This window comes from Somniosus microcephalus, chromosome 3 (genome assembly GCF_052327205.1).
Source record: "Somniosus microcephalus isolate GS21.2 chromosome 3, FLI_Smic_1.0, whole genome shotgun sequence".
Taxonomy (NCBI): Eukaryota; Metazoa; Chordata; class Chondrichthyes; order Squaliformes; family Somniosidae; genus Somniosus; species Somniosus microcephalus.
In genome coordinates this window covers 215,275,480-215,528,526 of record NC_140989.1, presented here as the reverse complement: position 1 = coordinate 215,528,526, position 253,047 = coordinate 215,275,480, and the positions used below count along the sequence as shown (strand labels likewise).

The 253,047-nt window shown below is 54.8% G+C and overlaps 1 protein-coding gene across 2 annotated transcripts; it reads left to right on the top strand.

Moving 5' to 3' along the window:
* The first annotated feature begins 9,858 nt into the window (after nt 1-9,858).
* kiaa1614 (KIAA1614 ortholog) lies at nt 9,859-213,511 on the top strand. Of its 2 annotated transcripts, XM_085982165.1 has the most exons (10): nt 9,859-10,495; nt 31,602-32,714; nt 37,964-38,036; nt 65,407-65,547; nt 74,686-76,682; nt 89,309-89,540; nt 193,955-194,168; nt 198,088-198,212; nt 209,199-209,380; nt 212,368-213,511. In XM_085982165.1, the coding sequence occupies exons 2-10, from the start codon at nt 31,655-31,657 to the stop codon at nt 212,571-212,573; spliced, it is 4,230 nt and encodes a 1,409-aa protein (XP_085838291.1). In that variant the 5' UTR covers nt 9,859-10,495; nt 31,602-31,654; the 3' UTR covers nt 212,574-213,511. The 2 variants fall into 2 exon arrangements, with proteins under 2 accessions (XP_085838291.1, XP_085838292.1); XM_085982166.1 differs by lacking the exon at nt 9,859-10,495 and having other exon boundaries at nt 31,573-32,714.
* Nucleotides 213,512-253,047: the final 39,536 nt, after the last annotated feature.

Here is a 253,047-nt window from a genome sequence, read left to right as displayed (position 1 = left end):
ACCTTAACACACACACATTCCCTCACCCTCACATTAACACACACACACCCTCACCCTCACATTAACACACACACACCCTCACCCTCACATTAACACACACACCACACCCTCACCCTCACATTAACACACACACACACCCTCACCCTCACATTAACACACACACACCCCTCACCCTCACATTAACACACACACCCCTCACCCTCACATTAACACACACACACCCTCACCCTCACATAACACACACACCCCACACCCACATAACACACACACACCCTCACCTCACAACACACACCCCACCTCACATAACACACACACACCCTCACCTCACATTAACACACACACCCTCACCCTCACATTAACACACACACACCCTCACCCTCACATTAACACACACACACCCTCACCCTCACTTAACACACACACACCCTCACCCTCACATTAACACACACACACCCTCACCCTCACATACACACACACACCCTCACCCTCACATAACACACACACCCTCACCCTCACATTAACACACACACCCTCACCCACATTAACACCTCACCCTCACATTAACACACACACACCCTCACCCTCACATTAACACACACACACCCTCACCCTCACATTAACACACACACACCCTCACCCTCACATTAACACACACACACCCTCACCCTCACATTAACACACACACACCCTCACCCTCACATTAACACACACCACCCTCACCTCACATTTAACACACACACACCCTCACCCTCACATTAACACACACACACCCTCACCCTCACATTAACACACACACACCCTCACCCTCACATTAACACACACACACCCTCACCCTCACATTAACACACACACACCCTCACCCTCACATTAACACACACACACCCTCACCCTCACATTAACACACACACACCCTCACCCTCACATTAACACACACACACCCTCACCCTCACATTAACACACACACACCCTCACCCTCACATTACACACCCCACCACACACACACACACCCTCACCCTCACATTACACACACACACCCTCACCCTCACATTAACACACACACACCCTCACCCTCACATTAACACACACACACCCTCACCCTCACATTAACACACACACACCCTCACCCTCACATTAACACACACACACCCTCACCCTCACATTAACACACACCCCTCACCCTCACATTAACACACACACACCCTCACCCTCACATTAACACACACACCCTCACCCTCACATTAACACACACACACCCTCACCCTCACATTAACACACACACCCTCACCCTCACATTAACACACACACCCCACCCTCACATTACACACACACACCCTCACCCTCACATTAACACACACACACCCTCACCCTCACATTAACACACACACACCCTCACCCTCACATTAACACACACACACCCTCACCTCACATTAACACACACACACCCTCACCCTCACATTAACACACACCCTCCCCTCACCCTCACTCACACACACACCCTCACCCTCACATTAACACACACACACCCTCACCTCTCATAACACACACACACCCTCACCTCACATTAACACACACACCCTCACCCTCACATTAACACACACACACCCTCACCCTCACATTAACACACACACCCTCACCCTCACATTAACACACACACCCTCACCCTCACATTAACACACACACACCCTCACCCTCACATTAACACACACACACCCTCACCCTCACATTAACACACACACATCCCTCACCCTCACATTAACACACACACACCCTCACCCTCACATTAACACACACACCTCACCTCACATTAACACACACCCACCCTCACCCTCACATTAACACACACACACACCCTCACCCTCACATTAACACACACACACCCTCACCCTCACATTAACACACACACCCTCACCCTCACATTAACACACACACCCTCACCCTCACATTAACACACACACACACCCTCACCTCACATAACACACACACACCCTCACCCTCACATTACACACACACACACCCTCACCCTCACATTAACACACACACACCCTCACCCTCACATTAACACACACACACCCTCACCTCACATTAACACACACACACCCTCACCCTCACATTAACACACACACACCCTCACCTCACATTAACACACACACCCTCACCCTCACATTAACACACACACACCCTCACCCTCACATTAACACACACACCCTCACCCTCACATTAACACACACACACCCTCACCTCACATTAACACACACATACCCTCACCCTCACATAACACACACACACCCTCACCCTCACATTAACACACACCCTCACCTCACATAACACACACACACCCTCACCCTCACATTAACACACACACACCCTCACCCTCACATTAACACACACAACCCTCACCCTCACATTAACACACACACACCCTCACCCTCACATTCACACACACACACACCCTCACCCTCACATTAACACACACACACCCTCACCCTCACATTAACACACACACACACCCTCACCCTCACATTAACACACACACACCCTCACCCTCACATTAACACACACACCCTCACCCTCACATTAACACACACACACCCTCACCTCACATAACACACACACACCCTCACCCTCACATTAACACACACACACCTCACCCTCACATTACACACACACCCTCACCCTCACATTAACACCACACACCCACCCTCACATAAACACACACACACCCTCACCCTCACATTACACACACACACCCACACCCTCACATAACACCACACACACCCTCACCCTCACATTAACACACACACCCTCACCTCACATTAACACACACACACCCTCACCCTCACATTAACACACACACACCCCACCACATAACACACACACCCTCACCCTCACATTAACACACACACACCCTCACCCTCACATAACACACCACCCTCACCCACATAACACACACCCTCACCACACAAACACACACACACACCCCACACCACACATAACACACACACCCTCACCCACACATTAACACACACAACCCTCACCCACACATTAACACACACACCCTCACCTCACATACACCCACACCCTCACCACACAAAACACACACACACCCTCACCCTCACATAACACACACACACCCTCACCCTCACATTACACACACACACCCTCACCCTCACATAACACACACCCCACCCACACACACACACTCACCCTAACACACACACACCCACCCTCACATTAACACACACACACCCCACCCTCACATTAACACACACACACCCTCACCTCCATAACACACACACCCCTCACCTCACATAACACACACACCCTCACCCTCACATTAACACACACACACCCTCACCCTCACATTAACACCACACACACCCTCACCTCACATTACACCACACACACCCTCACCCTCACATTAACACACACACACACCCTCACCCTCACATTAACACACACACACCCTCACCCTCACATTAACACACACACACCCTCACCCTCACATTAACACACACACACCCTCACCCTCACATTAACACACACACACCTCACCCTCACATTAACACACACACACCCTCACCCTCACATAACACACACACCCACCTCACATACCACACCCTCACCCACAACACACACCCTCACCCTCACATTACACACACACACCCTCACCCTCACATTAACACACACACACCCTCACCCTCACATTAACACACACACACACCCTCACCCTCACATTAACACACACACACCCTCACCCTCACATTAACACACACACACCCTCACCTCACATTAACACACACACATCCCTCACCTCACATTAACACACACACACCCTCACCCTCACATTAACACACACACCCTCACCCTCACATTAACACACACACACCCTCACCCTCACATTAACACACACACATCCCTCACCCTCACATTAACACACACACACCCTCACCTCACATAACACACACACCCTCACCCTCACATTAACACACACACAACACCCTCACCCTCACATTAACACACACACACCCTCACCCTCACATTAACACACACACACCCTCACCCTCACATTAACACACACACACCCTCACCTCACATTAACACACACACACCCTCACCCTCACATTAACACACACACACCCTCACCTCACATTAACACACACACCCTCACCTCACATTAACACACACACACCCTCACCTCACATAACACACACACCCTCACCCTCACATTAACACACACACACCCTCACCCTCACATTAACACACACACCCTCACCTCACATTAACACACACACACCCTCACCCTCACATTAACACACACACACCCTCACCTCACATTAACACACACACCCTCACCCTCACATTAACACACACACACCCTCACCCTCACATTAACACACACACCCTCACCTCACATTAACACACACACACCCTCACCCTCACATTAACACACACACACCCTCACCCTCACATTAACACACACACACCCTCACCCTCACATTAACACACACACCCTCACCTCACATTAACACACACACACCCTCACCCTCACATTAACACACACACACCCTCACCTCACATTAACACACACACACCCTCACCCTCACATTAACACACACACACCCTCACCCTCACATTAACACACACACACCCTCACCCTCACATTAACACACACACACCCTCACCCTCACATTAACACACACACACCCTCACCCTCACATTAACACACACACACCCTCACCCTCACATAACACACCCTCACCTCACATTAACACACACACACCCTCACCCTCACATTAACACACACACACCCTCACCCTCACATTAACACACACACACCCTCACCCTCACATTAACACACACACACCCTCACCCTCACATTAACACACACACACCCTCACCTCACATTAACACACACACACCCTCACCCTCACATTAACACACACACACCCTCACCCTCACATTAACACACACACCCTCACCCTCACATTAACACACACACACCCTCACCCTCACATTAACACACACACACACCCTCACCCTCACATTAACACACACACACCCTCACCTCACATTAACACACACACACCCTCACCCTCACATTAACACACACACACCCTCACCCTCACATTAACACACACACCCTCACCCTCACATTAACACACACACACCCTCACCTCACATTAACACACACACACCCTCACCTCTCATTAACACACACACACCCTCACCCTCACATTAACACACACACCCTCACCCTCACATTAACACACACACACCCTCACCCTCACATTAACACACACACACCCTCACCTCTCATTAACACACACACACCCTCACCTCACATTAACACACACACACCCTCACCCTCACATTAACACACACACCCTCACCCTCACATTAACACACACACACCCTCACCCTCACATTAACACACACACCCTCACCCTCACATTAACACACACACCCTCACCCTCACATTAACACACACACACCCTCACCCTCACATTAACACACACACACCCTCACCCTCACATTAACACACACACACCCTCACCCTCACATTAACACACACACACACCCTCACCCTCACATTAACACACACACACCCTCACCTCACATTAACACACACACCCTCACCCTCACATTAACACACACACACCCTCACCCTCACATTAACACACACACCCTCACCCTCACATTAACACACACACACCCTCACCCTCACATTAACACACACACCCTCACCCTCACATTAACACACACACCCTCACCCTCACATTAACACACACACACCCTCACCCTCACATTAACACACACACACCCTCACCCTCACATTAACACACACACACCCTCACCCTCACATTAACACACACACACACCCTCACCCTCACATTAACACACACACACCCTGACCCTCACATTAACACACACACACCCTCACCCTCACATTAACACACACACACCCTGACCCTCACATTAACACACACACACCCTCACCCTCACATTAACACACACACCCTCACCCTCACATTAACACACACACACACACCCTCACCCTCACACATGTACACCATCACATACTCTCACTCACACACACTTTCACACACACACCCTCACACACACATGCTCACATTCACACTCACACTCATACTCACAAACACACTATCGCACACACACTATCACTCACACAACCACACACTCACCTTCACACTCACACTCATACTCACAAACACACTATCGCACACACACTGTCACTCACACAACCACACACTCACCTTCAACCTCACACTCACCCTCACACACACACCATCACACACTCACAAATCACCCACAGCCTCACCCTCACACTCTCACAAACACACACTCACACACATTCTTACACACACCCTCACCCTCACACCCTCACACACACACACTCACACACACCCTCATCCTCACACACACACATCCTCTCACACACCCTCACACTCACACACACATACATCCGCACCCTCACACGCACACACACTCACCCTCAGTCACACATGCCCTCACACTCACACAAACCCTCACACTCACACACACCCTCACACTCACACACACACACATCCTCACACAAACGTACACCCTTACACACTAGACCCTGGGGTATCACACTCTGCCATTAGAGAGAAAGAACTTGCATTTCTACAGCGCCTTTCAATACCACCGGACGCCCCAAAGCACTTCACAGCCAATGAAGTACTTTTGAACTGTAGACACTGTTGTAATGTTTGAAACGCAGCAGCCAATTATGCACACAGCAAGGTCCCACAAACAGCAATGACCCAGATAATCTGTTTTTTAACATTGTTGGTTGAAGGATAAATATTGGCCAGGACACCGAGGTGAACGCTCCTGCCCTTCTTCGAAATAGTGCCATCGGATTTTTTACGTCCACCTGAGAGGGCAGACGGGGCCTCGGTTAAACGTCTCATCCGAAAGACGGCACATCAGACAGTGCAGCACTCCCTCAACACTGCACTGGAGTGCCAGTAGATCTGGTGCTCAAATCTAGGAATGGAGTACGTACTAACAGCAGCGCAGTGCCTTACGGCAGAAGGGCTGAGTTCTGCACTCTGCTGCTCGTGATGTAGTCAGGTGAAGTGCACAGTGCAGGCCAGGCACCTGAAGCCGGACCCTCGACAGGCATCCGAAGCAACCAGCTGTGGAGTAGGATAGGCAGAGGCCTGGTGAGGTTAAGTCACCTGCCTGCCTTCTCAATCATGGCAGACGCATACCTCACTCAGACCTGTACAGGAGGCAGAAAAAAGGTGAAATACAAAGGGTTCGTCCTAATACTTTTCCCCCTTTTTTTCTCAGGGTTGGAGGACCCACATTTGTTGCCACTTTCTGCTTCAACCTCACATGTGGTACTTTTGCAGCTTACCCACTCTTTTCCTCAATTTTCTCACGTTCTTTTGTTGTTGTGGGGCCATCACTGTGTCTTTTCACCCTGCAATATTTGCGCATCGATAGAATTAGATAGAAAATACAACACAGAGGCTTGGTGTTTACATAGAATTACATAGAATTTATAGCACAGATACAGGCCATTCGGCCCAACTCATCTATGCTGGTGTTTATGTTCCAAATGAGCCTCCTCCCACCTCTCTTCAGCTCACCCTATTAACATATCCTTCTATTCCTTTCTCCCTCATGTTTTTTTTTATTTAGCTTCCCTTTAAATGTATCTGTTATATTTGTCTCAACTACTCCCTGTGGTAGCGAGTTCCATATTCTAACCACTCTCTGGGTAAAGTTTCTCCTGAATTCCCTATTGGATTTATTAGTGACTATCTTATATTCATGGCCCCTAGATTTGGACTCCTAGCTTATCCTCTACAGGAGCTCCAGTCCTAGTCGCCAGTCCCATATCCCTTCATCCCCCTTTCCTTCAACCACCGAACTAACCTACTCTTAAGCATTGACACGGTCTCTGCTTTTATCACTACTCTTTTGCCCTTTTTGTGTCCTTGTGTCATTTCATTGATGATCTTTTATATCTTCTGACAGTTTCCATGGCACAGTTGGCAGGGTTTTAAAGTAGGGTCCACAACCGAAACGTCAACTTGTTCTCTCCACAGATGCTGTCTGTCCCACTGAGTGTTTTTTTTCCCATTACTTTGTTTTTTTCCCCAATTTTCCAGCTTCTGCGGTCTTTTGCTTTTCACTGGTTGGCGCCATAACCCACTCCCTCCCTCTCTCTGATTGGTGCATCGCTCCATTCTCTCCCTCTCACTTCCTCCTGTTTCTCTCGATTTTTATTCCCCCAAATTTACTAAAAATGCCTTTTTATCTTTCACTTAATTCAAGTCTTGGGCTGCAACTTTGCCAAATAAATAAACCGAGAACCTAATCCTATAGGCAGCATTATAGCTGGACACTGTGACTGGGCCAGGCTTGTGTCTATGCAGGGTTAGTTGTTCCATTGCTGGCTGTCAGATCCAGTACTACGTCTGTGCTTTGAGAAGCAATGTTAGGGCTATTGGTGAATGGTCTTGAATGTGTTGAGTGACTGGACTGTTTATCCTTATTCTCTAGAGCTTTTAAAGATATATAGTTCCTTCATGTTTAACTTCTGCCTTTGAATGGCTGTATTGTGTAATTTAATTGATATTTTGATTCATTTCTTAAAATGAAATTTGAATCCAGAGGAAGGCAGTCGCACTGCGTATCTGACAACAGGCAAAAAAGTCCCTTGAGAGAATTGTGTTAACAGGGCTCTTGGCTCAATATCATTGTATAAACAGAAAGAAAAGAACGACTTGCATTTATATAGCGCCTTTCACAACCTCAGGACGTCCCAAAGTGCTTTATAGCTAATGAAGTACTTTTGAAGTGTAGTCACTGCTGTAATGTAGGAAACACGGCAGCCAACTTGCGCACAGCAAGATTCCATAAGTAACAATGAGATAAATGACCAGATAACCTGTTTTTAGTGATGTTGGTTGAGGGATAAATATTGGCCGGGACAACGGGGAGAACTCCCCCTGCTTGTCGTTGAAATAGTTCCGTGGGATCCTTTATGCCCACCTAAGAGGTCAGATGGAGCCACGGTTTAACCTCTCATCCGAAAGACGGCCCCTCCGACAGTGCGGCACTCCCTCAGCACTGCACTGGAGCGTCAGCCTGGATTGTGTGCTCAAGTTCCCTGAGTGGGGCTTGAACATGCTACCCTGATGACTCAGAGGCAAGAGTGCTACCCACTGAGCCACAGCTGATACTATTGCACAAAAGAATGAATTAAATCAGTAATGTAGGATTCCTCACCGGTTGCTATTAAGTTAATCTACACTGATAAAAGCAGACTTGTGCGCCATGCAGAGCGGTGGAATGCTTGCCCGTGACATGAGAACACTTGAGGCCTAGGAGGGTCTGCCCCTGTGCTGGCCAAATATTAAGCAGGGTTCCTGCGCACACAGGTGCCTATACTGCCTGAGACCCACTGGTTAAGGCACATAAGCCCTGAGGTGTACTTGTTAAGTGTAGCTAACATTTAGAAGGCACATTACCGAGCTGTTCATTGATTTACACCAAGGGTTGCCAACTCTGTTTGGACGCATTCCTGGAGGTTTTATCACATGACCTCCAACCGCCCCATCCGGTCGAACAGCTTGTTTTCCCCCTCCTCCTCCTCTCCGATATTTTTATAAATAATAAACAGAAGCATTCAAAGAATTTTTTTTTTAAAACACATAACTATTTTAATAATGCCCCAGTGGTTTTTCTCCCGGAATTTTTTCCGCCCTCAGCAGTGTCCAGGAGATTAATCTTTAGTTCCCGGAGACTCCGAGCCAATCCCGAGAGTTGGTAACCCGATTTACAGGGGAAGGCAACAAGTAGGAAAGAAAGTGAGAGCATTCAAAAGCTGAACTGCAAAACCCCAGTGAGTTTGTTGGCTAAGGAAGGATTAATCTATAGGAGGTTATAGGTCTGAAAGTGTAATCGTGACTCGGTAGATCTGTCCCAGCAGCAAGCTCCGTCTTCAGGTATAGAATTACAACAACACCACTCCTTAAACTGAACCGCACAAGTTTCAGGAAATTAACTGGCAGCCGATCTCTTCAAGCTTACACTGGTCTGCCTCCAATCGCCTGCTCGTGTCAGTTTTGCCTGTCGTCATGGAGACCAGTTAGATTTACACACATTTTTGCCTTTTATAGTCAGTAGTTTTCTCCCTTTGGGTATTGGTTGGGTGCGCTGGTATGCAGTTTGAGCTAACACAGCCACTCACTCATGCAGTCGCACACACACTCTGCGTGCCTGCAGTGATTGGAAGAAAAGTTTTTTTTTTAAAAGCTCTCGGTAATGCTTAGTGATCCACTTAAAGATGGCCGTGTATGTGAACTGAAGATGGGGTGGCTGTTACTCAGGTGTGTGTGTGTGTGTGTGTGTGTTCAAGCAGACACACGAGGAGGAAGCTGCAAAATGAAATGTTTGGAGTGACGGTTATGAGGCTACATCTGCAGCTTGTGTGAGTTGATGTAACTAATGACTAACCAGCCGTTAATCAGATTTTTCTCACGATAAGGAAGTCTGCAGTACCTGACATCTCATCACATCAACACAAGGCTCAGGTAAAGAGCTTGTGTGTCTCCTTTTTTTTAACAAAGGTAGTTGTACTTAAACTAAATGTGACCGAATGAGGTGCTGTGTAGTCAAACATTGTACATTGTAGGAGTCTACGTACTCCTAACAAAATATACTGAACTCGGAGAGGTTCAACAGAAAAGGTTTAATTGTTGAGACCACATGTTGCACACAAAATGGCGTCAGAGCTTACACCAAGTCTGACTGCTTTTCATCAGTCCACAGCTTCGACTGCTCCTCCCCCGCTCTGGGCTTAACTATGTTGCAGATCGAGTTTCTTAAAGGTGTGATCCTTCTTAAAGGCATGACGCCTGATTTATAGTCTACGGACCGAAAAGCGGATTGTGTCCTTTTTGTGATCGGTACGCCACACAGCTCCCCCCAGAATCCGCTAGTAGGGAGTGTACGAACCGGCATGGCGGCTTGATGGCACGGCCGGAACGGCTCTTGGCGGTTGGTGTCGGGAGCGGGGCGGTCGGACGCGTCGGGCTCTTAGGTGGTCTGCCCTGCGGTGGGGGTTGGCCGACTTGAACGGGTTCGTCGGACTCTAGGTGCGCCAGCTTGAGCCGGTCGACCGACACCTTGTCAGTTCTGCCGCCCACTTGGAGGAGGAAGAACTTGTTCCCCGTCTGGAGTACCTTGTAGGGTCCATCGTATGGGGGCCGTAGAGGTCCTGAGTGGGCATCATGGCGCACAAAAACAAATTTGGCCATGTGCAGGCTAGGTGGTACGCGGGTTGCTGGTTCGCCGTGCCGGCCGGCGGGTACCGGAGCGAACTGTTGTGCTCGGTTGACGAAAGCGCGGTGTTGCTGGTCAGCCGACCAGGGGGTCGTGGCCGTGGGCAGGAACTCTCCGGGTACGCGCAGCGGCTGGCCGTACACGAGTTCTGCCGCCGAGGCTTGCAGGTCTTCCTTGACCACGGAGCGTACGCCAAGTAGCACCCACGGGAGGCGGTCGATCCAGGCCTCGTCCTCGAGGCTGGCGCGGAGGGACGCCTTCATGGACCTGTGGAATCGCTCGCACAGTCCGTTGGCTTGGGGGTGGTAAGCCGTGGTGCGGTGAACGGCCCCCCCGAGGTTTCGGGCGATGGCGGCCCACAGATCAGAGGTGAACTGCGGGCCTCTTCCGACGTCATGTCGGAGGGAACGCCGAACCGAGCGACCCAGGTCCCGATGAACGCCCTCGCGATGTCGGTGGTGGTGGTGGACGTCAGTGGAATGGCCTCGGGCCAGCGGGTGGTACGGTCCACGATTGTCAGCAGGTGCGTGTGACCTTGTGATGGCGGCAGGGGGCTGACGAGGTCGATGTGGACATGGTCAAACCTTCTTTCTGGCACAGTGAACTCCTCGAGTGGGGCTTTGACGTGCTGGTGGATTTTGGCACGCTGGCAAGCTATGCAGGATCTGGACCAGATGCGCACATCTTTGCGCAGGCCGCGCCAGACAAATCGGTTGGCCACCAGTCTAATGGACGCGCGGGTGCCGGGGTGTGAGAGGCCGTGGACGATGTCGAACACCCATTTTCGCCAGGACGCCGGGACTACGGGGCGGGGTTGCGCCAAGGAGGTGTCGCATTTGACAGTGACGGCGGACGGGCCGCAGGCGACGTTGGTCAGTCGCAGCCCTGGGAGGGTTGTGGGCGCGGAGAGCAGATCGGGGTCGGTGCGTTGCTCCGCTGCCAGTTGAGCATAGTCCACTGCCAGGTGGGCGCCGTGGACGGCGGGGCGGGATAGGCAGTCGGCCACCACGTTGTCTCGACCGGAGACGTGCTAGATGTCCGTGGTGAATTCGGACACCGCGGCGAGCTGGCGTTGTTGCCTGGCTGACCACGGGTCCGCAGATTTTGCCATCGCGAATGTCAGGGGTTTGTGGTCGACAAACGCGGTGAAGGGGCGGCCCTCCAGAAGAAATCTAAAATGGCGGACTGCCAGGTACAGTGCGAGGAGCTCGCGGTCAAAGGCGCTGTATTTGGCCTCCGGGGGGTGCAGTTGGCGGCTGAAAAAGGCCAGCAGTTGCCAGGCCCCGTCGACCCACTGTTCGTACACGGCGCCGACCGCGTGGTCGGAGGCGTCCGTGGTGAGGGCCACCCTGGCGTTGGGCTGTGGGTGAGCGAGCATGGTGGCGTCGGCGAGCGCCTTTTTGGTCGAGTCGAAAGCGGTCAACATGTCCGCCGACCACTCGATTGCCATTCTGTCTTTCTTACCCCGCAGGGCTTCGTATAGGGGCCGCATGAGGGAGGCTGCTCCGGGAATGAAGCAGTTGTAAAAGTTGGTCATCCCCAAGAACTCCTGGAGGCCTTTGATGGTGGTAGGCTGGGGGAACTGCTGGGCGGCTTGCACCTTGGCGGGCAGGGGAATGGCTCCGTCCTGCGTGATGTGGTGGCCGAGGAATTCGATCCTGCTGAGGCCGAATTGGCACTTGGCTGGGCTGATGATGAGCCCGTGCTCACTGAGCCACTGGAACAGGGTGCGGAGGTGCTCGATGTGTTACTGCTTGGAGGAACTAGCTACCAGGATGTCATCCAGGTAGACAAAGAGGAACTTCAGGTCCCGGAGGACCGAGTCCATGAGCCGCTGGAAGGCCTGGGCCGCGTTTTTGAGGCCGAAGGGCATTCGGAGGAACTCGAATAGCCCAAAAGGGGTGATTATGGCCGTCTTGGGGACGTCCGTGGGGTGGACTGGCACCTGATGGTAACTGCGCACCAGGTCGACTTTGGAGAAGACTGAGCGGCCGGCCAGTCTAGCCGAGAAGTCTTGAATGTGCGGTATGGGGTACCAATCCGGCGTGGTGGCGTTGTTTAGGCGCCGGTAGTCCCCGCAGGGGCGCCATCCCCCGTCGGGTTTGGTGACAATGTGGAGTGGGGAGGCCCAGGGGCTGTTGGAGCGGCGGATGATGCCGAGCTGTTCCATTGTGACGAACTCGGCCCGCGCGATCACCAGCTTGGCCGGGTCCAGCCTGCGGGCGTGGGCATACACCGGTGGGCCTGTGGTGGGGATGAAGTGTTCTACCCCGTGCTTAGCAACTTTTGCGGAGAAGGTCGGGTTGGTGAGGGCTGGGAACTCAGCCAGGAGTGCTGAGTAGTCGTCCGTTGAGCGGGCGCGGCACTGCCACGCCATTTCAGCGGGTTGGGGGGGGCCATGGCGCCCGGGATAGGTGACATGGTGTTCATGTCCACGAGGCGGCGCCGAGGCATGTCGACCAACAGGCCGTGGGTGCACAGGAAATCCGCACTGAGGAGCGGGGAGAGCACCTTGGCGGTGATAAACTCCCAGTGGTAGCGGCGGCCTGCGAGGTCGATGGTGACGGTGCGGGTGCCGTACGTCCGGATGTCGGTGCCGTTGGCGGCAGCCAGCGCAGGGCCGCGGCCGCCTCGCTGGATCTCGAGGGCGGACGCGGGGATGATGCTGCGCTGCGCGCCCGTGTCGCATAGGAAACGGCGTCCGGAGGCGCTGTCCGTAACGTACAGCAGCGCGCCTGCTTGCCCCACGGCCATCGTGTAGGCCGGTGTGGGGGTGGTTGGAAACGTGCAGGGATGGCTGCAGCGGCATGCCCGTGCGCCGAACCGGGTATGGAAGTAGCAGTAGCCCTGGGTCGGAGGGCTTGGGGGACGTGGGGGCCTGGGGGGCCTCGTGGCCGAGCTGTGTGGCCGCGCGATAGAGGGTGGAGTGCGCGCCGACGCTGCAGAGGCCAGGTCGGGGGTGACGGCGTGGTTGGAGCCGGCGGACAGGAGCTTATCGGCTTCGTCGGCCAGGTCCTCGAGGTCCGTGAGGCTGGACGCCACGATCGCCGGGCGGATGCTGGGGGGTAGTTGGCGGATAAAGAGCGTGCGGAAGAGGGAGCCGGGCGGTTTCTCGTCGGTCAGAGCAAGCATGTGTGAGAGCAAGTCTGACGGCGTGGAGTCACTGAGGCCCGGGAGGTCGAGGAGGTGGCAGTTGCGCACGAATTGGGAGGCTGTGAATTTTTTAAGGAGCGCGGCCTTGAGATGTGCGTACTTGCCTTCCTCCAAAGGGTTTTGTAGTGTTGTCCAGACTTTCGTGATTGTGGAGCTGCCCAGGGAGGCGAGGAGGTAGTCGTACATCGTTGCGTCGGCGGTGATGCCGCGGAGTCAGAATTGCGATTCGGCTTGAAGGAACCAGGCGGTGGCTAGGTTCTCCCAGAACTCCGGCAGCTTCACAGAAACTGCGTTTGTGTCAGCCATGGTTACGCTTAGGAGTCGTCCTGAGCGTCGGGGTCACCAATGTAGGAGTCTACGTACTCCTAACAAAATATACTGAACTCGGAGAGGTTCAACAGAAAAGGTTTAATTGTTGAGACCACATGTTGCACACAAAAATGGCGTCAGAGCTTACACCAAGTCTGACTGCTTTTCATCAGTCCACAGCTTCGACTGCTCCTCCCCCGCTCTGGGCTTAACTATGTTGCAGATCGAGTTTCTTAAAGGTGTGATCCTTCTTAAAGGCATGACGCCTGATTTATAGTCTACGGACCAAAAAGCGGATTGTGTCCTTTTTGTGATCGGTACGCCACAACATCTTTAATCATAGTTACAAAATAAGTGCAAGTGTGTCTAATAATCCTCATCAACATTTGTAAAGCGCCTCTAATGCAGAGAAATGTCTCGAGGAACTCCACAGAGGTTTGATGAGACATAAAATGAATGCCAAGCTGGAGGAGGAGCTATTAGGAGGGACCGACTAAAAGCTTGGCCACAGAGGTGGCTTGCAAGGAGGGTGTTAAAGGAGGAGAGAGAGGTGGAGGGGCTTAGGGAGGGAATTCCAGCGAGTGGGACCTAGGCGGCTGAAGGCACGGCAGCCAATGGTGGGGTGAAGGCTGGGAGCGGATGCGCAGGAGACCAGAGTCAGAAGAATGGTTGGGGGGGGGGAGGGGGGGGAGGGGGGAGTTGGGGGGTTAGAGGAGGTCACAGAGATAGTGAGGGGGCAAGGCTGTGGGGGAATTTAACATTTCAGAATTATAAAGGCAGAGTTTGGTGGGAACATCTTGCACCTCGTTGCGCTCGTTTTGTGACCCGACCCGATATTGGGTCAGGCATTCCTGGTGGAGGCCTGAAACAGGCGCTCGGCCCCTTATATATGTAAATGAGGGGCCCAATACCTGTTTTAGGCCTACTCACCAACATTCGATGTTACAGGAGTCGGGCCTGCTCTGCTTGGGATTCGTAAACGGTTGTCACACGACCGCCACCAAAAGGTAAGTAAATCGCTGCTGTGGGTCCAGAAGGAGTGGGAGTGATTCCCCAACTCCACAATATACTGATCGCCCATCCCTCCTCCCCCCACTGCCATCCACATCCCCCTCCTTTGGACAGGCGAGCAGCCAGAAATTAAATTCTGTAGATGGGGCCAGCTTCCTATGGAGGCGCTGCAGGCACTGCCAAATCATGCCATTAATATTAATGAGGCCTGAGGCCCAAATTTCAGGCCGGCCTCGGGCCTCCTGGTAAAAGTAGTCCATTATGCTGACGTCAAAGGAAACGTAAGTCAGGTGGGATCTACATTCACTTTCCACCCGGTGTTAAAAGTCAAAATTCACCTCACTTTTGAGACCTTTCAACACCGATAAGCTACGATATAAAGGCAAGCATTACTTTCCGAATGCACTGGGGGCTCAACATAAAGAACACAGATCAACATTTAAGTTGCATTTAAAGAACCGCCTGAATAGAAAGGGGTAGAAATTCGAGGGCGTCATCGAAACAGGAGTTCCGAGGCAGACCCGAAATTTGGGCCTAAGGCCTGACTGTCTCATTAGCATACACAGGAATGTTGAAAAACTCATGTAAAACAAATGAAAATCAGAGCAAGCCATCAGGGCCCGAAGAAGTCATCGAACTGATGTCACATTCCTCTGCCAAGTCTCCCTTTATGCTTGAAAATCATTTACGCACATTAGGCACAGCACCTGTAAAAAAATACATTGGGGAGGTTTAGCAAATTTTAATGTGAATTATTCTGATGCCATAAAGATGCTTTCAAAGATACAGAAAATGCATCGTAGTGAGGAGAAATTAAAAAATATATAAATCACCATAAAACACCAGAAATGTGACTTTGGGTCCTGTTGAACCTAAATTTTAGTTACAAATGTGCAGCCCGGTCAGAACTGGCATAAGTTCAGGAAATTCACGTGAGCTGCACATCTACACGGGGGAGGTGGGGCTCTGTGGCGGATGCAGAGATTGCACAGAATCAAGGAAAATGCCGGCGGAGTGGAAAAACATGGCATATGTCACTTAAATCAGAATTTCCTTGGTTGTTTGTGCAGGAGATCATTGTAATTACACCACCATTTCACTGTATTTTCTGGCCCAAGTTTATAGGAAATAATGCAGTCTAGTCGCTAAACCAATCAGCTATATTTTGCTTTCTTGCAGACTTGAGTCATCAGGCTTTCTGGCTCCAGATGTCAGGAAATGACTTATATCGGCATGAAACTAGTTGACTAAACACCAGCCGTGTATAATCAGGGCCAAAACGTCCACTTATCTGATGCGTATAAACGTCCACTTATCTGATTGCCTTCAGCAGAGGAGAAAGTGGGAACAATTACTTTTGTTTTTAGCCATTCTCGGGATGTGGGCGTCGCTGGCAAGGCCAGCATTTATTGCCCATCCCTAGTTGCCCTTAAGAAGGTGGTGGTGAGCCGCCTTCTTGAACCGCTGCAGTCCGTGTGGTGAAGGTACTCCCACAGTGCTGTTTGGTAGGGAGTTCCAGGATTTTGACCCAGTGACGATGAAGGATCGGCGATATACTTCTAAGTCAGGATGGTGTGTGACTTGGAGGGGATCTTGGAGGTGGTGGTGTTCCCAAGCGCCTGCTGCCCTTGTCCTTGTCCTTCTAGGTGGAAGAGGTCGTGGGTTTGGGAGGTGCTGCCGAAGAAGCCTTGGCAAGTTGCTGCAGTGCATCTTGTAGATGGTACACACTGCAGCCATGGTACGCAGTGGTGGAGGGGGTGAATGCTTAAGGTGGTCAATGGGATGCCAATCAAGTGGGCTGCTTTGTCCTGGATGTTGTCGAGCTTCTTGAGTGTTGTTGGAGCTGCACTCATCCAGGCAAGTGGAGAGTATTCCATCACACTCCTTACTTGTGCCTTGTAGATGGTGGAAAGGCTTTGGGGAGTCGGGAGGTGAGACACTCGCCACAGAATGCCTAGCCTGTGGCCTGCTCTTGTTGCCACAGTATTTATGTGGCTGGTCCAGTTACATTTCTGGTTAATGGTGACCCCCAGGATGTTGATAGTGGGGGATTCGGCGATGGTAATGCCATTGAATGTCAAGGGGAGGTAGTTAGACTCTTGCTTGTTGGAGATAGTCATTGCCTGACACTTCTGTGGCGCGAATGTTACCTGCCACTTATCAGCCCAAGCCCGAACGTCGTCCAGGTCTTGTTGCATGCGGGCATGGACTGCTTCATTATCTGCGGAGTTGCAAATGGCGCTGAACAATGTGCAGTCATCAACAAACATCCCCATTTCTGACCTTATGTTGGAGGGAAGGTCATTGATGAAGCAGCTGAAGATGGTTGGGCCTAGGACACTGCCCTGAGGAACTCCTGCAGTGATGTCCTGGGGCTGTGATGATTGACCTTCAACCACCACAACCATCTTCCTTTGTGCTAGGTATGACTCCAGCCAGTGGAGAGTTTGCCCCCTGATTCCCGTTGGCTTCAGTTTTACTAGGGCTCCTTGATGCCAGACTTGGTCAAATGCTGCCTTGATGTCAAGGGCAGTCACTCTCACCTCACCTCTGGAATTCAGCTCCTTTGTCCATGTTTGGACCAAGGCTGTACTGAGGTCGGGAACCGAGTGGACTTGGCGGAACCCAAACTGGGCATCAGTGAGCAGGTTATTAGTGAGTAAGTGCCGCTTGATAGCACTGTCGATGACACCTTCCATCACTTTGCTGATGATTGAGAGTAGACTGATGGGGCGGTAATTTGCTGGGTTGGATTTGTCCTGCTTTTTGTGGACAGGACATACCTGGGCAGGTTTCCACATTGTCGGACAAATGCCAGTGTTATAGCTGTACTGGAACAGCTTGGCTAGAGGCATGGCTAGTAATGGGAACAGTAGCGTAGTGGTAATGTCACTGGGCTAGTAATTCAGAAGCCTGCACTAATGATCCAGAGACGTGAATTCAAATCCCACCACGGCAGCTGAGGAATTTAAATTCAGTTAATCGGATTGTCGTAAAAACGCATCTGATTCACTAATGTCCTTTAGGGAAGGAAATCTGCCGACCTTACCTGGTCTGGCCTATATGTGACTCCAGACCCACAGCAATGTGGTTGACTCTTAATTGCCCTCTGAAATGGCCTAGCAAGCCACTCAGTTGTAATTAACTGCTACGAAACACAATAATAAGAATGAAACCGGACGGACCACCTGGCATCGACCTCGGCACCGACTACGGACACGACAACGGCACACCCAGCCCAGTCAACCCTGCAAAGTCCTCCTCACCAACATCTGGGGACTTGTGCCAAAATTGGGAGAGCTGTCCCACAGACTAATCAAACAACAGCCTGACAGAGTCATACTCACAGAATCATACCTTTCAGCCAATGTCCCAAACTCATCCATCACCATCCCTGGGTATGTCCTGTCCCACCGGCAGGACTGACCCACCAGGGGTGGCGGCACAGTGGTATACAGCCGGGAGGGAGTGGCCCTGGGAGTCCTCAACATTGACTCTGGACCCCATGAAGTTTCATGGCTTCAGGTCAAGCATGGGCAAGGAAACCTCCTGCTGATTAACACCTACTGCCCTCCCTCAGCTGATGAATCAGTACTCCTCCATGTTGAACATCGCTTGGAAGAAGCACTGAGAGTAGCAAGGGCACAGAATGTACTCTGGGTGGGGGACTTCAATGTCCATCACCAAGAGTGGCTCGGTAGCACCACCTGTTGGCCGAGTCCTGAAGGACATAACTGCCAGCCTGGGACTGAGAGAACCAACAAGAGGGAAAAACCTACTTGGCCTCGTCCTCACCAATCTACCTGTCGCAGATGCATCTGTCCATGACAGCATGGCAGCAGTGACCACCGCACAGTCATTGTGGAGACAAAGTCCCGTCTTCACACTGAGGACACCCTCCATCGTGTTGTGTGGCAGTACCACCGTGCTAAATGGGATAGATTCAGAACAGATCTAGCAGCTCAAAACTGGACACCGAGTAACCAATGCCATTGACGTCTTGCACCTGGGAACAGTGAGGATGAATGGTGTGAAAGGGAAGTGCCACTATTCTGTGACTGGGAATAAAATGTTGTGCTGTATCAGAGTGCACGGTTCAGTAGACATTAGTGAACCAGATGGGTTAATGCAACAATCTGACAGCTTCGGACACGCTTCAGCCACGGTCACTTTTACTGACACCAGATTTTTGTTAACTGAATTCAGATTTGCAAACTCCCATGGTGGGATTTAAACTCACGTTCTCTGGATTACTTGTCGAGTAACATAACTTTCACACTACTGTACCCGTAACTGACACTGTGGTGAGGTTCCACAGGAACCAGCAGCTCTTTGCCTGTGGCCTATTCATGTCCGTGCCTCAGCGGCAAGTGCTGGCAAATTGTCTGACAGCGCTCGTCCCGACCCAGCCTTCCCCCAGCTTCCACAACCCATCCGTAGCCACTCCACAGCAGGGACCAGGAGCAGGGTGACACCAAGGCCAACTCTGGCACCCAGACTAATGGCTCCCACCTCAAAGCAGCGGCTCACAGCGGGCCTGGGATTGAGCTCCTCAGCCTGTATGGATCATCACTGTCAGCAATCAGTGCAGACGTTGGGCCTTGCCTATCGACCTGATCCAAACTGGTCACCAAGTAACCAATGCCATTGACTTCTTGCACCTGGGAACAGTGAGGATGAATGGTGTGAAAGGGAAGTGCCACTAATCTGTGACTGGGAACAAAATGTGCCATATCAGAGTGCACGGTTCAGTCGAAAGAAAGAACTTGCATTTATTTAGCGCCTTTCACAACCTCGGGCATCCCAAAACGCTTCACAGCCAAGTGAAGTTCTTCTGAAGTGTAGTTACTGTTGTAATGTAGGAAACGCAGCAGCCAATTTGTGCACCGCAAGCTCCCAGAAACAGCAGTGACCAGATAATGTTTTAGTGACACTTCACCTAGACCCATCTTTTGTTTCTTAACTTGTCCCAGTACCATCTCCTTTTGCCTTGCACCATCATCCCTGTTGTCTCTTAATCGCTCCTGCCTTCCATTAACTCTGTTTCTCTCTCCACAGATGCTGTCTGACCTGCTGAGTATTTCCAGCATTTTCATTTCTTTATTTCAGATTTCTAGCATCCGCAGTATTTTGTATTATTGATGTTGGTTAAGAAATAAATATGGGCCAAGATACCGAGAAGCACTCCCCTGCTCTTCTTCGAATTAGTGCCCTGGGATCTTTTACATCCGCCTGAGAGAGCAGCCGGGGCCTCAGTTTAACGTCTCATCCAAAAGACGTCAAATCCAATAGTACTGTACTGGGCATGTCAGCCTGGATTCTGTGCTCAAGTCTCTGGAGTGGGACTTGAACCCACAACCTTCTGACTTAGAGGCAAGAGTGCTGCCCACTTTTTTTTTATAAATATACTTTATTGAACATTAAGAACATTTACAACATCTTGATCATTTCATTGTATGATACAAATCAATTCCGCCGCTCTGCACAGCCATTCCGCCGCCACATTTTAACATCAAAACCTGAAGTTTAATTTGTTTCCTGTAACATATATTAATCGATTGTACTTTAAAAATTGGTTGTGAAATACTATCCTTAAATTCCTTTCTGAATAAAGCATCCACAGAGCCTTATAATGATCTTTTAGCTTATATTTAAAATACCCTTTCAGATTGATTCTCCTCCCCTTAAAAAACCGAGCATTCCTTCTTTGCACAATCATGAATCTAGCCAAACTGAACATTAAATTAATTGCCACTCCGCTAGACTCGGGCAGACTCTCCTGCAATCCCCATCTCAAAATTGAGTCCCACGGGATTCCCATTCTCGCTCTTCGGTCCCCACCCAGCAAAAAAGCTTCACACAACTGTCGAACATAGTACTTAAAGTCATTTAACTGCGGACATAACACCAGTAAATGGGACAGAGTCTCATCCCGTGTCCCACACACTGGGCAAGTTGCCGCCTCTACTCGTCCAATCTTGCACAAGACCGTCATGGTAAAAATCCGGTTATGAGCCAATTTGAAATCCAGTTCAATCCACTCTGGACATTTAAAATTCGCCCACACTCCCTTCCAAATCCTGTTGAAGTCCAGCTGTGGGTATATACTCTGCCAAAACTCCTGACCAGCAGGTGTCTTGAATCTCCATTCTCTAAATACTTCATAGAAATCTCGAGTATTACAGTTGTCAAATTGGACCAACTCTCCCCCTTTCTCCAGTACAAAGCTTGGAAAAGCAGGACGCATTTTACTACCTTTGGAGATTTCCGCATTTATTTCTTCCATCCAATCCTGTGGCATTGCCCTCACAATCTTCTCATATATAATTCCTATTGCTTTTTCCTCTACATCCTGATCCTCCTCCCACACCATGTCTCTCACTGTCGCTTCCGGCAACCAACCTGGAATCACCTCGTATAATACATCTTTCACAGATATAATCCCAGCTTTTATAAAAGCTTGATTAAATAAAACCTCTCCTTTGATGTTGACCCACCTGTTCAAAAATAAGGGCTGTTCTAAAAATTCCTCAGCCCCCTTGGGCATAAACTGCACACTTTTTAAAAATTGGGCCCAAGTCTCTACAACCCCCTTATAAAACCTAGGGAGAAGTTTAATCGATTTCAAAAACATATTATTGTATTCCATATACAATATCCCCTGCCCTCCTATCCCACTTTGTTTTAAAAAATGCTCAAAACAACTCTTCCAAAAACTTGTATTTGACTTCTGAAGAAATTTCTTCACGCATTTGATTCTAAAGGATTTTTCTTCAAATCAATATCTGGGAAATTGAGTCCTCCCTAATTTCTCCGTCCAAGGATGGTATTGTAAGCCACCAAGGCTAGTTTCCCTTCCCATAAAAACCTCACACAAGCCTCTCGGATGGACTTTTCCGCCCACTCAGGAATATCCTCCACCGTCAATAAGTACCATAGCTTAGATAGCAGGAGGTCGCTCTTCCTTGCACTTTCAACCACCTTCTTTCCCATCTTCCCAAAATCTTTTTAATTTTCATAACCTTCGGTTCCCAATTTAATCGATCCACTTCATCCCTGTCTTTCTTGCACCCCATATGCACCCCCAGAACTTCCAAAACCTCCACCACCTTAAAGGGACATTCCCCCAACTATTCCCCCCTACCCCTCCCTGCAACCAGGCATTGGGACTTACTATAATTCACTCTGGCTCCTGAAGCTCTACAATATTCCTCCACTACATCCATAGCTTTCCTCACTGACTCCCCATTTCTCAATGTTAAGGTTGTGTCATCTGCATATTGGTGTATCACCGACACCAACCCAGCACTGGGGACCACAATCTCAACTACACCTTGTTTCTTTCACATCATGTAACCTAATGGTTCTGCTACCAATGTGTACAACAATGGGGACAGGGGTCAACCCTGTCTCACTGATCTCTGTATCGGAAAATACTTGGATAAAAAACCATTACATTTAACACGGCTAAATATGTTTGAATAAAAAATCCTTATCCACTGAATGAAATTTTCCTTGAAACCAAATGCTTCCAAAACCTTCAATAAAAACTCATGAGAGACCCTATCAAAGGCTTTCTCTTGATCTATCTTTAATACATAAGCCTCCCTCCCGCTCTCTTCCATGAGCTCTATCGCATCTCGGATTGAGACCACAGAGTCTGCGATGTCCCGGCCTATGACTCCATAGGACTGAGAGGGCCAAACTATCTGCGGTAACACCTCCTTCAAACGATTTGCCATAACCCTCGCCAAGATCTTATAATCTACATTTAATAATGTGATGGGCCTCTAATTCTTCAGATCCCGTCTATCCCCCTTATATTTTTATAAGCTAAGCTTATGATCCCACTCCTCATAGATGGGGCCAGGCTTCCCTCAATTTTAATTTCCTTAAAAACTTCTAAGAGCAATGGACTTAAAATCTTGCAAAATTATTTATAAAATTCTGCAGTTAGTCCATTGGACCCTGGGCTTTCCTCCCCCTTCATTCTACTTATTGCTACTTTTATTTCCGCTAATCCTACTTCTTTGTCACACATGCTTCTCTCATCCTCCTTTAAACCCTCTTCAATAAAAGCAGTAACCTTCTCCATCGCCAAATTGGAAATGTCTTCTTTAGTATATAACTCTTGATAAAAGCTGCTAGCCGCCTCTAAAATCTCCCCACTTTCATGAATGATCTTCTCCCCAACCTTCAACTCTTCAATTAATGATAATCTCTGTCGCAGCTTTTCTTGCTCTAGAAAATATCTAGTGCATCTTTCGCCCTCCAATGCATCTCTAGCCTTTGCACGGAGAATGGCCCCCTTGCATTTTTCAGCTTGCAATAATTCCCACTCTTCCTTTAGCACCCGGAACTTAGTCTCCGCTCCCTTATCCCCTCTGTCAACTGCTTTACAGACATCCGTAAACCTTTTATTTATATTCTCTTCTCGACGCTGGTTAGCTGCCGCCCTCTTTTTCCCATAACGTACCGAAAAAACTTTTACCTCATATTTGAAATGATCCCACCAAACTCTTCTTTCTTTCAAGAACAAAGGTTCCTTCCGAGCATCCTTTATTATATTTATAATCCCTTCTTTATAAGCAATTTCTTTCAGGTATTGATTGTTTAAAATCCACACCCCTGAACCAATCTTAACTCTGCTGTTCCTAATTCTAAGAACCAAAGCCAAGTGATCACTAAAAAATACTTTTTTATAATAAATCTCCATCACCTCAGAACTTAACCCTTCCCGCATTAACACAAAATCTATTCGGCTCTGTTTTAAAACATCACCCACCCAACCTGATCCGGAGAACTCCCTTTTTATGGGGTTCTGGTCCCTCCATAAGTCTCTCAAATTTAAATTTGCCATCATTTTTACAATCATCCCTCTGGAGTTATCATCCTTAAAGGTCACCTGGGCTGAAATGTCCATCCGAGATAAAAATACATTAAAATCCCCCACTATACAAGGATTTTCCACCTCTGCCGCTTCAGTGAATAACCCCCGAAAAAACTCGCGACGCTTGCAATGTTCGTTCAGTGCATAGATATTAAAGAGATCGCAATTAAATCCCTCCATTTTTACCCTTAGCCGTAAAAATCTCCCCTCAGTGTCCTTGTCCATCAAGGCAACGTTCTCTTTTATGGACGGACTCACCAAAACAGCCACCCCTCTACAGTTATTGTTTGCACAACTCGCAAACACCTCTCCCTTCCAAACCTTCTGAACTCTTTCTAGGATATCCTCATCCCAAAAGGTTTCTTGCAGACACAAGTCCATACCTTTAAAACCCTGCAACAACTGCTGCAATTTCTTCTCACCCCTCAGTCCGTTCACATTAATCGAGACCAATGTAATCATGGCTCCAAAGAAGGGAAGTATGCCTGATAATCTCCCCATCATTTAATCTCTGGCCCTTCCCTCCTCACATGCTCCTTCCCAACTTCTCGGGCAGCTGTTGCTTTGTCCTGCTGCCTCCGACTCTTTTTCCCCTCCTGTTTAAACTTTCCCTGCTGTTTCAGCCTCTTCCTTGCATTAAGTTTGGGCCCAGGAGCTGCCCTTCCTCCCTCCTTCTGCCCCTCAATAACCTTTCCCTTTTCACATGATGCCACCCCACCCCCGACTTCCATGTCTCTGTCCCCCTCTAATTCCTCACACTCAAGCTCTTCTGCAACCCCCTGTGCCTGCTCCCCGTCCGATACATAATCCTGCTCCCAGTCAGATACTTCATCTCCCACAGAGTCTTCCTGCTATCGCAGTTTCTCCCACTGTGCCGCTCCCTTTGACCACATCTCCACCTCTGACCCTTGCACCCTGTTCCCTCTCTCCATGGGACAATGGCGCACCTAAATTGTTCCCTTCTGATGTCTCTATCTCGCCGATCCCATCCTGCTGTCCCTTTAAGGCTCCCGCCTCTTGCTCCCTCTCCCCGTCCTGCCCCCTCCCGCTCACCATGATATCCGACTCCCCGCCTGTCCCCGGAGCACCCACATCCACCACACACCCCGCTCCCACCTCCTCTCCCCCTGCAGCCACCAGACTCCCCAGGGGGAGCCGAACCGCACTAAGGCTCGAGTCTGCACTCGATCCTCGCTGCCCGCTGCTGTCTTTGTTCCCCTCCACAGCACTCGGCGTGTTTTCCGCCATCTCCATCCCGTCCTCCGCTCCGCCATCCTCTGCCTCTTCCTGTGCTCCTTTCTCCTTCATTTTACCGGCTGTGTCCTCCGACTGCACCGCTCCTCCAGCCGTTCCACTCTCATCTCCTTCTCCTTCTCCCATCTCCTCATCACTCATATCGCTCCCTTCTGCCACACACTCACAGCAGGTGGGGCCTTTGTGACACACCCCACAGCTCTCCACCTTGCAGCTCCGAGCGATATGTCCCGACTCACCGCAATTGTAACAATACAAATCTGGACAGTTTCTTATGAGATGGTCATGTCCCAGACAACAGTAGTACACCTTTACTTGGTTATCGTGCAGCACACGAAAGTACTGCACTCCTTCCAGTGTCTCGAACTTCATACTGTACGGCAAAGACCTCACCCCCTCTGGGAACCGCACCTTTACATACCGGGTTCCGTCTGCTACCCGTGTTCCCGGATAGTACCTCCTCTTTATTTCAGAACAGATTTTAATGTCCCACGACTCCAACTTTTTGCTCAGCACTTCGTCCTCAATGTACACTGGCAAGTTCAAAAATGAAACCACCACCTCCTCTGAATATAGCAGAGTCACCTCCAAGAATTTCTCACCAACTCTCAGACTGAGTAGCAGCTTTTCCACCTCCTCACGGCCACTGACCGTCACCTCAAATCCCACATTCGGCTTTGGTCGGCAGGCAAAGCAGCTTCCCTCGCCACAGTCCTCATGATCCGCCTGGATTATATCCCAGGCTCAAATCTTCTTATCTTCACACTGCACCACCACCGTATTTTCTTTACCAAACCTCCTGAGGTTCCCCCTTCCTGTTAAGTATGTGTATTGTATTGAACAATTAACACAAAGACTTAAACGTATAACTCAAACAGGTCTTTACTGGTTGGAGGTAGGGACTATACATAGGTCTTTACTTCATGCCCACAGGCGGGAACTGAGGGGAATCAGTACCCACAGTACTATTTATACCCCTATGGCCAGGAGTGGTACTGCGTATCACTACGCCCAACAAGTAGTGCAGTCCTGTCCATAGGTTCAAAGTAGCACACATATTACATACACAACATTCCTCCCTTCCTAGCTTTACAGTCATCTCCCCATTTAACATAACGTAATAACATATATACATATATAACTTCAGGTTTACATAACAGAATAACATAGATACATAGATAACTTCATGTCAAAACAGATCACAGATTCAGTCTCTGCGGAAAACAGTTCACAGATTCAATCTCTGTGGTGTAGTCGGTTCACGTTGCTGGAGTGACTCATTCAATAGTCCTTCCATGGATTTAACAGTTTGAACTTCCGAACTGAATTGGCTCCGTTCGGAGGGACCACGTGTGTGATCTGGTAGAGGTGATAATGGTTCAGATGGGTCATCTTCTGTTTTTACTTTTCCTTTTCTGCTTCTTGGAGACTCTCTGGGCTCCATTGTCAGCTGCCACAGCTGCCAGCTGCATGCGCAGTTCCTCCTTCTCTTCCTCCTGTTTCCGTCGTAGAGCCAGCTTCTCCCGATGTTCCGTAGACTTTTGGTGCTCCTCCATGATTTCTGCACTTTGGGAGTCGAAGTTACAAGCTGGGCAGGACAGGACATCGTAATATTCGGTGTCGTCCTGAGCTAGACCAGTGAGAGGGTCGTCTATTTCCTCCATACCCAGCTGGACGTTAGCCAGCTCTTGTTCCAAATCCAGACATCTTTCCTGAAGAGACTTCTTCATGTGTACCTCTGCATCCAGCTTTTTCTGGGCTTTCAGCAAGTCGTTTACTAGTGACCTCATTTGTGATTTTAATACTTCAACTTCCTTTGGAGATTGATTGATCGGACTATGCAATCCCTCTACCGGAGCAGCTGTTTCAGCGGTCTGTTGTTCTACGTTGACGTGAGTCAGCGTACTTTTGGCATCCAATGGCTGCTCTGTTGCAGTCATCTCAGTCTGTGTTGCCACCTCAGCTCTTCCAATAACCTTTGAGAGCTCCGAACCCCTTTCGTTTGAATATTGAAGTTCATGTTCAAGTTTTTCCCATTTCAGAGTCCTGTCCTTCAGCATATGCAGGAGTTGGCTGACCGTTAACTCCTCTGACATCAGACGTTTTGTGTGCTCCTGCTCCATTTTCTCCATCAGCTGCTTCTGTTGTCTTTCCAGATTCTCCAACTCTATATCAAAGAACTCTTTCGTTGCATTCAACTCTTGCTCAAAACGGCGAAGCATTTGTTCTAATTGCTGTTGTAGTTTGAAATGGAGTTGAGTTCGAGCCCGGTGTCCCTCAGAAATGGGCACATCAGTAGACTTGCCAGACTCAGAATCCACAGTTAAACTATGTTGTTGTTGCTCAGTGGAATTCTGTGCTGAAACTTTGTCTTTTGCACCTGAGTTGGGCTTACCATCATCCGTTCCAGAGTCTGGGCCGACTATCTTCACCGAGTTCTCACTCGTTATTGTTTGTAGGAAATGCCAGTCCATATTCATTTTCCTAATCCACTCCCGTCCTAGTAGTGGAGGACCTCCTTCAGATATCACATATAAGTCCATTATTTGACTGTCTTCGCCCTTGTGGACCACTGCAACCTCTATTTTCCCGATGGGGTACACTCTTTGCCCCGTGTATGTTTTCAATCTAATCCCCGTATCCTGTAGGGGAATATGTTGGAATAACTTCCCGTAATCTTTCTTATTTATGACCGTCAATGCCGATCCAGTGTCCAATTCCAGTTTTACTTGGACTCCTTCTATCTGAAGAGTGACCCAAATTGTCTGGAGGTCTGCACCCTTACCAACGTTGAGTACTCTTAAGCTAGCCAGTTCATTACAGCTAGTGTCTGAATCGGACTCCTGTTCGGCCACCTTGTGTACCTTTGCGTATTTTCCTTGCGGTGACTTCTTGTTGCTGGTCTTCTTCGCTGACCTGCATACTCTAGCTATATGTCCAAGCCTACCACAAGCTCTACATTCTTGGTTTTTAAACCAACACTGGTTCTGATCATGCGTTGTCTTTCCACAACGATAACATTTGCCAGAACTCACACCCAATTTGTGTGCACTGAGCTCCGGTGACCGTAACTGCATTACTGCCGTGCCTCTCGCTGCGGCTTCGTGTGCTGCTGCCATAGTGACCGCCTTCTCAAGCGTCAGCTCATTCTCCTCGAGCAGTCGCTTTTGTGTATCCTGTTTAAATAAACCACACACAAATTTGTCTCGTAGTGCATCTGTCAATCCCGTTCCAAACTGGCAATATTTCGCTAATTTACGCAATTCCAGCAAATATTCAGCATTGCTTTCATGCTGTAGCTGCCTTCTGTCGTAAAATTTAAATCGTTCCGCTAGCATCAGCGGCGTGGGGTTTAGATGATCTTTCAGGACAGTAACAATCTCATCGAACGTCTTATCCGCCGGTTCATCTGGTGATAACAGGTGTTTCAATTGCCCGTATGTCTTCGCACCCATTAAATTTAATAATGTTAGTGCTTTATCAGCCTCACGAATTTTATTGGCCTTACAATAATTTTTAACTCGTTCAACATATATGGTCCAATCTTCGATGTCACTATCAAAGTTGCTAATATTCCCGTGTTTAGGCATTGTAGTACTTTATCAGATTTGCAATTTCTCAGATTTTTTTTTTACTGTTATCCAAGATGGCGGCTTCCCGCTCTTGCCGTCGTCCTCCGCCCACAAAATGGCGGTTTTCCCGCTTCTGCCTTCTTCCCCAGCGGTTTTCCCGCGAAAAATGGCGGCTTTCCCGCGCTTCTCGCTCTCCCCGCCCACTTCAATGGCGGTTTTCCCGCGCTTCTCGTCGCTGACTTTCAGCCCGACTGCGGCTCTTATCTCCTGTGCGATCGCTGGTGCGCCGCCCGCCCGAAACGGTTCTCAGCCCTTATCACCGGTGCGATCGCTGGCCCGCTAAGCGCCTCCCGCTTGAAGCGGCTCCCGGCCTCTGGCTCACCCGCTCGGCGGCTCTTGCTCGCTCCCTCCCGGGCTCTGGCTTACCCGCTCGCGCCCTCAGTGTCTGCCGACGCTGCGCCTTCCAGCCCGAGTGCGGCCCTTATCAGGGATTTCGATCGATTGCCCTTCTACCTCCGACTTCCCCCAGCCCTGTCTTTGCAGCCAACGCTGCTTGGCTTACCCACCACCGAGGTTGAAAAAGCTGCAGGATGTCTTCTGTCCTCCCGTTTTCAGTCGTTGATGGAGGCTTCAGGGTCCTAATGCCTGTCGCTTCCAGTCGCTGGAAGCTGTCAGGATTTCTGCTGCCCTTCAGTTTTCAGTGGGGTGTTGAGGATTGGAACCTCTCTTCAACGTCCTGTCTTTGGACGAAGCCGCTGTGGAATAACTGCCGCAGGGTTCGAACCGACTCGTCGCCAGTGTTAAGTATGTGTATTGTATTGAACAATTAACACAAAGACTTAAACGTATAACTCAAACAGGTCTTTACTGGTTGGAGGTAGGGACTATACATAGGTCTTTACTTCATGCCCACAGGCGGGAACTGAGGGGAATCAGTACCCACAGTACTATTTATACCCCTATGGCCAGGAGTGGTACTGCGTATCACTACGCCCAACAAGTAGTGCAGTCCTGTCCATAGGTTCAAAGTAGCACACATATTACATACACAACACTTCCCACCGCAGTTTCTTCCCTAATTAAGTTCCTCTCGGGAATATTGTCCTCTGAGGGGCCCGGCACTCCGGACGCCTCAGCAGCCATCTGGCTGTTTGTTGTGGGCCAAAAAGGCCCTAAAACCTGAAAACAACACCCCAAAACCCTCCACCAACTTTTTACAAAACTCCCTGCAACACCCAGCTGCAATTAGGCAACCAGTAACACCTGGCTCACTCCTAGCCCCTCCCACCTAGAGAGTGCTGCCCACTGAGCCACGGCTGACACACAATTATCACAGCAAAGGGAAGACTTCCTCTGCTCACTATGTATGGCAGAATCCTAAACATGCTTGTAAAGATGGGGCTTACAGATTCACTGCAGACAACACAGAGAAAATCATCCATCTGCATTGTTTTCACGTGATGTTACAATGAAATCAACACTAATCTTTCTCTCACCAGCAGTTTACATTGGAATTGCTCGTGGAAAAAAGACCACGGTCCATCTAGTTCGCCTTCTACCATCCGGATAGTCCCCTGATATATGATGATAATGGAGTTGTTGACTAAGCACAGCAATCAATCACTGTCAATGAGTCTACAAGAGACCCAGACATGAGGTGAGGGGGAACCCCCAGTGGTGGAGAGCTTTAGGAACTACAGGTCCAAAGTCACCTGTTCCTCCCCAGCACCTACCACATGTTATGTCTCAAATTACTCATATATACTGTATCCCAAAATATTATTTTCTGAAAAAAATCTATCTAATTTGCATTTTAATCAATCATTACGAACTGCTTCCACCAGTAAGTCTGTTCCACAAATTGACCACTTGTGCTCTGATGTTTCCGTGGATTCATTTTGAATTTACCCCCTTCAAGCGCAGGCCGTGCCCTCTGGTTCGACTGTTTTGGACATTTAATAAGTATATCAAGTTGGAGTTTATGAAATCCTGCAGTATTACCCATAAAACAAGAAGCACTTTTCTTTACCTGTGCCTGATATTCTGTCTGCTTTTTTTTCCAGATACATTTAAGTCATTGCAAGCCGTTCGTTAGAGGTCACCGTGAGACATCAACATGGCAGAAAGTGGTGTCTTGCGTGACGGGCGGCTTTCAAGGTCACATGACCATCATGGCAACGTTGGCGCCACTCCCCGCAAAGAGAAGAGTGTGGTCAATTCTACCGGCGAGCTGGAGCTGGATGTATACTCTGAGCTCTCCAAAAGGTACCCCGGAATCGGCCAGGGAACGCTAGATCCGAATGCCTCGACTCTCCAGACCAGGCTGCGAGTCCTGAAAGGCAACAGGTCGTCGGGCAGAGCTGCTGCCCAACAGTCGGAGAGCAGAGCCTGCCCTGAATGGAGCAAACCAAGAGACTGCATCCCTTCAGGAGATGGCCGGGGAGACAGGTGGCACGTGGGAGAGCCGGGCTCTGGTTTACAGATACATACCTACTTAACGGACAGGATCCTCAGCCGTGAGGAGGGTCAATTTGACGGGGGCAGGAGCACCTTAGGCAATTGCACCAAACAGGGTTTGTCAAGAAGGGTGGAGGAAACGGTCAGCTCGGAAAACCCTCCTTGGCCGAATGGGGAGAATCCTCCTGAAAAATGCAACGCAAAGGACTGGAGTCCTCCGAAAGGATTCTGGAAAGTTCTCGGAACGGAAGGCTCGGCGTCAGAGAATAGGGTAGACACTTTAGATGATGAGATTCTCCGGAAGGAAAGTTGGAATATTAATGGCTTGGAGCGTCCCAATGTGGATTACAGCAATGGCTCTAGGCCAAGGGGCCCATCAGAGGAGCTGTCGAGGGCCGAGAGCTTAGTTGGTGCTGCACTGAAGTGCAGAGAGGGGACTGTAGATAAAAGTAATCCACCCAAGCTTGGCCATCTGGGGGGACTCTGGAGGACAGACAGCTGGGAGAGCGTCAGCAGCAATGCCAGCTTGTTGTCTCTAACAGAAAGGGTGGAGCTCAACCGCTCCAACATCAAGCGGATGTTGACACCTGCTCTTCTCCAGCCCGAGCCTGGTGCCTCCGTTGAAAGTCTGCCCCAGAAGAATCCTAAACCACCTGGTTGCCGATTCCAACCCAACCTGCTGGATGACATCTTCCCTGGGAACAAATGTATCAAGCAAGGTAAACGCCTTCCTACACGGTGCTTGTGAGTTTCTGGAACATTCTCCTCCTCATTAAGTAGATTTTTTTTTGCACCGTACTTTCACTGTACTTCTTTCACGTGGCCATTTTATTACTTTTGTATGGGTCAGCGTTATGGGATTCCCTACATCAAGGAAGCCCCATCCCTGCAAGCTTCTGTCTTTTAGCCTGTTTTGGAATCGGCTACCGACCTTCACCTCCCCTCGGGACCTTAAGTAAACCAGAGAGTCCACGACAGTGCGGATTATGGAATTGAAAATCTGGCGGGTTCTATACCAGGCGCTCGATCTACAGCTCTGATTTTACGCTCAGTCGGCAGGTTGAAAATCTAGCCCGATGTGTGGTTCGTTTGAAGAGACGAGCTTGTTCAAATTTTGCTCTTGTGTTTCAGCCATTAGCGAGTCACTGAACCCATTTACTCTTCGCTCCAGAGGTGTCTCCTCGTTTAAAAGAAAGGACATGCATTTATATAGCGCCTTTCACAGCCTCACGATGTTCCAAAGCGCTCTACAGCCAATTAAGTACTTCAGCAGTGTAGTCACTGTTGTAATGTAGGAGACACGGCAGCCAACTTGTGCACAGCAAGCTCCCACAAACAGCAATGTGATAATGACCAGATAATCTTTCTTTAAGTGTTGGCTCAGGGATCAATGTTGGCCCAGGACACTTCTTTGAAAAGAACCATGGGAGCTTTCACGACAACTTGAGAGGGCAGAAGGGGCCTCGGTTTAACGACTTACCTAAAAGACGGCACCTCTGACAGTGCAGCACTCTCTCAGTATACCACTGGGGGTGTCAGCCTAGATTCTGTGCTCAAGTCTCTGGAGTGGGACTGCGAACCCACGACCTTCTGACTCGGAGGCGGTAGTGCTACCCATTGTGCCACAGCTGACACACTTTGAGTAATTTGTCTCCGCACTGCTTTCCCATCCACAGCCAAGGATCACTATGGCGACTTTCCTGTCAGCAGCTATAAGACGGTCAGGCTCCTTGTAGGTGGGAACGTGAAGCTGCATCTCCCTTGTCTTCTGGATGAGATGTTAAACCAAGGCTCTGCACAGTTTTCCCCTTCAACTATTTATCCAATTACCTTTTGAAAGTTACTAGTGAATCTGTTTCCACCGCCCGTTCAGGCTGTGCATTCCAGATCATAACTACTTGCTGCGTAATAAAATTCTCCTCATCTCCTCTCTGATTCTTATACCAATTAGCTTAAAACTGTGTCCTCTGGTTACCAAAGTTCCTGCCAGTGGAAACAGTTTCTTCTTATTTACTCTACCAAAACCCTTCGTGATTTTGAACACCTCTATTAAATCTCCCCTTAACCTTCTCTGCTCTAAGGAATGGCTTCTCTTCCCCCTCCAGCACCATTACCTCTGGTGTCCCCCAAGGATCTATCCTTGGCCCCCTCCTATTTCTCATCTACATGTTACCCCTTAACGACATCATCTGAAAACACAGCATCAGTTTCCACATGTACGCTGACGACACCCAGCTCTACCTCACAACCACTTCTCTCGACCCCTCCACTGTCTCTAAATTGTCAGACTGCTTGTCCGTCATCCAGTTTTGGATGAGCAGAAATTTTCTCCAATTAAATATTGGGAAGACCAAAGCCACTGTTTTCAGTCCCCGCCACAAACTCCGTTCCCTAGCCACTGACTCCATCCCTCTCCCTAACATCTGTCTGAGGCTGAACCACACTGTTGCAACTTTGGTGTCATATTTGACCCTGAAATGAGCTTCCGACCACATATCCACAGCATAACTAAGACCACCTATTTCCACCTCCGTAACATCGCCCGTCTCCGCCCTTGCCTCAGCTCATCCGCTGCTGAAACCCTCATCCATGCCTTTGTTACCTCTAGACTTGACTATTCCAATGCACTCCTGGCTGGCCTCCCACATTCTACCCTACATAAGCTTGACGTCATCCAAAACTCGGCTGCCCGTGTCCTAACTCGCACCAAGTCCCGTTCACCCATCACCCCTGTGCTCACTGACCTACATTGGCTCCCGGTTAAGCAACGCCTCAATTTCAAAATTCTCAACCTTGTTTTCAAATCCCTCCATGGCCTCGCCCCTCCCTATCTCTGTAATTTCCTCCAGCCCCCCCCGCCCCCCCCCCCCCGAGATATCTGCGTTCCTCTAATTCTGCCCTCTTGAGCACCCCTGATTATAATCGCTCAACCATTGGCGGCCGTGCCTTCTGTTGCCTAGGCCCTAAGCTCTGGAATTCCCCGCCTAAACCTCTCTGCCTCTCTACCTCTCTTTCCTCCTTTAAGACGCTCGTTAAAACCTACCTCTTTGACCAAGCTTCTGGTCATTATCTCATTGCTGTTTGTGGGAACTTGCTGTGCGCAAATTGGCTGCTGTACTTCTTACATTACAGCAGAGGCTACACTTCAAAAGTATTTCATTGGCTGTAAAGCGCTTTGGGAACATCCTGAGGTGGTGAAAGGCGCTGTATGGAAATCTTTCTGTTTATTATAGAAATGTGAGTCTTTCTTTTTCTTAGCCCATCACCTGCAAAACACTGCCCTTAGCAGGGTGTAAGGAGCAGTATTCTCCTTCATGCTCAAAACAAAGTCTGTACTTATTTACAACCTGTAGAATGCTGGAGGCAGGGTTATAATCTAGAGAAAAAGTACTAGGCAAACTAATGGGGCTAAAGGCCAACAAGTCCCCTGGATCTGATGGCCTGCATCCTAGGGTCTTAAAAGAAGTGGCTACAGAGATAGTGGATGCGTTGGTTGTAATCTATCAAAATTCCCTGGATTCTGGAGAGGTCCCAGCAGATTGGAAAACCACAAATGTAACGCCACTATTCAAGAAAGGAGGGAGATAGAAAGCAGGAAACTATAGGCCAGTTAGCCTAACATTTGTCATTGGGAAAATGCTGGAATCCATTATTAAGGAGGTAATAGCAGGACATTTAGAAAATCATAAGCAGAGTCAACATGGTTTTATGAAAGGGAAATCATGTTTGACAAATTTGCTAGAGTTCTTTGAGGATGTAACAAACAGGGTGGATAAAGGGGAACCAGTGGATGTGGTGTATTTGGATTTCCAGAAGGCATTTGATAAGGAGCCATATAAAAGGTTACTGCACAAGATAAGAGCGCACGGGGTTGGGGGTAATATATTGACATGGATAGGGGATTGGCTAACTAACAGAAAACAGAGTCGGGATAAATGGGTCATTTTCCGGTTGGCAAACTCTAACTAGTGGGGTGCCACAGGGATCAGTGCTGGGGCCTCAACTATTTACAATCTATATTAATGACTTGGATGAAGGGGCCGAATGTACTGTAGCTAAATTTGCTGATGATACAAAGATAGGTGGGTTAGCAAGTTGTGAGGAGGACACAGAGTCTGCAAAGGGATATAGATAGGTTAAGTGAGTGGGCAAAAATTTGGCAGATGGAGTACAATTAGGGGAAAATGTGAGGTTATCCACTTTGGAAGGAAGAATGAAAAAGCAAATTATTATTTAAATGGAGCGAGACTGCAAAGTGCTGCGGTACAAAGGGATCGGGAGGTCCTCGTACATGAAACACAAAAACTTAGCATGCAGGTACAGCAAGTAATTAGGAAGGCTAATGGAATGTTGGCCTTTATTGCAAGGGGTATGGAGTATAAATGTAGGGAAGTTTTGATGCAACTTTACAGGGCGCTGGTGAGACCGCACCTGGAGTACTGCAGGGAAAGATATACTTGCATTGGAGGCAGTGCAGAGAAGGTTCACTAGGTTGATTCCTGAGATGAAGGGGTTGATGTATGATGAAAGGTTGAGCAGGTTGGGCCTATACTCATTGGAGTTTAGAAGAATGAGAGGTGATCTTATTGAAACATATAAGATTCTGAGGGGGATTGACAGGGTGGATGCTGAGAGGATGTTTCCCCTAGTGGGGGTATCTAGAACTAGGCGGCATAATTTCAGAATAAAGGGTCGCCCATTTAAGACGGAGATGAGGAAGAATTTCTTCTCTCAGAGGGTCGTGAATCTTTGGAATTCTCTACCCCGGAGAGCTGTGGAGGCGGAGTCACTGAATATATTCAAGGCGGAGATTGACAGACATTTGAACTACAAGGGAGTCAAGGGGGTATGGGGAGAGAGCGGGAAAATGGTGTTGAGGCCAAGATTGGATCAACCATGATCTTATTGAATGGCGGAGCAGGCTCGAGGGGCCGACTGGCCGACTCCTGCTCCTGTTTCTAATGCTCTTGTGTATTATGTGAGCTCTTGCTTAATCTATTCAATCAGTCGGCTTCTTCCTTGTTTTGATTGGTAAAAATGCATCAACAATTGACCTAGTTGCATTTGTCAAGGCTGGTCTGTTCGTGCCTGGAAAACCTTAGTCTTAGAAGCTGTTTCCTTTCAGCTCAAGGAATACACGTGTTCCTAAAACAAAAGCAGAAAGCACTGGAAACACTCAGCGGGTGAGCGAGTATCGGTGTGGAGAAGAGAGGAACCAAGGCGTTGGGTGTGGACCCTTCCTTGGGACCCTTGTAGTCCAAATTTCCCTTTCAGCTTCAAAATGTAGATTGTGGTCCTGAAGGAAAACAAAAGTACGAAGTAAACAGCAACTTGTATAACTTATATAGCACCTTTAACATCGTAAAATGTCCCAAAGCGCTTCACCGCAGCTTAATCGGAGAAAATTTGACACCGAGCCAAAGGAAGAGTCATTAGGATAGGTGACCAAAAGCTTGGTCAAAGAGATAGATTTTAAGGAGCATCTTAAAAGAGGCGTGAGAGGTAGAGAGGCGGAGAAGTTTAGGGAAGAAACTCCAGAGCTTAAGGCCTAGGCAGATGAAGGCATGGGATGCCTCAAAATTTGGCCCGTCAGCAGTTGGACGAAGCCCTGTGTCTCCGCATTGCACGTTTCACACCCGAAAAGCGGGCACACCAATTTCTACCCCTCTGTATTTGAACTCCCAGGTCTCTCAGTTCATCCACACGCGTACACAGTTTCCATTGCGCGTACACTTCGATTCCTTGATTTCCCTCCCAAAATGTATTACTTCACACTTCTCCTCATTAACTTGCAGCTGCCGCCAACCTGCCCATTCCCCGAACTGTCTTTGTCCTCCTGAAGTCTTTTACCAGCCCTCTAAATCTACCTCCTACTTTTGTGTTGTCAGCAAATTTTGACATCCTGCCCCCTGTGCCCGAGTCCAATTCATCGATTTGAACGATTTGTTTTTCCGTGTCCTTTTCCCAGGCTGCGGGACGGCGCAGAATGACAGTGACTGGGATTCAGGGATTTCACTGCAGGAGTCTGATCATGGGATGAGGTAAGAAGCAAGTTGCTGTTGACCTGCTCATGAGTTTTACAGGGATTGGTGGCTAAGACACTTTCTGCAGTGCCAAAAGGTGAACCTTTTGCATTGGGGTCACGTTTAGGAACAGCAGTAGGCCATTCAGCCCCTCAAGCTTGTTCCTCGACTCTATTTACTCACTTTTTCTCCATATCCCTTGATACCCTTACCCAACACAAATCTAGTAATCTAAAGCTTGAAAGATTTAATTGTCCCCCAGCATCCACAGCATTTTGCGGGACAGGGTTCCAGATTTCCACTCCCCTTTGTGTGAAGAAGTGCTTCCTGACATCACCCTGACCAGCCTAGCTGTAATTTTAAGGTTACGCCCCCTTGTTCTGGACTCCCCCACCAGAGGAAATAGTTTCTATCTATCTACCCTACCAACTCCTTTAATCATCTTAAACACCTCAATTAGATCACCCCCTATCCTTCCATGTGATCTTTTCCTTACTTTAGCTGTTTTAAAACTGAAAATAGCAGTCGTTTTATAAAATACCAGATATTTCTGACCTTTGTGCTGACATTATGGCCTAGAAATTCGAACCTTTTGCGCGGCCGTTGAGGCTGGTTTTGAAGAAAAAATGGTGGCCATCTTGCTTCCACCCACTTCCAGTGCAAAACGTGTCAGCCGCCATATTAGAAACATAGGCCTAGAAATTGGGTATAGCCCCGCTTGGGGCGTTAGAATTGGCGCAGCGCAAAGTTTATAGCCAGACGCAACTTATCGCCACCTGGCGCGATATTGGGTTGCATCGCCCCTAAAGGTGATTGAGGCGCGAATTCAGACATTACACGAGACTCCTAAGGCGCTAAACTTCCGGCGCAACCCAATATCGGAGCGGACGGGCGCAGCGCAGGTGCTCTCAATTACCGATGACCACGAGACTTCCAGGCGCCGGCCAGCTCTTAAAGGGGTGGGTCAGTCAGCTTCAGCATCCACACTCTGCGCCTTGCAGGCCTCAGAATCGTCGCAGGCCCTTCTCTGGTGCTAAAATCATGGACCAGATGGAGAAGGTGAGACAGAGAGCAGAGCGCTTCACCAATGAGGCTCTGGAGCAATTGGTGGCCGCAGTGGAGCGCCGGCGAGATGTTGTCTACCCAGACAATGGCAGGAGGCCGAATCATAAGGACTACCGACGAGCTTGGAGGGATGTATGCCAGAGGGTCAACTCTACCAGCATGGTGACCAGGAGCCCTTTCCAATGCAGAAAGAAATTCAACGACCTCACTCGGGTCGTGAGGGTGGGTGTTGTTTCTGCAAACTTCTGCATCCCTTCATTTGCACCTGACTTTATGGCTACAGGGTGGCCTGTGCCCCATTGGCCATTTGCCAGCAAGCACCCATGGCCCTTTCTGGGCACACACATGCACATTTGACTCAAGGCATCATGTAAGGGCTCTTGCACCATGGGGGGCATGAGATGATCACTCAGGGCATCAGGTAACATAACTTCCCCTCCTTTCCCCTGCAGTCCAAGCTGGCGAGGATTGGCAAAGACCAGCTTCGCACCGGTGGAGGACCTCCACAAGTGGTCACTCTGACGGATCTCGAGGAGAGAGTCCACCAGATTCTTGGAGGACGTCTGAGTGGTCCTGTAACCACTGCAGCTGCCGACCCCATTGTCGACAGTGATGGTAAGGTTCTCACCTTTTACAACTGTCTCCTTCCACTTGTTCCCCCCGCCAGCATGCTTGCTCACTGTGGACCCATGTCATAGCCTTGCCGCAACCTGGCATCCCTTGCTGTAAGCTGTCCTTTTGCTAAAGCCACTCTTCCACCTACCTGCTTTCAGATGCTGCATCACCAGCTCGGGAGCCGAGCCCTCAAGCTGCCAGTGCCAGTGCCTCCAAAGGCTCAATGAGAAAAGTACTGTCCAACAGAAGGTCAGCAACTCTCTCCAGCAATGATCAGAATGGCCAGCCCAAATGGCTGCAGCTTTTATTCTAGTGCTGTCCCCTTTAAATAGCGCTCCCCGAGTCCGAGAAGGGCCTGGGAATGCTCCATCCAACTGTCACTAATAGCGCCAGGCGGAAAGGTTGCGGGCGCTACCGAATATCCGGTCTGGGGCGCCAAAAAGGCGTTGCACACTGAAATGACGTCATGATCTGCCTGCGCCCGCGGGCGCGTGCAAAGAGTTAGCGCCGGCGCTAAAAGGATACTCAATATGGGAGGTGGCGCTATATTCACTGTGCCCGCCCAAAAATTGGGTAACGCCCCAATTCTCGGGCTCTTTAGGCGCTAATCGCTGGCGCTACCAACCGAATTTCTAGGCCATAGAAACATAGAAGATAGGAGCAGGAGTAGGCCATTTGGCCCCTCGAGCCTGCTCCGCCATTCAATGAGATCATGGCTGATCATCCAAATTCAGTACCCTGTCCCTGCTTTCTCCCCATATCCCTTAATCACTTTAGCCTTAAGAAATATATCTAACTCCTTCTTGAATATATTTAATGAATTGGCCTCAACTGCCTTTTGTGGTAGAGAATTCCACAGGTTCACCACTCTCTGGGTGTAGAAATTCCTCCTCATCTCTGTCCTAAATGGCTTACCCCTTATCTTTAGACTGTGACCCCTGGTTCTGGACTCCCCGCCATTGGGAACATCCTTCCTACATCCAGTCTGTCTAGTCCTGTTAGAATTTTATAAGTTTCAATGAGATCCCCTCTCATTCTTCTAAACTCCAGCGAATATAAACCTAATCGACCCAATCTCTCCTCATACGTCATTCCTACCATCAGTCTGGTGAATCTTCGCTGCACTCCCTCCATGGCAAGAACATAAGAACATAAGAACATAAGAAATAGGAGCAGGAGTAGGCCAATCGGCCCCTCGAGCCTGCTCCGCCATTCAATAAGATCATGGCTGATCTGATCCTAACCGCCAATCCACTATCACAGAACCATCTCCTGAATCTAACAGAATTAGACACACGAAATAGGAGCAGGATCAGGCTACACGGCCCCTGGGCCCGCTCCGCTACCCACAGGGCCATGACCGATCCGAACCTAAACACATGTCCAAATTCCTGCCCGCTCCCCTTTACTTCTAGGAAACTGTCTATTTCTGTTTTAAATTTATGTAACGATGTAGCTTCTACAGCTTTTTGGGGCAGCATATTCCATGGACCTACCACCCTCGGAGTGAAGTAGTTCCTCCTCATCTCAGTTTTGAAAGAGCAGCCCCTTATTCTAAGACTATGCCCCCTAGTTCTAGTTTCACCCATCATCGGGAACATCTTCCCCGCATCCACCCGATCCAACCCCTTCACAATCTTATATGTTTCAATAAGATCGCCTCTCATTCTTCTGAACCAAAGATGTGTGGGTTAGGTTGATTGGCTATGATAAATTGACCCTTAGTGTTAGGGGGATTAAATACGTGGGGTTACGGGAATAGGGTGGGATATGTGTTGGTGTAGGGGTTACGGGGATCGGGTGGGATATGTGTGGGTGCAGGCTCGATGGGCCGAAATGGCCTCTATCTGCACTGTGGGGTTTCTGTGATTTCTGTGATTTCTGTGAACTTCAATGAGTAGAGTCCCAATCTACTCAACCTCTCCTCATATGTCCATCCCCTCATCCCCGGGATTAACCGAGTGAACCTTCTTTGTACTGACTCGAGAGCAAGTATGTCCTTTCTTAAGTATGGACAGCAAAACTGTACGCAGTATTCCAGGTGCGGTCTCACCAATACCTTGTACAACTGAAGCAATACCTCCCTATTTTTATATTCTATCCCCCTAGCAATGAAAGCCAACATTCCATTGGCCTTCTTAATCACTTGCTGCACCTGCATACTAACCTTTTGAGTTTCGTGCACCAGGACCCCCAGATTCCTTTTTACTTCAGTACTTTCCAGTTTCTTGCCATTAAGATAATAACTTGCTCTACGATTTTTCCTGCCAAAGTGCATAACCTCACACTTTCCAGTATTGTATTCCATCTGCCAAATCTCTGCCCACTTACTTAGCCTGTCTATGTCCCCTTGCGGGTTTTTTATGTCCTCCTCACTAACTACTTTCCCTCCCATCTTAGTATCATCTGCAAGCTTTGATATGTTACACTCGGTCCCCTCCTCCAAATCGTTAATATAGATTGTAAAGAGTTGGGGACCCAGCACTGACCCCTGCGGAACACCACTAGTTACTGATTGCCAGTCTGAGAATGAACCATTTATCCCAACTCTCTGCCTTCTGTTAGATAGCCAATCTTCTATCCATGCCAGAATATTACCCCCAATCCCATGATTATTTATCTTAAGCAATAATCTTTTGTGTGGCACCTTGTCAAATGCCTTTTGGAAGTCTAAATACACTACGTCCACTGGTTCCCCTTTATCCACCCTATATGTTACTTCCTCAAAGAACTCCAGCAAATTTGTCAAACATGACTTCCCCTTCATAAAACCATGCTGACTTTGTCCTATTAAATTGTGATTATCCAAATGTCCTGTTACTGTCTCCTTAATAATGGACTCCAAAATTTTACCTACCACAGATGTTAGGCTAACCGGTCTATAGTTTCCAGCCTTCTGTCTACTGCCCTTTTTAAATAAGGGTGTTACATTAGCAGTTTTCCAGTCTGCCGGGACCTTTGCCGAGTCCAGGGAGTTTTGGAAAATTATTACCAATGCATCCACAATCCCTACCACCACTTCCCTCAAGACCCTAGGATGTAAGCCATCAGGTCCAGGCGATTTATCCGCCTTGAGTCCCATTATTTTACCGAGTACTGTTGTGTATGTAATATGTGTGCTACTTTGAACCTATGGACAGGACTGCACTACTTGTAGGGCGTAGTGATACGCAGTACCACTCCTGGCCATAGGGGTATAAATAGTACTGTGGGTACTGATCTCCCCTCAGTTCCCGCCTGTGGGCATGAAGTAAAGACCTACGTATAGTCCCTACCTCCAACCAGTAAAGACCTGTTTTATTGTTACTGATTAAGTCTGAGTATTAATTACTTGAACAACTCACAGATTTAACACTGGCGACGAGTCTGATTCGGACCCTGCGGCAGTCACTCCACGGCAGCTTCGTCCACAGCCAGGACGTTGCAGAGAGGTTTCCACCCTCTCCACCCCACTGGAAGACATCCTGACCTCGGAGCCTCCATCGGCGACCGTCAGCTTCTTCTCCAGCTTGGTGGTGGGTAAGCCGTTGTCTGAGCCGGGCAGCGACGCGACAGACAGTCGACCGCGTTGGCCGCACGAACGGGGCTGGGGGAGCTGGAGGAATAGGGCGCGAGAGCCGCTTCGAGCGGGAGGCGTTTCAACAGAGTGATCGCATCTCTGATAAGAGCCGAGAGCCGCTTCGCGATCCAGCGATCGCATCCGCTGATAAGGGCCGCACTCGGGCGATCGCGGCGAAGATAAGGGCCGCACTCGGGGGCTGAAGGGAGACGGCGTTGGGGGACGGGTGAAGACCGCCAAGCGCGGGAAAACCGCCATTTTGTGGGTGGAGGACGACGGCAAGAGCGGGAAGCCGCCATCTTGGATAGCAGTAAAAAAAAAAAAATCTGAGAAATTGCAAATCTACAATGCCTAAACACGGGAATATTAGCACCTTTGATAGTGACCTCGAAGATTGGGCCATATATGTTGAAAGAGTAAAAAATTATTGTAAGGCCAATAAAATTCGTGACCAAGATAAAGCTCTAACATTATTAAATTTAATGGGTGCGAAGACATACGGGCAATTGAAACACCTGTTATCACCAGATGAACCGGCGGATAAGACGTTCGATGAGATTGTTACTGTCCTGAAAGATCATCTAAACCCCACGCCGCTGATGCTAGCGGAACGATTTAAATTTTACGACAGAAGGCAGCTACAGCATGAAAGCAATGCTGATTATTTGCTGGAATTGCGTAAATTAGCGAAATATTGCCAGTTTGGAACGGGACTGACAGAGGCACTTCGAGACAAATTTGTGTGTGGTTTATTTAAACAGGATACACTAAAGCGACTGCTCGAGGAGAATGAGCTGACGCTTGAGAAGGCGGTCACTATGGCAGCAGCACACGAAGCCGCAGCGAGAGGCACGGCAGTAATGCAGCTACGGTCACCGGAGCTCAGTGCACACAAATTGGGTGTGAGTTCTGGCAAATGTTATCGTTGTGGAAAGACAACGCATGATCAGAACCAGTGTTGGTTTAAAAACCAAGAATGTAGAACTTGTGGTAGGCTTGGACATATAGCTAGAGTATGCAGGTCAGGGAAGAAGACCAGCAACAAGAAGTCACCGCAAGGAAAATACGCAAAGGTACACAAGGTGACCGAACAGGAGTCCGATTCAGACGCTAGCAGTAATGAACTGGCTAGCTTAAGCTGTAATGAACTGGCTAGCTTAAGAGTACTCAACGCTGGTAAGGGTGCAGACCTCCAGACAATTTGGGTCACTCTTCAGATAGAAGGAGTCCAAGTAAAACTGGAATTGGACACTGGATCGGCATTGACGGTCATAAATAAGAAAGATTACGGAAAGTTATTCCAACATATTCCCCTACAGGATACGGGGATTATATTGAAAACATACACGGGGCAAAGAGTGTACCCCATCGGGAAAATAGAGGTTGCAGTGGTCCACAAGGGCGAAGACAGTCAAATAATGGACTTATATGTGATATCTGAAGGAGGTCCTCCACTACTAGGACGGGAGTGGATTAGGAAAATGAATATGGACTGGCATTTCCTACAAACAATAACGAGTGAGAACTCGGTGAAGATAGTCGGCCCAGACTCTGGAACGGATGATGGTAAGCCCAACTCAGGTGCAAAAGACAAAGTTTCAGCACAGAATTCCACTGAGCAACAACAACATAGTTTAACTGTGGATTCTGAGTCTGGCAAGTCTACTGATGTGCCCATTTCTGAGGGACACCGGGCTCGAACTCAACTCCATTTCAAACTACAACAGCAATTAGAACAAATGCTTCGCCGTTGTGAGCAAGAGTTGAATGCAACGAAAGAGTTCTTTGATATAGAGTTGGAGAATCTGGAAAGACAACAGAAGCAGCTGATGGAGAAAATGGAGCAGGAGCACACAAAACGTCTGATGTCAGAGGAGTTAACGGTCAGCCAACTCCTGCATATGCTGAAGGACAGGACTCTGAAATGGGAAAAACTTGAACACGAACTTCAATATTCAAACGAAAGGGGTTCGGAGCTCTCAAAGGTTATTGGAAGAGCTGAGGTGGCAACACAGACTGAGATGACTGCAACAGAGCAGCCCTTGGATGCCAAAAGTACGCTGACTCACGTCAACGTAGAACAACAGACCGCTGAAACAGCTGCTCCGGTAGAGGGATTGAATAGTCCGATCAATCAATCTCCAAAAGAAGTTGTAGTAAAATCTCAAATGAGGTCATTAGTAAACGACTTGCTGAAAGCCCAGAAAAAGCTGGATGAAGAGGTACGCATGAAGAAGTCTCTTCAGGAAAGCTGTCTGGACTTGGAACAAAAGCTGGCTAACGCCCAGCTGGGTATGGAGGAAATAGAAGACCCTCTCGCTGGCCTAGATCAGGACGACACCGAATATTACTATGTCCTGTCCTGCCCAACTTGTAACTTCGACTCCCACCATACAGAAATCATGGAGGAGCACCGAAAGTCTATGGAACATCGGGAGAAGGTGGCTCTACTACGGAAAAAGGAGGGAGAGAAGGAGGAACTGCGCATGCAGCTGGCAGCTGACAGTGGAGCCCAGAGAGTCTCCATGAAGCAGAAAAGGAAAAGTCGAAACAGAAGATGACCCATCTGAACCATTATTACCTCTACCAGATCACACACGTGGTCCCTCCGAACGGAGCCAATTCAGTTCGGAAGTTCAAACTGTTAAATCCATGGAAGGACTATTGAATGAGTCACTCCAGCAACGTGAACCGACTACACCACAGAGATTGAATCTGTGAACTGTTTTCCGCAGAGACTGAATCTGTGATCTGTTTTGACATGAAGTTATCTATGTATCTATGTTATTCTGTTATGTAAACCTGAAGTTATATATGTATATATGTTATTACGTTATGTTAAATGGGGAGATGACTGTAAAGCTAGGAAGGGAGGAATGTTGTGTATGTAATATGTGTGCTACTTTGAACCTATGGACAGGACTGCACTACTTGTAGGGCGTAGTGATACGCAGTACCACTCCTGGCCATAGGGGTATAAATAGTACTGTGGGTACTGATCTCCCCTCAGTTCCCGCCTGTGGGCATGAAGTAAAGACCTACGTATAGTCCCTACCTCCAACCAGTAAAGACCTGTTTTATTGTTACTGATTAAGTCTGAGTATTAATTACTTGAACAACTCACAGATTTAACAAGTACCACTTCCTTAGTGATTTTGATCGTGTTTAGCTCCTCCCCCCCTTTAGCCCCCTGTTTGTCCAGTGTTGGGATATTCTTAGTGTCTTCTACTGTAAAGACTGATATAAAATATTCATTCAGTGTTTTTGCCATCTCCATATTTCCCACCATTAATTTCCCGGTCTCATCCTCTAAGGGACCAACATTTACTTTAGCCACCCTTTTTCTTTTTATATAACTATAAAAACTCTTACTATCTGTTTTTATATTTTTTGCTAATTTACTTTCATAATCTATCTTCCCTTTCTTAATCAATCTTTTTGTTATTTTTTGCTGTCTTTTAAAGTTTTCCCAATCCTCTATCCTCCCACTCGATTTGGCTACCTTATATGCCCTTGTTTTTAGTTGAACACTATCCTTAATTTCTTTACTTAGCCACGGATGGCTGTCTTTTCTTTTACACCCTTTTCTTCTCAGTGGAATATATTTTTTTTGGAAGTTGTAAATAACTCCTTAAATGTACACCACTGATCATGTATCGTCTTACCCTTTAATCTATTTTCCCAATTCACTCTACTCAATTCCGCTCTCATACCTTCATAGTCTCCTTTATTCAAGCTTAGCATGCTTGTTTGAGATCCAACCTTCTCACCCTCTAATTGAATATGGAATTCAACCATGTTATGGTCACTCATTCCAAGGGGATCCTTTACTAGGACATTTTTAATTAATCCTGTCTCGTTACACAGGACCAGATCTAAGGTTGCTTGCCCCCTGGTCGGTTCCGTTACATACTGCTCAAGAAACCCATCCCTAATACACTCAATGAACTCATCCTCAAGGCAGCCCTGCCCAATTTGATTTGTCCAATTAATATGATAGTTAAAATCCCCCATAATCATAGATGTTCCCTTATTACAAGCCTCAACTATTTCCTGATTGATACTCCATCCAACAGAGTTACCACTGTTCGGAGGCCTATAGATTATGCCCACTAGTGTTTTTTTCCCCTTATTATTCCTTACCTCCACCCAAACTGTTTCATTATCCTGATCTTTTGACCCAATATCATTTCTCTGTATTACAGTGATTCCTTCCTTTATTAACATAGCCACCCCACCTCCCCTTCCTTCCTGCCTGTCCTTCCTGATCGTTAAATAACCTGGTATGTTTAATTCCCAGGCATTGTCACCCTGCAGCCATGTTTTTGTAATGGCCACAAGATCATACCCATATGTAGTTATTTGTGCCATTAACTCGTCTATTTTGTTACGAATGCTACGTGCATTCAGATAGAGAACTTTCAAAGATGTTTTGTGACACTTAGTTCCTGCTTTTGCCCTTTTTATTACTTTACCTTTTACTCCATACCTTCTGCCCCTTCCTGACATGTTCTGGTTTTTAATTTCCCCACTGCTACCTAAGTCTATGACCTTCTCTGTTGTCATTTTTATTATTTGCTCTGTAGGAACCTCCCCCCCACTAGTTAGTTTAAAGCCCTCTCTACAGCCCTAGGTATATGATCCGCCAGGACTCTAGTCCTAGCACTGGCCAAGTGAAGCCTGTCCCAACGGAACAGCTCCCTCCTGCCCCAGTACTGGTGCCAGTGCCCCAGGAAGCAAAACCCATTTCTCCCACACCAGTCTTTGAGCCACGCATTTAACTCTCTAATTTTATTTGTCCTAGCCAAATTCGCTCGTGGCTCAGGTAATAATCCAGAGATTATTACCCTTGTGGTTCTGCTTTTTAATTTGGCCCCTAGCTGCTCAAACTCCCTCAGCAGAACCTCCTTCCTTGTCCTATCTATGTCATTGGTACCAACATGGACCACGACAACTGGATCCTCCCCCTCCCACTCCAAGTTTCTCTCCAGTCCAGAGGAGATGTCCTTAACCCTGGCACCGGGCAGGCAACACAGCCTTCGGGACTCTCGCTCTCGGCTGCAAAGAACTCTATCTATCCCCCTAACGATACTATCCCCTACCACATCCTTCCTCAGATAAGGCGACCAAAACTGCACACAATACTCAAGGTGTGGTGTCACCAAGGCCCTGTAAAACTGCAGCAAGACATCCTTGCTCCTGTACTCGAATCCTCTCGCTATGAAGGCCAACATACCATTTGCCTTCTTAACCGCCTGCTGCACCTGCATGCTTACCTTCAGTGACTGGTGCACAAGGACACCCAGGTCTCATTGCACTTCCCCATTTCCCAATCTATTGTCATTCAGATAATAATCTGCCTTCCTGTTTTTGCTACCAAAGTGGATAACCTCGCATTTATCCACATTATACTGCATCTGCCATGCATCTGCCCAATCACCCAATCTGTCCAAATCATACTGGAGTTTCTCGGCATCCTCCTCACAGCACACACGCCCACCCAGCTTTGTGTCATCTGCAAACTTGGAGATGTTACATCTAGTTCCCTCGTCTAGATCATTAATATATATTGTGAATAGCAGGGGTCCTAGCACCAATCCCTGCGGTACCCCACTAGTCACTGCCTGCCACTTGGAAAAAGACCCGATTATTCCAACTCTTTGGTTCCTATCTGCCAACCAGTTCTCTATCCAAGTCAGTACCTTACCCCCAATCCAATGTGCTTTAAATTTACATGCTAATCTCTTATGCGGGACCTTATTGAAAGCCTGCTGAAAGTCCCAATACACCACATCCACTGGTTCTCCCTTATCTATTCTACCAGTTACATCCTCAAAAAATTCCAGTAGATTAGTCAAGCACGATTTACCTTTTGTAAATCCATGTTGACTTTGTCCGATACCGTCACTGTTTTCCAAGTGCTCTGCTATTACATCTTTTATAATGGACTCTAGCATTTTCCCCACTACCGATGTCAGGCTTACCAGTCTATAATTCCCCGTTTTCTCTCTACCACCTTTTTTGAACAGTGGGGTTACATTAGCTACCTTCCAATCCATGGGTACTGCTCCAGAGTCTATCGAGTTCTGGAAGATGACCAGCAATGCATCTACTATTTATAGGGCCACTTCCTTAAGTACCCTAGGATGTAACTTATCAGGCCCTGGGGATTTATCGGCCTTCAATCCCGTCAATTTCCCTAACACCATTTCCCTACAAATACTGATTTCATTCAGTTCCTCCCTCTCATTAGACCCTATGTTCCCCGACATCTCTGGGAGGTTATTTGTGTCCTCCTTTGTGAAGACAGAACCAAAGTATGTATTTAATTGGTCAGCCATTTCTTTGTTCCCCATTATAAATTCCCCTGATTCTAACTGCAAGGGACCTACGCTTGACTTCACCAATCTTTTTCTCTTGACATATCTATAGAAGCTTTTATAGTTAGTTTTTATGTTCCCTGAAAGCTTACTCTCATACTCTATTTTCCCCCTCTTAATTAATCCTTTTGTCCTCTTTTGCTGAATCCTAAACTGCTCCCAATCCTCAGGTTTGCTACTTTTTCTGGCGAATTTATATGTCCTCTCCTTGGATCTTAAGCTATCCCTAATTTGCCTCGTTAGCCGCGGTTGCGCCACCTTTTTTGTTTTATTTTTATGCCAGACAGGGATGAACAAATTCTGTAGTTCATCCATGTGATCTTTAAATGTTTGCCATTGCCTATCCACCGTCAACCATTTAAGTAACATTCCCCAATCCATCCAAGCCAGCTCGTGCCTCATACCATCTTAGTTTCCTATATTTAAATTCAGGACCCTAGTCTCTGAGTCAACTACTTCACTTTCCATCTTAATGAAGAATTATATTATATTATGATGGCTCCTCCCCAAGGGGCCTCGCACAACAAGATTGCTAATCAATCCTTTCTCATTACATAATACCCAGTCTAAGATGGCCTGATCTCTAGTTGGTTCCTTGACATATTGGTCCAGGAAACCATCCCGTATACACTCCAGGAATTCCTCCTCCACAGTATTGTTACTAATTTGGTTAGCCCAATCTATAGTAGATTAAAGTCACCCATGATAACTGCTGTGCCCTTATTGCACGCATCTCTAATTTCCCGTTTAATGCCATCCCCAACCTCAGCATTACTGTTTGGGGGTCTGTATACAACTCCCACTAACGTTTTCTGCCCCTTGGTATTTCTCTGCTCTACCCATACAGATTCCACATCATCAGAGCTAATATCCTTCCTTACTATTGTGTTAATCTCCTCTTTAACCAGCAATGCTACCCAATCTCCTTTTCCTTTTTGCCTGTCTTTCCTGAATATTGAATACCCCTGGATGTTGAATTCCCAGCCTTGGTCACCCTGGAGCCATGTCTCTGTAATCCCAATTATATCATATCCGTTTACATCTATTTGCGCAGCTAATTCATCCACGATATTACGAATGCTCCTCGCATTAAGACACCAAGCCTTCAGGCTTGTTTTTTTAACATTCTTAGACCTTTTAGATTATTATTTACTGTGGCCATGTTTGATTTAAACCCTTGATTTCTCTGACTGCCACTTTTGCTTTTCTCCTTTCTACCTTTTTCTTCTATCCTTGCTTCCCTTTCCTCTGTCTCCCTGCACAGGTTCCCGACCCCCTGTCATTTTAGTTTAAACCCTCCCCAACAGCACTAGCAAACACTCCCCCAGGACATCAGTCCCGGTGCTGCCCAGGTGCAAACTGTCCAGTTTGTACTGGTCCCACCTCCCCCAGAACCAGTTCCAATGTCCCAGGAATTTGAATCCCTCCCCCTTGCACCATTCCTCTAGCCACGTGTTCATCTGAAATATCCTTCTATTTCTACTCTGACTAGCACGTGGCACTGATAGCAATCCTGAGATTACCACCTTTGAGGTCCTATTTTTTAGTTTACCTCCTAACTTCCTATATTCAGCTTTTAGGACCTCATCCCGGTTTTTACTTATATTGTTGGTACCTTTATGCACCACGACAACTGGCTGTTCACCCGCCCCCTCCAGAATGCCCTGCAGCCACTCCAAGACATCCTTGACCCTTGCACCAGGGAGGCAACATACCATCCTGGAGTCTCGTTTGCGGCCGCAGAAACGTCTATCTATTCCCCTTACAATAGAATCCCCTATCACTATAGCTCTCCTGCTCTTTTTCCTCCCGTCCTGTGCAGCAGAACCACCCACGGTGCCAGGAAGATGGCTGCTGCTGCCTTCCCCCAATAAGCCATCTCCCTCAACAATATCCAAATTGATATATCTGTTTGAGAGGGGGATGGCCACAGGGGACCCCTGCACTACCTGCCTGTGCCTACTACTCTGTCTGGCGGTCACCCATTCCCTTCCTGCCTGTGCAGCCTTTTTCTGTAGTGTGACCAACTGATTAAACCTGATATCCCCGATGTCCTCAGCATCGCGAATGCTCCAGTATGTATCGATTCGCAGCTCCAGCGCCGCAATGCGGTCTGCAGCTGGATACACTTCCCACACACATGGTCGTCAGGGACACAGGAAGTGTCCCTGATTTCCCACATAGCGCAGGAGGAGCATGCCATGGGGCCGAGCTGCCCTGCCATGACTTACCCTTTAATTAATTTAAATTAATTTAAATCAAATCAGTACCACTAATTACACTACAATTAAATGATATACTCAAGGGCCCTTGGTTACTAGCACTCCCTGATACACAACAGGGACCTTAGAAACTATAACCACAAAAATTAAAACCGTCTAAATTTTATAAACTATTAATCTTAACTGTCAAACTATAGATTAGTATAAATACTCACCTGGCCGTACTGTCTGAATCAGCTGCTTCCTCTTGCCCGCATCACTTTTTGAATCGTGATGTGACTCCGGAACGCCACCGTCGGTCTGTGAGATTGGTAAGCCTCTCTCTCCACTCCTGACACTGGCCTCAATCAGTTCCCTCCCCTTGTGCCGACCTCACTTTTGACTTCTGACGTCACTCTTTGAAAATTCTGCCGGTGCTGAGTTGGTACTGCCGCCGCCGCCTCTCCGCTCCACCCAGGTCCGCATTGCCGCCGCTGCTGCTGCTGTGGGGCCTACCTGCACCTCGGGCTCTCTTTATATCGCCGCCGCCGCCTCACCACTCCACTCGGGTCCGCACTGCCGCCACTGCTGTTGCTGTGGGGCCTACCTGCACCTCGGGCTCTTTTTATATCGCCGCCACCACCTTGCCACTCCTCCCAGGTCCACACTGTCGCCGCTGCTGCTGTGGGGCTTACCTGCGCCTCGGGCTCTTTTTATATCGCCGCTGCCGCCTCGCCGCTCCACCCAGGTCTGCACTGCTGCCACTGCTGCTATTGGGCAGGTCGGCAGCGCTGCCGTTGCCTGCACTCAGCGCAAGTACTTCAATTAGCAGGAGCGTGACGTCAATCGGTGTGCAACGCCGAATTGGCACAGGATCATTGATTTTGGATGCCGCCGCTCCTCTTACCACCCTCTCCAAAGCACGCCCATGCGTGCAGCCCTTGACAGCGCGTAGAGCCGCGAGAACGCATCGGTGAGCTAGAAACCGTACAGTAAACAGCTGCTGGGATAACTGGTAACTGTGGAGAGCTCAGACTGCGTAATTGGAGCGAAAACTGCTTCCAATGAGATGCAGCAACTCTCCCCCCCCCCCCCCCCCCGGTCAGTCAAATATTACAGGAAGTTAATACTTTTAAAATAAACTATACTGCTCTCTCAGTTGGATGTAAAAGATCCCACGGCACTATTTCGAAGAAGAGCAGGGGAGTTCTCCCCGTTGTCCTGGCCAATATTTATCCCTCAACCAACATCACTGAGCCAGATTATCTGTTCATTATCTCATTGCTGTTTGTGGGAGCTTGCTGTGCGCAAATTGGCTGCCGCTTTTCCTACATTACGACAGTGTCTACACTTCAAAAAGTACTTCATTAGCTGTAAAACGCTTTGAGATGTCCGGTGGTCGTGAAAGGAGCTACTGTATATAAATGCAAGTCTTTCTTTCTTACAGTTATAATAATCTGAGGAAAGAATCAAAGCTGCATTTCCTTAAATTTCATGCATTGGGTTTTCTAGTTTAGGAGCTGATAAAATAATATGCAAAGTTTTGAAGGCTGTTTTCAAAAGGCCAATAATTAAGGAAGATTTAACATCATATTCTCATCAAGAGTTCTTCAAAAGTCTGTTGTTAATAAAAATTTAATTGAACTCTCTTCTGCATGATTTACATCAGTAAACTGGTGACCAAGAGGTTCATGATTCCCTTTTTTTAGAATGTATTTCAATCGATTTCTCATGCAACGGTTTAACGACATCTATGACACAATCCTTTTGTGGTGTTTCCAGTCACAGTCCTTCCAGCTCTGAGCCTGTGCTTTACGACCCACTCACCAGGAGGTGAATGCCCTTGGTGATCTGTGGGTTAGTGCACGGTCACTGCGAGCTGCAAGATGGTGCATCCCCATCCCCATCCCCCTTCAGCACCATGGTGGAGCACAAACCTCCACACAGCAAAGATCTGGGTGAAACATCTGTGGACCTATGGCAGGCAGTGAAGGTGGGAGGACCAGGCAGTCTGGCACCCATTTGTGGACCCCACACAAGACCCAGACAAATGTCCGAGAAAGTAGGAGGGGAGCCAAGGACAAACAACTGCCTCCTAATGTGCCACAACGGACAATGCTCCAGCCCTACAAGGGCCATCAGCGGACTCGATACCTCCTGTCCCAGCAAAACCCAGGGTCCGCCACCAAATTATCCCAAGCAGCATTGTTTTTCTTTATTCGTTTATGGGATGTGGGCATCGCTGGCAAGGCCAGCATTTATTGCCCATCCCTAATTGCCCTCAAGAAGGTGGTGGTAAGCCGCCTTCTTGAACCGCTGCAGTCCGTGTGGTGAAGGTACTTCCACAGTGCTGTTAGGGAGGGAGGTCCAGGACTTTTTTAATAGGTAGCTGGCCGAGAATGCCACACCGATCCTTCAGACGCGACCTTCGGCCTCCTGCTGATGTAACCGCCGGAAAGAGCACGTTGCACAGCAGATTCTGTGCTACGCTCATTTAAATCAGCGGAGCTGTCGCCGCTCTTTTTGCAGGCAGTCCGTGGTGGCACCGCCCGTTTTCGGGCTTAATAGAATATTTAGGCCTATTTTTTCAAATAACCTGAAAAAAGTCCAAAAAGGTTCCTAACCCATTGAGCTAGTATCTGAGTCTAAAGCACAGTTAGATGATGCCATGGCGTAACATAAGGGTTATACCTCCTGTCCACTAGGGGAGCCAGCATTTTTATATTTATGATAGTACGCAGTTAGCATTTGAAATATACACTTTCTTTCCCCAGCGGTTTTCCACTCTTCCAATGTGAAGATGTCGACTCGCACTGGGTACAGGTCCTCGATCACTGGTGCCCTCGGGGTCTCATCCCAAGTGGCCTGTATTCACGTGCGAGCCTGGATAATTGGTACTGGCGAGCTATTCAACCGTCAGGAGGCATCACGACCAAGCCCTATCCTGCCCTCACCCCATGTGCACAGACTTGCAGGGGTGACTGGACCGCGGGAGGACTCGCCTGCAGGGTACTGCACTTAAGTTGGGAAGTAAATTCCCTGTCGCCAGAGTAAAGACTTGCTTTTGTTTCTTTTTTGTTTCATATTTCCTTTTCCGGTTCTCCCTTGTACTTTCTGTATTTAGCTTGGTTATGTACTGAGCCCGACATTTTTCATAAACTTCTTTTTTCTATCTCATTTTAATCTCTGTATCTTTAGGGAATCAAGGGATATGGAGCTAGGGCGGGAAAGTGTAGTTGGGGTCAAAGATCAGCCATGACCACCGTTTCCATCCCTGGCGACTGTCAGAAGCTGAGCCAGACCGTTCGCAATCTTGGTGTTGTGTTTGACCCCCAGATGAGCTTCCGACCACACATCCGCTCCATCACCAAGACTGCCTACTTCCAGCTCTGTAACATCGCCCGACTCCGCCCCTGCCTCAGCTCATCTGCTGCTGACACCCTCATCCATGCCTTTGTTACCTCGAGACTTGACTATTCCAGTGCTCTCATGGCCGGCCTCCCGTCTTCCACCCTACATAAACTTGTGCTCATCCAAAACTCTGCTGCCTGTATCTTAACTCACTCCAAATCTCATTCACCCATCACCCCTGTGCTTGCTGACCTTCACTGGCTCCCAGTCCGACAACACCTCAATTTTAAAATCCTCATCCTTGTTTCCAATTCCCTCCATGGCCTCGCCCCTCCCTATCTCTGTAACCTCCTCCAGCCCTACAACCCTCCGAGATCTCTGTTCTCCTCCAATTCTGGCCTCTTGTGCAACCCCGATTTTAATTGGCGGCCATGCTTTCAGATGCCAAGACCCTAAGCTCTGGAATTCCCTCCCTAAAACTCTCCACTTCTCTACCTCACTCTCCTCCTTTAAGATGCTCCTTAAAACCTACTTCTTTGACCAAGCTTTTGATCATCTGTCCTGATATCTCTTTCTGTGGCTCGGTGTCAAAAATGTTGTTTGGTAACGCTCCTGTGAAGCACCTTAGGATGTTTTGCTATGTTAAAAGCACTATATAAAGCCAGGTTGTTGTTGTTGTTGTCGTCCTTTTCCATAACTATTCTAAACCTGATGATATTATGATCACTGTTCCCCAAATGCTCTCCCACTGAAACATGCTCCACTTGCCCCACTTCATTCCCCAGAACTAGATCCAGCACTGCTTCCTTCCTCGTTGGGCTGGAAACGTACTGATTAAGAAAGTTCTCCTATACACATTTCAGGAATTTCTCCCCCTCTCTGCCCTTTACACTGTTACTATCCCAGTCTAATCTAGAGAAGAGCAGAATTTGGGGAACTTCTACTGAGGTTTTTAACAGAAAGGATTGAATTCAGCCCATTAGGATCGGCTATTCAAGCTCGGCCCAGGGTACTTGTGGATAAGTTCTATAGACATAGGACCAGGTCAGATGTCAGGAGGTACATCACGTTACAAAGCCTCTGGAACATGTCACTCGGTGGTGAGTGTGAATTCACTGTAAACATTCGAGAGGGAGCTGGGCGAGTTCCTGAGTGTAGCTGACGTAATTATGTGTGGACGGTAGGTGGGTATTGGGGGATGTGTGTTCCAGTCACCATGGTCTCCTGCAACTTGTTTGGTCACCTTTCTTTCTCTGTGTTTTTGCCTCTCCCAGGTGTGCAGAAATGACACAGTAAGAGCATGGGACAAGCTCGATGGGCCCGGTGCCCTTTCCTTGTCCTACATTTTCATAGGTTCGTATCAGTGTCAATGAACTGAGTCTTAGCCACGACAGGGTGTCAGTGAACCGAGTCTTAGCCACGACAGGGTGTCAGTGAACCGAGTCTTAGCCATGACAGGGTGTCAGTGAACCGAGTCTTAGCCACGACAGGGTGTCAGTGAACCTAGTCTTAGCCACGACAGGGTGTCAGTGAACCTAGTCTTAGCCACGACAGGGTGTCAGTGAACCTAGCCTTAGCCACGACAGGGTGTCAGTGAACCTAGTCTTAGCCACGACAGGGTGTTAGTGAACCGAGTCTTAGCCACGACAGGGTGTCAGTGAACCTAGTCTTAGCCACGACAGGGTGTCAGTGAACCTAGTCTTAGCCATGACAGGGTGTCAGTGAACCTAGTCTTAGCCACGACAGGGTGTCAGTGAACCGAGTCTTAGCCACGACAGGGTGTCAGTGGGCCAAGTTTTAGCCAGGAGTCAGTGTCAGCGGGCGCTGAACTATGCTAATGTTCACTTTATCTGAATGCACGCAGCATTCGTAACAAAATTGACGAGTTGACGGTGCAAATAACTACACATGGGTATGATCTGGTAGCCATTACGGAAACATGGCTGCAAGATAATCATGACTGGGAACTAAACATACAAGGGTATTTGACAATTAGGAAGGACAGACAGGAAGGAAAGGGAGGTGGGGTTGCTATGTTAATCAAGGATGGAATCACTGCAATAGTCAGAAATGATAATGGGTCAAAGGATCAGGATAGTGAAACAGTTTGGGTGGAGATAAGGAATAATAAGGGGAAAAAGTCACTAGTGGGCGTAGTCTATAGGCCTCCTAACAGTTGCAACTCTGTTGGTTGGAGTATAAATCAGGAAATAATTGGGGCTTGTAATAAGGGAACAGCTATAATCATGGGGGATTTTAACTTTCATATTGACTGGACTAATCAAATTGGGCATGGCAGCATTGAGGAAGAGTTCATAGAGTATATTAGGGATGGGTTCCTTGAGCAGTGTGTAACTGAACCAACCAGGGGGCAGGCAATCTTAGATCTGGTCCTGTGTAATGAGACAGGATTAATAAAAAATGTCCTAGTAAAGGATCCCCTTGGAATGAGTGACCATAACATGGTTGAATTCCAAATTCAGTTTGAGGGTGAGAGAGTTGGATCTCAAACCAGTGTACTAAGCTTAAATAAAGGAGACTATGAAGGTATGAGAGTAGAATTGACTAAAGTGGACTGGGAAAACAGATTAAAGTATAAGATGGTACAAGAGCAGTGGTCTACATTCAAGGAGATATTTCACATCTTTCAAGATAAATATATTCCACTGAGGAAAAAGGGGAGTTAAAAAAAAGACAGCCATCCGTGGCTTAGTAAAGTAATAAAGGATAGTATTCGACTGAAAACAAGGGCATATAATGTAGCCAAATCTAGTGGGAGGATAGAAGATTGGGAAGCATTTAAAAGCCAGCAAACAATAACTAAAAGATTAATTAAGAAAGGGAAGATAGATTATGAAAGTAAACTAGCAAAAAATATAAAAACAGATAGCAAGAGTTTCTACAGCTATATAAAAAGAAAAAGGGTGGCTAAAGTGAACGTTGGTCCCTTAGAGGATGGGACCGGGAAACTAGTGGTGGAGAACATGGAGATGGCAAAGACGCTGAACAAATATTTTGTATCAGTCTTTACAGTAGAGGACACTAAAAATATCCCAACACTGGACAAACAGGGGGCAATGGGGGGGGAGGAGCTAAACACGATTAAAATCACTAAGGAGATGGTACTCAGTAAAATAATGGGACTTAAGGCGGATAAATCCCGGATTTAATACCCCTTGCAATAAAAGCCAAGATTCCATTGGCCTTCCTGATCACCTGCTGCACCTGCATACTAACTTTTTGTGTTTCATGCACCAGGACCCCCAGACCCCTTTGTACTGTAACAGTAACAGAGCATTTGGATAAACATAATTTAATAGGACAGAGTCAGCATGGTTTTACGAAGGGGAAGTCATGTTTGATAAATTTGCTCGAATTCTTTGAGGATGTAACATACAGGGTGGATAAAGGAGAACCAGTGGATGTGGTGTATTTGGACTTCCAAAAGGCATTTGACAAGGTTCCACACAAAAGATTACTGATCAAGATAAAAAATCACGGGATTGGGGGTAATATACTGGCATGGGTGAAAGATTGGCTATCTAACAGAAAACAAAGAGTTGGAATAAATGGTTCGTTCTCGGGCTGGCAATCAGTAACTAGTGGTGTTCCGCAGGGGTCAGTGCTGGGACACCAACTCTTCACAATCTATATTAACGATTTGGAGGAAGGGACCGAGTGCAACATATCCAAGTTTGCCGACGATACAAAGATGGGAGGGAAAGCAGTGAGTGAGGAGGACATAAAAAACCTGCAAAAGGACATAGACAGGCTAAGTGAGTGGGCAGAGATTTGGCAGATGCAATATAATGTTGGAAAGTGTGAGGTTATGCACTTTGGCAGAAAAAATCAAAGAGCAAGTTATTATCTAAATGGAGAGAAACTGCAAAGTGCTACAGTACAAAGGGGTCTGGGGGTCCTGGTGCATGAAACACAAAAAGTTAGTATGCAGGTGCAGCAGGTGATCAGGAAGGCCAATGGAATCTTGGCTTTTATTGCAAGGGGTATTAAATCCGTGTGTTAATGGAGACACGGAATGCAGGAGTTGGTTTAACAAGTCTTTACTGAATGGAGACAATCTGGAAACTGAAACTACAGAAGCCTGCCAGGGCCTTTTATACAGGGATGGTCACTGCCGGTACTGCAGTCTGAGACCAGTTATTCCCTTAAAGGGGCATACACAACAATTCCTCCCCTTTTAGATAACAGTACATAACATTCATTTAACAACTAAATAATAACTAATTACAATTACAATTACGGTTGCTAGATACATTAGTTGAAGTTAAGCAATTATAAGTTCAGTCTTTGAGGAGGCTTCCTGATTCTGTCTGGATAACGCCTCTTTGGGATATCAGGTTCTTCTGGCAAGGTTGAGTCGGGATCAATGTCGTTGTTTGGTTCGTCTGCTTCCAATATCACCGATTCTGCGGTAGATGCAATTGGTACTTCGGTTTCATCGCCAGGTGTATCAGATCGTGGTGTGGAGTTGAGGTTTTCCAGTGACTCTAGAATCTGGTCAGCATGGCATCTTACAATGCTTTCTCCAATGTCCACGGTGTACATTAGAGGTCCTTGCCGTGTACAGATCGTTCCTGGCTGCCATTTCTCTGTGCGGTAGTCCCGGGCCAAAACTGGTTGACCTATCTTAAAACTCCTGGCCGGCCTTTCATTCATATTCTGAAACTGCCTGTTCTCCACATCTCTTCTGACGTTTGGCTTAACCAAATCCAAGCGGCATCGTAGTCTTCGATTGAAGAACATCATGGCTGGAGTTTGGTTGGTAACCGCATGTGTCGCATTCCGGTAGGCAAACAAGAAGTTATCCACCTTGTGTTGTAGGGGTATATCTTCATTACACATTGCCTTGATAGCCTTCTTGAATGTTTGAACAAACCTCTCGGCCAATCCATTAGTGGCTGGATGATATGGGGCGGATGTGTAATGCTTAACACCATTGTTCTTTAAGAACCTCCGGAACTCTTCAGACACAAACTGTGGTCCATTATCAGAGCAAATCTGTTCAGGCAGCCCATTCCTGGCGAACATGGTTCGTAAGACTGTGATAGTTTTTTCTGTGGTGGTTGAGGACATTTTTATTACCTCTGGCTACTTTGAATGTGCATCCACCGCAATTAAAAGCATCGAGTCCATAAAGGGACCAGCAAAATCAATGTGCACCCTTTGCCATGGAGATGAGGGCCACTCCCATGGATGTAGAGGGGCTTGTGGTGGGGCGTTTTGGACCTTCTGGCATCCTGTACAGCTCTTGTTCATCTCTTCGATTTCTCTATCGATTCCTGGCCACCACACAAACGCTCTGGCTAAGTTTTTCATTTTTACCCCTCCCAGATGACCCTCATGAAGTTCATTGAGCACTCTATCCTTCAATTTGGGTGGAATTACTACTCTGGATCCACACATCAAGGTTCCTCTGCACACTGACAGCTGTTCTCTTCGCGGCGAGAATGCTGGCAGCAGTGGTTCGCCATGTGCTGGCCATCCCTTCACCGTTAAATCATAGACCCAGGAGAGTGTCGGGTCATTTCGTGTTTCCTTTTCTATGTTTGCATTCGTCACAGGGAGACATTCGACAATAGTCGAGTGGAATAACTCCACTGGATCCCCTGCCAGTTCTTCTTCCACCGTCGGCAACGGTAGGCGCGACAATCCATCAGCATTCCCATGCTGTTTAGTTCCTTTGTACTCAATGTCATATTGGTGTGCCCCTAGGAAAAGGGACCACCTCTGTAGCCGTTGTGCCATCATTATCGGTACGCCCTTCTGAGGGTTGAAAATGGAGACGAGAGGTTGATGATCAGTTAGTAGAGTAAATTTCTGACCGTGCAGGTAGTGATTGAACTTCTTCACCCCCCACACCAGGCTGAGGGCCTCTCTGTCAATCTGGGCGTAGTTACGCTCGGCTGAAGTTAACGAGCGTGACGCAAAAGCTATCGGCCTCTCAGAACCATCATGGAATTTATGCGACAGTACCACCCCAATGCCGTAGGGAGACGCATCACACGCCAGTCTTATCGGTAGTGATGGGTTGTAGTGAGCCAATACTTCTCTTGAAGTGATTAGGTCCTTACTCTTCTGAAAGGCCCGCTTACATTCATTGCTCCATTTCCATGCTACTCCCGTTCGTAGTAGGGCGTTCAGTGGATGCAGAATTGTGGACAAATTCGGCAAAAACTTATGGTAGTAATTCACCAATCCGAGGAATGACCTCAGTTGTGACACATTTTCAGGCGCTGGAGCCTGAACTACCACTTCAATTTTGTCAGGGGACTTATGCAACCCCTCTTCATCAATCACGTGGCCACAATATATCTGTTTCTTAAAAAACTCGCACTTGGGGCGATTGGCTCGTAGCCCATGTTCACGTAGTCTAGTGAGCACCTGCTCTAGGTTGGAAAGGTGTTCACTGTCATCTTCACCTGTCACTAGGATGTCGTCCAAGTAGCACTGAGTCCTCGGAATCCTTTGCAGGACTTGTTCCATCGCTCTTTGCCATATCGCTGGAGCTGATGCTACTCCGAATACCAGTCGATTATACTGGTAAAGACCTTTGTGAGTGTTTATCGTGAGATACTTCCTAGAGGATTCTTCAACCTCCATCTGCAAATATGCTTGCGCTAGGTCAATTTTTGTAAAACGCTTCCCTCCGGATAGTGAGGCGAAGATATCTTCTATCCTTGGAAGGGGATATTGTACTGTGTGAAGGACTGGGTTCACTGTCACCTTGAAGTCCCCACAGATGCGAACCTTCCTTGGCTCCTCAGACTTATTGTTTAACGTTTTCTTCATGACAGGAACGATGGGTGTCGCCCACTCGCTCCAGTCTACCTTAGATAACACGCCTGCATTCTCCAGATTCTCCAGCTCTGCCTCGACGGCTGGGCGAATTGCATATGGTACCGGTCTAGCTTTGAAAAACTTGGGAATTGTATTCGCCTCTATTTTTATCGAGGCGGTTACACCTTTAAGAGTGCCCAGTTCTTGTTGAAATACCTCTTTGGCGTCAGCTATGATTGTTGACAATCGTCCAGGAGTGACGTCGTCATCCTTTTTACCAGCCACCGTCAGTGCCTGAATGGAGTGCCAGTCTAAACTTATCTTTCTGATCCATTCACGTCCCAATAACGGTGGTCCACCATCTTGCAGAATGTAGGGATACAATTTCCGTATTTTCTTGCCGTTGTATTCGACAGGCACCCTTATTTTTCCTCTGGGGTATACTTTTTGCCCCGTATACATCCTCAAGACAATGGATGTCTCTCTCAAGGGTATGTGTGAGAATAGCCGCTCGTAGTCTCGTCGATTCATGACGGTTAGAGCTGATCCTGTATCCAATTCCATTTTGACTTGAGACCCTGCTATCGTGAGGGTGACCCAAATGGTTCGGTGATCCTCTTTTGCGATTACGTTGTGAAGTTTGAGACAGCTTAGTCTCTTGTTCCCGGATTCACTATCGCTCCTCTGGTCTTCGGAACTACTGTCCGTCATCTTGTGTACTTTCCTGTACGGTTCCTTAGTAGCCTTTTTGTTGTCGTTGGTCTTCTTCCCAGACCTGCAAACTCGTGCAATGTGTCCCATCTTTCCGCATTGCCTGCATATTTTGTCCTTGGACCAGCAGTCCTTCTGGTCATGGTTTGTTCTGCCGCAGCGATAACATTTTGCAAATCCCCGTGTCATTTCGTGGGTGCCGTATTCCTGTGGCTTTTGTTGTATTTCTGGAGCTCCCCTTGCTGCTGCTTCGTACGATACTGCCACGCTGAAAGCCTTATCTAGCGTCAGCTCTTTCTCTGAGAGTAACCTCTTCTGGGTTCCTTCAATCACGAGTCCACAGACAAATTTGTCCCGTAAGGTATCTGCCAGTCCTGCTCCGAACTGGCAGTGCTTTGATAGCTTGCGTAGTTCCGTAAGGTAATCAGCATTGCTCTCATTTTTATGCTGATTTCTCCTGTGGAATTTAAATCTTTCTGCTATCAGCAGCGGTGTAGGATTTAGGTGTTCCTGTAGGATAGCAACAATTTCGTTAAAACTCTTCGCCTTCGGTTTGGCTGGAGTAATCAGGTCCCGCAATAGGCCGTACGTTCTTGCACCCATTGAGTTTAGCAGTACCGATGCCTTTTTCCCCTCGGCTATTTCATTTGCTTCGCAATATACCTCGACTCTTTCCACATACGTGGTCCAGTCTTCTACTGCATTATCAGAGGCAGTGATATCACCAGTCTTTGGCATCTTGAAAATCAAAGATGGCGTCTCCCGCGCTTTTCCTTCGTCCCCGATGGATCAAAATGGCGCCTTCCGCGCTTTTCCTTCTTCCCCGCCGAGTTAAGATGGCGCCTCCCGCGCTTTCCCGCCGCCGCCACTGCTGTCAACGCCGCTCTCCGCGGTATTTTTATTTTTAACCGTTCCCGTCGTGGAGCGGACCCTCTGGGACACTTCCCTCCCTCTTCTTAGGTCCGAACGCTGCCCGGCTGTGAAGCACCGGCCGCGCCCTGTGTGCTCCACCCTCTCTCTCTCTCTGCTTCCTGACTCGCTGCCCGGCCCCGTTGCAGAGCCACCCGATCGAGCTCTAGCCCGCCGCAGCCCAGGAAGGATCAGTGCACTACCTGCCACCAGCCCGATTAGCTGGGAAACCACAGACTGGGGAACCAAGCCTGGCTCTTGACAGTCTCCCCTGCAAGTTTTTAATCCGATGATTTGGAGGGCGGTTGCCCACGGTCGACGCCCGTTTCTCGAGTTTCTTTGGATTATTTTTTTTTCTTTTCTGGCTTCGACCTTCAATATCGTCGTCTGAGGTGCTGCCGAGTTGCAGGTAAGTTAGTTTCTTACTTGTCGCCAGTATTAAATCCGTGTGTTAATGGAGACACGGAATGCAGGAGTTGGTTTAAGAAGTCTTTACTGAATAGAGACAATCTGGAAACTGAAACTACAGAAGCCTGCCAGGGCCTTTTATACAGGGATGGTCACTGCCGGTACTGCAGTCTGAGACCAGTTACTCCCTTAAAGGGACATACGCAACAAGGGGGATGGAGTATAAAAACAGGGAAGTCTTGCTGCAGTTATACAGGGTATTGGTGAGGCCACACCTGGAATACTGCGTGCAGTTTTGGTTTCCATATTTAAGAAAAGATATACTTGCTCTCGAGGCGGTTCAGAGAAGGTTCACTCGGTTGATTCCAGAGATGAGGGGGTTGACGTATGAGGAAAGGTTGAGTAGGTTGGGACTCTACTCATTGGAGTTCAGAAGAATGAGAGGCGATCTTATCGAAACATATAAGATTGTGAGGGGGCTTGATCGGGTGGATGCGGTGAGGATGTTTCCACTGATGGGTGAGACTAGAACTAGGGGGCATAATCTTAGAATAAGGGGCTGCCCTTTCAAAACTGAGATGAGGAGAAACTTCTTCACTCAGAGGGTAGTAAATCTATGGAATTTGCTACCCCAGAGAGCTGTGGAAGCTGCAACATTAAATAAATTTAAAATGGAGATAGACATTTTCCTAGCAGATAAGGGAATTAGGGGTTACGGGGAGAGGGCAGGGAAGTGGACATGAGTCTAGATTCAGATCAGCCATGATCCTATTGAATGGCGGAGCAGGCCCGAGGGGCCATATGGCCTACTCCTGCTCCTGCTTCTTATGTTCAGACTGTGGGGTGATTTTAGCCTCTCCGCCCGGTTTTACTCTCTGTTGTAGTCAGTTGGACGTGGGATGCAAATTGGGTGTCTGACCCAATCCCGCCAGCTTCCCCTGGGCGGAGGGGGTCAGGTGAAAAACGAACTCCTCGTGTGCCTCCACCCATCAATCCAGCTTATTCTGTCTTTCAGAGAAATCAGCAGAGGGCTGATGGAGCCTGAATTAGTGAGTGCCGGGGATGTTAAAGGGCCGGCCAATAGCAAGCAGCCAGTGTGATGAAAACCTCCAGCAGCCTGTGGCCCGGATCAGTGAAGTGTTCTGCTGCCCGTTGACTTGTTTTCTTTGACCGGCCTGCTTTCTTTATTTGAATAAATAACCATTATTCCCAACGAAATCATCCTTCAGTTTCTCCAAAGCCCGATCCTTTCTTTGGCTCTCTTGTGCCGGTAACACAAAGGTTTGTCGAGACAGTGTGTGTGTGTGTGTGTGTGTGTGTGTGTGCATGTGTGCTGCCTTGTAGCTTCGTTAACTCTGCTAATCACCGTGTGTTCCTAATCTACCCGACAGAGCCTTTGTGTCCTCCAGCCAGCTGCCACTGAGTCCCAGGCACGAGCAGGCGAAGCGACTGCTGGAGAGAGCTCGGATGAAGGCCCGAGCCAGCCCGCTCAAAGCCGACCACAGCATTCTGCCCGTAGAGAGGAGCCCTCTGTAAGTGCCACTCATAGCTTTCTTCAACTCAAAATCAAAAAAAACAAACCCTGCAACAGAAGAACAGACCTGAAGATTAACAGGGGACCCCAGTAAGATTACAACATCAGTGGGCCTAAAGCTAAATCTGAACAATCTCTAGTATATTCACTTAGGAACAGGAGTAGGCCATTCAGCCCCTCAAGCCTGTTCCGCTGATCTCTTTCTTAACTCTATTTACCCGCCGCCTTGGTTCCGTAACCCTTAATATCCTCACCTAACAAAAATCTATCAATCGCAGTTTCGAAATTTTCAGTTGACTCCCCCAGCCTCAACAGCTTTTTGAGGGAGAGAGTTCCAGATTTCCATTGCCCTTTGTGTGAAGAAGTGCTTCCTGACATCACCCCTGAAGGTTATGTCCCCTTGTTCTGGACTCCCCCAGCTGTGTGGAGGTTAAACACCGACACGGACTGGATGGGCCGAATGGCCTATTTCCATGTTGTAACTTTTGTGTATTTCAATGGTTGTTGGTGATGGAAGTGTTGGTGTCCCTATTTCAAGATAACTAGTGCAGCTGTATATTATAGTGTACAACTCCTGTACAAGTGAACAGCTGTATATTATAGTGTACAACTCCTGTGCTAGTGAGCAGTTGTATATTATAGTATACAACAACAACAACTTGTATTTATATAGCGCCTTTAACGTAGTAAAACATCCCAAGGGGCTTCACAGGAGTAGTATACGACAAAATATTTGACACGAGCCGCATAAGGAGAAATTAGGGCAGGTGACCAAAAGCTTGGTCAAAGAGGTTGGTTTTAAGGAATGTCTTAAAGGAGGAAAGAGAGGTAGAGAGGCGGAGAGGTTTAGGCAGGGAATTCCAGAGCTTAGGGCCTAGGCAACAGAAGGCACGGCCACCAATGGTGGAGCGATTATAATCAGGAATGCTTAAGAGGGCAGAATTAGAGGAGCGCAGATATATCGGGGGATTGTGGGGCTGAAGGAGATTGTACAGATAGGAAGGGGTGAGGCCATGGAGGGATTTTGAAAACAAGGGTGAGAATTTTGAAATCTTTGAAAATTGCTTAACCGGGAGCCAATGTAAGTCAGCGAGCACAGGGATGATGGGTGAACGGGACTTGGTGCAAGTTAGGACACGGGCAGCCGAGTTTTGGATGACCTCAAGTTTACTTAGGATAGAATGTGGGGGGCCAGCCAGGAGTGCATTGGAATAGTCAAGTCGAGAGGTGAGACCGCATCTGGAGTACTGCGTACAGTTTTTGTCTCCATATTTAAGGAAGGATATACTTGCATTGGAGGCAGTGCAGCGAAGGTTCACTAGGTTGATTCCTGGGATGAAGGGGTTGACATATGACAAAAGGTTGAGCAAGTTGGGCCTATACTCATTGGAGTTTAGAAGAATGAGAGGTGATCTTATTGAAACATATAAGATTCTGAGGGGGATTGACAGGGTGGATGCTGAGAGGATGTTTCCCCTGTTGGATCCGTGATTCTTAGAGTATGATGTTTTCCAATAACTACACGGAGGCTGTAACTTAACAATAAACAGGTATTTACTGGAGGAGGGTAGTCTCAAGACTGTCAGTACAGAGGCATGCTCAAGGCTTATATACAGGTGTGGTCACTGCCGGTACTACAGTATACAGGAGCTGTAAAAGTAGTTCTCTCTTAAAGGTACATACACTACAATTCCTCCCCTTTTAGATTAGCAGTACCCATAATATTCAAATAACAATGAACACTTTAACATGCACATTAAACAGAAATAGTCCATTTATAGATTCAGTCTTTGGGGCGGCTTCCTGATCCTTTCTGGATAGCGCCTTTCCTGAGGTTCTTGTTCTTGGTGCGGAGGCGATTCTGGCCCCTTTTCGTCGGTTAGTTCATCAGTTTCCACTGCTACTGTTTCTGAGGTAGATGCTACCGGTATGTCGGGTTCATCCCCAGGTACGCGAGACATGGGGTTGACTCGTTCCTGTGACGCTAAGATCTGTTCGACATGGTGTCTCACAATGTTCTCCCCGACATCCACTGTGTACATTAATGGCCCCTGCCGTGTGCATATCGTTCCGGGTTGCCATTTCTCTGTTCGGTAGTCACGGGCCAAGACTGGTTGTCCTACATTGAAGCTCCTTGTCGGCTTCTCATTGATGTGCTGGAATTGTTTATCCTCAACATTTCTTCGCACATTTGGTCTGAGCAAATCCAGACGAGATCTCAACCTTCGGTTAAAGAACATCATGGCCAGGGTCTGGTTGGTAACTGCATGTGTTGCATTTCTGTAGGCTAACAGGAAATTGTCCACCTTATGCTGTAGTGGAATTTCATCCTCGCACATGGCCTTTATCGCCTTTTTAAAGGTTTGTACGAACCTCTCAGCCAATCCATTTGTGGCTGGATGATACGGGGCGGATGTGTAATGCCTTACCCCATTCCTTCTCATAAATTTCCGAAACTCTTCGGACACAAACTGTGGTCCATTATCAGAGCAAATCTGCTCTGGCAAGCCGTTCCTGGCAAATATGGTCCGTAGGACTGCAATAGTTTTCTCTGTAGTGGTTGAGGACATTTTTATCACCTCAGGCCATTTTGAGTGAGCATCTACTGCTATTAAGAACATTGAGTCCATGAATGGACCAGCAAAATCAATATACACCCGTTGCCATGGAGAGGAGGGCCACTCCCATGGGTGTAGAGGGGCATGTGGTGGTGCATTTTGGGCCTTCTGGCATCCTGAGCAGTTCTTGGTTAGGTCCTCGATTTGTTGATCGATCCCCGGCCACCACACATAAGCCCTAGCAAGGCTTTTCATTTTCACCCCTCCCAGATGACCGTCGTGAAGCTCATTTAGCACTCTCTCCCTTAACTTGGGTGGAATTACCACTCGGGATCCACACATCACTGTCCCCTGGCATACTGACAGCTGTTCTCTTCTGGATGAGAATGCTGGCAACAGTGAGTCGCCATGTGTTGGCCATCCCCTCACCATCAAATCATATACCCGAGACAGTGTCGGATCATTGCGGGTCTCCTTCTCTATATCCGCGTTAGTTACTGGCAATCGTTCAATTATTGACGAATAAAATATCTCGATAGGGTCCACTGCTGGTGCTTCCTCCACAGTAGGCAGTGGCAGGCGTGATAGCCCATCAGCGTTTCCATGCTGTTTCGTGCCTTTATATTCTATTTCATATTGGTTTGCCCCTAGAAAAAGGGACCATCTTTGTAACCGTTGTGCAGTCATCACCGGAACGCCCTCCTTTGGATTAAAGATGGAGACAAGTGGTTGGTGGTCAGTCAGCAAGGTGAACTTCTGCCCATGCAGATAGTGGTTGAATTTTTTTACTCCCCATACTAGGCTGAGGGCCTCCCTGTCAATCTGGGCATAGTTGCGCTTGGCTGAGGTTAGTGACCGAGACGCAAAGGCTACTGGCCTCTCCAACCCGTCTGGGAATTTGTGCGATAGCACCACTCCAATACCATAGGGTGATGCATCACATGCCAAACGAATTGGTAGCGCTGGGTTGAAATGGGCCAACACCTCTTTTGAAGTGATCAATTCTTTGCACTTCTGGAAAGCTTGTTTACGTTCGTCATTCCACTTCCATGGTACCCCCGTTTGCAGTAGGGTGTTCAGTGGGTGCAATACTGCAGACAAATTTGGTAAGAACTTATGGTAGTAGTTCACCAGCCCGAGGAACGACCTCAGTTGTGACACATTTTCCGGTGCTGGAGCCTTGACTACTGCCTCAATCTTTTCAGGGGACTTATGTAACCCCTCTTCATCAATAACGTGGCCACAATACGAGATCTGCTTCTGGAAAAACTCGCACTTGTGGCGATTAGCTCGTAGCCCATATTCCTTTAATCTAGTGAGCACCTTCTTCAGGTTGGCCAGGTGATCACTGTCATTTTCGCCCGTGACCAGGATGTCGTCCAAATAACACTGGGTCCCTGGAATCTCTTGCAGGACTTGATCCATCGCCCTTTGCCAAATAGCCGGAGCCGATGCTACCCCGAACACCAGCCGGTTGTATTGGTAGAGACCTTTATGAGTGTTGATCGTGAGGTATTGTTTCGAGGCTTCTTCTACCTCCATTTGCAAGTACGCCTGGGCTAGATCAATTTTGGTGAAGCGTTTACCTCCAGATAGCGAGGCGAAAATATCCTCAATCCGTGGAAGCGGATATTGTACCGTGTGAAGGACTGGGTTCACTGTCACCTTAAAATCCCCACCGATGTGGACCTTCTTTGGTTCCCCAGGCGTATTACTCAACGACCTCTTCATTACAGGAACGATGGGTGTAGCCCACTCGCTCCAGTCTACTTTGGACAGCACTCCTGAACGTTCCAACCCTTCCAGCACTGCTTCGACGGCTGGTCGGATCGCATAAGGCACTGGTCTGGCCTTAAGAAACTTTGGGCTTGCATTTTCTTCTATTTTAATCATTGCTGTTATGCCTTTGTGTTCCGAGTCCCTCCTGGAACACTTCTTTTGCGTCAGTTAGCATTTTTGACAGTCGTCCAGGTGTGACGTCGTCATCCTTTTTGGCCTCAACCTTCAGTGCCTGTATGGAATGCGAATCTAATTGTATCTTCCGGATCCATTCACGTCCTAGTAGTGGTGGTCCTCCATCTGGCAATACATATAGGTCCATTTTAGGTATTTCCTGGCCTTTGTATATCACTTTCACCCTTATTTTTCCTTTGGGGTAGACTTTTTGCCCCGTGTATGTCTTCAAGACAATCTCTGTAGCTTTCAAGGGTATATGTGAAAATAGCCGCTTGTAGTCCCTTTGGTTTATGACTGTTAGGGCTGATCCTGTGTCCAATTCCATTTTCACTTGGACTCCGTCTATCTTGAGTGTGACCCAGATAGTCTGGTGATCCTCCATTTTGGTTACCTTATGTAGTTTCAGACAACCCAGCTCCTTGCTTCCGGAGTCTGTATCACTTTTCTGTTCATCTGAACTACTGTCCATCACCTTATGTACCTTTTTGTACTTCTCCTGTGGAGATTTCTTGCTGTTGGTTTTCTTCCCTGACCTGCAGACTCTTGCTATGTGTCCTGCTTTTCCACACTGTCTGCACACTTGGTCCTTGAACCAACAATCCTTCTGGTCGTGTGTTGTTCTGCCACAGCAATAACACTTCCCTGCTCCATATGACATTTCATTGGTGCCATATTCTTGCGGTCTCTGTTGTATCTCTGCAGCGCCCCTTGCGGCGGCTTCGTGTGATACTGCCATGCTGAAAGCCTTGTCCAGTGTAAGATCCTTTTCTGATAGAAGCCGTTTCTGGGTTCCTTCACTTTGAAGCCCACACACAAACTTGTCCCTTAACGTATCTGCTAGTCCCACTCCAAACAGGCAGTGTTTCGATAGCTTGCGCAGTTCCGTTAAATACTCAGCATTACTTTCATCTTTATGCTGGTTCCTTTTGTGGAACTTAAATCTTTCTGCTATCAGCAGCGGTGTGGGGTTTAAGTGGTCCTGTAGGATTTCTACTATGCTTTCGAAATTCTTATCCACGGGCTTCTCTGGGGTTATTAGGTTTCGCAGTAAGCCATAAGTTTTTGCACCCATGGAATTTAACAAAACCAGTGCTTTCCTAGCATCTGGCACTTCATTCGCCCTGCAGTACACCTCCATGCGTTCCACATATGTCGCCCAATCTTCGACTTCATTGTCGAACGCAGAGATACTGCCACTCTTCGGCATCCCTGGGTGTGATTTAACTGTCAAAAATGGTGTCTCCCACGCTTTCCTTTCTTCCCGTGCTCGCCCTTCTTCTCCGCTGCGGCTTCTAAAATTGGCGTCTCCCGTGCTCTCCCTTCTTCTCCACGGCTCAATGGCATCTCCCGCACTCTCCCTTCTTCTCCCCTCGTATGCTGTTCAGCCCTTGATCCCCTGGCTGTGCTCTGCGCGTTCTCCTGTGCGCCTTTCCTGTTTCCGCCGCTCGGTCCTGAACCCAGCTGCTGCTTTACCCTCTCTCTCTCTGTTTTGTTTTTCCTCGACGCCGCTCGGTTTTCAACCCCCGGCTGCGCCCTGTGCGCTTCACCCTCTCTCTTACCCCATCGACGCTGCTCGGCTTTTTCTCTGCCGTCGGTCAGCTCCAGCCGCCGCTGTCCGGGAAGGGTCTGCGCTGTACCTGTTGCCAGTCTGTTGCTGGATCGTCGTAGCTGGGGAACCAAGCCCGGCTCTCAACAGCCTCCCCTGCGATGTTCACTCTTTGCCGGACGACTGGGCGGTTGCTCGTGGTCGATGCCCGTGCTTCTGGCCTCGACTTTCTTCCACCGCCCTCCCGGAGCGAATCCTTGAAGGGAAATGCAGAGTTACAGGTAGATTCGAATCGACCTCATCGCCACTGTTGGATCCGTGATTCTTAGAGTATGATGTTTTCCAACAACTACACGGAGGCTGTAACTTAACAATCAACAGGTGTTTACTGGAGTAGGGTAGTCTCAAGACTGGCAGTACAGAGGCATGCTCAAGGCTTATATACAGGTGTGGTCACTGCCGGTACTACAGTATACAGGAGCTGTAAAAGTAGTTCTCTCTTAAAGGTACATACACTACATCCCCTAGTGGGTGTATCTAGAACTAGGGGGCATAGTTTCAGAATAAGGGGTCGCCCATTTAAGACGGAGATGAGGAGGAATTTCTTCTCTCAGAGGGTCGTGAATCTTTGGAATTCTCTACCTGAGAGAGCTGTGGAGGTGGAGTCACTGAGTATATCCAAGGCGGAGATTGACAGACATTTGAACTGCAACGGAGTCAAGGGGGTATGGGGAGAGAGCGGGAAAGTGGTGTTGAGGCCAAGATTGGATCAGCCATGATCTTATTGAATGGCGGAGCAGGCTCGAGGGGCCGATTGGCCTACTCCTGCTCCTGGTTCTTATGTTGTTATGTAACAAAGGCATGGATGAGTGTTTCAGCAGCGGATGAGCTGAGGCAGGGGCAGAGACGGGCGATGTTATGGAGGTGGAAATAGGTGTTCTTAGTTATGCTGCGGATCTGTTGTCATTAGCTCATTTCAAATTCAAATATGACATCAAGGTTGCAAACAGTGTGGTTCAGCCTCAGACAGATGTTAGGGAGAGGGATGGAGTCAGTGGCTAGGGAACGGAGTTTGTGGCGGGGACCAAAAACAATGGCTTCGGTCTTCCCAATATTTAATTGGAGAAAATTTCTGCTCATCCAGAACTGGATGTCGGACAAGCAGTCTGACAATTTAGAGACCATGGAGAGGTTAAGAGAAGTGATGCTGAGGTAGAGCTGGGTGTCATCAGCGTACATGTGGAAACTGACGCTGTGTTTTCAGATGATGTCGTCAAGGGGCAGCATGTAGATGAGAAATGGAAGGGGGCCAAGGATCGATCCTTGGGGGACACCAGAGGTAATGGTGCAGGAGCGGGAAGAGACTCCTGTATAAGTGAGCAGCTGTTCTCATTGTCAGTATTGCCCCCTGACACCATGAAAAGCTTAATCAAAATGGTGCCACTGGCAGAGATAGGAACCTGCTTTCAAACTAGTTCATCTGTAAATGGAGGAAAGAAGACTTTTTTTAATGCTTTAAAGGATATTTGGATTATCATGGCAGAAGCAGAGTTCCGTCCTATGGGTTTGTGTACTGATCTTCTTACTCTATTTCTGTCAGTCCAGGACTGAAGGTCGAGCGATGCAATCATTAAATTGGTCAGTGTGTGGCAACCATGAATCAATGAATGATTGAATTTGTTTTAACAAATTGACTGCTTTAGCTTCTCCCTGTATGGGGTAAAAATGAATTATACACCTGCTGTCGGATATGGTCTGTAATGCACTCCATCTTTATTTTTTAAATCCTCCACCTTTTCTTTTGAAGTGAAGCATTGAAGTGTAGTCACGGTTCTAATGTAGGAAAAAGCAGGAGCCATTTTGCACACAGCAAGATCCCACAAACAGCAATGTGATAATGACCAGATCATCTGTTTTTTTAGTGAAGTTGATTGAGGGATACATTTTGGCCAGGGTTCCCCTGCTCTTCTTTTAATTAGTGCCGTGGGATCTTTTACGTCCACTTGAGAGATTAGACGGGGCCTCAGTTTAACGTCTCATTTGAAAGACAGTGCTGCACTCCCTCGTTACTGCACCGGGAGTGTCAGCCTGGATTTTGTGCTCAAGCCTCTGGAGTGGGACTTGAATCCATAGACCTTCTGACTCAGAGGGTAAAGTGTTACCCACTGAGCCACGGCCTCTAACATAGACAATAATACCGGAACTATTGATTCATCCTTCCATTAGGGAAAGGCCGAGTCTCAGTTGATCCATGACTGTCCATGACTGCCACTTTGTGGTACAGCACATTGGCAAATGCCCACATTATGCCACCAATCTGCCTCGGTACTTCAGCGGGTTAGACTCTTGGGAAAAATTTGGTGGCGCTCCCGTTGGGGTGCTAACCTCGCCGGGGCGCTACTTTTAGCACCCCGAAAAAGTTACCGCCCCTGCACTGTAAATTCAGTGGTAGCGCCCCAAGCAGGAGGCGGGGTGCTACTGGAAGCACTCCCCCTCCTTCCTGGGGCAGTACAAGTAAATATCGCGGCGCTACATGCAACAGGCCTCCGTCCCCTGATTAAAGGGGAGGGGCCTAGTGCTGCGCACACCAGGGCCCTGCTGGACCATTGGGGAGCCGTGAAAATAGAGTTCAAGAGGAGTGCCTGGCTAAGCGATCGCGGCCGGCACCCTGAATCAAAACGGGGAAGGGGGCAGGTGCTGGCAGGCGGCCAAAAAAAAATGGGCCGCCCGACACCTGCCCTTTAAATTGTGCTGCCGCAGCTCCAAAAAGTGCTACCCTGACCCTGTCGGACATGTCGTCCGCCGATAGGTCAGGTGGGTGCGAACGGGGTGCTGTGCACGGTGATGATGTCATCGCTTGAGGTGCAGCGCCGTGGGGCGCTACTGGCTACCACCGCCGCTAACCTCCCACTGGATTTCGTGGGAGGCGCTGTGCCCGGGCGCTAGGGGCTTTGCGCCCTGTTAACCCCACCCCGAGGGCACTAACGGGAGGCGCAAAGCAACCCAATTTTTCCCCCTTTGGTTTTGTAAAGATGCAGCCGTGTAAAATAACTACTTGTTTCTCCTTGCTGTGCAGGGAGACCAGTGGAGATGGCACCCCTTCACCAAAGAAAGGCCCATTCTCCAGAGATGGACTTGCTTCAAACACCCACAACAACGGCAACCTCAGCGATTCCTCCAGCGGCGAGTCGCGTTGTGGACTGCGCAAGAAGCGGAGCCAATCCCCAAGCCGGGTGAGGTTTGAGGACGAGTCCAACCAGGAGGCTGAAGTCCGCTACCAGTTGCGCAGGAATTGCGGCCTCGAGTCCTCGGTTCGACGCGGCCCGAGGGGATTGATACCAAAGCCTGGTCTTCCAGCCTACGGGTTTCCTAGGAAGGAGTGTGTGCTGAAGGCTGTCTCAGGAGACACCGGCAAACCTTGCTGTAAAAATGCACAAGCGCTGGAGACCTGGAGCTGGAGAAGTGGAGCGAACCCACTTACCAATGGAGAGGTTGGAGAAAGGCCACATGATAAGGCCAGCGGCCCTCACGTCAATACAGCAACCTGCATTGATGGGAAGTGCAGCTGTTGTGGCTCTTACATCATTTTAGATTCCAAAGCCGGCGGCCTTGACCCTCCTTCTTATGAATTTCCAGATGTTAGCATTGTCCCCCAAGGCAGGGAACCCCACACGCCCAAATGGCATGAACTTCCCCTAGATACTGCGATGGGAGTCAAGACCAACCTGACTGTGGAGGCTCCAGATGTTGGCTCGTTGCCTCCCAGAGTCATACCGTGCTGGGTTCTCCCTTCACAGCACAGGATCAGAATTGAACCCATCAAGGAAACTTACATTGGGGAGGTCACTTCCATTGATGACGTATCTGTGATCGAAGGTGGAGATACCGATGCTTCTTTCCAAGACAATAGTGCGGAGATGAAAGATAGCAGAGGTGCTAAGGTCTCGGCGTACTGCTATGCCATAGTGGCAGGGAGCAACGGAAGGACTGAAGGTAGTATTGAACTGAATGCCAAAGGCACAGATCAGCCAAGGAGATGCAATGGGGAGAACAGTGTCATCACAGAAATAGTAAGCACTGCGGCTGACTGCAAATCGAAGTCTAGAAGGAAAACCATCGAGAGAGGAAGAGACTGCATCCAACCCATTCAGTGCCAAAGAGAGGAGTCTGTCGGCAGCAGTCAAAAGCCAAGGAGCTCTGCCGATTCCAAACCAGTGGCCAGTGCGCCACTATCAAAGCACAGTCACCTAGCAAGTCTAAACACGGAGCGGATTACGGAAGTTTCCCTCGTTTGTGAGCAGCAACAAACCTCGCTGTCTCCAGCCCCAATGCCAGATCCAAGTTCTAAGCAGAACAGGGAGAGCTCCACCTTAAAATGCTCATCTTTTCCTCAGCAAAAGGGCACAAGGTCTCTCGGACAAGGTCAGGTCAAGGCGATCCCTTGTTCTTCCCATTCCCAAAACAGAACCAAGATGTCCAATTCTCACCCAACAGACCCAACACTTCCCCCAAAGTTTATGGAAAAGACTTCCAGTCAACATCCTCTTCTCAAGAGGCCAATGATCAACAAAGGCAACTTGACAATCCAATCCAATTCTCAACAGAGCGCCATGCCACTAACCCTGAAGAACAATCCTTTAACACACCTTGGTACCTGCCCTTCTCCTCAGTATAGGCTCATTCATTTAGATCCACAGGAGAGCGATGGAAGACTGTCTGATTCCCAAGCTTTTCTAGAAGCTCCTTCTCTTCAACCTCAGCGCAGTCCTGGTGGCCCCAATCAACAGCTGCCAAATGGCCACGCTCATGCCTTGCACACTTCAGGCCCTTCTGCTCACTGTCCATTGAGTTCTGCCATTCAGCTGCCGAGGAATACAGTGACCAATTTGGCAAGTCAAACTTCAGAGCGCTCACAGGCTTCCAATCAATTCATCGATCCAAATGGTGGGCCGTTGCCCTCTGAGCACCATGAATCTGTTGAACCCACTGAGAACCGAAACTGTCTTACAAGTCCAAGTCCTGAGACTGTCTCCTCATCCAAACAAAGTACTAAAAAACAGAATGACAAAACAGGTAAGCAAGCAATTAATAGCCACTACCTTTCTTTCACCTGCTGAATGGTCAGTGCAATAACTGTATGGAGCTCATGGCCAAGAAATCTGATTGCATAGCACCCATTTTGTGGGGGCTGAGTGGCCTCCTGGGCCTCCAATATAGCAAGTAGAAAGCACACACTCATTACGAGCTAGAAGTGCGCCGCCCGCCATATTGGTGTAGGCAAAACAACAGGGGGGAAAAATTCAGTTGGTTGCGCCACCCGTTACATAGAAACATAGAAGATAGGAGCAGGAGTAGGCCATTCGGCCCTTCGAGCCTGCTCCGCCATTCAATGTGATCATGGCTGATCATCCAAATTCAGTACCCTGTCCCTGCCTTTTCCCCATATCCCTTGATCCCTTTAGCCTCAAGAAATATATCCAACTCTTTCTTGAATATATTTAATGAACTGGCCTCCAGTGGCAGAGAATTCCACAGGTTCACCACTCTCTGGGTGAAGAAATTCCTCCTCATTTCAGTCCTAAATGGCTTACCCCTTATCCTTAGACTATGACCCCTGGTTCTGGACTCCCCGGCCATCAGAAACATCCTTCCTGCATCTAGTCTGTCCAGACCTGACAGAATTTTATAGGTTTCGATGAGATCCCCTCTCAATCTTCTAAACTCCAGTGAGTATAAGCCCAATCGACACAATCTCTCCTCATACGTCATTCCTGCCGTCCCAGGTATCAGCCTGGTGAATCTTCGCTGCACTCCCTCCATGGCAAAAACGTCTTTCCTCAGGTAAGGTGACCAAAACTGCACACAATACTCAAGGTGCGGTCTCACCAAGGCCCTGTACAACTGTAGCAAGACATCCTTGTTCCTGTACTCGAACCCTCTTGCTACGAAGGCCAACATACCATTTGCCTTCTTAACCGCCTGCTGCACCTGCATGCTTACCTTCAGCAACTGGTGCACAAGGACACCCAGGTCTCTTTGCACTTCCCATTCTCCCAATCTATTGCCATTCAAATAAAAATCTGCCTTCCTGTTTTTGCCACCAAAGTGGATAACCTCACATTTATCCACATTATAGTGCATTTGCCATGTTTCTGCCCAATCACCCAACCTGTCCAAATCGTACTGGAGTTTCCCGACATCCTCCTCGCAGCTTACCCTCCCACCCAGCTTTGTGTCGTCTGCAAATTTGGAGATATTACATCCAATTCCCTTGTCCAGATCATTAATATATATTGTGAACAGCTGGGGTCCTAGGGCCGATCCTTGCGGTACCCCACTAGTCACTGCCTGCCACTCGGAAAACGACCCGTTTATTCCAACTCTTTGCTTTCTGTCCGCCAACCAGTTCTCTATCCAAGTCAATACCTTGCCCCCAATCCCATGTGCCTTAATTTTGCATGCTAATCTCTTATGTGGGACCTTATCGAAAGCCTTCTGAAAGTCCAAATACACCACATCCACTGGTTCTCCCTTATCTATTTTACCAGTTACATCCTCAAAAAATTCCAGTAGATTAGTCAAGCATGATTTACCTTTTGTAAATCCATGTTGACTTTGCCCGATCCTGTCACTGCTTTCCAAGTGCTCTGCTATTACATCTTTTATAATAGACTCTAGCATTTTCCCCACTACCGATGTCAGGCTTACCGGTCTATAATTCCCCGCTTTTTCTCTACCACCTTTTTTGAATAGTGGGGTAACATTAGCTACCCTCCAATCCATGGGTACCGTTCCAGAGTCTATCGAGTTCTGGAAGATGACCAGTAATGCATCCACTATCTCTAGGGCCACTTCCTTAAGTACCCTGGGATGTAGACCATCAGGCCCTGGGGATTTATCGGCCTTCAGTCCCATCAATTTTTCTAACACCATTTTCCTACAAATACTGATTTCTTTCAGTTCCTCTCTTTCATCAGACCCTATGGTCCCCGGCATCTCTGGGAGGTTATTTGTGTCCTCCTTTGTGAAGACAGAAACAAAGTATGCATTTAGTTGGTCTGCCATTTCCTTGTTTCCCATTATAAATTCCCCTGATTCTGACTGTAAGGGACCTATGCTTGACTTCACCAATCTTTTTCTCTTCACATATCTATAAAAGCTTTTACAGTCAGTTTTTATGTTCCCTGATAGCTTACTCTCATATTCTATTTTCCCTTTCTTAATTAATCCCTTTGTCCTCCTTTGTTGACTCCTAAACTGCTCCCAATCCTCAGGATTATTGCTTTTTCTAGCCAATTTATATGTCCTCTCCTTGGATCTTATGCTATCCCTAATTTCCCTTGTTAGCCACGGTTGAGTCACCTTTTTTGTTTTATTTTTATGCCAAACTGGGATGAACAAATTCTGTAGCTCATCCATTCGGTCTTTGAATGTTTGCCATTGCCTATCCACCGTCAACCCTTTGAGCGCCATTCCCCAATCAATCCTACCCAACTCGCTCCTCAGACCATCGTAGTTTCCTTTATTTAAATTCAGGACCCTTGTCTCTGAGTCAACTACTTCATTCTCCATCTTAATGAAGAATTCGATCATATTATGATCGCTCCGACCCAAGGGGCCTCGTACAACAAGATTGCTAATTAATCCTTTCTCATTACACAATACCCAGTCTAAGATGGCCTGATCTCTGGTTGGTTCCTCGACATATTGGTCCAGGAAACCATCCTGTAAACACTCCAGGAATTCCTCCTCCACAGTATTGTTACTAATTTGGTTGGCCCAATCTATATGTAGATTAAAGTCACCCATGATGACTGCTGTGCCCTTATTGCACGCTTCTTTAATTTCCCTTTTAATGCCATCCCCAACCTCCACCTTAGTGTTTGGAGGTGTTTATACCACTCCCACTAATGTTTTTTTCCCCTTAGTATTTCTCAATTCTACCCATACAGATTCCACATCATCAGAGCTAATATCCTTCATTACAATTGTATTAATCCCTTCTTTAACCAGTAATGCTACCCCACCTCCCTTTCCTTTTTGCCTATCTTTCCTGAATATCGAATACCCCTGGATGTTGAGTTCCCAGTCTTGGCCATCCTTGACCCACGTTTCCGTAATCCCAACCAAATCGTATTCGTTTACCTCTATTTGCGCAGCCAATTCATCCACCTTATTACAAATGCTCCTCGCATTAAGACACAAAGCCTTCAGGCTTGTTTTTTTAATGCTCTTAGACCTATTAGAATTATTATTTACTGTGGCCACGTTTGATTTAAACCGTTGATTTCTCTGACTGGCATTTTTGTTTTTCTCCTTCCTATCTTTTGCTTTTATCCCTGTTTTCCTTTCCTCTGTCTCCCTGCTCTAGTTCCCAACCCCCTGCCATTTTAGTTTAAACTCCCCCGAACAGTGCTTGCAAACCTCCCCGCAAGGATATTTGTCCTGCTCTGGTTCAGGTGCAACCCGTCCGACTTGTACAAGTCCCACCTTCCCCAGAAGCAGGCCCAGTGATCCAGGAAACTAAAGCCCGCCCTCCTGAACCAACTCTTTAGCCATGCATTCATCTGCTCTATCCTCCTATTCCTATACTCACTAGCACGTGGCACTGGGAGTAATCCAGAGATTACAACCTTTGAGGTCCTGCTCTTTAATCTGCTACCTAGCTCCCTAAATTCTTGTTGCAGGACCTCATCCCTCTTCCTACCTATGTCGTTGGTCCCAATGTGAACCACGACCTCTGCCTGTTCACCCTCCCCCTTCAGAATGCCCTGCAGCCGTTCAGTGACATCTTTGACCCTGGCACCAGGGAGGCAACAAACCATCCTGGAGTCACGTTTACGGCCACAGAAACGTCTATCTGTTCCCCTTACGATAGAATCCCCTACCACTATTGCTCTCCCACTCTTTTTCCTCCCGTCCTGAGCAGCAGAAGCACCCCCGGTGCCAGGAAGTTAGCTGCTGCTGCCTTCCTCTGGTGAGTCATCCCCCTCAACAGTATCCAAATTGGTATACCTGTTTGAAAGGGGGAATGGCCACAGGGGTCCCCTGCACTACCTGCCTGCTTCTACTGCTCCGCCTGGTGGTCACCCATTTCCCTTCTGCCTGTGCAGCCCTACCCTGCGGCGTGACCAACTCATCATACGTGTAATCCACGACCCTCTCAGCATTGTGAATGCTCCACAACCCATCCATCCGCAGCTCCAGCGCCTCAATACGGCCCATTAGTAGCTGCAGCTGGATGCATTTCTGGCACACGTGGTCATCAGGGACACTGGTAGCATCCCTGAATTCCCACATAGAGCAAGAGGAGCATAACACGGGGCTGGGCTCTCCTGGCATGACTTACCCCTTTAATTAATTTAAATTAATTCAATACCACCAGTTAAAGATAAACTCTAGGGCGCTTATTTACCAACTGTCCCCACTACACCACAGAGACCCAAGAAAATATAAACCGCAGAATTTAAGCTTGTAATAAAAGAAATACTCACCAACCAATCACTTACCTGCTTCCTGGTGACGTCACACCTGGATTACTTTTTACCTCTCCCCCCTGCTGTTGAATTGGTATGCCTCATTCGCTGAATGAACCGCCGCTCCCCAACTGCCGCCGGTTTTTGAAACTCCTCAGCTGCTCGCTCGCAGGTCCGTTCTAGTCGGGCCTCATTCGCTGAATCAGCCGCCGCTCCCCAACTGCCGCCGGTTTTTGAAACTCCTCAGCTGCTCGCTCGCAGGTCCGCTCTGGTCGGGCCTCGTTCACTTAAGAGGGCGCTAAGTGGGGCGCAAACCTACAAGCGCCCAGTCGCGGCGCGGCCCATGCCTCCCGCAAAATTCAGCGGGAGGTTAGTGGTGGCGCTAACCGTTAGCGCTGCGCCGCTGGCGATGACGTCACCGGTGTGCGCAGCGCCCCGCTCACGCCCCGGCGTTCTTCGGGAGCGCCCCCTGATTTACTGCCGGACGCTATGTCCGACCGGTTCAGGGGGGCCTACCTGCGGCCGGGGAGGCGCAAATTAAAGGCGAGGTGCGGAGCGGCCATTTTTGTTGCTGGCCGCCTGCCAGCGCTCCCGTCCCCGGCCTCCGTAACCCACCCCCACGGAGTGCTGGCTGCGCTCCAAGAGCCCGGCACTTCTCTTGGGTGCCTGGCTCTTTTGCCTGCACTCCCGATCCCCGGGGGCTCAGCTAGGCCCCAGATCACGCTGCACAAGGCCCCTTCCCTTTAAGAAGAGGAGGAAGGCCTGCAATACCGCAGCGTGACGTGGTGCTGCGGCACATAGCAGCACGATATTCACTCGCAGCGCCCCAAGAGGGAGGCGGGGCACCTCCAGTAGCGCCCCGCTTCACTTTGGGGCGCAACCAACCAATTTCTGGCGCGGGGGCGCCCCGGCGAAGTTAGCGCCCCAAACGGGGCTATACTGAATTTCACCCCCCCAGGTGTCCAGTACCAGTGCCTGAAACCGGTATTAGGTCCTTTGCATATGCAAATAAGGGGCCTAATGCCTGTTTGAGGCCCCCTCTGTGATATTTGTTTGCCCTGAGGCAGCCAGCGTCAGCACCAGCTACGATCAGGAAAATCAGGTCTACATGCAGCTTAGCTGGCGGGTTTTAAAGGGGCCACAGCAGGCTGCAAGCAGCAAGGTAAAAACTTTAAATATACTTACCTGAATGTAGAGCTGGGAGGAGCAGGAGTGTTCCCTTTTCCCCACTGCGACCTCGACCCGCCCAATCACCGCCACAACACTCTCTCCCAATCCCCTTCTCTGCTCTAAGGAGAACATCTCCAGCTTCTCCAGTCTCTCCACGTATCTGAAGTCCATCATCCCTGGTACCATTCTGGAAAATCTCCTCTGCACCTTCTCTAAGGCCTTGACATCCTTCCTAAAGTATGGTGCCCAGAAATGAACACACTACTCCGGGTATATGGCGTTAGGTCGCAGATCAGCCATGATCTTATTGAATGGTGGAACAGACTCGAGGGGCTGAATGGCCTCCTCCTGTTTCTATGTTCTTATGTTTCTGTTGCCATTCCCTTCGCCTCTCACAGACTCTGAGGTACAAATGGGGGCACAAACTTTTCCCCTCTCTCACAACATGATTTAAATAACACTTTCAAAAAGGGGCCAACACGTGGCAAAATTTAACTGGAACTTACCGCGAGACATTCAATATCACTTTCCCGTATTTTTTTCCGGCATTAAACAATTTTCCAAATTTTCTCATATTTTTGTTTCACCGGGGGCCTAAAAACATGTGCTGCGTCTCCACCTGTGTTGTTCCAAAGTACGGCCCCCGTTCAGTCCCCAGGAACGGAGTACACGCGTCTCCACAGAAAAAAGTTACTGACAGAATCCCGAGACAATGCTCGCCGGGTTCCAGGGCTCTGTATCTTAGCAAATGCTGTCCCAATTCGGATTGGCTCTGAGGTCACAGATGACTCTCTGTGAGGATTCCTGGGCCGGGCCTAGAAATTGCCCTTCACCTGCTTGCATCAGCCGTAAGACTTACGTGGCCAGTCGCTGGTCAACGCCCCGCTCCGAATGGCCCTGCTTCGAATTGTTGATTTCCAATTGGATTCAGCTCTGAGGTGGCAAGACTCGCAAACGACTCTGCCTGCATTCCGGGCCATTGTGTATTGGGCCCCTCCCCCACTCCAGCTCTGCGCAGAATTTCAATTGAAGTACGCGGCAGCACAGGGAGAGGGAACAGTGGTCAGGAGGTGAGCCATTCGCCACAGAATATCCAGCCTCTGATCTCCTCTTGTAGCCACAGTATTTATGTGGCTGGTCCCGTTATGTTTCTGGTCAATGGTGACCCCCCCAGGATATTGATGATAGCGGACTCGACAACGGCATGGAATGTCAATGGCTTAGTCTGTAAAAAAAAAGAGAGGATGTCTTTGAAATAAAAACCAACCACCGAGCTCATTCTGTATTCCGAAGGTTAACTGGGTTTGGGAATCCGAGCAGCACACACTTACTGAAGAGCAGAGACTGATGTGACAGGTGTAATCTTCATTAGCAACTTGTCTGAGGGAGTGTTGCTAATGTTACTCTAAATTACAAATTATGTGTTGCAATTAGCACTGATGTAGTCACAGCACAGATTCCTGGCAAGAGTCCCAGGTTCGACTAATCAGCTACAGATCATTTCACGTGGGAGGTCTTTCAAAGAAACTTTTGCCCACTTATTCACAGAGTGAATGTGCCCAACGATTCAGCTTGAAAAACAAAAATTCCCAGCAGATCCCTTGATCTCTCCCCCCACCCTCCATTTTACATAGGATTACATCGGATATACGGCACAGAAACAGGCCATTCGGACTAACCAGTCCATGCCGGCATATATGCTCCACACGAGCCTCCTCCAGTCTTTCCTCATCTAAATCTATCAGCATAACCCTCTATTCCCTTCTCAATTCAATTCAATTCAATTCAAATCGCTTTATTGGCATGATAAGGTACATCTTATGTTGCCAAAGCATCAAAATACATTTATGGTTGAACACATAAACGCAGTTCTATTCATACAGTGTATAAACTAGTATATCCCTGAGTGTATAAATATACATTCGCATTATTTATATATACTCTTTTCTTAGTTTACTGGTTGTCCCTCTGTTCATGGCAAGCTGTAACATAGTGTGCCGCCAGTGCTACACAGCTTCTCTCCTCCCCCAGTAGGTATGGGAGTTTTTGGTTGTCATTTAGATTTCTGAATTCAGGGCATATTTGTGAGAATTTTTGGTAGAAATTCTCCCTGATGCCCTGATATTTTCCACAGGCTGTGAGGAAGTGCATCTCTGTCTCCACTACTCCCTGACTGCAGTGAGAGCATATCCTGTCCTCTCTTGGCAGCCTGGTCTGCCTGTGTCTGCCTTTTTTGATCGCTAGGCTATGTTCGCTAAGTCTGTACCTTGTCAAGGTTTTTCTCAGTTTGTTATCCTTTACCATGGTCAGGTACTCAGCCAAGTTGTATTGTCTGTTTAGGGTCAAGTAGCAATTGAGTTTGCTTTGGGTTTTTGTTGTTTCTGCCCAATATGACAGGTATTTTTCCTTTTGTTTAGTGACAATTGTGTTGGGTCGAATTCTCTCTGCTACGATGTCACTGTCCTGGGGCTGGTTATTGTTAGTAGTATTAGTGGTTGCTTCACTGAGTCCCAGGACTAGTTGACTGAGGGAGTTATTCTTTATGGTCCTCTCTTGGCATTTCAAGGCTTCGTAATGATAGCAGTGGGGGTTGCTCATTTTTAGGTGTTTCCAAAATTTGGTGGCTCTTTTTTGGATAGTAATTATTAGTGGAAATTGGCCTAGTTCTGCCCTGCATGCATTGTTTACGGTTTTCCTTTGAGTCCGGAGGATACTTTTACAGAATTCTGCATGTAGGATCTCAATTGGGTGTCCCTCATATGCTTGTCCAGCCTCCCCTTTAATGCATCTATACTATTCCCTTCAACCACTTCTTGTGGTAGCGAGTTCCACATTCTCACTACTCTTTGGGTAAAGAATTTTCCTCTGAATTCCTTATTGGATTTCTTGGTGACTATCTTATATTGATGGCCTCTAGTTATGCTCTTCCCCACAAGTGGAAACATTCTCTCTGTATCCACTCTATCAACATTTTTCCTAATTTTAAAGACCTCTATTAGGTCATCCCTCAGCCTTCTTTTTTCAAGAGAAAAGAGACCCAGCCTGTTCATCCTTTCCTCATATGTGTACCCTCGCATTTCTGGTATCATCCTTGTAAATCTTCTCTGCACCCTCTGCAGTGCCTCTATATCCTTTTATAATATGGCAACCAGAACTGTACACAGTACTCTAAGTGTGGTCTAACCAAGGTTCGATACAGGTTTAGCATAACGTCCCTGCTTTTCAATTCTATACCTCTAGAAATAAACCCTAGTGCTTGGTTTGCTTGTTTTATGGCCTTGCTAATATGTGTCGCAGCTTTTAGTGATTTGTGTATTTGTACTCCGAGATCCCTTTTTTTCCTCTACCCCACCCAGACTTGCACCCTCCAAGTGATAAGTGACCTCCCTATTCTTCCTACCAAAATGTAATACCTCACAGTTATCTGTGTTGAACTTCATTTGCCAATTATATGCCCATTCTGCAAGTTTATTAATGTCCTCCCGTAACTTGTAGCAGTCCTTCTCAGTATTGACTACCCCCACCCCACCCCCCAATATGGTATCATCCGCAAATTTAGAAATTGTGTTTTTGATTCTTAAGTTTAAACCGTTAATGTAAATTGTGAACAGCAGTGGTCCCAGCACTGATTCTTGTGGAACACCATTATCCACCTTCTGCCACTGTGAATAGCTACCCTTTACCCCTACTCTCTGCTTTCTGTCCTAAAGCCAGCCAGCAATCTATTCTGTTACTTGTCCCCTGACTCCACATTCTCTGACCTTGTTCATCAGTCTATTATGGGGTACCTTATCGAAGACCTTTTGAAAATCTAGATAAATTACATCTATGACATTACCCTTGTCTACTCTCACTGTTACCTCTGCTAAAAATTCAGTGAGGTTGGTCAAGCAAGACTTTACTTTTTGAAATCCATGCTGACTATTCATTATTATATTTTTGGTTCCTAGATGTTCTTCTATTTTCTCCTTTAGTAGGGATTCCATTATCTTTCCTACCATCGACGTTAAGCTGACTGGTCTATAATTCCCTGGACATGTTCTATCCCCCTTCTTAAATAGCGGTATTATGTTAGCTATCTGCCAGTCCTCTGGCACTACACCTTTTTCTAACGAATGATTAAATATGTGTAGTAATGCCTCTACTACCTCTTCCCTAGATTCTTTTAAAATGCATGGATGCAATCCACCAGGGGTTTTATCCTCTTTGAGTTTGATTAATTTATTTAATATAGCCCCTTTTTTATTTTAAATGCACTTATCTCATTACTAATCTCATCATCCAATGTCATGTCCACCTGTTCTATCTCCCTGGTAAATAATGAAGCAAAATAATTATTTAATATTTCTGCCATCTCTCTATGGTTACTTGTGGTATTATTCTGACTATCCCTTAATGGCCCTATTCCCATCTCAACCTTCCTTTTTTTATTGATGTGCCTATAAAATATTTTACTATTTTGTTCTATGTTCCTTGATAATTTAATTTCATAGTTCTTCTTTGCCTCTCCAATTGTTTTTTTGACTTCTCTCCTAATCTTTTCGTATTCTCTCTTATCATGTACTCCCCTGCAGACTATGTACTTAATGTATGCCTCTTTCCTTACCCTCAATTGTTCCCTTATGGCTTTATTCATCCATGGTGTCTCATTATTGTTTAGTTTGTTCTTTCCTTTTAGCGGAATATATTTTTCCTGCACTCTGTTGAACACTGTTTTAAATGTTTCCCATTGCTGTTCTACATCGTTGTTTGCCAATATTGTTGCCCTTTTTTCCCCCAAGTTCTATTCTGAGCCCTTCAAAATCAGCTTTTCTCCAATCTATTAACCTGGTTTTCATCATACTTATGTCCTTCTCAATTATCATCTTAAAGTGTATTATATTATGGTCACTATTGCCTATATGTTCCCCTACCTTTACTTCTCTTATGGGGTCAAGGTAGAAGCGTTCACGTCGTGGCCCTGTTTCAACCAATTCTACCACCACCACGCACAGCATGCCTGAAGACGGAAGTAGTCGTCGATGTCAGAAACACGGGTCTTTTTCAAGACCGGCATTGACTGTTATATCTGCTAACGTTGACGGGTTCTCTATAGCTAAACAGTGTTGTTCCATTACAATCAACCTCATCTGAAGCCCGCATCGCCTTGTGGAAAGACCGGCTCGCCAGTCTTGAACAACCCCCAGCGATGGAAATTTTACTTGATGAAAGCCTTCCCCCAGGAGCTAATTGCAACTGGGCAACCTGGAAGTGCCTTAACAGACTTAGGACCGGTATAGGTTGCTCAAAGGTGTCACTAAGCAAATGGGGATATTCAACCAGCCCGACAACTTGTGAGTGTGGAACTGAGGCACAGACTATGCAACATCTCCTGCAATGCCCATCGTTAGAGGAACCCTGCACTGTTGCAGATCTTGCCGAATTCAACAACAAGGCGCAAAAATGTGTCCAGTTCTGGCTGGGCTATGTATAGACTGTCCATGGACACGACAAGAAGAAGACTTCTCTTATCTGCGCTGGTTCATTCCCCGTTACTAGATCCAATAGCGAATCCTCCCTTGTTGGGCTTTTTGCATATTGGGTTTTAGGAACTCCATTCCCTTATCCCCTTTACTTATCTCTTCTGTCCAATTAATATCAGGGTAGTTGAAATCCCCCATGATTATTATTCTATGTTTTTTACTCATTTCCCTAATTTGTCTGCATATTTCTTCCTCCACCTCCCTTTCACTATTAGGTGGTCTGTAGACTACTTCTATTAGTGTGATTGATCCTTTAATATCTTTTATCTCTATCCATATGAATTCGATTTTTGTCTTGCTGATGTCTGCGTCACTTTTTTCTACTGCCATTATGTTAACCCTAATAAGTACAGCTACTCCACCTCCCCTTTCCCCCTCTCTATCTTACCTAAATATGTTATACCCTGCAATGTTTAATTCCCAGCCCTGATTTTTCTGTAACCATGTCTCAGTAATCCCTACTATGTCTGATTCCTCGCAACATATGATTGCCTCCAGCTCCCGTTTTATTACAGACACTGTGTGCATTGCTGTACAGGCAGTTTAACTCATTTTAATAGGATTTCCTCTCACTTTATGTTTAACCATCTTTTTCGATTTCTGTTCTATAACTCTATTTATTCCCTTACCATGAATGTCCTCCCTTACTTTATTCTTTCCTGTGCTCTCTTTTCCTGTTTTATTTATATTTAGGCTGGTTAAGTTTCTTGTAGATCCCGCCCCCCTTCTTACGAGTTGGCTCCTGCTGAGGTACAGTTCATTTTGCCGCCAGCCGTCTTCTGGTACTTTGCCTCATTGCTCTTTTTAAAAGGATCCCTGAGTTAACAGAAATCCGCCATTTTAAATATTCACACTGATGTGGGTGGTAGAGGTTGCCAACCCTCCAGGATTGCCCTGGAGTCTCCAAGAATTAAAGATGAATCTCCAGGACACCGCTGCCAGCAAAAAACCCCGAGAGAAAAATCATAGGGTCTTTAAAATTTGTGTTGTTTTACACTTCTGTTCATTAGTCATAAAAATATTGGAGATGGGGAAAAGATGCTGTTTGACTGACAATGAAGATTCATCCAATCAGGTAATGAAGAGTATGTTCGCTTTCCGATTGGCCGTGGGAAGGCGGGGCACCATGAGGATGGACATGTTGGGTGAAAAATTGCGGGAGTGTGGGGGCGGGGCAGATTGGAGTCAGGAGGTCATAGAATCATACAGCACAGAAGGAGGCCATTCAGCCCATCGTGCCTGTGCCAGCTGTTTGGTAGAGCTGTCCAACTAATCCCACTCCTCGCAGCCCTGTCATGTTTCCCCTGTCACGTGATGAAACTTCCATACATCCAACCAGAGTTGGGGACCCGAGTGGGAGGTGGAAGTGAAGTGTGGCCAGGAGGTTCATTTCGTGCATCGAGCGTTACTCAAACACAGTTTTAAAAAGCTTCTGATCCGTTTGCTCGTGATGTATCTCCATTCTGTACATGTTAAAGCCATGGGATTCTGGTCACGCGTTGCCACGTTCTCTCTCTCTTTTTTTTAACAGAAAGACGGCCTGCGACGGTGAAGACACGGCCCCAGGACACCACTTCCAGTCGGGAGCAGCCGGCTCCTGTCACGGCCTCGGAACCAGAGGAGCACTGGGGCTCGGCCTGGCCTCCTCAGCCAGGACCCAGGGACGATGAGCTGCCGCTGCCAGGGAGCAGGGCAGGCCCCTGTGGAGAGAGGCCTACCCACCACCCGGCCGGCGGGCCTTCAGAGGGCCACCGGGTGTCAGCGTGAGTCTCAGCTCCCCTCACTCTCTGCAGCACCCCCGTGTGACCAAGTTGGCCACTCCTCCTACATGTGTAGGCCCCAGGCTTAATCCCTGGTGTAACCTGAGGCAGCTGAACCTGACCCAGAACCGGTTGATGTGCTAATATTGGTCCTGGGTTAGCTGGAAGGAGGGGGTGAAGGGAATAGGCATAAATCAGCTGCCGTTCATGATCACTGTCCAGTGGCCCCACCTGAAAAGTCACCTGGACTAGAGTGGACTCAGCTGGGATGCCCTTTCACGGTTGCCTAGATGGCTGACACTCATTGTCTGAGCTGACAGATGAAGGTGGACACTTGGCCGAGGTACTGGAGGGTGCCCATTGCCTATGGAAAACATATCTCAGTGAAAGTGAGCACATTCAGGATACTAGGGGAGCATGTGTCAGCCGTGGCTCAGTGGGCAGCGCTCTCGCCTCTGTGTCAGAAGGTCGTGGGTTCAAGTCCCACTCTAGCGACTTGAGCACACAATCCAGGCTGACACTCCCAGTGCAGTGCTGAGGGAGTGCTGCACTGTCGGAGGTGCTGTCTTTTGGGTGAGACGTTAAACCGAGGCCCTGTCTGCTCTCTCAGGTGGACGTTAAAGATCCCATGGCACTATTTCAAAGAACAGCAGGGGAGTTACCCCCGGTGTCCTGGACAATATTTATCCCACACCAACAGCACTAAAGAAGAGTATCTGGTCATATATCTCATTACTGTTTGTGGGACCTTGCTGTGCGCAAATTGGCTGCTACGTTTCCCTACATTACAACAGTGACTACACTTCAAATGTACTTCATTGGCTGCAAAGTGCTTTGGGACGTCCTGATGTCGTGAATGACGTTATGTAAATGCAAGTATTTATTTTTTCAAGTTAGGAGAAAAACACACAAAAACTGTTTTCCTATGAGGTACTTCAATTATGTGGAGAGACCAGAGAAGCTGGGATTGTTCTCCTTAGAGCAGAGAAGGTTAAGGGGAGATTTAATAGAGGTGTTCAAAATGATGAATGGTTTTGATAGAACAAGTAGGGAGAAACTGTTTCCACTGACAGGAGGGTCAATAACCAGAGGACACAAATTTAAGGTAATTGGCAAAAGAACCAGGGGCGATGAGGAGAATTTTTTTTACACAGCGAGTTGTTGTGATCTGGAATGCACGGCCTGAAAGGGCGGTGGAAACAGATTCAATAGTGACTTTCAAAAGGGAATTGGCTAAATACTTGAAAAGGAAAAATTTGCAGGGCTATAGGGAAAGAGCAGGGAAGAGGGACTAGTTGGATAGATTTTTCAAAAGCTTGGCACAGACTCCTTCTGTGCTGCAAGCATACTGTTTTGTCCTTGGACAAGACCTTGGTCAGGACTCAGTTGGAATACTGTGTCCAGTTTTGGTCTCCTCACATGGTGGGTGACATTGAGGCTTTGGAAAGGGTGCAGAGAAGGGCCACCAGATTCATTCCCAGTATGAAGCATCTTAGTGATCAAGATGATAACCTTCTGCAGAGAAAGACAAGGTTCTCCGAGCCAGCACGGTGGCATAGTGGTTAGCACTGTTGCCTCACAGCGCCAGGGACCCGGGTTCGAATCCGGCCTTGGGCCTGCACTGTGGGGTTTCTGTGATTCTGTGAAGATAGGCTAAAAGAGCTGGGACTCTTGATACTTTAGAGAGGCTCAGAGTTAGGGCTGATTTGATCGAGGTTTATAAGATGATGAAGGGTATAGATTGTGTTCCAGTTGACAGTTTGTTCCAATGAAATAGGTTAGGGAGGATTAGGGATCACAATTTGAAGTTGTGTAAGGCCAGATCTAGGCTCGATGTCAGGAGTTGGTTCTTTCCCCAGAGAATACTGAACCTCTGGAACAGGCTGCCTTCTCATGTGGTGCATGCTGATTTGCTGAATTCCTTCAAGCGAGAGTTGGACCTGTTTCTGGCTGGGGCGGAGATCACCTCGTACTAAAGGTCTTTCCTGTAATATAAATCAGGGTCAATGTGATCTCCTGGACTAGTTTTGATGGCCTAGGGTGGGGTTGGAGAGGAATTTAACAGATGTTTCCCCCCAAATTGGCCTGGGTTTTTATCCAGTTTTTCACCTCTCTCAAGAGATCACATGGTTTTGGGTGTATATATTGTGATTGTGTGGTGAAGGTACTCCCACAGTGCTGTTAGGGAGGGAGTTCAAGGGTTTTGACCCAGCGACGATGGAGGAACGGCAATATATTTCCAAGTCAGGATGATGTGTGACTTGGAGGGAAGCTCGGAGGTGGTGGTGTTCCCACAAGCCTGCTGCCCTCGTCTCTCTAGGTGGTAGAGGTCATGGGTTTGGGAGGTGCTGCCGAAGAAGCCTTGGCCAGTTGCTGCAGTGCATGTTGTAGATGGTACACACTGCAGCCACGGTACGCCAATAAGGTGGTGTTGGTCTGCCGATCAAGCGGACTGCTTTGTCCTGGATGGTGTTGAGCTTCTTGAGTGTTGGAGCTGCACTCACCCAGGCAAGTAGAGAATATTCCATCACACTCCTTACTTGTGCCTTGTAGATGGTGGAAAGGATTTATGGTGTCAGGAGGTGCGGCAATCACCACAGAATACCTAGCCTCTGGCCTGCTCTTGTTGCCACAGCATTTATGTGGCTGGCCCAGTTAAGTTTCTGGTCAATGATGACCCCCAGGATATTGATGGTGGGGGATTCGATGATGGTAATGCCATTGAATGTCAAGGGGCGGTGGTTAGACTTTCTCTTGTTGGAGATAGTTATTTCCTGGCACTTGTGTGGCGCGAATGTTACTCGCCACTTATCAGCCCAAGCCTGAATGTCGTCCAGGTCTTGCTGCATTCGGGCATGGACTTCTTCAGTATCTGAGGAGTTGCGAATGGAACTGAACATTGTGCAGTCATCAGCGAACATCCCCATTTCTGATATATAAAACCTCTTCTCCCCTTCACTCTCTCCATTAATTGATGGGTGCGGTAGTGTAGTGGTTATGTTGCTGGACTAATAATTCAGAGAAACAGGAGGACACATCCCACCACGGCAGTTTGAGAATTTGAATTCAGCTTTAAAAAAAACTTGAAATGAAAGGCTTATGTCGGCCCTCTTGCGTCAGTGTATTTACATTGCACTGATGTGTGAGCCTTGGCTCAGTGGGTAGCACTCTCCTGTGTGAGACCTGCACGATGGGAATATTCCTTGATTCCTCCAAATTCGCATCCCTCACCTTGAGCTAAAACCGTATGCTCCCTTCCACCAACAACATAGAAAGTGACCGACTCCATCACGGGAGAGTGAACCACTTGGAAATGCTGCTGCCTGAAGGTTGCTTGTATCAGATTCCTCTGTCTACTGTTATAGTGGAAGGGCTAAACCACTAATTGTCATCGAAATGGGTAAATGCCTCCATTACGCTAGCAGAGCGAAGTTTGATGTGAGCACATTCTGACGATAATATCACAGGAACTTCGAACTCAGGAACACTGGATGTCGCCACCCAGTGTTCAGATTTGTATTTTAATATTCATTCGCTGGGTTGAAGAGCCGAGCATTTATTGCCCATCTCTAGTTGCCCCAGAGAAGGTGGTGGGCCTTCTTCTAGAACTGCTGGTAGGAGTTTGATACAACTGAGTGTCTCGATAGGCCATGTTGCGGTGGGACTGGAGTCACATATAGGCCAGACCAGGTAAGGACGGCAGGTTTCCTTCCCTCAAGGACATTAGTGAACCAGTTGGGTTTTCACGACAATCCGACAGCTTCACGGTCACTTTACTAACACCAGCTTTTTATTTCCAGATTTTTTAAACAGAATTCAGCTTCTCAAATGGTCAGGGTGAGTTCCGAACTCATGTTCTCTGGATTATTAGTCCAGTAACATAATCGCTACCCTATTGTACAGTAAAAGGTAGATCTTGTTTTTATATCAGGCCGTTCAAGATCTCTGGATGTCCCAAACTGCTTCGCAACCAATTAATGACTTTTGAAGTGTAGTCACCGGTTGTTGTTGTAATATAGGAAAAGCAGCAGACAATTTGCGCACAGCAGGCTCCCACAAACAGCAATGAGATAATGACCTGACCTGGCTGAGGGATAAACAAACGCCCTGCTCTGCTTCAAAATAGTGCCTGGGGATTTTTACGCTCACCTGAGAGGACAGAGGGGTTTGAGGTTTAACGTCTCACGGAAAACTGAAAACCTCTGACAGTGCAGCACTCCCTCAGTACTGCACTGGAGTGTCACCCTGGATTACGTGCTCAAGTCTCTGGAGTGGGACTTGAACCCAAAACCTTCGGACTTGAAAGTGAGATGTGGCAAGCGTACACCTCTGGCAAGACCTTGACTCGCTTACCAGACATGTAGGTCCACCGTGGGTGCAATGCATGTGAATTTCTGCCCAATAAAGCTGAAAGGACGGTAACTCATGGGCTGTAATCCTGTGTAACCCACCCCACGACCCACAGTCCCCGTGTAACCCACTCCCCGACACACACTGCCCATGTAACCCACTCCCCGACCCACACTCCCCGTGTAACCCACTCCCCGACCCACACTGCCTATGTAACCCACTCCCCGATCCACACTCCCCGTGTAACCCACTCACCGACCCACACTCCCCGTGTAACCCACTCCCCGACCCACACTGCCCATGTAACCCACTCCCCGATCCACACTCCCCGTGTAACCCACTCCCCGACCCACACTCCCCGTGTAACCCACTTCCCGACCCACACTCCCGTGTAACCCACTCCCCGACCCACACTGCCCATGTAACCCACTCCCCGACCCACACTCCCCGTATAACCCACACCCCGACCCACACACCACGTGTAACCCAACCCCCGACCCACACTCCCCGTGTAACCCACTCCCCGAACCACACACCCCGTGTAACCCACTCCCCGAACCACACTCCCCGTGTAACCCAACCCCCGACCCACACTCGCCGTGTAACCCACTTCCCGACCCACACTGCCCATGTAACCCACTCCCCGACCCACACTCCCCGTGTAACCCACACCCCGACCCACACTCCACGTGTAACCCAACCCCCGAACCACACTCCCCGTGTAACCCACTCCCCGACCCACACTGCCCATGTAACCCACTCCCCGACCCACACTCCACGTGTAACACAACCCCCGATCCACACTCCCCGTGTAACCCACTCCCCGACCCACACTCCCCGTGTAACCCATCCCCGCCCCACACTCCACGTGTAACCCAACCCCCGATCCACACTCCCCGTGTAACCCACCCCACGAACCACATTCCCCGTGTAACCCACACCCCGACCCACACTGCCCATGTAACCCACTCCCCGATCCACACTCCCCGTGTAACCCACTCCCCGACCCACACTCCCCGTGTAACCCACTCCCCGACCCACACTGCCCATGTAACCCACTCCCCGACCCACACTCCACGTGTAACACAACCCCCGACCCACACTCCCCGTGTAACCCACTCCCCGAACCACACTCCCCGTGTAACCCACTCCCCGACCCACACTCCCCGTGTAACCCACACCCCGACCCACACTCCACGTGTAACCCAACCCCCGATCCACACTCCCCGTGTAACCCACTCCCCGACCCACACTGCCCATGTAACCCACTCCCCGACCCACACTCCACGTGTAACACAACCCCCGACCCACACTCCCCGTGTAACCCACTCCCCGAACCACACTCCCCGTGTAACCCACTCCCCGACCCACACTCCCCGTGTAACCCACACCCCGACCCACACTCCACGTGTAACCCAACCCCCGATCCACACTCCCCGTGTAACCCACTCCCCGACCCACACTGCCCGTGTAACCCACACCCCGACCCACACTGCCCATGTAACCCACTCCCCGACCCACACTCCCCGTGTAACCCACTCCCCGACCCACACTGCCCATGTAACCCACACCCCGACCCACACTGCCCATGTAACCCACTCCCCGACCCACACTCCACGTGTAACCCAACCCCCGACCCACACTCCCCGTGTAACCCACTCCCCGAACCACACTCCCCGTGTAACCCACTCCCCGACCCACACTCCACGTGTAACCCACTCCCTGACCCACACTCCACGTGTAACCCACCCCCCGACCCACACTCCCCGTGTAACCCACTCCCCGACCCACACTCCACGTGTAACCCAACCCCCGACCCACACTCCCCGTGTAACCCACTCCCCGAACCACACTCCCCGTGTAACCCACTCCCCGACCCACACTCCACGTGTAACCCACTCCCCGACCCACACTCCACGTGTAACCCACTCCCCGACCCACACTCCCCGTGTAACCCACTCCCCGACCCACACTCCACGTGTAACCCACCCCCCGACCCACACTCCCCGTGTAACCCACTCCCCGAACCACACTCCCCGTGTAACCCACTCCCCGACCCACACTCCACGTGTAACCCAACCCCCGAACCACACTCCCCGTGTAACCCACTCCCAGACCCACACACCCCGTGTAACCCACTCCCCGACCCACACTCCACGTGTAACCCACTCCCAGACCCACACTCCCCGTGTAACCCACTCCCCGACCCACACTCCCTGTGTAACCCACTCCCCGACCCACACTCACCGTGTAACCCACCCCACGAACCACACTCCCCGTTTTTACCCATCCCCGACACACACTCCCCGTGTAACCCACTCCCCTACCCACACTCCCCGTGAAACAGAACCCCCAATCCACACTCCCTGTGTAACCCACCTTACGACCCACAATCCCCGAGCAACCGAACCCCCGACCCACACTGCCCATGTAACTCACCCCAAACCCACACTCCCCGTGTAACCCTCCCCGTCCCATACTCCCCGTGTAACCCCCAGATGCACACTCCCTGTGTAACCCTCCCCATCCCATACTCCCCGTGTAACCTCCAGACTCACACGCCCTGTGTAACCCTCACCCGACCCACACTCCCCGTATAACCCAACCCCCGACCCACTCCCCGTGTAACCCAACCCCCGAACCACACACCCCATGTAACCCACTCCCCGAACCACACTCCCCGTGTAACCCACTCCCCGACCCACAATCCCCGAGTAACCCACTCCCCGACCCACACTCCCCGTGTAACACACTCCCCGACCCACACTCCCCGTGTAACCCACTCCCCGACCCACACTCCCCGTGTAACACACTCCCCGACCCACACTCCCCGTGTAACCCACTCCCCGACCCACACTCCCCGTGTAACCCACTCCCCGACCCACACTCCCCGTGTAACCCACCCCCCGACCCACACTCCCCGTGTAACCTCCCGACCCACACTCCCCGTTTAACCCACTCCCCGACCGACACACCCTGTGTAACCCAGCCCCCGACCCACACTCCCCATGTAACCCACTCCCCAATCCACACTCTCCCTGTAACTCAACCCCGACCCACACGCCCTGTGTAATCCAACCCTGACCCACACTCCCCGTGTAACTCACCCCCGACCCACACTCCCCGTGTAACCCTCCCCATCCCACACTCCCCGTGTAACCCACTCCCGAACCAAACTCCCCGTGTAACCCACCCCCCGACCCACATACCCCGTGTAGCCCTACCCATCCCACACTCCCCGTGTAACCCACTCCCGACCCACACTCCCCGTGTAACCCAACCCCCGACTCACACTCCCCGTGTAAACCAACCCACGACCCACACCCCCTGTGTAACCCACCCACGACCCACACGCCCCGTGTAACCCAACCCCCAACCCACACTCCCCGTGTAACCCACCCCCGACCCACACTCCCCGTGTAACACACCCCCGACCCACACTCCCCGTGTAACCCAGTGCCCGACCCAGACTCCCCGTGTAACCCAGCCCCCGACCCACACTCCCCGTGAAACCCAGCCCCCGACCCACACTCCCCGTCTAACCCAGCCCGCGACCCACATTCCCCGTGTAACCCAACCCCACGACACACACTCCCCGTGTAACCCACTCCCTGACTTACACTCCCCGTGTAACCCAACCCCCGTCCCACACTCCCCGTGTATCCCACAACTTGATCCAAACTTGCTGTGTAACCCCCGACCCACACTCCCCGTGTAACACACTCCCCGACCCACACACCCTGTGTAACCCATCCCCGACCCACACTCCCCGTGTAACCCACCCCGACCCACACTCCCCGTGTAACCCACCCCCGACCCATACTCTCCATGTAACCCAACCCGCGACCCACAATCCCCGTGTAATCCACACTCCCCGTGTAATCCATCCCCGTCCCACACTCCCCGTGTAACCCACCCCCGACCCACACTCCCCGTGTAACCCACCACCGACCCACACTCCCCGAGTAACCCACCCCCCGACCCACACTCACCGTGTAACCCACCCCCGACCCACACTCCCCGAGTAACACACTCCCCGACCCACACTCCCCGTGTAACCCCCCGACCCACACTCCCTGAGTAACTCACTCCCCGACCCACACACCCTGTGTAACCCATCCCCACCCCACACTCCCCGTGTAACCCAGCCCGACCCACACTCCCCGTGTAACCCAACCCCTGACTCACACTCCCCGTGTAAACCAACCCACGACCCACACCCCCTGTGTAACCCACCCACGACCCACACGCCCCGTGTAACCCAACCCCCAACCCACACTCCCCGTGTAACCCACCCCCGACCCACACTCCCCGTGTAACACACCCCCGACCCACACTCCCCGTGTAACCCACCCCCGACTTACACTCCCCGTGTAACCCACCCCCGACCTACACTCCCCGTGTAACCCACCCCCGAACCGCACTCCCCGTGTAACCCAGTGCCCGACCCACACTCCCCGTGTAACCCAGCCCCCGACCCACACTCCCCGTGAAACCCAGCCCCCGACCCACACTCCCCGTCTAACCCAGCCCGCGACCCACATTCCCCGTGTAACCCAGCCCCGACCCACACTCCCCGTGTAACCCACCCATGGACCCACACTCCCCGTGTAACCCACCCCCCGACCCACACTCCCCGTCTAACCCACTCCCCGACCCACACTCCCCGTGTAACCCACCCCCCGACCCACACTCCCCGTGTAACTCACCCCTGACCCACACTCCCCGTGTAACCCACCCATGGACCCACACTCCCCGTGTAACCCACCCCCCGACCCACACTCCCCGTGTAACCTCCCGACCCACACTCCCCGTGTAACCCTCCCCCGACCCACACTCCCCGGGTAACCCTCCCCCGACCCACACTCCCCGTGTAACCTACCGACCCACACTCTCCGTGTAAACCTCGCCGACCCACACTCCCCGTGTAACCCACCCCCCGACCCACACTCGCAGTGTAACCTCCTGACCCACACTCCCCGTGTAACCCTCCCCCGACCCACACTCCCCGTGTAACCCACCCCCGACGCACACTCCCCGTGTAACCCACACCCCAACCGACACTCCCCGTGTAACCCACCCCCCGACCCACACTCCCCGTGTAACCTCCCGACCCACACTCCCCCTGTAACCCACTCCCCGACCGACACACCCTGTGTAACCCAGCCCCCAGCCCACACTCCCCATGTACCCCACTCCACAATCCACACTCTCCCTGTAACTAAACCCCCGACCCACACGCCCTGTGTAATCCAACCCCGACCGACACTCCCCGTGTAACTCACCCCCGACCCACACTCCTCGTGTAACCCTCCCCATCCCACACTCCACGTGTAACCCACTCCCGAAACAAACTCCCCGTGTAAACCACCCCCCGACCCACATTCCCCGTGTAACCCTACCAATCCCACACTCCCCGTGTAACCCACTCCCGACCCACACTCCTCGTGTAACCCAACCCCCAACTCACACTCCCCGTGTAAACCAACCCACGACCCACACCCCCTGTGTAACCCACCCACGACCCACACTCCCCGTGTAACACAACCCCCGACCCACACTCCCCGTGTAACCCACCCGCGACCCACACTCCCCGTGTAACCCACCCCCGACACACACTCCCCGTGTAACCCACCCCCGACCTACACTCCCCGTGTAACCCACCCCCGAACCACACTCCCCGTGTAACCCAGTGCCCGACCCACACTCCCCGTGTAACCCTGCCCCCGACCCACACTCCCCGTGAAACCCAGCCCCCGACCCACACTCCCCGTCTAACCCAGCCCGCGACCCACATTCCCCGTGTAACCCACCCCCGACCCACACTCCCCATGTAAACCACTCCCCGACCCACACTCCCCGTGTAACCCAGCCCCCGACCCACACTCCCCGTGTAACCCACCCCCCGACCCACACTCCCCGTGTAACTCACCCCCGACCCACACTCCCCGTGTAACCCACCCATGGACCCACACTCCCCGTGTAACCCACCACCCGACCCACACTCCCCGTGTAACCTCCCGACCCACACTCCCCGTGTAACCCTCCCCCGACCCACACTCCCCGGGTAACCCTCCCCCGACCCACACTCCCCGGGTAATCCTCCCCCGACCCACACTTCCCGTGTAACCTACCGACCCACACTCCCCGTGTAAACCTCCCCCGACCCACACTCCCCGTGTAACCCACCCCCCGACCCACACTCGCCGTGTAACCTCCTGACCCACACTCCCCGTGTAACCCTCCCCCGACCCACACTCCCCGTGTAACCCACCCCCCGACCCACACTCCCCATGTAACCCACCCCCGACCCACACTCCCCGTGTAACCCACTCCCCGACCCACACTCCCCGTGTAATCCAACCCCCGATCCACACTCCCTGTGTAACCCAACCCGGCCCACACGCCCTGTGTAACCCACCCCCAGACCCACACTCCCCGAGTAACAGAATCCCCGACCCACACTCCCCGTGTAACTCACCCCAGACCAACACTCCCTGTGTAACCCTCCCCGTCCCATACTCCCCGTGTAACACCCCAGAGGCACACTCCCCGTGTATCTCTCCCCCCGACCCACACTCCCCATGTAACACACTCCCCGACCCACACTCCCCGAGCCACACTCGCCGTGTAACCCACTCCCCAACCCACACTCCCCGAGTAACCGAATCCCCGACCTACACACCCCGTGTAACCCACACTCCAACCCACACTCCCCGTGTAACCCACTCCCGGACCCACACTCTCCCTGTAACCCACCCCTCGACACAAATTCCCCATGTAAAACCCCGACCCACACTGCCCGTGTAACCCAACCCCCGATTCACACTTCCCGTGTAACCCACCCCCGACTCACACTCCCCGCTTAACCGACCCGCGATCCACACTTCCCGTGTAACCCACCCACCGACCCACACTCCCTGTGTAACCCATCCCCCGATCCACACTCCACGTGTAACCCCCCGACCCACACTCCCCGTGTAACCCACTCCCGGACCCACACTCCTCGTGTAACCCACCCCCTGACCCACACTCCCCGTGTAACCTCCCGACCCACACTCCCCGTGTAACCCGCCCCCAACCCACACTCGTTGTGCAACCCACGCTCGGACCCACACTCCCCGTGTAACCCATTCCCCGACCCACACACCCCATGTAACCCAACCCCACGACACACACTCCCCGTGTAACCCACTCCCTGACTTACACTCCCCGTGTAACCCAACCCCCGTCCCACACTCCCAGTGTATCCCACAACTTGATCCAAACTCGCTGTGTAACCCCCGACCCACACTCCCCGTGTAACACACTCCCCGACCCACACACCCTGTGTAACCCATCCCCGACCCACACTCCCCGTGTAACCCACCCCGACCCACACTCCCCGTGTAACCCACCCCCGACCCACACTCCCCATGTAACCCAACGCGCGACCCACAATCCCCGTGTAATCCACACTCCCCGTGTAATCCATCCCCGTCCCACACTCCCCGTGTAACCCACCCCCGACCCACACTCCCCGTGTAACCCACCACCGACCCACACACCCCGTGTAACCCACCCCCGACCCACACTCTCCGAGTAGCCCACCCCCCGACCCACACTCACCGTGTAACCCACCCCCGACCCACACTCCCCGAGTAGCACACTCCCCGACCCACACTCCCCGTGTAACCCGCCGACCCACACTCCCTGAGTAACTCACTCCCCGACCCACACACCCTGTGTAACCCATCCCCACCCCACACTCCCCGTGTAACCCAGCCCGACCCACACTCCCCGTGTAACCCACCCCTGACCCACACTCCCCGTGTAACCCAACCCCCAACCCACACTCCCCGTGTAACACACTCCCCGACCCACACTCCCCGTGTAAACCCCCGACCCGCACTCCCCGTGTAATCCAACCCTGATCCACACTCCCTGTGTAACCCACCCTCGACCCACACTCCCCGTGTAACCCAGCCCCAGACCCACACTCCCCGTGTAACTCACCCCAAACCCACACTCCCCATACTCCCACCACTTGAACCAAACTCCCCGTGTAACCCCCGACCCATACTCCCCATGTAATCCACTCCCCGACCCACACTCCCTGTGTAACCCACTACCAGACCCACACTCCCCAAGCCACACTCGCCGTGTAACCGACCCCCGATCCACACTCCCCGTGAAACCCAGCCCCCGACCCACACTCCCCGTCTAACCCAGCCCGCGACCCACATTCCCCGTGTAACCCACCCCCGACCCACACTCCCCATGTAAACCACTCCCCGACCCACACTCCCCGTGTAACCCACCCCCCAACCCACACTCCCCGTGTAACCTCCCGACCCACACTCCCCGTGTAACCCGCCCCCAACCCACACTCGTTGTGTAACCCACGCTCGGACCCACACTCCCCGTGTAACCCATTCCCCGACCCACACTCCCCATGTAACCCAACCCCACGACACACACTCCCCATGTAACCCACTCCCAGACTTACACTCCCCACGTAACCCAACCCCCATCCCACACTCCCCGTGTATCCCACCACTTGATCCAAACTCGCCGTGTAACCCCCCGGCCCACACTCCCCGTTTAACACACTCCCTGACCCACACTCCCCGTGTAACCCACCCCGACCCACACTCCCCGTGTAACCCACCCCCGACCAACACTCCCCGTGTAACACAACACCCGACCCACAATCCCCGTTTAACCCACTCCCCGACCGACACTCCCCGTGTAATCCACCCCCGTCCCACACTACCCGTGTAACCCACCCCCGACCCACACTCCCCGTGTAACCCACCACCGACCCACACTCCCCGGGTAACCCACCCCCGACCCACACTCACTGAGTAACCCACCCCCCGACCCACACTCACCGTGTAACCCACCCCCGACCCACACTCCCCGAGTAACACACTCCCCGACCCACACTCCCCGTGTAACCCCCCGACCCACACTCCCTGAGTAACACACTCCCCGACCCACACACCCTGTGTAACCCATCCCCGACCCACACTCCCCGTGTAACCCAGCCCGACCCACAGTCCCCGTGTAACCCACCCCCGACCCACACTCCCCGTGTATCCCACCACTTGATCCAAACTCGCTGTGTAACCCCCCGGCCCACACTCCCCGTTTAACACACTCCCTGACCCACACTCCCCGTGTAACCCACCCCGACCCACACTCCCCGTGTAACCCACCCCCGACCCACACTCCCCGTGTAACACAACACCCGACCCACAATCCCCGTTTAACCCACTCCCCGACCCACACTCCCCGTGTAATCCACCCCCGTCCCACACTACCCGTGTAACCCACCCCCGACCCACACTCCCCGTGTAACCCACCCCCGACCCACACTCCCCGTGTATCCCACCACTTGATCCAAACTCGCCGTGTAACCCCCCGGCCCACACTCCCCGTTTAACACACTCCCTGACCCACACTCCCCGTGTAACCCACCCCGACCCACAATCCCCGTGTAACCCACCCCCGACCCACACTCCCCGTGTAATCCACCCCCGACCCACACTCCCCGTGTAACCCACCACCGACCCACACTCCCCGGGTAACCCACCCCCGACCCACACTCCCCGTGTAATCCACCCCCGTCCCACACTACCCGTGTAACCCACCCCCGACCCACACTCCCCGTGTAATCCAACACCCGACCCACACTCCCTGTGTAACTCACCCCAAACCAACACTTCCCATGTCACTCTCCCCCCGACCCACACTCATCGTGTAACCTACCCCCCGACCCACACTCCACGTGTCATCCACCCCAGACCCACAATTCCCGTGTAACCCACCCCCGACACACAGTCCCCGTGTAACCCAGCCCCCGACTCACACCCCCCGTATAACCCACGGCCCGACCCACATTCCCCATCTAAATCACTCCCCGACCCACACTCCCTGTGTAACCCACCCCCGACCCACACTCCCCGTGTAACCCACCCCCCGACCCACACTCCCCATGTAACCCACCCCGTCCCACACTCCCCGTGTAACCCAACCCCGACCCACACTCCCCATGTAACCCCCGACCCACACTCCCCGTGTAACCCACTGCCCGACCCACACTCCCCGTGTAACCCACCCCCGACCCACACTCCCCGTGTAATCCACCCCCGACCCACACTCCCCGTGTAACCCAACCCTGACCCACACTCCCCCTGTAACCCAAACCCAGACCCACACTCCCCGTGTAACCCACCGCCCGACCCAAACTCCCCGTGTAACCCAACCCCTGACCCACACTCCCCGTGTAACCCAACCCCTGACCCACACTCCCAGTGTAACCCACCCCGACCCAAACTCCCCGTGTAACCCAACCCCGACCCACACTCCACGTGTAACCCACCCCGACCCACACTCCCCGTGTAAACCACCCCCCGACCCACACTCCCCGTGTAACTCACCCCCGACCCACATTCCCCGTGTAACCCACCCCCGACCCACACTCGCCGTGTAACCCACTCCTCGACCCACACTCCCCGTGTAAACCCCCGACCCATACTCCCCGTGTAACCCAACCCCGACCCACACTCCCCGTGTAACGCACTACCCGACCCACACTCCCCGAGTAAACCACACTACAACCCACACTCCCCGTGTAACCCACCCCCGATCCACACTTCCCTTGTAACCCACCCCCGACCCACACTCCCCGTGTAACCCATCTCCTGACCCACACTCCCTGTGTAACCCCCCGACCCACACTCCCCGTGTAACTCACTCCTGGACCGACACTCCCCGTGTAACCCACCCCCCGACTCACACTTCCCGTGTAACCCCCCGACCCACACTCCCGGTGTAACCCCCCGATCCACACTCCCCGTGTAACCCCCCGACCCACACTCCCCGTGTAACCCATTCCGGACCCACACTCCCCGTGTAACCCACCGCCCGACCCACACTCCCCTGTAACCTCCCGACCCACACGCCCCATGTAACCCAACCCCACGACACACAGTCCCCGTGTAACCCACTCCCTGACTTACACACCCCGTGTAACCCAACCCCCGTCCCACACTCCCCGTGTATCCCACCACTTGACCCAAACTCGCCGTGTAACGCCCCGACCCACACTCCCCGTGTAACACACTCCCCGGCCCACACGCCCCGTGTAACCCATCGCCGACCCACACTCCCCGTGTATCACACCCCCCGACCCACACTCCCCGTGTAACCCACCCCGACCCACACTCCCCGTGTAACCCACCCCGAACCATACTCCCTGTGTAACCCACTCCCCGACCCACACTCCCCGTTTAAACCGCCCCCCGACCCACACTCCCCGTGTAACCCACCCCCGACCCACACTGCCCGTGTAACCCACCCCGACCCACACTCCCCGTGTAACCCACCCCCCGACCCACCTCCCCATGTAACCCACCCCCGACCCACACTCCCCGTATAACCCACACCCCGACCCACACTCCCCGTGTAACCCAGCCCCGACCCACACTCCCTGAGTAACACACTCCCCGACCCACACTCCCCGTGTAACCCACCCCCGACCCACACTCCCCGAGTAACACACTCCCCGACCCACACTCCCCGTGTAACGCACCCCCGACCCACACTCCCCGAGTAACACACTCCCCGACCCACACTCCCCATCTAAACCACGCCCGATCCATACTCCCCGAGTAACCCAACCCCGAACCACACTCCCCGTGTAACCCAACCCAGACCCACATTCCCTGTGTAACCCACCCCCGACCCAAACTCCCCGCGTAACCCAACCCCTGACCCACACTCCCCGTGTAACCCACCCCGACCCACACTCCCCGTGTAAACCACCCCCCGACCCACACTCCCCGTGTAACTCACCCTCGACCCACACTCCCCGTGTAACCCAACCCCGACCCACACTCGCCATGTAACCCACTCCTCGACCGACACTCCCCGTGTAAACCCCCGACCCACACTCCCCGTGTAACCCAACCCCAACCCACACTCCCCGAGTAAACCACACTACAACCCACACTCCCCGTGTAACCCACCCCCGATCCACACTTCCCTTGTAACCCACCCCCGGCCCACACTCCCCGTGTAACCCATCCCCCGACTGACACTCCCCGTGTAACCCACCCCCCGACCCACACTTCCCGTGTAACCTCCCGACCCACACTCCCGGTGTAACCCCCCGACCCACACTCCCGGTGTAACCCCCCGACCCACACTCCCCGTGTAATCCAACCCCGATCCACACTCCCTGTGTAACCCACTACCCGACCCACTCCCCGAGCCACTCGCCGTGTAACCCACACCCCGACCCACTCCCCGTGTAACCCACTCCCCAACCCACACTCCCCGTGCAACCCACTCCCCGACCCGCACTCCCCGTGTAATCCAACACCCGACCCACACTCCCTGTGTAACTCACCCCAAACCAACACTTCCCATGTCACTCTCCCCCCGACCCACACTCATCGTGTAACCTACCCCCCGACCCACACTCCATGTGTCATCCACCCCAGACCCACAGTCCCCGTGTAACCCAGCCCCCGACTCACACCCCCCGTATAACCCACCCCCCGACCCACATTCCCCATCTAAACTACTCCCCGACCCACACTCCCTGTGTAACCCACCCCGACCCACACTCCCCGTGTAACCCACCCCCCGACCCATACTCCCCATGTAACCCTTCCCCGGTTAACCTCCAGACCCACACTCCCCGTGTAACCCTCCCCCGACACACACTCCCCGTGTAACCCACCCCTGACCTACACTCCCCGTGTAACCTCCCGACCCACACTCCCCGTGTAACCCTCCCCCGACCCACACGCCCCGTGTAACCCACCCCCCGACCCACACTCCCCGTGTAGCCCACTCCCCGATCCACACTCCCCGTGTAACCCACCCCCGACCAACACTCCCCGTGTAACCCACCCCCGACCCACACTCCCCGTGCAACCCACTCCACGACCCACTCTCCCCGTGTAACCCACCCCGACCCACACTCCCCGTGTAACCCACTCCCCGAACCGCACTCCCCGTGTAACACACCCCCCGACCCACACTCCCCGTGTAACCCAACCCCCGACCCACACTCCCCGTGTAACCCAACCCCCGACCCACACTTCCCATGTAACCTACCCCCCGTCCCACACTCCCTGTGTAACCCAACCCCGACCCACACTCCCCATGTAACCCACCCCCCAAACCATACTCCCCGTGTAACCTGTTAAGTATGTGTATTGTATTGAACAATTAACACAAAGACTTAAACGTATAACTCAAACAGGTCTTTACTGGTTGGAGGTAGGGACTATACGTAGGTCTTTACTTCATGCCCACAGGCGGGAACTGAGGGGAGATCAGTACCCACAGTACTATTTATACCCCTATGGCCAGGAGTGGTACTGCGTATCACTACGCCCTACAAGTAGTGCAGTCCTGTCCATAGGTTCAAAATAGCACACATATTACATACACAACATTCCTCCCTTCCTAGCTTTACAGTCATCTCCCCATTTAACATAACGTAATAACATATATAACTTCAGGTTTACATAACAGAATAACATAGATACATAGATAACTTCATGTCAAAACAGATCACAGATTCAGTCTCTGCGGAAAACAGTTCACAGATTCAATCTCTGTGGTGTAGTCGGTTCACGTTGCTGGAGTGACTCAATTCAATAGTCCTTCCATGGATTTAACAGTTTGAACTTCCGAACTGAATTGGCTCCGTTCGGAGGGACCACGTGTGTGATCTGGTAGAGGTAATAATGGTTCAGATGGGTCATCTTCTGTTTCGACTTTTCCTTTTCTGCTTCTTGGAGACTCTCTGGGCTCCACTGTCAGCTGCCAGCTGCATGCGCAGTTCCTCCTTCTCTTCCTCCTTTTTCCGTAGTAGAGCCACCTTCTCCCGATGTTCCGTAGACTTTCGGTGCTCCTCCATGATTTCTGTATGGTGGGAGTCGAAGTTACAAGTTGGGCAGGACAGGACATAGTAATATTCGGTGTCGTCCTGATCTAGGCCAGCGAGAGGGTCTTCTATTTCCTCCATACCCAGCTGGGCGTTAGCCAGCTTTTGTTCCAAGTCCAGACATCTTTCCTGAAGAGACTTCTTCATGCGTACCTCTTCATCCAGCTTTTTCTGGGCTTTCAGCAAGTCGTTTACTAATGACCTCATTTGAGATTTTACTACTTCAACTTCTTTTGGAGATTGATTGATCGGACTATTCAATCCCTCTACCGGAGCAGCTGTTTCAGCGGTCTGTTGTTCTACGTTGACGTGAGTCAGCGTACTTTTGGCATCCAAGGGCTGCTCTGTTGCAGTCATCTCAGTCTGTGTTGCCACCTCAGCTCTTCCAATAACCTTTGAGAGCTCCGAACCCCTTTCGTTTGAATATTGAAGTTCGTGTTCAAGTTTTTCCCATTTCAGAGTCCTGTCCTTCAGCATATGCAAGAGTTGGCTGACCGTTAACTCCTCTGACATCAGACGTTTTGTGTGCTCCTGCTCCATTTTCTCCATCAGCTGCTTCTGTTGTCTTTCCAGATTCTCCAACTCTATATCAAAGAACTCTTTCGTTGCATTCAACTCTTGCTCAAAACGGCGAAGCATTTGTTCTAATTGCTGTTGTAGTTTGAAATGGAGTTGAGTTCGAGCCCGGTGTCCCTCAGAAATGGGCACATCAGTAGACTTGCCAGACTCAGAATCCACAGTTAAACTATGTTGTTGTTGCTCAGTGGAATTCTGTGCTGAAACTTTGTCTTTTGCACCTGAGTTGGGCTTACCATCATCCGTTCCAGAGTCTGGGCCGACTACCTTCACCGAGTTCTCACTCGTTATTGTTTGTAGGAAATGCCAGTCCATATTCATTTTCCTAATCCACTCCCGTCCTAGTAGTGGAGAACCTCCTTCAGATATCACATATAAGTCCATTATTTGACTGTCTTCGCCCTTGTGGACCACTGCAACCTCTATTTTCCCGATGGGGTACACTCTTTGCCCCGTGTATGTTTTCAATATAATCCCCGTATCCTGTAGGGGAATATGTTGGAATAACTTTCCGTAATCTTTCTTATTTATGACCGTCAATGCCGATCCAGTGTCCAATTCCAGTTTTACTTGGACTCCTTCTATCTGAAGAGTGACCCAAATTGTCTGGAGGTCTGCACCCTTACCAGCGTTGAGTACTCTTAAGCTAGCCAGTTCATTACTGCTAGCGTCTGAATCGGACTCCTGTTCGGTCACCTTGTGTACCTTTGCGTATTTTCCTTGCGGTGACTTCTTGTTGCTGGTCTTCTTCCCTGACCTGCATACTCTAGCTATATGTCCAAGCCTACCACAAGTTCTACATTCTTGGTTTTTAAACCAACACTGGTTCTGATCATGCGTTGTCTTTCCACAACGATAACATTTGCCAGAACTCACACCCAATTTGTGTGCAATGAGCTCCGGTGACCGTAGCTGCATTACTGCCGTGCCTCTCGCTGCGGCTTCGTGTGCTGCTGCCATAGTGACCGCCTTCTCAAGTGTCAGCTCATTCTCCTCGAGCAGTCGCTTTTGTGTATCCTGTTTAAATAAACCACACACAAATTTGTCTCGTAGTGCATCTGTCAGTCCCGTTCCAAACTGGCAATATTTCGCTAATTTACGCAATTCCAGCAAATATTCAGCATTGCTTTCATGCTGTAGCTGCCTTCTGTCGTAAAATTTAAATCGTTCCGCTAGCATCAGCGGCGTGGGGTTTAGATGATCTTTCAGGACAGTAACAATCTCATCAAACGTCTTATCCGCTGGTTCATCTGGTGATAACAGGTGTTTCAATTGCCCGTATGTCTTCGCACCCATTAAATTTAATAATGTTAGAGCTTTATCTTGGTCACGAATTTTATTGGCCTTACAATAATTTTTTACTCTTTCAACATATATGGCCCAATCTTCGAGGTCACTATCAAAGGTACTAATATTCCCGTGTTTAGGCATTGTAGATTTGCAATTTCTCAGATTTTATTTTCTTTACTTGTTATCAAAGATGGCGGCTTCCCGCTCTTGCCGTCGTCCTCCGCCCACAAAATGGCGGTTTTCCCGCGCTTGGCGGTCTTCACCCGTCCCCCGACGCCGTCTCCCTTCAGCCCCCGAGTGCGGCCCTTATCTTCGCCGCGATCGATAGCCCGCGCTGTGCACCGCGGCTCTCGCACCTTGAGCTTCTGCAGCCGCCGCGCCTTTCAGTCCGAGTGCGGCCCTTATCTTTGGTCCCGATCGCTGGCCCGCGCTGCGCCTCGCACTTGAAGCGGCTCCCGGCCTCTGGCTCACCCGCTCGCGCGTTTCACCGCGGCTCTTGCTCGCTCCCTCCGGCTCTGGCTTACCCGCTCGCGCGTTTCACCGCGGCTCTTATCAGGGATTGCGATCGCCCTTATCTTCTCCAACTTCCCCAGCCCTGTCTTTGCAGCCCACGCTGCACAGCTTACCCCACCACCTAGGTTGAACAAGGAAACTGCAGAAAGACTTCTGTCAGTCGCTGGAAGCTGTCAGGATGGCTGCTGCACTCCAGTGCTCAGTCGCTGATGGAAGCTTCAGAGTCCTAAAGCCTGTCGCTTCTAGTGGGGTGGTGATGTTTGAAACCTCTCTTCAACTGCCGCAGGGTAAGAACCTGACTCGTCGCCAGTGTTAAGTATGTGTATTGTATTGAACAATTAACACAAAGACTTAAACGTATAACTCAAACAGGTCTTTACTGGTTGGAGGTAGGGACTATACATAGGTCTTTACTTCATGCCCACAGGCGGGAACTGAGGGGAGATCAGTACCCACAGTACTATTTATACCCCTATGGCCAGGAGTGGTACTGCCTATCACTACGCCCTACAAGTAGTGCAGTCCTGTCCATAGGTTCAAAGTAGCACACATATTACATACACAACATAACCCATTCCCGACCCACTCTCCCCGTGTAACCCACCCCCGACCAAAACTCCCCGTGTAACCCCCGACTCACACTCCCCGTGTAACCCACCACCCGATCCACACTCCCCATGTAACCCCCGACCCACACTCCCCGTGTAACCCACTTCCTGACCCACACTCCCCGTGTAACCCACGCCCGACCCACACTCCCCGTGTAACCCACCCCGACCCACACTCCCCATGTAACCCAACCCCCGACCCACACTCCCCGTGTAACCCACTCCCCGACCCACACTCCCCATGTAATCCACCTCCGTCCCACACACCCCGTTTAACCCACCCCCGACCCACACTCCCCGTGTAACCCACCACCGACCCACACTCCCCGTGTAACCCACCCCCGACCCACACTCCCCGTGTAACCCACCCCACGACCCACACTCCCCGTGTAACCCACCCCCGACCCACACTCCCCGTGTAACCCAGCCCCCGACCCACACTCCCCGTGTAACCCACTCCCCGACCCACACTCCCCGTGTAACCCACTCCCCGACCCACACTCCCCGTGTAACCAACCCCCGACCTACACTCCCCGTGTCGCCCACCCCTGACCCACACTCCCCGTGTAACCCACTCCCCGACCCACACTCCCCGTGTAACCCATCCCCGACACAAACTCCCCGTGTAACCTCCCGCCCGACCCACACCCCCCGTTTAACTCTCCCCCGACCCACACTCCCCGTGTAACCTCCCGACCCACACTCCCCATTAACCCTCCCCCGACCCACACCCCCCGTGTAACCCACCCCCCCGACCCACACTCCCCGTGTAACCCATTCCCGACCCACACTCCCCGTGTAACTCAGCCCCGACCCACACTCCCCGTGTAACCCATCCCCGACCCACACTCCCCGTGTAACCCACCCCCGATCCACACTCCCCGTGTAACTCAACCCCGATCCACACTCCCCGTGTAACCCATCCCCGACCCACACCCCCCGCATAACCCACCCCCCGACCCACACTCCCCGTGTAACCCACCCCCGACCCACACTCGCCGTGTAACCCACTGCCCGACCCACACTCCCCGTGTAACCCACCCCCGACCCACACTCCCCGTGTAACCCACCCCCCGACCCACACTCCCCATCTAAGCCACCCCCGACCCACACTCCCTGTCTAAGCCACCCCTGACCCATACTCCCCGTGTAACCCAACCCCGACCCACACTCCCCGTGTAACCCACCCCCGACCCACACTCCCCGTGTAACCCTGCCCCTGACCCACATTCCCCGTCTAACCCACTCCCCGACCCACACACCCCGTGTAACTCACCCCCGACCCACACACCCCGTGTAACCCACCCCCCGACCCACACTCCCCGTGTAACCTCCCAGCCCACACTCCCAATGTAACCCTCCCCCGACCCACACACCCCGTGTAAACCACCTCCGACCCACACTCCCCGTGTAACCCATCCCCGACCCACACTCCCCGTGTAACCCACCCCCGATCCACACTCCCCGTGTAACTCACCCCCGATCCACACTCCCCGTGTAACCCATCCCCGACACAAACTCCCCGTGTAACCTCCCGCCGGATCCACACCCCCCGTGTAACTCTCCCCCGACCCACACTCCCCGTGTAACCTCCCGACCCACACTCCCCATTAACCCTCCCCCGACCCCCCCGCCGTGTAACCCACCCCCGACCCACACTCGCCGTGTTACCCACTCCTCGACCCACACTCCCCGTGTAAACCCCCGACCCACACTCCCCGTGTAACCCAACCCCGACCCACACTCCCCATGTAACGCATTACCCGACCCACACTCCCCGAGTAAACCACACTACAACCCACACTCCCCGTGTAACCCACCCCCGATCCACACTTCCCTTGTAACCCACCCCCGACCCACACTCCCCGTGTAACCCATCCCCCGACCCACACTCCCCGTGTAACCCCCCGACCCACACTCCCCGTGTAACTCACTCCCGGACCGACACTCCCCGTTTAACCCACCCCCCGACCCACACTTCCCGTGTAACCCATTCCGGACCCACACTCCCCGTGTAACCCACCACCCGACCCACACTCCCCGTGTAACCTCCCGACCCACACTCCCCATGTAACCCAACCCCACGACACACAGTCCCCGTGTAACCCACTCCCTGACTTACACACCCCGTGTAACCCAACCCCCGTCCCACACTCCCAGTGTATCACACCACTTGACCCAAACTTGCCGTGTAACCCCCCCGGCCCACACTCCCCGTGTAACCCCCGACTCACACTCCCCTTGTAACCCACCCCCCGACCCACACTCCCCGTGTAACCTCCCAGCCCACACTCCCAATGTAACCCTCCCCCGACCCACACACCCCGTGTAAACCACCTCCGACCCACACTCCCCGTGTAACCCATCCCCGACCCACACTCCCCGTGTAACCCACCCCCGATCCACACTCCCCGTGTAACTCACCCCCGATCCACACTCCCCGTGTAACCCATCCCCGACACAAACTCCCCGTGTAACCTCCCGCCCGATCCACACCCCCCGTGTAACTCTCCCCCGACCCACACTCCCCGTGTAACCTCCCGACCCACACTCCCCATTAACCCTCCCCCGACCCCCCCGCCGTGTAACCCACCCCCGACCCACACTCGCCGTGTTACCCACTCCTCGACCCACACTCCCCGTGTAAACCCCCGACCCACACTCCCCGTGTAACCCAACCCCGACCCACACTCCCCATGTAACGCATTACCCGACCCACACTCCCCGAGTAAACCACACTACAACCCACACTCCCCGTGTAACCCACCCCCGATCCACACTTCCCTTGTAACCCACCCCCGACCCACACTCCCCTTGTAACCCATCCCCCGACCCACACTCCCCGTGTAACCCACGACCCACACTCCCCGTGTAACTCACTCCCGGACCGACACTCCCCGTTTAACCCACCCCCCGACCCACACTTCCCGTGTAACCCATTCCGGACCCACACTCCCCGTGTAACCCACCACCCGACCCACACTCCCCGTGTAACCTCCCGACCCACACTCCCCATGTAACCCAACCCCACGACACACAGTCCCCGTGTAACCCACTCCCTGACTTACACACCCCGTGTAACCCAACCCCCGTCCCACACTCCCAGTGTATCACACCACTTGACCCAAACTTGCCGTGTAACCCCCCCGGCCTACACTCCCCGTGTAACCCCCGACTCACACTCCCCTTGTAACCCACTGCCCGACCCACACACCCCGTGTAACCCACCCCCGACCCACACTCCCCGTGTAACCCACGCCCCGACACATACTCCCCGTCTAAACCACCCCCGACCCATACTCCCCGTGTAACCCAACCCCGACCCACACTCCCCGTGTAACCCAACCCCAGACCCACATTCCCTGTGTAACCCACCCCCCGACCTAAACTCCCCGTGTAACCCAACCCCTGACCCACACTCCCCGTGTAACCCACCCCGACCCACACTCCCCGTGTAAACCACCCCCCGACCCAAACTCCCCGTGTAACTCACCCCCGACCCACACTCCCCGTGTAACCCACCCCCGACCCACACTCGCCGTGTAACCCACTCCTCGGCCCACACTCCCCGTGTAAACACCCGACCCACACTCCCCGTGCAACCCAATCCCGACCCACACTCCCCGTGTAACGCACTACCCGACCCACACTCCCCTGTAACCCACCCCCGACGCACAATCCCCATGTAACCCACCCCCGACCCACGCTCCCCGTGTAACCCTCCCCCGAACCATACTCCCCGTGTATCCCTCCCCCGACCCACACTCCCCGTGTAACCCAACCCCCGACCCACACTCCCCGTGTAACCCACCCCCCGACCCATACTCCCCGTGTAATCCACTGCCCGACCCACACTCCCCGTGTAACCCACCCCCTGACCCACACTCCCCGTCTAACCCACCCCCGACCCACACTCCCCGTGTAACCCAACCCCAGACCCATACTCCCCATGTAACCCACCCCCCGACCCAAACGCCCCGTTTAACCCAACCCCCGACCCACACTCCCCGTGCAACCCACCCCCCGACCCACACTCCCCGGGTAACCCACCCCCGACCCTCACTCCCCGTGTAACCCAACCCCCGACCCACACTCCTCGTGTAACCCACCCCGACCCACACTCCCCGTGTAACCCACCCCCGACCCACACTCCCCGTGTAACACAGCCCCGGACCCACAGTCCCCGTGCAACCCAGCCCCCGACCCACACTCCCCGTGTAACCCAGACCCCGACCCACATTACCCGTCGAACCCACTCCCCGACCCACACTCCCCGTGTAACCCATCCCCGACCCACACACCCCGTTTAACCCACCTCCCGACCCACACTCCCCATGTAACTCATCCCTGACCCACACTCCCCGTGTAACCCACCCCCGGACACACACTCCCCGTGTAACATCCCGCCCGACCCACACTCCCCGTGTAACCTCCCGACCCACACTCCCCATGTAACCCTCCCCCGACCCACACACCTCGTGTAACCCACCCCCGACCCACACTCCCCGTGTAACCCACCCTCCGACCCACACTCCCCGTGTAACCCACTCCACGACCCACACTCCCCGTGTACCCCACCTCCGACCCGCACTCCCCGTGTAACCCACTCCCCGACCCACACTCCCCGTGTAACCCACCCCACGATCCACACTCCCCTGTAAACCACCCCCCGACCCACACTGCCCGTGTAACCCAACCCCCGACCCAGACTCCCCAGGTAACACAACCCCCGACCCACACTCCCCGTGTAACCCAACCCCCGACCCACACTCCCTGATGCGCTATCAATTACTCATAAAAGACTGAGAGTTAAGAGAGTAACTAAAGGCTTTTATTGACAAAAGAATGAGGGTCTGCCTCGAGTGGTCGACCGGTCCAGAAATACAAAGGGCTGGGGAGCAGTCACCTTTATACTAGGACTTGTGGGAGGAGTCAGCCGAGGCATGTCCAGGCATGTACACAGTGGAATACAAACAGTGGTTTACCACACTCCCCATGTAACCTACCCCCCGTCTCACACTCCCCGTGTAACCCAACCCCGACCCACACTCCCCATGTAACCCACCCCCCGACCCATACTCCCCATGTAACCCACTCCTCGACCCACTCTCCCCGTGTAACCCACCCCCGACCCACACTCCCCGTGTAACCCCCGACTCACACTCCCCGTGTAACCCCCGACTCACACTCCCCGTGTAACCCACCCCCCGACCCACACTCCCCGTGTAACCCCCGACCCACACTCCCCGTGTAACCCACACCCGACCCACACTCCCCGTGTCACCCACCCCCCGACCCACACTCCCCGTCTAACCCACCCCCGACCCATACTCCCCGTGTAACCCAACCCCCGACCCACACTCCCCATGTAACCCAACCCCAGACCCACACTCCCCATGTAACTCACCCACCGACCCAAACTCCGCGTGTAACCCAACCCCTGACCCACACTCCCCGTGTAACCCACCCCCGACCCACACTCCCCGTGTAACCCACCCCCCGACCCACACTCCCCGTGTAACCCACCCCCGACCCACACTCCCCGTGTAACCAACACCCGACCCACACTCCCCGTGTAACCCAGCCCCCGACCCACAATCCCCGTGTAACCCAGCCCCCGACCCACACTCCCCGTGTAACCCAGCCCCCGACCCACATTCCCCGTGTAACCTCCCGCCCGACCCACACTCCCCGTGTAACCTCCCGGCCCACACTCCCCATGTAACCCTCCCCCGACCCACACACCCCGTGTAACCCACCCCCCGACCCACACTCCCCGTGTAACCCATCCCCGACACACACTCCCCATGTAACCTCCCGCCCGACCCACACTCCCCGTGTAACCTCCCGGCCCACACTCCCCATGTAACCCTCCCCCGACCCACACACCCCGTGTAACCCACCCCCGACCCACACTCCCCGTGTAACCTCCCGACCCACACTCCCCGTGTAACCCACTCCACGACCCACACTCCCCGTGTACCCCACCTCCGACCCGCACTCCCCGTGTAACCCACTCCCCGACCCACACTCCCCGTGTAACCCACCCCACGATCCACACTCCCCTGTAAACCACCCCCCGACCCACACGCCCCGTGTAACCCAACCCCCGACCCAGACTCCCCAAGTAACACAACCCCCGACCCACACTCCCCGTGTAACCCAACCCCGACCCACACTCCCTGATGCGCGATCAATTACTCATAAAAGACTGAGAGTTAAGAGAGTAACTAAAGGCTTTTATTAACAAAAGAATGAAGGTCTGCCTCGAGTGGTCAACCGGTCCAGAAATACAAAGGGCTGGGAGCAGTCACCTTTATACTAGGACTTGTAGGAGGAGTCAGCCGAGGCATGTCCAGGCATGTACACAGTGGAATACAAACAGTGGTTTACCACACTCCCCATGTAACCTATCCCCCGTCTCACACTCCCCGTGTAACCCAACCCCGACCCACACTCCCCGTGTAACCCCCGACTCACACTCCCCGTGTAACCCACCCCCCGACACTCCCCGTGTAACCCACTGCCTGACCCACACTCCCCGTGTAACCCACCCCCGACCCACACTCCCCGTGTCACCCACCCCCCGACCCACACTCCCCGTCTAACCCACCCCCGACCCATACTCCCCGTGTAACCCAACCCTGACCCACACTCCCCATGTAACCCAACCCCAGACCCACACTCCCCATGTAACTCACCCACCGACCCAAACTCCGCGTGTAACCCAACCCCTGACCCACACTCCCCGTGTAACCCACCCCCGACCCACACTCCCCGTGTAACCCACACCCGAACCACACTCCCCGTGTAACCCAGCCCCCGACCCACAATCCCCGTGTAACCCAGCCCACGACCCACACTCCCCGTGTAACCCAGCCCCCGACCCACATTCCCCGTGTAACCTCCCGCCCGACCCACACTCCCCGTGTAACCTCCCGGCCCACACTCCCCATGTAACCCTCCCCCAACCCACACTCCCCATGTAACCCTCCCCCAACCCACACACCCCGTGTAACCCATCCCCGACCCACACTCCCCGTGTAACCCATCCCCGACACACACTCCCCATGTAACCTCCCGCCCGACCCACACTCCCCGTGTAACCTCCCGGCCCACACTCCCCATGTAACGCTCCCCCGACCCACACACCCCGTGTAACCCACCCCCCGACCCACACTCCCCGTGTAACCTCCCGACCCACAATCCCCGTGTAACCCACCCCCGACCCACACTCCCCGTGTAACCAACACCCGACCCACACTCCCCGTGTAACCCAGCCCCCGACCCACAATCCCCGTGTAACCCAGCCCCCGACCCACACTCCCCGTGTAACCCAGCCCCCGACCCACATTCCCCGTGTAACCTCCCGCCCGACCCACACTCCCTGTGTAACCTCCCGGCCCACACTCCCCATGTAACCCTCCCCCGACCCACAGACCCCGTGTAACCCACCCCCCGACCCACACTCCCCGTGTAACCCATCCCCGACACACACTCCCCATGTAACCTCCCGCCCGACCCACACTCCCCGTGTAACCTCCCGGCCCACACTCCCCATGTAACCCTCCCCCGACCCACACACCCCGTGTAACCCACCCCCGACCCACACTCCCCGTGTAACCCACCCCCGACCCACACTCCCCATGTAACCCACTCCCCGACCCACACTCCCCATGTAACCTCCCGCCCGACCCACACTCCCCGTGTAACCCACCCCCGACCCACACTCCCCGTGTAACCCACCCCCGACCCACACTCCCCATGTAACCCACTCCCCGACACACACTCCCCATGTAACCTCCCGCCCGACCCACACTCCCCGTGTAACCTCCCGGCCCACACTCCCCATGTAACCCTCCCCCGACCCACACTCCCCATGTAACCCTCCCCCGACCCACACACCCCGTGTAACCCACCCCCGACCCACACTCCCCGTGTAACCCACCCTCCGACCCACACTCCCCGTGTAACCCACTCCACGACCCACACTCCCCGTGTACCCCACCTCCGACCCGCACTCCCCGTGTAACCCACTCCCCGACCCACACTCCCCGTGTAACCCACCCCACGATCCACACTCCCCTGTAAACCACCCCCCGACCCACACGCCCCGTGTAACTCAACCCCCGACCCAGACTCCCCAAGTAACACAACCCCCGACCCACACTCCCCGTGTAACCCAACCCCCGACCCACACTCCCTGATGCGCTATCAATTACTCATAAAAGACTGAGAGTTAAGAGAGTAACTAAAGGCTTTTATTAACAAAAGAATGAAGGTCTGCCTCGAGTGGTCGACCGGTCCAGAAATACAAAGGGCTGGGGAGCAGTCACCTTTATACTAGGACTTGTAGGAGGAGTCAGCCGAGGCATGTCCAGGCATGTACACAGTGGAATACAAACAGTGGTTTACCACACTCCCCATGTAACCTATCCCCCGTCTCACACTCCCCGTGTAACCCAACCCCGACCCACACTCCCCGTGTAACCCCTGACTCACACTCCCCGTGTAACCCACCCCCCGACCCACACTCCCCATGTAACCCCCGACCCACACTCCCCGTGTAACCCACTGCCTGACCCACACTCCCCGTGTAACCCACCCCCGACCCACACTCCCCGTGTCACCCACCCCCCGACCCACACTCCCCGTCTAACCCACCCCCGACCCATACTCCCCGTGTAACCCAACCCTGACCCACACTCCCCATGTAACCCAACCCCAGACCCACACTCCCCATGTAACTCACCCACCGACCCAAACTCCGCGTGTAACCCAACCCCTGACCCACACTCCCCGTGTAACCCACCCCCGACCCACACTCCCCGTGTAACCCACACCCGACCCACACTCCCCGTGTAACCCAGCCCCCGACCCACAATCCCCGTGTAACCCAGCCCACGACCCACACTCCCAGTGTAACCCAGCCCCCGACCCACATTCCCCGTGTAACCTCCCGCCCGACCCACACTCCCCGTGTAACCTCCCGGCCCACACTCCCCATGTAACCCTCCCCCAACCCACACACCCCGTGTAACCCATCCCCGACCCACACTCCCCGTGTAACCCAGCCCCGACACACACTCCCCATGTAACCTCCCGCCCGACCCACACTCCCCGTGTAACCTCCCGGCCCACACTCCCCATGTAACCCTCCCCCGACCCACACACCCCGTGTAACCCACCCCCGACCCACACTCCCCGTGTAACCTCCCGACCCACACTCCCCGTGTAACCCTCCCCCGACACACACCCACCGTGTAACCCACCCTCCGACCCACACTCCCCGTGTAATCCACTCCCCGACCCACACTCCCCGTGTAACCCACCCCACGACCCACACTCCCCTGTAACCCACACCCCGTCCCACACTCCCCGTGTAACCCAACCCCGACCCACACTCCCCGTGTAACCCCCCCCGAACCATACTCCCCGTGTAACCCTCCCCCGACCCATGCTCCCCGTGTAACCCACACCCCGACCCACACTCCCCGTGTAACCCACCCCCGACCAACACTCCCCGTGTAACCCACTCCCCGATCCACACTCCCCGACCCACACTCCCCGTGTAATCCACCCCTGACCCACACTCCCCGTGCAACCCACTCCATGACCCACACTCCCCGTGTAACCCACCACCGACCCACACTCCCCGTGTAACCCACTCCCTGACCCACACACCCCGTGTAACTCACCCCACGACCCACACTCCCCTGTAACCCACACCCCGACCCACACTCCCCGTGTAACACAATCCGCGACCCACACTCCCCATGTAACCCAACCCCCGACCCACACTACCCATGTAACCCACCCCCCGACCCATACTCCCCGTGTAACCCACTCCCCGACCCACTCTCCCCATGTAACCCACCCCCGACCCACACTCCCCGTGTACCTCCCGACTCACACTCCCCGTGTAACCCACCCCCCTGACCCACAATCACCGTGTAACCCCCGACCCACACTCCCCATGTAACCCACTGCCCGACGCACACTCCCCGTGTAACCCACCCCTGACCCACACTCCCTGTGTAACCCACCCCCCGACCCTTACTCCCCGTCTAAACCACCCCCGACCCATACTCCCCTTGTAACCCAACCCTGACCCACACTCCCCGTGTAACCCAAACCCTGACCCACACTCCCCGTGCAACCCAACCCCGACCCACACTCCCTGTGTAACACAGCCCCCGACCCACACTCCCCGTGCAACCCAGCCCCCGACCCACACTCCCCGCGTAACCCAGCCCCCAACCCACATTCCCCGTCTAACCCACTCCCCGACCAACACTCCCCGTGTAACCCATCCCCGACCCACACACCCCGTGTAACTCACCCCCGACCCACACACCCCGTGTAACCCACCCCCCGACCCACACTCCCCGTGTAACCCACCCTCCAACACACACTCCCCGTGCAACCTCCCACCCGACCCACACTCCCCGTGTAACCTCCCGACCCACACTCCCCATGTAACCCTCCCCCGACCCACACACCCCGTGTAACCCACCCCCAACCCACACTCCCCGTGTAACCCACCCCACGACCCACACTCCCCGTGTAACCCACTCCCCGACCCACACTCCCCGTGTAACCCACCCCACGACCCACACTCCCCGTGTAACCCACCCCACGACCCACACTCCCCGTGTAACCCACTCCCCGACCCACACTCCCCGTGTAACCCACCCCACGACCCACACTCCCCTGTAACCCACCCCCGACCCACACTCCCCGTGTATCCCAACACCCAACCCATACTCCCCATGTAACCCAACCCCCGACCCAAACTCCCCATGTAACTCACCCCTGTCCCACACTCCCCGTGTAACCCAACCCCGACCCACACTCCCCATGTAACCCACCCCCTGACCCATACTTCCCGTGTAACCCACTCCCTGACTCACACTTCCCGTGTAACCCACTCCCTGACTCACACTCCCCGTGTAACCCACCCCCCGACCCACACTCCCTGTGTAACCCCCGACCCACACTCCCCGTGGAACCCACTGCCCGACCCACACTCCCCGTGTAACCCACCCCCGACCCACACTCCCCGTCTAACCCACCCCCGACCCATACACCCCGTGTAACCCAACCCTGACCCACACTCCCAGCGTAACCCAAACCCAGACCCACACTCCCCGTGTAACCCACCGCCCGACCCAAACTCCCCGTGTAACCCAAACCCTGACCCACACTCCCCGTGTAACCCACCCCCGACCCACACTCCCCGTGTAACCCACCCCCGGACCCACACTCCCCGTGTAACCCACCCCCCGACCCACACTCCCCATGTAACCCATCCCCGACCCACACTCCCCGTGTAACCTCCCGACCCACACTCCCCGTGTAATCCTCCCCCGACCCACACCCCCCGCATAACCCACCCCCCGACCCACACTCCCCGTGTAACCCACCCCCGACCCACACTCGCCGTGTAACCCACTGCCCGACCCACACTCCCCGTGTAACCCACCCCCGACCCACACTCCCCGTGTAACCCACCCCCCGACCCACACTCCCCGTCTAAGCCACCCCCGACCCACACTCCTCGTCTAAGCCACCCCTGACCCATACTCCCCGTGTAACCCAACCCCGACCCACACTCCCCGTGTAACCCACCCCCGACCCACACTCCCCGTGGAAGCCACTGCCCGACCCACACTCCCCGTGTAACCCACCCCCGACCCACACTCCCCGTCTCACCCACCCCCGACCCATACACCCCGTGTAACCCAACCCTGACCCACACTCCCAGCGTAACCCAAACCCAGACCCACACTCCCCGTGTAACCCACCGCCCGACCCAAACTCCCCGTGTAACCCAAACCCTGACCCACACTCCCCGTGTAACCCACCCCCGACCCACACTCCCCGTGTAACCCACCCCCGGACCCACACTCCCCGTGTAACCCACCCCCCGACCCACACTCCCCGTGTAACCCATCCCCGACCCACACTCCCCGTGTAACCTCCCGACCCACACTCCCCGTGTAATCCTCCCCCGACCCACACCCCCCGCATAACCCACCCCCCGACCCACACTCCCCGTGTAACCCACCCCCGACCCACACTCGCCGTGTAACCCACTGCCCGACCCACACTCCCCGTGTAACCCACCCCCGACCCACACTCCCCGTGTAACCCACCCCCCGACCCACACTCCCCGTCTAAGCCACCCCCGACCCACACTCCTCGTCTAAGCCACCCCTGACCCATACTCCCCGTGTAACCCAACCCCGACCCACACTCCCCGTGTAACCCACCCCCGACCCACACTCCCCGTGTAACCCAGCCCCTGACCCACATTCCCCGTCTAACCCACTCCCCGACCCACACACCCCGTGTAACTCACCCCCGACCCACACACCCCGTGTAACCCACCCCCCGACCCACACTCCCCGTGTAACCTCCCAGCCCACACTCCCCATGTAACCCTCCCCCGACCCACACACCCCGTGTAAACCACCTCCGACCCACACTCCCCGTGTAACCCACTCCCCGACCCACACTCCCCGTGTAACCCACTCCCCGACCCACACTCCCCGTGTAACCCACCCCCGACCCATACTGCCCGTGTAACCCACCCCTGACCCACACTCCCCGTGTAACCCTCCCCCGAACCACACTCCCCGTGTAACCCTCCCCCGACCCATGCTCCCCATGTAACCCACCCCCCGAACCACACTCCCCATGTAAACCACCTCCGACCCACACTCCCCGTGTAACCCACTCCCCGACCCACACTCCCCGTGTAACCCACTCCCCGATCCACACTCCCCGTGTAACCCACCCCCGACCCACACTCCCCGTGTAACCCACACCTGACCCACACTCCCCGTGCAACCCACTCCACGACCCACACTCCCCGTGTAACCCACCACCGACCCACACTACCCGTGTAACCCACTCCCCGACCGACACTCCCCGTGTAACCCACCCCACGACCCACACTCCCCTGTAACCCACCCCCCGACCCACACTCCCCGTGTAACCCAATCCCCGACCCATACTCCCCATGTAACCCACCCCCCGACACACACTCCCCGTGTAACCTCCCGCCCGACCCACACTCCCCGTGTAACCTCCCGACACACACTCCCCATGTAACCCTCCCCCGACCGACACTCCCCGTGTAACCCACCCCACGACCCACACTCCCCGTGTAACCCACCCCACGACCCACACTCCCCGTGTAACCCAACCCCCGACCCACACTCCCGATGTAACACAACCCCCGACCCACACTCCCCGTGTAACCCAACCCCCGACCCACACTCCCCATGTAACCTAACCCCCGCCCCACACTCCCCGTGTAACCCAACCCTGACCCACACTCCCCATGTAACCCACCCACCGACCCATACTCCCCGTGTAAACCACTCCCTGACCCACTCTCCCCATGTAACCCACCCTCCGACCCACACTCACCGTGTAACCCACTCCCCGACCCACACTCCCCGTGTAACCCACCCCACGACCCACACTCCCCTGTAAACCACACCCCATCCCACACTCCCCGTGTAACCCAACCCCGAACCATACTCCCCGTGTAACCCACTCCCCGTCCCACACTCCCCGTGTAACCCACTCCCGACCCACACTCCCCGTGTAACCCCCGACTCACACTCGCCGTGTAACACACCCCCCGACCCACACTCCCCGTGTAACCTCCCGAAACACACTCCCCATGTAACCCTCCCCCGACCGACACTCCCCGTGTAACCCACCCCACGACCCACACTCCCCGTGTAACCCACCCCACGACCCACACTCCCCGTGTAACCCAACCCCCGACCCACACTCCCGATGTAACACAACCCCCGACCCACACTCACCGTGTAACCCAACCCCCGACCCACACTCCCCATGTAACCTAACCCCCGCCCCACACTCCCCGTGTAACCCAACCCTGACCCACACTCCCCGTGTAACCCAACCCTGACCCACACTCCCCATGTAACCTAACCCCCGCCCCACACTCCCCGTGTAACCCAACCCTGACCCACACTCCCCGTGTAACCCACCCCCCGACCCACACTCCCTGTGTAACCCCCGACCCACACTCCCCGTGGAACCCACTGCCCGACCCACACTCCCCGTGTAACCCACCCCCGACCCACACTCCCCGTCTAACCCACCCCCGACCCATACACCCCGTGTAACCCAACCCTGACCCACACTCCCAGCGTAACCCAAACCCAGACCCACACTCCCCGTGTAACCCACCGCCCGACCCAAACTCCCCGTGTAACCCAAACCCTGACCCACACTCCCCGTGTAACCCACCCCCGACCCACACTCCCCGTGTAACCCACCCCCGGACCCACACTCCCCGTGTAACCCACCCCCCGACCCACACTCCCCGTGTAACCCATCCCCGACCCACACTCCCCGTGTAACCTCCCGACCCACACTCCCCGTGTAATCCTCCCCCGACCCACACTCCCCGTGTAACCCATCCCCGACCCACACTCCCCGTGTAACCTCCCGACCCACACTCCCCGTGTAATCCTCCCCCGACCCACACCCCCCGCATAACCCACCCCCCGACCCACACTCCCCGTGTAACCCACCCCCGACCCACACTCGCCGTGTAACCCACTGCCCGACCCACACTCCCCGTGTAACCCACCCCCGACCCACACTCCCCGTGTAACCCAACCCCCGACCCACACTCCCCGTCTAAGCCACCCCCGACCCACACTCCCCGTCTAAGCCACCCCTGACCCATACTCCCCGTGTAACCCAACCCCGACCCACACTCCCCGTGTAACCCACCCCCGACCCACACTCCCCGTGTAACCCAGCCCCTGACCCACATTCCCCGTCTAACCCACTCCCCGACCCACACACCCCGTGTAACTCACCCCCGACCCACACACCCCGTGTAACCCACCCCCCGACCCACACTCCCCGTGTAACCTCCCAGCCCACACTCCCCATGTAACCCTCCCCCGACCCACACACCCCGTGTAAACCACCTCCGACCCACACTCCCCGTGTAACCCACTCCCCGACCCACACTCCCCGTGTAACCCACTCCCCGACCCACACTCCCCGTGTAACCCACACCCGACCCATACTGCCCGTGTAACCCACCCCTGACCCACACTCCCCGTGTAACCCTCCCCCGAACCACACTCCCCGTGTAACCCTCCCCCGACCCATGCTCCCCATGTAACCCACCCCCCGAACCACACTCCCCATGTAAACCACCTCCGACCCACACTCCCCGTGTAACCCACTCCCCGACCCACACTCCCCGTGTAACCCACTCCCCGATCCACACTCCCCGTGTAACCCACCCCCGACCCACACTCCCCGTGTAACCCACACCTGACCCACACTCCCCGTGCAACCCACTCCACGACCCACACTCCCCGTGTAACCCACCACCGACCCACACTACCCGTGTAACCCACTCCCCGACCGACACTCCCCGTGTAACCCACCCCACGACCCACACTCCCCTGTAACCCACCCCCCGACCCACACTCCCCGTGTAACCCAATCCCCGACCCATACTCCCCATGTAACCCACCCCCCGACACACACTCCCCGTGTAACCTCCCGCCCGACCCACACTCCCCGTGTAACCTCCCGACACACACTCCCCATGTAACCCTCCCCCGACCGACACTCCCCGTGTAACCCACCCCACGACCCACACTCCCCGTGTAACCCAACCCCCGACCCACACTCCCGATGTAACACAACCCCCGACCCACACTCCCTGTGTAACCCAACCCCCGACCCACACTCCCCATGTAACCTAAACCCGCCCCACACTCCCCGTGTAACCCAACCCTGACCCACACTCCCCATGTAACCCACCCACCGACCCATACTCCCCATGTAACCCACTCCCTGACCCACTCTCCCCGTGTAACCCACCCCCGACCCACACTCCCCGTGTAACCCCCGACTCACACTCGCCGTGTAACACACCCCCCGACCCACACTCCCCGTGTAACCTCCCGAAACACACTCCCCATGTAACCCTCCCCCGACCGACACTCCCCGTGTAACCCACCCCACGACCCACACTCCCCGTGTAACCCACCCCACGACCCACACTCCCCGTGTAACCCAACCCCCGACCCACACTCCCGATGTAACACAACCCCCGACCCACACTCCCCGTGTAACCCAACCCCCGACCCACACTCCCCATGTAACCTAACCCCCGCCCCACACTCCCCGTGTAACCCAACCCTGACCCACACTCCCCATGTAACCCACCCACCGACCCATACTCCCCGTGTAACCCACTCCCTGACCCACTCTCCCCATGTAACCCACCCTCCGACCCACACTCACCGTGTAACCCACTCCCCGACCCACACTCCCCGTGTAACCCACCCCACGACCCACACTCCCCTGTAAACCACACCCCATCCCACACTCCCCGTGTAACCCAACCCCGAACCATACTCCCCGTGTAACCCACTCCCCGTCCCACACTCCCCGTGTAACCTCCCGACACACACTCCCCATGTAACCCTCCCCCGACCGACACTCCCCGTGTAACCCACCCCATGACCCACACTCCCCGTGTAACCCACCCCACGACCCACACTCCCCGTGTAACCCAACCCCCGACCCACACTCCCGATGTAACACAACCCCCGACCCACACTCCCCGTGTAACCCAACCCCCGACCCACACTCCCCATGTAACCTAACCCCCACCCCACACTCCCCGTGGAACCCAACCCTGACCCACACTCCCCATGTAACCCACTCCCTGACCCACTCTCCCCGTGTAACCCACCCCCGACCCACACTCCCCGTGTAACCCCCGACTCACACTCGCCGTGTAACACACCCCCCGACCCACACTCCCCATGTAACCCCCGACCCACACTCCCCGTGTAACCCACTGCCTGACCCACACTCCCCGTGTAACCCACCCCCGACCCACACTCCCCGTGTCACCCACCCCCCGACCCACACTCCCCGTCTAACCCACCCCCAACCCATACTCCCCGTGTAACCCAACACTGACCCACACTCCCCGTGTAACCCATACCCAGACCCACACTCCCCATGTAACCCACCCACCAACCCAAACTCCCCGTGTAACCCAACCCCTGACCCACACTCCCCGTGTAACCCACCCCCGACCCACACTCCCCGTGTAACTCACCCCCCGACCCACACTCCCCGTGTAACCCACCCCCGACCCACACTCCCCGTGTAATCCACCCCCCGACCCACACTCCCCGTGTCACCCTCCCCCTGACCCACACTCCCCGTGTAACCCACCCCCGACCCACACTCCCCGTGTAACCCAGCCCCCGACCCACAATCCCCGTGTAACCCACCCCCGACCCACACTCCCCGTGTAACCCACCCCCGACCCACACTCCCCGTGTAACCCAGCCCCCGACCCACACTCCCCATGTAACCCTCCCCCGAACAACACACCCCGTGTAACCCACCCCCGACCCACACTCCCCGTGTAACCTCCCGACCCACACTCCCCGTGTAACCCTCCCCCGACCCACACCCCCCGTGTAACCCACCCTCCGACCCACACTCACCGTGTAACCCACTCCCCGACCCACACTCCCCGTGTAACCCACCCCACGACCCACACTCCCCTGTAAACCACACCCCATCCCACACTCCCCGTGTAACCCAACCCCGAACCATACTCCCCGTGTAACCCTCCCCCGACCCATGCTCCCCGTGTAACCCACACCCCGACCCACACTCCCCGTGTAACCCACCCCGACCCACACTCCCCGTGTAACCCACTCCCCGTCCCACACTCCCCGTGTAACCCACTCCCCGATCCACACTCCCCGTGTAACCCACCACCGACCCACACTCCCCGTGTAACCCACTCCCTGACCCACACACCCCGTGTAACTCACCCCACGACCCACACTCCCCTGTAACCCACACCCCGACCCACACTCCCCGTGTAACACAATCCGCGACCCACACTCCCCATGTAACCCAACCCCCGACCCACACTACCCATGTAACCCACCCCCCGACCCATACTCCCCGTGTAACCCACTCCCCGACCCACTCTCCCCATGTAACCCACCCCCGACCCACACTCCCCGTGTACCCCCCGACTCACACTCCCCGTGTAACCCACCCCCCTGACCCACAATCACCGTGTAACCCCCGACCCACACTCCCCATGTAACCCACTGCCCGACGCACACTCCCCGTGTAACCCACCCCTGACCCACACTCCCTGTGTAACCCACCCCCCGACCCACACTCCCCGTCTAAACCACCCCCGACCCATACTCCCCGTGTAACCCAAACCCTGACCCACACTCCCCGTGCAACCCAACCCCGACCCACACTCCCTGTGTAACACAGCCCCCGACCCACACTCCCCGTGCAACCCAGCCCCCGACCCACACTCCCCGCGTAACCCAGCCCCCAACCCACATTCCCCGTCTAACCCACTCCCCGACCAACACTCCCCGTGTAACCCATCCCCGACCCACACACCCCGTGTAACTCACCCCCGACCCACACACCCCGTGTAACCCACCCCCCGACCCACACTCCCCGTGTAACCCATCCCCGACCCACACTCCCCGTGTAACCCAACCCCCGACCCACACTCCCGATGTAACACAACCCCCGACCCACACTCCCCGTGTAACCCAACCCCCGACCCACACTCCCCATGTAACCTAACCCCCGCCCCACACTCCCCGTGTAACCCAACCCTGACCCACACTCCCCATGCAACCCACCCACCGACCCATACTCCCCGTGTAACCCACTCCCTGACCCACTCTCCCCATGTAACCCACCCTCCGACCCACACTCACCGTGTAACCCACTCCCCGACCCACACTCCCCGTGTAACCCACCCCACGACCCACACTCCCCTGTAAACCACACCCCATCCCACACTCCCCGTGTAACCCAACCCCGAACCATACTCCCTGTGTAACCCACTCCCCTTCCCACACTCCCCGTGTAACCCACTCCCGACCCACACTCCCCGTGTAACCCCCGACTCACACTCGCCGTGTAACACACCCCCCGACCCACACTCCCCGTGTAACCTCCCGAAACACACTCCCCATGTAACCCTCCCCCGACCGACACTCCCCGTGTAACCCACCCCACGACCCACACTCCCCGTGTAACCCAACCCCCGACCCACACTCCCCATGTAACCTAACCCCCGCCCCACACTCCCCGTGTAACCCAACCCTGACCCACACTCCCCGTGTAACCCAACCCTGACCCACACTCCCCATGTAACCCACCCACCGACCCATACTCCCCGTGTAACCCACTCCCTGACCCACTCTCCCCATGTAACCCACCCTCCGACCCACACTCACCGTGTAACCCACTCCCCGACCCACACTCCCCGTGCAACCCACCCCACGACCCACACTCCCCTGTAAACCACACCCCATCCCACACTCCCCGTGTAACCCAACCCCGAACCATACTCCCCGTGTAACCCTCCCCCGACCCATGCTCCCCGTGTAACCCACACCCCTACCCACACTCCCCGTGTAACCCACCCCGACCCACACTCCCCATGTAACCAACTCCCCGTCCCACACTCCCCGTGTAACCCACTCCCCGATCCACACTCCCCGATCCACACTCCCCGTGTAACCCACCCCTGACCCACACTCCCCGTGCAACCCACTCCATGACCCACACTCCCCGTGTAACCCACCACCGACCCACACTCCCCGTGTAACCCACTCCCCGACCCACACTCCCCGTGTAACTCACCCCACGACCCACACTCCCCTGTAACCCACCCCCGACCCACACTCCCCATGTAACCTCCCGGCCCACACTCCCCATGTAACCCTCCCCCGACCCACACACCCCGTCTAGCCCACCCACCGACCCACACTCCCCGTGTAACCTCCCGGCCCACACTCCCCACATAACCCACCCCCGACCCACACTCCCCGTGTAACCTCCCGACCCACACCCACCGTGTAACCCACCCTCCGACCCACACTCCCCATGTAACCCAACCCCGAACCATACTCCCCGTGTAACCCTCCCCGACCCATGCTCCCCGTGTAACCCACACCCCGACCTACACTCCCTGTGTAACCCACCCCCGACCCACACTCCCCGTGTAACCCACTCCCCAGCCCACACTCCCCGTGTAACCCACTCCCCGATCCACACTCCCCGATCCACACTCCCCGTGTAACCCACCCCCGACCCACACTTCCCATGTAACCCACCCCTGACCCACACTCCCCGTGCAACCCACTCCATGACCCACACTCCCCGTGTAACCCACCACCGACCCACACTCCCCGTGTAACCCACTCCCTGACCCACACTCCCCGTGTAACTCACCCCACGACCCACACTCCCCTGTAACCCACCCCCCGACCCACACTCCCCGTGTAACCCAATCCCCGACCCACACTCCCCATGTAACCCACCCCCCGACCCATACTCCCCGTGTAACCCACTCCCTGACCCACTCTCCCCATGTAACCCACCCCCGACCCACACTCCCCGTGTAACCCCCGACTCACACTCCCCGTGTAACCCACCCCCCGACCCACACTCCCTGTGTAACCCCCGACCCACACTCCCCATGTAACCCACTGCCCGACCCACACACCCCGTGTAACCCACCCCTGACCCACACTCCCTGTGTAACCCACCCCCCGACCCACACTCCCCGTCTAAACCACCCCCGACCCATACTCCCCGTGTAACCCAACCCTGACCCACACTCCCCGTGTAACTCAACCCCAGACCCATACTCCCCATGTAACCCACCCCCCGACCCAAACTCCCCGTGTAACCCAAACCCTGACCCACACTCCCCGTGTAACCCAACCCCGACCCACACTCCCCGTGTAACACAGCCCCCGACCCACACTCCCCGTGCAACCCAACCCCCGACCCACACTCCCCGCGTAACCCAGCCCCCAACCTACATTCCCCGTCTAACCCACTCCCCGACACACACTCCCCGTGTAACCTCCCGCCCGACCCACACTCCCCGTGTAACCTCCCGACACACACTCCCCATGTAACCCTCCCCCGACCGACACTCCCCGTGTAACCCACCCCACGACCCACACTCCCCGTGTAACCCAACCCCCGACCCACACTCCCGATGTAACACAACCCCCGACCCACACTCCCCGTGTAACCCAACCCCCGACCCACACTCCCCATGTAACCTAACCCCCGCCCCACACTCCCCGTGTAACCCAACCCTGACCCACACTCCCCATGTAACCCACCCACCGACCCATACTCCCCGTGTAACCCACTCCCTGACCCACTCTCCCCGTGTAACCCACCCCCGACCCACACTCCCCGTGTAACCCCCGACTCACACTCGCCGTGTAACACACCCCCCGACCCACACTCCCCGTGTAACCTCCCGACACACACTCCCCATGTAACCCTCCCCCGACCGACACTCCCCGTGTAACCCACCCCACGACCCACACTCCCCGTGTAACCCACCCCACGACCCACACTCCCCGTGTAACCCAACCCCCGACCTACACTCCCGATGTAACACAACCCCCGACCCACACTCCCCGTGTAACCCAACCCCCGACCCACACTCCCCATGTAACCTAACCCCCGCCCCACACTCCCCGTGTAACCCAACCCTGACCCACACTCCCCATGTAACCCACCCACCGACCCATACTCCCCGTGTAACCCACTCCCTGACCCACTCTCCCCGTGTAACCCACCCCCGACCCACACTACCCGTGTAACCCCCGACTCACACTCGCCGTGTAACACACACCCCGACCCACACTCCCCGTGTAACCTCCCGACACACACTCCCCATGTAACCCTCCCCCGACCGACACTCCCCGTGTAACCCACCCCACGACCCACACTCCCCGTGTAACCCACCCCACGACCCACACTCCCCGTGTAACCCAACCCCCGACCCACACTCCCGATGTAACACAACCCCCGACCCACACTCCCCGTGTAACCCAACCCCCGACCCACACTCCCCATGTAACCTAACCCCCGCCCCACACTCCCCGTGTAACCCAACCCTGACCCACACTCCCCATGTAACCCACCCACCGACCCATACTCCCCGTGTAACCCACTCCCTGACCCACTCTCCCCGTGTAACCCACCCCCGACCCACACTCCCCGTGTAACCCCCGACTCACACTCGCCGTGTAACACACCCCCCGACCCACACTCCCCGTGTAACCTCCCGACACACACTCCCCATGTAACCCTCCCCCGACCGACACTCCCCGTGTAACCCACCCCATGACCCACACTCCCCGTGTAACCCACCCCACGACCCACACTCCCCGTGTAACCCAACCCCCGACCCACACTCCCGATGTAACACAACCCCCGACCCACACTCCCCGTGTAACCCAACCCCCGACCCACACTCCCCATGTAACCTAACCCCCACCCCACACTCCCCGTGGAACCCAACCCTGACCCACACTCCCCATGTAACACACCCACCGACCCATACTCCCCGTGTAACCCACTCCCTGACCCACTCTCCCCGTGTAACCCACCCCCGACCCACACTCCCCGTGTAACCCCCGACTCACACTCGCCGTGTAACACACCCCCCGACCCACACTCCCCATGTAACCCCCGACGCACACTCCCCGTGTAACCCACTGCCTGACCCACACTCCCCGTGTAACCCACCCCCGACCCACACTCCCCGTGTCACCCACCCCCCGACCCACACTCCCCGTCTAACCCACCCCCAATCCATACTCCCCGTGTAACCCAACAGTGACCCACACTCCCCGTGTAACCCATACCCAGACCCACACTCCCCATGTAACCCACCCACCAACCCAAACTCCCCGTGTAACCCAACCCCTGACCCACACTCCCCGTGTAACCCACCCCCGACCCACACTCCCCGTGTAACTCACCCCCCGACCCACACTCCCCGTGTAACCCACCCCCGACCCACACTCCCCGTGTAATCCACCCCCCGACCCACACTCCCCGTGTCACCCTCCCCCTGACCCACACTCCCCGTGTAACCCACCCCCGACCCACACTCCCCGTGTAACCCAGCCCCCGACCCACAATCCCCGTGTAACCCACCCCCGACCCACACTCCCCGTGTAACCCACCCCCGACCCACACTCCCCGTGTAACCCAGCCCCCGACCCACACTCCCCATGTAACCCTCCCCCGAACAACACACCCCGTGTAACCCACCCCCGACCCACACTCCCCGTGTAACCTCCCGACCCACACTCCCCGTGTAACCCTCCCCCGACCCACACCCCCCGTGTAACCCACCCTCCGACCCACACTCACCGTGTAACCCACTCCCCGACCCACACTCCCCGTGTAACCCACCCCACGACCCACACTCCCCTGTAAACCACACCCCATCCCACACTCCCCGTGTAACCCAACCCCGAACCATACTCCCCGTGTAACCCTCCCCCGACCCATGCTCCCCGTGTAACCCACACCCCGACCCACACTCCCCGTGTAACCCACCCCGACCCACACTCCCCGTGTAACCCACTCCCCGTCCCACACTCCCCGTGTAACCCACTCCCCGATCCACACTCCCCGTGTAACCCACCACCGACCCACACTCCCCGTGTAACCCACTCCCTGACCCACACACCCCGTGTAACTCACCCCACGACCCACACTCCCCTGTAACCCACACCCCGACCCACACTCCCCGTGTAACACAATCCGCGACCCACACTCCCCATGTAACCCACCCCCGACCCACACTCCCCGTGTACCCCCCGACTCACACTCCCCGTGTAACCCACCCCCCTGACCCACAATCACCGTGTAACCCCCGAGCCACACTCCCCATGTAACCCACTGCCCGACGCACACTCCCCGTGTAACCCACCCCTGACCCACACTCCCTGTGTAACCCACCCCCCGACCCACACTCCCCGTCTAAACCACCCCCGACCCATACTCCCCGTGTAACCCAAACCCTGACCCACACTCCCCGTGCAACCCAACCCCGACCCACACTCCCTGTGTAACACAGCCCCCGACCCACACTCCCCGTGCAACCCAGCCCCCGACCCACACTCCCCGCGTAACCCAGCCCCCAACCCACATTCCCCGTCTAACCCACTCCCCGACCAACACTCCCCGTGTAACCCATCCCCGACCCACACACCCCGTGTAACTCACCCCCGACCCACACTCCCCGTGTAACCCATCCCCGACCCACACTCCCCGTGTAACCCACCCTCCAACACACACTCCCCGTGTAACCTCCCACCCGACCCACACTCCCCGTGTAACCTCCCGACCCACACTCCCCATGTAACCCTCCCCTGACCCACACACCCCGTGTAACCCACCCCCAACCCACACTCCCCGTGTAACCCACCCCACGACCCACACTCCCCGTGTAACCCACTCCCCGACCCACACTCCCCGTGTAACCCACCCCACGACCCACACTCCCCGTGTAACCCACCCCACGACCCACACTCCCCGTGTAACCCACTCCCCGACCCACACTCCCCGTGTAACCCACCCCACGACCCACACTCCCCTGTAACCCACCCCCGACCCACACTCCCCGTGTAACCCAACCCCAACCCACACTCCCCATGTAACCAACCCCCCGACCCATACTTCCCGTGTAACCCACTCCCTGACTCACACTCCCCGTGTAACCCACCCCCCGACCCACACTCCCTGTGTAACCCCCGACCCACACTCCCCGTGGAACCCACTGCCCGACCCACACTCCCCGTGTAACCCACCCCCGACCCACACTCCCCGTGTAATCCACCCCCCAACCCACACTCCCCGTCTAACCCACCCCCGACCCATACACCCCGTGTAACCCAACCCTGACCCACACTCCCAGCGTAACCCAAACCCAGACCCACACTCCCCGTGTAACCCACCGCCCGACCCAAACTCCCCGTGTAACCCAAACCCTGACCCACACTCCCCGTGTAACCCAACCCCTGGCCCACACTCCCAGTGTAACCCACCCCCGACCCACACTCCCCGTGTAACCCACCCCCGGACCCACACTCCCCGTGTAACCCACCCCCCGACCCACACTCCCCGTGTAACCCATCCCCGACCCACACTCCCCGTGTAACCTCCCGACCCACACTCCCCGTGTAATCCTCCCCCGACCCACACCCCCCGCATAACCCACCCCCCGACCCACACTCCCCGTGTAACCCACCCCCGACCCACACTCTCCGTGTAACCCACTGCCCGACCCACACTCCCCGTGTAACCCACCCCCGACCCACACTCCCCGTGTAACCCACCCCCCGACCCACACTCCCCGTCTAAGCCACCCCCGACCCACACTCCCCGTCTAAGCCACCCCTGACCCATACTCCCCGTGTAACCCAACCCCGACCCACACTCCCCGTGTAACCCACCCCCGACCCACACTCCCCGTGTAACCCAGCCCCTGACCCACATTCCCCGTCTAACCCACTCCCCGACCCACACACCCCGTGTAACTCACCCCCGACCCACACACCCCGTGTAACCCACCCCCCGACCCACACTCCCCGTGTAACCTCCCAGCCCACACTCCCCATGTAACCCTCCCCCGACCCACACACCCCGTGTAAACCACCTCCGACCCACACTCCCCGTGTAACCCACTCCCCGACCCACACTCCCCGTGTAACCCACTCCCCGACCCACACTCCCCGTGTAACCCACCCCCGACCCATACTGCCCGTGTAACCCACCCCTGACCCACACTCCCCGTGTAACCCTCCCCCGAACCACACTCCCCGTGTAACCCTCCCCCGACCCATGCTCCCCATGTAACCCACCCCCCGAACCACACTCCCCATGTAAACCACCTCCGACCCACACTCCCCGTGTAACCCACTCCCCGACCCACACTCCCCGTGTAACCCACTCCCCGATCCACACTCCCCGTGTAACCCACCCCCGACCCACACTCCCCGTGTAACCCACACCTCACCCACACTCCCCGTGCAACCCACTCCACGACCCACACTCCCCGTGTAACCCACCACCGACCCACACTACCCGTGTAACCCACTCCCCGACCGACACTCCCCGTGTAACCCACCCCACGACCCACACTCCCCTGTAACCCACCCCCCGACCCACACTCCCCGTGTAACCCAATCCCCGACCCATACTCCCCATGTAACCCACCCCCCGATACACACTCCCCGTGTAACCTCCCGCCCGACCCACACTCCCCGTGTAACCTCCCGACACACACTCCCCATGTAACCCTCCCCCGACCGACACTCCCCGTGTAACCCACCCCACGACCCACACTCCCCGTGTAACCCACCCCATGACCCACACTCCCCGTGTAACCCAACCCCCGACCCACACTCCCGATGTAACACAACCCCCGACCCACACTCCCCGTGTAACCCAACCCCCGACCCACACTCCCCATGTAACCTAACCCCCGCCCCACACTCCCCGTGTAACCCAACCCTGACCCACACTCCCCATGTAACCCACCCAGCGACCCATACTCCCCGTGTAACCCACTCCCTGACCCACTCTCCCTGTGTAACCCACCCCCGACCCACACTCCCCGTGTAACCCCCGACTCACACTCCCCGTGTAACCTCCCGCCCGACCCACACTCCCCGTGTAACCTCCCGACACACACTCCCCATGTAACCCTCCCCCGACCGACACTCCCCGTGTAACCCACCCCACGACCCACACTCCCCGTGTAACCCACCGCACGACCCACACTCCCCGTGTAACCCAACCCCCGACCCACACTCCCGATGTAACACAACCCCCGACCCACACTCCCCGTGTAACCCAACCCCCGACCCACACTCCCCATGTAACCTAACCCCCGCCCCACACTCCCCGTGTAACCCAACCCTGACCCACACTCCCCATGTAACCCACCCACCGACCCATACTCCCCGTGTAACCCACTCCCTGACCCACTCTCCCCATGTAACCCACCCTCCGACCCACACTCACCGTGTAACCCACTCCCCGACCCACACTCCCCGTGTAACCCACCCCACGACCCACACTCCCCTGTAAACCACACCCCATCCCACACTCCCCGTGTAACCCAACCCCGAACCATACTCCCCGTGTAACCCACTCCCCGTCCCACACTCCCCGTGTAACCCACCCCCGACCCACACTCCCCGTGTAACCCCCGACTCACACTCGCCGTGTAACACACCCCCCGACCCACACTCCCCGTGTAACCTCCCGAAACACACTCCCCATGTAACCCTCCCCCGACCGACACTCCCCGTGTAACCCACCCCACGACCCACACTCCCCGTGTAACCCACCCCACGACCCACACTCCCCGTGTAACCCAACCCCCGACCCACACTCCCGATGTAACACAACCCCCGACCCACACTCCCCGTGTAACCCAACCCCCGACCCACACTCCGCATGAAACCTAACCCCCGCCCCACACTCCCCGTGTAACCCAACCCTGACCCACACTCCCCATGTAACCCACCCACCGACCCATACTCCCCGTGTAACCCACTCCCTGACCCACTCTCCCCATGTAACCCACCCTCCGACCCACACTCACCGTGTAACCCACTCCCCGACCCACACTCCCCGTGTAACCCACCCCACGACCCACACTCCCCTGTAAACCACACCCCATCCCACACTCCCCGTGTAACCCAACCCCGAACCATACTCCCCGTGTAACCCTCCCCCGACCCATGCTCCCCGTGTAACCCACACCCCGACCCACACTCCCCGTGTAACCCACCCCGACCCACACTCCCCGTGTCACCCACTCCCCGTCCCACACTCCCCGTGTAACCCACTCCCCAATCCACACTCCCCGTGTAACCCAACCCCGACCCACACTCCCCGTGCAACCCACTCCATGACCCACACTCCCCGTGTAACCCACCACCGACCCACACTCCCCGTGTAACCCACTCCCCGACCCACACTCCCCGTGTAACTCACCCCACGACCCACACTCCCCTGTAACCCACCCCCGACCCACACTCCCCATGTAACCTCCCGGCCCACACTCCCCATGTAACCCTCCCCCGACCCACACACCCCGTCTAGCCCACCCACCGACCCACACTCCCCGTGTAACCTCCCGGCCCACACTCCGCACATAACCCACCCCCGACCCACACTCCCCGTGTAACCTCCCGACCCACACCCACCGTGTAACCCACCCTCCGACCCACACTTCCCATGTAACCCAACCCCGAACCATGCTCCCCGTGTAACCCACACCCCGACCCACACTCCCCGTGTAACCCACTCCCCGATCCACACTCCCCGTGTAACCCACCACCGACCCACACTCCCCGTGTAACCCACTCCCTGACCCACACACCCCGTGTAACTCACCCCACGACCCACACTCCCCTGTAACCCACACCCCGACCCACACTCCCCGTGTAACACAATCCGCGACCCACACTCCCCATGTAACCCACCCCCGACCCACACTCCCCGTGTACCCCCCGACTCACACTCCCCGTGTAACCCACCCCCCTGACCCACAATCACCGTGTAACCCCCGAGCCACACTCCCCATGTAACCCACTGCCCGACGCACACTCCCCGTGTAACCCACCCCTGACCCACACTCCCTGTGTAACCCACCCCCCGACCCACACTCCCCGTCTAAACCACCCCCGACCCATACTCCCCGTGTAACCCAAACCCTGACCCACACTCCCCGTGCAACCCAACCCCGACCCACACTCCCTGTGTAACACAGCCCCCGACCCACACTCCCCGTGCAACCCAGCCCCCGACCCACACTCCCCGCGTAACCCAGCCCCCAACCCACATTCCCCGTCTAACCCACTCCCCGACCAACACTCCCCGTGTAACCCATCCCCGACCCACACACCCCGTGTAACTCACCCCCGACCCACACTCCCCGTGTAACCCATCCCCGACCCACACTCCCCGTGTAACCCACCCTCCAACACACACTCCCCGTGTAACCTCCCACCCGACCCACACTCCCCGTGTAACCTCCCGACCCACACTCCCCATGTAACCCTCCCCTGACCCACACACCCCGTGTAACCCACCCCCAACCCACACTCCCCGTGTAACCCACCCCACGACCCACACTCCCCGTGTAACCCACTCCCCGACCCACACTCCCCGTGTAACCCACCCCACGACCCACACTCCCCGTGTAACCCACCCCACGACCCACACTCCCCGTGTAACCCACTCCCCGACCCACACTCCCCGTGTAACCCACCCCACGACCCACACTCCCCTGTAACCCACCCCCGACCCACACTCCCCGTGTAACCCAACCCCAACCCACACTCCCCATGTAACCAACCCCCCGACCCATACTTCCCGTGTAACCCACTCCCTGACTCACACTCCCCGTGTAACCCACCCCCCGACCCACACTCCCTGTGTAACCCCCGACCCACACTCCCCGTGGAACCCACTGCCCGACCCACACTCCCCGTGTAACCCACCCCCGACCCACACTCCCCGTGTAATCCACCCCCCAACCCACACTCCCCGTCTAACCCACCCCCGACCCATACACCCCGTGTAACCCAACCCTGACCCACACTCCCAGCGTAACCCAAACCCAGACCCACACTCCCCGTGTAACCCACCGCCCGACCCAAACTCCCCGTGTAACCCAAACCCTGACCCACACTCCCCGTGTAACCCAACCCCTGGCCCACACTCCCAGTGTAACCCACCCCCGACCCACACTCCCCGTGTAACCCACCCCCGGACCCACACTCCCCGTGTAACCCACCCCCCGACCCACACTCCCCGTGTAACCCATCCCCGACCCACACTCCCCGTGTAACCTCCCGACCCACACTCCCCGTGTAATCCTCCCCCGACCCACACCCCCCGCATAACCCACCCCCCGACCCACACTCCCCGTGTAACCCACCCCCGACCCACACTCTCCGTGTAACCCACTGCCCGACCCACACTCCCCGTGTAACCCACCCCCGACCCACACTCCCCGTGTAACCCACCCCCCGACCCACACTCCCCGTCTAAGCCACCCCCGACCCACACTCCCCGTCTAAGCCACCCCTGACCCATACTCCCCGTGTAACCCAACCCCGACCCACACTCCCCGTGTAACCCACCCCCGACCCACACTCCCCGTGTAACCCAGCCCCTGACCCACATTCCCCGTCTAACCCACTCCCCGACCCACACACCCCGTGTAACTCACCCCCGACCCACACACCCCGTGTAACCCACCCCCCGACCCACACTCCCCGTGTAACCTCCCAGCCCACACTCCCCATGTAACCCTCCCCCGACCCACACACCCCGTGTAAACCACCTCCGACCCACACTCCCCGTGTAACCCACTCCCCGACCCACACTCCCCGTGTAACCCACTCCCCGACCCACACTCCCCGTGTAACCCACCCCCGACCCATACTGCCCGTGTAACCCACCCCTGACCCACACTCCCCGTGTAACCCTCCCCCGAACCACACTCCCCGTGTAACCCTCCCCCGACCCATGCTCCCCATGTAACCCACCCCCCGAACCACACTCCCCATGTAAACCACCTCCGACCCACACTCCCCGTGTAACCCACTCCCCGACCCACACTCCCCGTGTAACCCACTCCCCGATCCACACTCCCCGTGTAACCCACCCCCGACCCACACTCCCCGTGTAACCCACACCTCACCCACACTCCCCGTGCAACCCACTCCACGACCCACACTCCCCGTGTAACCCACCACCGACCCACACTACCCGTGTAACCCACTCCCCGACCGACACTCCCCGTGTAACCCACCCCACGACCCACACTCCCCTGTAACCCACCCCCCGACCCACACTCCCCGTGTAACCCAATCCCCGACCCATACTCCCCATGTAACCCACCCCCCGATACACACTCCCCGTGTAACCTCCCGCCCGACCCACACTCCCCGTGTAACCTCCCGACACACACTCCCCATGTAACCCTCCCCCGACCGACACTCCCCGTGTAACCCACCCCATGACCCACACTCCCCGTGTAACCCAACCCCCGACCCACACTCCCGATGTAACACAACCCCCGACCCACACTCCCCGTGTAACCCAACCCCCGACCCACACTCCCCATGTAACCCACCCAGCGACCCATACTCCCCGTGTAACCCACTCCCTGACCCACTCTCCCTGTGTAACCCACCCCCGACCCACACTCCCCGTGTAACCCCCGACTCACACTCCCCGTGTAACCTCCCGCCCGACCCACACTCCCCGTGTAACCTCCCGACACACACTCCCCATGTAACCCTCCCCCGACCGACACTCCCCGTGTAACCCACCCCACGACCCACACTCCCCGTGTAACCCACCGCACGACCCACACTCCCCGTGTAACTCAACCCCCGACCCACACTCCCGATGTAACACAACCCCCGACCCACACTCCCCGTGTAACCCAACCCCCGACCCACACTCCGCATGAAACCTAACCCCCGCCCCACACTCCCCGTGTAACCCAACCCTGACCCACACTCCCCATGTAACCCACCCACCGACCCATACTCCCCGTGTAACCCACTCCCTGACCCACTCTCCCCATGTAACCCACCCTCCGACCCACACTCACCGTGTAACCCACTCCCCGACCCACACTCCCCGTGTAACCCACCCCACGACCCACACTCCCCTGTAAACCACACCCCATCCCACACTCCCCGTGTAACCCAACCCCGAACCATACTCCCCGTGTAACCCTCCCCCGACCCATGCTCCCCGTGTAACCCACACCCCGACCCACACTCCCCGTGTAACCCACCCCGACCCACACTCCCCGTGTCACCCACTCCCCGTCCCACACTCCCCGTGTAACCCACTCCCCGATCCACACTCCCCGTGTAACCCAACCCCGACCCACACTCCCCGTGCAACCCACTCCATGACCCACACTCCCCGTGTAACCCACCACCGACCCACACTCCCCGTGTAACCCACTCCCCGACCCACACTCCCCGTGTAACTCACCCCACGACCCACACTCCCCTGTAACCCACCCCCGACCCACACTCCCCATGTAACCTCCCGGCCCACACTCCCCATGTAACCCTCCCCCGACCCACACACCCCGTCTAGCCCACCCACCGACCCACACTCCCCGTGTAACCTCCCGGCCCACACTCCCCACATAACCCACCCCCGACCCACACTCCCCGTGTAACCTCCCGACCCACACCCACCGTGTAACCCACCCTCCGACCCACACTTCCCATGTAACCCAACCCCGAACCATACTCCCCGTGTAACCCTCCCCCGACCCATGCTCCCCGTGTAACCCACACCCCGACCCACACTCCCTGTGTAACCCACCCCCGACCCACACTCCCCGTGTAACCCACTCCCCAGCCCACACTCCCCGTGTAACCCACTCCCCGATCCACACTCCCCGATCCACACTCCCCGTGTAACCCACCCCCGACCCACACTCCCCATGTAACCCACCCCTGACCCACACTCCCCGTGCAACCCACTCCATGACCCACACTCCCCGTGTAACCCACCACCGACCCACACTCCCCGTGTAACCCACTCCCTGACCCACACTCCCCGTGTAACTCACCCCACGACACACACTCCCCTGTAACCCACCCCCCGACCCACACTCCCCGTGTAACCCAATCCCCGACCCACACTCCCCATGTAACCCAACCCCCGACCCACACTACCCATGTAACCCACCCCCCGACCCATACTCCCCGTGTAACCCACTCCCTGACCCACTCTCCCCATGTAACCCACCCCCGACCCACACTCCCCGTGTAACCCCCGACCCACACTCCCCATGTAACCCACTGCCCGACCCACACACCCCGTGTAACCCACCCCTGACCCACACTCCCTGTGTAACCCACCCCCCGACCCACACTCCCCGTCTAAACCACCCCCGACCCATACTCCCCGTGTAACCCAACCCTGACCCACACTCCCCGTGTAACTCAACCCCAGACCCATACTCCCCATGTAACCCACCCCCCGACCCAAACTCCCCGTGTAACCCAAACCCTGACCCACACTCCCCGTGTAACCCAACCCCGACCCACACTCCCCGTGTAACACAGCCCCCGACCCACACTCCCCGTGCAACCCAACCCCCGACCCACACTCCCCGCGTAAACCAGCCCCCAACCTACATTCCCCGTCTAACCCACTCCCCGACACACACTCCCCGTGTAACCTCCCGCCCGACCCACACTCCCCGTGTAACCTCCCGACACACACTCCCCATGTAACCCTCCCCCGACCGACACTCCCCGTGTAACCCACCCCACGACCCACACTCCCCGTGTAACCCACCCCACGACCCACACTCCCCGTGTAACCCAACCCCCGACCCACACTCCCGTTGTAACACAACCCCCGACCCACACTCCCCGTGTAACCCAACCCCCGACCCACACTCCCCCTGTAACCTAACCCCCGCCCCACACTCCCCGTGTAACCCAACCCTGACCCACACTCCCCATGTAACCCACCCACCGACCCATACTCCCCGTGTAACCCACTCCCTGACCCACTCTCCCCGTGTAACCCACCCCCGACCCACACTCCCCGTGTAACCCCCGACTCACACTCGCCGTGTAACACACCCCCCGACCCACACTCCCCGTGTAACCTCCCGACACACACTCCCCATGTAACCCTCCCCCGACCGACACTCCCCGTGTAACCCACCCCACGACCCACACTCCCCGTGTAACCCACCCCACGACCCACACTCCCCGTGTAACCCAACCCCCGACCCACACTCCCGATGTAACACAACCCCCGACCCACACTCCCCGTGTAACCCAACCCCCGACCCACACTCCCCATGTAACCTAACCCCCGCCCCACACTCCCCGTGTAACCCAACCCTGACCCACACTCCCCATGTAACCCACCCACCGACCCATACTCCCCGTGTAACCCACTCCCTGACCCACTCTCCCCGTGTAACCCACCCCCGACCCACACTCCCCGTGTAACCCCCGACTCACACTCGCCGTGTAACACACACCCCGACCCACACTCCCCGTGTAACCTCCCGACACACACTCCCCATGTAACCCTCCCCCGACCGACACTCCCCGTGTAACCCACCCCACGACCCACACTCCCCGTGTAACCCACCCCACGACCCACACTCCCCGTGTAACCCAACCCCCGACCCACACTCCCGATGTAACACAACCCCCGACCCACACTCCCCGTGTAACCCAACCCCCGACCCACACTCCCCATGTAACCTAACCCCCGCCCCACACTCCCCGTGTAACCCAACCCTGACCCACACTCCCCATGTAACCCACCCACCGACCCATACTCCCCGTGTAACCCACTCCCTGACCCACTCTCCCCGTGTAACCCCCGACTCACACTCGCCGTGTAACACCCCCCCCGACCCACACTCCCCGTGTAACCTCCCGACACACACTCCCCATGTAACCCTCCCCCGACCGACACTCCCCGTGTAACCCACCCCATGACCCACACTCCCCGTGTAACCCACCCCACGACCCACACTCCCCGTGTAACCCAACCCCCGACCCACACTCCCGATGTAACACAACCCCCGACCCACACTCCCCGTGTAACCCAACCCCCGACCCACACTCCCCATGTAACCTAACCCCCACCCCACACTCCCCGTGGAACCCAACCCTGACCCACACTCCCCATGTAACCCACCCACCGACCCATACTCCCCGTGTAACCCACTCCCTGACCCACTCTCCCCGTGTAACCCACCCCCGACCCACACTCCCCGTGTAACCCCCGACTCACACTCGCCGTGTAACACACCCCCCGACCCACACTCCCCATGTAACCCCCGACGCACACTCCCCGTGTAACCCACTGCCTGACCCACACTCCCCGTGTAACCCACCCCCGACCCACACTCCCCGTGTCACCCACCCCCCGACCCACACTCCCCGTCTAACCCACCCCCAACCCATACTCCCCGTGTAACCCAACACTGACCCACACTCCCCGTGTAACCCATACCCAGACCCACACTCCCCATGTAACCCACCCACCAACCCAAACTCCCCGTGTAACCCAACCCCTGACCCACACTCCCCGTGTAACCCACCCCCGACCCACACTCCCCGTGTAACTCACCCCCCGACCCACACTCCCCGTGTAACCCACCCCCGACCCACACTCCCCGTGTAATCCACCCCCCGACCCACACTCCCCGTGTCACCCTCCCCCTGACCCACACTCCCCGTGTAACCCACCCCCGACCCACACTCCCTGTGTAACCCAGCCCCCGACCCACAATCCCCGTGTAACCCACCCCCGACCCACACTCCCCGTGTAACCCACCCCCGACCCACACTCCCCGTGTAACCCAGCCCCCGACCCACACTCCCCATGTAACCCTCCCCCGAACAACACACCCCGTGTAACCCACCCCCGACCCACACTCCCCGTGTAACCTCCCGACCCACACTCCCCGTGTAACCCTCCCCCGATCCACACCCCCCGTGTAACCCACCCTCCGACCCACACTCACCGTGTAACCCACTCCCCGACCCACACTCCCCGTGTAACCCACCCCACGACCCACACTCCCCTGTAAACCACACCCCATCCCACACTCCCCGTGTAACCCAACCCCGAACCATACTCCCCGTGTAACCCTCCCCCGACCCATGCTCCCCGTGTAACCCACACCCCGACCCACACTCCCCGTGTAACCCACCCCGACCCACACTCCCCGTGTAACCCACTCCCCGTCCCACACTCCCCGTGTAACCCACTCCCCGATCCACACTCCCCGTGTAACCCACCACCGACCCACACTCCCTGTGTAACCCACTCCCTGACCCACACACCCCGTGTAACTCACCCCACGACCCACACTCCCCTGTAACCCACACCCCGACCCACACTCCCCGTGTAACACAATCCGCGACCCACACTCCCCATGTAACCCACCCCCGACCCACACTCCCCGTGTACCCCCCGACTCACACTCCCCGTGTAACCCACCCCCCTGACCCACAATCACCGTGTAACCCCCGACCCACACTCCCCATGTAACCCACTGCCCGACGCACACTCCCCGTGTAACCCACCCCTGACCCACACTCCCTGTGTAACCCACCCCCCGACCCACACTCCCCGTCTAAACCACCCCCGACCCATACTCCCCGTGTAACCCAAACCCTGACCCACACTCCCCGTGCAACCCAACCCCGACCCACACTCCCTGTGTAACACAGCCCCCGACCCACACTCCCCGTGCAACCCAGCCCCCGACCCACACTCCCCGCGTAACCCAGCCCCCAACCCACATTCCCCGTCTAACCCACTCCCCGACCAACACTCCCCGTGTAACCCATCCCCGACCCATACACCCCGTGTAACTCACCCCCGACCCACACACCCCGTGTAACCCACCCCCCGACCCACACTCCCCGTGTAACCCATCCCCGACCCACACTCCCCGTGTAACCCACCCTCCAACACACACTCCCCGTGTAACCTCCCACCCGACCCACACTCCCCGTGTAACCTCCCGACCCACACTCCCCATGTAACCCTCCCCTGACCCACACACCCCGTGTAACCCACCCCCAACCCACACTCCCCGTGTAACCCACCCCACGACCCACACTCCCCGTGTAACCCACTCCCCGACCCACACTCCCCGTGTAACCCACCCCACGACCCACACTCCCCGTGTAACCCACTCCCCGACCCACACTCCCCGTGTAACCCACCCCACGACCCACACTCCCCTGTAACCCACCCCCGACCCACACTCCCCGTGTATCCCAACACCCAACCCATACTCCCCATGTAACCCAACCCCCGACCCAAACTCCCCCTGTAACTCACCCCTGTCCCACACTCCCCGTGTAACCCAACCCCAACCCACACTCCCCATGTAACCAACCCCCCGACCCATACTTCCCGTGTAACCCACTCCCTGACTCACACTCCCCGTGTAACCCACCCCCCGACCCACACTCCCTGTGTAACCCCCGACCCACACTCCCCGTGGAACCCACTGCCCGACCCACACTCCCCGTGTAACCCACCCCCGACCCACACTCCCCGTGTAATCCACCCCCCAACCCACACTCCCCGTCTAACCCACCCCCGACCCATACACCCCGTGTAACCCAACCCTGACCCACACTCCCAGCGTAACCCAAACCCAGACCCACACTCCCCGTGTAACCCACCGCCCGACCCAAACTCCCCGTGTAACCCAAACCCTGACCCACACTCCCCGTGTAACCCAACCCCTGGCCCACACTCCCAGTGTAACCCACCCCCGACCCACACTCCCCGTGTGACCCACACTCCCCGTGTAACCCACCCCCGGACCCACACTCCCCGTGTAACCCAACCCCCGACCCACACTCCCCGTGTAACCCATCCCCGACCCACACTCCCCGTGTAACCTCCCGACCCACACTCCCCGTTTAATCCTCCCCCGACCCACACCCCCCGCATAACCCACCCCCCGACCCACACTCCCCGTGTAACCCACCCCCGACCCACACTCGCCGTGTAACCCACTGCCCGACCCACACTCCCCGTGTAACCCACCCCCGACCCACACTCCCCGTGTAACCCACCCCCCGACCCACACTCCCCGTCTAAGCCACCCCCGACCCACACTCCCCGTCTAAGCCACCCCTGACCCATACTCCCCGTGTAACCCAACCCCGACCCACACTCCCCGTGTAACCCACCCCCGACCCACACTCCCCGTGTAACCCAGCCCCTGACCCACATTCCCCGTCTAACCCACTCCCCGACCCACACACCCCGTGTAACTCACCCCCGACCCACACACCCCGTGTAACCCACCCCCCGACCCACACTCCCCGTGTAACCTCCCAGCCCACACTCCCCATGTAACCCTCCCCCGACCCACACACCCCGTGTAAACCACCTCCGACCCACACTCCCCGTGTAACCCACTCCCCGACCCACACTCCCCGTGTAACCCACTCCCCGACCCACACTCCCCGTGTAACCCACCCCCGACCCATACTGCCCGTGTAACCCACCCCTGACCCACACTCCCCGTGTAACCCTCCCCCGAACCACACTCCCCGTGTAACCCTCCCCCGACCCATGCTCCCCATGTAACCCACCCCCCGAACCACACTCCCCATGTAAACCACCTCCGACCCACACTCCCCGTGTAACCCACTCCCCGACCCACACTCCCCGTGTAACCCACTCCCCGATCCACACTCCCCGTGTAACCCACCCCCGACCCACACTCCCCGTGTAACCCACACCTCACCCACACTCCCCGTGCAACCCACTCCACGACCCACACTCCCCGTGTAACCCACCACCGACCCACACTACCCGTGTAACCCACTCCCCGACCGACACTCCCCGTGTAACCCACCCCACGACCCACACTCCCCTGTAACCCACCCCCCGACCCACACTCCCCGTGTAACCCAATCCCCGACCCATACTCCCCATGTAACCCACCCCCCGATACACACTCCCCGTGTAACCTCCCGCCCGACCCACACTCCCCGTGTAACCTCCCGACACACACTCCCCATGTAACCCTCCCCCGACCGACACTCCCCGTGTAACCCACCCCACGACCCACACTCCCCGTGTAACCCACCCCATGACCCACACTCCCCGTGTAACCCAACCCCCGACCCACACTCCCGATGTAACACAACCCCCGACCCACACTCCCCGTGTAACCCAACCCCCGACCCACACTCCCCATGTAACCTAACCCCCGCCCCACACTCCCCGTGTAACCCAACCCTGACCCACACTCCCCATGTAACCCACCCAGCGACCCATACTCCCCGTGTAACCCACTCCCTGACCCACTCTCCCTGTGTAACCCACCCCCGACCCACACTCCCCGTGTAACCCCCGACTCACACTCCCCGTGTAACCTCCCGCCCGACCCACACTCCCCGTGTAACCTCCCGACACACACTCCCCATGTAACCCTCCCCCGACCGACACTCCCCGTGTAACCCACCCCACGACCCACACTCCCCGTGTAACCCACCGCACGACCCACACTCCCCGTGTAACCCAACCCCCGACCCACACTCCCGATGTAACACAACCCCCGACCCACACTCCCCGTGTAACCCAACCCCCGACCCACACTCCCCATGTAACCTAACCCCCGCCCCACACTCCCCGTGTAACCCAACCCTGACCCACACTCCCCATGTAACCCACCCACCGACCCATACTCCCCGTGTAACCCACTCCCTGACCCACTCTCCCCATGTAACCCACCCTCCGACCCACACTCACCGTGTAACCCACTCCCCGACCCACACTCCCCGTGTAACCCACCCCACGACCCACACTCCCCTGTAAACCACACCCCATCCCACACTCCCCGTGTAACCCAACCCCGAACCACACTCCCCGTGTAACCCACTCCCCGTCCCACACTCCCCGTGTAACCCACCCCCGACCCACACTCCCCGTGTAACCCCCGACTCACACTCGCCGTGTAACACACCCCCCGACCCACACTCCCCGTGTAACCTCCCGAAACACACTCCCCATGTAACCCTCCCCCGACCGACACTCCCCGTGTAACCCACCCCACGACCCACACTCCCCGTGTAACCCACCCCACGACCCACACTCCCCGTGTAACCCAACCCCCGACCCACACTCCCGATGTAACACAACCCCCGACCCACACTCCCCGTGTAACCCAACCCCCGACCCACACTCCGCATGAAACCTAACCCCCGCCCCACACTCCCCGTGTAACCCAACCCTGACCCACACTCCCCATGTAACCCACCCACCGACCCATACTCCCCGTGTAACCCACTCCCTGACCCACTCTCCCCATGTAACCCACCCTCCGACCCACACTCACCGTGTAACCCACTCCCCGACCCACACTCCCCGTGTAACCCACCCCACGACCCACACTCCCCTGTAAACCACACCCCATCCCACACTCCCCGTGTAACCCAACACCGAACCATACTCCCCGTGTAACCCTCCCCCGACCCATGCTCCCCGTGTAACCCACACCCCGACCCACACTCCCCGTGTAACCCACCCCGACCCACACTCCCCGTGTCACCCACTCCCCGTCCCACACTCCCCGTGTAACCCACTCCCCGATCCACACTCCCCGTGTAACCCAACCCCGACCCACACTCCCCGTGCAACCCACTCCATGACCCACACTCCCCGTGTAACCCACCACCGACCCACACTCCCCGTGTAACCCACTCCCCGACCCACACTCCCCGTGTAACTCACCCCACGACCCACACTCCCCTGTAACCCACCCCCGACCCACACTCCCCGTGTAACCCCCGACTCACACTCCCCGTGTAACCTCCCGCCCGACCCACACTCCCCGTGTAACCTCCCGACACACACTCCCCATGTAACCCTCCCCCGACCGACACTCCCCGTGTAACCCACCCCACGACCCACACTCCCCGTGTAACCCACCGCACGACCCACACTCCCCGTGTAACCCAACCCCCGACCCACACTCCCGATGTAACACAACCCCCGACCCACACTCCCCGTGTAACCCAACCCCCGACCCACACTCCCCATGTAACCTAACCCCCGCCCCACACTCCCCGTGTAACCCAACCCTGACCCACACTCCCCATGTAACCCACCCACCGACCCATACTCCCCGTGTAACCCACTCCCTGACCCACTCTCCCCATGTAACCCACCCTCCGACCCACACTCACCGTGTAACCCACTCCCCGACCCACACTCCCCGTGTAACCCACCCCACGACCCACACTCCCCTGTAAACCACACCCCATCCCACACTCCCCGTGTAACCCAACCCCGAACCACACTCCCCGTGTAACCCACTCCCCGTCCCACACTCCCCGTGTAACCCACCCCCGACCCACACTCCCCGTGTAACCCCCGACTCACACTCGCCGTGTAACACACCCCCCGACCCACACTCCCCGTGTAACCTCCCGAAACACACTCCCCATGTAACCCTCCCCCGACCGACACTCCCCGTGTAACCCACCCCACGACCCACACTCCCCGTGTAACCCACCCCACGACCCACACTCCCCGTGTAACCCAACCCCCGACCCACACTCCCGATGTAACACAACCCCCGACCCACACTCCCCGTGTAACCCAACCCCCGACCCACACTCCGCATGAAACCTAACCCCCGCCCCACACTCCCCGTGTAACCCAACCCTGACCCACACTCCCCATGTAACCCACCCACCGACCCATACTCCCCGTGTAACCCACTCCCTGACCCACTCTCCCCATGTAACCCACCCTCCGACCCACACTCACCGTGTAACCCACTCCCCGACCCACACTCCCCGTGTAACCCACCCCACGACCCACACTCCCCTGTAAACCACACCCCATCCCACACTCCCCGTGTAACCCAACACCGAACCATACTCCCCGTGTAACCCTCCCCCGACCCATGCTCCCCGTGTAACCCACACCCCGACCCACACTCCCCGTGTAACCCACCCCGACCCACACTCCCCGTGTCACCCACTCCCCGTCCCACACTCCCCGTGTAACCCACTCCCCGATCCACACTCCCCGTGTAACCCAACCCCGACCCACACTCCCCGTGCAACCCACTCCATGACCCACACTCCCCGTGTAACCCACCACCGACCCACACTCCCCGTGTAACCCACTCCCCGACCCACACTCCCCGTGTAACTCACCCCACGACCCACACTCCCCTGTAACCCACCCCCGACCCACACTCCCCATGTAACCTCCCGGCCCACACTCCCCATGTAACCCTCCCCCGACCCACACACCCCGTCTAGCCCACCCACCGACCCACACTCCCCGTGTAACCTCCCGGCCCACACTCCCCACATAACCCACCCCCGACCCACACTCCCCGTGTAACCTCCCGACCCACACCCACCGTGTAACCCACCCTCCGACCCACACTTCCCATGTAACCCAACCCCGAACCATACTCCCCGTGTAACCCTCCCCCGACCCATGCTCCCCGTGTAACCCACACCCCGACCCACACTCCCTGTGTAACCCACCCCCGACCCACACTCCCCGTGTAACCCACTCCCCAGCCCACACTCCCCGTGTAACCCACTCCCCGATCCACACTCCCCGATCCACACTCCCCGTGTAACCCACCCCCGACCCACACTCCCCATGTAACCCACCCCTGACCCACACTCCCCGTGCAACCCACTCCATGACCCACACTCCCCGTGTAACCCACCACCGACCCACACTCCCCGTGTAACCCACTCCCTGACCCACACTCCCCGTGTAACCCACCCCCCGACCCACACTCCCCGTGTAACCCATCCCCGACCCACACTCCCCGTGTAACCCACCCTCCAACACACACTCCCCGTGTAACCTCCCACCCGACCCACACTCCCCGTGTAACCTCCCGACCCACACTCCCCATGTAACCCTCCCCTGACCCACACACCCCGTGTAACCCACCCCCAACCCACACTCCCCGTGTAACCCACCCCACGACCCACACTCCCCGTGTAACCCACTCCCCGACCCACACTCCCCGTGTAACCCACCCCACGACCCACACTCCCCGTGTAACCCACTCCCCGACCCACACTCCCCGTGTAACCCACCCCACGACCCACACTCCCCTGTAACCCACCCCCGACCCACACTCCCCGTGTATCCCAACACCCAACCCATACTCCCCATGTAACCCAACCCCCGACCCAAACTCCCCCTGTAACTCACCCCTGTCCCACACTCCCCGTGTAACCCAACCCCAACCCACACTCCCCATGTAACCAACCCCCCGACCCATACTTCCCGTGTAACCCACTCCCTGACTCACACTCCCCGTGTAACCCACCCCCCGACCCACACTCCCTGTGTAACCCCCGACCCACACTCCCCGTGGAACCCACTGCCCGACCCACACTCCCCGTGTAACCCACCCCCGACCCACACTCCCCGTGTAATCCACCCCCCAACCCACACTCCCCGTCTAACCCACCCCCGACCCATACACCCCGTGTAACCCAACCCTGACCCACACTCCCAGCGTAACCCAAACCCAGACCCACACTCCCCGTGTAACCCACCGCCCGACCCAAACTCCCCGTGTAACCCAAACCCTGACCCACACTCCCCGTGTAACCCAACCCCTGGCCCACACTCCCAGTGTAACCCACCCCCGACCCACACTCCCCGTGTGACCCACACTCCCCGTGTAACCCACCCCCGGACCCACACTCCCCGTGTAACCCAACCCCCGACCCACACTCCCCGTGTAACCCATCCCCGACCCACACTCCCCGTGTAACCTCCCGACCCACACTCCCCGTTTAATCCTCCCCCGACCCACACCCCCCGCATAACCCACCCCCCGACCCACACTCCCCGTGTAACCCACCCCCGACCCACACTCGCCGTGTAACCCACTGCCCGACCCACACTCCCCGTGTAACCCACCCCCGACCCACACTCCCCGTGTAACCCACCCCCCGACCCACACTCCCCGTCTAAGCCACCCCCGACCCACACTCCCCGTCTAAGCCACCCCTGACCCATACTCCCCGTGTAACCCAACCCCGACCCACACTCCCCGTGTAACCCACCCCCGACCCACACTCCCCGTGTAACCCAGCCCCTGACCCACATTCCCCGTCTAACCCACTCCCCGACCCACACACCCCGTGTAACTCACCCCCGACCCACACACCCCGTGTAACCCACCCCCCGACCCACACTCCCCGTGTAACCTCCCAGCCCACACTCCCCATGTAACCCTCCCCCGACCCACACACCCCGTGTAAACCACCTCCGACCCACACTCCCCGTGTAACCCACTCCCCGACCCACACTCCCCGTGTAACCCACTCCCCGACCCACACTCCCCGTGTAACCCACCCCCGACCCATACTGCCCGTGTAACCCACCCCTGACCCACACTCCCCGTGTAACCCTCCCCCGAACCACACTCCCCGTGTAACCCTCCCCCGACCCATGCTCCCCATGTAACCCACCCCCCGAACCACACTCCCCATGTAAACCACCTCCGACCCACACTCCCCGTGTAACCCACTCCCCGACCCACACTCCCCGTGTAACCCACTCCCCGATCCACACTCCCCGTGTAACCCACCCCCGACCCACACTCCCCGTGTAACCCACACCTCACCCACACTCCCCGTGCAACCCACTCCACGACCCACACTCCCCGTGTAACCCACCACCGACCCACACTACCCGTGTAACCCACTCCCCGACCGACACTCCCCGTGTAACCCACCCCACGACCCACACTCCCCTGTAACCCACCCCCCGACCCACACTCCCCGTGTAACCCAATCCCCGACCCATACTCCCCATGTAACCCACCCCCCGATACACACTCCCCGTGTAACCTCCCGCCCGACCCACACTCCCCGTGTAACCTCCCGACACACACTCCCCATGTAACCCTCCCCCGACCGACACTCCCCGTGTAACCCACCCCACGACCCACACTCCCCGTGTAACCCACCCCATGACCCACACTCCCCGTGTAACCCAACCCCCGACCCACACTCCCGATGTAACACAACCCCCGACCCACACTCCCCGTGTAACCCAACCCCCGACCCACACTCCCCATGTAACCTAACCCCCGCCCCACACTCCCCGTGTAACCCAACCCTGACCCACACTCCCCATGTAACCCACCCAGCGACCCATACTCCCCGTGTAACCCACTCCCTGACCCACTCTCCCTGTGTAACCCACCCCCGACCCACACTCCCCGTGTAACCCCCGACTCACACTCCCCGTGTAACCTCCCGCCCGACCCACACTCCCCGTGTAACCTCCCGACACACACTCCCCATGTAACCCTCCCCCGACCGACACTCCCCGTGTAACCCACCCCACGACCCACACTCCCCGTGTAACCCACCGCACGACCCACACTCCCCGTGTAACCCAACCCCCGACCCACACTCCCGATGTAACACAACCCCCGACCCACACTCCCCGTGTAACCCAACCCCCGACCCACACTCCCCATGTAACCTAACCCCCGCCCCACACTCCCCGTGTAACCCAACCCTGACCCACACTCCCCATGTAACCCACCCACCGACCCATACTCCCCGTGTAACCCACTCCCTGACCCACTCTCCCCATGTAACCCACCCTCCGACCCACACTCACCGTGTAACCCACTCCCCGACCCACACTCCCCGTGTAACCCACCCCACGACCCACACTCCCCTGTAAACCACACCCCATCCCACACTCCCCGTGTAACCCAACCCCGAACCACACTCCCCGTGTAACCCACTCCCCGTCCCACACTCCCCGTGTAACCCACCCCCGACCCACACTCCCCGTGTAACCCCCGACTCACACTCGCCGTGTAACACACCCCCCGACCCACACTCCCCGTGTAACCTCCCGAAACACACTCCCCATGTAACCCTCCCCCGACCGACACTCCCCGTGTAACCCACCCCACGACCCACACTCCCCGTGTAACCCACCCCACGACCCACACTCCCCGTGTAACCCAACCCCCGACCCACACTCCCGATGTAACACAACCCCCGACCCACACTCCCCGTGTAACCCAACCCCCGACCCACACTCCGCATGAAACCTAACCCCCGCCCCACACTCCCCGTGTAACCCAACCCTGACCCACACTCCCCATGTAACCCACCCACCGACCCATACTCCCCGTGTAACCCACTCCCTGACCCACTCTCCCCATGTAACCCACCCTCCGACCCACACTCACCGTGTAACCCACTCCCCGACCCACACTCCCCGTGTAACCCACCCCACGACCCACACTCCCCTGTAAACCACACCCCATCCCACACTCCCCGTGTAACCCAACACCGAACCATACTCCCCGTGTAACCCTCCCCCGACCCATGCTCCCCGTGTAACCCACACCCCGACCCACACTCCCCGTGTAACCCACCCCGACCCACACTCCCCGTGTCACCCACTCCCCGTCCCACACTCCCCGTGTAACCCACTCCCCGATCCACACTCCCCGTGTAACCCAACCCCGACCCACACTCCCCGTGCAACCCACTCCATGACCCACACTCCCCGTGTAACCCACCACCGACCCACACTCCCCGTGTAACCCACTCCCCGACCCACACTCCCCGTGTAACTCACCCCACGACCCACACTCCCCTGTAACCCACCCCCGACCCACACTCCCCATGTAACCTCCCGGCCCACACTCCCCATGTAACCCTCCCCCGACCCACACACCCCGTCTAGCCCACCCACCGACCCACACTCCCCGTGTAACCTCCCGGCCCACACTCCCCACATAACCCACCCCCGACCCACACTCCCCGTGTAACCTCCCGACCCACACCCACCGTGTAACCCACCCTCCGACCCACACTTCCCATGTAACCCAACCCCGAACCATACTCCCCGTGTAACCCTCCCCCGACCCATGCTCCCCGTGTAACCCACACCCCGACCCACACTCCCTGTGTAACCCACCCCCGACCCACACTCCCCGTGTAACCCACTCCCCAGCCCACACTCCCCGTGTAACCCACTCCCCGATCCACACTCCCCGATCCACACTCCCCGTGTAACCCACCCCCGACCCACACTCCCCATGTAACCCACCCCTGACCCACACTCCCCGTGCAACCCACTCCATGACCCACACTCCCCGTGTAACCCACCACCGACCCACACTCCCCGTGTAACCCACTCCCTGACCCACACTCCCCGTGTAACTCACCCCACGACACACACTCCCCTGTAACCCACCCCCCGACCCACACTCCCCGTGTAACCCAATCCCCGACCCACACTCCCCATGTAACCCAACCCCCGACCCACACTACCCATGTAACCCACCCCCCGACCCATACTCCCCGTGTAACCCACTCCCTGACCCACTCTCCCCATGTAACCCACCCCCGACCCACACTCCCCGTGTAACCCCCGACTCACACTCCCCGTGTAACCCACCCCCCGACCCACACTCCCTGTGTAACCCCCGACCCACACTCCCCATGTAACCCACTGCCCGACCCACACACCCCGTGTAACCCACCCCTGACCCACACTCCCTGTGTAACCCACCCCCCGACCCACACTCCCCGTCTAAACCACCCCCGACCCATACTCCCCGTGTAACCCAACCCTGACCCACACTCCCCGTGTAACTCAACCCCAGACCCATACTCCCCATGTAACCCACCCCCCGACCCAAACTCCCCGTGTAACCCAAACCCTGACCCACACTCCCCGTGTAACCCAACCCCGACCCACACTCCCCGTGTAACACAGCCCCCGACCCACACTCCCCGTGCAACCCAACCCCCGACCCACACTCCCCGCGTAACCCAGCCCCCAACCCACATTCCCCGTCTAACCCACTCCCCGACACACACTCCCCGTGTAACCTCCCGCCCGACCCACACTCCCCGTGTAACCTCCCGACACACACTCCCCATGTAACCCTCCCCCGACCGACACTCCCCGTGTAACCCACCCCACGACCCACACTCCCCGTGTAACCCACCCCACGACCCACACTCCCCGTGTAACCCAACCCCCGACCCACACTCCCGATGTAACACAACCCCCGACCCACACTCCCCGTGTAACCCAACCCCCGACCCACACTCCCCATGTAACCTAACCCCCGCCCCACACTTCCCGTGTAACCCAACCCTGACCCACACTCCCCATGTAACCCACCCACCGACCCATACTCCCCGTGTAACCCACTCCCTGACCCACTCTCCCCGTGTAACCCACCCCCGACCCACACTCCCCGTGTAACCCCCGACTCACACTCGCCGTGTAACACACACCCCGACCCACACTCCCCGTGTAACCTCCCGACACACACTCCCCATGTAACCCTCCCCCGACCGACACTCCCCGTGTAACCCACCCCACGACCCACACTCCCCGTGTAACCCACCCCACGACCCACACTCCCCGTGTAACCCAACCCCCGACCCACACTCCCGATGTAACACAACCCCCGACCCACACTCCCCATGTAACCTAACCCCCACCCCACACTCCCCGTGTAACCCAACCCTGACCCACACTCCCCATGTAACCCACCCACCGACCCATACTCCCCGTGTAACCCACTCCCTGACCCACTCTCCCCGTGTAACCCACCCCCGACCCACACTCCCCGTGTAACCCCCGACTCACACTCGCCGTGTAACACACCCCCCGACCCACACTCCCCATGTAACCCCCGACCCACACTCCCCGTGTAACCCACTGCCTGACCCACACTCCCCGTGTAACCCACCCCCGACCCACACTCCCCGTGTCACCCACCCCCCGACCCACACTCCCCGTCTAACCCACCCCCAACCCATACTCCCCGTGTGACCCAACACTGACCCACACTCCCCGTGTAACCCATACCCAGACCCACACTCCCCATGTAACCCACCCACCAACCCAAACTCCCCGTGTAACCCAACACTGACCCACACTCCCCGTGTAACCCATACCCAGACCCACACTCCCCATGTAACCCACCCACCAACCCACACTCCCCGTGTCACCCTCCCCCTGACCCACACTCCCCGTGTAACCCACCCCCGACCCACACTCCCCGTGTAACCCAGCCCCCGACCCACAATCCCCGTGCAACCCACCCCCGACCCACACTCCCCGTGTAACCCACCCCCGATCCACACTCCCCGTGTAACCCAGCCCCCGACCCACACTCCCCATGTAACCCTCCCCCGAACAACACACCCCGTGTAACCCTCCCCCGACCCACACCCCCCGTGTAACCCACCATCCGACCCACACTCACCGTGTAACCCACTCCCCGACCCACACTCCCCGTGTAACCCACCCCACGACCCACACTCCCCTGTAAACCACACCCCATCCCACACTCCCCGTGTAACCCAACCCCGAACCATACTCCCGTGTAACCCTCCCCCGACCCATGCTCCCCGTGTAACCCAACCCCGACCCACACTCCCCGTGTAACCCACCCCATCCCACACTCCCCGTGCAACCCACTCCATGACCCACACTCCCCGTGTAACCCACCACCGACCCACACTCCCCGTGTAACCCACTCCCCGACCCACACTCCCCGTGTAACTCACCCCACGACCCACACTCCCCTGTAACCCACCCCCGACCCACACTCCCCATGTAACCTCCCGGCCCACACTCCCCATGTAACCCTCCCCCGACCCACACACCCCGTCTAGCCCACCCCCTGACCCACACTCCCCGTGTACCCTCCCGGCCAACACTCCCCACATAACCCACCCCCGACCCACACTCCCCGTGTAACCTCCCGACCCACACCCACCGTGTAACCCACCCTCCGACCCACACTCCCCGTGTAACCCAACCCCGAACCATACTCCCCGTGTAACCCTCCCCTGACCCATGCTCCCCATGCAACCCACACCCCGACCCACACTCCCTGTGTAACCCACCCCCGACCCACACTCCCCGTGTAACCCACTCCCCGATCCACACTCCCCGATCCACACTCCCCGTGTAACCCACCCCGACCCACACTCCCCGTGTAACCCACCCCTGACCCACACTCCCCGTGCAACCCACTCCATGACCCACACTCCCCGTGTAACCCACCACCGACCCACACTCCCCGTGTAACCCACTCCCTGACCCACACTCCCCGTGTAACTCACCCCACGACCCACACTCCCCTGTAACCCACCCCCCGACCCACACTCCCCATGTAACACAATCCCCGACCCACACTCCCCATGTAACCCAACCCCCGACCCACACTACCCATGTAACCCACCCCCCGACCCATACTCCCCGTGTAACCCATTCCCTGACCCACTCTCCCCATGTAACCCACCCCCGACCCACACTCCCCGTGTAACCCCCGACTCACACTCCCCGTGTAACCCACCCCCCGACCCACACTCCCTGTGTAACCCCCGACCCACACTCCCCATGTAACCCACTGCCCGACCCACACTCCCCGTGTAACCCACCCCTGACCCACACTCCCTGTGTAACCCACCCCCGACCCACACTCGCCGTGTAACCCACTGCCCGACCCACACTCCCCGTGTAACCCACCCCCGACCCACACTCCCCGTGTAACCCACCCCCCGACCCACACTCCCCGTCTAAGCCACCCCCGACCCATACTCCCCGTGTAACCCAACCCCGACCCACACTCCCCGTGTAACCCACCCCCGACCCACACTCCCCGTGTAACCCAGCCCCCGACCCACACTCCCCGTGTAACCCAGCCCCCGACCCACACTCCCCGTGTAACCCAGCCCCCGACCCACATTCCCCGTCTAACCCACTCCCCGACACACACTCCCCGTGTAACTCACCCCCGACCCACACACCCCGTGTAACCCACCCCCCGACCCACACTCCCCGTGTAACCTCCCAGCCCACACTCCCCATGTAACCCTCCCCCGACCCACACACCCCGTGTAAACCACCTCCGACCCACACTCCCCGTGTAACCCACTCCCCGACCCACACTCCCCGTGTAACCCACTCCCCGACCCACACTCCCCGTGTAACCCACTCCCCGACCCACACTCCCCGTGTAACCCACCCCCGACCCATACTGCCCGTGTAACCCACCCCTGACCCACACTCCCCGTGTAACCCTCCCCCGAACCACACTCCCCGTGTAACCCTCCCCCGACCCATGCTCCCCATGTAACCCACCCCCCGAACCACACTCCCCATGTAAACCACCTCCGACCCACACTCCCCGTGTAACCCACTCCCCGACCCACACTCCCCGTGTAACCCACTCCCCGATCCACACTCCCCGTGTAACCCACCCCCGACCCACACTCCCCGTGTAACCCACACCTGACCCACACTCCCCGTGCAACCCACTCCACGACCCACACTCCCCGTGTAACCCACCACCGACCCACACTACCCGTGTAACCCATTCCCCAACCGACACTCCCCGTGTAACCCACCCCACGACCCACACTCCCCTGTAACCCACCCCCGACCCACACTCACGTGTAACCCAATCCCCGACCCACACTCCCCATGTAACGCAGCCCCCGACACACACTCCCCGTGTAACCTCCCGCCCGGCCCACACTCCCCGTGTAACCTCCCGACACACACTCCCCATGTAACCCTCCCCCAACCGACACTCCCCGTGTAACCCACCCCACGACCCACACTCCCCGTGTAACCCACTCCCTGACCCACTCTCCCCTTGTAACCCACCCCCGACCCACACTCCCCGTGTAACCCCCGACTCACACTCGCCGTGTAACACACCCCCCGACCCACACTCCCCATGTAACCCCCGACCCACACTCCCCGTGTAACCCACTGCCTGACCCACACTCCCCGTGTAACCCACCCCCGACCCACACTCCCCGTGTCACCCACACCCCGACCCACACTCCCCGTCTAACCCACCCCCAACCCATACTCCCCGTGTAACCCAACCCTGACCCACACTCCCCGTGTAACCCAAACCCAGACCCACACTCCCCATGTAACCCACCCACCGACCCAAGCTCCCCGTGTAACCCAACCCCTGACCCACACTCCCCGTGTAACCCACCCCCGACCCACACTCCCCGTGTAACTCACCCCCCGACCCACACTCCCCGTGTAACCCACCCCCGACCCACACTCCCCGTGTAATCCACCCCCGACCCACACTCCCCGTGTCACCCTCCCCCTGACCCACACTCCCCGTGTAACCCACCCCCGACCCACACTCCCCGTGTAACCCAGCCCCCGACCCACAATCCCCGTGTACCCCACCCCCGACCCACACTCCCCGTGTAACCCACCCCCGACCCACACTCCCCGTGTAACCCAGCCCCCGACCCACACGCCCCATGTAACCCTCCCCCGACCCACACACCCTGTGTAACCCACCCCCGACCCACACTCCCCGTGTAAGCTCCCGACCCACACTCCCCGTGTAACCCTCCCCCGATCCACACCCCCCGTGTAACCCACCCTCCGACCCACACTCACCGTGTAACCCACTCCCCGACCCACACTCCCTGTGTAACCCACCCCCGACCCACACTCGCCGTGTAACCCACCCCGGACCCACACTCCCCGTGTAACCCACCACCCGACCCACACTCCCCGTCTAAGCCACCCCCGACCCACACTCCCCGTCTAAGCCACCCCTGACCCATACTCCCCGTGTAACCCAACCCCGACCCACACTCCCCGTGTAACCCACCACCGACCCACACTCCCCGTGTAACCCACCCCCGACCCACACTCCCCGTGTAACCCAGCCCCCGACCCACACTCCCCGTGTAACCCAGCCCCCGACCCACACTCCCCGTGTAACCCAGCCCCTGACCCACATTCCCCGTCTAACCCACTCCCCGACACACACTCCCCGTGTAACTCACCCCCGACCCACACACCCCGTGTAACCCACCCCCCGACCCACACTCCCCGTGTAACCTCCCAGCCCACACTCCCCATGTAACCCTCCCCCGACCCACACACCCCGTGTAAACCACCTCCGACCCACACTCCCCGTGTAACCCACTCCCCGACCCACACTCCCCGTGTAACCCACTCCCCGACCCACACTCCCCGTGTAACCCACCCCCGACCCACACTCCCCGTGTAACCCTCCCCCGAACCACACTCCCCGTGTAACCCTCCCCCGACCCATGCTCCCCATGTAACCCACCCCCCGAACCACACTCCCCATGTAAACCACCTCCGACCCACACTCCCCGTGTAACCCACTCCCCGACCCACACTCCCCGTGTAACCCACTCCCCGATCCACACTCCCCGTGTAACCCACCCCCGACCCACACTCCCCGTGTAACCCACACCTGACCCACACTCCCCGTGCAACCCACTCCACGACCCACACTCCCCGTGTAACCCACCACCGACCCACACTACCCGTGTAACCCACTCCCCGACCGACACTCCCCGTGTAACCCACCCCACGACCCACACTCCCCTGTAACCCACCCCCCGACCCACACTCACGTGTAACCCAATCCCCGACCCACACTTCCCATGTAACGCAGCCCCCGACACACACTCCCCATGTAACCTCCCGCCCGGCCCACACTCCCCGTGTAACATCCCGACACACACTCCCCATGTAACCCTCCCCCGACCGACACTCCCCGTGTAACCCACCCCACGACCCACACTCCCCGTGTAACCCACCCCACGACCCGCACTCCCCGTGTAAACCAACCCCCGACCCACACTCCCCATGTAACCTAACCCCCGCCCCACACTCCCCGTGTAACCCAACCCTGACCCACACTCCCCATGTAACCCACCCACTGACCCATACTCCCCGTGTAACCCACTCCCTGACCCACTCTCCCCTTGTAACCCACCCCCGACCCACACTCCCCGTGTAACCCACCCCCGACCCACACTCCCCGTGTAACCCCCGACTCACACTCGCCGTGTAACACACCCCCCGACCCACACTCCCCATGTAACCCCCGACCCACACTCCCCGTGTAACCCACTGCCTGACCCACACTCCCCGTGTAACCCACCCCCGACCCACACTCCCCGTGTCACCCACACCCCGACCCACACTCCCCGTCTAACCCACCCCTAACCCATACTCCCCGTGTAACCCAACACTGACCCACACTCCCCGTGTAACCCAAACCCAGACCCACACTCCCCATGTAACCCACCCACCGACCCAAACTCCCCGTGTAACCCAACCCCTGACCCACACTCCCCGTGTAACCCACTCCCCGACCCACACTCCCCGTGTAACCCACCCCCGACCCATACTGCCCGTGTAACCCACCCCTGACCCACACTCCCCGTGTAACCCTCCCCCGAACCACACTCCCCGTGTAACCCTCCCCCGACCCATGCTCCCCATGTAACCCACCCCCCGAACCACACTCCCCATGTAAACCACCTCCGACCCACACTCCCCGTGTAACCCACTCCCCGACCCACACTCCCCGTGTAACCCACTCCCCGATCCACACTCCCCGTGTAACCCACCCCCGACCCACACTCCCCGTGTAACCCACACCTGACCCACACTCCCCGTGCAACCCACTCCACGACCCACACTCCCCGTGTAACCCACCACCGACCCACACTACCCGTGTATCCCATTCCCCAACCGACACTCCCCGTGTAACCCACCCCACGACCCACACTCCCCTGTAACCCACCCCCGACCCACACTCACGTGTAACCCAATCCCCGACCCACACTCCCCATGTAACGCAGCCCCCGACACACACTCCCCGTGTAACCTCCCGCCCGGCCCACACTCCCCGTGTAACCTCCCGACACACACTCCCCATGTAACCCTCCCCCAACCGACACTCCCCGTGTAACCCACCCCACGACCCACACTCCCCGTGTAACCCACTCCCTGACCCACTCTCCCCTTGTAACCCACCCCCGACCCACACTCCCCGTGTAACCCCCGACTCACACTCGCCGTGTAACACACCCCCCGACCCACACTCCCCATGTAACCCCCGACCCACACTCCCCGTGTAACCCACTGCCTGACCCACACTCCCCGTGTAACCCACCCCCGACCCACACTCCCCGTGTCACCCACACCCCGACCCACACTCCCCGTCTAACCCACCCCCAACCCATACTCCCCGTGTAACCCAACCCTGACCCACACTCCCCGTGTAACCCAAACCCAGACCCACACTCCCCATGTAACCCACCCACCGACCCAAGCTCCCCGTGTAACCCAACCCCTGACCCACACTCCCCGTGTAACCCACCCCCGACCCACACTCCCCGTGTAACTCACCCCCCGACCCACACTCCCCGTGTAACCCACCCCCGACCCACACTCCCCGTGTCACCCTCCCCCTGACCCACACTCCCCGTGTAACCCACCCCCGACCCACACTCCCCGTGTAACCCAGCCCCCGACCCACAATCCCCGTGTACCCCACCCCCGACCCACACTCCCCGTGTAACCCACCCCCGACCCACACTCCCCGTGTAACCCAGCCCCCGACCCACACTCCCCGTGTAACCCTCCCCCGACCCACACACCCTGTGTAACCCACCCCCGACCCACACTCCCCGTGTAACCTCCCGACCCACACTCCCCGTGTAACCCTCCCCCGATCCACACCCCCCGTGTAACCCACCCTCCGACCCACACTCACCGTGTAACCCACTCCCCGACCCACACTCCCTGTGTAACCCACCCCCGACCCACACTCGCCGTGTAACCCACCCCGGACCCACACTCCCCGTGTAACCCACCACCCGACCCACACTCCCCGTCTAAGCCACCCCCGACCCACACTCCCCGTCTAAGCCACCCCCGACCCACACTCCCCGTGTAACCCAACCCCGACCCACACTCCCCGTGTAACCCACCACCGACCCACACTCCCCGTGTAACCCACCCCCGACCCACACTCCCCGTGTAACCCAGCCCCCGACCCACACTCCCCGTGTAACCCAGCCCCCGACCCACACTCCCCGTGTAACCCAGCCCCTGACCCACATTCCCCGTCTAACCCACTCCCCGACACACACTCCCCGTGTAACTCACCCCCGACCCACACACCCCGTGTAACCCACCCCCCGACCCACACTCCCCGTGTAACCTCCCAGCCCACACTCCCCATGTAACCCTCCCCCGACCCACACACCCCGTGTAAACCACCTCCGACCCACACTCCCCGTGTAACCCACTCCCCGACCCACACTCCCCGTGTAACCCACTCCCCGACCCACACTCCCCGTGTAACCCACCCCCGACCCACACTCCCCGTGTAACCCTCCCCCGAACCACACTCCCCGTGTAACCCTCCCCCGACCCATGCTCCCCATGTAACCCACCCCCCGAACCACACTCCCCATGTAAACCACCTCCGACCCACACTCCCCGTGTAACCCACTCCCCGACCCACACTCCCCGTGTAACCCACTCCCCGATCCACACTCCCCGTGTAACCCACCCCCGACCCACACTCCCCGTGTAACCCACACCTGACCCACACTCCCCGTGCAACCCACTCCACGACCCACACTCCCCGTGTAACCCACCACCGACCCACACTACCCGTGTAACCCACTCCCCGACCGACACTCCCCGTGTAACCCACCCCACGACCCACACTCCCCTGTAACCCACCCCCCGACCCACACTCACGTGTAACCCAATCCCCGACCCACACTCCCCATGTAACGCAGCCCCCGACACACACTCCCCGTGTAACCTCCCGCCCGGCCCACACTCCCCGTGTAACATCCCGACACACACTCCCCATGTAACCCTCCCCCGACCGACACTCCCCGTGTAACCCACCCCACGACCCACACTCCCCGTGTAACCCACCCCACGACCCACACTCCCCGTGTAAACCAACCCCCGACCCACACTCCCCATGTAACCTAACCCCCGCCCCACACTCCCCGTGTAACCCAACCCTGACCCACACTCCCCATGTAACCCACCCACTGACCCATACTCCCCGTGTAACCCACTCCCTGACCCACTCTCCCCTTGTAACCCACCCCCGACCCACACTCCCCGTGTAACCCACCCCCGACCCACACTCCCCGTGTAACCCCCGACTCACACTCGCCGTGTAACACACCCCCCGACCCACACTCCCCATGTAACCCCCGACCCACACTCCCCGTGTAACCCACTGCCTGACCCACACTCCCCGTGTAACCCACCCCCGACCCACACTCCCCGTGTCACCCACACCCCGACCCACACTCCCCGTCTAACCCACCCCTAACCCATACTCCCCGTGTAACCCAACACTGACCCACACTCCCCGTGTAACCCAAACCCAGACCCACACTCCCCATGTAACCCACCCACCGACCCAAACTCCCCGTGTAACCCAACCCCTGACCCACACTCCCCGTGTAACCCACCCCCGACCCACACTCCCCGTGTAACTCACCCCCCGACCCACACTCCCCGTGTAATCCACCCCCCGACCCACACTCCCCGTGTCACCCTCCCCCTGACCCACACTCCCCGTGTAACCCACCCCCGACCCACACTCCCCGTGTAACCCAGCCCCCGACCCACAATCCCCGTGTACCCCACCCCCGACCCACACTCCCCGTGTAACCCACCCCCGACCCACACTCCCCGTGTAACCCAGCCCCCGACCCACACTCCCCATGTAACCCTCCCCCGACCCACACACCCTGTGTAACCCACCCCCGACCCACACTCCCCGTGTAACCTCCCGACCCACACTCCCCGTGTAACCCTCCCCCGACCCACACCCCCCGTGTAACCCACCCTCCGACCCACACTCACCGTGTAACCCACTCCCCGACCCACACTCCCCGTGTAACCCACCCCACGACCCACACTCCCCTGTAAACCACACCCCATCCCACACTCCCCGTGTAACCCAACCCCGAACCATACTCCCCGTGTAACCCTCCCCCGACCCATGCTCCCCGTGTAACCCACACCCCGACCCACACTCCCCGTGTAACCCACCCCGACCCACACTCCCCGTGTAACCCACTCCCCGTCCCGCACTCCCCGTGTAACCCACTCCCCGATCCACACTCCCCGATCCACACTCCCCGTGTAACCTAACCCCGACCCACACTCCCCGTGTAACCCACCCCTGACCCACACTCCCCGTGCAACCCACTCCATGACCCACACTCCCCATGTAAGCCACCACCGACCCACACTCCCCGTGTAACCCACTCCCCGACCCACACTCCCCGTGTAACTCACCCCACGACCCACACTCCCCTGTAACCCACCCCCGACCCACACTCCCCATGTAACCTCCCGGCCCACACTCCCCATGTAACGCTCCCCCGACCCACACACCCCGTCTAGCCCACCCACCGACCCACACTCCCCGTGTAACCTCCCGGCCCACACTCCCCACATAACCCACCCCCGACCCACACTCCCCGTGTAAACTCCCGACCCACACCCACCGTGTAACCCACCCTCCGACCCACACTCCCCGTGTAACCCAACCCAGAACCATACTCCCCGTGTAACCCTCCCCCGACCCATGCTCCCCGTGTAACCCACACCCCGACCCACACTCCCTGTGTAACCCACCCCCGACCCACACTCCCCGTGTAACCCACTCCCCAGCCTACACTCCCCGTGTAACCCACTCCCCGATCCACACCCCCCGATCCACACTCCCCGTGTAACCCACCCCTGACCCACACTCCCCGTGTAACCCACCCCTGACCCACACTCCCCGTGCAACCCACTCCATGACCCACACTCCCCGTGTAACCCACTACCGACCCACACTCCCCGTGTAACCCACTCCCTGACCCACACTCCCCGTGTAACTCACCCCACGACCCACACTCCCCTGTAACCCACCCCCCGACCCACACTCCCCGTGTAACCCAATCCCCGACCCACACTCCCCCTGTAACCCAACCCCCGACCCACACTACCCTGTGTAACCCACCCCCCGACCCATACTCCCTGTGTAACCCACTCCCTGACCCACTCTCCCCATGTAACCCACCCCCGACCCACACTCCCCGTGTAACCCCCGACTCACACTCCCCGTGTAACCCACCCCCCGACCCACACTCCCTGAGTAACCCCCGACCCACACTCCCCATGGAACCCACTGCCCGACCCACACTCCCCGTGTAACCCACCCCTGACCCACACTCCCTGTGTAATCCACCCCCCGACCCACACTCCCCGTCTAAACCACCCCCGACCCATACTCCCCGTGTAACCCAACCCTGACCCACACTCCCCGTGTAACTCAACCCCAGACCCATACTCCCCATGTAACCCACCCCCCGACCCAAACTCCCCGTGTAACCCAAACCCTGACCCACACTCCCCGTGTAACCCAACCCCGACCCACACTCCCCGTGTAACACAGCCCCCGACCCACACTCCCCGTGCAACCCAACCCCCGACCCACACTCCCCGCGTAACCCAGCCCCCAACCCACATTCCCCGTCTAACCCACTCCCCAACCAACACTCCCCGTGTAACCCATCCCCGACCCACACACCCCGTGTAACTCACCCCTGACCCACACACCCTGTGTAACCCACCCCCCGACCCACACTCCCCGTGTAACCCACCCCCGACCCACACTCACCGTGTAACCCACCCCCGGACCCACACTCCCCGTGTAACCCACCCCCCGACCCACACTCCCCGTGTAATCCTCCCCCGACCCACACCCCCCGCATAACCCACCCCCCGACCCACACTCCCCGTGTAACCCACCCCCGACCCACACTCGCCGTGTAACCCACTGCCCGACCCACACTCCCCGTGTAACCCACCCCCGACCCACACTCCCCGTGTAACCCACCCCCCGACCCACACTCCCCGTCTAAGCCACCCCCGACCCACACTCCCCGTCTAAGCCACCCCTGACCCATACTCCCCGTGTAGCCCAACCCCGACCCACACTCCCCGTGTAACCCACCCCCGACCCACACTCCCCGTGTAACCCAGCCCCCGACCCACACTCCCCGTGTAACCCAGCCACCGACCCACACTCCCCGTATAACCCAGCCCCTGACCCACATTCCCCGTCTAACCCACTCCCCGACCCACACACCCCGTGTAACTCACCCCCGACCCACACACCCCGTGTAACCCACCCCCCGACCCACACTCCCCGTGTAACCTCCCAGCCCACACTCCCCATGTAACCCTCCCCCGACCCACACACCCCGTGTAAACCACCTCCGACCCACACTCCCCGTGTAACCCACTCCCCGACCCACACTCCCCATGTAACCCACTCCCCGACCCACACTCCCCGTGTAACCCACCCCCGACCCATACTGCCCGTGTAACCCACACCTGACCCACACTCCCCGTGTAACCCTCCCCCGAACCACACTCCCCGTGTAACCCTCCCCCGACCCATGCTCCCCATGTAACCCACCCCCCGAACCACACTCCCCATGTAAACCACCTCCGACCCACACTCCCCGTGTAACCCACTCCCCGACCGACACTCCCCGTGTAACCCACCCCACGACCCACACTCCCCTGTAACCCGCCCCCCGACCCACACTCACGTGTAACCCAATCCCCGACCCACACTCCCCATGTAACCCAGCCCCCGACACACACTCCCCGTGTAACCTCCCGCCCGACCCACACTCCCCGTGTAACCTCCCGACACACACTCCCCATGTAACCCTCCCCCGACCGACACTCCCCGTGTAACCCACCCCACGACCCACACTCCCCGTGTAATCCACCCCACGACCCACACTCCCCGTGTAACCCAACCCCCGACCCACACTCCCCATGTAACCTAACCCCCGCCCCACACTCCCCGTGTAACCCAACCCTGACCCACACTCCCCATGTAACCCACCCACCGACCCATACTCCCCGTGTAACCCACTCCCTGACCCACTCTCCCCTTGTAACCCACCCCCGACCCACACTCCCCGTGTAACCCCCGACTCACACTCGCCGTGTAACACACCCCCCGACCCACACTCCCCATGTAACCCCCGACCCACACTCCCCGTGTAACCCACTGCCTGACCCACACTCCCCGTGTAACCCACCCCCGACCCACACTCCCCGTGTCACCCACACCCCGACCCACACTCCCCGTCTAACCCACCCCCAACCCATACTCCCCGTGTAACCCAACACTGACCCACACTCCCCGTGTAACCCAAACCCAGACCCACACTCCCCATGTAACCCACCCACCGACCCAAACTCCCCGTGTAACCCAACCCCTGACCCACACTCCCCGTGTAACCCACCCCCGACCCACACTCCCCGTGTAACTCACCCCCCGACCCACACTCCCCGTGTAACCCACCCCCGACCCACACTCCCCGTGTAATCCACCCCCCGACCCACACTCCCCGTGTCACCCTCCCCCTGACCCACACTCCCCGTGTAACCCACCCCCGACCCACACTCCCCGTGTAACCCAGCCCCCGACCCACAATCCCCGTGTACCCCACCCCCGACCCACACTCCCCGTGTAACCCACCCCCGACCCACACTCCCCGTGTAACCCAGCCCTCGACCCACACTCCCCATGTAACCCTCCCCCGACCCACACACCCTGTGTAACCCACCCCCGACCCACACTCCCCGTGTAACCTCACGACCCACACTCCCCGTGTAACCCTCCCCCGACCCACACCCCCCGTGTAACCCACCCTCCGACCCACACTCACCGTGTAACCCACTCCCCGACCCACACTCCCCGTGTAACCCACCCCACGACCCACACTCCCCTGTAAACCACACCCCATCCCACACTCCCCGTGTAACCCAACCCCGAACCATACTCCCCGTGTAACCCTCCCCCGACCCATGCTCCCCGTGTAACCCACACCCCGACCCACACTCCCCGTGTAACCCACCCCGACCCACACTCCCCGTGTAACCCACTCCCCGTCCCACACTCCCCGTGTAACCCACTCCCCGATCCACACTCCCCGATCCACACTCCCCGTGTAACCCAACCCCGACCCACACTCCCCGTGTAACCCACCCCTGACCCACACTCCCCGTGCAACCCACTCCATGACCCACACTCCCCGTGTAACCCACCACCGACCCACACTCCCCGTGTAACCCACTCCCCGACCCACACTCCCCGTGTAACTCACCCCACGACCCACAGTCCCCTGTAACCCACCCCCGACCCACACTCCCCATGTAACCTCCCGGCCCACACTCCCCATGTAACGCTCCCCCGACCCACACACCCCGTCTAGCCCACCCACCGACCCACACTCCCCGTGTAACCTCCCGGCCCACACTCCCCACATAACCCACCCCCGACCCACACTCCCCGTGTAAACTCCCGACCCACACCCACCGTGTAACCCACCCTCCGACCCACACTCCCCGTGTAACCCAACCCCGAACCATACTCCCCGTGTAACCCTCCCCCGACCCATGCTCCCCGTGTAACCCACACCCCGACCCACACTCCCTGTGTAACCCACCCCCGACCTACACTCCCCGTGTAACCCACTCCCCAGCCTACACTCCCCGTGTAACCCACTCCCCGATCCACACTCCCCGATCCACACTCCCCGTGTAACCCAACCCCGACCCACACTCCCCGTGTAACCCACCCCTGACCCACACTCCCCGTGCAACCCACTCCATGACCGACACTCCCCGTGTAACCCACCACCGACCCACACTCCCCGTGTAACCCACTCCCTGACCCACACTCCCCGTGTAACTCACCCCACGACCCACACTCCCCTGTAACCCACCCCCCGACCCACACTCCCCGTGTAACCCAATCCCCGACCCACACTCGCCATGTAACCCAACCCCCGACCCACACTACCCATGTAACCCACCCCCCGACCCATACTCCCCGTGTAACCCACTCCCTGACCCACTCTCCCCATGTAACCCACCCCCGACCCACACTCCCCGTGTAACCCCCGACTCACACTCCCCGTGTAACCCACCCCCCGACCCACACTCCCTGTGTAACCCCCGACCCACACTCCCCATGTAACCCACTGCCCGACCCACACTCCCCGTGTAACCCACCCCTGACCCACACTCCCTGTGTAACCCAACCCTGACCCACACTCCCCGTGTAACCCAACCCTGACCCACACTCCCCGTGTAACTCAACCCCAGACCCATACTCCCCATGTAACCCACCCCCCGACCCAAACTCCCCGTGTAACCCAAACCCTGACCCACACTCCCCGTGTAACCCAACCCCGACCCACACTCCCCGTGTAACACAGCCCCCGACCCACACTCCCCGTGCAACCCAACCCCCGACCCACACTCCCCGCGTAACCCAGCCCCCAACCCACATTCCCCGTCTAACCCACTCCCCGACCAACACTCCCCGTGTAACCCATCCCCGACCCACACACCCCGTGTAACTCACCCCTGACCCACACACCCTGTGTAACCCACCCCCCGACCCACACTCCCCGTGTAACCCACCCCCGACCCACACTCACCGTGTAACCCACCCCCGGACCCACACTCCCCGTGTAACCCATCCCCCGACCCACACTCCCCGTGTAACCCATCCCCGACCCACACTCCCCGTGTAACCTCCCGACCCACACTCCCCGTGTAATCCTCCCCCGACCCACACCCCCCGCATAACCCACCCCCCGACCCACACTCCCCGTGTAACCCACCCCCGACCCACACTCGCCGTGTAACCCACTGCCCGACCCACACTCCCCGTGTAACCCACCCCCGACCCACACTCCCCGTGTAACCCACCCCCCGACCCACACTCCCCGTCTAAGCCACCCCCGACCCACACTCCCCGTCTAAGCCACCCCTGACCCATACTCCCCGTGTAACCCAGCCCCCGACCCACACTCCCCGTGTAACCCAGCCCCCGACCCACACTCCCCGTGTAAACCAGCCCCTGACCCACACACCCCGTCTAACCCACTCCCCGACCCACACACCCCGTGTAACTCACCCCCGACCCACACACCCCGTGTAACCCACCCCCCGACCCACACTCCCCGTGTAACCTCCCAGCCCACACTCCCCATGTAACCCTCCCCCGACCCACACACCCCGTGTAAACCACCTCCGACCCACACTCCCCGTGTAACCCACTCCCCGACCCACACTCCCCGTGTAACCCACTCCCCGACCCACACTCCCCGTGTAACCCACCCCCGACCCATACTGCCCGTGTAACCCACACCTGACCCACACTCCCCGTGTAACCCTCCCCCGAACCACACTCCCCGTGTAACCCTCCCCCGACCCATGCTCCCCATGTAACCCACCCCCCGAACCACACTCCCCATGTAAACCACCTCCGACCCACACTCCCCGTGTAACCCACTCCCCGACCCACACTCCCCGTGTAACCCACTCCCCGATCCACACTCCCCGTGTAACCCACCACCGACCCACACTCCCCGTGTAACCCACACCTGACCCACACTCCCCGTGCAACCCACTCCACGACCCACACTCCCCGTGTAACCCACCACCGACCCACACTACCCGTGTAACCCACTCCCCGACCGACACTCCCCGTGTAACCCACCCCACGACCCACACTCCCCTGTAACCCACCCCCCGACCCACACTCCCCGTGTAACCCACCCCCGACACACACTCCCCGTGTAACCTCCCGCCCGACCCACACTCCCCGTGTAACCTCCCGACACACACTCCCCATGTAACCCTCCCCCGACCGACACTCCCCGTGTAACCCACCCCACGACCCACACTCCCCGTGTAACCCACCCCACGACCCACACTCCCCGTGTAACCCAACCCCCGAACCACACTCCCGATGTAACACAACCCCCGACCCACACTCCCCGTGTAACCCAACCCCCGACCCACACTCCCCGTGTAACCTAACCCCCGCCCCACACTCCCCGTGTAACCCAACCCTGACCCACACTCCCCGTGTAACCCAACCCTGACCCACACTCCCCATGTAACCCACCCACCGACCCATACTCCCCGTGTAACCCACTCCCTGACCCACTCTCCCCGTGTAACCCACCCCCGACCCACACTCCCCGTGTAACCCCCGACTCACACTCGCCGTGTAACACACCCCCCGACCCACACTCCCCATGTAACCCCCGACCCACACTCTCCGTGTAACCCACTGCCTGACCCACACTCCCCGTGTAACCCACCCCCGACCCACACTCCCCGTGTCACCCACCCCCCGACCCACACTCCCCGTCTAACCCACCCCCAACCCATACTCCCCGTGTAACCCAACACTGACCCACACTCCCCGTGTAACCCAAACCCAGACCCACACTCCCCATGTAACCCACCCACCGACCCAAACTCCCCGTGTAACCCAACCCCTGACCCACACTCCCCGTGTAACCCACCCCCGACCCACACTCCCCGTGTAACTCACCCCCCGACCCACACTCCCCGTGTAACCCACCCCCGACCCACACTCCCCGTGTAATCCACCCCCCGACCCACACTCCCCGTGTCACCCTCCCCCTGACCCACACTCCCCGTGTAACCCACCCCCGACCCACACTCCCCGTGTAACCCAGCCCCCGACCCACAATCCCCGTGTAACCCACCCCCGACCCACACTCCCCGTGTAACCCACCCCCGACCCACACTCCCCGTGTAACCCAGCCCCCGACCCACACTCCCCATGTAACCCTCCCCCGACCCACACTCCCCGTGTAACCTCCCGACCCACACTCCCCGTGTCACCCTCCCCCGACCCACACCCCCCGTGTAACCCACCCTCCGACCCACACTCACCGTGTAACCCACTCCCCGACCCACACTCCCCGTGTAACCCACCCCACGACCCACACTCCCCTGTAAACCACACCCCATCCCACACTCCCCGTGTAACCCAACCCCGAACCATACTCCCCGTGTAACCCTCCCCCGACCCATGCTCCCCGTGTAACCCACACCCCGACCCACACACCCCGTGTAACCCACCCCGACCCACACTCCCCGTGTAACCCACTCCCCGTCCCACACTCCCCATGTAACCCACTCCCCGATCCACACTCCCCGATTCACACTCCCCGTGTAACCCACCCCTGACCCACACTCCCCGTGCAACCCACTCCATGACCCACACTCCCCGTGTAACCCACCACCGACCCACACTCCCCGTGTAACCCACTCCCCGACCCACACTCCCCGTGTAACTCACCCCACGACCCACACTCCCCTGTAACCCACCCCCGACCCACACTCCCCATGTAACCTCCCGGCCCACACTCCCCATGTAACGCTCCCCCGACCCACACACCCCGTCTAGCCCACCCACCGACCCACACTCCCCGTGTAACCTCCCGGCCCACACTCCCCACATAACCCACCCCCGACCCACACTCCCCGTGTAACCTCCCGACCCACACCCACCGTGTAACCCACCCTCTGACCCACACTCCCCGTGTAACCCAACCCCGAACCATACTCCCCGTGTAACCCTCCCCCGACCCATGCTCCCCGTGTAACCCACACCCCGACCCACACTTCCTGTGTAACCCACCCCCGACCCACACTCCCCGTGTAACCCACTCCCCAGCCTACACTCCCCGTGTAACCCACTCCCCGATCCACAATCCCCGATCCACACTCCCCTGTAACCCACCCCCCGACCCACACTCCCCGTGTAACCCAATCCCCGACCCACACTCCCCATGTAACCCAACCCCCGACCCACACTACCCATGTAACCCACTCCCCATCCCACACTCCCCGTGTAACCCAACCCCGAACCATACTCCCCGTGTAACCCTCCCCCGACCCATGCTCCCCGTGTAACCCACACCCCGACCCACACTCCCCGTGTAACCCACCCCGACCCACACTCCCCGTGTAACCCACTCCCCGTCCCACACTCCCCGTGTAACCCACTCCCCGATCCACACTCCCCGATCCACACTCCCCGTGTAACCCAACCCCGACCCACACTCCCCGTGTAACCCACCCCTGACCCACACTCCCCGTGCAACCCACTCCATGACCCACACTCCCCGTGTAACCCACCACCGACCCACACTCCCCGTGTAACCCACTCCCCGACCCACACTCCCCGTGTAACTCACCCCACGACCCACACTCCCCTGTAACCCACCCCCGACCCACACTCCCCATGTAACCTCCCGGCCCACACTCCCCATGTAACGCTCCCCCGACCCACACACCCCGTCTAGCCCACCCACCGACCCACACTCCCCGTGTAACACACTCCCTGACCCACTCTCCCCGTGTAACCCACCCCCGACCCACACTCCCCGTGTAACCCCCGACTCACACTCGCCGTGTAACCCACCCCCGACCCACACTCCCCGTGTAATCCCCGACTCACACTCGCCGTGTAACACACCCCCCGACCCACACTCCCCATGTAACCCCCGACCCACACTCTCCGTGTAACCCACTGCCTGACCCACACTCCCCGTGTAACCCACCCCCGACCCACACTCCCCGTGTCACCCACCCCCCGACCCACACTCCCCGTCTAACCCACCCCCAACCCATACTCCCCGTGTAACCCAACACTGACCCACACTCCCCGTGTAACCCAAACCCAGACCCACACTCCCCATGTAACCCACCCACCGACCCAAACTCCCCGTGTAACCCAACCCCTGACCCACACTCCCCGTGTAACCCACCCCCGACCCACACTCCCCGTGTAACCCACCCCCGACCCACACTCCCCGTGTAATCCACCCCCGACCCACACTCCCCGTGTCACCCTCCCCCTGACCCACACTCCCCGTGTAACCCAGCCCCCGACCCACAATCCCCGTGTAACCCACCCCCGACCCACACTCCCCGTGTAACCCAGCCCCCGACCCACACTCCCCATGTAACCCTCCCCCGACCCACACACCCCGTGTAACCCACCCCCGACCCACACTCCCCGTGTAACCTCCCGACCCACACTCCCCGTGTAACCCTCCCCCGACCCACACCCCCCGTGTAACCCACCCTCCGACCCACACTCACCGTGTAACCCACTCCCCGACACACACTTCCCGTGTAACCCACCCCACGACCCACACTCCCCTGTAAACCACACCCCATCCCACACTCCCCGTGTAACCCAACCCCGAACCATACTCCCCGTGTAACCCTCCCCCGACCCATGCTCCCCGTGTAACCCACACCCCGACCCACACTCCCCGTGTAACCCACCCCGACCCACACTCCCCGTCCCACACTCCCCGTGTAACCCACTCCCCGATCCACACTCCCCGTGTAACCCACCCCTGACCCACACTCCCCGTGCAACCCACTCCATGACCCACACTCCCCGTGTAACCCACCACCGACCCACACTCCCCGTGTAACCCACTCCCCGACCCACACTCCCCGTGTAACTCACCCCACGACCCACACTCCCCTGTAACCCACCCCCGACCCACACTCCCCATGTAACCTCCCGGCCCACACTCCCCATGTAACGCTCCCCCGACCCACACACCCCGTCTAGCCCACCCACCGACCCACACTCCCCGTTTAACCTCCCGGCCCACACTCCCCACATAGCCCACCCCCGACCCACACTCCCCGTGTAACCTCCCGACCCACACCCACCGTGTAACCCACCCTCTGACCCACACTCCCCGTGTAACCCAACCCCGAACCATACTCCCCGTGTAACCCTCCCCCGACCCATGCTCCCCGTGTAACCCACACCCCGACCCACACTTCCTGTGTAACCCACCCCCGACCCACACTCCCCGTGTAACCCACTCCCCAGCCTACACTCCCCGTGTAACCCACTCCCCGATCCACAATCCCCGATCCACACTCCCCGTGTAACCCACCCCTGACCCACACTCCCCGTGCAACCCACTCCATGACCCACACTCCCCGTGTAACCCACCACCGACCCACACTCCCCGTGTAACCCACTCCCTGACCCACACTCCCCGTGTAACTCACCCCACGACCCACACTCCCCTGTAACCCACCCCCCGACCCAAACTCCCCGTGTAACCCAAACCCTGACCCACACTCCCCGTGTAACCCAACCCCGACCCACACTCCCCGTGTAACACAGCCCCCGACCCACACTCCCCGTGCAACCCAACCCCCGACCCACACTCCCCGCGTAACCCAGCCCCCAACCCACATTCCCCGTCTAACCCACTCCCCGACCAACACTCCCCGTGTAACCCATCCCCGACCCACACACCCCGTGTAACTCACCCCTGACCCACACACCCTGTGTAACCCACCCCCCGACCCACACTCCCCGTGTAACCCATCCCCGACCCACACTCCCCGTGTAACCCACCCTCCAACACACACTCCCCGTGTAACCTCCCACCCGACCCACACTACCCGTGTAACCTCCCGACCCACACTCCCCATGGAACCCTCCCCCGACCCACACACCCCGTGTTACCCACCCCCGACCCACACTCCCCGTCTAACCCACCCCACGACCCACACTCCCCGTGTAACCCACTCCCCGACCCACACTCCCCGTGTAACCCACCCCACGACCCACACTCCCCTGTAACCCTCACCCCGACCCACACTCCCCGTGTAACCCAATCCCCGACCCACACTCCCCATGTAACCCAACCCCCGACCCACACTACCCATGTAACCCACCCCCCGACCCATACTCCCCGTGTAACCCACTCCCTGACCCACTCTCCCCATGTAACCCACCCCCGACCCACACTCCCCGTGTAACCCCCGACTCACACTCCCCGTGTAACCCACCCCCCGACCCACACTCCCTGTGTAACCCCCGACCCACGCTCCCCATGTAACCCACTGCCCGACCCACACTCCCCGTGTAACCCACCCCTGACCCACACTCCCTGTGTAACCCACCCCCCGACCCACACTCCCCGTCTAAACCACCCCCGACCCATACTCCCCGTGTAACCCAACCCTGACCCACACTCCCCGTGTAACCCAACCCCAGACCCATACTCCCCATGTAACCCACCCCCCGACCCAAACTCCCTGTGTAACCCAAACCCTGAGCCACACTCCCCGTGTAACTCACCCCACGACCCACACTCCCCTGTAACCCACCCCCGACCCACACTCCCCATGTAACCTCCCGGCCCACACTCCCCATGTAACCCTCCCCCGACCCACACACCCCGTCTAGCCCACCCACCGACCCACACTCCCCGTGTAACCTCCCGGCCCACACTCCCCACATAACCCACCCCCGACCCACACTCCCCGTGTAACCTCCCGACCCACACCCACTGTGTAACCCACCCTCCGACCCACACTCCCCGTGTAACCCAACCCCGAACCATACTCCCCGTGTAACTCTCCCCCGACCCATGCTCCCCGTGTAACCCACACCCCGACCCACACTCCCTGTGTAACCCACCCCCGACCCACACTCCCCGTGTAACCCACTCCCCAGCCCACACTCCCCGTGTAACCCACTCCCCGATCCACACTCCCCGATCCACACTCCCCGTGTAACCCACCCCCGACCCACACTCCCCGTGTAACCCACCCCTGACCCACACTCCCCGTGCAACCCACTCCATGACCCACACTCCCCGTGTAACCCACCACCGACCCACACTCCCCGTGTAACCCACTCCCTGACCCACACTCCCCGTGTAACTCACCCCACGACCCACACTCCCCTGTAACCCACCCCCCGACCCACACTCCCCGTGTAACCCAATCCCCGACCCACACTCCCCATGTAACCCACCCCCCGACCCATACTCCCCGTGTAACCCACTCCCTGACCCACTCTCCCCATGTAACCCACCCCCGACCCACACTCCCCGTGTAACCCCCGACTCACACTCCCTGTGTAACCCACCCCCCGACCCACACTCCCTGTGTAACCCCCGACCCACACTCCCCATGTAACCCACTGCCCGACCCACACACCCCGTGTAACCCACCCCTGACCCACACTCCCTGTGTAACCCACCCCCCGACCCACACTCCCCGTCTAAACCACCCCCGACCGATACTCCCCGTGTAACCCAACCCTGACCCACACTCCCCGTGTAACCCAACCCCAGACCCATACTCCCCATGTAACCCACCCCCCGACCCAAACTCCCCGTGTAACCCAAACTCTGACCCACACTCCCCGTGTAACCCAACCCCGACCCACACTCCCCGTGTAACACAGCCCCCGACCCACACTCCCCGTGCAACCCAACCCCCGACCCACACTCCCCGCGTAACCCAGCCCCCAACCCACATTCCCCGTCTAACCCACTCCCCGACCAACACTCCCCGTGTAACCCATCCCCGACCCACACACCTCGTGTAACTCACCCCTGACCCACACACCCTGTGTAACCCACCCCCCGACCCACACTCCCCGTGTAACCCATCCCCGACCCACACTCCCCGTGTAACCCACCCTCCAACACACACTCCCCTGTAACCCACACCCCGACCCACACTCCCTGTGTAACCCAATCCCCGACCCACACTCGCCATGTAACCCAACCCCCGACCCACACTACCCATGTAACCCACTCCCCGACCCATACTCCCCGTGTAACTCACCCCACGACCCACACTCCCCTGTAACCCACACCCCGACCCACACTCCCCGTGTAACCCAATCCCCGACCCACACTCGCCATGTAACCCAACCCCCGACCCACACTACCCATGTAACCCACTCCCCGACCCATACTCCCCGTGTAACCCACTCCCTGACCCACTCTCCCCATGTAACCCACCCCCGACCCACACTCCCCGTGTAACCCCCGACTCACACTCCCCGTGTAACCCACCCCCCGACCCACACTCCCTGTGTAACCCCCGACCCACACTCCCCATGTAACCCACTGCCCGACCCACACTCCCCGTGTAACCCACCCCTGACCCACACTCCCTGTGTAACCCACCCCCCGACCCACACTCCCCGTCTAAACCACCCCCAACCCATACTCCCCGTGTAACCCAACCCTGACCCACACTCCCCGTGTAACCCAACCCCAGACCCATACTCCCCATGTAACCCACCCCCCGACCCAAACTCCCCGTGTAACCGAAACCCTGAGCCACACTCCCCGTGTAACCCAACCCCGACCCACACTCCCCGTGTAACAGAGCCCCCGACCCACATTCCCCGTCTAACCCACTCCCCGACCAACACTCCCCGTGTAACCCATCCCCGACCCACACACCCCGTGTAACCCACCCCCCGACCCACACTCCCCGTGTAACCCATCCCCGACCCACACTCCCCGTCTAACCCACCCCCCGACCCACACGCCCCGTGTAACCCACTCGCCGACCCACACACCCCGTGTAACTCACCCCCGACCCACACACCCCGTGTAACCCACCCCCCGACCCACACTCCCCGTGTAACCCATCCCCGACCCACACTCCCCGTGTAACCCACCCTCCAACACACACTCCCCGTGTAACCTCCCACCCGACCCACACTCCCCGTGTAACCTCCCGACCCACACTCCCCATGTAACCCTCCCCCGACCCACACACCCCGTGTAACCCACCCCCGACCCACACTCCCCGTGTAACCCACCCCACGACCCACACTCCCCATGTAACCCACTCCCCGACCCACACTCCCCGTGTAACCCAACCCCCAACCCATACTCCCCATGTAACCCAACCCCCGACCCACACTCACCATGTAACCCACCCCCGTCCCACACTCCCCGTGTAACCCAACCCCGACCCACACTCCCCATGTAACCCACCCCCCGACCCATACTTCCCGTGTAACCCACTCCCTGACTCACACTCCCCGTGTAACCCACCCCCCGACCCACACTCCCCGTGTAATCCCCGACCCACACTCCCCGTGTAACCCACTGCCCGACCCACATTCCCCGTGTAACCCACTCCCGACCCACACTCCCCGTGTAATCCACCCCCCGACCCAAACTCCCCGTGTAACCCAACCCCTGACCCACACTCCCCGTGTAACCCAACCCCTGACCCACACTCCCAGTGTAACCCACCGCCCGACCCAAACTCCCCGTGTAACCCAACCCCTGACCCACACTCCCCATGTAACCCAACCCCTGACCCACACTCCCAGTGTAACCCACCCCCGACCCACACTCCCCGTGTAACCCACCCCCGGACCCACACTCCCCGTGTAACCCATCCCCGACCCACACTCCTCGTGTAACCTCCCGACCCACATTCCCCGTGTAACCCACTCCCGACCCACACTCCCCGTGTAATCCACCCCCCGACCCAAACTCCCCGTGTAACCCAACCCCTGACCCACACTCCCCGTGTAACCCAACCCCTGACCCACACTCCCAGTGTAACCCACCGCCCGACCCAAACTCCCCGTGTAACCCAACCCCTGACCCACACTCCCCGTGTAACCCAACCCCTGACCCACACTCCCAGTGTAACCCACCCCCGACCCACACTCCCCGTGTAACCCACCCCCGGACCCACACTCCCCGTGTAACCCATCCCCGACCCACACTCCTCGTGTAACCTCCCGATCCACACTCCCCGTGTAACCCATCCCCGACCCACACTCCTCGTGTAACCTCCCGACCCACACTCCCCGTGTAATCCTCCCCCGACCCACACCCCCCGCGTAACCCCCCCGATCCACACTCCCCATATAACCCACCCCCGACCCACACTCCCCGTGTAACCCACCCCCGACCCACACTCGCAGTGTAACCCACTGCCCGACCCACACTCCCCGTGTAACCCACCCCCGACCCACACTCCCCGTGTAACCCACCCCCCGACCCACACTCCCCATCTAAGCCACCCCCGACTCATACTCCCCGTGTAACCCAACCCCGACCCACACTCCCCGTGTAACCCAGCCCCCGACCCACACTCCCCGTGTAACCCAGCCCCCGACCCACTCCACGTGTAACCCAGCCCCTGACCCACATTCCCCGTCTAACCCACTCCCCGACCCACACTCCCCGTGTAACCCATCCCCGACCCACACACCCCGTGTAACTCACCCCCGACCCACACACCCCGTGTAACCCACCCCCCGACCCACACTCCCCGTGTAACCTCCCAGCCCACACTCCCCATGTAACCCTCCCCCGACCCACACACCCCGTGTAACCCACCCGCCGACCCACACTCCCCATGTAAACCACCTCCGACCCACACTCCCCGTGTAACCCACTCCCCGACCCACACTCCCCGTGTAACCCACCCCCAACCAACACTGCCCGTGTAACCCTCCCCCGAACCACACTGCCCGTGTCACCCTCCCCCGACCCATGCTCCCCATGTAACCCACCCCCCGAACCACACTCCCCATGTAAACCACCTCCGACCCACACTCCCCGTGTAACTCACTCCCCGACCCACACTCCCCGTGTAACCCACACCTGACCCACACTCCCCGTGCAACCCACTCCACGACCCACACTCCCCGTGTAACCCACCACCGACCCACACTACCCGTGTAACCCACTCCCCGACAGACACTCCCCGTGTAACCCACCCCACGACCCACACTCCCCTGTAACCCACCCCCCGACCCACACTCCCCGTGTAACCCAATCCCCGACCCACACTCCCCATGTAACCCACCCCCCGACACACACTCCCCGTGTAACCTCCCGCCCGACCCACACTCCCCGTGTAACCTCCCGACACACACTCCCCATGTAACCCTCCCCCGACCGACACTCCCCGTGTAACCCACCCTCCGACCCACACTCCCCATGTAACCCACTCCACGACCCACACTCCCCGTGTACCCCACCCCACTATCCACACTCCGCGTGTAACCCAACCCCCGACCCACACTCCCGATGTAACACAACCCCCGACCCACACTCCCCGTGTAACCCAACCCCCGACCCACACTCCCCATGTAACCTAACCCCCGTCCTACACTCCCCGTGTAACCCAACCCTGACCCACACTCCCCATGTAACCCACTCCCTGACCCACTCTCCCCGTGTAACCCACCCCCGACCCACACTCCCCGCGTAACCCCCGACCCACACTCCCCGTGTAACCCCCGACCCACACTCCCCGTGTAACCCACTGCCTGACCCACACTCCCCGTGTAACCCACCCCCGACCCACACTCCCCGTGTCACCCACCCCCCGACCCACACTCCCCGTCTAACCCACCCCCAACCCACACTCCCCGTGTAACCCAACCCTGACCCACACTCCCCGTGTAACCCAAACCCAGACCCACACTCCCCATGTAACCCACCCACCGACCCAAACTCCCCGTGTAACCCAACCCCTGACCCACACTCCCCGTGTAACCCACCCCCAACCCACACTCCCCGTGTAACCCACCCCCCGACCCATACTCCCCGTGTAACCCACCCCGACCCACACTCCCCGTGTAATCCACCCCCCGACCCACACTCCCCGTGTAACCCTCTCCCCGACCCACACTCCCCGTGTAACCCACCCCCGACCCACACTCCACGTGTAACCCAACCCCGACCCACACTCCCCGTGTAACCCAGCCCCCGACCCACAATCCCCGTGTAACCCACCCCCGACCCACACTCCCCGTGTAACCCAACCCCGACCCACACTCCCCGTGTAACACAGCCCCCGACCCACACTCCCCATGTAACCCTCCCCCGACCAACACACCCCGTGTAACCCACCCCCGACCCACACTCCCCGTGTAACCTCCCGACCCACACTCCCCGTGTAACCCTCCCCCGACCCACACCCCCCGTGTAACCCACCCTCCGACCCACACTCACCGTGTAACCCACTCCCCGACCCACACTCCCCGTGTAACCCACCCCACGACCCACACTCCCCTGTAACCCACACCCCATCCCACACTCCCCGTGTAACCCAGCCCCGACCCACACTCCCCGTGTAACCCTCCCCCGAACCATACTCCCCGTGTAACCCTCCCCCGACCCATGCTCCCCGTGTAACCCACACCCCGACCCACACTCCCCGTGTAACCCACCCCCGACCCACACTCCCCGTGTAACCCACTCCCCGACCCACACTCCCCGTGTAACCAACTCCCCGATCCACACTCCCCGATCCACACTCCCCGTGTAACCCAACCCCGACCCACACTCCCCGTGTAACCCACCCCTGGCCCACACTCCCCGTGCAACCCACTCCATGACCCCCACTCCCCGTGTAACCCACCACCGACCCACACTCCCCGTGTAACCCACTCCCCGACCCACACTCCCCGTGTAACTCACCCCACGACCCACACTCCCCTGTAACCCACCCCCGACCCACACTCCCCATGTAACCTCCCGGCCCACACTCCCCATGTAACCCTCCCCCGACCCACACTCCCCGTGTAACCTCCCGGCCCACACTCCCCACATAACCAACCCCCGACCCACACTCCCCGTGTAACCTCCCGACCCACACTCCCCGTGTAACCCACTCCCCGACCCACACTCCCCGTGTAACCCACCCCACGACTCTCACTCCCCTGTAACCCAACCCCCGTCCCACACTCCCCATGTAACCCACCCCCCGACCCACACTCCCCTGTAACCCACCCCCGACCCACAATCCCCGTGTAACCCACCCCCCGACCCACACTCCCCGTGTAACCCTCCCCCGAACCATGCTCCCCGTGTAACCCTCCCGCGACCCATGCTCCCCGTGTAACCCACCCCCCGACACACACTCCCCATGTAAACCACCTCCGACCCACACTCCCCGTGTAACCCACTCCCCGACTCACACTCCCCGTGTAACCCACTCCCCGATCCACACTCCCCGTGTAACCCACCCCTGACCCACACACCCCGTGCAACCCACTCCACGACCCGCACTCCCCGTGTAACCCACCACCGACCCACACTCCCCGTGCAACCCACTCCCCGACCGACACTCCCCGTGTAACCCACCCCACGACCCACACTCCCCTGTAACCCACCCCCGACCCACACTCCCCATGTAACCCAATCCCCGACCCACACTCCCCATGTAACCCAACCCCCGACCCACACTCCCCGTGTAACCCACCCCCCGACACACACTCCCCGTGTAACCTCCCGCCCGACCCACACTCCCCGTGTAACCTCCCGACCCACACTCCCCATGTAACCATCCCCCGACCCACACACCCCGTGTAACCCACCCTCCGACCCACACTCCCTGTGTAACCCACTCCACGACCCACACTCCCCGTGTAACCCACTCCCCGACCCACACTCCCCATGTAACACAACCCCCGACCCACACTCCCCGTGTAACCCAACCCCCGACCCACACTCCCCATGTAACCTACCCCCCGCCCCACACTCCCCGTGTAACCCAACCCCGACCCACACTCCCCATGTAACCCACCCCCCGACCCATACTCCCCGTGTAACCCACTCCCCGACCCATTCTCCCCGTGTAACCCACCCCCGACCCACACTCCCCGTGTAACCCCCGACTCACACTCCCCGTGTAACCCACCCCCCGACCCACACTCCCCATGTAACCCTCCCCCGACCCACACACCCCGTGTAACCCACCCCCCACCCACACTCCCCGTGTAACCCATCCTCGACACACACTCCCCGTGTAACCTCCCGCCCGACCCACACTCCCCGTGTAACCTCCCGGCCCACACTCCCCATGTAACCCACCCCCGACCCACACTCCCCGTGTAACCTCCGGACCCACACTCCCCATGTAACCCTCCCCCGACCCACACGCCCCGTGTAACCCACCCCCGACCCACACTCCCCGTGTAACCCAGCCCCCGACCCACACTCCCCGTGTAACCCAGCCCCCGACCCACATTCCCCGTGTAACCTCCCGCCCGACCCACACTCCCCGTGTAACCTCCCGGCCCACACTCCCCATCTAACCCTCCCCCGACCCACACACCCCGTGTAACCCACCCCCCAACCCACACTCCCCGTGTAACCCATCCTCAACACACACTCCCCGTGTAACCTCCCGCCCGACCCACACTCCCCGTGTAACCTCCCGGCCCACACTCCCCATGTAACCCACCCCCGACCCACACTCCCCGTGTAACCTCCCGACCCACACTCCCCATGTAACCCTCCCCCGACCCACGCGCCCCGTGTAACCCACCCCACGACCCACACTCCCCTGTAACCCACACCCCGGCCCACACTCCCCGTGTAACCCAACCCCGACCCACACTCCCCGTGTAACCCTCCCCCGACACATGCTCCCCGTGTAACCCACACCCCGACCCACACTCCCCGTGTAACCCACCCCCGACCCACACTCCCCGTGTAACCCACTCCCCGACCCACACTCCCCGTGTAACCCACTCCCCGATCCACACTCCCCGATCCACACTCCCCGTGTAACCCACCCCCGACCCACACTCCCCATGTAACCCCCGACTCACACTCTCCGTGTAACTCACCCCCCGACCCACACTCCCCGTGTAACCCCCGACCCACACTCCCCATGCAACCCACTGCCCGACCCACACTCCCCATGTAACCCACCCCCGACCCACACTCCCCGTGTAACCCACACCACGACCCGCACTCCCCGTCTAACCCACCCCCGACCCACACTCCCCGTGTAACCCACCCCCGACCCACACTCCCCGTGTAACCCACACCCCGACCCGCACTCCCCGTCTAACCCACCTCCGACCCATACTTCCCGTGTAACCCACTCCCCGACCCACACTCCCCGTGTAACCAACTCCCCGATCCACACTCCCCGATCCACACTCCCCGTGTAACCCAACCCCGACCCACACTCCCCGTGTAACCCACCCCTGACCCACACTCCCCGTGCAACCCACTCCATGACCCCCACTCCCCGTGTAACCCACCACCGACCCACACTCCCCGTGTAACCCACTCCCCGACCCACACTCCCCGTGTAACTCACCCCACGACTCACACTCCCCTGTAACCCACCCCCGACCCACACTCCCCATGTAACCTCCCGGCCCACACTCCCCATGTAACCCTCCCCCGACCCACACACCCCGTTTAGCCCACCCCCCGACCCACACTCCCCGTGTAACCTCCCGGCCCACACTCCCCACATAACCCACCCCCGACCCACACTCCCCGTGTAACCTCCCAACCCACACTCCCCGTGTGACCCACTCCCCGACCCACACTCCCCGTGTAACCCACCCCACGAATCACACTCCCCTGTAACCCACCCCCCGTCCCACACTCCCCATGTAACCCACCCCGACCCACACTCCCCTGTAACCCACCCCCGACCCACAATCCCCGTGTAACCCACCCCCCGACCCACACTCCCCGTGTAACCCTCCCCCGAACCACACTCCCTGTGTAACCCACTCCACGACCCACACTCCCCGTGTAACCCACTCCCCGACCCACACTCCCCATGTAACACAACCCCCGACCCACACTCCCCGTGTAACCCAACCCCCGACCCACACTCCCCATGTAACCTACCCCCCGCCCCACACTCCCCGTGTAACCCAACCCCGACCCACACTCCCCATGTAACCCACCCCCCGACCCATACTCCCCGTGTAACCCACTGCCTGACCCACACTCCCCGTGTAACCCACCCCCGACCCACACTCCCCGTGTAACCCACCCCCCGACCCACACTCCCCGTCTAACCCACCCCCGACCCATACTCCCCGTGTAACCCAACCCTGACCCACACTCCCCGTGTAACCCAACCCCAGACCCACACTCCCCATGTAACCCACCCACCGACCCAAACTCCCCGTGTAACCCAACCCCTGACCCACACTCCCCGTGTAACCCACCCCCGACCCACACTCCCCGTGTAACCCACCCCCGACCCACACTCCCCGTGTAACCCACCCCCGACCCACACTCCCCGTGTAATCCACCCCCGACTCACACTCCCCGTGTAACCCTCCCCCTGACCCACACTCCCCGTGTAACCCACCCCCGACCCACACTCCCCGTGTAACCCACCCCCGACCCACACTCCCCGTGTAACCCAGCCCCCGACCCACACTCCCCGTGTAACCCAGCCCCCGACCCACATTCCCCGTGTAACCTCCCGCCCGACCCACACTCCCCGTGTAACCTCCCGGCCCACACTCCCCATCTAACCCTCCCCCGACCCACACACCCCGTGTAACCCACCCCCCAACCCACACTCCCCGTGTAACCCATCCTCAACACACACTCCCCGTGTAACCTCCCGCCCGACCCACACTCCCCGTGTAACCTCCCGGCCCACACTCCGCATGTAACCCACCCCCGACCCACACTCCCCGTGTAACCTCCCGACCCACACTCCCCATGCAACCCACTGCCCGACCCACACTCCCCATGTAACCCACCCCCGACCCACACTCCCCGTGTAACCCACACCCCGACCCGCACTCCCCGTCTAACCCACCCCCGACCCACACTCCCCGTGTAACCCACCCCCGACCCACACTCCCCGTGTAACCCACACCCCGACCCGCACTCCCCGTCTAACCCACCTCCGACCCATACTTCCCGTGTAACCCAACTCTGACCCACACTCCCCGTGTAACCCAACCCCAGACCAACACTCCCCGTGTAACCCATCCCCGACCCACACACCCCGTGTAACTCACCCCCGACCCACACACCCCGTGTCACCCACCCCGCGACCCACACTCCCCGTGTAACCCATCCGCGACCCACACTCCCCGTGTAACCCACCCCCCGACACACACTCCCGGTGTAACCTCCCGCCCGACCCACACTCCCCGTGTAACCTCCCGGCCCACACTCCCCATGTAACCCACCCCCGACCCACACTCCCCGTGTAACCTCCCGACCCACACTCCCCATGTAACCCTCCCCCGACCCACACCCCCCGTGTAACCCACCCCACGACCCACACTCCCCTGTAACCCACACCCCGGCCCACACTCCCCGTGTAACCCAACCCCGACCCACACTCCCCGTGTAACCCTCCCCCGACACATGCTCCCCGTGTAACCCACACCCCGACACACACTCCCCGTGTAACCCACCCCCGACCCACACTCCCCGTGTAACCCACTCCCCGACCCACACTCCCCGTGTAACCCACTCCCCGATCCACACTCCCCGATCCACACTCCCCGTGTAACCCACCCCCGACCCACACTCCCCATGTAACCCCCGACTCACACTCTCCGTGTAACTCACCCCCCGACCCACACTCCCCGTGTAACCCCCGACCCACACTCACCATGCAACCCACTGCCCGACCCACACTCCCCGTGTAACCCACCCCCGACCCACACTCCCCGTGTAACCCACACCCCGACCCGCACTCCCCGTCTAACCCACCCCCGACCCACACTCCCCGTGTAACCCACCCCCGACCCACACTCCCCGTGTAACCCACAGACCGACCCGCACTCCCCGTCTAACCCACCTCCGACCCATACTTCCCGTGTAACCCAACCCTGACCCACACTCCCTGTGTAACCCAACCCCAGACCCACACACCCCGTGTAACTCACCCCCGACCCACACACCCCGTGTAACCCACCCCGCGACCCACACTCCCCGTGTAACCCATCCCCGACCCACACTCCCCGTGTAACCCACCCCCCGACACACACTCCCCGTGTAACCTCCCGCCCGACCCACACTCCCCGTTTAACCTCCCGACCCACGCTCCCCATGTAACCCTCCCCCGACCCACACACCCCGTGTAACCCACCCCCGACCCACACTCCCCGTGTAACCCACCCCACGACCCACACTCCCCGTGTAACCCACTCCCCGACCCACACTCCCTGTGTAACCCACCCCACGACCCACACTCCCCTGTAACCCACCCCCCGACCCATACTCCCCATGTAACCCAACCCCCGACCCACACTCCCCGTGTAACCCAACCCCCGACCCACACTCCCCATGTAACCCAACCCCGACCCACACTCCCCATGTAACCCACCCCCCGACCCATACTTCCCGTGTAACCCACTCCCTGACTCACACACCCCGTGTAACCCACCCCCCGACCCACACTCCCCGTGTAACCCCCGACCCACACTCCCCGTGTAACCCACTGCCCGACCCACACTCCCCGTGTAACCCACCCCCGACCCACACTCCCCGTGTAATCCAGCCCCCGACCCACACTCCCCGTCTAACCCAACCCTGACCCACACTCCCCGTGTAACCCACCGCCCGACCCAAACTCCCCGTGTAACCCAACCCCTGACCCACACTCCCAGTGTAACGCACCCCCGACCCACACTCCCCGTGTAATCCACCCCCCGACCCACACCCCCGCGTAACCCACCCCCCGACCCACACTCCCCATATAACCCACCCCCCGACCCACACTCCCCGTGTAACCCACCCCCGACCCACACTCGCCGTGTAACACACTGCCCGACCCACACTCCCCGTGTAACCCACCCCCGACCCACACTCCCCGTGTAACCCACCCCCCGACCCACACTCCCCGTCTAAGCCACCCCCGACCCATACTCCCCGTGTAACCCAACCCTGACCCACACTCCCCATGTAACCCAACCCCAGACCCACACTCCCCATGTAACCCACCCACCGACCCAAACTCCCCGTGTAACCCAACCCCTGACCCACACTCTCCGTGTAACCCAACCCCGACCCACACTCCCCGTGTAACCCACCCCCAACCCACACTCCCCGTGTAACCCACCCCCCGACCCACACTCCCCGTGTAACCCTCCCCCTGACCCACACTCCCCGTGTAACCCAGCCCCCGACCCACACTCCCCGTGTAACCCACCCCCGACCCACACTCCCCGTGTAACCCAGCCCCCGACCCACACTCCCCATGTAACCCACCCCCCGACCCACACTCCCCGTGTAACCTCCCGGCCCACTCCCCATGTAACCCACCCCCGACCCACAGTCCCCGTGTAACCTCCCGACCCACACTCCCCGTGTAACCCACTCCCCGACCCACACTCCCCTGTGACCCACACTCCCCTGTAACCCACCCCCCGTCCCACACTCCCCATGTAACCCAACCCCGACCCACACTCCCCTGTAACCCACCCCCCGACCCACAATCCCCGTGTAACCCACCCCCCGACCCACACTCCCCGTGTAACCCTCCCCCGAACCATACTCCCCGTGTAACTCTCCCCCGACCCATGCTCCCCGTGTAACCCACCCCCCGACCCACACTCCCCGTGTAAACCACCTCCGACCCACACTCCCCGTGTAACCCACTCCCCGACCCACACTCCCCGTGTAACCCACTCCCCGATCCACACTCCCCGTGTAACCCACTCCCCGACCGACACTCCCCGTGTAACCCACCCCACGACCCACACTCCCCTGTAACCCACCCCCCGACCCACACTCCCCGTGTAACCCAATCCCCGACCCACACGCCCCATGTAACCCAACCCCCGACCCACACTCCCCGTGTAACCCACCCCCCGTCCCACACTCCCCGTGTAACCCAACCCCGACCCACACTGCCCGTGTAACCCACTCCCCGACCCACACTCCCTGTGTAACCCACCCCACAACCCACACTCCCCTGTAACCCACCCCCCGACCCACACTCCCCATGTAACCCAATCCCCGACCCACACTCCCCATGTAACCCACCCCCGTCCCACACTCCCCGTGTAACCCAACCCCGACCCACACGCCCCATGTAACCCACTCCCCGACCCACACTCCCCGAGTTACCCACCCTCCTGCTCGGAGCACGGATTGTGGATTCAGCCCCCCTGCTCTATGAGATGAATTGATGATGAGCTGTGTGTGAGCGCAGTGTTGTTGACATTCTGCCTTCTTGTCCAGCGCCTCTGACAGCAGCCGCCAGAAGCCGAGATCTGCCCTGAAGGCCTTCTTCTCTACGATTGGGCACAGCACTGTCAGTAAACTGAGCAGGCTCCGATCGTCCAGCATGGAGCAGATTAACAGCCGATCCACAGAGAACACGTCTGGCGAACTGCGGTGTGAGGAGCCCCCAGGGCACCTGAGGAAGACGCCGTCCTTACAATCACTACGGCTGGTGTGTAGCCTCAACTACTGCGGCTAGTTCCTCGAGGAACAGAATTGAAATGCAGAGAGGTTGTGTTAAACTTGTATGGAAGCTTGATTACACCACACTTGGAGTACTGTGCGCCGTTCTGGCCACCAGTTTATAAGAAGGATACAGAGGCACTGGAGAGGGTGCAGAGAAGATTCACAAGGATGATAACAGAACTGAGGTTATACCTAGCAGGAGAGATTGAACAAGCTGGGGCTCATTTCTCCAGAAAAGAGAAGGCTGAGGGGTGACCTGATAGAGGTCCTTATGATTATGAAGGGGTTCGATAGGGTAGGAGTGAAGAAGATATTTGCACTTGCAGGGGAGACCAGAACTAATGGTCATAAATATAGGAAAATGAGGAGGCCATTCAGCCCCTTGAGTATGTTCCACCATTCAATTAGATCATGAATGATCTGTATCTTAACTCCATCCTAAGAAATCCAATAAGAATTCAGGAACAATGTGGGTCGGAGAATGTAGTTGAGGTGAATAGCATTGCTGTATTTAAGGGGAAGCTAGATAAATACATGAGGGAGAAAGGAATAGAAGGATATGCAGATAGGGGCAGATGAAAGGTGGGAGGAGGCTCGTGTGGAATATAAACACCGGCTAGGACCAGTTGGGAAGAATGGCCTGTTCCTGTGCTGTACATTCCGTGTAATACTGGTCACCCTGTTACATTCAGAGTAATGAACGAGGGTGAAAAATAGCACGTGAGCTCCACCTAGTGGGTATCCTAAGAACAAGCAGGCTTGTGTTGCAATGCAGTCCACTCACTGCAAGAAGACTATGATGGTGTAGTAGTTATGGCACTAGACTGGCAACCTGAGGTCGTGAGTTCAAATTAATGGGAAATTCAATTCAATAATCTGATGATTGCGGGCTGCTGGATCAGTGTAAAAACCCAAATGGTCCTTCAGGGAAGGGAACCTGCCAGCCCTACCCAGTTTAGGCCTACCTGTGACTCCCAGTCCCACACCATGTGGTTGGCTCTTGATGCTCTCAGGGCAACTCGGGTTGGGCAGTAAACACTTAACCGTTGGATTGGCTTGAAATCATCTCCAGTCCAAGTCAGATTGGAGACAGCTTTATCCATCACCAAGCCCGCCTCCTTCCACCTCTGTAACATCGCCCCTCTCCACCCCACCTCAGCTCATCCGCTGCTGAAACTCTCATCCATGCCTTTGTTACCTCTAGATCGGACTATTCCAACATCTCCTGGCCGGCCTCAGATCTTGAGCTCATCCAAAAATCTGCTGCCCGTATCCTAACTCGCACCAAGTCCCGTTCACCCCTCACCCCCCGTGCTCGCTGACCTACATTGGCTCCCGGTCCGGCAACGCCTCGATTTTAAAATTCGCATCCTGTGTTTAAATGGCCTTTTCTGTCCTTACCTCTGTAACCTCCTGCAGTCCTACGAACTCCCCAAAGTCTGGCCTCTTGTGCATCTCCTCCCCTCCCTTCGCCCCACCATTGGCAACCATGCCTTCAGTTGCCTAGGCCCCATGTTCCGGAATTCCTTCCCTAAACCCCTCTACCTCTCCACTTCCCTCTCCTCCTTTCAGACTCTCCTGAAAGCCCACCTCAGTCCCAGCTTTTGATTGCCCCTCTTAATATCTCCTTCTTTGTCTGGGCTCCCAGTTTATTCCCCCTCCGCCTCTGTGAAGCACTTTGGGATGTTATGGTTGTTAATATATAAATGCAGGCTGTTGTTGTTGTCAGATGCAGAGCTTGCGGGGTAAAGCACGTGACAGGAAGTGACACGAACAAAGTTCTAGCCTACCCTCCCGTTGGGTATCCTCTATAGTTCTGGGCATTGTACCACAGGAGGAGGAGGGGGTGGGGGAGGGGGGACGTCCTGACTTTGGAGAAGAAAGAACTTGCATTTATAGAGCATCCCATCGTGCCCTCAGAACACTTCACGGCTTCCTTTTGAAGTGAAGTCACTATTGTTACGCAGGCAAACCTGACAGAATTGCACACAACAAGATCCCACACATCGCGAGTGAGATAAATGACCAATTAATCTGTATTTTTTTATTTGGTAGGCTTGGTTGAGGGAGGAATGTTGGCCAGGACCCAGAGAGAACTCCCTGCTCTTCTTCAAATAGCACCCTGTTTATGTCCCCCTGAGGGGGCAGGGGTCACTGTTTAAAGCAGAGAATGTTATGTTAAATTTAACAGAACCTTGGTTAGACCACACTCGGATATTGTGCACAATGCTGGTCTCCGTATTGTAAAAAGGATAGAGAAGCACTGGAGAAGGGGCAGAAAAGATTTACAAAGGATGATACCAGAACTGAGAGGACGCAACTCTCAGGAAAGATTGATCAGGCTGGGGCTCTTTTCTCCACAAAAGAGACGGCTGAGGGGTGACCTGGTAGAGGCCTTTAAAATGATGAAGGGGTTCAATAGGGTGGATGTGGAGAAACTGTTTTGACTTGTGGGCAAGTCCAGAAAAAGGGGGCATTTCTTAAGGCTATAGGGATCAAGGGATATGGGGAGAAAGCAGGGACAGGGTAGTGAATTTGGATGATCAGCCATGATCTCATTAAATGGCGGAACAGGCTCGAGGGGCCGAATGGCCTACTCCTGCTCCTATCTTCTATGTTTCTATGTCTGTATAAAGACTAACAGATCAAATGAAGAATTTATTTGAGGAATTTCTTTACACAGAGAGTGGTGAGAATCTGGGACTCGCTACCAATGTTCCCTCTAATTTTGCTTTGAGCCTGCGCGGCTCCTTTAGCCAGTCAAAAGTCCGCGCACATGCGGTTTTTCTATTTAAAAGCCGGCTGACCGGCTGTGCGGGACCTGCTGAGTGCTGTGTGGCCGCGCAGCTTAGAGGGAACTTTGCATTTAAGGGAAGGCTAGACGCAAACGTGAGGGAGAGGGGAATAGAGGGATACAGGGGGCTGGGTAGGAAGAGATCATTCGAGGGGCAGGAGGCTCCTGTGGCATATAAACAACAACACCGAGCAGTCGGGCCGAATGTGCTGGACAATCTAAGTCATTCTGTATCTCATTTGGAAGATGACACCTTCATCAGTGAATCATCTCCTTCAGGGAAATTTAATAGATGTCTTCAAAATGATGAGGGATTTTGATAAGAGTAGATGGGGAGAAAATGTTTCCACTGGTGGGCGGGTCAGTAACCAGACGACACAGATTAAAGATAATTGGCAAAAGAACCAGAGGGGGAGATGAGAATTTTTTTACGCAGCAAGTTATTGTGGTCTGGAATGCGCTGGATGGTGGAATTGGATAAATACTTGAAAAGGAAAAAAAATTCAGGGTTATGGGGAAAGAGCAGGGGGAGTGGGACTAATTGGAGAGCTCTTCCGAAAGGCCTCCTTCTGAGCTGTAAGATTCTACGGCTCTGTGGTTCCAGTTGAATTGGGCATCGGAGCTATGAGGAAAGCCCAAAGGTGCTGGGGATGTTTGAATTGGAAGAAATTCGGGTTAGAGGGAACATTCAAATTGAATCCCAGAGACATGTTCAGTATTACCACAAGTCTCTGTCCAGTCCCTGATTCCAAAGGAATTGGGGACTTATGGCGGGTAGGGGGGTGGTGGGGGGGGGGATGTTAGTTTACGTACATCTTGTGATGGGTAACCAAGGCCTCCTGGAGTCTTGCTTGATTGTGTTAGGGAGCTGGGGAAGAACTTGCCAGTGTTTGCCCTGAGTTTGACCATGGAATTTCTCTTTGTCTTTCGGTCGCACCGAAGAATTAACATCACTTAGCGACATTGGGACCTGGGTGGAGGACGTTTCACTGTCGAATGCATAATTCACATTAATGAGCTCCTTATCTTTTTGTATGTAACCCAAAATAATTTTTAGTGTAAACACTGAAAAATGTGTGGACCTAAGTGCAGTTCCGTTATCTCCTGCTAGGTGTCCCCATTGGCCCAGTTGAGGAAAGCCTCGTCCATCCAATCTCTTCACGCCCAGAAGAAAAAGAAGAACCATTGCAGCTCGTACCTGGTAGGAGAGACGGCCGAGACTGGCTTGGGAGGCAGGTAGGTCGGTGATGGCAGTCAAGGTGTTCAGTAGTGGTGGGGAGGGGTTGGGTAAGAGCGGACCGTACATGGTTTCATCCTTGTTTTCAAATCCCTCCATGGCCTCGCCCCTCCCTATCTCCAGCCCCGCAATCCCCCCCGAGATATCTGGGCTCCTCTAATTCTGGTCTCTTGAGCATCCCTGATTATAATCGCTCCACCATTGGTGGCTGTGCCTTCAGCTGTCAAGGCCCTAAGCTCTGGAATTCCCTCCCTAAACCTCTCTGCCTCTCTATCCCTCTCTCCTCCTTTAAGACGCTCCTTAAAACCCTGCCACTTTGACCAAGCCTTTGGTCATCTGTCCTAATATTTCCTTATGTGGCTTGGTGTCAAATTTTGTTTGATAATTGCTCCTGTGAAGCGCCTTGGGACGTTTTACTACTTTAAAGGTGCTATATAAATGCAAGTTGTTGTTGCTAGCTCTAATGGAAAGTCCACCAGAAACACAAGTAATGGCTTTCACCGCCTGTTACCAGAGGTGAAGTGCCACTGGGTCTGCAGTTTGATTCTGGCCGGGCTTGAACACTGAACTCTAATGACATCTCTGCTCAGTTGGTCAGCCGGTGTGTCCCCTAAAAGCCTTTGGCTGGAATGATAGGGTCTGAAACCAACTTTTAGTAACATAGGAACAGGAGTAGGCCATTCAGCCCCTCGAGCCTGTTCCAGCGTTCAGTTCGATCATGGCTGATCTGTACCTCAACTCCATTTACCCAACTTTGCTCCATATCCCTCAATACCCTATCAATCTCAATCTTGAAAGCTTCAATTGTCCCCCAGCATCCACAGCTTTTTGTGGGAGAGAGTTCCACATTTCCACCACCCTTTGTGTGAAGAAGTGCTTCCTGACATCACCCTGACCAGCCTAGCTGTAATTTTAAGGTGATGCCCCCTTGTTCTGGACTTCCCCACCAGAGGAAATAGCTTCTCTCCATCTACACTGCCAACTCCTTTAATCATCTAAAACATCTTAATTAGATCACCCATTAATCTTCTACATTCAAGCCAATACAAGTCTAGTCTATGCAGCCTGTCCTCATAATTTAGCTCTTGAAGCCTCGTGACATTTTTAAAACTTCATTCTCGGGATGTGGGCATCACTGGCATTTATTACCCGTCCCCCGATGCACTTGAGAAGGTGGTGGTGGTGAGGCCTTCTTCCTGAACAGCTGCAGTCCGTGTGGGGAAGCAGCTCCCACAATGCAATGGGTCGAACGTACCCAATCCCGGCCGCAGTATGAAGGGGTTGAATTTGGCACCTGGGGAATCACCGCTATTGGAGCTCTAACTTAACAACCAATCATTTCTGTTCTTCTCCTCCCCGCCCCACCCAGCCCCCCACCCCCCCACCCCTACCCCACCCATTTCCATTTCCACCCATCCCCGTTCACAGCTCCTCTTTTTGGCGGCAGTAATGGGCTGCAGTTTCACGGGTGCCACTCTGCATGTTTAAGCACAGACAGCGAGAGTCGGCAGGTCATCAGACCACGGGGGTGGGGGGAATCACGGCTGGAGAAATATTCTTTCCAGGTCTTTTTTTACCTGGGGTGTGTTTACTTAGAGTAAAATGTGTACCTGAGGGTGGTTTTCCTGGGTAATTTCCCTGGGGTATATTTCCCAGTTATGTCTGTCCGTGGGGTATATATTTCCTGCGGTATACTTTCTTGATGTGTGTCTAGCTGGAGTATGTTCAAGTTCCGTTAGACTGACATTTCAGAGCATTTATTGCCTTCCTCTTCCGGGCTCCATGGTAATGGCATCCGCCGTGGCTTACTGGTAGCATTCTTGCCTGAGTCCGATGGTTGTGGGTTCAAGTTCCAATCTGTGAGACTTGAGGACAAAATCCAGGCTGCAGTGCAGTACCAAGGAAGTGCTGCACTGTCAGAGGTGCTGTTTTCAGATTAGATCTCTCAGGTGAATGTAAAAGATCCCACGGCACTATTTCGAAGAAGAGCGGGGGAGTTATCCCCGGTATCCTGGCCAATATTTATCCCTCAACCAACATCACTAAAACAGATTATCACATTGCTGTTTGCGGGATCTTGCCTCTACATAACTTGAAATAATTGGGGAAGCCCCCCAGTCACTGAGGACAGGACTCTGGTAAAACCAGCACCTAGCTAACACTCTCCACAAATCCCTTTATTTAATGAAAGGTGGCATAGTGGTTAGCACTGTTGCCTCACAGCGCCAGGGACCCGGGTTCGAATCCGGCCTCGGGTGACTGTCTGTGTGGAGTTTGCACATTCTCCCCGTGTTTGCGTGGGTTTTCTCCGGGTGCTCCGGTTTCCTCCCACAGTCCAAAGATGTGCGGGTTAGGTTGATTGGCTATGATAAATTGACCCTTAGTGTTAGGGGGATTAAATACGTGGGGTTACGGGGATAGGGTGGGATATGTGTTGGTGTAGGGGTTATGGGGATCGGGTGGGATATGTGTCGGTGCAGGCTCGATGGGCTGAAATGGCCTCTATCTGCATTGTGGGGTTTCTGTGATTCTGTGATAAAGGGGAACCAGTAGATGTGGTGTATTTGGATTTCCAGAAGGCATTCGATAAGGTGCCACATAAAAGGTTGCTGCACAAGATAAGAGCTCACAGGGTTGGGGGTAATATATTAGCATGGATAGGGGATTGGCTAACTAAAAGAAAACAGAGAGTCGGGATAAATGGGTCATTTTCCAGTTGGCAAACTGTAACTAGTGGGGTGCCACAGGGATCAGTGCTGGGGCCTCAACTATTTTCAATCTATATTAATGACTTGGATGAAGGGACAGAGCATACTGTTGCCAAATTTGCTGATGATACAAAGATAGGTGGGAAAGCAAGTTGTGAGGAATACACAAAGGGCTGGATTTTGCCATTGGGGCGGGCTGGGGGCGTGTCAGGTGGTTTTCATGTCAGGACCCCGACTCCGATGTGAAGTGGGAAAAAAGTATGATTTTCCCCTAATTGGGCCCTTGATTTCCAGCGTGTGGGAACCCCTGGTCCAATTAGTCTTTCCATCCTGAAAGTCGCCTCCGATGACGTCATCAGCGCTGCTGGATTTAAGGCCTGCAAGCAGCCTTGCTTCTTCTGGAGACTGGAAACGCTTTGGACATTGTATGAAAGACTTCATTTACCGACCATGTCCACCAGCAAGCAAAAGTGTGCACCTCGCTTTGATGAGCCCTCCCTCCAAGCTCTGGTGCAGGGAGCAAGATCTAATAAGGAGGTGCTCTTCTCTTCCTCAGGGAGAAAAAAGCCACCACAACAGACTAAAGCTGTGTGGCTGCAAGTGGCCCAGGAGGTCAATGCCATCTCTATGTGCCGCAGAACCTGGCTGCAGTGCAGGAAGAGGTTTCATAACCTTCTCTGCACAGGAAAAGTGAGTATGACTTTCTCATCACCCTCAATCTCATCCCCATCATCTCTCCTCACCAGCACTCTGCTTTGCCAACCTCTTCCTCCACATCTCACTTTACATTGACATCCCCGCACCCTTACCCATTCCCTCTCTCTCTATGGTCACATTCAGTTAACTATTCGACCATGCAGCCCTCACACTCCCTATCACTGTGACGCAATGACAACAACTTACAACACACAGGGAGGGCCCTTTGTCTCCTTCTAAGCATCTATGCTATGGATTCTCTACACTCACTCCTTCATTCTCACTCAAACTCCACTTGTGTCCCTCATTGCAGGAAAAGAGAGCCCACAATAAGAGGGATAGAGCGAGGACAGGAGGAGGACCACCCTCAGTAGCCCAGCTCACCACCTCGGAGGAGGTGGCCCTGCAAATTGCCGGGATCAAGGAGGATTCCCAAGTGGGGGATGGACAGGCAGGCGCATCCCAGCAAGCTGGTGACAGAATAGTTTGGCATCTCTCTCATTGACATCGCATGACTGAATGATAATGATTCTAATGCTCTAACAGATTGACTTATGATCATCTGCACAATTCAATGTGCATGGAACCTTTACCTCACATCTCTAACTCTTTCCTTTACTCCCCCACAGGACCATCGAGAGCCCCCATCCCAACTGTCCAGGAGGAAGAGCCTGAGCTTCCAGACTCCTTAGAGGAAGCTACAACCTCTGAGGGTGCTCCGTCAGCAGAATAAAGCGCACCCTGCACGAGCACAGACACTCACACCTCGGTGGGACCTTCGGGACATAGAGTAGAGTTGTCACCTGGTGTATCACAGCTCACAAGTGAGCATCAGCAGATGGAGACAGGGACAGCAGTGGAGAGTCCTCGTCGCAGTGGAGAGGATGCTCCCAGCTCGGCTCCGCTGCATGTCGAGCCTGTGCCTCCGGGTCCATCCAGAAGGAGCGCGGTGCTCAAACTGCAGGAACAGGTGCAGGAGTCTCTGGCAGGTTTTGTCTCCAGGGTCGCTGCGAGTGTGGAGCGAATGAAGGAGTCCATCGCTAACATGAGCAGAGCCTTTGTGGAGGCGTGGCGCATGAACGCATCACCACGGAAAGGATGGCAACCTTCTTGGAAAGGATGGCTACCTCCATGGTAAGGCTGGCTACCGTAAAGGAGAGGATGGCTACGGTAGAGGAGAGGATGGCTATGTCCATGGAGGAGCTTAGTCGCCAGGGTATGGAAAACATGGTAATTGTTCAGAATAGACTGAAATCTCTTGAGGAGCGATGGTCAGCTATTGAGCAAACAAACCAGACCTTCATGCAAGTCCTCTGGAGTAGGACTTCCAGTGCAGAAACGGGTCTTCATGGCCCCCCCTGCAGTGCAGCAAGGTGCTGTCCAGCCACTTGCTAACTCTGAAGTGGGGCTGACCCATGAGAGGGATGTTGGTGGCATACAACAAGGAAGTGGGGGCTCCTCTCCAAGCGCTCACACTTTCATGCCACTGCACAGCCCTCGGTCAGAGCCCCACCAGAGTCCCCACCCAACTGAGATCGGCGTCTCAACCCCTGCACAGCCGCAGGAGCAGCAGACTGTTGCCGAGCCCTCACAGGTTCGCAACCCCAGAGGACGCCCGCCAAATGTATCGAGACAGGAGCTGCAAAAAAGTGAGCAAGGGGCCTCCACATCTGCTGAAGCCACAGGGGAAGCACCATGTAGGAGCACGCGTAAGAGGAAGATAATGCACAAGTAGCCACAAGGGTAATCACTTGGGTGTAATGTGTTTAATTTTAAAAAGCCATCAGTTGCTTATTGTCATAAAAAATTCTGATGGCAAACTGTTGCAGTTGTGGCGTGTGTCATTTCGCTAATGGGACTTCCACATTGAGGGCGACTTGCAATTGTCAGTATGGTGGTCAGGGTGATAGGAATCCGCAGGTTCTTGGCCATTGTCGATGGTCTGATAAGAAGGTGCGAGGCAAAAGTGTTTGATTGTGCAGGCTAAGCAAATCTGGCCAAGATGAGTGCGTCCCTTGCATCCTGGGCAGCAATGTGGTCGCGTGCTGGCGCCTTCTGGTCTGTGCAGCTTCAGGTGGGTGAGCAGCAGCTTGGTGCTCCTGTTGTTGCTGCTGCTGTTGGTGGTGCTGTTGTTCATGGTTCTGCTGCTGCCACGGCTGGTCTGCGTCCGAATCTGATGTCCAGGAGGAAAGGAAATAAATGGTTCCCATGCTTGTGGTATATGCCTCAGTTGAGGAAGTGCTCAGTCAAAGTGGCGAGAGGGGCTTCCCAGGAGGTCACACTGGAGATGGGTGTCAGGCTCCAAACTTCCACAACAATGGGTATACCTGCTAAAAGTTCCCCCAGACCTGAGACAAAGTTCTGCCACTTGCAAATGATGATTGCTGAAAATTCCTTTTTAATGGTGGAGCTGCTGCTGTTAGTAAGCAATCCACTTGTGAGGCCGCCAGGTTTCACTGGCGTGTTCCAGAGGAGACATGCAGGACGTGGGAAAAGTGGTAAAATCAGAAAGGCCTCTCAAAATGGGATTATAGAGGCACTTAACTGGTTGTTAAGGGCCTTAGGGGTCTATCCCGCCTCTTGGAGGCGGGATGGAAACGGGGTCAGAAAACACGCATTTGGGAAAATTGTTCGGAGGCGGGATTGGGCCCGCCCGCCATTTTTTGCGATTTTACCACCTCACACGCCTCCAATCCCACCTCCTCGGGCCTAGCAAAATCGAGCCCAAAGTGTCTGCAAAGGGATATAGATAGGTTAAGTGAGAGGGCAAAAATTTGGCAGATGGAGTATAATGTGGGAAAATGTGAGGTTATCCACTTTGGTAGGAAGAATAATAAAGCAAAATATTATTTAAATGGAGAGAGACTACAGAATGCTGCGGTACAGAGGGATCTGGGGGTCCTTGTACATGAAACACAAAAAGTTAGCATGCAGGTACAGTGAGTAATTAGGAAGGCAAATGGAATGTTGGCCTTTATTGCAAGGGGGATGGAGTTACATAGAAACATAGAAGATAGGAGCAGGAGTAGGCCATTCGGCCCTTCGAGCCTGCTCCGCCATTCAACGAGATCATGGCTGATCATCCAAACCCTTAGCACCCGGTCCCTACACCGACAGCCATCCCACCCAAGCCCTATCCCTGTAACCCCATAACCCCACGTATTTAATCCCCCCTAACACTAAGGGCCAATTTTTTTATCATGGCCAATCAACCTAACCCGCACATCTTTGGACTGTGGGAGGAAACCGGAGCACCCGGAGGAAACCCACGCAAACACGGGGAGAATGTGCAAACTCCACACAGTCACCCGAGGCCGGATTTGAACCCGGGTCCCTGGCGCTGTGAGGCAACAGTGCTAACCACTATGCCACCATGGGAAGTAGGGAAGTCTTGCTACAACTGTACAGGGCGTTGGTGAAACCACACCTGGAGTACTGCGTACAGTTTTAGTCTCCTTATTTAGGGAGGGATATACTTGCATTGGAGGCAGTTCACTAGATTGATTCCTGAGATGAAAGGGTTGTCTTATGAGGAAAAGTTGAGCAAGTTGGGCCTATACTCATTGGAGTTTAGAAGAATGAGAGGTGATCTTACTGAAACATATAGGAGGAAAAATTTGGTTCCTTTGCGTCTCCTGTTAGTGCCCTAAGACGGCGCTAATGGGACGCAAAGCAGCTAGCACCCGGGTGTGGCAATGTTTGCGCCACTCACGAAATTGACCAGACATTTTGCGGTGGCGCTAAACACTACCGCCACAATCTCCTGCGCCCGGAGATCGTGACGTCAGTCGAGCGTGCAACGCCCCCGTAGCGCCCCGGACCGGATATTGAGTTGCCGCTAGCAACGACAAGTTGAGGGGAGCATTTTGCAGCCAGGAAGGGACTGGGGGAGCGCTATTTAAAGGCGACCGCTTTCTGCCTTTTTTTGTCGTCGACATTTTTGCACCACACATTCTGAGGGAGATAGAGAGAGACTTCTGGAGAGATTCAACACTGTGTGAAGGAGTTTTGGGTACGGAGCAGCACTTTGCAAGTTCATTTTGATTTGACCTTCCTTGCATCGATTTAGAGGAGACTATGGGGGCTGCACTCTGAGCTCTTTCCCTGGGCCTCTCCATTGTTCTTTCCAGCAGATATGATGTACAGGTCTCTCCAGGTCGAGATTCAAGGCTGCAATGAGCAGGGTGTGGATGGAGAGCAAGATCGACCCTCCCCTTTAAGAACTGGCCGGCACCAGTGTGTCTGTGTTCCATTGCTGACTGACATCACATGAGCTTCGCCAGCGCTCTGAGGTAGCGCTTCGCTCCTCAGCGTTAGCGCCTTAAGAGAGGTGTGTAACATAGAAACATAGAAGATAGGAGCAGGAGTAGACCATTCGGCCCCTCGAGCCTGCTCCGCCATTCAATGCGATCATGGCTGATCATCCAAATTCAGTACCCTGTCCCTGCTTTCTCCCCATACCCCTTGATCCCTTTAGCCTTAAGAAATATATCCAACTCCTTCTTGAATATATTTAATGTATTGGCCTCCACCGCCCTCTGTGGCAGAGAATTCCATAGGTTCACCACTCTCCGGGTGAAGAAATTCCTCCTCATTTCTGTCCTAAATGGCTTACCCCTTATCCTTAGACTGTGACCCCTGGTTCTGGACTCCCCGACCATCGGGACCATCCTTCCTGCATCTAGTCTGTCCAGACCTGACAGAATTTTATAAGTTTCAATGAGATCCCCTCTCATTCTTTTAAACTCCAGCGAGTACAAGCCCAATCGACCCAATCTCTCCTCATACGTTATTCCTGCCATCCCAGGTATCAGCCTGGTGAATCTTCGCTGTAGCACCTGATTTAGCGCTCCAATCACCTCCAGGGGTGATAGAAGCCAAATTTGCAGTCGGAGGCGATAATTAGCGCCAGACGCTAAACTTTGCACCCGGCCGATAATTGGGCCCCAAACGGGGCGATACCGAATTTCTCCCCCATAAGATTCTGAGGGGGCTTGACAGGGTAGATGTAGGGAGGATGTTTCCCCTCATGGGGGAATCTAGAACAAGGGGGCATAGTTTCAGAATAAGGGGTCGCCCATTTAAAACAGAGATGAGGAGGAATTTCTTCTCTCAGAGGGTCGTGAATCTTTGGAATTCTCTACCCCAGAGAGCTGTGGAGGCGGAGTCATTGAATATATTCAAGGCAGAGATAGACAGATTTTTGAAAAACAGGGGAATCGAGGGTTATGGGGAGCGGGCAGGAAAGTGGAGTTGAGGCCAAGATCAGATCAACCATGATCTTATTGAATGGCGGAGCAGGCTCGAGGGGCCGAATGGCCTACTCCTGCTCCTATTTCTTATGTTCTTATGAGCCCACTGTGTCTATTTACTTAAATTATTTCTTCTTTAGTTCCTTTCCCGAGAGCACTGACTATCCTGGGGTACATTGCCACGGGTACTCAGAACCCTCGAGTACCGCATTCGATTGCCCAATCTTCTTTTGAGAGTCCAGACAGTGAGGACCAGCAAATCTATTCGACTGTCAGAGTCATCACAAGCTGAGCCTGACACTGCTCCCAACTTTGTTTTTAGATTCATCCTCGAGATGTGGATGTTACCGGCATTTATTGCCCATCCCCAGTTGCCCTTGAGAAGGTGGTGGTGGGCCTTCTTCTTGAACTGTTTTAGTCCGTGTGGTGTATGACTTGGAGGGGAACATGGAGATGATGGTGTTCCCATGCGCCGGCTGCCCTTGTCCTTCTAGGTGGTAGAGGTCATGGGTTTGGGAGGTGCTGCCAAAGAAGCCTTGGCGAGTTGCTGCAGTGCATCTTGTAGATGGTACACACTGCAGCCACGGTACGCTGGTGGTGGAGGGAGTGAATGTTTAAGGTGGTGGATGGGGTGCCAATCAAGCAGGCTGCTTTGTCTTGTATGGTGTCAAGCTTCTTGAGTGTTGTTGGAGGTACAGCAAAAAATTAGGAAAGCAAATGGTATGTTGGCCTTTATTACAAGAAGATTTGAGTATAAGAGTAAAGATGTCTTACTGCAATTGTATAGGGCCCTGGTGAGACCACTCCTGGAGTATTGTGCACAGTTTTGGTCTCCTTACTTAAGGATGGATATACTTGCCATAGAGGGAGTGCAACAAAGGTTCACCAGACTGATTTCTGGGATGGGGGGGATTGTCCTATGCGGAGAGATTGAGTAGACTCGGCCTATATTCTCTGGAGTTTAGAAGAATGAGAGGTGATCTCATTGAAACATACAAAAAACTTACAGGGCTTGACAGGGAGGATGTTTCCCCTGGCTGGGGAGTCTAGAACACGGGGTCACAGTCTCAGAATAAGGGGTCAGCCATATAGGACTGAGATAAGGAGAAATTTCTTCACTCAGAGGGTGGTGAATCTTTGGAATTCTCTACCCCAGAGGGCTGTGGAGGCTCAGTCGTTGAGTATATTCAAGACAGAGATTGATAGATTTTTGAATATTAAGGGAATCAAGTGATATGGGGATAGTACGGGAAAGTGGAGTTGAGGTAGAAGATCAGCTATGGTCTTATTGAATGGCGGAGCAGGCTCGAGGGGCTGAATGGCCTATTCCTGCTCCTATTTCTTATGTTCTTATGTAAGGAAATGCAGCAGCCAATTTTCATACAGCAAGATCCCACAAACAGCAATATGATAATGATCAGTTAAGCTGTTTTAGTGATGTTGGTTGAGGGATAAATGTTGGTCAGGACACCGGGGAGAACTCCCCTGCTCTTATTCAAATAGTGGCCATGGGATCTTTTACGTCCACCTGAGATGCACAGGAGTATGAGCCTGGATTATGTGCTCAAGTCTCTGGAGTGGGACTAGAATCCACTGCCTTCTGATACAGATGCAAGAGTGCTACCAGCTTGGCCATGGCTGATACCTCTACCTACAATGAGATGAATGACCAGTTAATCTAGTATCTAGTGGTGTTGGTTATGGGATAAATGTTGGCCCAGAACACCAAGGAGAACTCCCCTGCTCGTCTTCAAATAGTGGCCATGGGATCCTTTACATCCACCTGAGAGGGCAGACTTGGTTTAGCGTCTCATCTGAAAGACGGCACCTCTGACAGTACAGCACTCCCTCAGTACTGCACTGCAGTGTCAGCGTGGATTGTGTTCTCAAGTCTTTGGAGTGGATCACATGACCTTCTGACTCAGAGGTGTGAGTGCTACCAACTGAGACATGGCTGACGCCACTTAGCAGTTGGGTTTACATTCTCAGTCTTTCTGTTGATTGGTTTGACTAGTAACTGCCATTAATATTACTGGGGAATTGAACAGGGAGCAGTTGCTCATCAGACAGCTCCTCCCCGTTGTCCCCTTGGGATTCCACAGGCAGGGCTGAAGCGTGCCAGGAAACGATGTAACTGTGGGTTCGTGCCCTCCTTCCATCTGACAGCGATTGCTGTGGGAATGGTCTAAAAGCACCAGCTCTTAGTGTGGGTCCGTCTCACAAGAAGAGAATGTTCAGTCAGGAGTATCTTCTTGGGGAAGTGGAGGTTTACGTAGTTGTGTCGTAATGTGTATGCTCTGTACAAATGTCTTCCTTTCATTGTTGACAGTGAGCCCAAGCCTTCTGGCCGCAGGCCAATGAGGTCCCTCAGCGTGGAGGACATAGGATCGCCCAATCACCCGAGGGTTATTGGTCAGGTGACTCAGACATTCGCTGATGCCAGCTTCATGCTTGAACTGTCCAAACCAGCCCATGGACCTTTTGGGTTCTTCATCTCCAGATCTTGCGGGGGTGAGTACTGGATCTGGAGTTTAGTCTCGGTTAAAGATCTAAAGATTTATTTCACTTTATTCCACCGTTATAGGACCAGCTGTAAGAATGACGGCCCGGAGCTTCCTCTGAGCTGATCCCGGTCCGCCGCTGTAACCTCACCAGAAGTGTGGTGGAAATCCCGTACAGGGGTAGGCCATTCAGCCCCTCGAGCCTATTCCATCATTCAATTAGAACATGCGTAAACGAGGTTTCTGCCGTGTATCTGAGAGAGAAAACTCTCAGGAAATTCCATGCCAATATCTCCCCACCCCTCTACAGTTCTGGTTATTTTGTGTCTTCTCTCTCAAATCCCCATGTAATGCACACCTGGAGAAGGACCTCTTCCCAGAATCCCTCAGCTCTTTGGCCCATGGTCTGATTTCTGCCCTCTCTCCCACCCCACTTTCAGTAGGAAGAGCCTCTTTCGACTGATCTTGCTGATACCAGGGTCTTGCTTTGAGGGGAATGAAGGTCTTACATCTACGGTCTGACACTTGTTGAAGTGGGCATGTCAGAATGCCAAGCTATGAGCCTCATTGTGCCCTGGCACGCTTGCCTATCCTGCCTTTAAAGAAAGGCCTTTAAGTGTTAGGTCTACATTCTAAAGCTGTGCAGAATCCATGCCCATGATTTTAAACTACAACACACTTCCTAACATGCAACCTTACCCTTGGGCTAACTGACATGGTTCTGTCAAGGACTGGTCTATTTTCAGTTGATAGGGCATAGTGCACACTGTCAGTTATAAAGAGTGAAAGAGAGGAAACATTTGTATTTATATAGCGCCTTTCACAACCTCAGGACATCCCAAAGCGCTTTACAACCAATGAAGTACTTTTTGAAGTGTAGTCACCATTGTAATGTAGGAAACGTGGCAGCCAATTTGTGCACAGCAAGCTCTCACAAACAACAATGGGATAATGACCAGATCATCCGTATTGCTGATGTTGGTTGAGGGATAAATGTTGACCAAGACACCAGGGAGTACACCCCTGCTCTTCTTCGAATAGTGGTGTGGGATCTTGTACGTCCACCTGCGAGAGCAGACGGGGCCTCGGTTTAACACCTCATAAATTTTATACAATAATTGGATATATGCACCACTGTGAAAACAGGCTCGACGTTCTTGGACCTTGGCAGAAATTATTCCTTGTGTTTAGACATTCAAAGTTCTCCTAATGTTCTATTGAACTGGGAAACCTGATACTTCATCTCAGCTCAGGGACAATGGTGCCGCCTGCAGTTGTGCACACTGGCATTGGACTTTGTGTTCGAATATGTGGCCCTGAAAGAGGAGACATGGCATACAGGTCAGGGGCCTGATGGAAGGGAAGAAACATGAGAGGTCCAAAGCATCTAGCCAGATCTTTGTGAGGCCTGTTGCTACAATGACCATATAATAAGTCTAACCACGTCCCCATGACATTGACTGGCATTACCATCGTCGAATCCCTCATCATCACATCCTGGGGTTCACCATTCACCAGAAACTTAACTGGACCAGCCACATAAATACTGTGGCTACAAGAGCAGGCCAGGGACTAGGTATTCTGTGGATAGTGACTCACCTCCTGACTCCCCAAAGCCTTTCCACCATCTACAAGGCACAAGTAAGGAGTGTGATGGAATACTCTCCACTTGCCTGGATGAGTGCAGCTCCAACAACACTCAAGAAGCTCGACACCACCCAGGACAAAGCAGCCCGCTTGATCGGCACCCCATCCACCACCTTAAACATTCACTCCCTCCACCACCAGTGTACCGTGGCTGCAGTGTGTACCATCTACAAGATGCACTGCAGCAACTCGCCAAGGCTTCTTCGGCAGCACCTCCCAAACCCGCAACCTCTTCCACCTAGAAGGACAAGGGCAGAAGGTGGAGGGGAACACCATCATCTCCAAGTTTGCCTCCAAGTCCATCCTAACTTGGAAATGTATCATCATTCCTTCATCGTTGCTGAATCCAAATCCTGGAACTCCCTCCCTAACAGCACTGTGGGAGCACCTTCACCACATCGACTTCAGCGGTTCCAGAAGGTGACTCACCATCACTTTCTCAAGGGCAATTAGGGATGGGCAATAAATGCCAGCGATGCCCAAATCCCAAGAATAATATATATATATAATATAAATAATACTGCACTTATACACCTCATGTAGAAACATCTCAAAGCGCTCAACTGAATCAATTTTTTTTTAAGTGAAGTGACTATGTTTACAGAGGCAAAGGTGGCAAGAGCAAGACCCCCAAACTGCAGTGAGGTGACTGACCAGTTGGCCTGTTTTTGGTGGTGTTGGTTGAGGGAGGAATGTTGGCAAGGACACTGGGAGATCTCCCCGCTCTTCTCGTAATATCGTGAGATCACTTGTGTCCCCCAGATCCAGCCATTGGACTATACCTGCTACTGGTGACGTCTATGTTGAGTTTGTTGTGCCCAATCAGCAGTAATATCCAGTTGAAACCTTCTTTTCTCCGGTTTCTCCTCCTTCCACACCCCATGTGCTCTCTACCCTATCATGGACTCCACCCACCCATTTAATCTCCTTCCACACCCCATGGATACTCCACCCTATCACATACAATCTATGCTATGATGAGCTATAGCCCACCCATTTAGTTTTAGTCTGGGTGACCTAGATTATCTATCTACCTTTAGATCCAAAGTCATTCATTGTTGACCAGTTGCCTCCCTTAGTGTGAAATTGTAATACACCCAGGAACCAAATTCTATTTAGTATGAGCAATCTGTACTTATCCTTATAACCCTTAAAATCTGCTCCCAACCAGATTTTTGCCAGGCTCTTATTGAATTGATCTCATAGTTCATTCCCATCATCAATCTCCATTACAGACACACATACCAACTCCACCCATTGCCGGTCTCATAGAGACACAGATTGATGAGCAAACCTTGACTGTGGCGTCTTTACGAAGTTAACTTGTGTATTTTTTTCTCCTGCCTTTAGGTATATTTATTCATCAAATGGCAGACAGGAATGCTGAGAAACTGTACTCTGGATTGCTGGAACTAGGGGATGAAATTCTGGAGGTCAACGGGGAACATGTGGAAGGTCTCAGCTTCAATGAGGTCAACAGTCTGATGTTACAGGACAGCACGGTGTCCATTAGGGTCAAAAGACATAATGGAACCACATGGCAACAAGAGCATTAACTGTAATGGCCATTGGGCCATGGATTGGATTCACAGCCACTGCCAGCTGTTCATTCAAAGTACTTTCAGTGTTTACAGCACGCAGATACACAAAGTGTAAAAAGCTCCTTGGAGCAGTCTGGGCATCCTGGTGCTTCTCAATCCAATAATTATGTGCATTAATTCTCCTACCCAGGACATGGGCATAGGACAGTAACAGTTGCCGGTCTGGGTGGCCAATCAAAGCCCAGGACCCTGAGTGGCATCAGCATTGAGCATCCTGGTCACGTACGACTCTGTTTGTTAACCAACCTCCATCTGTGACTCAATTGCAGTGGTACAGAGTTAGAAAACCTCCATTCGCGCAGGTAACTGAAGCAACTCCTTTTCCTAACCTCTGATTGTCTGGAACCCTCCTCAATGTCTGATTGGACAGACAGTTCTGTGTTGGCGGTTCTCAGTGCTGAACACCTCCCTCTAATTCCGTAGAAATTGGGCTTTTCTTTTGCCCAGTCAGACAGATCCTTTTATTTACCAAGCCAACATTCTGTTACTCCCTGGCATAATGGATTGGCACTTGGAGGAGGCATAGAGGATTGCATTGGGGAGTTCCATTGGGCACAGCATGGACCGGGATTGTAATTTCCTCACGAACTACGTGATACTACCTGCAAAATTAATTGGGGATTTAAAGCCAGATAAAGCACTGGGCTCCCACCCTGTCGGTAAGGGACATCGAGTTACTGACGAACCATCACTGTGCCATCCATTTGAAAATGATGTTAAAATAGGAGTTCCTCACACACTCACCTTCGGACCTTGCTCCGACACCAACCGCAGCTACAGTTGGAGCCGTTTCATTAACGAAGCTGCCTCACCCTGTGTTTCCTTCACAATAATGTTTAATAAAACTCCATCACAGAAGCATTACTCGTGAAATAAAATCACTATTTATTTAACGGCACTGGTGACTGCTTCTTATTTAAAGAAAGAAAAGAATGACTTGCATTTACCCAGCACCTTTCATAGAAACATAGAAGATAGGAGCAGGAGTGGGCCATTCGGCCCCTTGAGCCTGTTCTGCCATATAATGAGATCATGGCTGATCATCCAAATTCAGTACCCTGTCCCTGCTTTCTCCCCATATCCCTTGATCCCTTTAGCCTTAAGAAGTATATCTAACTCCTTCTTGAATATATTTATTAAGTTGGCCTCAACTGCCTTCTGTGGTAGAGAATTCCACAGGTTCACCACTCTCTGGGTGAAGAAATTCCTCCTCATCTCAGTCCTAAATGGCTTACCCCTTATCCTTAGACTGTGACCCCTGGTTCTGGACTCCCCTGCCATCAGGAACATCCTTCCTGCATCTAGTCTGTCTAGTCCTGTTAGAATTTTATAAGTTTCAATGAGATCCCCTCTCATTCTTCTAAACTCTAGCGAATATAAGCCTAATCGACCCAATCTCTCTTCATACGTCATTCCTGCCATCCCAGGTATCAGTCTGGTGAATCTTCGCTGCACTCCCTCCATGGCAAGAACATCCTTCCTCAGATAAGGCAACCAAAACTGCACACAATACTCAAGGTGTGGTCTCACCAAGGCCCTGTACAACTGCAGCAAGACATCCTTGCTCCTGTACTCGAATCCTCTCGCTATGAAGGCCAACATACCATTTGCCTTCTTAACCGCCTGCTGCACCTGCATGCTTACCTTCAGCGACTGGTGCACAAGGACACCCAGGTCTTGTTGCACTTCCCCCTTTCCCAATCTATTGCCGTTCAGATAATAATCTGTCTTCCTGTTTTTGCCACCAAAGTGGATAACCTCGCATTTATCCACATTATACTGCATCTGCCATGCATCTGCCCAATCACCCAACCTGTCCAAATCATACTGGAGTTTATCTGCATCCTCCTCACAGCACACATGCCCACCCAGCTTTGTGTCATCTGCAAACTTGGAGATATTACATCTAGTTCCCTCATCTAGATCATTAATATATATTGTGAATAGACCTTTCATGACCTCCCAAAGGAAGTCCCATTACTGTTGTAATGTAGGAAAATTTACACAAACCCTAATCTCGTGCTGGTCCTTCTCCTTTATTCCCCTTTAGTTTTCTCCCCTGGTGCTAGGGAGTTCCATGGGTAAAAATTATATTGCTTACTTGGACCCTGAATTGGACCTTTCTGAAAGGCTTCAAACCTACAACTGGTATTTCCAAGCACTCCCGCTACACGTAGATGATTTAGACTCGGGCTTAGGAAGCACAATATCCAAATTTGTCAATGACACAAAAGTAGGAGATTTGAAAGGCAATGAGGAGGACTGTGGAAGAGGAGGTAGACAGCCGAGGGAATGGGAAGACAGGTGGCAGGTGCAGTTTAATGTGGAGAAGTGTGAGGTAATGCAGTTTGGGAAGAAAAAGAAGGAATGGGATTAGCAAGTTAATAAACGGAGTGAATGGTGAGAGGGACCTAGGGATTCCAACACATAAATCCTTGACAGTGTGAGTGCAAGCCCTTAATAAAGGTCAATAGTGTTTTGTGTTTTAGAAATTGGGCCATTGAGCACAAGGAGGTGAAACTAGTCTTGGGCAGGAAAGCAGAATTGGTGAAAGGGAATCGTGAGACCATTTTACACCTCGCCTGAATTTCTATTCTATTGAAGTCAATTGAAAATAAATTCAGGCGGGGTATAAAATGGTTTGCCGATTTGGAAGACCAATTTCACCTTCAAGTGTAAAGAGGTAATGCTAAATTTGTGATATAATGTGGTTAGGCCAGGGTTAGGGTACTGTGTTCAGTTATCAATGTTCCATTATAGAAAGGACATTAAAGCCACAGAGAGTGTACAACGTAGATTCACCAGGATGATGCCAGGGATGGGAAATTATAGTTATGAGAAGAGACTTGAGATACTGGGACTGTTTCTACCAGAGCAGAGAAGGTTAAGAGGAGACTTAGGGGGAAAAATTCAGTATCGCCCGTTTGGGGCGCCATTATTGGCCGTGCGCAAAGTTTTGCGCCTGGCGCTAATTATCGCCTCCGACTGCAAACTTAGCTTTAATTGCCCCTGGAGGTGATTGGAGCGCTAAATCAGGCGCTACACACCTGTCTTAAGGTGCTAACACCGAGGAACGAGGCGCTAACTCAGAGCGCGGGCACAGCGCAGGTGCTGTCAGTTAGCAATTGAACACAGACACACTGGCGCTGGACAGTTCTTAAAGGGGAGGGTCGATCTTGCTCTCCAGCCACACCCTGCTCATTGGAGCCTTGAATCTCGGCCTGGAGAGACCTGTGCCTAAATCTTCCAGCCAAGGACTATGGAGAGGGTGAGAGAACGAGCTCAGCGCTTCAGTGAGCGGGCCTTGGATGCTCTGGTTGGCGTGGTGGAGCGCAGAAGATCTATATTCTTCCCTGAGAGTGGCAGGAGGCCTTTGCTGCGCGAGTACAGAAGAGTGTGGAGGGAGGTGGCTCAGAGCGTCTCCTCCAGGAGCATGGTGCCCAGGACCCAAACTCAATGTAGAAAAAAGTTCAACGACCTCACTCGGGTTGTCAGGGTGAGTGGCTTTTTTTCAATACCTCTCCATCCCTCCATCTCAACCTCACTCTATGGCCAGAGGGCCTTAAAACCCCAATGCCCAACACTCATCCAACACCTATGGCCCTCTCATCAAACACACATGCACATGCCACACTTTGCATACAGTACGGGCTATTCACCTATGGGAGGCACATCAGGCAAGACCATGGCTGCATACAGTAAGGGCTATTCAATTATGGGAGGCACATCAGGCAAGACCATGGCTGCATACAGTAAGGGCTATTCAATCATGGAAGGCACATCAGGCAAGACCATGGCTGCATGTTTACTCAGACGCCGTCCTTTTTCTTGCAGGCCAAGCTATCTCATAATAGGAGACAGCAGCAACGGACGGGTGGAGGGCAGCCTCAGCTCCAACCCCTCAGCGATCTTGAGGCGCGCGTCCACAGGATTGTGGCAAGCCAGGTGATCGGTCCCGTCGCCCCTGGAGAGACCGACCCCATTCTGGACAGCAATGGTAAGGTCATGACTTTTTTGTCCTCTCTCCTTCCACTTGTCCCTCACAACACCAGCCTTTGACACTTTCAATCCAATTTACTAAATCGCCGCACTCATTCCCCCCTTACTGCCCCCCTGTCCTCACGCTGAAGCCACTCTTGTGCCTCCCTGCTTTCAGATGGTGATTCACCAGCTGAGGAGACGGGCCCTCAAGCTGCCAGTGGGAGTGAAGCTGCAGGCGAGGAGGAAGATGAAGCCGGAGCATCAGCGCCACCCTCTCCCGAGGAAGCCTATGCTCACATTGGGAACACGCCTTCTCTGGAGGGGAGCAGGGGGGAAGGATCTGCTGAGGGTGAAGCTCCAGGACCCAGAGGGCTGCAGCAATGCGGTGTAGTTAAGGAAGCTCGGGGGCCTTCTCCCCGGAGGGAGAGTATGCCAGCGAATCCTGCTGCACTGGACGCAGAGGAGGAGCGACTCATCGCTGAAATGAACACCCAGGCAGTGGACATGCACACTCAGCTCATGGGTGCAGTGGGAAGGGTGCCCGAATGCATTGAATCACTGGCAAGGAGTGTGGAGCACTACGCTGCAGCACAGGCGGATGCCACGCTAAAGCTTAGTGCAGCAATTCAGTCACTGGCTGCCGTGATCCAATCTCAGACTGCTCTCATGCAAACTCAGATTGATGCCACGCAAGAACTGACTGCTGCCATCCTCGCTGGTTCGGACACATTTCCCCGGGGCTCTCACCGCACCGCAGCAGGCCAGCAATCTGTGCTCCAGCAGATTGCTCCGGATGCTGAAGTGCTGCCCCGTGGGAGTGCCAGTGTGTCGGTCGAGCAGGGAGTTGCTGTCCTCTCTCAAGATGACAGCATTCCTGCTGCCACCACTGTCACTTCCCCATTGCACTTGCCACCGCCTGTAGGCCAGACTGCTGCCGCCCATGCAGAGTTGGTGCAGTCTGCAGTCGGGCCCTCTAGGCCCAGAGCTGGTCGAGGCCGTCCTTCAAGGGCACCTGCAGTCTCAGGTTCTGACAATCAGCAGCCTCCCAGCAGCCTTGCTGCAGCCACTGGGGTCCCATTATGGAGGAGTAGTAGGGTGGGAAGAGGGTGAAGTGCGCAAGGGAAGGAGATCACCCTCGAATGGCAAAAAGTAGGAGGTGCGACAAAATGTTGGTCAATTTTTTATTAAAGGCCGAGGTTTGTGTTCAAACTTTTGTTTAATGTTTTGGACATTATCTCCAGGTTGTGAGAACCAGTTATGTTAATGACTGTTTTTTTGTGTTTCTTTCAATTAGTTTGTCATAAAGAAATGACATACAGAGTTTGTAAAATAAATAAGTTTTTATATTCAAAATTTACATGTTTGGTCTTTGGAATCATTGCTGCCTTGGCCGGCTTAGGGGCTGCGGGTTGGTTTCATTCATGTTGTTCTCAATGGCAGAAGCGGCTTGCTATCAGCCATTGACGGACGGCCCTTCCAGTTTCAACATTGTGGGCCTCCCTCCCACCTTGGTGCTGCTGATGATCACCCTCCTCCTCTTCCTCCTCCTCCTCCTCCGGTGGTGCACCAAGGCCTGGTGGCATTGGCTGGGTCCTGAGGATTGCCGGGTTATGCAGCATGCAGCACACAGCTATGAAGAGGGAGGCTCACTCAGGCGAGTACAGCAGGGCTCTTCCTGAGTGGTCCAGACAGTGGAACCGTTGCTTGAGCATGCCGATTGTGTGCTCAACGATGTTCCTGGTGGCGAGATGGCTCTCATTGTACCGCAGCTCAGCAGGGGTGTTGGGGTTACGGAGCGGTGTCATCAGCCAGGTGCAGAGTGGATAACCCTTGTCCCCGAGGAGCCAACCAGTTGGGTGATGCAGTGCCTGGAAAAGTTCTGCCACAGCAGTCTGGCGCAGGATGAATGCATCATGGCTGCTGCCAGGATAGCGGGCATTGACAGCGAGTATCAGCTGTCTGTGGTCACAGACCAACTGGACGTTTAAGGAGTGGAATCCCTTCCAGTTGTGGAAATCCTCTGCATTCTCATGCGGTGCACGCAATGCCACATGCGTGCAGTCAATGGCACCCTGTACCATGGGGAAGCCTGATATCCTCGCAAAGCCCAATGCGCGTTCATGCTGTTTGGCCCGGGTCATTGGGAAAGAGATGTACTGTCGTCTCCTTTTATAGAGGGCATTTGTGACCTGACGGATGCAGCAATGGACTGCGAAATGGGAGATATTGGCGATGTCCCCAGTAGCTGCTTGAAAGGAACCGGTGGCATAAAAGTTCAGAGCCACTGTGATCTTCACTGCCACCGACAGAGACGTCCTGGTCCTCAGTTGAGGCTGCAGATCTGGCTGCAGCAGGTGGAAGAGCTCAGTGACCACCTCCTTGCTGAAGCGCAGCCTTCGCAAACACTGCTCCTCAGACATATTAATGTAGGAAAATTGTTGGCGAAATACCCTGGGGGGGTAAGGTCTCCTGTACAGAGGCCTGTTGGCCCTCCTCCGTCTGCGTCTCTGTGGCCTCCGAATCTGCAGGCGCAGGACGACGCCCCGAATCATTGCAGCCCCCATAGTCTCTTGGCAATCAAAGTAATGAAGGTCAAAAACAAAAGTACCTGCAAAGTGATGCTCAGTAGCCAAAACTACTTCACATAGCGTTGACTCTATGCAGAAGTCTCTCCTTCTCTCTCTCAGGATCTCTCTCTCTGTCAGAACGAGTGGTGGAGAGAAAGCCGAGCAGCGTCGACGGGGTAAGACAGAGGGTGAAGAGCGCAGGGCGCAGCCGGGGGTTGAACACCGAGCGGCGTCGAGAAAAAGAAAAGAAACCGGAGAGAGAGAGGGTAAAGAAACAGCCGGGTTCTAGACTGAGCGGCGTCGAAAAAAAAAAAAGAAGAACGCGCAGAGCACAGCCAGGGCTCACGGGCTGAACAGGGTCCGCGGGGCGAAGAAGGGGGAGCGTGGGAGATGCCATTGAGCCGCAGAGAAGAAGGAAGAGCGCGGGAGACACCATTTTTAGAAGCCGCAGTGGAGAAGAAGGGTGAGCACGGGAAGGAAGGAAAGCGCGGGAGACGCCATTTAGTGCCAGCGGAGAAGAAGGGGAAGCACGGGAGACGCCATTTTTGACAGTTAACTCACACCCAAGGATGCCGAAGAGTGGCAGTATCTCTACGTTCGACAATGAAGTCGAAGATTGGGCGACATATGTGGAACGTATTGAGGTGTACTGCAGGGCGAATGAAGTGCCAGATGCTAATAAAGCACTGGTTTTGTTAAATTCCATGGGTGCAAAAACTTATGGATTACTGCAAAATCTAATAACCCCAGAGAAGCCGGTGAACAAGAATTTTGAAAGCATAGTAGAAATCCTACAGGACCACTTAAACCCCACACCGCTGCTGATAGCAGAACGATTTAAGTTCCATAAAAGGAACCAACACAAAGACAAAAGCAATGCTGAGTACCTAACGGAACTGCGCAAGCTATCGAAATACTGCCAGTTTGGAGCGGGACTAGCAGACACGTTAAGGGACAAGTTTGTGTGTGGGCTACAAAGTGAAGGAACCCAGAAACGGCTTCTATCAGAAAAGGATCTAACGCTGGACAAAGCTTTCAGTATGGCAGTATCACACGAAGCAGCCGCAAGGGGCGCTGCAGAGATACAACGGAGACTGCAAGAATATGACACCAATGAAATGTCCTATGGAACAGGGAAGTGCTATCGCTGCGGCAGAACAACACATGACCAGAAAGATTGTTGGTTCAAGGACCAAGTGTGCAGACAGTGTGGGAAAGCAGGACACATAGCAAGAGTCTGCAGGTCTGGGAAGAAAACCAACAGTAAGAAATCTCCACAGGAGAAGTACAAAAAGGTACACCAGGTGATGGACAGTGGTTCAGACGAACAGAAAAGTGACACAGACTCCGGAAGCAAGGAGCTGGGTTGTCTGAAACTACATAAGGTAACCGAAATGGAGGATCACCAGACTATCTGGGTTACACTCAAGATAGACGGAGTCCAAGTGAAAATGGAATTGGACACAGGATCAGCTCTAACAGTCATAAATCAAAGAGACTACAAGCGGCTATTTTCACACATACCCTTGAAAGCTACAGAGATTGTCTTGAAGATGTATACAGGGCAAAAAGTCTACCCCAAAGGAAAAATAAGGGTGAAAGTGATATAAAAAGGCCAGGAAATACCTAAAATGGATATATATGTATTGCCAGATGGAGGACCACCACTGCTAGGACGTGAATGGATCCGGAAGATACAATTAGATTGGCATTCCACACAGGCACTGAAGGTTGAGGCCAAAAAGGATGACGACGTCACACCTGGACGACTGTGAAAAATGCTAACTGACGCAAAAGAAGTGTTCCAGGAGGGACTAGGAACACTGAAAGGAATAACAGCAACGATTAAAATAGAGGAAAATGTAAGCCCAAAGTTTCTGAAGGCCAGACCAGTGCCTTATGCGATCAGACCAGCTGTTGAAGCAGAGCTGGGAGGGTTGGAACGTTCAGGAGTACTGTCCAAAGTGGACTGGAGCGAGTGGGCTACACCCATCGTTCCTGTAATGAAGAGGTCGTTGAGTAATACGCCTGGGGAAACAAAGAAGGTCCGCATCTGTGGGGATTTTAAGGTGACAGTGAACCCAGTCCTTCACATGGTACAATATCATAAGAACATAAGAAATAGGAGCAGGAGTAGGCCAATCGGCCCCTCGAGCCTGCTCCGCCATTCAATAAGATCATGGCTGATCTGATCCTAACCGCCAATCTACTATCACAGAACCATCTCCTGAATCTAACAGAATTAGACACACGAAATAGGAGCAGGATCAGGCTACACGGCCCCTGGGCCCGCTCCGCTACCCACAGGGCCATGACCGATCCGAACCTAGACTCATGTCCAAATTCCTGCCCGCTCCCCGTAACCCTTAATTCCCTTTACTTCTAGGAAACTGTCTATTTCTGTTTTAAATTTATGTAATGATGTAGCTCCTACAGCTTTTTGGGGCAGCATATTCCATGGACCTACCACCCTCTGAGTGAAGTAGTTCCTCCTCATCTCAGTTTTGAAAGAGCAGCCCCTTATTCTAAGACTATGCCCCCTAGTTCTAGTTTCACCCATCATCGGGAACATCTTCCCCGCATCCACCCGATCCAACCCCTTCACAATCTTATATGTTTCAATAAGATCGCCTCTCATTCTTCTGAACTCCAATGAGTAGAGTCCCAATCTACTCAACCTCTCCTCATATGTCCATCCCCTCATCCCTGGGATTAACCGAGTGAACCTTCTTTGTACTGACTCGAGAGCAAGTATGTCCTTTCTGAAGTATGGACAGCAAAACTGTACGCAGTATTCCAGGTGCGGTCTCACCAATACCTTGCACAACTGAAGCAATACCTCCCTATTTTTATATTCTATCCCCCTAGCAATGAAAGCCAACATTCCATTGGCCTTCTTAATCACTTGCTGCACCTGCATACTAACCTTTTGAGTTTCGTGCACCAGGACCCCCAGATCCCTTTGTACTTCAGTACTTTCCAGTTTCTTGCCATTAAGATAATAACTTGCTCTACGATTTTTCCTGCCAAAGTGCATAACCTCACACTTTCCAGTATTGTATTCCATCTGCCAAATCTCTGCCCACTTACTTAGCCTGTCGATGTCCCCTTGCAGGTTTTTTATGTCCTCCTCACTCACTACTTTCCCTCCCATCTTAGTATCATCTGCAAACTTTGAAATGTTACACTCGGTCCCCTCCTCCAAATCGTTAATATAGATTGTAAAGAGTTGGGGACCCAGCACTGACCCCTGCGGAACACCACTAGTTACTGATTGCCAGTCTGAGAATGAACCATTTATCCCAACTCTCTGCCTTCTGTTAGATAGCCAATCCTCTATCCATGCCAGAATATTACCCCCAATCCCATGATTATTTATCTTAAGCAATAATCTTTTGTGTGGCACCTTGTCAAATGCCTTTTGGAAGTCTAAATACACTACGTCCACTGGTTCCCCTTTATCCACCCTATACGTTACTTCCTCAAAGAACTCCAGCAAATTTGTCAAACATGACTTCCCCTTCATAAAACCATGCTGACTTTGTCCTATTAAATTATGATGATCCAAATGTCCTGTTACTGTCTCCTTAATAATGGACTCCAAAATTTTACCTACCACAGATGTTAGGCTAACCGGTCTATAGTTTCCAGCCTTCTGTCTACTGCCCTTTTTAAATAAGGGTGTTACATTAGCAGTTTTCCAGTCTGCCGGGACCTTTGCCGAGTCCAGGGAGTTTTGGAAAATTATTACCAATGTATCCACAATCCCTACCGCCACTTCCCTCAAGACCCTAGGATGTAAGCCATCAGGTCCAGGTGATTTATCCGCCTTGAGTCCCATTATTTTACCGAGTACCACTTCCTTAGTGATTTTGATCGTGTTTAGCTCTTCCCCCCCTTTAGCCCCCTGTTTGTCCAGTGTTGGGCTATTCTTAGTGTCTTCTACTGTGAAGACTGATGTAAAATATTCATTCAGTGTTTTTGCCATCTCCATATTTCCCACCATTAATTTCCCGGTCTCATCCTCTAAGGGACCAACATTTACTTTAGCCACCCTTTTTCTTTTTATATAACTATAAAAACTCTTACTATCTGTTTTTATATTTTTTGCTAATTTACTTTCATAATCTATCTTCCCTTTCTTAATCAATCTTTTTGTTATTTTTTGCTGTCTTTTAAAGTTTTCCCAATCCTCTATCCTCCCACTAGATTTGGCTACCTTATATGCCCTTGTTTTTAGTTGAATACTATCCTTAATTTTTTTACTTAGCCAGGATGGCTGTCTTTTCTTTTACATCCTTTTCTTCTCAGTGGAATATATTTTTTTTGGAAGTTGTAAAATAACTCCTTAAATGTACACCACTGATCATGTATCGTCTTACCCTTTAATCTATTTTCCCAATCCACTCTACTCAATTCCGCTCTCATACCTTCATAGTCTCCTTTATTCAAGCTTAGCACGCTTGTTTGAGATCCAACCTTCTCACCCTCTAATTGAATATGGAATTCAACCATGTTATGGTCACTCATTCCAAGGGGATCCTTTACTAGGACATTTTTAATTAATCCCGTCTCGTTACACAGGACCAGATCTAAGGTTGCTTGCCCCCTGGTCGGTTCAGTTACATACTGCTCAAGAAACCCATCCCTAATACACTCAATGAACTCATCCTCAAGGCTGCCCTGCCCAATTTGATTTGTCCAATTAATATGATAGTTAAAATCCCCCATAATTATAGATGTTCCCTTATTACAAGCCTCAACTATTTCCTGATTGATACTCCGTCCAACAGAGTTGCCACTGTTCGGAGGCCTATAGACTACGCCCACTAGTGTTTTTTTCCCCTTATTATTCCTTACCTCCACCCAAACTGTTTCATTATCCTGATCTTTTGACCCAATATCATTTCTCTGTATTGCAGTGATTCCTTCCTTTATTAACATAGCCACCCCACCTCCCCTTCCTTCCTGCCTGTCCTTCCTGATCGTTAAATAACCTGGTATGTTTAATTCCCAGGCATCGTCACCCTGCAGCCATGTTTCTGTAATGGCCACAAGATCATACCCATATGTAGTTATTTGTGCCATTAACTCGTCTATTTTGTTACGAATGCTACGTGCATTCAGATAGAGAACTTTCAAAGATGTTTTGTGACACTTAGTTCCTGCTTTTGCCCTTTTTATTACTTTACCTTTTACTCCATACCTTCTGCCCCTTCCTGACACGCTCTGGTTTTTAATTTCCCCACTGCTACCTAAGTCTATGACCTTCTCTGTTGTCATTTTTATTATTTGCTCTCTAGGAACCTCCCCCCCACTAGTTAGTTTAAAGCCCTCTCTACAGCCCTAGTTATATGATCCGCCAGGACTCTAGTCCCAGCACTGGCCAAGTGAAGCCCGTCCCAACGGAACAGCTCCCTCCTGCCCCAGTACTGGTGCCAGTGTCCCAGGAAGCAAAACCCATTTCTCCCACACCAGTCTTTGAGCCACGCATTTAACTCTCTAATTTTATTTGTCCTAGCCAAATTCGCTCGTGGCTCAGATTATTACCCTTGTGGTTCTGCTTTTTAATTTGGCCCCTAGCAGCTCAAACTCCCTCAGCAGAATCTCCTTCCTTGTCCTATCTATGTCGTTGGTACCAACATGGACCACGACAACTGGATCCTCCCCCTCCCACTCCAAGTTTCTCTCCAGTCCAGAGGAGATGTCCTTAACCCTGGCACCGGGCAGGCAACACAGCCTTCGGGACTCTCGCTCTCGGCTGCAAAGAACTCTATCTATCCCCCTAACGATACTATCCCCTACCACTACAACATTTCTTCCACGAATTGAGGATATTTTTGCCTCGCTATCTGGAGGTAAATGCTTCACCTAAATTGATCTAGCCCAGGCGTACTTGCAAATGGAGGTAGAAGAAGCTTCGAAACAATACCTTACGATTAACACTCATAAAGGTCTCTATCAATACAACCGGCTGGTGTTTGGAGTAGCCTCGGCTCCGGCTATCTGGCAAAGGGCGATGGATCAGGTCCTGCAAGGGATTCCAGGGACCCAGTGTTATTTGGACGACATCGTGGTCACGGGCGAAAATGACGGTGATCACCTCGCCAACTTGGAGAAGGTGCTCACCAGATTAAAGGAGTATGGGCTATGAGCTAATCGCCACAAGTGCGAGTTTTTCCAGAAACAGATCTCGTATTATGGCCACGTCATCGATGAAGAGGGGTTACATAAGTCCCCTGACAAGATTGAGGCAGTAGTCAAGGCTCCAGCACCGGAAAATGTGTCACAACTGAGGTCGTTCCTCGGGCTGGTAAACTACTACCACAAGTTCTTCCCAAATTTGTCCACAGTATTACACCCACTGAACACCCTACTGCAAACAGGGGTACCATGGAAGTGGGATGACGAACGTAGACGAGCTTTCCAGAAGTGTAAAGAATTGATCACATCAAAAGAGGTGTTGGCCCATTTCAACCCAGCACTACCAATTCGTTTGGCATGTGATGCATCACCCTATGGTATTGGAGCGGTGCTGTCGCACAAATTCCCAGATGGGTTGGAGAGGCCAGTAGCCTTTGCGTCTCGGTCACTAACCTCAGCCGAGCGCAACTATGCCCAGATTGACAGGGAGGCCCTCAGCCTAGTATGGGGAGTAAAAAAATTCACCAATATCTGCATGGGCAGAAGTTCACCTTGCTGACTGACCACCAACCACTTGTCTCCATCTTTAATCCTAAGAAGGGCGTTCCAGTAATGACTGCACAGCGGTTACAAAGATGGTCCCTGTTTCTAGGGGCGAATCAATATGAAATAGAATATAAAGGCACGAAACAGCATGGGAACGCTGATGGGCTATCGCGCCTGCCACTGCCTACTGTGGAGGAAGCACCAGCAGTGGACCCTATCGAGATATTTTATTCGTCAATAATTGAACGATTGCCAGTAACGAACGCGGATATAGAGGAGACCCGCAATGATCCGACGCTGTCTCGGGTATATGAATTGACGGTGAGGGGATGGCCAACACATGGCGACTCACTGTTGCCAGCATTCTCATCCAGAAGAGAACAGCTGTCAGTATGCCAGGGGACAGTGATGTGTGGATCCAGAGTGGTGATTCCACCCAAGTTAAGGGAGAGCGTGCTAAATGAGCTACATGAAGGTCATCTGGGGGGAGTGAAAATGAAAAGCCTTGCTAGGGCTTATGTGTGGTGGCCAGGAATCAATCAACAAATCGAAGACCTAACTAAGAGCTGCTTAGAATGCCAGAAGGTCCAAAATGCACCACCACATGCCCCTCTACACCCATGGGAGTGGCCCTCCTCTCCATGGCAACGGGTGCATATTGATTTCGCTGGTCCATTCATGGACTCAATGTTCTTAATAGCAGTGGATGCTCATTCAAAGTGGCCTGAGGTGATAAAAATGTCTTCAACCACTACAGAGAAAACGATTGCAGTCCTATGGACCATATTTGCCAGAAACGGTTTGCCAGAGCAGATTTGCTCTGATAATGGACCACAGTTTGTGTCCGACGAGTTTCAAAAATTTATGAGAAGGAATGGGGTAAGGCATTACACATCCGCCCCGTATCATCCAGCCACAAATGGATTGGCTGAGAGGTTCGTACAAACCTTTAAGAAGGCGATAAAGGCCATGTGCGACGATGAAATTCCACTACAGCATAAGATGGACAATTTCTTATTAGCCTACCGAAACGCGACACATGCAGTTACCAACCAGACCCCGGCCATGATGTTCTTTAACCGAAGGTTGAGATCTCGTCTGGACTTGCTCAGACCAAATGTGCGAAGAAATGTTGAGGGCAAACAATTCCAGCACATCAATGAGAAGCCGACGAGGAGCTTCAATGTAGGGCAACCAGTCTTGGCCCATGACTATCGAACAGGGAAATAGCAACCCGGAACGATATGTACATCACAGTGGATGTCGGGGAGAACTTTGTGAGACGCCACGTCGATCAGATCTTAGCGTCGCAGGAACGCGTCAACCCCATGTCTCGAGTACCTGGGGATGAACCCGACATACCGGTAGCATCTACCTCAGACCCAGTAGCAGTGGAGCCCGATGAACTACCCGATGAAAAGGGGTCAGAATCGCCTCTGCACCAAGAACAAGAACGTTCGGAAAGGCGCTATCCCAAAAGGGTCAGGAAGCCGCCCCAAAGACTGAATCTATAAATGGACTTTTGTTGTTTAATGTACATGTTGAAATGTTAATTGTTATTTGAGTATTAGGGGTACTACTAATCTAAAAGGGGAGGAATTGTAGTGTATGTGCCTTTAAGTCAGAACTACTTTTACAGCTCCTGTATACTGTAGTACTGGCAGTGACCACACCTGTATATAAGCTTTGCGCATGCCTCTGTAACCCCAGTCTTGAGACTACCCTCCTCCAGTAAAGACCTGTTTATTGTTAATGTACAGCATCCGTGTGATTATTGAACAACAGCATATCCTCAGAATCACAGATCCAACAACTCCCTCCCCCCCGATCGCTCCCTCTACCGATCACTCCCCCCGATAACTCCCTCCCCACCGATCACTCCCTCCCCCGATCACTCCCTTCCCCCGATCACTCCCTCCCACTGATCACTCCCCCCTGAACACTCCCTCCCCCGATCACTCCCTCCCCCGATCACTCCCTCCACCCGATCACTTCCTCCCCCCCGATCACTCCCTCCACCACCGATCACTCCCCCCGATCACTCCCTCCCTCCCGATCACACCCCCCGATGACTCCCTCCCCCCGATCACTCCCTCCCCGATCACTCCCTCCCCGCCGATCACTCCCTCCCCCGATCACTCCCTCCCCCCGATCACTCCCTCCCCCCGATCACTCCCTCCCCCCGATCACTCCCTCCCCCCCAATCACTCCCTCCCCCGATCACTCCCCTCCCCCCCGATCACTCCCTCCCCCGATCACTCCCTCCCCCGATCACTCCCTCCCTCGATCACTCCCTCCACCCCCACGATCACTCCCTCCCCCGATCACTCCCCCCGATCACTCCCTCCCTCCCAATCACTCCCTCCCCCGATCACTCCCTCGACCTCCGATCACTCCACCTCGATCACTCCCTCCACCCTGATCACTCCCTCCCCCCGATCACTCCCTCCTCAGTCACTCCCTCGACCCTCCAAACACTCCCATTCCCCGATCACTCGCCCCTCAGTCACACCCTCGACCCCCCGATCACTCCCTCCCCCGATCACTCCCTCCCCCCGATCACTCCCTCCCCCCGATCACTCCCTCCCCCGACGATCACTCCCTCCCCGATCACTCCCTCCCCCCGATCACTCCCTCCCCCGATCACTCCCTCCCCCCGATCACTCCCTCCCCCCGATCATTCCCTCCCCCCGATCACTCCCTCCCCCATCACTCCCTCCCCCGATCACTCCCTCCCCCCGATCACTCCCTCCCCCGATAACTCCCTCCACCCCCGATCACTCCCACCTCAGTCACTCCCTCCCCCGATCACTCCCTCCCCCGATCATTCCCTCCCCCGAACACTCCCTCCCCTGATCACTCCCTCCCCCGATAACTCCCTCCACCCCCCGATCACACCCCGAGTCACTCCCTCCCCCGATCACTCCCTCCCCCCGATCACTCCCTCCCCCCGATCACTCCCTCCCCCCGATCACTCCCTCCCCCGATCACTCCCTCCCCCCGATCACTCCCTCCCCCGATAACTCCCTCCACCCCCCGATCACTCCCTCCCCCCGATCACTCCCTCCCCCGATAACTCCCTCCACCCCCGATCACTCCCACCTCAGTCACTCCCTCCCCCGATCACTCCCTCCCCCGATCACTCCCTCCCCCGATCACTCCCTCCCCCGAGTACTCCCTCCCCCGAGTACTCCCTCCCCCGATCACTCCCTCCACCCCCGATCACTCCCTCCACCCGATCACTCCCTCCACCCGATCACTCCCTCCACCCCGATCACTCTCCCCCTCAGTCACTCCCTCCCCCAATCAGTCCCTCCCCGATCACTCCCTCCCCCCGATCACTCCCTCCCCCGATCACTCCCTCCACCCCCGATCACTCCCTCCACCCCAATCACTCCCTCCACCCCAATCACTCCCTCCACTCCAATCACTCCCTCCCCCAATCACTCCCTCCCCCCAATCGCTCCCTCGACCCTCCGATCACTGCACCCCGATCACTCTCCCCCCCAAACACTCCCTCTCCCGATCACTCCTTCCACCCTCCCAATCACTCCCTCCCCCTCCGTTCACTCCCTCCACCCCCCGATCACTCCCTCCACCCCCGATCTCTCCCTCCACCACCCCGATCACTCCCTCCCCCTCCGATCACTCCCACCACCCTCCCAATCACTCCCACCACCCTCCCAATCACTCCCTCCACCCTCCCAATCACTCCCTCCACCCCCGATCACTCCCTCCCCCTCCGATCACTCCCACCACCCTCCCAATCACTCCCACCACCCTCCCAATCACTCCCTCCACCCTCCCAATCACTCCCTCCACCCCCGATCACTCCCTCCCCCTCCGATCACTCCCACCACCCTCCCAATCACTCCCTCCACCCCCGATCACTCCCTCCCCCTCCGATCACTCCCACCACCCTCCCAATGACTCCCACCACCCTCCCAATCACTCCCTCCCCCTCCGATCACTCCCTCCACCCTCCCAATCACTCCCTCCACCCTCCCAATGACTCCCTCCACCCTCCCAATCACTCCCTCCACCCTCCCAATCACTCCCTCCACCCTCCCAATCACTCCCTCCATCCTCCCAATCACTCCCTCCGCCCTCCCAATCACTCCCTCCGCCCTCCCAATCACTCCCTCCACCCTCCCAATCACTCCCTCCACCCTCCCAATCACTCCCACCACCCTCCCAATCACTCCCTCCCCCTCCGATCACTCCCTCCACCCTCCCAATCACTCCCTCCATCCTCCCAATCACTCCCTCCGCCCTCCCAATGACTCCCTCCACCCTCCCAATCACTCCCTCCACCCTCCCAATCATTCCCTCCACCCTCCCAATCACTCCCACCACCCTATCACTCCCTCCCCATCACTCCCTTCCCCCGCTCACTCCCTTCCCCCGCTCACTCCCTCCCCCCGCTCACTCCCTACCCCCGGATCACTCCCTCCCCCCATCACCCAATTTAATTCAATTCAAATTGCTTTATTGGCATGACAAGGTACATCTTATGTTGCCAAAGCATCGAAAAACATTCATGGTTGTACACAAAAATACAGATCTATCCGAACAGTGTATAAACAGATATATCCCTGAGTGTATAAATATACATTCATATAATTTGTATATACTCTTTTCTTATATTTAGTGGTTGTCCCTGTTTATGGCAAGCTGTAACATAGTGTGCCGCTAAGGCCTTCCCCCCCAATCAGTCTCTCCCCCCCGATCATTCCCTTAACCCCGATCACTTCCCCCCTCAGTCACTCCCTCGACCCCCCAATCACTCCCACCCCCGATCACTCCCTCCAACCCCCCGATCACTCCCTCCCCCCACGATCACTCCCTCAGCCCCCTTGTCCAGCTGTGATTTTGTCAGTCCGAGTGTCAGGCTGTGTAACGAGTGGCTGATCGGATAGCGCCTTGTTTGACCCACTGCCCGAGACAAATTTCTAGGCCTTTGATTTCATCATAGTGATTACTGAGAACCCCCCCTACATCCCCATCCCCGCTCTCCCCCCCCGTCCACCTCCCCCCTCCGTCCCCCCCCGCTCTCCCCCCCGCTCTCCCCCCCCGCTCTCCTCCCCCCCCGCTCTCCTCCCCCCCCGCTCTCCATCCCACCCCCGCTCTCCCCCCCCGCTCTCCTCCCCCCCCGCTCTCCATCCCACCCCCGCTCTCCCCCCCGCTCTCCCCCCCCGCTCTCCATCCCACCCCCGCTCTCCCCCCCGCTCTCCACCCCCCCCGCTCTCCCCCCCCGCTCTCCATCCCCCCGCTCTCCCCCCCTCTCTCCATCCCCCCGCTCTCCCCCCCCACTCTCCATCCCACCCCCGCTCTCCATCCCCCCCGCTCTCCCCTCCGCTCTCCATCCCACCCCCGCTCTCCATCCCCCCCCGCTCTCCCCCCCCGCTCTCCATCCCCCCGCTCTCCATCCCCCCGCTCTCCCCCCCCGCTCTCCATCCCCCCGCTCTCCCCCCCCGCTCTCCCCCCCGCTCTCCATCCCCCCGCTCTCCCCCCCCGCTCTCCATCCCCCCCGCTCTCCATCCCCCCCCGGCTCTCCCCCCCCGCTCTCCATCCCCCCGCTTTCCCCCCCTGCTCTCCCCCCCAGCTCTCCATCCCCCCGCTCTCCCCCCCCGCTCTCCATCCCCCCGCTCTCCCCCCCCGCTCTCCATCCCCCCGCTCTCCATCCCACCCCCGCTCTCCCCCCCCGCTCTCCATCCCCCCGCTCTCCATCCCCCCCCGCTCTCCCCCCCCGCTCTCCCCCCCCCGCTCTCCATCCCCCCGCTCTCCCCCCCCGCTCTCCCCCCCCGCTCTCCATCCCACCCCCGCTCTCCATCCCCTCCATCCCCCCGCTCTCCCCCCCCGCTCTCCCCCCCCGCTCTCCATCCCACCCCCGCTCTCCACCCCCCCGCTCTCCATCCCACCCCCGCTCTCCCCCCCCGCTCTCCCCCCCGCTCTCCATCCCCCCCGCTCTCCATCCCACCCCCGCTCTCTCCCCCCCGCTCTCCACCCCCCCGCTCTCCATCCCACCCCCGCTCTCTCCCCCCCGCTCTCCATCCCCCCCCCGCTCTCCACCCCCCCCGCTCTCCGTCCCTCCCCCGCTCTCCCCCCCCGCTCTCCTCCCCCCCGCTCTCCCCCCCCACTCTACATCCCCCCCGCTCTCCACCCCCCCCCGCTCTCCATCCCACCCCCGCTCTCGCCCCCCCGCTCTCCACCCCCCCCCGCTCTCCATCCCACCCCCGCTCTCTCCCCCCCGCTCTCCATCCCCCCCCCGCTCTCCATCCCACCCCCGCTCTCCCCCCCCGGCTCTCCCCCCCGCTCTCCATCCCACCCCCGCTCTCCTCCCCCCCGCTCTCCCCCCCGCTCTCCATCCCCCCGCTCTCCATCCCCCCCTGCTCTCCCCCCCCGCTCTCCCCCCCCGCTCTCCACCCCCCCGCTCTCCATCCCCCCCCGCTCTCCTCCCCCCCCGCTCTCCACCCCCCCCGCTCTCCCCCCCCACTCTCCCCCCCCACTCTCCATCCCCCCCCGCTCTCCACCCCCCCCGCTCTCCATCCCACCCCCGCTCTCCATCCAGACCCACTCTCCATCCCACCCCCCACTCTCCCCCCCCCGCTCTCCACCCCCCCCGCTCTCCATCCCACCCCCGCTCTCCATCCAGACCCACTCTCCATCCCACCCCCCACTCTCCCCCCCCCCGCTCTCCACCCCCCCCGCTCTCCATCCAGACCCACCCCCACTCTCCATCCAGATATCTCCTCTGCTCTCTATCTACCTATTTAGGTTTAAAACAGTTAAAATAAAGTACTGTATGAAAGGTTGAGAGATCTAATCGAGGTGTTTAAAATAATAAAGGGATTGAATAGCGTGGGTACAGGGAAACTATTTCCTCTGGTGGGGGAGTCCAGAACTAGGGGGCATAACCTTAAAGTTAGAGCTAGGCTGGTCAGGAGTGATGTCAGTAAGCACTTCTTCACACGAAAGGTAGTGGAAATGTGGAACTCTGCCCCGCAAAATGCTGTGGATGGTGGGGGTCAGTTGGAGTTGTTGGGTAAGGGTATTAAGGGTTACGGAGCAAAGGCGGGCAGATGGAGTTAAGGTGCAGATCAGCCATGACTTAATGAATGGCAGAACAGGCTCAAGGGGCTGAATGGCTTCCTCCTGTTCCTAATGTTTTTTCAGCAAGAATGACTGGATATCAGGAGTATTCTTTCCCCCGCCAGCCCACGTTCTCCAAGGCCTATTGTAGAATCTCTACTGCTGCCTTGCCTGATATTAACTAACTCAACACAGATCAGGGCTCACCCTGGGATCTAATGGTCACACAAGAGATGCCTTTACCCCCCTGGAGTCAGTAGGGTAACTGCTGCCACTTTGATTCTAACACATTTGCTGACAGATTGTGACACCTCCTTGATGAATGAGTAGCTCAGTGGGTAGCACTCATGTCTCTATATCAGGAGGCGGTGGGTTCAAGCCCCACTCCAGGGAAACTTGAGCATATAACCAGACTGACACTTCAGTGCAGTCCTGACGGGGTGCTGCACAGCCAGAGTGAAGGGATATTTACTAGTCCTAGCCCCTTTAGGGCTACCCCGGATCAGGCGTATTTCTCAGAAGTTCACTTTCAACTAAAGTTTAAGGTAGCCGAATCCTAAAGATGCTTAATTAACGGTCTAAAGGTCCGGGCTATCTCTCGCTAAAGGAAAGGAACAACCTGAGAATGTTACCATCCTTCAGATAATGCTTTTAATAAGTTTAGCTAGACTGTAATGTCCTGGATATTATGAGGATCTGGAAAACTCCCTCAGAATTCTGTAACTCTTCACCAAAGAGTGTACAGAGATTGAGTTCACGAGTTATTGGCCCAGAAATTCAGGTCTCCACGGGTGAGTACGCACGGGGTACTCACCTGTAAGCCCAATGGAAGTGCCGGTTTCCTGCATGCACTGCGCATGCGTGGGAAACCAGCACTTCCATTCCCCTGAAAGAAGGGGTTAAGAGGTGGAACGCGTGCGTGGGAGAGGCAGCGCGTGCGCATTGAACTTACGTTTTTTTTGCAGGCTTTCCCGGGAAGGTAAGTCTCCAGAAGTTAGACATGTAAAAAGCAGGTGTAAGGCCTGCTTTTTACAAGGTAAGTGGTGAATTAATTAAAATTAAAACATTTTTTCCACAGGTTTATTATTTTTAAATACTTTAAAGAAAGGTAAGTTTATTTTTAGCCCCGTTAGAAAATAAAATTATTTTTTTCAAAAATTGAAATTATTGTTTAAAATAGTTATTTCATGTAATTTATAGTTTATTTTAAAAATGTGATAAAACAAAAATTTATTTGAAGATGTAATGATGTTTTGGGGCTTATAGTATTTATAGGTTTTGACAGCTCTTCCTGTCAAACTTATGAATGGAGCATTCCCTGCTCCGATTGGCTCTCCAGGGCCCATGTGATCCCAGGGGATGCCTCGAACTAACTGCGCCCCTGGGATAGGCAAGCGCGACGCGCCGGCAGTTGGAGGAGGCCCAGGATCGCAATTCCACGGGGGCCCACAGCACAACGGCCGGGGCGCTAGGTAAGTGCAAGTCGGGGGGGCTTGCACCCGCGGGAAGCCCCCGACCCGAATTTCTGGGCCATTGATACAGAAGACTTATGTGAGACAATTCTAAAAATATAGAGATTTATTAAAAGAACCGATATGCAATTTACAGTTGGTGAATCAGTCAATCGCAACATTAACAGTTCTAAAAAGAGAAAAAATACTATCTTATTATTAACGGAGAATCTTACTTTTAAATCTTAACTTCGCTACAGTATTACAGTTCTTAAAGTTTTCTATACAGCATATACATCAATATCAAATACCTTTGATCCCCGAGGTACAAAGAGTTGGAGACTACAGAGCTGCCTCTAGCTGAGAATTGCTTTGCCCGATTAAAGCGAATCTGATATCCCATTTGAAACTTCAGTATTTATACACTTTTTCAGTGGTATTTCCTTTAAAGTTTCTGCTGACCCAAGTTAATTATCCCTATTCATCTTTCTGCCGACCTCTGCAATTCTTACTGCTACATCAGCTTGTAGCATTCCAGAATCTTGTCTCATCTCTAGGTTGTCTGGGTTTACCATATAGAACGGTGTGAACGGCAGTTGTTCCTTACTTTATGCCATCTTTACAAGGGCAGATGTTCCTTACTTTATGCCATCTTTACAAGGGCAGATGTTCCTTATCTTATGTGCTTCTTTACGAAGTGTAAATTAGAACACCTTATCCAGGGTGAACCATTGTTTTGTTCCCAAAGGTCAGCCTGTCGGAGCCCTTCACCTTCTGTTTCAATAAGGTTATTGATTCAGTGTCAACAACTTATCTTATCTCTATAGCCCGAATACTTTCACAGATTTTCCATCGTTCGGTTCCGAGATTTCCAGACCCAGTGTGTCCTGTTTTAATAAGGCCAGAATTATTTCCTAGAATGGTGTCTTTTTCTGAGTCGGTTATGTGACTTCTTCCTGCTCAGGAGGTGCCACCTTTCAGATGAGACGTTAAACCGAGGCCTGTCCACCCACTTAGGTGGACATAAAAGATCCCGCGGCACTATTCAAAGAACAGCAGGGGAGTTCTCCCCAGTGTCCTGCCAATATTTATCCCTCGACCAACACGACTAAAAACAGATTAACTTTATCGCTTTGCTGTTTGTGGGGCCTTGCAGTGTGTAAATTGACTGCCGCGTTTCTCTACATTACAACAGCGACTGTACTTCAAAAGTATTCCATTGGCTGTAAAGTGGTTTAGGACATCCCGAGGATGTGAGAGGTGCGATATAAATGACTGTTCTTTCCTTACAGCCAGATTTACAGGCTAACGGTGCATGAACATTTATCTAATAGCAATCATAATACGATTGAGTGCAATGTTGTGTTTGAAAGGGAGAAACGCAAAATGGCTCCTAAAATTCTAGATTTAGGTAAGGCCGACTTCAATGGGATGAGACAGAGACTGGCCACAGCAAACTGAGCAAATCTGTTAATGGATAAAACAACAGATGATCAGTGGGAGGTGTTCATAAAAGATTTTAATGTGACGCAGAACCTATTTATACCCCTAAGGGGCACGAGCTCTACTTGCCAAATAAAGACAACCATAGATGACTAAAGAGGTAAGGGACAACATAAAACTAAAAGAAAAAACATACAAAAATGCAAAAAATAGCACAGATCCTGGCGAATGGGAGAGATAAAAACAACAGCAAAAGTTAACAAAACAGATAGTAAGAGCTACAAAAAGCGAGTATGAAAAGAAACTTACCTGGGAAATCAAAATCAATACAAATTTTTTTTACAATTATATTAGTAAAAAGAGGGTGGTTAAGAGATATGTGGGTCCCTTAAAAACTGATAACGGTGATAGTATAAGTGAAAATAAGGAAATGGAGGACATGTTGAATAATTACTTTGCGTCAGTATTTACAGTAGAGGAAGCGGATAGAATGCCGGACACCCCAAGGAAACTAATTTTGAATCAGGAACGGGGGCTCACCATAATTAACGTAAGCAAATTAACAGTATGAAGAAAATAATGGCACTAAAGAGTGACAAATCCCCAGGACCAGATGGTTTCCATCCCAGGGTTTTTAAAGGAAGTAGGTGAGAACATTGCAGATGTCCTAACTATAATCTTCCAAAGTTCGCTCAATTCTGGAACCGTTCCTTTAGATTGGAGAATTGCGCACGTCACTCTGCTATTTAAGAAAGGTGAGAGAGGGAAACCAGGGAATTATAGACCAGTTAGCCTAACATTTGTTGGCGGGAAATTACTAGAGTCTATAATTAAGGATAGAGTGACTGAACACCTTGAAAATTTTCAGCTGATCAGAAAGAGCCAGCATGGATTTGTAAAGGGTAGGTCATGCATGACAAACCTGATTGAATTTTTTGTAGAGGTGACTAAAGTAGTTGATAGCGGAATGTCTATGGATGTTATTTATACAGGAAACTTTGTGATATCCAGCACCGATGGGACCGAGCTGTTGCCGTCCCATCAAAACTGCCGGACAAACCAGCGCTAATGTTAAAACATACGGAGCTTGAGCTCCGTAACTAGCAACAAACCCTGTGCTTCTAAACAGTTGGCCATAGCTTGCAAGCGTCTCTGTAGCTAAGCAACAGCTTTAACTAGACCTTGCAGAGCCTGACTGGTGAAAAAAAAGCAACGAAAAGAAAAAAAACTTACTGAACCGACTCCTGAATTTTGCCGGTGGATCAAGCATTCCGGACAGTTAACCTCCGGATAAACCAAAGTTTCCTGTATGGACTTCCAGAAGGCATTCGATAAAGTCCCTCATAAGAGACTGTTAACTAAAGTTGAAGCTCATGGAATTGAGGGCAAATTATTGACCTGGTTAGGAGATTGGCTGAGCGGCAGGAGACAGAGAGTAGGGACAATAGTCAGGTACTCTAATTGGCAGGATGTGACTAGTGGTGTCACACAGGGATCTATGCTGAGGCCTCAACTATTCACTGTATTTATTAACAACTTACATGACGGGATAGAGAGCCACATATCCAAGTTTGCGGATGACACAAAGATCAACGGCATTGAAAGCAGAGTAGATGGAAGCATAAAATTACAATGAGATATTAATAGATTAAGTGAATGGGCAAAACTGTGGCAAATGGATTTCAATATCAGCAAGTGTGAGTGTGGTGTATGTGCCTTTAAGAGCCCCAGGTGTGCTGTAATGCCGGTAATTGCCACTCGGGCTATATAAGCCTGTATATTGTGTATATCCGTTAGAACCCCCCCCCAGACTTTGCTTAGTAAATACCTATGAACCAACTCCTGTCTTCAGTGTCTTTATCAATACACGGACACTACAGTGGCGACGAAGTGGAAACGGACTTACCTGCAATTCGGCAGCACCTCAAGGACATCGATTCCTCGTGCGCCCAGAAGACTCAAGAAAGTGAGAGAAGCTGTGGTTTCACCAGCTGGCCAAGCTGGTGGCAGGTACTGCGCTAATCCTTCCTGGGCGTCAGGCTGGGGCTCCAGCGGCTGGCTCTACAGCTGAGACAGGCAGCGAAATCGGAGGCAAGCAATAACGGACTGGGAGGGAGCACTCAGGAGATGGCCGGCGCGGCAAGCAGGTCAGCATTCAGATCTCCGGCGGGAACGAGTCTCCAACAGTAAATTAAAAAAAAGAGAACGGAAACCGCAGTAAACAGCGTTGTTATCGGCAGCAGCGGCGGGAAAGCGCGGGAAGCGCCATATCTTTGCTACAGAAAAGAAAAAAAAGCGCGGGAAGCGCCATATCTTTTCTGAAATGCCTAAGTCTGGCAATATTGATGCTTTTGATAGCGAAATAGAGGATTGGACCACATACGTGGAAAGAGTAGAGGTATATTGCACTGCAAATGGAATAGAAGATGAAAAAAAAGCTTCAGTACTTCTGAACTTAATGGGCGCAAAGACATACGGGCTGTTACGAAATTTAATCACTCCAGCCAAACCAAAGGACAAGAATTTTAAAGAAATTGTTGATACCCTGCAGGAGCACTTAAACCCAACACCGCTGCTGATAGCGGAACGATTCAAGTTCTTCAAGAGAAATCAACACAAGAATGAAAGTAACGCTGATTACCTAACCGAATTAAGAAAGCTATCAAAGTACTGCCAATTCAGGGCAGGACTATCAGATTAGCTTCGAGACAAATTTGTTTGCGGTCTCTTAAGTGAAGGAACACAAAAAAGACTGCTTTCTGAAAAAGATTTAACATTGGACAAAGCTTTCAGTATGGCTGTATCATACGAAGCAGCAGCAAAAGGAGCTGCAGAGATACAACAAAAGACACAGGACTTCAGCACCCATGAAATGACACAGGGTTTCGAAAGATGTTATCGCTGCGGCAGATCCACCCATAACCAGAGGGACTGCTGGTTCAAGGACAAAGCATGCAGGCAATGCGGAAAGATTGGACACATTGCACGGGTATGCCGAACTGGACAAAATAAATCCAGTGACAGAAAAAAAAAAATCAATAAAGAAAAGTACAGGAAGGTACAAATGATGACAGACAGCAGCTTCAAAGACCAGAAGAGCGATAGCGACTTCGAAAACAAGAGACTAAGCTGTCTCAAATTACATAATGTACTTGCCAAAGATGATTACCAAACCATTTGGGTTACCCTCACAATAGCAGGGTCCCCAGTTAAAATGGAGCTAGATACAGGATCAGCTCTAACCGTAATAAATCGACGGGATTACGAGAGGCTATTTTCGCATATACCTCTAAAAGACACATCCATTATCTTAAAAACATATACGGGGCAGAAAGTATACCCCAAAGGAAAAATAAGAGTGCCTGTTGTATACAACGGCAAAGAAATACAAAAGTTGTATTTATACATTCTACAAGATGGTGGTCCACCGTTGTTGGGACGTGAATGGATCAGGAAGATACGTTTAGGCTGGCACTCCAGGCACTGACGGTGACCAGTAAGGAAAAAAACAATGATGACATCATACCTGAACGATTAAAAGACATCTTGGCCAACGCTAAAGAAGTGTTTCAAGAGAAACTAGGAACCTTGAAAGGCATCACCGCCTCAATAAAAGTGGAAGATGCAGCAATTCCCAAATTTTTTAAGGCAAGGCCGGTGCCATACGCAATATGTCCAGCAGTCGAGGCAGAGCTGGAGAATTTGGAAAAAGCAGGCGTATTATCCAAAATAGATTGGAGCGAATGGGCAACACCCATCGTTCCAGTCATGAAAAAAGCATTGAATAAAGATAAATCTGAAGAACGGAGAAAAATTCGCATCTGTGGTGACTTCAAGGTGACTATAAACCCGGTCCTTCACACAGTACAGTATCCTCTTCCGAGGATAGAAGATATTTTCGCCTCACAACCGGAGGGAAACGTTTCACCAAAATTGACTTGGCACAGGCATATCTACAGATGGAGGTTGAGGAGGCCTCTAAAAAGTATCTCACGATAAACACACACAAAGGCCTGTACCAGTACAATCGACTGTTTTTTGGAGTAGCATCAGCTCCAGCTATCTGGCAAAGAGCTATGGAGCAAGTCCTGCAAGGGATTCCGGGGACTCAATGCTACCTAGACGACATCCTTGTAACAGGAGAAAATGACAACGAGCACCTTGCCAATTTGGAGCAGGTGCTCACTAGGCTGAAAGAACGGGGCCTACGAGCGAAATTTTCCAAAATCAGATATCATATTGTGGCCACATAATTAATAATGAAGGGTTGCATAAGTCACCTGAAAAAATTGAAGCGGTTATAGAAGCCCCAGCACCTGAAAATGTTTCACAATTAAGGTCATTCCTGGGATTAATAAATTACTATCATAAATTTTTACCGGACTTGTCAACTCTTCTACACCCTCTTAATGAACTTCTACAAACAGGAGTGATTTGGAAATGGAACGAAGACTGTAAACGTGCCTTCCATAAATGCAAAGACTTAATCACATCCGAAGAAGTTTTGGCTCATTACAACCCATCACTGCCAATCAGACTGGCGTGCGATGCATCCCCTTACGGCATAGGAGCAGTATTATCCCATAAATTCCCTGATGGCTCAGAACGGCCGATAGCTTTTGCGTCACGCTCATTAAACTCAGCTGAGCATAACTATGCCCAAATCGACAGGGAAGCACTCAGCCTGGTATGGGGAGTGAAGAAATTCAACCATTACCTACACGGACAAAAATTTACCTTGTTGACTGACCATCAACCCCTCATCTCCATATTCAACCCTAAAAAAGGTGTTCCCATTATGACAGCGCAAAGGCTACAGAGGTGGTCCCTTTTTCTAGGGGCACACCAATACAACATAGAATACAAAGGGTCAAAACAGCATGGGAATGCTGACGGTTTATCGCGCCTACCGTTGCCAACGGTAGAAGAGGCACCTACAGTAGACCCAGTAGAGATGTTCCACTCTACCATAGTGGAATGTCTACCAGTGACAAATTCTGCCATTGAAAGGGAGACGAGAAATGACCCGACTCTCTCACGGGACTACGATTTAACAGTGAAGGGATGGCCAGCACATGGCGAACCACTGTTGCCAGCATTCTCGCAAAGAAGAGAACAGCTGTCAGTGTGCCGAGGAACCTTGATGTGTGGATCCAGAGTGGTGATTCCACCCAAACTCCAGGATAAAGTGCTAAAGGAGCTTCACGAGGGGCATCTGGGTGGAGTGAAAATGAAGAACCTAGCTAGGGCGTTTGTATGGTGGCCAGGTATCGATGGAGACATCGAAGAAATGACCAAGAGCTGCCTAGGATGCCAGAAGGTCCAAAACGCTCCACCACAAGTGTGGTAAACCACTTTTACCGTTTACTATCGTTACACTATAGTTATCACTGTTAGATCGTTTCCCTATAGTTATCACTGTTCACATTGTTGTATCACTGTACGAGGTCGCCTCTTGTCACGCTGCTATACCTGGGCTGACCACTGCCGACTCCGCCCATGGCTCCACCTACCTGCCCGGGTATAAAGGTGGTCGACTGGCTGGTATTCCTCCTTCTTGGATCCGATCACCCACGAGGGTGGGCTCTGTTATTTAGTCAATAAAAACCTATAGTTACTTTCTTAACTCGTCGCTTTTCATTGGACGAATTGATAGGTATATCAATTTTATTGACTAAATTTTAAAATGTCGTCACTTGAGCAGCCAAACAACCAGTCAACGGAGCAGCCAAATGACCAGCCAGACGCCCAGCTACAACAGCCACAGCAGCCGGCTTGGCTGCGAGCCCTCAAACCACCGTACCTGGATCTAAACCCACAAGCAACAAACGCAGCCCTCGACTTCAAACACTGGCTGTGCTGCTTCGAATCCTACCTGGAAGAATCCGGCGTCCCTCAGAGATCCAAACTAAGAGTTCTGACCGCCCAAGCGAGCCCTAAAGTATACGCACTCATCCAGGACATTACTACTTACGAGGCCGCTATCAACCTACTGAAACAGCAGTACCGGAGCCCGGTAAATTCCATGTATGCCAGACACCTCCTAAGATCCCGCCCGCAACAGCCAGGAGAGTCTGTAGCTGAATTTTTACGGGCGCTACGAACACTCGGCAGGGACTGTGACTTTAAAGCAGTATCGGCTGCAGAAAACACTGAAGATAACATCCGCGATGCCTTTGTGAAAGGCCTTCGGTCCGACTACTCACGGCAGAGACTGCTGGAATCAAAGGACCTCGACCTGAACTCAGCTGCAGCCTTGGCCTACTCCCTAGAAGTGACCCAGCGGGACCTCGAGGTGTATTCCAGGTACAGTTCGCGACTCTGGGACTCGGGCCCGACCCCGACCGCAATACCCCTCGTAGCGCCGCCCCCGGGACCTACCTCAGCGTCGGCGTCCCGGACCCGATCGGGACCGCCACCCCCGGTACCGGCTGCGACATCGGAGCCCCGCGACCGGGCCGCCGGCTGCTTCTTCTGTGGGCAGGCGAAACACCCGAGGTCGCGCTGCCCAGCCAAAAACGCGACGTGCTCCAGCTGCCTGAAGAAAGGCCACTTCGCGAAGGCCTGCAGAGGGAGAGCAGCAGAGGCCAGCAGTGCCTCATGCGAACTGTGGGGGCGGCCATCTTTTATCAAGGCCACAGATGAGCAATGGGGGCGGCCATCTTTGATCCAGGCAACCGACGCCAGCAGTGCCTCATGTGGGTTGTGGGGGCAGCCATCTTCTCCGCCATTTTGCCCCACCTCGTGGGCGCCTCCATTTTACCCACCACGCTCGACCGCCACCTTACCTCCAGACCTGATGACCGCTTCACCTACAGACTACAGCGACCCGCTCAGCCACACACTAGCCTCCGTCACGCTAGACCAAGCTCGCCCGCATCAGCTGTCCAAGTCAATGATGGACATCAAAGTAGACGGCCACGCCACGACCTGCCTGTTCGACAGCGGAAGCACGGAGAGCTTCATACATCCAGACACAGTGAGCCACTACTCCCTCACTGTCCAGCCAACGCGCAACCGGATCTCGATGGCATCGAGGTCCCACGCCACAGACATCAGCGGCTACTGTGTTGTGACCCTGTCGGTTAAGGGCACGGAGTATAAAAACTTTAAACTCCTCGTCCTGCCCCAGCTATGCGCTGCCGTCCTACTAGGGCTGGATTTTCAATCCCACCTCCAAAGCGTCACTCTAGCATACGGTGGACCCCTCCCCCCGCTCACAGTCGACAACCAGCAGCCTTTAAATCGCCCACCGCGTAACACCTGCGGCCTATCCACCCTCAAGGTCCCGCCACCTTCCCTGTTCGCTAACCTCACCCCCGACTGCAAACCCGTCGCTACCAAGAGCAGGCGGTACAGCGCCGGGGACAGAGCTTTCATTAGCTCTGAGGTGCAGCGTCTCCTGAAGGAGGGCATCATCGAGGGGAGCAGCAGCCCCTGGCGTGCCCAGGTTGTAGTCGTTAAGACCGGCAATAAAAACCGCCTGGTCATCGACTACAGCCAAACCATAAACCGGTACACCCAGCTGGACGCATACCCCCTTCCCCGCATATCTGATATGGTCAATCAGATTGCTCAATACCGGGTATTCTCTACCATCGACCTTAAGTCGGCCTACCACCAACCCCCTATCCGCCCCGAGGACCGCCAGTATACCGCCTTCGAGGCGAATGGCCGCCTCTACCACTTCCTTAGGGTCCCCTTCGGCGTCACCAACGGGGTTTCGGTCTTCCAAAGGGAGATGGACCGGATGGTTGACCAGAACGGGCTGCAAGCCACGTTCCCCTATCTAGATAACGTCACCATCTGCGGCCGCGACCGGCAAGACCATGACGCTAATCTGGAAAGATTCCTCCGTACGGCCCAACGGCTGAACCTCACCTACAATAAGGAGAAATGTGTGTTTAACACCTCGCGCCTTGCCATCCTCGGCTGCATAGTAGAGAACGGAATCATCGGCCCCGATCCCGAAAGAATGCGTCCCCTCATGGAGCTACCCCTTCCCCACTGTCCAAAGGCGCTGAAGAGAACCCTGGGGCTCTTCGCCTACTATGCCCAATGGGTGCCGAATTATGCGGACAAAGCCAGACCCCTCATGAAGTCCACCTCCTTCCCCCTTACGGAAGAAGCGCGCGCGGCCTTCTCCCTCATCAGGGGAGACATTGCTAAGGCCACTATGCACGCAGTGGATGAGTCCATCCCCTTCCAAGTGGAGAGCGATGCATCCGACTTCGCCCTAGCCGCTACCCTCAACCAGGAGGGGAGACCGGTGGCCTTCTTCTCAAGGACCCTACAGGGCCCCGAGATCCGACACTCTTCGGTCGAGAAGGAGGCCCAGGCGATTGTGGAGGCGGTACGGCGCTGGAGGCATTACCTCGCAGGCAAGCGATTTACCCTCCTCACCGACCAGCGTTCGGTCGCTTTTATGTTTAATAACAAGCTGAGGGGTAAAATCAAGAACGACAAGATCTTGAGGTGGAGAATCGAGCTATCCACCTACGATTATGATATCTTGTACCGGCCTGGTAAGCTGAACGAACCCCCTGACGCTCTATCGCGAATTACATGCGCCAACGCGCAAATTGATAGACTTCAGACCCTCCACAACGACCTCTGCCACCCCGGGGTCACCAGGTTTTACCACTTCATTAAGGCCCGCAACCTGACCTACTCCATCGAGGAGGTCAGGACCATGACCAGGAACTGCCAGACCTGTGCCGAGTGCAAACCGCACTTCTTTAGGCCGGACAGAGCAAGCCTGATCAAGGCCACCCGCCCCTTCGAGCGCTTGAGCATCGATTTTAAGGGGCCCCTCCCGTCCTCTGACCGTAATGTGTACTTCCTCAACATTGTTGATGAGTACTCCCGTTTCCCCTTTGCCTTCCCCTGCCCAGACATGACCAGCACCACGGTCGTTAAATGCCTGAACGACCTCTTTGCCTTGTTCGGGTTCCCAAACTATATACATAGTGACCGGGGCGCCTCCTTCATGAGCGAGGAACTCCGTCAGTTCCTACTAGCGAGAGGCATCGCCACTAGCAGGACCACCAGCTACAACCCCCGAGGGAACGGCCAGGTGGAAAGAGAGAACGCGACAGTATGGAAGGCCATCCTCTTAGCCTTAAAGTCTAAGGGCCTCCCAACCTCTCGCTGGCAGGAGGTCCTCCCGGCGGCGCTGCATTCCACCCGGTCACTACTTTGCACTGCCATTAACGCCACCCCCCATGAACGAATGTTTGTTTTCCCCAGGAAGTCGACTACGGGAACCACGCTACCAACCTGGCTGACCTCTCCGGGGCCTGTCTTGCTGCGAAAGCACGTGAGGGCCCATAAAACGGACCCCCTGGTCGAGAGGGTGAACCTCCTGCACGCCAACCCCCAGTACGCCTACGTGGCTTACCCAGATGGGCGGGAGGACACTGTCTCCTTACGAAACCTCGCACCCTCGGGTACTCCGGAGACACCACCGCTACCCCCCCCCACCACCCCCCCAATTCCAGCCCAGGTAGACGGTACGCCGGAACCCCAAGAGCCTTCGCCTACCTCGCAGACGCCAGCATTAACACCGGAGAACGCAACACCGCCGCTGCGACGATCAGACAGGCTTACGAGGCCTCCGGACAGACTGACATACCAGAACTGGTAGTACACTTCACCCCGCCGGACTCAAATCTAAACAAGGGGTGAATGTGGTAAACCACTTTTACCGTTTACTATCGTTACACTATAGTTATCACTGTTAGATCGTTTCCCTATAGTTATCACTGTTCACATTGTTGTATCACTGTACGAGGTCGCCTCTTGTCACGCTGCTATACCTGGGCTGACCACTGCCAACTCCGCCCATGGCTCCACCTACCTGCCCGGGTATAAAGGTGGTCGACTGGCTGGTATTCCTCCTTCTTGGATCCGATCACCCACGAGGGTGGGCTCTGTTATTTAGTCAATAAAAACCTATAGTTACTTTCTTAACTCGTCGCTTTTCATTGGACGAATTGATAGGTATATCAACAAGCCCCTCTACATCCATGGGAGTGGCCCTCATCTCCCTGGCAAAGGGTGCACATCGACTTTGCTGGTCCATTTATGGACTCAATGTTCTTAATCGCAGTTGATGCACACTCCAAGTGGCCGGAGGTAATAAAGATGTCCTCCACCACCACGGAAAAAACCATCACAGTATTAAGGACCATATTTGCCAGGAATGGGCTGCCGGAACAGATATGTTCTGATAATGGACCGCAATTTGTGTCCGAAGAATTCAGAAAGTTCTTAAAAAACAATGGGGTTAAGCACTACACGTCCGCCCCATACCATCCCGCCACCAATGGATTGGCTGAAAGGTTTGTCCAGACCTTCAAGAAGGCTATAAAGGCCATGGGTAATGAAGACATAAAACTTCAGCACAAGGTGGATAACTTCTTATTCGCATACAGGAATGCAACACATATGGTTACCAACCAAACTCCCGCCATGATGTTCTTCAATAGAAACCTAAGATGCCGGCTGGATTTGGTCAAGCCCAACATCAGAAGGGACGTGGAGAACCGGCAGTTTCAAGGCATGAATGAAAGGCCAACTAAAACCTTCCAGATAGGTCAACAAGTTTTGGCCCGGGACTACCGTACCGAGAAATGGCAGCCTGGAACTATCTGCACACGACTAGGACCACTGATGTATACCATGGACATCGGAGAAAGCATAATAAGGCGCCATGCTGACCAAATCATAAAGTCATCCGAAAAGGGACAACCTACACCACAACTCTATACATCTAACGATGAAGTAGAGATACCCATATCTACCTCCGATCCGGTGATACTGGAACCCGATGAACCCGACACTGGCATTCAAGCCGAATCAGCCTTGCCAGAAGAACCTACTACACCACCAGAAACTACTACACCCCCGAGGCGTTATCCGGACCGAGTCAGGAAGCCTCCTGAGAGAGTAACTCATAATTAATTAACTACAGCAATGTATATTATTTTGCTTATAACATGTAATTAATAATTACTTAAAATATGATGTACTGGCTAGCTAAAAGGAGAGGAATTGTGGTGTATGTGCCTTTAAGAGCCCCAGGTGTGCTGTAATGCCGGTAATTGCCACTCGGGCTATAAGCCTGTGTATTGTGTATATCCGTTAGAAACCCCCCCAAACTTTGCTTAGTAAATACCTATGAACCAACTCCTGTCTTCAGTGTCTTTATCAACACACGGACACGACAGTGAGGTCATCCACTTTGGACCTAAAAAGGATAGAACAGGGTACTTTCTAAATGGTAACAAGCTAGAAACAGTGGAGGTCCAAGAGACTTAGGGATCCATGTACATAGATCATTAAAATGTCATGGACAGGTACAGAAAATAATCAAAAAGGCTAATGGAATGCTGGGCTTTACATCTAGAGGATTAGAATACAAGGGAGTAGAAATCATGCTACAGCTATACAAAACCCTAATTAGATCATACTTGGAGTACTGTGTTCAGTTCCGGGCACCATATCTTAGGATCATAGGAACAGGAATAAGCCATTCAGCCCCTTGAGCCTGTTCCGCCATTCAATGAGATCATGGCTGATCTGTGACCTAACTCCATTTACCCGCCTTTAGCCCATATCCCTTAATACCTTTGGTTAACAGAAAGCTGTCAATCTCCGATTTAAAATTAACAATTGATCGAGCACCAATTGCCGTTTGTGGAAGAGAGTTCCAAACTTCTACCACCCTTTGTGTGTAAAGGTATTTGCTAATTTCACTCCTGAAAGGTCTGGCTCTAATTTTTAGACTATGCCCCCTAGTCCTAGAATCCCCAACCAGCAGAAATAGTTTCTCTCTATCTACCCTATCTGTTTCCCTTAATATCGTGAAAACTTCAATCAGATCACCCTTTAACCTTCTAAATCTTAGGAAGGATGTATTAGCCTTGGAGGGAGTTCAGCGTAGATTTACTAAAATGATACCTGGACTCCAAGGGTTAAATTACGCGGAGAGATTACACAAACTAGGGTTGTATTCTCTGGAATTAAGAAGGTTAAGGAGTGGTTTGATCAAAGATTTCAAGATATTAATAGGGAAATGAAAGGATAGAGAAAAACAATTTCCGCTGTTTGGGGATTCTAGCACTAGGGGACACAGCCTAAAAACTGGAACCAGGCCTTTCAGGAGTGAAGTTAGGAAACACTTCTACACACAAAGGGTGATAGTAGTTTGGAACCCTTTTCCGCAAACAGCAATTGATACTAGGTCAACTGTTAATTTCAAATCTGAGATTGATAGATTTCTGTTAACTAAAAGTATTAAGGATATGGGGCAAAGGCGGGTATATGGAGTTAGGTCACAGATCAGCCATGATCTCAATGAATGGCAGAACAGGCTCGAGGGACTAAATGGCCTACTCTTGCTCCTATGTTCCTACATACAGCACAATATTGGAGCAGTAAGACACAGCCTCAGGATAGACTGTAAAGCAATACAGTCAAGCAGAGGAAAATTATAACAGTGTCCTTCAAATCAGTACCTCAGGTGATATACAGTCATGTACAGTGAAATAAAACATACCGCTTGATCGGTAGCCCATCCACCGCCTTAAACATTCACTCCCTCCACCACCAGTGTACCGTGGCTGCAGTGTGTACCATCTACAAGATGCACTGTAGCAACTCGCCAAGGCTCCTTCGGCAGCACCTCCCAAACCCACAACCCCCACCACCTAGAAGGACAAGGACAACAGGTCCATGGGAATACCACCACCTCCAAGTTCCCCTCCAAGTCATATACCATCCTGACTTGGAAGTATATCGCCATTCCTTCATTGTCGCTGGTTCAAAACCCTGGAACTCCCTCCCTCACAGTACTGTGGGAGCCCTTTCACCACACGGACTGTAGAGGTTCAGGAAGGCAGTTCATCATCCCCTTCTCAAGGCCAACTAGGAATGGGCAATAAATGCTGGCGACGCCCACATCCCGAGAATGAATATAAAGAAATGCAGGTTGGATGTACACTTTCTCTGATTTGACTCTTTAATTTGCAATCACAAAAACTTGCAAGATGCGAAGACGTGTAAATTTGGAAATAATTAAAAGACCCATGTTCGATAGCGGAGACGTAGAGAAGATGTTTCCACTTGTAGGGGAGGCCAAAACTAGTGGCCCTAATTATAAGATAGTCACTAATCGGGAATTCAGGAGAAATTCTTTACCCAGAGAGTGGTGACAATGTGGAACTTGTTATCACATGGAGTAGTTGAGGCGAATAGTATAGATGCATTTAAGGGGAAGGTAGGTAAGTACATGAGGGAGAAAGGAATAGAAGGATATGTTGATAGGGTGAGATGAAGTAGGGTGGGAGGTGGGTCGTGTGGAGCATAAACACTGGCACAGAACAGTTGGGCCGAATGGCCTGTTTCTGTGCTGTTAACTCTATGAAATTCTATGATTAAAGGTAACATGGTCCGCATTCTGTGACACCCCATGGTGAGCAGGAAGTGGGTGGCAGATGTGCGGGAGCCCCAGGTGCTGGGAGCGAAGAGACACTGGCAACGTCCCAGGGTCAGTGGCTTGAGTGTCAGGGAAAGGCCTCTCAGCTAATCTGGTGCAGCCAGCCTGAGCCTCCCCTCCGGCTGCACTACAATGCTAATGAACCCAGCTGCTCTGACAGCTTGCCCTGCTGTCCCGGGAGATGGGAGGAGGGGCCTGGGCCCCAGCTGCCGACTGTCGATTTCGCCCAGGGGGATTAAAGGGCCCTGACGCTTTTCAAATCCGCCCTTACCTGCTGTCAGAGGAACTTTAATTTCAGACACTGATGTCATAGGCAGAGGCCATGGTTGCTTGTTTCATTGTTAACCCTTCACATGCTGCTGCTCCAAACTCACTGCAGCATTTGAAATCCCCAGAAACTGTTGAAACAACTTGCTTCTCTGTAATCAATGGGTACATACTCTCGATTAAATGGTGTGCACACAGATATCCATTAAATGGTGTGTACAACTCTCTCTTATATTATGGACGCTAACACTAACATAGTTCCTTTAAGGCAGTAAAACATCCCAAGGTACTTCACAGGAACGTAATCAGAGAAAAATTGACACCGAGCCAAAGATGGGGACATTAGGACAGGTGACCAAATGTTTGGTCAAGGCGGTAGGTTTTTGATATTGCCACACCGAGTTGGCAGGAGGTGACCAGACGCTGCGCGCTCCGCGACGCGCAGATGGACTTCGAGCAGGTCTGGCAGCTTCCCATTGTCTGCCTCGGATGTCTGGACATCTGGAGACTGGGCAAGTCCAAGCGTAAACGAGGATTCGGGAGCTTCAGCCCAACATAGGAGTAGTGTTGGCCCTGGTGTGAAGCTCGTGAACTCCCCTAGTGTTGCTGTATCGATGGGGGAGGGTGTAAGTGCCGCTCTCCACCTTTCCCCAGCTCTCCCAAAGTCACCGGCTCGTACTCTGCGGCCCGTATCCTAACTCGCACCAAGTCCCGTTCCCCCATCACCCCTGTGCTCGCTGACCTACATTGGCTCCCAGTCCAAAAATACTTCGGTTTTAAAATTCTAATCCCTGTGTTCAAATCCCCCACGACCTCCACTCTCCCTATCTCTGTAACCTCCTCCAGCCCTACAACCCTCCAAGATCGCTGCGTTATCCCAAACCCTGGCTTCTTGACAGTAATAGTGAATAATGGGCATTTCCGTGTCCTGCAATAGTGAATAATGGGCGCTGATGGGTGGGAAGTGGGGGGGTGGGGGGTGGATAGTTAGTGTGGTGAAGAGGGGGAGGTTTGAATCAGCCAGGCTTGTCAATCCTGAACATTATCCAGTGACCCCTGCTGGAAAGTATATGCGTGTGGGCAGCAAAGGAGGACGGCCCACTTGACACTTGCGTGATTTGCCAAACTCCACAGGACCTCACTTCTGCACAATGGGGGAAAGAACAGGGAACAGACAAATGTCCAGTGCGTTCCCTGTGGCCATCAATGCCAACACAGGAATCCTTCCCTTGTAAGGAGAATATATTTCAGGCAAACAGCCCACGTGGTTTGAGGCGAAGGGTCTCCAAGGAGTCAACTTCAGAAACAAGTTATTTCCACCATCCCAAAAAATGAAACTCAGGTCCTCCTCCACACAGTATGGTGTGACGGGACCCAGGAGTCCTCATCGATCGGGCCTCTGCTCGGTTCAGCTTCTACCCACCAAGTACTTGGGTGAAGCAAATTCAGCCCAGAGAGCGGTGAGCCCTGAGGATTTATTGAGGTGCGCTGGTTTAACCAGACCAGCGGAGATGGGACGCTTGCGGCTGGTTACACAACAACAACTAACATTTGTATAGCGCATTTAACGTAGTAAAATGTCCCAAGGCACTTAACAAGAGAGATATCAATAAAAAAACATTTTTGACACCGAGCCACAGAAGGAGCTATCAGGACAGAAGAAGTAGGTTTTAAGGAGCATTTTAAAGGAGGAGAGTGAGGTAGAGAGGCAGAGAGGTTTAGGGAGGGAATTCCAGAGCTTAGGGCCTCGGCAGCTGAAAGCATGGCTGCCAATAGTGGAGCGCTGAAAATCAGGGATGCACAAGAGGCCAGAATTGGAAGAGCACAAAAATCTCGAAGGTTTGTAGGGCTGAAAGAGAGTACAGAGATAGGGAGGGGCGAGGCCATGGAGGGAATTGGAAACAAGGAAGGGGATTTTAAAATTGAGGCGTTGTCGGACTGGGAGCCAGTGAAGGTCAGCAAGCACAGGGGTGATGGGTGAATGAGATTTGGAGTGAGTTAAGATACAGGCAGCAGAGTTTTGGATGAGCACAAGTTTATGTAGGGTGTAAGACGGGAGGCCGGCCATGAGAGCACTGGAATAGTCAAGTCGAGAGGTAACAAAGGCATGGATGAGGGTGTCAGCAGCAGATGAGCTGAGGCAGAGTCGGAGTTGAGCGACGTTATGGAGGTGGAAGTAGACAGCAATGTTCCCTTTCATTTTTTTGGGTGCGCGGCCCCTTTAAGGGGCTGCGTGACCCATTCAAATTACTGCACATGCATGGTTTTTCGTATTGAAATGCCGGCGAGCCGGTTGCGCGGGAGGTCCAGAGAGCTGTGCGGCCCATTGGTAGGCAGACTTGGTGATGGAAACTCATCTCGGGGTCAAACACAACACCAAGGCTGGGCTCAGCATGAGAGAGTTGCCAGGGATGGAAAGAGTGGTCAGGGAACGGAGTTTGTGGTGGGGGACCAAAGACAATGGCTTCAGTCTTCCCAATATTTAGTTGGAGGAAATGAACAGTCACCGTGCTCAGCGCAGCCCAATAACCAAGCGTTAACAAGTATAGTTCGCACAGCAGGGCATCAAAATCATCAATCATTAAAACAGATTTTCAAAATGACAATGAACATATTTTTTGCTTTGCCCATTTCTATTTTTCCCTCTGGCGCTGGGGGTACGGATCCACGGACACTGGGGGCACAGACCCACGGGCGATGGGGGTATGGACCCACGGGAGCAGGAAGCACGGACGCTGAGGGTACTGACAGGTCAATGTTGGAGCCAAACATTTTTAAAAGGGCTCTTCCTAGGAGACTTTTACCCTTCAGGTTCCCACTTTCAGGTGGGGCCACACTCCTCCACTGCTGGTCAAACCAGCTCCAGAATTACCTGACTAATGCCGTGGCGGCAGGGTGTGGGGCTGAATGGTCTCAAACACTCCCAGGGCAGGTACAGCACGGGTTAGATACAGAGTAAAGCTCCCTCTACACTGTTCCATCAAACACTCCCAGGGCAGGTACAGCATGGGTTAGATACAGAGTAAAGCTCCCTCTACACTGTCCCATCAAACACTCCCAGGGCAGGTACAGCACTGGTTAGATACAGAGTAAAGCTCCCTCTACACTGTCCCATCAAACACTCCCAGGGCAGGTACAGCACGGGTTAGATACAGAGTAAAGCTCCCTCTACACCATCCCATCAAACACTCCCAGGGCAGGTACAGCACAGGTTAGATACAGAGTAAAGCTCCCTCTACACCGTCCCATCAAACACTCCCAGGGCAGGTACAGCACGGGTTGGATACAGAGTAAAGCTCCTTCTACACCGTCCCGTCAAATACTCCCAGGGCAGGTACAGCACAGTTTAGATACAGAATAAATCTCCCTCTACACTGTCCCATCAAACACTCCCAGGGCAGGTACAGTGTGGGTTAGATACAGAGTAAAGCTCCCTC

Coding starts and splice junctions, on each gene's coding strand:
- kiaa1614 (XM_085982165.1), top strand. CDS start 31,655: ATGGCAGAAAGTGGTGTCTTGCGTGACGGGCGGCTTTCAAGGTCACAT. Junction 32,715..37,963: donor GAACAAATGTATCAAGCAAG/GTAAACGCCTTC, acceptor TCCTTTTCCCAG/GCTGCGGGACGGCGCAGAAT. Junction 198,213..209,198: donor GAGACTGGCTTGGGAGGCAG/GTAGGTCGGTGA, acceptor CATTGTTGACAG/TGAGCCCAAGCCTTCTGGCC.